Raw genomic sequence first — 224,320 nt, forward strand, 5'->3', positions numbered from 1 at the left:
TCCCGTAATATAGTGAGAATCAAAAGTAGTCTATAAATGTTAATGGAATTAACGCTTTGTTTGAAAACATAATTCCCAGCCCCTCTCCTGCTTTGTGACCAATGAGCTGACAGCACACTTATGACAATTCGAGTATGACAATTCAGATTATCTCATTGGTCGAGGAAAGGTCGCTTACAGAGAAAATACCGGAAGACAACAGATGACCACAACAACAAGCATGGCCAACAGGGAAACAAACGCCGACACTGCGGTGCAAGTCTCGGATGACAGTACACCTAAAGCTGGGCAAACACTGTGCGATTTTCAAACTGCACGATTGACTCGCAGGGGTTAGAAGTTGGTAGGTCACGATGCAGGTCTCACACTATACCGCCCGATGCTCTGATGCGACCTGAGAGCTCACACTGTGCCTCCATAAAATGAAGGTTTATAACAGACAATCTGTCGCTCGCTCCCTCTCTCTTTCACTCACACAGACACACCACCACCATCAACTTTGCTAAATTGCTAATGAAAAACACTGATCAGGCAGCTGTGATTAAGCAGCAGTGTAAATCCAACTGTTTTCACGGTTGTTGTGGTCGTGATAATTTTGTGATGCCACATCGAAAAGGCTCGGATGAGCTTTCTAAAGTTCTACAAGTTGTGCCTCCATGGCTTGTGTCCAGATCACACGCTGCACAGCTGTGCTGCTCCGTCTTTTTCACCGACGTTTACGTGTTTGCGCGTGCGCAGTGTGAGCGGCTGCGGTGACACCCTCACGAGCGATTGATGATCGGGAGCTGGTCGTGAGGTGTTAATCGCTTCTCGTTACCCCACGTATACTACACGACGCACGATGAAGGCCAAAATCGGTCTGATCACCAAATCCGTCGCACGACTCAGAAATCGTCTCAAAATGGGCCAAAAATCGCACAGTGTGAGCCCAGCATTAGAGCAGCAATGTTTGTTCGCTCAGAGAAAGAAAAATAGGCTGCAAAAGCACAGGGAGGAATGGGAAAAGGAAAACACCTGGCTGGAAAAAGTTAATATGGGCATGTGCAGTGAATATCAGCGCTATGTGGCCAGAAGTGTGATAATATAACTTATTTTGTGTAATAAACATCTGTAAGGATAGATGATTACAACAAATAGATGACTAATACATAAAAGTAATACATAGATGAATAATGATGATGAGTTAAGGTGCGTAATCATGGGAACAAGCGGGTTTACAAACAGGAGCAGCTGATTAGCATTAGAAAAGCTGAAATAATACCTCAACTGAAGCCAATTGTACTAAATGCACTATATGTGCACTGTTACAAGAATATTTTTCTTTCTATTGTTTTCTATTAATTTATATAATTTTAAGTTAAGCAGGACAGAGTTCTTTTAAAGAAAGATTTACTTATATTCTCAAAAGTTAAGCATGACAGGCTTCTGTTTAAGAAGGAGACCTGCTTTACTGTGTTAATGTTGTCATTTTGAGCTAAAAATAAATGGCTAAATGATCATTTGTTTCACATGTGTTCATATCACAAAGAATATGCATCTGCTTAAATCAACTTCAAGTCAAATGGTTAAAAAAATAATTTCACACACAAAAAAAGAGCTACCACACTGGGAAGCATAGCTGGACTGGCCAGCGGCCCACCGGGCATTTGCCCGGTGGGCCGCTGGCGATTTTTTGTTTTTATGGGCCGATGGATTTTTTTTTTTTTTTTTTTTTTTTTTTTTTTTAGGAAGGGTATATATAATGAAAGGTGTTGGATTGGCCAATTGGTCATGATCGACTCTGGGCTGGACCAATTACAGCCGAGGAGGCTGGATGCACCCTCCCCCTTGTTTAGCAATCACGTGATTTTCGCGCATTGCATGCCGGGAACTCGTGGCAAAACAATCCAAGTACCGCATCAAATGCAAACATTTGCAGCACCGCAAAACGTTCATTCTCCGGTTCCAATACCTTCTTTTTTTTCTTTGCCGCACAAAAAAGGAATGTACAAAACAAAAGGAGAACAATGCCGGTCCGTACAAAGACAGACTCGACGAAAAGACAAAGAAAAGATACGAGGAAAAAATCAAAGGAGTGAAAGAGTGGACAAAAGACGTCAGCGTGCTGCCCAACTTTCACCACGCTCAGATTTATAATTATACGCTTCTTGGAGTGAGTGCATACACTCATGAAGTTTAGTAACTTCAGGTCACTGCAACAAGCCCAGGTACAGTTTACCGACGGACAGGACCTTGAAACGCACCGTGTAGAACGAAAGACTATTGTACATATCATAAGTTTACCAGTCTCACAAATCGTCTTCATAAATACACATTCATTAACAGTTTATTAATAGGACCTTTGAGCTCAACGGTAATTAATTAGTAGTGGAAATAATTTCTGGTAGTGTAACAGTGTTTATGTGGTATTATTCCACTTGCCACAAATATCAGTGTAATGGGGAAACAGCGCCCCCCCTCTCGGTGTGGCTGGCTGCAGTAATCGCTGCCAGTCTGCCGTAGCCATACGAGAGGTGAGTTGTATTGTTCCGCACACAATATAGCTAAGTAGTACAGACACATAAAACATGTTTGATTAGCTGACGAGCACCGAGTGTAATAAGTGCTTAGTGGACACATGTCCAACACCAGTTTTATGTACTTTTCATTTGTTTATTAATGTGTGAAACTGCATGCTAAAGCGGAATGCTAATGAGATGTTCTGCCGTAGTGTGCTGTGCGGAGTGGTGTGTGGCGAGCCTATGCACTGATAATACACCGTTGTTTCCATTCAGGAAATAAAGTGGCAACGATCGATCAGAGACTCCTTGTCTTTTTAAAAACACTACACAACGCAGAGTCGAGGAGTCTGGGCCGAACTGTTGCAGCGGGATGAAGCAGAAACCGGTTACAGTAGCATTACAGAAATGTAGCAGTGACAATAATATTGTATGTTGTAATCGCAATGGACAATTAGTGATACAAAACAACTGTTTTATCTTGTGAATAAAAGTATATGGTTTTGTCAGTGTACCATGGTTATAACAGAAGCGAAACGCAATATTGTGTCAGGACAATTCACTATTTATGCACAATAAACAAAGGAGCATAGCGCGACAATTTCTGTTCAGTGCCAGACTTGCTTGTAACCTATATCACCAATTATGTTAAGAAAAATGACGCATTAACTACTACAAAACTCTGACCTTTGTGGGAATGCTTGGAGCAGACTAACATGTGAGCTGGAGTGTTCTGAGATGTTATATTTGGTATATCCAGACCATCCGTCGGCTCTTACTTCGGAAACATGGCTTAAAAATTTTCACTTCAACGACGTAATCCGATAAAAAAAAAAACGATCTCTTTACCCATCGGCTTCCCGTGGCTGTCATGCGACCGGCTATTGCAGTTAATAATACAACAGCTTCTTGCCATTTTTTGGGTTTCTTTTTATCGCTGTGTAACTGAGTTCAATTGAAAGCCTGCGTGCGCTAGTACCTCTTGCCACAAGTTCCCAGAATCCTTTGCGGTTTTATCCCTGAATGACGTCACATTTCAATCTTTATCCTGGTGGGCCGGTCTCTAGTCAAAATGCCCGGGCCGATTTTTTGTCCCAGTCCAGCCTTGCTGGGAAGGGTGAAGACAACTGGGTTGCCCGGCCCTGGCCACGAGGTGTCCCTTATTTATTTTTCAGGGAGTTGGCAACCCTAGTCAGCAGCTAGCCTGCAGTCCAGAGTTTAAAAAACAAAAAACTGACGCCAAAGGTGAAGCTCACAAATGAATGTTTCTTGTTGTTGTTTTTAAACACTCCTTGGTATAATGAGGCATATCTGCAACTCCAAAGCGTATTATCTTCTTTTAATCTTTAACCATTGGAGAGCGCTAAGCTAGCCATTTGTACCTTAAGCTAGGCTAATTGTTACAGACTTTAGCTCAATGGTTATGTGTCATGGAGATGCAAGATGAGGGTCCTGAGATGATCAGAGGTTTTACAGTTCATGAAATGTTGCACACTTAATTTATTTTTTTATTTTCTAAGACCAGTGGTCTCAAACTCCAGTCCTCGAGGGCCGGTGTCCTGAAACTTTTCCTTGTGTGCCTGTTGCAACACACCTGAATACAATTAGGTCATTCACAAGACTATGAAACTGCATGCTGAGGTGCCATTTCAGCCATTTGATTCATGTTACAGCAGCTCATGAGTGAATGAACATGGTGCAAAAAATGTACTTTTAGAAGTACTTTTTTTCAAAACCCTTATTTAAATTTACTTGAGTTAGGGGCTGCCACCTCAGCATGCAGTCAAGTTCTAGAGTCTTACTAATGACCTACTGATTTTACTCAGGTGTGTTGGAACAGGGACAAATAGAAGCTCAAGGACTGGAGTTTGAGACCCCATTTTGGACCATTACCATTTAGAGAGGAATCCTCTAACAGCGTCCTGAAATTTTACAGCAAAATCTGTCAGGGAAAAAGATTTCCCTTGCAATATATATATATATATATATATTTTTTCCATCAGATTCAATTGGTGATTCTGTTTGTTTATATCCTGGTCACCACAGAAATTAGTGAGTTTAGATACAGCTTTAAAGTAAATCCCCAGCTACGTGCCCAGAGGTGTTTTAAAAATGGATGCCAAGCTGTAAAACCTGCTTCTTTGTCTGAACCATGCATTGATTATGACATGTGCCAAAAATGTATCTTTGATCAAGTGAGCAAGTTCAGTCTACGAAACATTTTAGTTTGAATATTTTAATCAGCTTTTCTGGCTCAACTTCAATGCAGGATGAGGCAGTAGACCAGTGGTTCCTCAAACTGGAAGACATAGGATTATTGCTGGTGGGGTGTAGATAACCAGGGGGAAATATACAGATTGAAAATAAACTGAATAAATAATTTTTGTAGGGCAAATAACTTATTTGCTCTGAAACTCTTGGCTTTTGAACAGAGTCATTATAGTTCTGTTTTCTACTTATTTTGTTTGGAGTTTTCTTTTTTCCTGGTTTAGTTTGAACTTTCAGTGTTATGAGCTATAAGGAGGGTATTTCTCAAATCTAGTAAAATCAGCACCATTTCACAACATAAGGATTTTCTCCAGCTACTCCAGTTTCCTTCCACAGTCTAAAGCCATGCTTGTTAGCTTATTTGACCTTAGGTGTGAATAGTCATCTGTGTTAGCTATGCAATAGACTGGCGACCTGCCCTCAGCGTACCCTTTCCTCCGATGACAAGCTCCGGAGTAAGTTTAATAAAAAGGTGATGTACGAAGGTCATACTCAATGAGTCATACTATTCAGTGAGCCCTTGTGTGCTATGAGTGGGAGCACAGTCATCCTGGAAGAGACCATCAGGACAGAAATGTTTCATCATAAGGTAAAAATGATGACTCGGTAGTGATTGACATTGACATTTCCATCTCAGGGGACAAGATGATCCAAACTATGACAGCAAAATTTCCCACACAGAACCACTGGATCCCTTCACCGTAGCAGGAAAGGCTCCAGGTTAATCAGCCAAAAAGCTTTGCATTTAATCCCATGGCAAGAAGAACAACAGACGCATTTCATAAAAGATCCAACTCTCAAACTAGAGACACCTTTTCAAGTAAAAGATCCAGGCCTTGATTTAACAATATATAATTTATTTACAACAATTTTCGGATTGAATTACTATACATACCTTTCTGAAATGTCATAGATAGATATATATATATACATAAGGCCAAGTAAATACTTGAAAGCACTTAGAAACGAATTTCCAAAATTCTACCCACAAATCCATATCATTGTCCAAAAAAGTACAGAAAATTTCCCTTAGCAGAAGTTTTTCCATCGCCACAAAAGTTTCGACAACAATTTACATTAACGATAGGGAACACAAAAAAAGGTTAAAAACAAAGGAACATAAAGGAGGATTATACAATTGCATAAGCGCTGTGGCATGTAATAAATACAGCATTTTTGACTTGCAGAAAGGCAAGGAACATTGAATCAAGGAACTAAAGAGAAAAAAACATTCACAAGTACAGAAGGCTATTGTTCTTACTTCAAAAAGAAAACAGTTTAGTAAGAGTGACGGGGAGGTATGCACACACCCAATCTCTCTCACACACACACTCAAATACATCCTTGACACTGAATAGTAATGAGTGACACAAAAAGTACAGTGCTGAGATGTTACATTTCTCCCCATAACACAGGGGTGAACTGACAGTATAAACCCTTGAACAAAGCTTGTATGTTACTGACACATACTTACACAGAATTATCAGGCCTGGGTTTTCTCTCAAACTGTATTCATCGCACACACACGCACACACACTGAGTCATAGCAGAATTGTTAGATTTGTCGGATGAGCTAGATGTGAAGATAAGATGCTCAACATCCTGGCGGCTGGTGAATTACATTACTGAAATGTGCTTAGGCAACATATCCAAGACGATGACGGAGGGGGATGAAGAAACACACACATGCGCTCTGACTGTACAGCTGCCGTGGCTCATCTAAACGTGCCTAACCGACGCTCTCACTCTCCAATTAGCCACGGAGCCCGCGCGGTGACTCATTAAGCACAAGTGACAGTTTCCACCTTGGATTTTTAAATGCTTAGTTACAGAAATCATCAGGTGCGCAGAGTTAAGGACGAACAAAACGTCGACAGAAAGCTTTCCTGTGAAACAGTCTCGAAACCCTTAACACTGCAAATAGTCTGCTAGATCGCCAAACAACAGTATATAGGCAAACACGTCACGGTTTTAGACTTGACAAATGCTGCGCCAGTTAAGTGTCTTTTTTGGCTTCATATTAAAATATAATTTACATTTGTTTACAAAGTGATAAGGTGACACAGAGTACTGCGTAAACAAACTGCATTGAGATGCCTTAAAATGAGGGGAAAAGGAAAGACAATGAAAGAGACAACTACTCTAGAAAACAGTGGATTCGTGGACACAGCGTGAGGATGCGGTGGCCCTCGAAATGATATTCAGAAAACTTTGGTTAACAATTCTGCTGATATACAGTATGCAAAGTGACAGCACACGGCTGGTATAGAAAAGTATTTACAAATTATGCACGGCGATCTGATTCAACGTGAAAAGATTTTGAGTTTCTGATCATTTTCACGGCATCTTTATATAAACTGGTAACGGGACTCTGAGGGGAGATGTGGTTTAACGAGATGGGTTAAACGAGCAAGGCGATGGGCGACGGTATAAAAAGAAAGTCAAACTTTCTGCCTGCTACAAGGAAACTAATGTACATTCCAAAAAATCTGACAATCATTTCATCTTAAAGGTTAAAAACCATTCGAGCCCGCAGGATTGGGCCGTCCTCGCTGTTTGAATGAAAAGGGGCGGGGTTTTCATTATAGCTTTGAACAGACAACTTCACATGCAACCCTGAGGCAGACATAGAGAGAACCTATGGCTAGTTTGGGACTGCTCACACCTCACCGAAGGAAAATTGCTAAACGAGAAATTTTTGTGTTTGTTTGACAGATTCGTTACGAGAAAAAGAAAAATACTGTTAGTGAAATACGACAGAATGCAAATGCGCCGCTGCAGTTTATGGATTTTTGCATGAATCTATTGGATAATTGTTGCTGTCTGGATACAGATAGCCAAAAAAAAATTCCTTTCAAAGCATCTATTTGTGAGCAGAGGGGGTGACATTATGAAAAAGCTGCTCTTTATTTTATCTGAGAGATGGGCTTCTCTCTGATGTGGAAATACTGTTTGCCACACAGCAAATGCAGAATTCCCACCAACATTGCTTTATGAATAATACAAACAAAGCGGCACAATTACCCTTTCAACATGAGTAATCTTGTGATGATTTTGAAGAACTTGTTGTCAGATTTTTCTGAGGGAAAGTGCTCTACATAATTCATATGGAATAATAACCCTTCGGGCCATGTTTTTAGACTACAAAAATCAATGTAATCAAGAGGAAAATGTCATTTTAGAAATGAGCTTTGACGACATTCAGCGTTTGCACACGTGCAGTCGGCGTGCCTCTCGGCCCTATGGCCTCTTCATTAAGCTGTGGAATTTAAAACAGAGAAACGCCACGATGAACGATTGGGGTAATATAAAATGTGGAAACCTTATGGATCAAAATCAGAAGGCTTTAAATAGAAATTTCCTTTAAAATATGACTTTAAGTCAAGATATTAATCACTTCAAAAAAAAAAAAAAGGGATCCAGAGAACTCAAACCTCACATATTAAAAGGAGGAAAAGCTCCAAAGCGTCTCACTGGATCAAGATGTTAGATTCACAATAGTGATACCGGCTGGACTACAACACACACAAACGCACACACAAACTACATGAGATGGGTTTTTGGGGGGCTCAGACACACAATCTGTTTTTAAACCAGCAAGTCCAGAATCTGCTACAAGCCGTCTGTGTGTTAAACAGATTATGTGACTCACACACGCACACAGTCTCACTAGGTTGCTTTAAAATAAAATAAAAAAGGTAAAGAAAAAAAAAAAAGTGGGCTAATCTTCTGAGTTGATGTCATGTGACGAACCTGCCAATTGCATATGTTGCTGGTTCTCTTTAACCTGAAATGACCTGCACCCTTTTTTGCCACCTTCCTTTTAACTGACTGTTTAAAAACACACGGTTTTTGAATCCAAGTTCAAAAATTAACGACTGAATTTGCAATATTGGCCATTACTAATAGCGTTACATTTGCATATTGCTCCTTGTTAAGCCGTACGCGGCCTGTTTAGAAGAGTTAATTTGATGTTACCTTTGCAGCAGAACTAGGGTATGGACTAATTTAACTTGGGTCTTTGATGGGAAATAAAAGGTACTTTCTCTACTGAGTCTGTGAATACGTTTTCCCCAAACACACACACACCCAAACTCTACCCCCTTGTTCCTCATTTGGTCTGTCATTTAAAGATTTTTACTGTGTTTCATGGGAAATAGGGACTCAATCCTACATAAACACTTTCTTATCTTCTAAAGTGAAGAAAAGGAATGCTGGGACAGCTCTGTTCTTCGATTCCCGCTGCAGTTATTGTTTTTTTATGTGTGTAAGAATGCGTATTAGTGTATCACGTTGTGTACTTTTCCTCGGCACCAGTCTGTCCCTCTTTTCTAGGTTAGCACTCGCCATCGGAGACCAGGAATATCATGGCTTCCTGTTTGCCGATGTCGGCCATGACCGTGGCCAGCTGGTTGATGTTGCCGCTGTGGAAATGTTGCGCCTCCCATAGGTCCAGGATCACAGAGGTTGGGCTTGCTTTGGATGCAAAGAAACTCATGTGTCTGCGGGGTGAGAGAGAGCAGAGAACACAGAAAATTAATTAAATCAAGCAACGCGCACACATCAGAAAGCAGAGCCTCTCATTTTCTCTCCACCTAAAGAGTGTCAGGAAAACCTTTCACCGGGTATTTTATTGTGCTGCCTCTTCTTCTAACTCTGTCAATGTCAGGTTTTATTGTGGGTTATATTGCTACATCCTGATATCTAGTGTCGGCGCACTAAGTAAAAAAATGATAAAAGCTACAAGAACACAGTCGGAGCTCTCGAAACTGCCGTTACGTACAGACTCTCTAACAATTCTCATTTGAAGCTTAACTCCACAACCCTCATTCCCTCTTTATTTGATGTTGAAATTGGCCCCAAAATCCCATATAGTAAATCCTATATAGACTTTCACAGTTAAGTCGGAAGTGACCTTTTCTATTTTGGGAGCAGAACCTTTACGATCAAACCCAATCAATGACAACAAAGCAGTGGCCCGAGTCAGCTGGATATTTGATGTTGAGTGGGACCTTATCCCCGCGGTAGCCGAAGATGCTTGTTTGATTAAATGGCATTTCTCTGTTTTTCCAAATGTCCGGGGCTTTAACTCTTATGTAGAACCCACATGACATTAAAAAGGAGAACGATGTAAAGCACAAAGAATCACCGTGCCGTGTGGGTGTTTCGGTGAGGGGGGAAAGGGGAGACAGGAAAATGCCACCGAGCCTTTTTCACCTTGAGAAAGGTCAGACGGAGTCAGACTTCCTCGTGTGTTTCTGTTTGTCTGGTGAAGCATTATGTGGAGGTTATAAACACGTGAGTGCAGCGGTAGGACACAAGCACCGGGAACACATCGTCACCGTGCTATTTTAAGTCAATTGGATTTTATAGAACGTGAACGGCTCTGGCTCTGCATCAGGACAACGCAACAAAGAGGAGCGTTGGTCAAAAAAAAAAAATCTTTTGGGAATGAACCTCTGTGTCATTATTAAAGTTTAAAAAAAAGAAACAAATGTGTCAACCCTGCTTATTCACCTCGCCGCGTGAAACAAGAGCTTATCTTGTATGGCTCAGACGCAGCCGCTCGTACCGTCCTGGGAAAGAAAGATCAAATAAAAGGTTCTTGGCATTTTAAGTTTTATTGATTGGTCCCGTTCCGCTCGGTCTGAACACTTTACACGCGCAGAAACAAACACAGAAATGCAGCATGACAGAATGCCAAGGAGCTGCAGCCTTTTGAGGAAAACACGTTGTTAAGGACAGATCAAACAACGGAGCAGTTGTTCCTTCCTGAGGTCTAAATGAGAATTGATTATGTTGAGCAAAACATTGCTAATTAAACCTGTAGTGCATCAATTCAATTTGTGATTAATTGGGGTAAATAAAAGTTGATTGGACAAATTAAGTGTACCTATTTGATTTCATTACCAGGTAGAAATTAAATTGGAGGATAAGTGATCAATGCCCGACTACGCTCTTGTTACAGGTGCTTTGGTGATAGAGTACAGTAGCTGTGAGAACGAAGTGGTCGGCACAGATCCAAACCTATTCCAACTTTATCCCCCCCCCTCCCCTCCCTGCCGCTGATGGGCAGCTAGCTCGCTGCATTTCCAATTACAGCTGTTAAGCAGAATGTAGCAGGTAGAAGTTTAGCTGCAGACTTTAAGCTTCTTACCTGTTTCTGAGGGAGAAATGAAGAAGGGGGTCATGTTTTCTTGCAGAAATGATAGCTGTATCCATCAAGTCCGCATTAATCCTATAATACTAGCTGTGTCAAAAGAGGATTAGCTTGCTAAAGCATTACTCTGTTTACCTGAACTTTAGGAAAAACACTCCGCTGAGGTGAATCACTCCACACCGATTGTGCTTGACTACTGAAATTTCACTGTTTTTCTGCCAACATCTGTATTAGTACACCTCTTTACTATCATTATTTTGAGTGAGCTGTATTCACATATTGTGCATAACTCTGCTGTGAAACCTCACTTCCAAGAGGTTTGGATAAATAAGGCTCATCAGAATTTCTTCAGAGCTTTCAAAGCTAAGCCGCCGGCTCCGACATGCCTTGACAACGATCAGATCAGCAATCAGATAAGGCGTTATTGTAAAGCTGATCTTTACCTCTCGAGTTTAAGTCTTTGTGCTAGCATTCTCCAGTCGGCTCCGTTGGGACAGGGGGCGTCCAGGCTGCTGCAGATCTTCTGCCTGATGAGGTACGGGATCTGAAAGGCGCTGGGTCCCGCCAGAGCTGTGGCGTTACTGTCCATTAACAGAAACTCAGAGTCCAACGCTCGAGTGTCCTGGAAAGGGGGGACAAAAAGCCACACAGGTTTTCTGAGCTCAGCAGAAAAATCATCTCCTTTACAAATACCCAAAATGATAAATAGTAGCTGCAGCATAATCAACCGCAGCTTTTAAGTGAGCAGAACGAACGTTACCTTGGCAATGTTAAAGTCCAGGCTAAAGCTCTGTCCCTCCCCCTCCACCTGCCACACACACAGCTGGCAGGTGAGCTCGCAGGTGCTGAGGCTGAGCCGCTCCAGAGTGAACGTGCAGTGCAGGTACCGCTGGGAACCGTTCCAGATGTGGTAGAACGGGATCTCCTGCAGTAGAAGAAGAAGGAAAAAAAGAAGCACATGCAGCAGCACAGTCAGAACTGCATGTCTGAAACGCGCCACAACACGACCGCCTGCCTAGAATACACTGAGATTATCATTAATTACACTGACATAAGCTGTCATCATTATGGCTAAGTATATCTGAGGCAGCGGAATGACAACGTTCAATTAAGTTAAAGGGAATAAATGCGCTGTTACTGACAAATAGAATCTTTAATAGGAGTTAAGAGCTGCCAGCCCGACTCTGCTGATAACAGAAGAAATCAAACTTTGGATTTTAATAGATTACACGCGCAATCTGTCACGCTGGCAATGGAAGCATTTTTTTTTTTCCTTTTCATCTATTTTCATTAACTTGCTTTAGCTTTGTACTAACTTTCAGGCAGATATATAAATGGTGGCGTTAGTGTAAATGCTGAAATATCACACCGCTACTTTAAAGCTAAAGCACATCACGCGGCGAATGCATAAGCATACTCAATAGCTGCTGTATCGGCTTCAGCTTCTGTCTAGCAAACGGATACCAGGGAGTCTTTGGGAGAATGCATTTGAGGCTGCAATTTCTACCCCCTCTCTCGTCTGCTGCATATTCATGACTTGTTTGCATAACCCAGGAGAAGCACTGTTGTAACGCTGGAGAAAGAGGGGGGGGAAAAAGTGCACACTAACTCCTCGCTTTACCAGAGTTCAACGGCTACCAGGGTTCTCAGTCGAAAAGAAGTGTGGCCTGCAGCACATCCTACTAACCAAATGGGGGCACTGTTACCCAGGCAGACTGGCAACAGAGCAGCCGAGTGAAACACACAGAAGTCTTCATGGGCCCCAGGGAGACTAAAGGCCTTTTTGACTGCACTGCTGAGAGGGGAATAACACTTCCAAATGAACAGGCACAGTCCAGAGGAATAAGCCTCTGTTCTGGGTGCATTGTTGCCGCCTTGCTTGCTTGGCACAGTCTGCATGCTCTCATTGGGGACCCGGTACTCAATGCTCACATAGTTACAGCCAGAACATTTTCTAGTCCTGGAACATCCCTTGTGTGTGCATACGTCGGGCTGCAGTGTAACTGGCCACGCGCAGGTGCGGGGAGTGCAGTAAGGTGGAGCCGATCCAAAATTCAGGTTGCAAAGTTCGAGATATTTACATACTGCTCTATATTTCATACGAGCCCCCTTTGAGAGAGCGACAGCTAGTATAATCAATCAGCTTGCAGCCCTGAGTTAGTGCACGCAATTCAGCTCCTCTATGCACATGTATACACTATGTGCACACTCGCGGTCTAGGCACAGGGGTGCACACACCCCCCCCAAAAAAAAAAAAGTAAAAAGGTTCCCTCTACTCTGACAAATGACTAAGTTCCAAAGTGTGCCAAGAACAGAAAAGGTTATTGGACAGCAGAGTCCTGCAGTAACAGACTTAGAAACACTCCTTTGTGTGAATCTTTAAAGTGATCAACTGAAGCCAAACCAAAACATGCTTAATTAACAAGTCTGGCCCAACTCTAATGAAAAACAACTTTCCAGAGACATTAGGAGACCACGAAGCCTCATTAACAATAAAAAAAGTTTCTCCCAAATAGCTTCTGAATAGTCAGTAACTTTTTAACTTTTGTTAACATGCGTTCAATTCATTTTTTACTTTTCTGGATGGCTAATTTAAACTAACAAACGGCATTGATTTTAAATTGAGCTCATAAACAAACACATTTGACGGCCTTATTACTGCCGGTAAACAAATTTAACAGATTCGGCCAGGCACTTGTATTAAATCTCCTTACTCCCGCACTGATCCAGAGCGACTCCCTGCCCCTGCAGCCCCTCAAGGGCAGCCCAACGCACCTGGTAGCCGGCTAGCAGCTTGCTCCTCCAGTGCGCCTGGGGCATGTCATGGATGGACAGGCGCAGGTTGTGGTAACTGTCTTTGAAAAGCAGGACGTGAGGCTCGTCAATCAGCCGACCCCCGAGCTGCCGCTCCATCTGCATCACCTCCTGATCAAAGAGAAAGAGGCGAGAAAAGGTGTCAGGGCTCGGGGATGAGAGGGGGAGGTACATTTACCAACACACTCGCAGAGGTAAGTGAAAACGTGTAAAAACAATCCATAACTGTTTGCTGTTTACACTTTGTCTGGTGCATCACTCACGCACACAAAACGGTACCGCTTTGGAATAAAAATGTATCAGCGCACACACACACACACACACACGGGTGCACGTCCAAAGAAATACACAAAGACATGGTGGAGACACTGAATAGATTTAACTCAAACAGAGAGATACACACAAAGGCCTGTTTGCGCGCACACACACACACACACACAGCATGAGCATGAGGCAGGGGTACAGTACATCTGAGGAAAAGAAGATAGTGTCTCTGCGTGCGGCCACAAAGGACTGGACCGACTCGTCTCCACGGTGCTTTAATGTCATCGCAAGGTTGATCCTCTGCCTCGGTTTGTATATGCCAGTGTTTTCTGCATCTGCATTAGCATGCAGGAACTGCAGCCATTCCCAGCCTACTGGCTACCTGGGCTGTGATGAAGTAAGTGAACGAGCCATTAGTCAACTGCTCATTGTTCTCGCATGGCGAATCTCCTTAATTTCATTTTTGTTTTTGTGCCAGTAGAGATTTGTAAATGCATGCTTAATATTTTAATCTCTGTGGGACTTGCTCAGTGGACCATTTGTTGCCATCCAAATGACCATCTGGAATGGGATGATAATATCCGGCACATTTGCCTCTGATTTATCAATTCGCTTTGAGCTGGATGCTTTGTGCTGAACATGTCCTCAGAAATCCAGCGCTTTGGTTGCCATTCACATGTGCTGCCTCATACTCCAATCACAGGAGCATACTACAACAGAGAAAACAGGCCTCTGAAATTAGTGGTGTGAATAGACCTCCAAAATAAGACATGTTCTTTTAATCTGTCTGAGGAGGGGAAACAAGATGGCAGCAGAAGGAAAACAGTCAGCCCGGGCGCTCCTCGGAGTCGTACCTCAAAGACAACAGCTCCGAGAGGGCGAAGTGCGTATAGATGGCTGCCATATGTTGAACGCTGCATGCCAGCATGGTTGCCCATGGTATGAGTTCAGCAAAGACATCCAATTAAGGTGGAGAATGGTGGTAATTTCTATCTGCACAACACTGATTCAATTTTCTGCCCTCTTTCCCAGGAACAGGCTAGACTGATTCCAATTATAATGGAAAGAAAGCTGTTAATTATCCATTTGGAATCTCTACCTGCGTTATTTCATGTGCGCTCCCCTTTGACGAATGAGCAATTTTTGGTTCAGGCCGACAATTGAATTTCACTGTTTGTTCGCCGCATTGTTAATTTGCATGTTTGCTTTGTGCTTATCTTCTTGTTAACATGATTATTATGCCCCTTGTGATTATCTAGATTGATTCCCGAATTTGCATCGGTTTACCTTTTTTTTTATTTTAAACCATAAAAAAAAAAAAAAAATCTAAAATGATCTGAATGTATGCATCTAGCTGGAATATACTCCTCCATGCTCTGCCAGACAAGAGTCTTGTGATGTTACCCAGTCCACTTACTCAGAGAGGGAAGGTCAGACAATGGCGCTGAATCAAAGCGTCGAGGTCTAATGAGTTAATAACAGAGGGCAGCGCGTTCTCCACAGAAAAGCCCTCTGCTATTATGTCTCTTACAGATACAAAAGCCACATTATGTGGGCTTCCAGAGAGGTTCATTTAAACAGTTCTTAAGCACAATTATTTGTTGGGCGGCGATTAGCATTGCAAATTGGGTGTTGGACTTTGATCAGGTTTTGACCTATAGAACAGATCTATAGCCCCGCTAGCAGCAGAACGAGTGCAGAATGCCAATTATCCTATTATCAAATGTGGCGACTAGAATGAATACTAACTCGAGCCGCCTAGCAGCACGTCAGGTTCAAGGCCGGCACACTTGATTACAATCAAAACAGGGTCTGGGACATGATTCTCTTGCTACCTGACAGGGACACTGAGGGGGGGGGGGTTGAACAACACGGGATGATGCATTTGCTCCTTTAAAGTGTGCTCATGTCCTCGCTTTCAAAATGACACCGTCTCGCCCGCATGTTGTTTGTGTGCGTCCGAGTGGCTGTGACTGTGTGTGTTGCAGAGTGGCTTTTTTCTGCAGGATTTCAGCATATGTTCTGGACTGAGAGAATAATGGCCCTCTTTACGCCCCATTATCCTGTTAACAAATGACAGTGTGAGCGAGCTAATAGATGAGAAGCTAAATTTGACCGTATTATTTACTCTTTCTGGGAGGAAAACAATGCAAGGTTTGGAATTAGTTTATCAAATCACATATTAATCATGATTGCACCAGCTCAGTTTTGTTTCCCCCAATTCAGGGGAATATAATAAGAGCTGTTTTCTCCTAAGGCGCCCTGAACCTGTACAGCTATGGGAACATTAAGATGCATGAGATGGGCAAGAAGTTCAAGTACCGCAGGAGAAAAACCCCTTTTGTTCTGACGGAATTCGAGATAGCCTGGGGTGTGTGTGAAGACTGTGAATTTAGAGTCAGGCAAAGCCAAGACCACCCCCTGACATTCAATGAGGCTGGCTAAAGAGAGTGAGATAGAGCAGGGAGGAGTGAAAAGAGCAGGAACAGGAGAGGAGAGAGACAGAGGCAGCTTAACATTTGTGTCTCCAGGTCACTAGAGTGGCCAGCTTTAGCAAGAGAGATAACAGGATTACTGCAATCATGGCCACAGTTTTCTATGACTTCAACCCCCTTTATACGCTCACTCATGTCCCCCCACCCCACTCTCCACCCATCCCTTCGGCATGGACCAGAGCTGGGACTGTAATGGACTGGGGGCCGGGCTCCACCAGGAAACAAGAGACACTCATACAGCTAATCTCTCCGGGCTGGTGATGACAGAAAGAGGTTAGTGGCTGCACCGAACGCTCTCCTGCGACAGAAAAGAACAGCCAGCCTTGGATGCCGGGTGGAAACACAAACGAAACAAATCAAAGTATTAGCAGAGGCGTATATATTAAGAACCGGACTGGCACGAAGCTGCAGACTTTCCCCTCACAGCAAGGCCAAGCTGCTTCTTGTGGCCTTGTGTTGTGCCGGCTTTGTGTGTAGCAAACTGATTAACACAACCAGCTCTAATGGAGATTATGAGTAGCCTTTGATCAGTTAATTAGTCAAGCTACATGTCATCCGAAACATGGAGCTATACATGCACACGGGCGGTAAGATCCTCATAAACTCGTCCTCAGCCCCTCACTCTCGGCGACACGGTGTCATCGTGTTTAAAAATGTGCATTCATAGTGAATATCCATTTTCAGAGCTGCTCTTCTCAGGCAAATGCATTTGTTTATAGAGAGTAGCCTGGCTATGTGGGCTCCATAAATCTGTGTATTTGTCAGCAGGATGTGACAGGCTTTTCCTCTCTGACTGAGAGTCTATCGGTCTGAGCTCCAGTGGCCGTGCCCGCTACAGTCAACTCTGATTAATAACTACAAATAGAAGGGACTTGTCTGCTCAGTTATAAATGGGGACTGTGTTTGCAAGGGAAAAGATGCGCATTCTGCTTAATAAATCACAGAGCAGGACGGGAGAAAAAAAAGCACACAGGAACACAGAAATATAATATGGAAACAATTTCTCAGCTGGGCTCAGTGATAAAGCTGACTGTCTTGTTTAACTTAATGCCAGCAATTACTGGGCTATGCTCTTCTGTTTTTCTTCTAGAATTTGTTGCCAGTAACTTTTGTAATGGAGGGATCAGAAAAAAAAAACAGTTTGTATTTCACTCCGTACATGCTGCTTTTCTCTTCTCTGTTACAGAAAAGCTAAAAAGTTTCCGCTCAAACATGGCTCGCTGCTCAGCAGCTAGCAAGGAAACGTCATAGTGGGAGCACATAAACAGTTTATGAGCCCTTTTTAACGCAAATAAGAATCATTGCTCGAGGTCAAACACTGTACAAAAAGAATCCAGGGGCCACTATTTAACCAGCAAGACATCAATTAAACACCCATTTAAATCCTGGAACATACATTTCTACAACAGGGAGACAGAGAAGCTAAATGTATTGGACTCGTAAGGTGTTACTGATGAGGGAGTAAATCTGCAGTTGGAAATAAAACACCAGGAGTACAAAGAGAGTTCACTTTTACCTCAGCATCTAAAAACCACATAAAGGTACAACAATGATTAATTAGACAAACACCTGTATACACGTGACACACAAGATAAGCCACCCCTTGTATCTTGGCAACCGTGCCCTTTTATTGCCAGGCAGCCATTCCTTTTGGCACCAGTTTTAATGGCTGCTACATCTAAGCAAATTTATCCGAGTCAAAAAGTATTTATGATGCTTTGTTTTTTAAGATGATCTTTTATGTTGGTGATCTGTCAACTATTTACTTCAATTATATTTGCACGGTGCCAACAACAGTTGCCTCAAGGCACTTTATATTGTAAGGTTAAGAGAAAACCCCAATAGTCAGATGACCCCCTTTGAGCAAGCACTTGGTGAAAGTGGGAAGTAAAAACTCCCTTTTAACAGGAATAAACCTCCAGCAGAACCAGGCTCATGGAAGGGGAAGTCATCTTCTGTAAACAGTTAGGGGTGACACGCTGTGGACGAGAGCCAGAGATTAATAATTACTAATGATTAAAGTGGTGTATAAACACAGAGTGTGAAAAGAGATAAGAGAAGAAGAGATGCTTAGTGCATCATGTGAATTGCCTAGCAGCATAGGCCTATTATAACAGGCAATTACTACAAAACAATGCAAACTGTTAAGCTCAATATCAGTCTGAATTGATAGCGGTTATGGGAAAAAGTAAGCATCATGCCAGGAGTTAAACTGAGCCAGCCAAGTTACCCTACCATAAGATACTGAAGTTATTTTAAATCTCTTCACTCCATCTTGTATTTCAGTGCAATATTACACAACGTGTTTAGTTTATCACAAATTTATTTTAGCTACTAAGTATTTTTAATAGGGAAAGTGTACAAGTACACCAAAATCATCTCTGATGAGAACCTTGCACTAGATTATAATCATATACACTGCCCTGCTCGAAGAAACAAGTCCCACTAATATTTCCCTGGATCATGTTTAGACTTGATGAGTTATTTACAACATTTATTTCTGTCTAGAGATGCATTACTCTTGTGCCAAGATCTTGTATTAATGCTGCGAGAGTCAGACTGTTGCGTAAAGTCTTCTCTAGCCCACGCCAAAGATTCTCAATGGGGTTAAGGTCTGGACTCTGTGGTGGCCAATCCATGTGTGAAAATGATGTCTCATGCTCCCTGAACAGCCCTCTCAAGATTTCTGTCCGATAAATCCTGTCACTGTCATCTTGCTAAACCTTGAGTGCAATGGAAGGCTGTTGCCTATTTGCTTAAATCCAGGTGGTGACCTTTTTTGTGTAGATATAGGGTAGGTCCCAGTTTTTCATGTGGAAGATGGTCAGTTTAACCGCAGGTGGCATACTCGCTCTACTTTTAAGATTAGGCTTAAATTAAAACTTTCCTATTTGATAAAGCATACAGTTAGGGCAGTATCAAGTGGCCATGAATCCTCCATTACTTACCCTGTAGTAGGTCTAGGTTTATTGCAGAGGGAAGAGATTTTCTTCTTCATTTACATTTTTCATTCTATGCATAGATACACCACTTTGCATTTAATCATTGGTTATTGTTAATCAACTAATAAGCAGTCTCACAGTCAGTCCCACCCCATCTTATCACATCACGGGATTTCAGAAACTAATGGGTGATTATCAAGGCACCTGGGTCCATTTTTTATACTGTCTATTGGCATGCTAACATACACAACCTAAGCAGCATGTTGTCGGCAGGACTGTCCCAATTAACAGCTGCTCCAGCCTTTGTGGTCTTTGAAGGAATTGGGACACACGTATACTTATCGCTTGTTAGCAATGTTAGCTAAAACCCGATAAGCATGTCAGTGGGAGCATATAAAGAGCTCTTTCAAAAGTCGAACACAGAACAAAATTGTACTATTTCTGCTACAACAATAATTAAACAAGAAACCTTTACTATATGCTCTATGAGCCTGCGTTTCACAATGTTTCACCATTAGCATGCTAACAACGGTCACTGGCAATGCTAATGCTATCACTTGCTAATTAGTATTAAAATCAAAGCCACTGAGAATATTAAGTTTAAATTATTGGACAAATTATTTGAATTGTGACAACATTACGGTGCTATCGTACAATCTACCTGAGCATCATGCCTAGCTGTATAAAATGTCATTTAAATCTGTCAAGTAGTCAGAGTGAATTGAAATGGTGGCTCAATCTGACAAGTACTGCCAAAGCAAGCAAATGAATCCAATCCAGATATTTATTAGAAACACTACTGCATCAGTATTTATTATGGTTTCTTTTACAATGTACTGGTTAATACGGGGAAAAAAAAAATCTGTGCTTCAACCTCAGTAAAAAAAAAAAAAAAAATCTGACAGGGAGTGGGTGGTTTGTAAATCATTTTTTAAATGTTTTTTTTAACTGTACAAAAAAACACTGGCCTCACAAACACAGACATGTGGGTGTAAAGGAAGCACATTTACTTATCAATAAACACAGATTTTTCATTAATGTTCCGCTATTCAAATTTGGATTATGCTCAGTAGAAAAACATACAGACTTTCAAAAGCTGTCAGATTGTGAAGAATATCACAGCTAAACATATATATATATAGAAAAGCAGCTGCACCATATTCCAGTCCTGGAAGACACCCTTACAGTTAATTAGATAAAGGTGTTAGGTGTATCTCTCCTCCGAGTTGGGGGCTTGCTTCGCTGCAGTTGTGGAATGGCAGAACCTCAGTGATGCTCTCCCACAGGTTTAGCTGGAACAAGCGAGCGCACAGCGAGGGCGCTACCAAACGCTGATTATGTCGCCTCTGCTGCTGTGCCAGCCTTGGCTGGGCCGATCAAGAGTGGGACACACATTAAATATTAACTTAATTGGTCCCAGCAGAGCCGTGCTAACATACGGCAAGCATCAGACGAAAATGTCACTGTTTCCCCAGAGCCCCCGCACACTTAGGATCAAAGACAATAACATTGGTTCTAATCTGCTGTAATTGGGAGATAAGAGATTCAATGGTACAGCATGCATAAGTGTAGCTGAATGCATTTGTGTTTGTGCGTGTGCGTGTCTGTCATTCTCCCTGATGGAGGCTTGTCAGCTCAGAGTGACAGCCAGCAATGGGACTAGTCAGAAAAGCTCAGCATCCCTTCTGGTTTCTACACTTTCCTCTCGCCACTGAACATCCATTTTATCTCTCGTCATTGAGCAGCCTGTTTAATGCATGGAAAGTTAACATCTGCGGTGGATTAGCAGGTTGCAAGTGTGGTCATAAAAGTCACATGTGCTGAAGGTGTACAGTACATACACTCTTCACTGCACCACCTCCCGCTGGTCCACCACTCTCATGCACTACAATTAACTCTAATGGTAGCCATAGTGAAAGTCTAATCATAAATGGTGCATTTTAAAGATAGTGATTAGTGATTAGTCTGAACCTCTCCAGGGAAGTTTAATCTCCACTCAAAGTAGTTAATGTACTTGCTAAATGAACTGCTCCCTCCATAATAGCACCAAGAGCAGTGTGGAGTCGAGATTACTAAGCAGCGTGGGCAACGTTCTAAATCACTCACTAAAAACTACAAAACCCTGGAGACGCCGTGGCTTACCACAGCACCAGGTTGTGTGAGAGACGGGGAGCTAATGCACTCAAGGGCGTCGAGGGAGCTGCAGAGTATGGCAGCACAAGTGCTGGAGTCAACAAGCTCAGATGTCCTTTTCTTGGCTAAGAGAGCCGGAGAATAGCAGAACAAGAGCTAGCCAGAGGGAGAGGGAGAGAGAGAGAGAGAGTTTTTGTGCACCAGCAGCCTTCCTGCATCCAACGCAGACACACAAGGTCATTTCAACAGTCGCACACTACTGGGTCATCGGATGAGCTGAATAAAGAGAGCACGCTACTGTTAGAGCTACTCTAATGTCAAGTAAACATATGGGCTGAAATGCATCTGAGGAAAAACACTCTTTAGCTCCCGTGTCACAGTCTTTTATACACAGTTCATGAGATTTTTCGCCAGGACTTTTCCTGAGTGTGCCGGCTATCATGTGATAGCAGCAGGGGCAAAACTGAAGCACAAACGGATAGACGTAAGGCATGAGAGTCTGTACACAGTTTCCATCTCATCTTCAACTCCCTGACTGTGAGAGCGCTAATTTCAGTGCAAGCTCCCATTGACTTTCGTTTGCCGATGTCCCGCAGACGTCCGTAGATTGCGCTTGTGGAGGGGAGGTTAGCCATTAAAGCCAGCGAAAGTGGACTCTAGCGGGAAGTGGCACTTGTGGCTGTGGGTGGTGTCAGAAGAAGATGAAGAGCTCAGAGGGAGGGGGGGGAAAAAAAGAGGTGTGGAGAGAAAGAGCAAGAGAGAGAAAAGAGCGAGCGCACAGGGGTTGCTGGGAAAAGATTGGGACAGGCTCTCCTTTTAATTTACTAATTAACCATGCAAATGAAATCTTAACAGGCTACTCAGAGGCAGTCCTCAGGGGAGGGAGGAAGGCATTAGTGCTTGATTATACTCTGTCCATGTGGAGGGGGGGAAAAAAGCGAAGTTGAAATATGCTGTTGAACAAAGTGATGGGAAACTTCTCGGCCTGTGGCAGCCAAGCAGAACCACAGCTTGGCTGAAGGGAGTGAGATGTCTCCGTTGACATGGATGGAAAAAGAAAAGAAAAAAAAACAAAACAAGAACAACAACCCAAAACACATACAATATATATTATGTGTTTAAGCTGGATGTGTGGATTGTTTCAACTGACTTAGGGTCAGTGTGTGTGTGTGGTGGCGGGGGGGGCAACCATCATCTGAACAAATGGCACAATCCCGAACTGTACATGGTGTAATCAGGCCTGCGATATCATTCAATTTATCATGGCTGTGCCTACCTCCTACACGTCTGTGCCAGTTTCTGCTAACCTTTCAATGTGACAGACGAAGCTGTTAGACATAATAGTCCACCTATCGCTCAGCTGATTCGAAACCGGCCAATCTCAGGCCTCACAAACTGCCCGTCACACACAATAACAGGCAGCGCCACAATTTTCACAAGTTTACCTTGAAGACGTCCTGCGTGTCGTCCATGCAGTATACCCTGATGTTGTATTCCAGCGTGGAGCAGTAAGCGTCCGAGAAGAGCACCAACCTCAGGCGCTTGGCGGCGCCCATGTGCAGGGACTCGCCCACCAGGGCGAATGTACCCAGCTGCTCCGAGAAGAGCCGGCACGTCTCGGCCTCGAGCTGGCAGTAATAAGGGTCTGACACCAGCTCCTCTCCCATCAACAGGACGTCCTGGAAGAGGCAGGGGTGGGGGAGGAAGAAAAAACAAAGTGTGGATAGAAGGTCAGGCACCCAATTTATGTAGGAGGCAAGGGCGATGTGTTTGCCTGGATATCTGGTGTGTATGTGTGTTTGCAAAAGGCTTTTAGGAAAGCAGACTGGCGCAGTAGAAGGGCATCAAACTCTATTGTTCGTGCTGTGTGACAGAGTAACATCAAAGGTAAAAGGTCTTTAGGTAATGTTTAGATCAGGGGGAAAAAGGTCTTCTTTGATCTCGCTTCAGATTCCTTTTTCGCCGCACTACGACTTACTACATCCTGACATAAAGACACACACCTCCTCATACAAAGACATACATCCTATAGAACACCATCAGTTTCCTTAATAATGCATGAACGAGGTATTCAGTTAACATGAAAGGAGACTCGAACAGATTCCTGGCAAGAACAGACGCTTCTGCAGAAAGGAAAGACTGGAGGTGCACTGAATATTGGATTATCGGGATTGCTGGAATCTCCTACAACGATTGTTTCAGATTTGTTAAGAAAGGTGAAAACAACTTGCCAATTTATCTGCAAAACAACAGTCTTGCCTGATGGTGAAAAGTGCTGAAAAACACTAACAGGCAGTACAAGAATTAATTGGTGCTTTAATTTGCCACGGAGAACAAAAAAAATGACAGGTTTAAAACAAAAACAGAAAAAAAACCCCTCAGAAACAACACCTTGCATTTTTCATCGTCGTTACAGAGCTGAAATCCTGCATCGCAAATCCATCCTTAACAAGGATGAGGTACCTATGAAAATATCCCATTCCATCACAGTACGGGATATTTTTCATGAGATAATTCCACTGCTCTCTGAGATAATTTGATGGAGACAAATTGGACCCAAGGTGACAACATTTTCTCTAAAATCCCTTCATGCCAGTTGACTGACTCTACCCATTAGCCAATCAAGCTGAAGAGAGCATTCTGCCTGCCAAATGCCCAGCGAGCCCCTGTAGGATCGATTCAACCAGACACCATCTACATCAATAGAATTAGTATTGACACAATTCATTTGCTATGCAACCACAATGGAGTCTCACTTTTTCATCATCTTAATATTTCTACAGAGTGGAACAGAGACCGAGGTGGCTCAATTACGCCACTAAGCGCTCGCTCTACGAGAAATTCATTCCTCTTTCTCCCTCTGCAAGCCTGTTATCCATTTTCACTCTCTCGCCTTGCGTCGTCCTCGCCTGCATGGCGTTCCTCTAGATCTGCATTACCTGCCTGTCTACTTTTCCTCTCTCTCTCGATCTTATTTCTTTTCCCCCCCTTCCACTTTCCGTCACACTCCGCAGTTATTTCCACCCTCTCGCCTTCTATTCTCTTGTCCACCTGGCACTTTTATCCCCTTTGGTGTCCACGCAAGCCAGGCCGCTGGGCTATATTTGGTCCGGCCGATGATTAAAAGGGCTGGTCTAACCTCTGCCCCAGACAGGCCAATCCATCCCACAGACACCCCACCGCTGCCACACGGGGGGGGGGGGAGGGAGGCTGAATAATTTATGCACAATATCGGACATGAAAGAAGACCTAGTAACACTCTGAAGCCCACCAGCACCCTTTCCAATCTCTCTGGATTGTCGAGATGGTTACACTACCTCAAACTGTGCTTGTTTGTGTGCGTGTACCTGTGTGTGTGTGTGTGTGTGTAGGCAGGTTCTTCCCAACTGCATCCTATTGGAGTCTGGCACTTCTGGTTACTTTCAAATTTCATGGATAGAAAAATGGGGAGGGAACTCTGTAATTGGAAGCCGCGGTCAGAAATGGTCAAGGAGCACTCAGAGGAGTACTTTGAGGATCAGTAATTTGCTTAGAGAATGTCTGTTTTGAGAAACATGTTGCTTAGCAACTCATCAGCTAGAGAGCCAGCGCTTCCAGGCTTTTGTTCAAGCCCCGATGAGAAAACACCTGATGGTCAATAATTTAAACCTGATGGAGTAGATGAGTGCCGGGTCAGAACTATCTCCGCTATATACCACTGAGTGCCTTTCAAGTCACTGCTGAGCAAGTTTGTACTTTGTTGGGGAGAAAAGCTCTGAATAAGTTTAGAAGACTTTACAAATTCACTGGATGGCAACTTTGTCTTTCTCCAAAGGATTTGTGCTGGAATGATAGTGCCGTCTTACCTCCCAAGCGCCCTCATAATTCTGCTTCTTAAGGCGCACGGCCCAGTTATCCAGGCATGCATCAAAGCAGTGGTCCATGCTGAGGATAACTGGCCGGCTCAGGACCACCCCCGGAGGGCCACAACTCACAATGGGGCTGAGAAGGGTCTGGCAGCCAGCCACGGGTAACCTACACCGGGGAGAGGAGCAAGAGAGAGCGATGGATGCTTTTCCTCATTGAGATATAAGTGAGAATTTATCGGTCTATTGTAAGCAGGATATGATACTGTCACCTCTGCAAATTATCTAGCAGCTGTAACAGAGAATCATAAAAGCCTGCTGGACTCGCTGACTTGTCGCACCAAGCTGTGATGACTGAGTAATAACATGACACTACCGCGGCATGCTGCAGTGGCTGTGCCACGAGAGACTGAAGTGCAGCAAGCCAGATAAACAGTGTTTTCCCAAGCAATTCATTTAACTTAAATAGTGCACATCCCGGTAAAAGGCTACGTTATTTATTTACATCCTTTCTCCACAGTACTGGCACAGACTGCTAAGCCGTTCCTAATGGAACAGTAGAGCATCAAAACAAACAGCCTAGTGGCAGGGAAGACTGCCAGTTAGACAGCGTTAAAGAGACCCACCTTAAATCTTCCTTCCTCTGAACAGTGAGATAAATCTCATAGATCTTTCCTCTGGGGATGGCCTCGGGAGGAATGAGCAGACTGATTCCTAATGCAAATAACAACAAAGGGAGAGAAGAGAAGAGGGGGGTGAGCAGGAGGGAGGGAGGGGGACAGGCTCATTTGTTCAGAGTGAACAACGCTTTTGTCATCCCACAAAGGAAGCCAGCCTACTCGACAAAACTGTAAGGCTGCAAAAACAAAAAACAAATCTATTCTGAAGGTCAGAGGCAGCCTCCTTCAGGTACAGTAGATGCAAATCTCTGCACCGGCAGCCGAGGCGGCACACGTCCCCACGGTCAACAATTAGCTGAGACAAAAGCGCACGCTGCATCGCAGTTTAAATGTCCTCCGTCTGCCACCAAGTAGATAATTGAGACCATGGAACAGACTACTCCAGGAAAATTGCACTTCCCCAGGAGAGTGTAGGAATGCACACTGGAGAATAGGCAGAGCTATTGAAATAGCTTGAGTGTTGTGGCATTTGAGCTGTGTTTCCGGTGCCAAAATCATCCACTTAGAATCCCATTTTAAATGTTGTACAAATAGAGACTATGTGACACAATCTCAACAGTCTCTGCATGGTAAAACTGGGCCTCTATTCACCATAAAACATCTGTTTGAATAAGGCGAAGGTGCCTAAATGCTCACAGCCTTGTCTGAATCTATAAATCATGTCTTCCATGTGCCCACTCTGAAACTGTGCTAAATGACAGTATATCTGCTTTGAGTTGAAGCATAAAAGTGGTGAGATTTTTTCCCCCCCCCCTCTGTGTCCCACTGAGAAGATGGGTGCCAATGCGTGGTATAGTCAACATCGCTTTGAGTTAATCCATGCATAAAACATCTTCAAGAGAGTGGAAGAGAGGCACAGAGAGAGAGAGAGTGGTGGCAAGGAAACAGGAAGGAAAAAAAGGCCCCTTTCTTCCACAAGACGTACCAGCATCGGCTAATCTGGACAGCTTACAATGAGCCAAATGAAAACACTGTCTTCCAGTATAATTATATAAGCTCTAATCGGCTAATGTGAAGAGGGGAAGCAAAATAGGGACTTAATGATGACGCGGTGGACTTTTTATATCTTTTATAAGGCTGATCTTTGCCGTCTTTTTCCCCCTTCTGTCTGTTCTCTTAGCATAAAACTGACACTTGTGGACATTGGCTACAACCCCCAACCAGCTCTGTCATTAGCCAAGGAAATAATTGGAATAATTTGTTATAGATTTTATTCCACATCTCTTTCGGGGCACGGCGTCTTCGGCACACACTCATTATATCTCATCTTGTCACTGCACTGAATGTTCTTTTTAGTTATTCATGCATTGCTGTGTAGATGTGGCTTGTTGACAAATATAAGCAGAATCGCTGTTTTTTTTGTGTGATTTAATGTTGGATTAGTGACTTTTTCGGTGTCCCGTCTTATTTCCCTCATAACTGATGGAAACTAATTTGTATCCCATACAGAAATACAGCCTGTGCACTTCATGGCTGTCCTGGCATGAACCTATTAGGAAACATGAGTTTTAAGGCTGAATAGTCTGCAGTGGGTTTCAACAAGACAGTAATGTTTATGGGACTGAGCCGTTATTGTTCAATTCTCCTTGCAAATGTCCAGTCACAGACACTAAAGCAGGTGTAATAAAACATATAAAGCCAACTCGCTCCCGCAGCATTTCCAAACACAGAGCAGATGTTAAATTGTTTAGATCATGTTTCTTTGTGAGCTTAAAGTATAGCTGTAAACAGAGGAACATCCTACAGAGGATTAAAGATGCCATTGCATGACACAAACTTACAATACAGGGCCCGAATAAAACAACTGTTTTTACAGTCCAAAGTTGTTGTTTTTTTATTCCACTTTTATGAATCACGTTTATAAGTTTGGGAGCAGTAAAGTGGAAATTGCTTTCAAGTTTGAGGTTTCACTTCTTATTACGAAGAAGCCAAGAGCTGTAAACAGAGAAACATACGGAGTGGTGGGTTAGCTGTTCTCTGTGCAGTGTTTGTGACTGTCATTCTGCATCAGCCGCTATATGGACCTCCAGGGCAAAATCAACTTCTCGAGACTGACAGATAGTCTGCTGCACCTTATGTCTGCAGCACAGTTGCCTGTTGTCACAAAGAGCTAACAAAGAAATAATGTATGGAGTGCTATTAGTTCAGCCAGCAACTGCATCTTTGGTAATAAATAATAATAGACGATAGCGTGAGCCTTCATCCATCCAAATGATGTTACCAAAGAGACGTAATAACACAGACTATAGAGAGGCAGCAACCACATCACAACGGGTTTCTGATCAGACCTTCTGATCATTTCCAACACCTGACATTTGATTTTAGGATAAATTCAAAACGTTAATTACTGTTTAAACTGAGCTATTGAAAAATAATAGTAGGTTTGTGAAGGTCCCGTCTCCCGTCATCCCCAACTGGTCACAGCAGATGGCTGCCATTATCTGAGCCTTCTTCTGTTGGACATTTCTTCCTGTTAAAAGGAAATCTTTCCTTCCCACTGTTGCTAAGTGCTTGCTCATAGGGTGATATTTTAATACTGGTGTTTTCTCTGTATTACTGTAGTGTCGTCACCTTACAGTATAAATTGCCTTGAGATGACTGCTGTTGTGACTTGGTGCTATATAAATAACACTGAACTGAGGTGAAGATCAATTTCTAGAGCAACCTTTAAATAAAATGCAAGCTGCATGTCTGTAGAACTTGCAGCTTGCATGCATTTTAAATTCTTCAATGTTACTTTTTGCACTCACTTTTTTTTTCTTGTCATAACTTTCATTTATTTTGATGTAATTCCCCATTTTTTTTTGCACTTTTACACTTAAGGAATAAGAAAGTATCAAAGTTCTCAGGGTCCACCATTTGTGTCCTTTTAGCTCCTATTTTAGCCAAGTTCTCACAAGCACATAAGGGGAACCTTTGAGTGACTCAAATGTACATTTATTGGTCTATGCCTTGTATGCCCCTCATGTGGTGAGTGGCACAGCAATTTGGAAATGTATACATAATATTTATATATCTATATATATATAGATATATAAATAAACCAGCATAGAAATTATAGTAGAACTTTGATGTTAGCTTTAAAAATGATAGAAACAGGGAAATTGGTCCAGGCTTTAAGCCTTTATATGCAGCAGAGGAAATATAATGGAATTTTGACTCAGCAAAGCAAAATATAAAAAAATCTTCCCTAGCATTTCCTCTCAGCTACCTAGGGCATCCAAACAAACAGTGCAGCAATGTAGAGAGAAAATGCAGAGAGGCTGGAATAGGATTACAAGAAAGCAAAAGGCCACAACAACCAAAGCGGATCCAAATAGGCCTATTTCACAGCAGCTTTTTTCCATAAAATGTTGGCGAAACACACATGCTAATGCCATTAACAGAGGTTCTGTTTTATTCAGGCACAAAGCCTTTATTAATGTGATTAGTAACACCTGTGTTTCCCTGCCATTTTATGTCAAATTGGCTGCAGTGTGGCTATGGTTTACTGAAAACCATTAGCCACAGGCCTGCACGCGCTGGTAATGTGGGCACGAAGGATTTGTTAGTCAGGATAATACATCATGTTCGGTGGTTGGAAAGCAAACAGAAAAAGATCCCCTGAGGGTACGAGGTTCTCAGGGGGACCACCCTAGTTAGCAGCAGAGCCTCAGGTGGGTAGAAAACTGTTTGGTAACCCCACACTACTTGCCCCGGGTAGTAAATACTTCCTCCTGATGTTAACCTTATTATTTCTTCTGAAAACACACATTAAGGCCCAGTAATGTACTGCACTGGTGTTATTTGGTCTCAGAAAAGGGAGCATTATGATGCAATATGACATCAACCAAAGCCTCCAATAAATAGCCAATAAATATGACTTTCTGTTTACAACAATAACAGACATGTAGCAACAGTGAGCTTTTTGTTTACAGGTGATTACAATATGTGAACAAAAGCTTAAGTGGAAGTTTTTTTTGTTTTTGTTTTCTAAGCCAAAACAATTGATCTGAACAGTGTGAGAGTTGGAATGAAACCTAAATAGACCTTAATGAAGAACCTACCTGTGTTGGGGATAGTCAGCCTGCCGCCTAGGAAGTTGAAGGTCCCATAGGAGGTGTTGGCCACATCGCGGGGCAGCGTTTTAAAGTAGCTCTGGGTGGAGAGCCTGCTTACAAACTCGGCAGCAGCGTCAGAGTTGAGCTTGCCGTTGTGCAAGGTGTGTGAGCCGTTGGGAAGCGGGTCCAGCAGAGGCCCGTTGGTCATCGAAAACTTCCCGGTGGCATCGTGGCGAGAGCGCAGGGTGCCTTGATAACTGGTGGTGGTGGTGGTTAGATCAGGCTGGATGGTGAGTAAATGGGAGTTCTCTGTTTAGATGATAAAAAAAAAAAAAAGCAAAAACAGCAAAAGACAAAAGCAAACGTGTGAATCTCAAAGAGTGGTGGGAGGAAGGCTGGGGAGGGGAGGGGAGGGAAGGGGTCCCTACATCACAGAGACAGACCTCGCACTCTCTAAAGCTGTTGCGAGCTGCACAGAAAACCGAAACAAACACAGAAAAGAAGACACATGGCGCAGAAAACAAGAGCACTCGCACGCGCGCGCACACTCTCGACAATACACAAACACAAATTCCAGTCAAAGCCAGTCAATTCCCATCTTCTCTCTCTCTCCATTTCTCTATCACTGTCTGTCTCTTTAGCAACCACACAATCAATTCCAAACAGAACTCAGATGCAGCTTAGCATCCAGAATATATAAAGGCTTTTTTCCCCCCTCTCACACTGAATCACAGACACAGCAACCCAGTCCCCCATCTCCATCCAACTCAGACAGTTGTATTTCTATTACTCGCTGTTAAACCTCTGAGGCTCCACACAGGCAGTAAACAGAGTGGGTACATTTCCTGACAATAAGGTGCTGGCGAAACATAATGTGTCAGGCAGGCAAATAAACAGCTCGTGCACCACACACACGCAACATAATAAATCTCGCTTAGACCACAATCCACTGAAAACAAATTCGCGCCACCTCCACAACCACAAACAAACAGCACCGGTGGTACATGTAGATGAGTGCGGCACAGTCACTGTGGCGAAGACGGACAGACGAAAGCGGAACAAAGAACAGTGTCCTACTGCTGTGGGGGGGAGGCCTGCGTGACCGCGGCGCCCACACACCTGGCTTGCTGGGCTTGATGCCCATGGGCTGGAAGCCAGTGGTGAGGATGGAGGAGTCGGCCACGTCGGCATCCAGGCCTTCCTTCTTGCGCCTGTAGACCAGGACGACCACAATAAGCAGCAGGGTCAGACACAGGGCCACGGCCACCATGCCCACGTAGAGCGCCACATCCTCAGCTCCGCTCACGGCTGCAAAGGGGAGGACAAAAAGAGGAAAGAAAGAAGAGGAGGAAAAATTACTAATCAAGACTGGAGGATGCCCTCTGGTGTTCAGTGTTAATGTCATTTTGAGCTGCTGCAACATGTTCTGTGCAAAGGTCTCACTCGAGGACCTGTTTAATGGCATGAAGCATTCCTTCGCTGCCACCTAATGTTGCTTGACGCCTTCATAAAAAGTTAAGGGAGCCAACATTATCAAATACTGCAGGCCAGAATTTCTAAAACTCTGAGGTCTCGATGTCAAGCTGTGGGGAAAAAAAGCTAAACAGGAAAAAGCAGTTTCTGAAGTAGATTTTCACCGTTTCACTGTCACATTTTTTCATTTCTGCACCGGATAAATATATCTTAGGCCAGCATGTTCTTTTACCTCTCTTTCTCTAAGCACACAACACCCCAAGAGAAACAGAGAGGGGAAAAAATGAAGCATTTGCTTATGAAATTCTAACTCCTTGTATTGACTGCCTGTCTCACAAATGCACAGGAGTGTCTTTCTCCCAAAAGTACAGTATGAAGCTGACAGCCAAGCTGAGACAAACATCAATGTGTCTGCTTGTTTCTGTCTATGCACTTGTGTGTGTGTGTGTGTGTGTGTTTGTGTGCAAGTATGTGTTTTGCAGCAGAATGGGATTTGCCACGGCTGTCTCCCGGGGCTGGGGGAATTTGGTGGTGGAGGTGGAGGATGCTCCTGGAGCCTTTGTGGAGGGCCATTGTGCTGGTGAGCCACGGGGGCGTAGCGCTGTCAACTGAACACAGTCAAGGAGGGGACGCGCTGAACAGCGCAGCTTTGAGGGATGGAGAACAACAGCAAAGGTTAAAGCACTGCAGGCTGGCATGTGGTGAGTTGACAACAAAAGGAGGAGAACAGGAGCAGGGAGCGCGAGGGGAGCAAGTGTACAAGAAAGACAACGCAGAATTAAAGAAGACTAAAGCGAAGACAGCGTGTGCCTGCGACTGACAGCATGTGGGATTTGCATTTCAGCAATGAGCAGCAGTAACACGTCCAAAAGGTTTGTGTCAAAATCAACCTGATTACCATTAGGTTTGTCATCTTTTGATAAATATCTCCAGGCTGTCACCACTGTGTAATCCTACTGCATGACAGGAGCCGCGCTCAACCTCAGAAACGCAGATTTGACAAGTTTTAATTGGTGTTTGTAAATCTGTGACACGAGAACGCCACAATTGAATTAGCGGAGCGCTAAAAGTTGACGAGAGAGAGAAAGGGAGAAAAAAATAAGCTCCCTTTCTGTCTGCAGCTCTCATTTCTATTCATCTCTTTACATCAATTTGTCCTTGCCTCTCCTTTTGCCTTGAAAAATCCATCTTTGGACAAAGCTGCCTGACATACCCAAGTGTTTAAGAGAAATGCCGGAATCTATTTCATGGGTGATTATCTCAGTACAATCTGATACTTTAAGTAGCGGATTATATGCAGCCAACCTCTATGGCAGCTCTTCGTAATGCCAGAGATCTCTTGACATGTAATCGATCGCGAATGACTGGCTGAAGATAAACACGAGACTGTGTGTTTTGTTCGTGATGCTACGTAGCACACCTGCACATAACACACTTAAAGCATGAGGACTCTTATCTGATGCATTCAACCTTCCTCCACCTCTCCTCTTGTCCATTTACCTGCCTTTGCCTCGCTCTCCTTAGAGAAGCACCGAGGTGCTTAACTGCAAGAAGCCTGGCTAAACTTTCCCTCCCTTTCACAATGAGCTCCAAAAAAAGAAAAAAGAAAGAAAGAACAAAAGGATGAGAGAGACTCTGGCTGAACTTCTCATTAGAGTTCCCAAATCCAATTGTCTTGGCGAGCCAAAGGCCAGATGATGCCGTGATATTTGAACTTCTTGTGCTGCAGTCCGCTGGGAGATGTGTAGTTTGACTAAAGACAAAGCAACACCCGTCAGTGAGGAGACGAGCCAGCTGGTTTCCGCTGATTGGATAAACATAGCCTTAGATTGGCCGGTTGCTGTTTACTTGCTAAGGGCACACCAAAGACAACTGGCTAACCTCAGATGCAAAGATCCAGTATCTCGACTCTTCCCTTTTCCCAGCATCCTCGCGCCCAGACAATAAAGCCAGCCAGTCAATCAAACAGCTCTTCCTTCTTTCCTTTCTCTCTATTCTGGCTGTAATCTCTGGTGGCTTATCAGAGCATCGCTGAGTGAAGTTTTATCTGACCCGCCAGGTGTCCTAGCGAAACGATCCCGATGCTCACAACAACCCTGACCAACAACTGCTCTCAGCTCCTCCTGGCCCCACTCATTGATTTTCATGATGCCAGCCAATAATTGAAAGGACATCCATCACAGTTTAATTGACATAGCTAATCAGGTTTTATAATTGGATGGGCTTTACTTTAGTCCCTCTCTCACACTCTCTCTTTCCAATCGCACTCCACACCAATTTACCTCTCTTCCTCTCCGCCATCAGTCATTCCATCTTTCATTTCCACTTGCCTTAATTGCTGGCAAAAACTTTTGATTCTCTTTGTGTGTGACCTCTCGTCATGAGTGACACCCGCCTGAGGATAATCTGTGGATGAGATGAGCTTTTTTCAGAGTTGACCTCAGGCCAATCTCTCTTTGCGCCCGTCTCCACGAGCTTTCGCTTCAGCTCCTCAGACTCGCTCCGGGGCTGGCTGGTAGGGGATCAGTTTCTGACTCGAGATGGGCCGGTATAATTCATCTCCTCTAAGGCGGTGTATCTGGCTCCTGTTGAAGTTTGGACTCTGGCTGTATTGACAGTCAGCACAATGACCGCACCTGATAGTCCTCCACTCTCTCTGCCTGCTTTTTTCCCCCCCTCTCTCCTGCATTGATAAATAAGAGTTTTGGAGCCTCCTGCGCCTCTTTCCCGGGCATTTATCAGGACACCTGAGAATATATTTCATCCCATGGCCAATCCTAGTCACTCGCCCGAAGATGAATAACACAGGAGTTCTTAAGGTCAGGGAAATATGGCTACTAAAACTCTCAACGCGAACGTGACTATTACTATCTCCACAATACAGTCGTCCCATCCCTCAGCAGGCTCTGGTGAAATATGGCCCAAAATAAATGTCCGGCTATTTTTCACAAAGCACCGTGACCCTGCTCTGACAAACAGAGCGGTGACGGAAAATCTCAGCCTCCGCGCCGCCAAATTAGCTCTGAAATAAAAAAAAATAAATGCAAAAAAACCCAAAAAAACAAGAACAGGCTGAAGATAAATTAACAGTTTGATGTGTTTTGCTCAATAATTTGTGACACATCCCAAAATGGGATGCTGCTGCAAATTAAGTTCATTACCTTCATTACACACATTAAGCCGAATAATTGTTTTTATGTTGTCCTAATTCCCTGCGCCTGAGAAAACGAGCACCATTATTTTCCCTCCACTATCCTTTCTCTGCCCTCTAACACCTGTCTCCCATTTTGGTTCTGCCATGCTGCCCGCATATTTATTATTCCCCCTGCGTAGATTTTGCATAGAGTATATGTTTGGGCTTCACTTGTTTGCTTTATGAAAATGATCCTTCCTGGGTCAGATTGCTTTTCCAGCTTTGTGTTGCACATTTATTCTCATGTACATCTAAAAACAATAACCTCATCGAACGCGTTTCATTTCTAGCTTAATGAGGGAGATTAGACGTGTCTGTGAGGTCCTCAGACGCAGAGTGACTGTGGTTCACTGTGCAGTTGTTGTGTTAGATTGCGCTGGGAGAGCAGGGTGCCTTTTGTTTCAAGGAGGGGGAGTTTTCCATCTCAGCTAATAGCCTGCAGACATGGTTGAAGTATGGGAGTTGCTGACAAGCCAAAACCATCTTGCTATTTTGCTTATTATAATACTTCACACAGCAATTGTCTATGGAAACACATCTGCTGGGAACAGATTGGGACAGGCATTCTTCAGAGGCCGGCGCTCCGCTCTGCTCTGTCAGTGTAAATACTGAGTGACTCTGTGTGTGCGTTTGCTCGACTGTGTGTGTGTGTGTGTGTGAAGAACAATGACTGGCATCTTTGTGTATATATATCTTGCTTCTCTTGGGAGGAGCTGCTGACCTTTGATGATGGGCTGACTGAACTCCCTGGTTCACTGCACCAGCCAAACCCGGCTATCGGTGGACACTCGCACATACGTGCACTTGCTTGCGTTGCACTAACACATGCAGCACACAATGCAGGATTCGCATGCAATTCCAAACAATCCTCGCCAGCCAAGCATCGGTCTATTTGATCACATCAATCACAGCAAAATACATAATTCAGTTTATTAATTCAGTGGCCCATGTCAACTGAATCCCCATTAAAACTCAGAGTTTACCATGCAGATCAGCCAGAGAGCACACTATTTATAACATTTTCTCTATGAGACGCCACCCAGAGACTCATTGTGGGCAACATGCAGTATCTTTCTGTCTTTGATATCTGTAGGAAGTGACAGAGCTCTCCCTTCATGTCCATCTGTTCTGCAGAGGACCCCGTGGTGTCACTTTTCCACTCAGCTGCCGTCTCCGGCCATATGAGCCTTGCCCTTTCTCATCCTGACAGTATGCACATGCCCTATTAATGACACGCAGGGGAGTGGCACCACAGTATAATCTGGCTTGAATTAAACAGAAAAGTGCACATGCATTTCCCTACGCTTTAATATACGCACAATATGAGATTAATCACAATTTTAAATGCACCAGTGTAATTGATAGGTTGTGTTGTAATCAGAGGAGAGATGCTTTTATTCCTGGTTTTATTAACAGGTCATAGAGCAACACGGCACCAATATGCAAGGTAGGAAAGAAGGTACATTACCCAATGATAATTAGAAATGATCATCTGAAAAGGTCACACAGGTGGGGATGAGCCAGCAGTGGGCTGCAGATTAATCTTTTGTCTGTACGAGTGTTTAATGAGATGGACACCTTTCCTTCACGAACTCTTTGTAAGATGAACTCAACATCTATGACAAAAAGGAGGCTTCAAGCGTTTGATCGGATAAAAGGAAGAGGGTGAGGAAGAGGATCCTTTTTTTCCCCCAAAATGGAAAATGTTTTTTAAAAAATCAAGTAAAAAGCCTTTCCCTCCTATTCCCTTCTAGCATTTACTTGAGGGGCTAATTGATGCTAATGTTGTACACCTGTTCTCTTTGTATTGTTTGTGATCTACTTGTTATAGCTGATGAGGTTGTGAGACTGAATCCTGTTTAATATTTACCTTTGAATAAATTTTTCCACTTCAGCCTTGAGTGGCATGCTTCTTTTTTTTAAATTAACAGTGTATAATCTAGCAAAAGCTCTCAGATGCTGTTTTGAGTGCATTTATTGGTTTTTAAAATGTTCATTTGCCACTCATCAGCTCAGTTTTAATACACAAATACATAACAAAACAACCATCTACTGATCCTTGTGCCAGAAACTGGCTAAAAAAAAACATATCTAAAGTAGATGTTTTGTATTGTTTCACTGAGTTGAAGAGTGAGAGTTATCTTGTGGTGCGTGGGTGGTGGTGCACTCACTCTGTGGACACTGCTCGCTGGTACAGTTGAGAGACTGGAGATCAAGCCCCTGGCAGTCTTTGCCCCCTGTGCCAGGTGAGGGCTGGGTGCACTCTCTGCTCCTCCACATCGAACAGTCTGCGCCACATGCTGACCACTTGCTCCACTCGCTCCAGCCTCCGTCCACTAGAAAAAAACAATATAAAAAAATAAAAATAACAGTGGTGAAACACATGCACAGCAGCTAAAACTCAAACGAATTCTCTTCAAACAATTTATTTCAACAATAAACCGGGCCATAACTCCCCTTTTTTCAGCAACAACATGAACTGGTAGAAACGGTGGCGCCAAACTATCTGTGTATTTGCGTGCGAGACGAGAACAAGTGGTTCAACACTCTGTTGCCATCCTGTGTAAATCTAAAATGGAAACCTGGTAATGAAAACCTTTTAAAGACATGCAAATCCACTTGCACACACTCAAATCCAGCAGCTGCACAGAGAAACCAAAGCGTGTAGAGCTGCTGAGGAGAGCCATATTGTCTCTATTCTGTTTTCTTTGTTTATTTTCAGCATGGAAATCAGATGCAACTAAGTTTAACCCCACTGGTGCAAGTGCGGCCTGGTAAACCAAGCTGCCAACAAACCAAAGGGAAAAAAGTAACCTCTGAGCAAGCGGTCCATACATACACAAGAATATAAGTTTCAGATTTCTCATACACCCAGCACAACATAATATAACATTTGAGAGAAGGAACCATCTCACCCTTGTTTGATTTCTTTGTCAAGATGCTAATATAGCGCCTGCGGTGTTGCCTGAAGTGCATCCGAATGCATGACAAAATACATGTGGTATTACTCTGAAAAGAAGAGAAAGTACATTACACCTGCAGCCTGACCATAACTTCAAACAGCCCACAATGAGCACAATGGAAATGGGCCCGTAATAGTTCGGAGCACGCTTGGCTGTAAGAAATATCAGCAGCTTTACCACATACAGAGAGGAAGGCCATTTTGCAAAGGTGGGGGTAATTTGGCATTGCGACTGGTGCGGGTGGTGGCCGGGAGTAATATTGAGAGTGACACAGCGCCAGGTCTGGGGAAGGTTACTATAGGGCTAATGGGAAAAAGAGCAATAATGAGCTCTCATGGGGGAAAAAAAGGAAAAAAAACACCACTGTCTCACTCTTTCTCTCTCTCCCAAATGTAAGGGTGAAGGGGACCAGACGAGAATTACCTGAACACACACACACGCAGTAAATGCACACCTCTATGACAGCAGCAACCCTTCCCCTGGCTGACCTAAGGGCAAGGAAACCTTAGTGCTCATTAATCCTAGCAATAAAGAGTGCAGGGGGCATGACCTGCAGAAAGCAGCTCTGACCCACTGCAGGTCATGAAGCTTTGGTTAATAAAACATAAGTGAGATGTTACTGAGGGCGAGGGTACCTGTTACTGCATAACTGTATCAACTAATGATTTTATTTGCTTCGCAAGCAAATCCCCAATTGGAGAAATGAGATAGAAAAACACCGCGAGCGCACAGGGTGAATTAAACCCTGCTCCCACACAAGTCTATGTGTCGGTCCGAGTGCGTGTCCGGAAATGACAACCACAGAATGAGAGACTATTTTTGTGCAAGAGCATATGTGTGTGGTAGGATGCTGACACAGCTTGGGTCCTTTTTTTTTTTTGCATTCAGATCCATTTGGCAGAGAGCGCAGAACCAATCAGATAATTGTCCTTGTTTGGCATTGAGTGGACCCATCCGTGGGCCAGTGGGCTGATTATCCAGGCTGGGAATGAGAATGATTGAATAGCGAATTACATCCTAATGAATATATTATGTCGCCCCTCAGTTTATCCACACCACGGTGAAATAAAGGGATGAGATCAACATCTGCCCTGATGAGGTGATGAAATTCTACTTCTCTTATCCCCACCACAGAAGCAAGACTAATCGCCATGCAAATGACATTTTCAAACAAGAGGATTGGCGTGGCAACAAAGTGAGAATGTGGATGAGACAGAAGCACTGCGGCCCAAGGCTAAGGCAAATCAAAGAAAAATGAAGATGCATAAACAGTCCTTGATGGCCTGGCTCTGAACGCCGACTCTGCGCACGGTTTTCTCCTAGAACAATGCAACGAGAAACAACAACAAAGTCAAGATTTAACGCTAAAATTAGAGCCACACCTCATACTTCGTTTCTTCTCAGAATCCACATAAGAAAATGGTTCTCCACAGAGACAGTTTTCCTTATCAAATCCCCAGAAAGAGATTGTTAGCACTCCTGCAAAAGGCACCGCAGCCGATTTTCAATCATCTGGCACCGCAGGTTTCAGGTCAGCCAGGTCGCCGAGGAGGGACAGTAATACAATAACCCAGTGGCAAGCGCCCGTTTGGACATGTTGCCAAGGGGAGAAGCAAAAGGAATCTAACCATTTTTTAAAGGTCAGTGGGAGGGCCTGTTTAAAGCGTCGCTGTTCAAAAATGACAATCGCCGCTGATGGACACAGTCCGAGATCATCAAGCACCCACGGTTTCTGTGTCCTTGAGGGAACCCGAGGAGGTAGACAACTATCACCGAGACCAGCAGGCCTCTGCTTCCACTGTCCTGTCAACACACATGTGTGTAAGCACCACTAATCCCAGTGCTCACAAGCTGCTGGTGGCGGGGGGGGGACAAAAAAACAACCACAAAACAGCCACGGATGGCTTTGATAGCTCAGCCACAGAAGTGGGTGACGCAACAGAGATTAATCGCCCGCCAGGAGGCCCGTATTTCTGATAAACGTAATAAAAATGAAATCTTAACATTAGATGTTTCTTGCTTGCTTATTTAGGAGTAGTGTGCAATCAATAACTGAGAAAAGCAACATTTACCCCCGATTTTGACGAAACCACCAAAAACTGACGACAAAGCGACAGAGTGAGATATGAAGAGGGTGCGCCAAAGAACACAAAGAAACCAAATGGCACCAAGTGATTAAAAAATGATGCAAGGCTGTCACCAGATGGCCACCATCTTTTCACACTGAAATAATGTGTTTTTCTGCAACATTTATTTTCCGTTGCCTTTATTTATTCCGCGGATAAAATATGGAGTTGCCTCAACAATCAATGATAAAACACGAAGAAAAACACGACTGTTTACTCCCAGAGTAGAATTAGACTTTTGCCTGCAGTGCAGACAGCAGACATACGGGCGCTAACTCGGATGTCTACGACGCGTACGTGCACGGAAATGCGCACGGATACGCCAGCCCTCCGAGTCTGTTTATTTTCCATCTCGCTCAATTCTCACGACTCCTGTGGCAAGCCTGAGGGATCTGTGCTATATTTAAATAATTCACAGGAGTTCGAAATCTCTTCAGGTTGTTTGGTGTTCAAACGCAAATCAAGCAACAGTTTAGTTCATTCGTGCGTGGTGGGCGTCACTGAATCGCTTCCAAAACCGGGGACTTAACTATTTGCTGTTGGCTCAGGTTTAATGTTTGTCTTTGCTGGAAATGTTGGCGTGATCTGACATTTTGCCATGACTATTGGCTCTGACCACAAGTCAGCGCAGGGCAGTCGATGAGAGGGAGACGGATGGACTGCAGAATTATGTGGGATACTTCTGCAGGGATATGCTGGGACGGAGACAAAAGAAATGAAGGAGGCAGCGAGAGGAAAGCGAAATGGAGATAAGCCTTTGCATAGCTTGGCTACTCGCTGTCTCAAGTGTTGATATGCTCTGCTCTGAGCCTCAGGCTTCAGCCTCAGCCGCCTCCTCCTCCACAGCCCCCTGTGTCTCTCTCAGCATGGAGCCCATCTGATCTGCCACACAGGCCTCCGCCAACTCTCATTAAACACTTTGGAGACTTAGACAAAAATACAGATGAGCCTCTCGAGCTTCACACTTTCCTGACGAGAGGTGGGAGCTCGGATACAAGAGTCATTGTGAACAGATACGTGGAGGGTTTTATTACTGAAGAGGCCGTCTGTGTCGGTCCGCGGAGGTCGATATAATCCATGGGTGAAATATGCCTCAGCAACTATACTCTGAAGGAGTCGTGCTACTTTTTGAATGTGGAACAATACATGGCCATCAGCATTTTACCAATAAATACATAAAGGCTCGGATGGAGGATGCAGAGACAAATTAAAGCCTTCGCATGCCGTCGGTTCCAAATTAAAACTGATTTGTTTCCAGCCAATATTCATGCGGCTCTTATCCCTAAAGGACGAGTTAAGCAAATTTAAGAAGCCATCTCTGCACTTCATAATAGGCTTTCACAGTATAAGCACCTAAAAACTCAATATATTTTTTCTATAAACCATTTCAAAGACCTAATGCTGAGAGCTAAATGTACTAGAGAGAACTAATGATGAAAAAAAACTTTGTCTAGATAATTAATGAACTCTTGAAACAAGACCAGCATTAAATCATGAAATTTTTAAGTCATAGCTCAAAAACAAAGCCGGTGTAGTAAATAAAGTTGCCTTTTAAGGCCGACTTTAAAAAAAAAATCCCACTACTTCTGACTCCAAATGTCAGCTACGTCTAAATAAGTAACATCATGTCTATCTGCAGTGTCACAGCTTCCCATGTAATTCATTTTTCTCAAGTTGCCTTCTCCTAAAACGGACTGAGCTATAAGCACGGGGATGAATAAAGTTCTCATCCGGTAACAAGTGATGCATCTGCCAGGCTGCTCTGTCCTGTCGCCCCTTCCTGAGGCAGGTGTGTTAATCATGCTCTTTATTAATTAAAGAGAGGTAGACACACAAACGCGTACAGGAGCTGTCTGTCGGTTCACCTTCGACTAACTTCAAAGGCACGTCTGTGAGTACACAAAAGTGGCGGTGCCACTTGTGATGGGAAACAACAGCTCATCATTCCCCAAGCTTTGCTACGGTGGACTTCTTGGCCTTGAGTGGGGGGAGAGAGTGAAGGGGGAACCCCTCTCCCCAGCAGACAGCTGGGGGCTTCACTGATGTTCCCCACAGCAGACAGGTAACGAGTGACAAAAGGGGGCAGAGACGAGCATCTGTTGCCAAACAACAGGGCTGATAGGGGTGCGAGCGGGGTCGCGGTGCTCGGATGTCTCCCATCAAAAGGAGAAAAAATTGAGTTCTTTCTCCCTCAAAATCTCTATAAACTGTCTTCACAGAGTACAATGTAATTTTTGTCACAGCACTCCCAATAGTTGAAATGAAACACTTTCTCTTTGTGGAACAAGAGGAAGATGGAGGGAGGGAGGAAGGGGGTGGGTGGGTTGGCCTAACAATAGCCGCTTGGACTGACATTAATTTCTTTAAGCTCATGAAGGTCAGTATCCCGCTTTGCTGTAGAGGAATGTCAAGCATCCCTGGGCACCTCTCTAATTCAATTACTGGTTGCTCCAACTCCAGTAATTCCAAATCCACCCAGGTCCTCACTCTGACTATGAATCCCTGCTTCCCTTTTGTCTTCCTCCCGCCGTATTCAGGCAGGCCATGTTACTTACAGTCGTGCTTGACATCTAGTGATGTCTTTACATGCTAGATGTGTAAGACAACACCCTGATTCACTGAGGAAGATAACCTCTGTTTTAGACAGGGAAAAGCTGCCAGTGCCAGGGGTGTTGTATTTCCCTCCCTGCTATTTACTGCGCGTGGGAGATTTCTCCTGTGGTCAGCATGGCTGCTGTGCCCCAGCTATACGTCTGCACACTGATCTGTTGGCAGACAAACAGCCAGCTCCTGCGCACACAGTCAGGCTTTCTCTACTTCTTTTTCAGCTTTCCCCGTTCTCTCTCTCTCTCACTCCGGGCTTTGTTCTTGCTTTCCTTACACTGTATCTGATTCCACCTGTCTCTATCCCTGCCTACACCTTACACCTCGTTTTTTTTTTTTTTTTCTCCCAAGCTTGCTCTCTCCCTCGCTATCTCTCCCTTTGTCAGGGGCCTAATGTGGGACTGCAAATGAAGCAGCTTGACTTCCATCTCAGGCTACCAGGGATCAATATGTGTTGCTCACTATCAGGCAGGACACTCTCTACCTCTCCGATGCTCTCACGAGGGAGGATGGCCAAGCAAATGAAACGCCCTCAACTCCTCGCACGCAAACATCGCACAAAGGGCGACATAATTCAGCTTTTTAGTGTCCGTATTTACTACATAATTTGAGCAGCAAACAATAGTGACAAAATAACGTGGCTGTAACCGTGTCTCCTTAAGCAGACGGGTCTCTGAAAGAAAAGCGGTGTCTGCATACAGTGCAAAAGATAAAGAGGTATGTGAACAAAGTGCGATAATAATAAATCACTTTTAGCATGAAGCCTTACTGTGCAGACTAATAGGCTCTGACGTTGCGGTGTAAGCGGTCTAACTGCAGGAAGCAATAAAGCCTGACATCTAAGAAAAAAAAATACACTGTGTTGGTACAAAAAAGCAGCCAAAATAAAGATGAAGTGATGACTTCTAGATGCAAAAAAATGCAAAAAGGAAGCCACAGGAAGCCAAGCGCCACAGGACAAACAGGGTTGCCTGGGAGTTACCTGGACAGGTGGCCACACAGGCACTTTTCTGGACGTTCTGCCCCTCACAGGATGTGCCTCCATTCAGTGGCGTGGGGTTGGTGCAGCTCCGACTCCTCTTCTGCCAGCCACGCCCACACACGGCACTGCAGGACGACCAGGTGGTCCACGTGGACCAGCCACCGTTGACTGTCAGACCAGTGCCAAGGGAGGAGGGGGGGATATGGAGGGGTGAGGTAAAGGGGGAGGAAGGTTGTGAGGGAGGGAGGGTTGGATGAATGAAGGGACAGAGCAGCCAGGATTACCCGACATGCACTAAGGAAAAATAGGCGCGCTGCACTAGAATAATCAAGACTGCTGTTACGCTCTTTGCAAGGTGAACAAACAGAAGCGCGAGAGCAAAAGGGTCGCTGGAGCTACACGAACTGCAGTGGAAACAAAATGGCTTCAACAGGGAGCAGAAAAATCGGACGGCGCTTTCCCGGTTTCCCCTCTGAGGAAGGCTGCGAAATAACTCGTGGGCACGTTACATATCAGAATCTCCCCTCTGAATTTCACAGAGATAATACGAGGATATAATAACATAATTGTAAAGCCATTCAATTTAAAACCACACTGTCACAGTCATTCATGCGTAAAAGCAACAAAACCATCAACAACGTCTCCTCCTGGGAACAGCCAACACACTGCTGAGATATAAATGCATCACGGTTGTTCCACATATTCGGACTGCGTCCTTCACACGTTCGCCGCTGATTTCACACCACAACATATCATTCAACGAAATCAAGTAGGCTTATCTTTGAATTGGAGAGACCACCGCTGTATAATTCATTCCTCTTTAATTTTTTTTAAGATGAGAAACTCAAAAAACTCTGAATTTCTGTTATTATCGCCACTTGTCAGAGCAAACTTTAACCATCCATTGCAACTTAATTGGTACTATGTCTCTCAATCATGCCAGGCGATTACATCAAATCATCCTGTATCTACCGTGTTTCCTCAGACATTCCTGATTTATTGACTTGAACAGCACTGTCGTTCTCTCTCTGTACATACTCCCTTCCTAATTTCCCCCTAACACTCCCCTCTGTGGCTGAGTCGTGGCTGAATCATTTCCTTGCCCTCTCTTTGCGATTGATTGCCCACCACAGCGAGGTAAATTGCCAGGCAACTCGGCCCCTGATTACCTCTTAGAACAGAGTGCAGTCACACCAGCCAGGCCTCGTTAAAATGCATCTCTGGCCCCCTGTTGAACCCCCTTTGAAAAGTAGCAGTTATTATGACTTGCTACATATAGCTAGATTAACTAGCACAGTAGACTGTGGTACCTTCAGCTAACTGATTTTTTTTCTCTTGAACTCAGAGCAACGCAAGTGAAAAGCAGCAAGAGTTTCTTTTGTTTGGTTGAGGTTTTTTGTTTAGCTAAAAACCCTCTCTCATCCTAAACCAGTGCTGCGACAGTAATAAACGTCATCAAGCAAACAGTGTGATGGAAACAAATAAAATTGCACATGCAAGCAACTCAGCAATTTGTTCCCAACTTTCTGGGTCTTTGCGTGGAAATCATTGTTTGACAACACAAGAAAGGCAAAAAAAAAAAAAAAGAGTGCGTATGGTCATGCCTTCACAGTTAATTCAGCCCTAGATTGCTTCTTTACATCTTTTAACAACAAGCTAATCAATTAGGAATAATTGTGCTTCTTTAGTTTTATGCTGGAGGCTTAGAGGAATGTATGATAATGTGTTCTGACTGCATGCTCCAAATTAACACATTTTTTGTGTGAAAATGCACGACTCAATTTGCAGCTGCATTTAAAGCCGTAACGCTCGGACCCCCTTTGGGTTTGTTGAATTACAAAAAAGAAGAGAGAATTAACCTAATAAAACGAAAGCTTTTTGACAAAGATCTGAAACACACTTGGCTCACTTACTGTTTATTATGCTTTTATTGTTAAATATTGATTTGATGATTATGTTCATTAACTAAAATCATGCAAACACTTTTTCTCTCACTCGAATTCATCTAAATTGGTGCACAAAGACTCTAAAACCACATTCAGGTCATGTTTTCTTAATGGGATTTCATCCTAAAAGCCAAAATTCAATGAGGATTTATACAGACGGGCATCTTCCACATATTTTTAAAAGTCCTCATAGTTTTCTTTTGAGACAAATGTTATTTTTCCACCATACAGCAAGTTTACATTATACAACTATTCATCTTAACATAATTTCATGATAAGACATAAAGTCATATGAAAAGATACAGATTCAAAGGACTCCATGAATTCCTGTGAAAAACTAAGTACACCCAATGATTCAGTCACTGAAACACCTTTAGCAGCAGTAACTTTACATAATTGTTTTCTGTACGACTTCATCAGTCTCGCCTACATGTTATAGACTTGCAGCTCTCCTCTGGATCATTGTCCCGTGCCATGATCTAATTCAGGCCAAGCTTTAGCTGTCAGACAGATGGCTTGTATGTATTATTTTGGTATACAGAGAAGTTCCTGCTTGCCTCAATGACTGCACGGGTTTCAGGTCCTGTGGCTGTAAAGCAAGTGCAAAACATTACCCCTCCACCACCGTGCTCAACAGCTAGTAGGAGGTATTTGTGCTGATAACCTGTGTTTGCTTTTCACTATATGTGGTGTTGTGCATTATGACCAAACATCATTGATCTAAAGAACATTGTTGCAGAGGTCTTGTGGTTTGGTCGTGCTGCCATACTCTTTTTCACTTTTATGAGCCTTTTTTCCCCAGTCTTTCTTTAATTATACTGACTGCAGAATCTGATATGTAGCTCTTGAATTTAAAAAAAAAAGAAGAAGTTTTTCTCTCTTCTCATTACACAATCTGACCTTGGGCTGAATTTATTGGGACGTCCACTCCCAGGAAGACTCTGTGTTAACACACCTGCATGTTCCAGACCAGCAAACTGTCAGAGGTTCTGCTTTTATTGAGGCGCTCACACTTGCTGATGGTCCTTTAATTAAGTGCATTTGATTAGCAGCACCTGGCTGCTAATTACCCTATAACAGCATTAAGGGTGTACTTAGTTTTTCCACAGGACTGAATAGAGTCCTCATTTTGCATTATTATGAGTCAGTGGATTATGTTTAGCGATCACTATTGCCATCCTCGTCTATCCTTCACTACTTAATTTACGAGTATTTATCTATTTACCGCCTTTTATTTTTGATATTGCTTTATTTGAACTGCAACAGCACCATCATGGAGCTGTTACCATGTTTGGCACATTTCATTTTTTGGTTGAATGGTCAAACAGCAAATTCAAAGGCTTTAAAAACCCCACCGTACATCCCAAGTTGCCCATTCTGTGGAATTTATTTGTAAACCTAATCTATATAACTTCCTATTACAATATTACACAGGTATCAAAAAACAAGAACGATTTAAATATAGAAAATGAACAGGTAGTGCCTCTTATTTGTGGCATGCACTGTGTTTTCTGAGCTGATGTGTCAGATAATAAACAAGAACTGCTGCTCTGCCCCTACAGTGCATCGCAGTATCATCTTTCTCTGGCAGCCTTAACTAAAAAACAAAAAAAAAAAAAAAAAAAAAACACACCCTGTGTCAGGCATTGTGTCACATTATCCATTCATTATTCTCAATGTTGTTTTCATCAATCGTTCCCTCGTGATTTCCATCTTCTGTTCGCGTGGAGCTGAGAATTACGCCAGGCTGTAATGTATTTAAAACTTTTGTAGTGCCAGTAGCCGTGGAACCCTCTGTGATAGTAAATATGCTGTTTCTCTGCATTTTAATAAAGGCCAGTCTGCTTATCAAGCCAAGTCATTATTTACAGTTTGCTGTTAATTCAATTTCCCTTCTCATACTGGATCCACTACAGAGGAGGAGGAAGATGGCAGCCTCGACATCAGAGACTGCCAGCTTTGGCAGAATGGCTGCCAGTAACATTTTAAGTTGTGGTAATTAATGTGCAGATACACCACTCTCTCTTTATGTAGTGATTTATGAAAGTGTAATTCTTGCGCTGCTGAAAAACAGAGCTGATGTATGCAATTTGTCACCATATGTCAAATATGTGAAACACAGTGTAATAATAAAAAACTACACTGTAAACTCTGAATGTAACAGTATGAAGAGCTGACGGGAGACTTGCGCCCACACATCTTCCGTGCAGCAGCATGCAAAGGTTAATGTGGAAATGTGGGGCAAGGGAAGCGGCGTGCAAGCTTAAAAGGATTCATCCGAGCAGTTTTCTGCGTTTGTATATTTGGAAGCTCAATCGAGCCCGGACCCCGGCACTAGTCTCTGTGCACAGTTTTGACATCTGCTGAAAGAAGTCGTCACCTACCATAGACAAGGATCGCGGCAGAGGTGCTTTTGCGGCGAGCGACGATGTTTTTGGCCACGCACGTGTAGTTGCCGGTGTCGGCCAGCCGGGCTTTTTTGATGACGAGATTATGGTCGGGCGTGATGACAAAATTGGGGTCACTCGCTGGGTCGATCACATCCTCGTTTCTCTGCCACTCCACCTGAAAACAGATTTCAGCGGTCAAAATCCACTGCAACTCGACAGACAGCAGCTCGCCACCACCCCATACAGCTCTACAGTGGCCAGACATGATGTGGATGAGAGACTTCTACGTCGACGGGTGTATGTGTGTAGGGGGGAAGCAGCGAGGTACTTCTTTTCTGATGCAATCACACAGACAAAAGATGACCAGACGCGGCCTGGTGTAGTACTGAGATACAATTTATTTAACGCCCTGCTGATTTGAATATTTATTCGCTTCTTGTGGGGGAAGATTGCAGCTTTTATTTTGTAGCTGCTGGACGTCTCTGTAGCTGTCCGCGAACACGACTGATCGTGCTTTGTGTAAGTTTCCGGGCCCTCTTGCAAGAAGCCAAAACTGATGTTATTTCTTTTTTGGTGTTCTCTCAGATTGGCTTGCTTGTTTTCTTGCTCTCACTTGACCTTGTTCTGTCTCGAGAGGAGCAACAGTGCGGCAGCATTGTTGTTGGTATTACTGCCAGTTGTGATACCGCATATAATTGGGCCTACTTCCTCTGGTGCACCATCCCCGCTTTCCCCCCGTCGTGACTTCTACTCTGATGTTCTTTTCTGCTGAACTGCGGCTGGCACCTTCCTTCCTATTTCTCTGCAAACTGTCCCTACGCTGTCGATCTGCGATTGGCTAGTCTGCGGTTTCTGGTCTCTGGGCTGTCTGAGCGGCTGGCCTGAGCTCCTCTTGTGCTGTTATTAGAGCAGTTAGTGCCTATCTGGGACCGGGAGGATGCAGCGAATGAGGTGAAACAGCTGGCCCCGGTCTGGTCCTCTAAACACACGCACGGCACGGTGAAACAGAGAGAGAGAGAGCGAGTGTGACTTGAGCAGAACAAGAGATACAGTGCATGGAGAGGCGGGAGAGATACACCGAATGAGATAAGGAAAGAGTGAGGCAAATAGATCCATTAATTATGCATAGGCCTTTAGAGATGCCAAATGGGGAGTGAAGCCTCCAAGCCAATGCTGAGTGATGTGACGAGACGACGTGATATACAGCTTCCCAGAGATGTAAGAGAGATAATAAATCAATAAGGGCAAATAATTAGAGGTGTAATTTATCCGAACAGGGTTGTCTGTTCCCCTGGTGGAATGGAGGGATATGCCAGGGAGCTGATCTTGAGCTACTCTGCGGTCTTTGTCCCCTCGGTGAGGAAAGGGTAAATGGATGGCAGATTCGGGCCTATAAATATCTCCCCTATCCGTGTCTCACCTCGGCTTGTGGCACTCCCTCGGGGGGATGGCAGCGCAGCAACACCTCCTGGTCCAATGCCACCTCTTTACCCTGCGGCTCCTCCTCAAAGTTCTTTCTCAGGTCTTACAAGAAAGAAAAGAAGAAAAAAAAAAGTAGAGAAACAACCAATTAGGATGTGAAAGCTTGCAAAGGTTTGAAAGAAACACTTCTCTCTGCAAATAACTTGGCCTGGTGATGTGTCTAAATTTGCAGCTCTTGAAATGTCCGTCAGTGGCCTCGCCGAGCATGTTGCACTCTAGTTGGCCCCTAAGCCACACTGGGATCGGTGGCACCAACCATGTTGCTTATTACAAGCTGCCTGGCTGGTTCAGAGATGCTTGTCTGCTGCCAGAGGGGCCCGGCATCAAGCAAAAGCAATTGCATTACCCCTCACTCCCACCCACTCTCCTCTCCCCGGCATCCGCCAGCCTCCAGCTTCCATCTGTATGACGGCTTGGAGCAGCCACACGAAAACAAAGCCCTGAGGCGCCTGGACAAGAGCTCCTGCAAGCCTGGCTGACTGCATGGGGCTTCACATTACGTCTCATTGAATACTTACTGTTGCACAAAGTCCTAGTATATATTTGTCTGTAAGCCCCAGCTGTGAATTACACAGGTAAAAACTGGGAACAGTCATTTCTTGCAGGGGAAATAAATGTAGATCCATTTGTATCAGATGAGCCAGACAGGCCGCCGATAGCTGGCGGGACTGGCACAAATTTGATGTGCTCACCCCGGGTTTCAACTCGGAGCGAAGCAATGTGTTATTGTGTTGTAAGAGGCTGAGGGTGCAGCTGTGAGAATTCCTTTAAACAGATGTTGAGCCTGTCCCGACCAATCACACTGAGAGAAAACATTAAGAGAGGCAGGGAGAAACTGACGACATTCGATTTAATTAAAGCTGATAAATTTGGACTGGAGGAGACTTGAGATGTAACAGTGTTGGAAGGCTCGAACCTACGCGAGCGAACAGGCGCGTGCGTGGGAACCTCGCCGATGCGATCGCCTGGTTATGCATCGTTATTCAAGCATGTGCGTGTCCTTATCTTACATCTAACTGACTTTGCTGAGCTCTCACACACGGATGGATAATGAATGTGTGTTTTCAAAACGTCTGGTGGTTTGGAGACGGTGCCGTGTTTGGCTCTGTCTGGAATAATACATATTTATGTGGGAATTAATAGGCGGAATGTTTTAAAATACTCAAATGTAAAATGGCTTCTTCTAATAAAGCTTCTGAGGCTGCGGCGAGGGATGTGTCTGCGTTCCCCAGACAGATTTATGATTGCTGCACAGCAATAAATTTCAAATCTGTTTTTATTTCAGTTACTTTCATAGGGATCATTTCTGATATACTGTATCCAGCAGAAAATATGCTCATGAATACTCAAATTTAGAGCTTCACCCTTTTCTTTTTTAAGACCTTCCTCGAGCAGATACATTATTCTTGGGTTCTTCCTGTCGGGGTTGGATGTTTTCTTCTCACAAGTATCATCACAGGAAGATGATTTAACTAAATTGTAATCACAGTAGTGCACTGTGGTGCAACAGATCATAATGTTCTCTGGGCTAATTGTTAAATGAAAGTTAGTCTCCCCCTCCCAACCACCCGAGGTGAAAACACAATATTCTCTTATTACATGCCGACATGCAATACACAAGCACCTTGTTAGGCAGCAGGCTTTGGATTTGTAATGATGCAGTGCTCATTTGACAGTGCACTCACAAGCAATCCTGATGTATGCTTTCTGGCTCTTCTGGGTTCCGGTGGTGCTCCAGGCGACACACTGACACCAGTACTCATCAAGTCCGAAGATCTTCTCCACCTGCTGCCTGGTTATTTCGATTGTCACCTGCATGACTGGCAGCGCTGGAGAGCAAAAACCCAGAAGAGTCAAAATGTTAGACACAAGACAAGCCCGGCTTTGACAGCAGCAACGAGCTAAGAGGCCAGAAATACTTCTCAAAGGAAAAAATAAAAAAAGAACAAAAACAGAAACAAATGAGCTGAACTGATACCTTAAGTGCATTTTGTACCTTGAACTAAACCAGCAAAGTAAAAAAAGGAGAGGAAGAATAAACAAGCAGAGAACTATAATCATACATAAACAGAGTGCTTGTTAAATGAGAAGAGAGCCTCACAGCTATCCTTGGTGTAATTTGGAGGGCATGAATACAGCAACAGTTAGGAAGGAACAAGGAAGTGCTAAACAAGCACTCGACAAACAAAAATGCTCAACATAATCCACGTCTCTATTATTAAATCCAGGAGGAGGGACGAGTTCAGCATTTCCCCACAACCGTGTTGATATAAGTGACGCCGCTGGAACACGGGGCAAAAGTGGCTTTATTGCTTTTCTAGAGGAATGTAAACAGAAGCCTTCTTTAAACAAAGAAAAATTGGGACAAAATCCAACCCGCTAAACCGTCCAAACAACACAGCGTTGTTAGAGTCGTATCTTTTCTTTTTTCTTATATTTGAGAAGCAATCTTTCATTTCATTTTCTTTTGACCTTCTACTTGGGACTTGTAATCCATGGGTAATTCTTATATATTGAGCTGCGACCTTGATCCCTACCATGTGCCTTACTTTGTCTTCGCCCTGATAAAGAGACTGCCGTGTTTTCCTTGAGCTTCCAGCTTTCTCCCTCCCACCCCATCTTATCTGTTCTCTTTGTTGTCTTTTGGAGAGAGGCGTTCATACGAACACATTTTAGAGTTGCAGAGGACACATCCTGGAGACTAACAGGAGCCGCATACAAAGTGCACTATATTCAGATTTCAATGGAAAGCCACTTTCTAACTTCCATTCACACAAAAGCACTCTGACATACTCTTGATTTGACGGTGACAATCATTTCCAGCTCCAGACTGAACCTGACTGAAGTGAGGCGTGCTCCATTACGCCATCACGACTTCACAGCAAAGAGTATCCGAGCAAACCAGCAAAGCATAAATTTGGGATTTTTTTTTGCTAAATAATTTGAGGCGTACTGCACATGACTGCACGAGCCCAGGCTGGCCCAATGATGACACGAGCTGTCGGCGAGAGGAGGAGGACGGGCTCCACCGCCGGAGGCCACACAGAGTGATAAGTAGCTGTGAGGGTCACTGGCAGACCGCCATGTATTAGTGTCTAAATGCGGCGGATTTTTTGCTATATGTGATCACAGTAAATGTGAGTCCATGTGCAGTGAATCCAGCCCCGAAGCACCACTCCGAGCATCAACAACACCTCGTGCTGTGTGCAACATTTCACCAACATGCTCGCTCGCAGTTAATTTAAAAAGTAGAGAAAGTGATCCTCTTATGTTTACTCTGCCTTTTTACAAAGCCTGCCAGAGACTGTCAAAAAAAGTTAGACTCAATTCCAACACGAGACTGGATTGAGAAATCCTCGTTTATTCTTTCTCGTTGTCTTTCTGAAGGTCCACTACCTCTATTAAGCATGTGTGTTTGTTCTCCGTGTGTGCAGCAAGAGTGTTCGGCGCAGGCTGAGAGAGCACCTAAAAGCTAAAGAAATGGCTAAAGTAACAAAATGGGCACTGCAGAGCATGAACAAATGGAGCATAAGAAACCTTCCTTCCTTCTGCAAATAAGCGGCATGGGGAAATTTGGCTTTTCCTCTTAAACACGTACACGTGTACGCAACAGCAGTAGCTTTAACTTTACATACATCACTTAAGGATTACGCTTATTTCAGCAGCTACATCTTATAGATTCCAAAGAAAAAAAAAATTAAGCACAGTACTAAATGAAATGTCAAACTCAGGAGAGCAGCGCTTCTTATTGGATGTATATTTACTTTTGCAGTAATGTGCAAATTCTATCTTGTATGCCAGAAAGCGCTTTGAGAGGGAGAAGTTGCACATTTTATTTTTGCTGGTGTACACAGCAAGTGTGTACTTGTTCTTTTGTGCATGTAAGTAATAAAATCTATGAAACGCACATTATATATGGGTGAGTACCTGCTGCAGAGCAAAAACTGGGGAAAAAAAAATTAATGTAAAGCATGCACTAAAACCTGAACATTAAACGAACGTTTATTTTGAGGAATCTGTACAGAAACATCTGATCGTCCTGACTTACATTGAGCTCACAGCAAGCAGTTTATGCGCGCAAGCTAGAAAAATATATTTAAATACATGAATTTGAAATTTGGTATAAAGTGATATTCAGTGCTCGGTATGGCTCAAATTACAGTAGCAATTCGTTTGATTAATGCAAACCTTCCTCCTTCTTTGAGCTAGGGGGTGAAAGGAATAAAGATCAGTATGGAGATGCAAAGCATGAACAATAGCAACCTGAGGTGAGAAATCCTAAGAAGAGCAATTTGAAGCTCTGCTTGCCAGGGTAATTGCATTCTGTTTCCTTATCTTTTCCTGTCTCCATAATTACCTGCTTTCTGTGTCTGACACCTTCCAGTAACACTGCTGTGAGTCACTCTGTCCAATTTCACTCCAATTAATAAGTAGGACAAAATAATCTCATCACTTTGAGGACAAAACGCGTCTGTAATTTTACAGCAGTTTATAACGATCGGACAGGCTGCTATTTACTGTTGTTTTCCCCAAAGTCTGCTCCATCAACACAGCTATGAGTAAAACAAAACTTTATGAAAATGACTCAGAGACGACTGACGGAGAAACCACATTATTGATTCCTAGAAAGCTGTCCTTCTGAAAGTGGAGCACCGCCACATTTATGACTCAATTATATTAATATTGATTTATAATAGTATGCTCGCCGCCTTCAAGGTGTTAGGAACGGAAAAGAGGAAATTTACACTTCCTTGCCTGAAAGTGTGCACTTAACATTCCTGTTAAATGATAATTAAAACATGGCACGATTCCTGCAGCCTTTGGTTTGATCTGCAGCCCATTTTCTAAATGAGCTCACATCCCAAACCTCAGTGAAATAAGTGAGAAAATTTTAAAGGGTGATTATGTGATTGACACAGTGTGAATCCAGTGCTGGATCCTTTCTACATTTTTGTAGAGCAGTGGGATAACTTACTAGGCCACATTTGAATACAATTTCTGGAAAGTACACTTCACTATTGTAACACTGCATGGGAATAAATTGGACTGGGAAAAACAGAAAAATAAAACATGAACACAAATGCCACCAGCAGTGGAGTCCTCTCCTGTGGTAATTAATATCACTTTTCACACCAACTACCCGCCTGACAAGCTTTAAAGCTGCAGAAACAAAGAAAAAGCATATGCACTCACTGGGCACATCATTAGGTGTACCTGTTCAAATACTTGTTATCAGCCAATCACATGGCAGCAACTCATTGCATTTAGGAATCTACTGGGATTTTCCCTGCAAAGATTTACAGAAATGATATCTTATTGGTCGGAGGAGAACGGCCACACAAGGTTATAAGAAGCTAACAGTAACTAAGACAACCACTTGTTACAACCAAAACATGCAGAAGAGCATATGAATCCACACCATGTTGAACCTTGAAGCAGATGGGCTACAGCAGCTGAAGACCACACTGGGGTCCACTCCTGTTAGCTAAGAACAGGAAACAGAGTCTGTAGTTCACACAGGGTCACCAAAATTGGAAAAGCATTGTGTGATCCGATGAGTTGGCAGGGACAGAATTTCTCATAACATCAATACACGGATCCATCCTGCCTTGTATCGAGTTTCAGGTTTGCACTTGTGGAGTAATTGTTCTGGGGACCATTTCTTGGCACACTTTGGGCCCCTTAGCGCCAACTGAGCATTGTTTAAACACCGCAGCCTACCAGAGTACTGTTGCTGATCATGTCCGTGCCTTTATGACCACAGTGTACACATTTTTTGATGACTGCTTCCAGCAGGGTAACGCACAAAGCTGTCACAATGCTCAAATCATCTCAAACTGGTTTCTTGAACATGACAATGAGATCACTGTACTGCAACGGCCTCCACACCTCCATGTCAATAGAGCACCTTTGGGAGATTCACAGCTGACAAATCCAGCATCTTGGTGAATCTATGCCACGAAGAATTAAGGCAGTGCTAAAGGCAAAAGGGGGTCCGACCCAGTAGTAGAAAGGTGCACTAACATATACAGGGTGTATCGTCATAAAGACTCATCCGACTTCAACGTGCTTTATTTCCATGGATGTTCACTAGTAACGATCGAAACACATACTGTCAGAAAGGGGGGATTCGTGAGTTCCACGTGGTTGCCAGTAGGTAGCTTAACAACAGCAGTGACTCCAGACATGCTTGCAAAGTATGGGACGAGTTTGACTATCGTATGGACAGATTTATCTATATCTCTATCGATTGATCAATAGATATAAAAAAGAAGTACAGATAGCTCTTCATCTTAAACTTTTGGCTTCATATAAAATTTGAATTCTGCTAATCTTCTGCTTGATGCATTCACAAATCGTTTCACTACTTGTACTACTTTAAACGGCTCACAAGATATTCTCTGCATGATGAGCTGCATTTTTTTAAGGCGTGCAAATGGAGCCTGGTCTACCAGAAGTCTAGCTTGTTCTTAGAAAGCCTAAATAACAATATCCTTCTTGGAATTTTGTCAAGTGATCCTGAAAACAGACTGACTTGTGCCACCTGAATAAATTCTAAAGTTAATTTTAGCAAACTTGAATTATTAAACACTAAACCGACCCAATCAGAGCATCTTTGATAGCAAAGTGTTGTTCCTTGGTAATTATTTAAATTCAAATTTAAACACATAACAACTGTAAAATAATCATTTGTACATTTGTAGATTTACCTGAAATACATGCAGGGAAGAGTACTGTGCCCTTTTTAGCAGAGTCGCACACACAGGGTGCTTACAAACTCAATTTAAAATAATTTAATAGGGCAATGTAATGCTGCCAGTGAGGCAAAACCCAGAGGGGGAAAAAGTCAGCAAATCATACTGCTGCTGCTGCTTCTGAGCTGTTGAAGGTGCACAGTATTAACTCAAGCCTCAAACAGACAGTTAGCGGTGTTTGAAGAGATTTTAGTGCCCAAATCAAACTTAAACATAAAAATATGAGGAGACAAATTGGATTTTGAAAATTATCCAATTTCCCAAAGAAAATTGCATCCTTATTTCCCCGTGATTTCGTTTACCTGAACACAAACAATTATGGTAATCAACAATTTTTGTGTAAAGCAGAGAGTGGGAGAGAGAGAGAGGATGCTTTTATCCAAAAAGAAGGATTGGGAAAAGTATCAAGGCCACGGGCTCGGAGACAAATAAAGCAAACAAAAACCCCCAACCCCAAACAAAAAACACACATGGCTCTGCCTTGAGAAGGCCTGAGTTTAAAAAAAAAATGAAATGGAAGAAATAAAAAAGACCGAAGCAAATGCAGAGTGGTTCAGTTCATGAATAAACTGACCTTACTATTGTATGATGGAGTCTTCAGGCAACAGAGTACAATACAAGCTATTACTAGATCCACTGGCACACACACACAGACACGCACACAGGCCACATCCAGAATTACTGTATTGTGTTTTTATTTTAATCTGCAACGAAGACAAGATTATTTACACATGCACTCCATTCAAATGTGCAAGGAGTGTAACGATGAACAAAAGGGACGGGGTCACACTGTGAGAGCACAGACATCTTTCTCTGCGTGTGTGTGTAGATAGGATGAATCTCCCCCTGAGCCAACAGGGGCTCAACACACACAGGGTAAACATCATTGGACTCAATCCCGGGTGAGTCGATATTGGGCTTGTCTGAGTGCAGGACTTTATTTTTCTCTCCCTCACTCTTGTTTTCGCAGTCTCTGACCTCAATTCCATAGGGGTCATTTGCTTATCAAAGGCAAGGACTGGAACTTGCAGGTCCTGAGTGGGCGCTCATTGTGACCAAGGAAATTCAATTAGGCAGCATCCCTACAGTGTGTGTGGGTGGGATTCATCAGTGGATATAGGAGGATTAGGGTTGGGTGACTCTACATCAGGGGAATGCACCATTTCAAGGGAGAGAGTTCACAATGGTTGATGGGAGGCACCACAGATGAACGCTTTTAAGAATGCACTGTCTGCACATCCCGGCAACCGGTCAAAGCCATACTCTAAGGGTTTTATTTCCTCCTGTGGTTCTTCTTTGTACCAAATGGCATCAGTGTCATCAACGGCACCACAAGTGTCCAAAGCTTCCTTTTACGAAACCAACAATGTGCTCTTCCGCCGGCCAATTTACCTCTCCTACATGAAAGAAGTCCAGACATCAAGCTAGGCTGGCAAAAAAAGACAACTTTGGAGCTCACTAAACAGCCTGTCAAAATCAATCCAAAAGCACAGTCACCTACCAACCTATACAGTATTTACAGCTGCAACCCCATGTCACTGAACCAAGGGCACAACTGCCTTATCCAGTCTTCAAACTTCCATTATCATGTAAAGCAGCCCAGTGATGAGTGGGCCACGTTAGGTGACGACGAGAGCTTAAAATGGCAGGTGGCGCCATAAGCGTGCCTCTCCTGACAAGGATAACGTGGCCTTCCGAATAAAGCATGATTCTATTAAAGAGCAGGACAGACGGGAACAGCTGGGGGAGGGGATAAGGAAGCGGGGAGCTTGGTTCACAAGGAATACACTAGGACCTTCCATTCAGGGATGTTGGTGAGGTTGCGACTCAAGTCAGTGGGACAGTGTTCTGGGTCAAGGCTCTGCCTCCGGTTATGACCAGCTTTTCAAGAGCTTCTTTTGATTGAGCTGTCCATTTTTCACAATGAATGCATGCTGCAAGGCCTCTGCTGATGCTCTGAATGTCGTTACAGATTATTCATGGCTGACAAACAGGCAAGCAGGTAGTGCTCCAATCAATCCGGCCAGGTTGAGTCCAATGCCACTCCAAGGAGACTCAGGTGGAAATCTGACAGCAGAGGGGGAAGAGTACAGGACGCAGGATGAAAGACAGATAATATAATACAAATAATAATAATTGTTATCTGAAGGTTACCTTCATTTATGAAGATAATATTTCCGGATAATTAGTTTAATGATTTTGCAAATCCACGGTTCAAGTCATAACATTTTTTTTTAAATTTTTTTGTTAAAAAAACAAAAGAGAAAAAAAAAGATTTTAGCAAATGATTGGATTACGAAGAAAATAACCTCCATTACTTTGATGTAATTCCAGGTTACTCTTTATCTGAAGGACCTTTAAACACGATGGCTTTCATCAGACTGAAAAGCTTTAACCAAGGATTAACCACAGCTTCACATGGTTAATTAGCAAAGGCAACATGAGTGTATGGCTAATTAGTTACAAAGAAATTTCATATATTTCACAACCTTCATTTACTAAAAGTGTTTTAATAGAGAACAGACTGACGTTTGGTTAAACTGTGAATTTCTCAGTTGTTCTCCTGACTGAAGTTTGGTAGGGTGACCATATTTTGATTTCCAAAAAAAGAGGACACTTGGCCCAGTCATGAAGAACTTTAATAATACTGTTTGCTTAAAGAAATTTTTAACATATTAAACGATGCCTTCTCTGTGCGGTTAACGAATGGTGAAATAAAAAAAAATGTCATATAGGCTTTTACAAGTCAACAAGTGCAAAATAAGGCCTCATCTGTATAAGAAAAATTACCAGTACCGGGACGGTACGAGGGAAATTTCTTTTGCAGTCCGTCTGAAAGGCTGCACTTGCGCTTTGGCATCTTTTAAACCAGCGGTCCCCAACCTTTTTTGTGCCACGGACCTGTTTATGCCCGACAATATTTTCATGGACAGGCCTTTAAGGTGTCGCGGATAAATACAACAAAATAAAACTAGTACCGGTACCGAAAAAAAGCAAATTTATTCATAACACACGTGAAAAGACCCAGGAAAACCGAGTAAACGATAAGAACGATAACAAAATAACGCTGAAAACCGATAAAAACCCTGAAAACTATACATTTCACACCTGAGCCTCAACTCTCGCAGCCCGGTACCAAACGACTCACGGACCGGTACACTGAAAAAAGTGATATTGTCTCCTTTTAAATATAGCATATTATATTTTGGTATATCTTTTCAATTCAAATGAGTAATTCCTGTCTACATATATAATTCGAGTAACTCCAGAATACATTCCCTGCGTTTTAATCCAATTAATTTTAGTTAATTAAATGTAGCTCAAAATGCTTAAGTATGTTTTTCATAGCCTCCTGCTGGGCCATTTTGCGCATGCGTTAGGACAGGCCACCATTTTGCGCGCGGACTGAAGAAGCGGACTCTTTGTGTGCTGCAAGCGGGCTCAAGTTAATCGCACAACTTCATATAAAGGTGGTCTAGCTTCGGTAAGTAAACCTTTTACGGTCGTTTTTGTTTTATTTTTTTACCTCAGTCAAAGCATGTTGACTCTTTAAGACGTGTGCACATGGAGAAAGAAGTCTAAGTAGTTGTACACCTCTGAACTTTGTCATGAATTTGACTTAAGCTAGCTATGTGCTCTATTAGCTACTGCTCTATTAAAAGAGTAATTGTATTGATGCGTTAAAATGTCATATGTTTTTAGCTTAGTTCTTGTGGCACACTTTGTACTAACAAATTATGGAACGAGGCAATTTCTCTGTAGTTAGCTGTAAAGTTCACTGTACAGTCGCCTGCAGTTTTAAGTGGAGAAATCGTCCCTCCCGCCACAACATTGGCATTAAGGAATAGTCGGGCGGGGGAGGGGGCTTCTGAACGCACCTGCACAGTCAGGGGTGCAGTAGGAAATAAGTAGGATTGGCGTTGCACAACGTCTTTTGTGCAGAAAAAAATAATGGTTGTAAACTGTGGAGGAGAATAACTCAGTGGTTGCCAAAAATGTGAGATCAAAAGGCACTGAGAGTGATGTTTGTCAGAACTGAAATTAACTCAGAAAAGAAGTTGCTTCACTTGATAGAGCTGTTGAGTGCAAGACCTGTCAGCGGTCTGGTTTAGCATTTGAAGCCTCGCTACGTGCTTCCAAACCGCTGCATTTAATCTCAGAGAAAACTAACACAGAGAAGTAAAGCAAGTGTGTAAGTTCATCTCTTTATGTTTGCATAGTATTTTCATGTTGAACTTAACAACCGATGTATGGAGCCACAGCTGGACTGGCTGTCGGAGTTTTGTATTGAGGGGGAAAGGAAGCGATTTGTTTTATACTTCAGCTAGAATGAAAAAAGACACAAAGCTGGAGTTATTCGGTGTCTTCATGCTGAACAGCTAAAACTTCTTCCCTCATTCTCCCCCCTCCCTCTCCTGTTGCTACTTCAATCATGAAACTGATCGATTATCAGCTGATCGGCTTTTCTGTAGCTAGTCTCTCTCATTTGTTAGTCACCCAGTTTGCACTAGAAAGAGGAAAACGGCAGATAAACAACAGCAGCACGTTTAAGCTTGATAAGCTGTTGCTAGAATTTTTTTAATATTACTTCTAGTATCAGCTGATGTTTGCTGGAGCCACAGCCGTAATAGCTGCTGGTCATGATAGTTTGGATATGTGGTGAGAAGGAAACATGAAGGTGAAACCAGGAGAAGTTTTTACTGAATCATTAGAGCTGAACAGGTAATGAAGAAACAGGTTTACATTTTAGGTCACATGAATGAGTTGAAGGGAAGTTATGAACTGTTTCTGAGAGACAAATAACTCCAGGATCCTTTTTTAGGTAGCTGACAGCTGGTAACTGTGCAGGGGCGGATCTAGCAAAGTTTTGCCAGGGGCCAGGTTGGGCATTAACAGGGAAAGGGGGGCACAAAGACATAATTTTCTTTCTTATTCTCATTTAAAATGTCTAGCTTTTAATAAATAATAATTCTAAATCTTACTACCAAAGTGGTGATCTGGTTAAATGTATAGAGATCCATTATTGTATGTAGTAAATATTAAGTCTAATATATGCCCTAGTAATAGTAGTACATATAGCACTTTTTCCTTTGGGAAGGTACGCTGTCTGCGCTGTCTGCAACTGTATTGAAGAAAAATGTTGAATCTAATTATTATAGAAAAATCATTGATTTCTGTGCATTAAAGTAGATTACGTCAATTAAGCATTATCAGGCGAAGGGTGCGGGGTGGTTTCCTAATATTTTTGCTGGGAGTTGGCAGTCCTATTAGTTAGTTTAATATTTCTATGTACTGTTTAGAATACCTGAATAAGGAGGATGGTGTAAGTTTTTTAGGTTGATCAGTATTGCTGAAGTATAAAATATTTTGGGTGCAGTGTATTTTTTGCATACAGGTATAACAGAATAGCTTTAATGTTTTGTTTTTAAAACTGAGTATGAACTTATACAAAATGCAGCAAAATATTTATAAAAACAGTTTTATTTATTATAAAATACACTATATCGGATTCATATCGGCATCGGCAGATAATCAAATTTATGATATCGGTATCGGACATAAAAAAGTGGTATCGTGCCATCTGTAGTTTGCACAGAGGCACAAGTAAGATTTGTTTTGTTACAAGGGAGTATCATGAAGTAATGCACTAATGGCTTGGAAACGGTAATTGTTTGTCTTTCTAAAGTTTTTTTATTTTTTTATTTGTCTTCCTTTTCTGGCAGATTTTCTTCCCCTTATGTGTTACTGTTTATTCAAGAAGATGGTGTTATTTTGGTAAGTACATGCAAATTCCTTACATATTTATCACAACAGTATTTGTCACAGTATTGCAGGGACAAGTTTATCTATCTCATCTTAAGGGTTCTTGTGATTATTAATATTGATATTAATTAATATCAATTAATATATATGATTAAATTTCTTTTATCCAGGACAAAAGAAAAAAAAAACTTGCGAAAGTGAAATGAAAAACAGGAATTTAGTTCTTGTGAGTTAAGAGGATGCAGAGCATAGGGTTAGATGGAGGTGGATCATTCACTGTGGTGATCCCTGAAGGAAACAGCCAAGAGAAAAAGGATCAGATTGCAAAAAAAAAAAGTGGTTTGTTTGCATACATGAGTCTTTACGGTACCCACAGGACTCCTGAAGTATAAGTACTCTGAAGTTTGCAGAGCAATTTCAGAGATGCTTGGGGCTTACATGGCAAGCATGTTTTTAGTTGCACATCTAAATTTTCTCTGCTCTCTGTTGCTGATGGCAGAGTTCTGCCCCGCTGACCTCACAGGTGAGACACTCCCACCAGTGGACAAAGAGCACAGGAAAATGTGTTGCCAACCACCTGAAACAGACAAATATCTGCTTTTTAAAACCCTTTAAACCCGTTAAATGGACTGATGCCATTCATTTCTTCTTTGATTAACAGTAGTAACATCCTTCATGCACTGTATACTAACCCATATGATAATCATGCTTTATGAAGTGATGGCAATTGCATTGTAGCATTTAATGAAGAAATAACATCAAGAGAATGCTGTTATGTAAATTACCAATGACTGGTGCTCTTGTGAATAGGAGTGAAACTCTTGTACAACCATCATTTGTTCTGTGTTATGTTTCGATTGAACATTTTAACTTTCAATAATGAATGTTTCACGTGTGGTACATTTGAGTAGCTTGAAGAGCAACTTTGTAATTATTCAGTTATAGCTGCTGCCCTGCGTATAATCAGTGTTAACTCAACTGGATAAAAAAAAAAAAAAAAAACATTCATGATTACCACACTGCAGCACACTGGTAACACTTTAAAGACTATTAATTGTTTTGAAGCGAGTATGTTAGGTCAGAAAATATGTAAAACATTCAGAATCTTCAAGGAAGGACTAGAATGGAAAGACAGTGGTCAATAAGCAGTAAGGAAAACACAAGTTTAATTTTAAGTCTAATTACCTTATTAAAATGCAATTTCTAAATATGGATCGCAGAACAGCAAGTCTGAAACTGGTTAGTTTGTGGATGCATCAGTTTCTAATTGTGATACATTATACTGCTGGTAGTGTTTTATTCTTTTATGTAAGGAGTTTTTTTTTTTCTTTTTTAGAGGAAGAGAAACATTGGTTAACATTTCTCTTGTCTGTTGTTTCTGTTTTGTTTGAATACAGCTTTTTAAAGCTACTAGTTCATAGGCAAAAGTTTTGTAATTTGTATTATACAAATTGCAGCAATTTCCCTTAGAGATGTGGATTCTTATTCTGTTTGCAACAAATTTTGCATTAATAAATGATGTGAAAGAATGTTGTAGTTTTCATTATTGACGTTTTTAAAAACTACAAATCAGGGTAAGCAATATTTTTTAAGTAAACTTAACTTAATTGAAATAGAGAGAAATTAACAATTTGATTGATTTGAATATAAGTTTGGGACATAAGTGTAAAGGAAACAAATTATTCTGGTACATTTAACACGACCTTAGTTGGACTTACTAATAATATTTGACTAAGACGTATCCACAACAGTTAAGTTAAAGTAGCTTAAAAATATATGTTGGTTTTACTCGCTTAAATTAAATTCAGTGTACTTAAAAAATATTTCTGGATTCAAACAAATTTATTTCGTGCAACCACTTGTCATAAAAAAATTGAGTAAATTGAACAAAACATTTTTTTCAGTGTACCGGTCCGAGGCCCGGGGGTTGGGGACCGCTGTTTTAAACATCATCAGGTGCGCTGCATCTAGGGTTGCCAACTCCCTGAAAAATAAATAAGGGACACCTCGTGGCCAGGGCCGGGCAACCCAGTTGTCTTCACCCTTCCCAGTGTGGTAGCTCTTTTTTTTGTGTGTGAAATTATTTTTTAACCATTTGACTTGAATTTGATTTAAGCAGATGCATATTCTTTGTGATATGACCATATGGGAAACAAATGATCATTTAGCCATTTATTTTTAGCTCAAAATAACATTAACACAGTAAAACAGGTCTCTTTCTTAAACAGAAGCCTGTCATGCTTAACTTTTGAGAATACAAGTAAATCTTTCTTTAAAATAACTCTGTCCTGCTTAACTTAAAATTATATAAATTAATAGAAAACAATAGAACAAAATCATTCTTGTAACTGTGCACATATAGTGCATTTAGTACAATTGGCTTCAGTTGAGGTATTATTTCAGCTTTTCTAATGCTAATCAGCTGCTCCTGTTTGTAAACCCGCTTGTTCCCATGAGCTTAACTCATCATCATTATTCATCTATGTATTACTTTTATGTATTAGTCATCTATTTGTTGTAATCATCTATCCTTGCAGTTGTTTATTACACAAAATAAATTATATTATCACACTTCTGGCCACATAGCGCTGATATTCACTGCACATGCCGATATTAACCTTAACCAGAGGGTTTAAAAAAAACAAACCAGTGTTTACATACCATATCTGCTTCTGCCGTGGCCTGGTGGACAAGAAATTGGTTAAGGGTTTCCCGACCTTTCACGCCCCTCATGTTCTTCATGTGCCCACCATTAGAAGCATGCCTATGGAAAAAGTGCGCCGACACACAGTGCAGTGCGCTTTATAGATGTTATCGTGCACTTTTCCAGCCAGGTGTTTTCCTTTTCCCATTCCTCCCTGTACTTTTGCAGCCTTTTTTTCTTTCTCTGAGCGAACAAACATTGCTGCTCTAATTCTGGGCTCACACTGTGCGATTTTTGGCCCATTTTGAGCCGATTTTTGAGTCATGCGACCGATTTGGTGATCGGCCCAATTTTGGCCTTCATCGTGCATTGTGTAGTATACGTGGGGTAACGAGAAGCGATTAACACCTCGAGCAGCTCCCGATCATCAATCGCTGGTGAGGGTGTCACCGCAGCTGCTCACACTGCTCACGCGCAAACACGTAAACGTCGGTGAAAAAGACGGTGCAGCACAGCAGTGCAGCGTGTGATCTGGACACAAGCGATGGAGGCACAACTTGTAGAACTTTGGAAAGCTCATCCGAGCCTTTTCGATGTGGCATCACAAAATTATCACGACCACAACAACCGTGAAAATAGTTGGATTTACATCGCTGCTCAATCACAGCTGCCTGATCAATGTTTTTCATTAGCAGTTTAGCAAAGTTGATGGTGGTGTGTGTGTGTGTGTGTGTGTGTGTGTGTGTGTGTGTGTGTGTGTGTGTGTGTGAGTGAGTGAAAGACAGAGAGAGCGAGCGACAGAATTTCTGTTATAACCTTCATTTTATGGAGGCACAGTGTGAGCACTCAGGTCGCATCAGAGCATCGGGCCGTATAGTGTGAGACCCTGCATCGTGACCTACAAACTTCTAACCCCTGTGAGTCGATCGTGCAGTTTGAAAATCGCACAGTGTATGTCCAGCTTTAGGTGTACTGTCGTCCGAGACTTGCACCGCAATGTCTGCGTTTGTTTCCCTGTTGGCCATGCTTCTTGTTGTGGTCATCTGTTGTCTTCCGGTATTTTCTCTGTAAGCGACCTTTCCTCGACCAATGCGGTAATCTGAATTGTCATACTCGAATTGTCATAAGTGTGCTGTCAGCTCATTGGTCACAAAGCAGGAGAGGGGCTGGGAATTATGTTTTCCAACAAAGCGTTAATTCCATTAAAAGTTATAGACTACTTTTGATTATCACTGTATTACGGGACAAAGTGCGTCCCTTATTAGCTCAACCCTAGCTGCATCCCATCTGTGAGGCAGAGCCACAGTCACATGCCGCAGGGGGATGACATCACACATACGGGTGCTCTTGGCCTCTGTAGGCCCATAGAAAAACCCGCACATTTTAATCAATCTCCAAAATCCCCCCGGACAGAACGTGAAAAGTAGGCATGTCCGGGGAAAAGAGGACAGTTGGTCACCCTAAAGTTTGGTCTGTTTACAGCAGCATCCTGCCATGTGATTACATTTGTCCCTAACCATCAGAAACCCTCACATTAACTTTTATCGAGTGGGAAAAAAGTTAGCGTTCATCCTCCAGCTTCACTGTGCTAATGTGTTTTTAATATGCTAACCATAGCTGTGTAGCTAGCCACCACGTCGTAGCACATCATTATATACCAGCTAGCCCAACTTCAGTAACCCTACAAACATCACTGCTGTTTAGTTTTTTTGTCCTCATTTATGTTGAAAGTGTTAGCAGAGCTGTACATTTTATTTTTTTCAGTCAGAACATGGTATATTATGTTTGGGTGGAAACTAGCGAGCTAACTTCCTGCTAACTTCTAACTCAGTTGAATTATATAAATTCTGTTTTTGAGGATGCCTGGATGTTAAACTTAATTGTTACACCTGGTGGAGCAGCCACACTGACCATTTTATTAAAGATCAAAGAATTTAGACAGTTTGTAACTCTCAGTGATGCCGCAGTGTTCGTTCGACGTTGGGACCTGAAGCATAGCTTGGACCCGGAAACGGCTAATGATGTCAGACTTAAAGACTGGATAGCATGCACAAAAATAATAAGTGGAATGCAGCCATTCTTAATATACATGCTTTCTTTACTTATGTAGAGAGCTTAAGGGATGCCCGTCCCCCATTAAATTGAGGGACCATAATCATGTTGGAGTGGCCCGTTTATTACTGCTGTCTGCATAACATTTAAAGAATCATAAACTTCAACTAAACATGCTAAAAAAAATAATAGAAAAAAGTGTTTACAAATATAACACAATTTTTCATGAAATGAATATCTGCAATTTCCTCCATCTCATTTTTCCCTTTTCAGACGATCCAATCAAACCTTTCAATAAAATGAAAACAGAATTAAATTCCCTTTCCACACAGTGATATTGACTTCAATCTTTAAATATAGTAGATAGACAAGAAAACAGTGTGATAATGGATTATTTCTTCAAGTTGCCATGTTCCCTCTTTTACCCCCATGTGCAGAGAGGGAGGCAGGCACTGCTCCCTTTACAGAAATCAAAAACAGACTGAGTTTAAGTCATTAAATATGTGAAAGTAACTGTGCTTTGTAATGTGTTTTACAGCATCACGGACCGCAAGCTCTAACTTGTGACTGATGCATTGAATGACAGCCAGGTTATGGCTGATCTTTTCACACAGAGCGTGGCTGCTTCTCTCCATCAGCCCGTGACAGCAGCTGTGCCATCCTCTGCAAAGCCAACAACCCTGTCCATAACATTTGTTCACAGAATTGTGCATAGCAACACTTTTTAACTGTACGATGTCACAGACAGCAGCTCCAGTGCATAACTGCAGTTCATCAAGTTAAAATAAGAAGCTTCAGATCTCACCTTTGTGGGTAATTCTGATCTTGGTGATAAGGCTTTGATTATCACTTTTAAATGAATCCTTTTAATTTCTATTTTATTTAGTTAGTGGTAGTTTTCACGTTGAAACAGTTGCTTGGTTGCATGATGGAAAGTTGGATTGGCATGCAATCTATGCAGTGTCATCAACTGTCATGGGATCGGGAGTGCTGAAAGTGAAAGTTAATTTCTGATATTACTGTCGTTTGTTTTGTACATTGAGTCAAGGGGCATTGGAACAGTCCATCCACAAGGGGCATAGAAATAATTTAGCAGAGGAGGGTATAGAGGGGGAAATCATCGCACCCCGATTGAGCTACACCATTACAATTTGCCAAATCCCCTCAGTGTCCCATCACGTTTCCACTAGTAATGTAATAAAAGCTCAACAGCAGTAGCCTAACAGCAGGTCAGGTCCCTTACTATGACACCAGACTGCAGTTATTAGTATTGTGTATTCTGTCTGGTTACAAAACTATTACACCACTTAAGATAATTCTTCCTCATGTGTCCTTTTCCATTGTTAACTTGCAATCAAACACAATAAAAATGATTACTTGGAATGCTAAGGCGAGACGGCTTAATTAGATTCAAACCAATTACTTTTTAAACAAAATTTCACATTTAAAAAAAAATAATCCAAAAAAGATCTGCAGAGCAGGCCACAGCACAATGGGAAGAAGATGACATTTTTGAGTGAAAATGATTTGAGCTCACCAGTAATGAATAATCATGTACACACTCTGTATTCCCCAGGAGAGCGAGATCTTCACAATGCAAGAAAAAACCTCCAAAAAATCCCAACGTCCACCGCCATATTCGTCAGTGACACAACACTACGCTAAGTGCACACACATTCTCACAAGAATGCAGAGTGCAGAATAAATGACGCTCAAGTTGTTTTTAGTTGCACAGGTGTTCACGGGTTTAGAACGTGATAATGATTTACAAAAACTTCAGAATAGCTCTTCTCTGCACCCGAGCAAAGACATCAAAAACCAGACATTAAAATCGAGTTTCCATTAATGTATTTCACATTTTTATCTGGTTGCTAGCTACTGTACAAAAGCCAGAACTGATTACATCAAATGGACATTAATTCAAAGCAATGGATTTTCCTATTTACACTGTCCCTCCATAATTAGTTTGCCTAACCTTTCTTAATCGTGTACACACACACTGCACAGAGGCAGTGCCGTGATTTACCACCGTGCCCTTACCAAAGTGCCCTTTTTGTAATTACTCTCCATCCAATATCCTAACCCCGATGATTGGCAAGAGCAAAATGTTCCTGATGCCACAGTCTTCTGGCTGGGAGTGACTGGGACCTGCTCCTTTATCTCCCACATACACCTTGTCCTACTGCGAATGAGAACACGTCGGAGGTGAAGGCCCTGAGCACTTTGCTTCTGCTTCCATTACATTTTGCAGAGTGGGAGGATCTGATAGAAGCTTACCCACATGAAAGCCGTGATAATTTGCTCGGGCTAACATGTTTCTCTCTCCCCCTTGTCTGACATGGCCTTGGGCGCTGAAGTAAATAAGGAAAGCTGCTTCAGGTAAAGCCAGCCTAGCTCCCATCTGGTTGCTGAGTGCTCTGCGCCATACAAATTACATTAAGACTTCCTCCTCCCTCCTGACGATCTTTTGGTCCCTCTCGGGCCTTTGGCCAGCAGTGTTGTTTCAGTTAGAAGGCAGGAGTTTTTGGTAATCCAATGAAGGTGTGTAGGCGAATGTAAATACTGAGCACAACATCCAGCGTTCAGTAAACAGCCTGGGGAAAAGCAGAGGCTAAAAGTCTTTCTACCTAATTCCATTTCTTTCTACATTTTATTTTTCCTTGAAAGAACTACCAAGATTATAATTTGTATTAATATCAACTTATAGCTTTTGCAGATGATGACTCAGAATGTAGCTTCATTAAACATAAATATTATTTACAGTTCTATAAAAACTGCAAATGAAAATCTCTATGTGGAAGTCACATTTTACTGACACTCATGATCATCAGAAACAGACACAAAGTTACACACACAGTTTTTCTATAATTACTAGAGACAAAGATAACAGTCAGTCGTGTCTTTCACAGTTTCCTGTTTGTGAGCAAAACTCTTGTGGGAGTCCAAAAGTTTTAGAACACAAAGGGGAGAGCTGTCTGTATAAAAAGCTTATACACACACACTCACCAACCACAGGAAGTACACCTTCCTAGTACTGGGTTGGACCCATTTTTGCCTTCAGTGCTGCTGTAAGTCTTCACGGCATTGAACAAGGTGCTGGAAATGTTCCTCAGAGATTTTGGTCAATATTGACATGACAGCATCGCACAGCTGCTGCAGATTTATTGATTTAACATCCATGATGTGACTCTACTGTTCCACCACATCCCAAAGGTACTCTATTGGATTAAGATCTGGTGACTGTCAAGGCCATTTGAGCACAATGAACTCATTGTTTTGTTCAAAACCAGTTTGAGACTATTTGAGCTTTGTGACATGATGTGCTTTCCAGCTGGTAGCATTTATCAGAAATCAGTACTCACCAGGTCAGGCAACTTTTTCCAATTTTCCAATCTGTTTTCTAATTTTGATGAGCCTGTACAAATTGTAGCTTCAGTTTCCTGTTCTTAGCTTACAGGTGTGAGGCCTGATGTGGTCTTCTGCAGCTGTAGCCCATCTGCTTCAAGGTTTGAAGTGTTGTGTGCTCTTTTGCATCAGTTTCCATCAAATGCCTGATTGCTTTCAATCAGCTTGAAGCATTCATCCCTGCTCAATGGATATTTCGTCTTTTTTTAAGCCCTAGAGATGGTTTTGTAGCTCAACAGCCATTCTATATAGCGTTCCTTCCTTATTCTGATCGGTTTGCCCATGTCTACATTCCTAAATGCATGGATGTAATGGATGGATTTGCATTCTCAGGCAAAAAAGACAAATTCAGGACTGAGAAATCTGACAGGAATTATAGGAAAAACTCCTAATAACAACAGTTGCAATTCCACTTAAAATTCACATTATATACTACAGATGTGGCATCAGACATTTAAACAGAACCATATTATTAATTTACACATGACGGTTTCTCTTTATCTTTGTGCCAGTAATGGAGCCAAAAGCTGAATAATGACAGTTTTGGTGACATTAAAAAAAGGCTGTCAGGCAGGAAAATTCTCTGGTGAATACCAAGTAATTTATTCAGTAATTAAAAGTGGTTAATTATTTGGAAAAAAGAAGGGAAAACAGCACTGAATGTGCAACATAATCCTTTAGAAACTGTAAATATCTTAGCAATGACATTTGATTAAAATCACAAACTCAATTCTGGTCCTGGCCAAATGTTCACATATGGCAATCAGCTAAGTTGAGACAAAAGCCAGAGTGCACTGTGCTCTTAAGAAATGATACATTAACCATTTATTATTATATCACATCTGGCATGAAATCCAGGAGTGAAGCACTGGGGAAAACACTGGAGAGTGAGTGTCAACATTGTGCCATGTTGGATATACATAACTGTCACAGAATCAATTTTGCCTCAAGACGTATGGTACAAATAATAGCCTCAACTCTTACTAACCTTTCTCCGTGTTACAAGAGCACCAGAGAACAGCAGCTGAAATAGGATGTGTGAGGGAGCCTCACAGCAATGAAAACAACAGGGGGTAAGGGTTCACCTTCTCTCAAGAGGAATGGGGAAGGAACTGAGAATGCAGAAAACAAAAGTCCACCAAAGGCCTTCTTCTTACGGTTCCTTCAGGGGTCTTCACAGCGGATCACCTGCCTCGATCTCAGTCACACCAACTCTCTGCATATCGTCCACTATATCCACGAATCCATGAGTTCTGGATTGGGGTCTTCAGTAGTCATAAAATATAATACAAAAAAATAAGAACAATCATATGCATCAAGATATACATCAGTCAATAGGGTTACAAAGATGGGCCGTGTGACTTCAGGACAATTCTTGTCTCAGGTTGGAGGCAAATAGAGACAAAGAGACCAAAGGTGTAACCAGGGACTGGTACAGAGTAGGGCTGCCACAAACGATTATTTTGATAGTCGACTAGTCACCGATTATTTTTGCGATTAGTTGACTAATCAGATCATGCATCCATCTGCTCTTATATGACTATCATTAGCTTACAGCTTTAAGTGTTTAAGATATGTGCTAACTAAAAATAAAGACAAGATGACAGTTTATTAAATTTTAATGAAATTTGCAGATTGTTTCGGTGAAGTTTAATAAACTCCTTGCTATCTAAAATATAACGGGACACCGGAGTATATTCTCGAGCATCTCAGGCTTCTGATAATCAGTTGTCTGCTTGACGTTTATTTAGCTGTGTAAAAACTTTAATTTCAGCCAAACAGATTTATTCAGGAACAAATAAAATACTAAAAAAAGGCCAAACAATAAAATTTTTAAAGTTATCTAAGTGACTCATATATCATGTTTAACCTGAGTAGCGAAAGACAGCGGTGGGTTTGAAAACGATTTGCTGGGAGTCCGGTGCTCTCACGGGCTCTAGTGAGCCTTGCCCTCAGCTAGCTATCGAGCTAGTGGGTAACAGACGCCTCCGAAAACGTCGGAGCGCTTTTGTGGTGTCTTGATAAACTGAGCAGATATTTGAGGTTTACACAGCTACATTCTCGCCTGAAAATATGTTAAACGTTTATTTTGTGACCCAGAAAGAATAATAAGAGTAATATTAAAACTAACTAGCTGCCGCCATTGTTGGAAACTGAGCTGAGCTACTTCTTCTTTGCGGTTTAACGGCAGCTGGCATCCTTGTACATGCAGTGCTGCCATCTTCTGTTTCAGTCCGTTATTACACTCTTAAATTGTACTGCTTATTCCTGCGTCTTTTGGGATCTTACAAAGCTTCAAACGACGCGTCGACTATTAAATCAGTCGTCGACAATTTTGATAGTTGACGTAATCGTGACTAGTCGACTAATCGTGGCAGCCCTAGTACAGAGCTGTACAGACCTAAATACCAACCCTTCTGCTGCATTACAGCGTGTCCACCACCAGAAGCAGACTTCCACTGGTCTGCTCCACACCTAACCTATTTGAAATTTTATTTATTTAGGTTTTATGCACTTTTAAGAGTTCTTGGTGTTTTGCCCTTTTTTGTGGGGAAAAATGGGGAGGTGGTAAAAAAAAGTCTGAGCATATATTTCCTGTCGTGAGAGAAATGGAAGCTCCGACTTAAACCTGGAAACTGTTCACAGCCTCAGTGTGTAATCTGTTTAAATCCCCTCCAACTACCACAGCGGTCACATGATGCTGAACTTACAAGGCTCTCATTCCAACACGAAGCGCGTTGTTGAGTCCACAATCAAGTATAATACGACGCATGAGGGGATGAAGCGCTGCAGACCGAGCACGGACTGAGCCTTTAAATATTGATTTCTTTGTTCGAAACCAACTGCTTTAATTATTAATGCTGCGGATGCAAGAAAGAGAATTGTGGACTTTATAAATAACCTGACGCTGAAAAAGAAAAAAAAAAACTGGGGTGAAAACACAGAGTGGACCTCCTGAGCCTTGTTTAATACCAGAGGTAGCAGATGTTATGAAGGTGGTGTTGGGATAATATGCAGACATGAAGCACAGATGCACAAAACAACCGAAGCAAACCAAATGTTAAGGAGGAAGTGATGGGTCGTCTTGCAAGACATTTTTTTCCTCCTCCCAATTTATGAACAAATAATTTAAATAATTCTCTAAATAATAAAGTAATTGGCTTTTGACTGCTCTTTAAATACACGTGGCTCCGAAATCTCTCGAAAGACGCAGGAAGAGAAAAACCATCTTCAGAAGAAAAAACGCTAAAACAACACAAATGAATTATTCATTTGAATCACATAAAATCCTCAAGATTGCTTCCTGATGGCTCCCAGACTGGGACGTCTGCTCCTGTTGTTGTCAGCATGCCTCATTGAACACCTGCTTCAATGCAAAGGTTTCCTCAGGTTCCTCAGACGCTCTTTTTCAGCATTCCCCTTTTTGTCCCGTGTCGTGTGGTCAGCACGCTGACCGCAAACACAGAGTCTAGAAGTGTTACACGTGGGCAGGAAAACGCTGACTGCAGACTCCAGTTTTTATTTCCCGAAACGCGAGGGAGAAAACGTTTGCCTGCTTGTTTTTCACTCTGTCACCCACCCGACCCAAAGTCCAACAGCCTCTATAAAAAGTACACAGGCGATGCACTGTAAGTTTACTTAATGCTTTAGAGTAAATAAATTCTTAAAGCACAATACACACTAGACAGATTTAGATGTCTTTGCTTGTAAAAGCACCATCCCACCTCCATTGAAATACCTATTTGTGACACTTTCTTTCTCCTCTCCCACTCATATTTTACGCAGCACTTCATGACAAAATTGAAGCTATTCTTCTTCCCCTCGCTGCACAAAACAGTCCTTTCACTACGGCACCACTATCCCATACCCAGGACACCCCGCAGCTTTTAGTTTAAAAAGGAGAAAAGCTGCGACTTGATGTTTGTTTGAGGACTGTGTAAAATACCTATAGTGAAAGTCTCCTCGGGGCCAAGCACACAAAGCATTAGCTTCCCAGCCACCGAGTTTCTCTGCCTATCAAAAATCTCTGAGGACTATTTAGCTGTCAAGCTCCCTCACTACACCTGCAGCTCCACTATTTTTAAATGAATCTGAGCAAAGCAGATGTTGATTGACACTGCAAACTCCCACTCTGTCTCCTTCTGTCAGCATAACACTAGCTCTTTTCCTTTTCCAAAGGATGCAGAGGTAAGTTGAGAGATAAAATTACATTACAGTAGCAAAAATAAATATATAAATGCGAAGCTTTACTGCCGAACACCAAACCACCGGGTCACGGATGGAGTTTACCAGCTCCTCTCTGTCCAGTTCTGAGGTACATTATGGAATCTAAGCACATTTGCAACTTTGGCCTCTATTTGCTTGGCACAAGGGAAGTGCGAGTGGTCTGGGTAATGCATGTGCTGCAGCATACAAAGCACATTTTATCCAGATGTCTTGGTTAGGGCAGGGAAAGCTCAGAAGTAGTTAAGAAGGATCCAAGCCAATATTTCCATTTACCTCTCAGAACCTAGCTGCTTTCCACAAAGGTACTGAGAGCCTTTGAAAATGTATTTTAAATGCCTTTTCTTAAGCATTCAGAAAACTAAAATACTTAACACACACACACACCCAGACCAAGAGAAAATATCCAGCAGTGCATTTCCATTTCAAAATGAGGAACTGGCCACAACAAGAGATTTCTCTTTTAAAAATAACAAAAAAAACAAAACAAAAACTCCACGCACAAATGCGAGCTTGAAGGACTGTATTGATAACATGTCTATCTTTACCAGACGGCATAAATAAATAACTTTAACGGCTCTAAAAAGAACGAAGCACTAAGACTGCTGAATGCATTCCAACTTCCACCAAGGGCACAGCTTTTGTGAGACTGACAAATGCAAAATTACTTTAGAGAAAGCATGGCGCTGAGCTGACGTGGGATATGTTTTGGTGGGAGGACAAAGGCTGTGCGTGTGGGAGATTGGAACAGTGGTGTTGTTGTTTGACAAATGGTAATTATCTTTTTTTTCCCCACTTTTGTTCCACTAATTGCAGTTAATTTTGAAATTTATTATTCCTACATGTCAAGACCAACTTCAAAAGAAACAGACCCAACCAAATTTGAAACTTAAGAACCCCCCTCCACCCCCAACTACTACTTACACAAAGTTGGAGAGTGCGGCCCCTGTATGATTTTATTGGTAGGATCAATCAGCACAGCTGGCTGGTTTTTAATTCAGCCTGCCACACTTTACTCCGACTGCTGCAAACACACTTGCAGTTGTCTCAAGGCCAGACAAACACAGGCTTCAATTAAATCCACTTTGACTCCCCTCTCACTCTGTGCTGTGTTGCTGTGCTTTGAGAAAGGTCTGCTTCCCTGCACATAAACACGTCCGCGCTTGCACTCGCTCAGGCTGACCTGTCTGAGAAGTCTAATAGAACACACTGGCAGATGTGTCACGGGAACAATTCACCTTGCCATCTGTTTTTCAGTGCTTCATTGCCAAATCCTTTCCCCTCCGTCCTGCAATCAAGGGCAGGATGAAATACAAGTCCCATTATGGGGAAGCAGCTAATAATGCATTATCAATTAGTCCCTTTGGCTACTGATCGATGCTTAGCAGGTGGTACAAGGCCATTTTGTTCATTTAGGACTATATTGTCCTCTTCCCCACTGATTCTCTTATTTCCTTCTGTTCATTAGATCCTGGCTCGCGGACCAATCGGGCTTTGCTTAAACTGCAACAGGATTGTTCTTCGATATTCTGCTAAAGATCACGTTTAATCACTTTTGTGTGGCCCCAGCACCACTGGGACACCTCTGTCCTGATTTCACTCGAATTTTGACAACGCTGAAATGACAGCCTGCTCGTTACCGCTTTCAAATAAATGCCATTTGTGTAAAAGGAGCTTGTCTCCTCTAAGGCATCCGTGATGTTGACCTATACAGATGTGAGAGAATAAAGAAAAGAAAATGTGTATTACACAGACATGGAGAGTGGGGGAGAGTGGGTGGGAGCTGGTGTTAGGGAGGCGATTGGCTGCTTTAATACCACAGATAAGTATTCAGGTATTAAAATAAAGGTTACAGATCATTTAGGCTTAGCCTAGCTTATCTCCCCCTCAGATCAGAAATTAAATATGTCATCACATCACAATCCAATGGAGTGAGTCAAAAAAAACCAAACAAACCCCCCCCCAACATATTTTATACAAATGAATCCTCTCAGGTTTGCAGACATCAGGGCTAGCCCTGTATTGTCATAACATTATTAGTTATTTTCCAAAACTGGTAGATGGCTTTAAAAGATTTACTGACTACGTCATACGCGGTAGACTTCAAAGGATTGACAGAGGACAAGAGCGGATGCTGATAAACCCTCTTAGGGATGGGCTATAGTCCCTTTCTAAAGGCCTTTTAAATGATTTGCGGTGTTATAAAAAGAGAATATTAGTTTATTAATATCATGCGTATGACTCAACGATAAACTATTTCAAAAGGTACAAAGAAAGTGTTTGCTATTTTCTCCATCATGTTCTCTTTTCATTTTCAGGAGCCTTGTTGACATCCGGTTCAATCAACAAAGAAAATATAATCTCCCATCTTTATAAGGCGGTTGCAGAGGTTTATTGAAATAGGAATGTGAAATGCATGTATTTTCCACCTGAGAGGGTCCGCTGCTGGGTGACAACGCGGAGCGTGGATCAAAATCGTTTCCATCAATGCTGGCAGATGAAATGCAAACACAATCAAATCAGCCTGGCCCCATACAACAAGCCTCCGCTCAAATGCCAATCTCCCTTCTCCTCATCATGCATCTGATGAGAAATCATAGAGTGGGAGAATCTACTAATCTATGCAAACACACTGTCAGCATTGATTTGTTCAGAGGGGATATGTCTTTATTAGGACTTGCCAGACGTCTCCTCTCGCCGACCTGGGAAAGACACAGAGCTGTCCGAGGCTTCGGAAGCAGCCACATCCATAACAATTGAGATAAGTTACTGAGGACAGGTAATGAGAACCCATAGACTTGAGGACGGATCGATACTGGACACTGAAACCAAGAGAGGAAGGACAAATTGTGACATCTCTTCTCTTTTCCATGTTCAAAGGAGTTTCTGAAAGCAGCTCCGTGTACACGTGTGTGTTATGAAACACAAAGGTGCGTGAGGAAGTCTAACTGTAACTAAACAGCACAGCGTCGGGCCGAGCGCTCCTTTTGTCTTTCCTGCTCTGAATCAGATTCAATAAGCAGACCAGTCTGATGAGGGCAGAGGTCACATCTCCCGTAGACAGTTATCCACATGTCATGTTTTCTACAGCCCGAGCCTGGATACTGAGCGGTCTGACTGAAACATGCCGGCACGTCAGACCTGGGTCAGTTATTAATTTAAACCCTTCCAGTTGCTTTGACGTTTGTCTGAGCGCTGGGACCGACCATGTTTGGAGTTTGCTGAATATTACCTCTGCTGCGCTGGGTCAGACCAGCTCGTGTCAGAAACAGCCACGTATCCCGTATTCCTTCTGCTGCTCCGTTCGGCTGCGTGAAGGTGAAGGATTCATCGATCACTTCTTGGGCTCGCTTTGATCAGTTTTGTTTTCCCATTTGATATTCTTTAGGAACAACAGCATGACCAAAAGCGATTAGGACTGAGGGAATCCCTTGATGTTCACTCCGCGGTAATCACAGCAGACAACGGCAGGTTGCTTCAATGCTTTGAGTGCCTCGGTGAACAGACATGCTCAGAACAAGCAGTCTGCTTCAACTTAACTTATGTCACACAACCTGGTGCTCACTGTTTTGCCCGTATTCCACAAACGCAGGTCTGTAGTACTAGGATAGGTCTGCGGTATCAATATATGACATAATCTAGTGATACCTTACAATGACATCAAGCGATGACAGTAAATCACAACTTGTTGTAGTCCAATATAGGTATAAAAAATAAAAAAAAGGTTGAGTCAAATTTACATGCTAGTGCACAGAATGTAATCATGTTGCTCCGTCCTGCTTGGCAAATAAGAATTGCTCTCCAGTTTAATAGATTTAGAGCTGTAACGCAAATTGTTTTTGGTGCAATCCAACCTTATCTTTTCTTTCTGCACGCGGCTCCACGTGCCTCAAACCTCCCACAGTTGCTCAAACTTTGGAAAATGTTATCTCTCTCTCCCAGTCTCTGCACGTTCAAATCGCGGCTGCAGAAAGCAGGCACCGTCTCTTCTAGCTTTTAATTTAATGTGCTAGTTTAAAATGCTCAGTTGCTATTGAGAAGATATTGTTTCAGATTTGACTTATTTGTATGGACTTAATGACACCATATAACAAACACTATTATTGCCTATCAACGTGTTATTACTCTATTATTAGTTATATATATAGTCAATTATTCAAGTCTGCATGTCTTAGCCAGAGCATGCTGCAAAAAGGTTTCAGTAGGGCTCTGAGTGAAACTCCAATAATAAGTAAGGTTAAGTTTTAACTCTAATTTCACCCTGATAAGTTTCACTGCAGATTAAAACATTTTCCAAAATACTCAAACGGGCTCAGAAACATCTGGGGGTGGGGGGTGGAGGTGTTTTTCTTGGTTAATGAATAATAAATTTTTCACACTTTTGCTGACAAACAGCTTAATTATTACCTTTCATTTATTTTTGTACCAATATCACTGGTGGTGGTTTTTCAGGCAGGCAAGTGCTGGAGATTAACGAAAGGTTCTTCAGTGAAAGAAAAAAGGCAGGAAAAAGCCGGCAAAGCCAAAGTAGGAAAAATAATTACCAAATGGAGAATCAAAGGTGTGGAGGAAAATGTGGAGGGAAGGCTCAGAGATGGATGTGCGGTAATAATGAAGCACAGGTAAACTAGAGGGGACAATAAAGCAGCAAGAAATGCAGTAATCCTTCAAAATATAACAGGAAGAGTTGCTGACCACACAAACTCACACCGACACATATGTTTTTTCTCCGCTGATGTGAGAGAATGACATCTTTAACAACTGACATCAGCGGACGATCTCCTCACTCTTATTTTCAGCCGCTTGAGCATCTGTTCCCTTTATGACCAGAATCTCCAGCAGGTAAAGAACTGCTTCACATAAACTACTCAGATCTCACCGAGCCTGCACAGCACAGCAACCAGCTTCTACCAGCTGCAGTCCAAGAGGACTCGCAGGAGAGGCAGCTGATTAAAATGTTCAATTACAGCTCATGATATAAAATGATATGAAATGTTTGCAGAGGAGACCCTTAGAAGCCTGCATGCTTTTTGAGCGTGTACACAGGTGCACACGTGTGCAACCAGGACACAACACTGATGCTAACAAAATAAATACATCAAAGAGTCCAAATCGGTGGTCAACACTGTGCATGCTGTCAAAGTATACAAGGGAGGCACGAAAACATGAGAAAAGAATGGAGAAAAATCGACGGACAGTGCAGACCACGACAGCGGGCCTGCTGCTTCTTTCACAATCAAAACTTCAAACTGCATGTGTGCCTCATTGTTGAACAGCCACTTATCCATCAAAGACTGGAAGAAAAATCCCGTCTGAATAGAGGACAATAAGCAATAAATCTGCACAACATCTCCGACAGTGACTCTTGATTTTGATGTGTTTGTGTGCAATTTCTATTAATTTATTGTTGCAATTAAGAGCATCCTTTTCATTTGCATAAGAAAAGAAAGGAGGACCCTTGACAAGAATGCTAATCAGCTTAAACCGAGGCTGATAACTCAGGAGCTTTCTGACAGCTTTTGGCTGATCATGTGACCATTTACATCTCTGGCCTTCTTAATAGCAAAAGCACTGGGTGCAAAACACGGGCAGGAGAAACTGCAATCACGCAGAAAAATGTTCAAAATTTCTCTAGTAGAAATGTGTTATTTTGACAAGGTGATTTTTCCCACTGCTCCACCAGGTATAAATTGTCAATCAATTTTTTTCAAGTTCGATACAAGTCCAAACTCCTCATTCCTCCCACCTTAAGGCAGGATGTTGATATCGGGCAGCTTCTGGTGTGACAGAAGTCCTGGTTGCTTGGCAACAGGTAGGAGTTTAGAGTCCGGTGTGAGTGTGACATCCAGGGTAAGAACAACCTGACAAGCCTGTGCTACATACACACACACACACACACACACACACACATGCACGCACGCTTTACCACTGTTTGATGTGTGCACCTTACACATTTCTTGCAAGAAGTGGGATTAGACGGAGCCATCAGTAAACTCCTCGGGGCAGTGCTGACATTAAACAGCACAAGTGTTTGAGAGATCGATGCAGGTACCTTGGAGCAGCCTTACCTCTGGACAACCACGCGTCCTTCATAACTGCACAGCTCCACATATGAAACATCCCTCATCAAAGGCAGCGGGACTGCAGACTGATATTCGGAGCTGCAAGGAAGCCTTGGAACTTCACAGGGTTTCTAAAGACCGAGACCCTCGCTTGCTGCGGGGGGTCTGTGGCACCCAGCACGACGGATTTGTTTCATAGACAAATAAATGCCAACTATAACGGCTCATAACGACATGGCAAATGGTCCATCATCATTAAACGTTGGCAGAGCAACATCGCATTAGTAATGTTGTTCCCCATAAAGTCAGCAGTTTATGGGGCACGTCATGTTCTTTTTAGCTATTGACAAAACTATTCATATCCCACAGATCGAAGTTAAGGAGCAGCCTCCACAACGTCACCCGGTGCTCGCTGCATATCAGCGACTGTACATCATCCAGTCAGCGTGTCTATTTAAATAAACAGGTCACTCTCAACTTAAGATGCACTGTTCAAAACGGATCTGAGATCAAGTGTGTTTTTCTAGCTCTTATAAAAGTGGACCGGGGGGGGGGAGAACAGCCATTATAAATTGGAAGGGAGAAACAGGAGCAAATATTGTGTAAAAACAGTGATAACACATTTTCTGACAACCCATCCAGCCAGACACTGAGTTAAAATAAGCTAAAGAGATATCACTATCAGACGTCTGAGAGGGCTGGCAGGCGGGGGTTTCAGACGGTCTGAAATGCAGTGTGGACAGACCATAAATTAAACAGAGAAACCCAAGGTTATACAGGTAACCAGGAACATTGCTTACATGAATACTTATTTTGACTATGTTGTTTAAAGACGCTGGCCCAGTGGCTTTACAAAAGGTTAAATTAACTGATGATTTGTAATTGGCCGATTGTCTGAGCGCATAGGGCTGTTTGTCCAGCTGGGCTCAACTCCAGCCCCACGCCAACCTCACTCGAAAAGCATTTAGTGGGGTGGACGGATGAATGGAAGGATAGCGACAAAAGACGTGATAACCAGAGAGTGTAACACTTGTGTTAACGGCTTGAACAAGCCAGAATTTCAAAGTGATCAAAAGCTAGAGGCCACTTTAAAAGTTTCTAGAGCGCTCGTGTTAATTTCAATTTCAGTCGCAATTTTCGTGTAATTATTCTAATTAATTATCTCTTCTTCTGCCAGCTGCACTGCTGCCACACTTTTCCGTTTTCTACTTTCTTTTGTCACGAGCACGTGTGCCGGTAAGGAGCTGCAAAGAAACCAGTGCACACGTGAGAGAAATCTGCAGCCAGGTTTCTCTGATATTTTGATTTTCAATAATAATGTTTTTAAAAGGAGATTATTGGACAGTTATTGGCTGCGACATTATGAAGTTTGTTTACAGAATAGCAGTAAAACCGCTGCACGTCACGGCTTGCTAAGTGTTTGCATTCACCCGTGGCTAGTAGATGTTGACCATTTATTTGACAAACCAAAAAAAGCACTTCCATTCGTATCACTCCGATTAACAACTGTACCAAACTGTGAGAGCAGAGCTGTTAACACAAGAAGGGAAATCAAATTTTATCACTGTTGACTCGCTGAGAATTTCTTCCTAATGATGCAAATCACACAAGCGCTCCCTTGTGTGCTCATGTTTTCCCCCTCCCATTTTCAGCAAAGAACTACAATCAACTTTTCATACTTTTTGTTTTGTTGCCATTATTTAAAGACCCTGATGCCAAAAAGAAAAAAACAGAAGAAGCCAAAACAGCCCGCCATCCACAGACGGCGTGTGAGTGACAGCGAGGTTGTGAGACACGACAGGAAGAGCTATAAACAAGCTGTGTACCTGGGAGAATTTGAAGTTTAAAATCACCAAACATTTCTCAAAGATGCTCATTAGAAAACAAAAACAGGAGATTTGTTTTATTAAGAAAAAAAGAAAAGAGCAGAACGGGAAGGGACAAGCCTGCACGTACACCAATCAAAGCCTCGTTGTGGGAAAATTTTGGAGACTAGATCAGACGTCCTCACCTACCGAAGTTTCAGGCTGAATTGATATCTAGACAGTTAAAGTTAGATGAGCATGCCTTTTTTTGTGCCTACATTTGCCGAGGTGCTGAATGTTAATTCCGAACCCTGTAGCCCAGATGGATAAAATGTTAAAACTGTGAGCTCTTCATCTTAAAACAAAGCGGCAGTGTTTGCATATGAATTAATATATTTCTGATTAAATTTCTCTTCAGAGTTTCCTGAATTCCCTTTGTGTCTGTGTGAGGAAGCCGACTGATGTGCCTATCTTTTCACGCATCTCTCAGTTGTTGCACTTCATCCGCTTTTCAAACATGGCTTTGCTATGTACAGCCAGCCACAAGTGCATGTGTGCACGTGTACCCCCGAAAAACCTGTCACGGCCACGTTTCTCATTCCCAATCAGTTGTCAGGCTGTAAATGAGTGGTTTGAATTTTGCAGATCGCTGCTGAATCACACCACATCAGTGTCATACATGTTTATGACACTGATGGTGGAGGCGGGGGACTGCAGCACAACGGAGAGAAAAACAAACAGGTCTCCAAGGTGATCGAGAAGATTTCTGAGACTGAAACCAATGTGCTTATTATGAGACTGGCAGGCTAAATAGGCTGGAGGATGAGCCAAGAGCCCGATGGAGCACAGTAATCACTGGCAAATTGCAAATCCAGGTTTCAGCACACAAACACTTTACATAATGATTCTATGAAGTTGCACATGTCATACATCTGTAGCAGACAAAATGCAAAAAAAAGAAAAAAAAAGAAAAGAAAACTGGCTCATATCTGGGTTGAAACACTGCACAGAAGGAGTCCAAATAGAGGCATAATTCAGTGAAAATTGGTTATCTATGTGGTTCACAGATTTTGCGTCTGGTGTACCTGTTGCTGGGTCAACAGTCCGTTCAATCAAGTGGTCATCTTGGTGAACCCACTCGCCGTTGCACTTGAAGTAGATCTGCGTGGCCGGGGTGGAGCGGCAGGTCAGAGTCACCGGCTTGTTCTTTACGATGTACTCGTCCTCCGGCTCTACCAGGAAGTGAGGTAACAGGTCCGAGAAGGCGGCGGGAAGCGTCGCCGTGGCAGCGTGCTCAGAACCTTGGAGGATAAAGAGGAGGAGGAAAAAGATATTCAGAGAGATGTCAAATAAAAGTGAAAAAGAAAAGCTTTCTAAGTATTTCAAGTTGTCATGAAAGCAGGAGCTGAACCTTGTCGTACTTCGTTGTTGTGACTGCTTGACTGGTGAGCGAAAACGCAAGAAAATATCTAATGCAGGGATTGGGAGTCCTTGGTGAATTTGAGTTCATACATATGCACACGAGCAAGGCAGAAGAAGACAGAGAGAGACAGATGGACAAAGAGCAAAAAAAAGTGAGACGGAGCTGCGTGGAGCAGAGTTGGCAGTGATGGAGATCAGCCTCGCGTACTCTTGGCTGGGTCGCTGGGATAGCAAAGTCCATGTCTTTACTCCAGCTCTTAATCACAGCCCTTTAACATCACCACTGATGGACCAGCAGCCATAAATCCCCATCTCAACGACTAGGCCACTTCACACTGTGTTATATGGTTCTTCATCCGGGACTCTAACTCTACCCACATTAAACACGACAGGGCCCGAGGCAGGGAAGGTTGATGACTGATAGCTAAACAGCCTGTTAACTTAAAATCACTTCCTATATCCAGTAGATGTCTTTTTATTCCTTTAAAATCTCACATGACATATAAATGACATGTAAAGGAAGGAGGCGGGAGGGGGAGAGAAACACCTTGGAGATAGGGAGCTGTCCTTGCTCGGATGATGCCACAATTTACGGCAGACTTCTCGCTGAAAAATGTGCTATCCAAATGCTGAGTGACACAAAAGAGCCTGCAGCACACACATCCTTCCTCCATGAACACACTTTCTCGCTCTCTCTAAACATATTAGCCTTGCGCGAGAGATAGCGAGAGGACACAGAACGGAGTAGAAAGAGGGAAATAACCTCTTTACATCACCGACACTCAAGGGAGACCGGTAAATCCCAAAATAAAACCCCTCTAAAAGGAGTGCGATATTAATTTACTGCCCTGAATCCAATATGGCTGACAAACCAGGAATTAACAACCTTCTCCATCACTCCCCGTGCGGAGGGAGAGGACGGCAGTCCACATCTCACACAATGAAAACGCCAGCACTCGTGCTGACCTCTCTCCCCCCCCCCCACTCCTGTCGTCCTCCCTCGTCCGGCCTTTGTTCATCCTTACAGCTTGCCGATGCCTGGGTCAGGGATAATATTACATTGCATCATAAATACCAATCTTCAGATGAAGACATTATCTGTCAGTTCCTCCCCCACTACACATTATATTATTGTCTCTCTTTCTTCTCCCTTTCTTTCCCTTGTACCCCTGTGTGCTGAGTTGCTAATTTATCAGGATGAGATACAGTGAGGCGCAGCGCTGCTGCTGTCACTGAACCCCATTAATGTTGCGTGTACATGTTTAACTCTTAATGAAAACTAAATGTTCTGTGTCCAATGAACGACATACATCACTTGCTGACACGTTGCCATTTTCCCCGTTTTCCTCATTTTCCGAACACATTTTCCTATTGCATGCATTTGCAGAGGAAAAAAAAAAAAGACAGCTTTCTATTCGAGCGCCTGACATTACTGACTGCGCATGCGAGTGTATGTTTAGGCCACAGTTCATCTTGGATGGAGAATATAATTGCTTTAAAGGAGAGCCAAAAACTTTGCTAATAAACAGCATGGGCCCGGCAGGTCAGGCTGTTTGAAAATGTGTTGTTCCTAATGATGGCCAGTTCTTCAAGTGGGCCTGATTCCAGCTTTGTGACTACAGCCATTAGCCGGTTGGGCTGACCCCCCTGTACTCCCTGCAGACTGAGGACGACAGCTCACTAAAACAGTAGGCGAGACTCACCTCGCACCTGCCAGGTTAATCATCTCATAGAGGACAGATGATGTTGAAACAGAGTGAAACCCAAGCCACCCGAGAAGGCTGACAAGTTGTGAAATGACTCGACGAACTACCGATGTTAACTCGCCACCGACTTCCCATTTGCAAGGGGTCACATTCAGAGCGAACTCTCAACTTTTGATGATGTTGCCAATTTGTGTTTTTGAGTGTGTCACAAGGGGTGCAAGGGAGGGCGGTTAGCCTTCCGTTTTAGTGCATGTGCTTTAGGTTAATGAGGTTAAACACGTAATTTCTTTTGAGAAGCAAATTGTCATTTTACGGAAGAGAATTCAAGTCACGCACCGCTTTATGTCAAACCCATAATGGAGGGCTGATGCGTACTAAATTGGCTTAGATTATTGTCACGACACAACATACTTCAAAGTCAACGTGCACACGCGCTTGCTCGCTCGCACACATAGGGAGTATCAGCCACTTAACTGACTTCTTGCGGGTCAGTGCACAAATCAAGACGTACAGCCCTGCATTATATTCCGCTGAGTGTGATTGGCTCGGGCCGCTGTTAATTGTGAAATGCATCCGAGCCCATTGCCAGATTATTCTGTACGCGCGCAAACAACAAACAGCGGACGCTAAACGTCTCCCTTGTTGATCATACAGCCATGACACTGTTTTAATTGCTACAATATGGTGAATGAGTTCCTGGGGCCAGGCCACTGTTTGGACTCCTGCAGATTTTCCTGTAAAGAAACCGGGATTCTTTCTTCTTCTTCTTTTTTAAAATTCTTGTCGTTTTTTTAAAAGAAACACGCCAAGTTTTGCCCTGATATTTGTCTGCAGCTGCTTTTCTCTTGAGAGACAATTCAGAACACACAACCTCAAATGCACACACACAACAACAAGGGTGCACCAGCTGTCAGTGTGCTGAGCCATGATGTCCAGGGCAGATTTCTTGCTTCACACAGACCCCATGACTCATCTGTCCTGCTGACCACATCAACTCCCAAGTCAGGGGCTGATAAGATGATAAAGTTGTTATGATGCCGTCAGAAAAAAACACTTATAATATATAAATGTTAAAATCTAAAAAATGAAATGATAATAACAACAATTATATTCCTGTAACGACTGCAACTATATATGCTTGTTTTATATTATCACACAGGATTAGATTTTGCAGCTTTGATGGTAACACAAGACCGTTACAATCTTCAATACTTCGTAATGATTTCTACTCTAGTGTCATTTACTTTGCAGGAGCAGGCTTCTTTTCCCCCTCGTATACACAGAAAGCTCACGTCTCTTTTCTAAACAAAATCCAACATACTGTAGATGTGCTCCGCTTTTTAAATTTTGCTTCCATCTACATGAAAAGCAGAAAGCGACACAGTACGGCGATGTCAGCCGGCGAAAAAAACAAAACAAAACAAAACAAAAAAAGGGAAAAGAAAAACGTAGCTGGAGAGGAAATAACCCTCTTTTGTGTTTCTCCCTCACAGCACCAACACATCATATGCCCTTTGGAGCCAATTACATTTTTTTTCTCCCAACATCATGTCCCTGAAGTAAAGCATCATTGAGCAATCACTGGGCATAATTTACATCAGTGTGATAAACAGCAGCTATAACAAGTGTTTTATGACACCATCAGTGCCTTACGATGTCCTCTGAAATTAATTCAATTAAAATTACAATCCATAATATTATGCAATTTCTTGTTTGGCTATTAACAGCAAAGCTAAGATCAAATGTGTCTCGACCGCTTTGTTGGTTGATGTTTTCCGTCCGAGTGCCTGGGTTTGTATGAGTGGGTTTCCGGACTCTCTTAAACAAGTGAGTGTCTTTATTCAGTGATCGCTCTAAACGTAACGTATGTACATAATGGTTCTGGGAAGAGAAGCGCTGATCAGGTCGAGTTAGAAATGCTATCTATATGCCCGTGACGGCATTTACATCGAGAGTGAAAAATGCAGGAAAACAAAGGGATGAGTGCGGTGATAGGGGGGTGGAGGAAAAAAAAAAGCTTCCTCCACCATCATATATAATCTGCTGCACGGCTGACTGATGTATGTTTGTCCCCAGATGAGAAATATTTACTTCAGAGTACATTTTTCAATGAGACAAACACGCTTCAACAAGCACTCGAACCACAAACACAGGCACATTTGGTATCAGGAGCATGCGTGCTCCCCGTATACTGTACACTTACATGCCATCCTGGAGCCGAGACACATATATGAACGCCCAAAAAGTGCATGTATGCAAAAAAAAAAAAAAAAAAAAAAAAAAAAGACCACAACAATGCAAAAGAGCAGACGAAAACAAAAAAAGCTGCTCACAAACAGCTTTGTCTTTCAATCAATGAGAGGTGCAGAATTATGCATGCAAAAAAACAGAAATGCTAAAAAGCAAAATCACACTATGCAATATCCCTGGTCATTAAGGTCGGTCTGCAAAACAATCAATTACTGTCAGCAGATATCCACCAGTATAGAAACTGCTTTCATGCATTAAATAAACATGTACTAGCACCGGCACCTACTGCAACCCAAACTTGCATCAGCATCAGATATAAGAGGATGCAGATGCTTTAAAACTATATTAATAAATAAGAGTATGAAGGACAGAAGGAGAATATGAGCCTCGAGGAGGATGAATATGTAAATTGTCCTCACGCATGCCACGTATGACGTTATTACAACCCCCCACCCTTAATTGAATACAAAATTGGATGCTAAGCATATAGCGGTGATGCGGGCCCTTGCACATGTGCTTGCATATATTCATCCTAGATACTAATAACGTGCTGCCCACAGTGCTCCCGAAGAGGACATTTCCATAATAGATGCGCTTCTGAAGCTTCAATCTCATCGTCAACTTTGAGAAGTGCCTTCAAAAGCCGGAGACATAAATCATCATTACTCAAAAAACAGGCGTCTCTTTGTTTATGTGATTAAATGCTTTTGCTTGTTTTGTCATTAAACAGTTTGTCAGTAGAAGGAAAGGGAGGAGGAAGAAAAAACAAGTGTGGAGCTGTTGTGTAAATATAGTGCACAACAACACCATTAATGAGCCTTACACCTTTGAACAGGAGCCTACACATTTACTTATTCCGCTTTGTTGATTCCTATTTATCAATTTTCCTTGTCATTGTTCCTTGAAGTAACACCTCGGCGGGGGTTGTGGTGGTGGCGGCGATGGTGGCGGTGGATCTAGGCAGGGAAGCAACTCTGTGCCGTCTAGCACCGACACCCCGCGTCAGCCCCCCACCTCCCCTCGCTTCAGCTCACCTTTCAAGGCGACGCAGTCATGAAAGGCGCATTTGCCTCGAAACCTATGAGACCATTTTAAGTTTTCTGTCAGGCTAAAAGAGCTGACATTTTGAGAGCGCAGCGTAAGTGAGAGCACGCTGGAAGTTGAGCGACTTGATGCGAGGATTTCTTGTCCTTGCAAATGTGCAGTTTGTGCAAAAGGTGTGTGAATAAATGGCTGAAAGTGATGCTTAAAAAGGAGCAGCACAGCTGGGAGCTGGAAATCTGTGCGCAGAGAGAGTTTGGGATTTTAAACAGGCCCGTGGTGATTCCGAAATCACATTCTTATTGTCGCAAGTGCCGTTGGCGGAGCGGACTGAGGGTCTCCAAATTAGACGAAAACATGCATATTCATTGCTCGAGTGCCACAGCTGATGCTTTGTGGCCATTCATTTCCAGATGTTTCTGCACACAATGCAAACAGTCTTTGGGCTGAATCGGCCTCTCACACAGTCACTTCTTATATCAGTGGTTTCATTGCTGGCTGTAACTTCCCAGTAAGATTATTTAGCGACTGCACTTACTTGGGTGTGCTACTCATGTGTGTATGCGATCCTCTTTGATTACAAATTCGAGTACACAGGAAATTAAGCACGAGAGCACTTGGCCATTTTGTAGGAAAATGAGTAAATAAATAAACTTCTGATCATTACCTTATATTAAGGCCTTTGTTTTTACTAAAAAATATGTAATTCAAAAGCAGAGCATTGCAAATATCAAGTTGCCTCATTACTGTGAGTAGAAATGTGCTCGTCTTGGAGCATTTATGTCGAAAAATTACTTGAGCTCCCACGAAACAGCATAAAAGGCAGGGGGAAAAAAAATCATAATTCAGAAGCATCTAACTGCTTTTCAGTGTTTGGAGTAAAAAGGTCACTTCAACCAAGCAAAACATACAACTGAGAAAACAATGAAAGGCCAAAGATCAAGTACTTTAAAAAGAAAATGAAAAGAAACTACTGAATATTTTTGGAAAATTCAAAAACTAAAAAGCTGAGTGAGGAAAAACGGTTTTTATTGCTCTCCTGTAAAAGTCTTCACAAACACGAGACACGCTTGACAGATTTGGCTCATTTTAGAGGAACATCCAAAACGCCTTGCTGTAGCAAGACTCGCAATGTAAAATGCCTCCCGATTCTTCAAAGCTTCACCTGTTTGGCACTTCGGTGCATGATGTTTCTCAAAAGAGCCACGGAGATTTAAACACATTTGACTTAATAACTGCACACAATCCTCAAAGGAAGTAAAGACATCCACCGCTGGCAGGAGGAGCAGAGCCAGTCGCAGTCTTTGCCATGCGAGGCACGCACTCGCTTGCGGATTTGTCGTCCCCTTGCGCTTAGCCGGAAACGAGGTTATCCAGAAGCAAGTTGATTATAGGACTCGGAGCAGGCATTGGGAGAAACGGAAACGCAGACGGAGAAGTAAAGGAGGCCTTAAATCTTTGAAATGGAAGTTAGGAAATAACGAGAGGGAGGAGGAAGAAAAAGACAAAAGACAATTTAGATTACCAAATTAATCCTTTAATTACCAGGTATGCCTACAGCTAAAATGGTTTCACACACTGAATTTTACAAGGGCAGAACAATCAGGAAAGTGAGCCAGAGTGCCATAATTATCCCAAACTATAAACTTAAGAATAAAAAAATAAATACAGAATGGCGACATCGACTACTGGAGGACAAAACTAAATAAAGTGTATTAGCACCCAGCTTCAAACCCTGCTGAGTTGATGGAACATAATTCTTCCATCGGCATTCAGTCTCATTATAGCATTAATTCATGATCCTTTTGTGCTGATCAGAATAGAAATGTTTCATGAAAAGATACGAGCAATATTCTATTGCTCTAACCTATCCTTCTAAGGTAACAAGACCCCCTAAAAATAGTAGAAAAATGCTCCCCTCACTTTAACAGTCAAAAGTTTTTGTTTGTTTATTAGTGATTTATACATACGCTTGGCTAGGATGCTGGAAAAATGGCACTAACTGCTATAATGTCATATGTTTCAATGCTCATACTGCAAATGCCTTTTTACAACTAGATGGAAATGTGCTCTCTTTCCGCTGCCCTTGCACCAGTCCTCACAGAAAACACACAGAAAAATCACTTTAGTGTCTGTCCAAAAAAACATGTTGGCAACGCAACAAACCAAACACAGAGCGTACACTTGCTGATGTCTGCAGAAGCTCCTTAAAGTTTTTCCAAGGGCTTTTTGACACAAACTATATTAAACGCACCCTTGTGACACTTACCAACCACCTTAACCCGCCTATTCATTTCTCTTCCTCCTCCTCATCTCATCATTTACCACCTTCCCAGTAAAGATCCTGTTAGAAACAAATAGAGGGTGACTTCTATCTAATTACCGTGACGGAGCTCGGAGGCTCCTCGGCATTAGACAGAAAATTAGAACACAACACGAAGATATGATCAATAACGAGGCTAAGACAAACCATCACCTGTTCAACTTTAATAACCTTAACACAATGGCAGAGCCAGCTTTCCAATTTGCCATGCCACCAGCACTTGTAGAGGTGACACACTATGCTACTGGATCTGCTAATGACTCACCATTAGGGTGGAGGAAGCACATGCTCAGTGTTTAGACTGTATTTTTGGCAGTACGGGACAGGGTATGCATGTGCACACAGTAGAGGAGTACCCAGACTTTCTTAAACTAAACATTAAAGAAAGAATTCTAAAATAAATACCTGATTGCACATTTTGATCTGCTCTGCATCCTTGGTGAGTTCAGCATAACGAGTAGGGACACATGAAACCGCAATGTTATATACAAATCTCTGTAAAAAGCAGTTGTAGGATGTAGTCAAAGACAGGGTAGCAGGAGTCACTGAGACTGCAGGACAGACAGCTGAGTGACATCAAGGACAACAGTGACTTGGTGAGTATGCCACTACAAATGGGGAGTTTATCTCCCGGATCCAGTCTAGCCAGCAAGAAAGCATTGAATCACAGTTAACACTGTTCACATATGGCAGCGGTTCTCAAACTGTGGCAGCAGGTGATGTGTGGATCTCTAGGGGAAAGTGCCTGCAGTGAAACTAAGTTGAAAGAGTTGGCTGATGGTGTGTAGTAGAAATTCAACTTTCATTTTTAATTAGTAATGAGTGATAAAAAATGTGAGGAAATGGTCATAAAGAGAAAAAGCTTAAGAATCAGAGACATGAGAATGAATGACCTGGCCTAAAGTGAAGATCTAAAGTAGGTGATCAGCAGTGTGGAGCTGATATTGGTCTCAAGTCATACCATTGGCCTGATTCTTTCTTTGCATGCACAAATGGCTAACAGGAATTCAAAGGAACAATATACTTAAATAATAAAAAATGTTTCCATAGTGTAGCGGTTTACACATTTACCTAACAAGTGAAAGATTCAGTTTTGTCCTGGGAAGAGATGAATCCCTTTGGGTTTGCGTTAGGAAAGGCAATAGTGCAGAAAGATCAGCCAAATCAAACAGGCTACGCTGTTTGATTCGCTGTGGCCGCTGTGGCGACCCCTTGTGAACAAGAATAATCCCAAGTGCCGATGGCCAGAGGACTGCTGGTCTTGCAGTGTCTTCTGAACACCATTATATCTGAACAAATTTTCATGGTAGTCTGTCCAATAATTGTTATGAGATTTCATTTTGCACCAAAGTGGCGGACAGACAGCAACTGCTGTCCTTTTTAGCCATGCCTCCAGCGTGGCTGTTCACCCCCGATCCCTCACTTGAAGAGCCAATAAACACAGATACATGAGGAAAGTCAAAGAGGAACATCAAATGCCAACTCCCAGCTTCTATAATCCATGACTATGACGAGATTAACGAATGTTCTAACGGCAAGAAATGCAGACATGCGGCAGAGGCACCGTCAAAAAAAACCCCAAACACATTTACCACAATGTCACATGTTCACAAGCAGCAGAGACTCAAATCCAGAGGATCTGGACCTGAAAGAGAAATATAACTGGGAATTATGTAGAGAAGTGTGAACCTGTATAGAAATGAAAGGCAGAGCTGGTTATCTGATATGACTTTCTCCCCCAAAGCAAACCAAAGCGCATCTGAACTGTACGCGTGTTTAGGGTATCAGTCGAAGGCAGCGGCGGCGTGCAGAGTGGGGAAACTCATTTCAGCCTGAACAGCTTTCTGATTATTCTCTAAGTTTTTTTCCCTCCTTCCTCTCCGGCAGGTCCTTCCAGTCCCCCTGGCATGACAACCAAAAGCAAAGACACACTGGCGGCTGTGACTTAGCAATGCATGAATACAAATCTGTTTTGGAAGAAGTACCGCTTTCATTACTCAGAACACACCGTCTATTCCATTTCAGGTTAATCTACCTAAGAAAAAAAATTTGAGTTTTCTTAGCCAATTTGAGGAAGTTATATTACAAATGAAGTGCTAACAATAGTGAACAAAATGAATCCCCGAGTGTGTGACAGCAGCCACATGTAAGAAAAGACAAAAGACAGATAATGTTCAGTCAAAATCCCAGCGAGTGTAGCTGGCTCGACAGCTCAGCTTCCTCACTTAAATGAATATTCTCCTCTTTGAGGCTGACTCATCTTATTTGGCCTTTAACCGTGCATTGGTAATCACTCATGTAATTTGTACATGACTCCCTACCTAGTCATGTACATTAGGAGTGACGGCAATAGTGCCCTAAGAACATGCAGTACGACCCTGTACACTTAGAGGTGACTAATAACAATAATGACGTAGGCTGATGCGCAGTCACCGAAACATTTGCCATCAGTGAGGTGAAAGTAAAAGAAACTGCAAATGGAGGAAATTTAAAAAACGAAAAAAAGAAAAAGAAATCTGATGACCAGCTGCTCAACAACACATTCAAATGAAATCACTGCTTCCTAAAAATGGAGTTTCTACTTGTTTTTCCTCCCAGACAGTCTAATTTGTTTTGCTTTAACAGCATTGAAACTCAAATAAAAGGAGCTAAAAGATGGTAACGCACTTGAGCACAGTGCTTGTTCTGCCTTAACCCTGCAGATCGGATGTGATGTTGTGGGCTTTAAGCTACTTCAGGCTCTGACTGGTGATGCCTACACAATGCAATTTAAACACAAAACTCCCACCTTTGTCTGGAGAAAAATAAAGGTGTGATTTCACCTTATGAAAATTGCTTTAACGATACAAAATGTCAGTAGGTTTGTAATGTTTCATTTGCCTAAACACACGACATTAGACATTATACTGCTCAAAAAAATAAAATAAAGGAAGGCTTTATCAGCACATCAGATCTCAATGGGATATCTACACTGATAAGGACTGGGTAATCTGTTAAGAATGAAAGAGTGCCACATCGTTTGATGGAAATAAAAAGGATCAACCTACAGAGAGCTGAATTCACAGACACCATGTAAATCAAAGTGAAAAACTGATGCGTCAGGCAGGCCTACTTTGATTAAATTTCAGTGCCACAGCTCAAAATGGTCCTCAGCAGTTTGTGTGGCATGTCTGACAATACTAGGGCGTACTCCTAATGAGACGACGGATGGTGTCCAGGGAGATCTCCTGGAGGACGATCAGTTCCTTCATCTCCCAGAACTGTTTGCATTTTTTTTAGTGCAGGCATTGTCCCACACCCAGAGAAACCCAGAACCCATGCTGGTGCATTGGGTCCTGGTACCTAATTGCAGCCAGGGTGCCGTTGTCTAGCCTGTAGAGGTATGTGCATCCCTTTGTAGATATGCCTCCACAAACCATCACTGTCCCACCACCAAATGGTCATGTTGAACAATGCTACAGGGATACCATTCCCCACGGCTTATGTAGACCCTTTTTGTCACATGTGTTCCGGGTGAATCTGCTCTCACCCGTGAAAATTGTAGGGCACCAGTGCTGAACCTGCCAATTCTGGTATTCGATGGCATATGCTAATTGGGCTCCACGGGCTGAGAAGTGAGCACAGTGCCCACTAGAGGATGTCAGACCCCCAGGGCACCCTCATGAAGTTTGTTTCTGATTGTATACTCAGAGACATTCACACCAGCAGCCTCCTGGAGGTCACTTTGTAGGGCTCTGGTGGTGCTTAGTCCTGCTGATGGGTTAAAGACCTGTTTAGCTCTCCTAGAGTAACTGACTCTGTCCTAGAATGTCCTCCATGCTCTTGAGACTGTGCTGGAAGACACAGCAAAACCTTCTAGCAATGGCACATATTAATACACCAACCTGGAGGGGTTGGACTACCTATGTAACCTTTGTAGCACACATACATTTTGGGTGTTGTCTCATTCTTAATGTCATTAACAACAAAGGATTTGAAACTGATTATCAACTCTAATTTCCCTCGGGATGAATAAAGTATTCTGATTCTGATTCTGAACTCTCCCAGCTACCTAACTGACCACAGCAATATCCAAGAAGTTTATTAACCTGATGCTATACTCTATTCAATTTTGTCCCTTTCATTTTTTTGAACAATCTGTACAAAAACAAGCAATAGAAAAGGACAAGAAGCAGAATAATCTTATAAACTATGTGTACTGGTGGATTTAGCTAATTTTATTGAAATAACATTGTCTGGGACTTCATTATATTCCAGACTAATACACATTTGTTGGTACCCAAATCACTTTGGGACAGACTTTTTTGGACAACAATAGAGCTCCACAGGGGAGGAACAAGAATGTCAAGTTCTGGATCAAATAACATGTGACCTTAACAACAACCAAAGCAGTATTGGATTAAAGTACACCAAGTTCTTTTCCTTATCCGCCAGGACAAGACACACTGGGCCTTGTGCCTGAGCCAGATAAGCAGCACACAGGGCACTTCCTCCTGGGCTGTTACAGCAACTGATGATCTTCTGACAGATGATGTGATGAGGTGGGACAGTGCCGCTACGCTGCTAATAATACCTCACTGCAAATAAGGGCTGAAGACATGCACCATCTGATAACAAGGAAGCAGCTCTCAATGTGCAAAAGGTGCCTGGAATTTTTAGCATTTCCTTTTTTTTCTCCCCCCTTTTTTTTCGTCTCTGCAATCTTCCCTCAAGTTATCAGCGCAATTATTATTTAAATTAATTTAAAAAAGAGAGCAGCGGGTTGAATCAACACGATGGTGTAGAATTTCTACATGTTTACCTTCGGAGACCTTGTTTAAAACGCAATTATTCAGTTCTGTAGTAAACTCGAATTGCACTTGAAAAATTTATCATGCTGAACTTGTGCAGTGGCTGTTTTCCAGCACTCTGAAATTGAAAATCATTTACTGTGTGGTATGCTAAAAATGGCAAGATGTAATAACATTTCCAAAGTTAATCTACAAATAAACAAACTACAAATACACCGAGGTATAGCAGGTGACAATGGCATCCAGAATTAAAGCGTGCCTTCTGTTTACATTCAACAAAGCCTAAACACTCAGACGAAAAAGCTTAGTGGTGCTATTGTACTAAGTCACTTGCAGGGGCTACAGCAAACGTATCTGAATTTATAGGTGGACCCCCTTCCTCCAACCAGATTTACAACAGGACACAACATAGAAACTCACTGAGATCCTCCGATTGAGAAGTGTGGCTTTCAATCTGTCACCTGTGCATTGTGAATACAAAAGGGGCCTATAAGTAAATACTTTGTTATTGCAGTATACAGGTTCTGCAAAGCAGCCCTCTCTCCAACAATGCCAACAATATATTTTCTGGGTTTTTCTTCCTCTCTGCCTTTTCAAATCCACGAGGAGTCTTGATGGCCACACTCTACTACACAGAGACACAAATTGCTTCCACATCCTACCCAGTAATGTACATGAACAATAGCAAAGCATTAGGTGGCTAGCAATAAATATCTGAAAAGAGGCACTTTGCTCCAGGAAAATATACCAATAGAATTCCAGGTTTGGGGGTAGTGCAGTAATCTTATCGGGACTGTCGACCAATGTGCAGAAAACTGTGAATGAACAGTGCAAAGTGCTTTAACGGCAAGAAAGATCATTATCTAAATTAATAAGAACACTTTTTATAAATTGAGTCAGCACGTCACCTTGTTCCTTCTTGAAAGCAGTATAGAAAGGAGAGTCGTTGTGACTAACTGCAATTAGGGCTTTTCTTGTTTGACTGTAAAACTAGCAGGAAAATGGAAGTCTCAAACTATAGGCTCACTTTGAGAGCATTTGAATGTCATTTGGATAATGGAGTGGTATTCAAGGGTTTTTTTTGAGGGGGGGGGGGGAGCTGCTTTGAAATGCAAGGCAGACGAAGACCCCGAGAGGCACCATCAACACGATTTGGTTTTAATGACAATTCAAAATTTGAAAAAAGGGGAAATGTTCTCTGTTCTAAATTTAGCATGACAGAGCTGATTTCACTTTCAGATGATCTTTGGCTAAATAATGAGCCACTTCGTTGTGCAGAGCTGGACGTGCTTTGGCTTCAAGGTATAATGTGAACCTGCTGCTGCCAGTCCTTTTTAGATGAGCAGGTGGGGGAAAAAAAATACAGGTGCTCCAACAAGCTTCAAATCACACATTACATTTTTAAACACACCACTCCAGCTAATACTTGTTCTAATTGTATCCAATTAATGTTGACATTTTACATGATCTGTCATCAGGTTTCCAGTCAAATTTATATTTTTTTCTTTTCCTTTCGCCTTTATCCAGTTAATGAAAAATAGATACTATATGGCTGTTGCAGCTAACAGACAGGAAGTAAGGGGAAACTAACAATCTAGCTATTGAGGTTTGTTGGAAATGATACAGCCACTCCCCAGCCGGTTGGCAGTGGTTCTTGAGGTGAAATTGGTTGCAAAGAAAACAAAAATTTCTTCTTGTGATTGCTCTGGTTGCCGGTACTTTTTCATGCTCGTCTGCAAATACTTGCTAACCAGTAGCACTAGCAAGATTATTGACCTCTTTTCTAGTCTGGGCTTTGCTTCTTCTTCTTCTTCTTTTCTTTTTTTTTTTTTTAAATGTCTGCAAGACTTGGGGAAACCATTGCTTAGGGGTAATTTTGATTCCTATCTTTCATTTGATACAAAGGTGTCTACTGTCTTGCAGTCCTGTTTCATTTAGCTTAGACAAACAGCAAAAATTTGTCCATTACTGTCACAGTTCGATTTCGAAAAGGTCATCCATGCTCTCATTTTTATCCAGACTTGATTACTGTAATGCACTTTACTTAGGCATCAGCTGTGATAACACACACAGACTGCAATTAATTAAAAATCCTGCAGCCATGCTTTTAACAGGCCTTCACTGGCTACCTGTTAGCTTTGAATTGATTTTAAGATTTTATCGCTGGGGTTTAAGCCCTACACAGTCTGGCCCCTGCCCACATCTGTGAGATGCTGACTCCATATGAGCTCGGCCACTGCCTGAGAGCTCTTAGCATGCCCTTGTTAGTGGTTCCAAAGGCTCGTTTAGTCGCTAAATGCGGTCAAACCTTTGCTGTCTGGGCGCTGCAACCTTGTAATTCCTTGCCTGATTTGGATACAGAAGTTAATGGTTACAGAATTGCAGGAAAATTCTGTATCCTCCTTTAAATCTCTTCCTAAAACATATTAACATCAACATTTACTACTATTACATTACTACTATTTAGAGCTTTCTATAACTTCTAATGCTTTTAATGTCCTCAGTTTCCAGTTTGCATTGTACTTTTCACTGTTTCACTACAGTAGCTGGATGGTGTTCATATGCTAGTGACCAATCACAAGATGGTTTTTGCCAACCAGAAGGGGTGTACACATTTGTCTCCCATGAGTGGCGGTTGCCAGATGATTGCTGACTGGTCTCTTGGCCTGTGTGACTCGGGTCTTATTCACTTGCTCTCACATTGTCACGTTGATTGTCCAAAAAGATGGACAAATTAAAGTCATGTGGACAGCAGTCACATGTCTGCAAAACACTGATACAAAGTAACAACACATGTGACTTGGGTCAACTTAAAAAAGAAAAAGAAAAAAAAAAAAGATTCATGCATTTTTTTCTCCACCTTTTCTGTTCTTAGTTGAAGCTATTACTATCCCATTTGGGAATTTGGTTTGAACTTTGCAACATGGCAAATCAGACATATCAAACAACAGAGAGAATAAATTCAAGCACAAATCAATAGCAAGTGTAGGGAATAGATAAATGCTATTGCAAAAGAAAGAAATAAAATTGCAGAAACCACTGAAACAACCAGAGGCTGTACCTTAGGGCTGCTAAACTAAAGAGAAGGAAAATTAATTGACACCAGGTGGATGAAGGGATTTTGCTATGCACACTAAAGAAATGTTTAAATGCATTTTCCTAGGGTGAGGGAAGGTCTGCATTAAAACTAGGCCAAAACAGGAATAAAGAGTACAGACAGATACACCAGGAACTGTGTAGCGTTATGAGTATTATAAGTACAACTTATGAATCAGTAGCTTGTAGAACCAGATTTAGCAGCAACAATCTGAGACAGTTGTTTTCTCCATGACTTTATCTGTGTCTCAAATTAGATGTTGTGGAGGCCCACTCTTCTTTACAATGTTGCTTCGAGTTCACTGAGGTTTGCAGGCATTTGTTTATGCAAAACTTGTTATGCAACACCTCGATTCTTTTCTTATTCAGTCATTCTGTTGTATATGTGTTGCTTGGGAACATCGTTCTTTTTCATGACCCAATTTCAGCCAAGCTTTAGCTGTCGGGCAGATGGCCTTACATTTGACTCTGGGGGGGCGACCGTGGCTCAGGAGGTTGGGAAGCGCATCTGTAACCGGAAGGTCGCCAGTTCGATCCCCGGGTTCTCTGTCCTGGTCGTTGTGTCCTTGGGCAAGACACTTTACCCTCCCGCCTACTGGTGTTGGCCAGAGGGGCCGATGGCGCGATATGTCCAGATTTGGTGCTTTGGATTTGGTGTCCTCTGTCCAAAAGACAATATTCCATCATTGTGGCATGTTAAAATGCAGCATTTCCCCTGGCACCCCTTCCAAACAGACCATAAACTTTTAGTTTATTTATAATCGTATTGATGAACTTTAACATTTAACATACTGAGCCACAAGGTTTCATTTTTTTGAGCATTGTATAGTCTGACCTTGGGATGAATTTGTTGGGACGTCCACTCCCTTGACTGGCATTTTGTTAACATACGCTTGAATGCTCCAGGCCTATAAACTGCCAAATCTTCTGCTTTTATAGAGGTGCTCAAACTTGCGATGATCAGCTGATGATCAAGAGCATTTGGTTAGCAGCAATGGCTGCTACTTACGCTTAATTCCTATGTAAGCAGTAAGGGTGTATTTATATTTATTCTACTCCACCCCACCCCAATACACACAGAGATACACATTTTTCTGTTAAATATAACAGGCTGTATTGTTATTTAACTACTTTTCCTGCTGAGTGCCATATTATGTTTTTATATCCTCCTTTTTGAAACCTAAGAATTGAAAGAATGTACTCTTTTTCACATGTCTGTATAGTCTATAGTCTGCATCAGACCAGGCTTTGAATAATTTTTTACATATAAAGCGTACTAATGTCATTAAGACATATTTCTGCCAACACTAGTGTTTGATATAAAAAGAACGAGGTGTGGGAAACAACAAAGTGCAAAATAAAGACATTTCAACTTGAATTACGCTTCACAGACACCACTGTCATGTTATTTTCACAGTTTCTAAGATCCCCTGAACAAATGATTGTGGTTAAGCATCTCATCAGATAAAAGCCGATTGTATGCGGACTCAGATTTAGTAAGAGGGCCTTTTTTTTTTCTCCCACCAAATTTTATGATGAAACCTTAAATTACTACGGTATTACTGTGGCAATGCATCGCCACTCAAGTTCTGTAATTAAATCTACATTTGTAATAAATGTACTGGTTATTATCTTGTCTGCTCTGCATTAATTTAGCTTCCAGGCTAAAATGGCAATGATGTTAGATCTATTGCACCAGTAAAACAGTGCAAATGGTGCAAAAAATACAGAGACCATTATTGCTGTGTTATCATTACAACTGTATTAGTGGTATAAGATATTAGTGACCCATAGCTGAAAAAAAATAAGCCCCTCAGAGGATCTAATGATCACTTTGAAGTCACTTTCATAAAATTCCAAATGATTTCATTTCACCTTCCAATTATCAATTTATCATCGTTTTCCCATTAGAGTGACTAGGACCTGTAATCTGTTGTCATTTGTTCTGTATTATGTTCAATATTACAGAGCTTTAAAAAGATGCACAACACAAAGCTCACTACTTTATTTCATTTTAATCAAATCATAGCCTGTCTCCACATGCAATAATATACAGGGTACACAGGGAAGGTGATGCATAAAACTTGCACTAGAACACATTTCAACAATGAAGCTGTTATTCTACAGTTTACCTACTGTGATCTAAAAACTAACATTCATTATTGGTGCATGGAGTATATGCTTTCACGGGCAAACAACTGATGTGTGCTAAGAACACGCTAAGGTATCAATTCATCCATTTCTTGGTTTTGACCATGTATCACTGCCAAACCTGGGATCTGTCAAGCAGTGATAGAGGATGCGCATGTTTGATCATGCTCACTGTCAGTCATCATTGTTACTGTATCAGTCTCAATTATACACACACACACACACACACACACACACACACACACACACACACACACACACACTTTACAAAATGATTTCCTTCCTAAGCACTAAGAAGTGGCGGTAACTGATTAATCATGTACAGGGAGACGCGGTTTAATCACCCCAACTTAAATGTGTGACAAGAAGTTCACTTTGTCTTGTGGAGCAGCTTTAAATAACTAGTAGGGCAGAGAGAGATCAAATTCACCCGATACAGGTGACACCAGGTGTTTTTTATTTCAACACATATAAGAAAAAGTTGGAAAACTTGCAGGATTTGGAAACTTTGCACAGGGTCATGCAAAAACACGATCTGTCAAAAGGTCAGACAAGGGGTGTGCTTGGTCTAAAACTTTTGGTTGCAGAGCTCCAGCTGGCTAAACAGGCTTGGCTAGACATCGAGCAGCACAATGAAAAGTTTCTGAAAACAATTCTTCTGTCAACAAAAGAAACTACACCGAGCTGATCTACCGGCTGATGATGTTTGATTAGAGGTTGGCAATGAAACAAACGGTGTATGTCTAGTCGTACTCAGGATGCCCTAATCTTTCTATCTGGTTGGTTATGTTGGACAAGCTTAAGTAACCAGACACCTTTCATCTACGTCCTGTTAGATGAAATGACATGCATGTCTCTCTCAAGAGAGGGTGGCTGATAGTCAGCTCCTCTGATGTTCTGCCTTGGCTTGTCTGCAGCACAGCTCATATATGCCAAGGTCCACCTCACGGGGATAAAGATAACCTGCCATGTGTGATTTTTTTTTTGACATTTGCATGTTTTTTTAATTATTAATCTCTTTCCATTTTGATAAACAAGATGTGCAGTTTAATGAACATAGAGGCATGACAACCAAAACAAAACAGGAGTGTGGATAACACTGTATATTACATATCTGTAATAAAACACGGCATTTTATACAATAAGGACAATTATGTCTTAAGTGTATAAACTGTCTAGTTACATGTTAGTTCTGAATGTGTTGCACACTTGTTAATAGTGGCAAAAAATTCAAAAGCACTTACCACAAACTATATTTACATCTTATCATAACGATCGTAGCATAATTATGCATTTGTTATATAACTCCTCCTAATCAGTCTGGATTAGATTTACTATAAAATTCCAACCAGGATTATCAACATCTTTATAGCATTTGGGAATTATTTTAATAACACTTAAATTATTACAAATTATATACATTATGTGTCATATTATATAATAAACAGTGACATTATGCGCATGTTGTTTGTTTGCTTCACTAAACAAATTTTAGTGCAGCGACATTTTGGGGTCACTGGAATATGTCGTCATATCTCAAAATATGTGTTCAACAGTGAAGCTTGTGTTTGTAATAGATTACTTTGACTTTTACAATGAATATTTAGCTTGCAAAGAGAAAGAAGAAGAAATGTATGAATTAATAATTTGTTCAGTGTTTATGAACAGCTATTTCTGACTTTATATATAAATAAAATGAAGACAAAAAGAATTATACGATAAATTAATACAAATGTGTTATGTGTGTTCTAATACATGAGCAGCGCAGAAGCACTGCAGACCTGCTTAGTTTAGTTTAAAGAAGTGATCATTCTTTACCCCTCCTAGCCTATGTTTAAGAGACAATGCATGCAGGCGCATTACAATCTTTACAGTATAACCCTGTTAGAAGCTAAAGATTGAAATCATTTATGTTAAAATAAACCCCCCTGCAATGTAATGCAGATGAGATTCTCTGTGTCTTGGTACACACACACACACACACACACACACACACACACACACACACACACACACCAATCAAAGTCCAAACATAACATGACTGAATAACCACAACAGCACAAATAAGTCATTATTTCAACATGCACATCAGCAGTCCTGTGAGTCTTTGCTCTTCCATAGCTGGAGAAATCACCGCCTTGGATTCTGCACTATTTTAAACAGTTTTATTTTATTTATTTTTAAATGTCGGCTGCGCTAAATGAGGTAATGGGACTTAATGCAAAGTGATATGGCTCTAATGAGTTACACGGACAGACTCGGGCAATAGAGCCCGTCTATCAAATCTGAATAAGAAACAATACAGCATTATATTGCAAGACTGCACAACAGCTTGGTGTTAACATTCGCAGCTCAAAGGCATTAACATTACAGTATCAAAATGTTTAAGTCTGTCAGTATTAATTCGGCTACAATTACAAAGGGCTGAATTAGCATGCTATTTTTTTGTGCAAAGAAAATAAAAGGCAACATAGAACAAAACAGTTAATGAGCAAAGCAGTGCAGATCAACTATCCATCTCATGCCATGACTGATCAACAATGTCAAATACAGTGACCACCCGCAGTGATTTGAGGAAAGTGCTGCTAGTCGAGGATATAAATGTCTGGCATTGTGTAAAAAAATGATATTTTGCTCTCCCTTTTTGAAGAATCAGAGTTCTGATGTCCAGTGGCAACCCAACAAGCCATCCCCCTCCCTCCACCTAAATGACCCCCATACCTCTGCAGTGGAAAGACAGATTGCCTATTTTCCTATCGCCCGTGCTGGGGCCAGGCCCGTGGCACCTGCTAGACGAGCACAGTTTAGTGCTCTTGCTGTCACCTAACGTATGGGTCTATTGATGTGCTCTGACTGGGCCGGGCTGATGCTACCCAACACGCATTAGAGCCAGCTGTTGTGCCTCATCTGTCTCTGTGTGTGCTCTGATAGCCACAAAAAGACAGTAAACACAGGCTGCTCGAAACATAACGCTTCAACTACCTTCACCCTGCGTCCTGCTGCTCACAACACCATCATCTCCCCGGCCCCTCGCTAAATGAGTGGAGAGTTGTCGGGTCTTAACTAAGTCCAAGAATGTGTCTGATGGGGGGGGGGGGGGGGGGGGGGGGAGTTGATTCGCTGCAAGTATGGTAATTGAAGTCTTGATTACACCCGTCTGAGAAGCTAATTCTAGGATTTAGGTTTCAGCGAGACTTAATAGAACGGTTCGTGCAATTGCAGTCCAAAGAGTTAACAATGCAGCCTGAACATTACAAATTGCACACTGCTTTATTTGACACTGATGATTAAGGTTAAAGAATTCAATGATGATTACAGTAAGTGGTTGAAAACAAACAAAGGACCCTGATAAATACATGTGCACACCAATCCAGACTCATCAAGTAATCAGCTAAAAAAAGAAAAACAAAACAAAAAGATGAAGAAGAAAATCACACACATTTGCCATTAACCAAATATGATCTACCAGATACAACAATATCAGAGGCATGGGGAGACTCTACCTACCCTGTTGAGAAAGATGAGGGAGACGCCCTTTTCAAAGTTTGAGCCCATGAACCCCTGAAAGGTCTGTTCATGCCCCTGCCGGCATGAATAATCACCCCCAGCTTCCCTGTAATGTGCTGCGGATGATATATTGGGCCACATTTATTACTGCTCCGCTTCCACCTGGCTAGGAGCAGCAAGTCCTCCATTAATATAAAAAAGAAAAAAACCCAAGCCTGCAACAAGATTTCTTCACAGCGTATGACTACAGGCTCAGAACCAGTGTTAAGGTTGTGTGACCTTATTGGTAAAAATTAGAGTTATGGAGTCATTTTGCCTATAACAAAGTATGATATAGAGTTCCCCGTTTCTTATAGTCAGTGTCTTTAATAGTTCAGGACCACAAGCGTTTTTAATCCTTGTCCGCAGTCACATGTCTTTGCAAGTCATAGTGTAAGATTTACGTCATCTCGGCAGTGAGAGAAAGCAGCAGTCCAGTCAAGTCACATCACACGCGAGACATGTTGGTAACGACTGAAGATGAGTTGTGCGGGATAACGCATTCTCATTTGAATAGTAATACAGGATTAAAAGTGCAAGCACTTTGCGGTGGTTTTAGAGGATTAAAACAGTACTACATGGCAACCCTGAGCCGTAAATGAAGAGAACAAATCATCCCTTAAGAAAAACATGTTGGAACATATGTTTCTCCCAAATCTGGGTCCTAGTCACATTGTTTCATAACAAAAGTGATTTAAGAAGCATATTTAAAACTATGTTAGGTCATAGAGTGCTCAGTTAGGAGAAAAGAAATGATAATGAGCAGATTAATATTAGCACAACCGCAATCTGAGGTCTGGCCAGCACACGTGTGGCAGTATGTGTCAATAATGACTTTTATTATTTGAGTGAACTTATGAGATCTAATCAAAACTAGAACAATTGGTGCAAAATAATGTGATTACCTTTCTACTGGCATGAATAATTTACAAAAATGGTGCGCCGTAATAGAAAACCATTCTGGGATTGCTGGCAGATTTACAGCAGCTTTAACACAGCCCACCTTCTCCTACAGTCTCCTTTCTGTCTTCCTCTGACGCTATAAGCTGCAAGTATTCCAAAATGCAGGCCTGCACTTGTTAAAGGTCAACATTGTTAAGTGTCTGTATGTACGCGAGGATAGCCTTTAGTATTGCGCTACGCTACCGCAATGCTTGCAGCCCGACACTAACCACGAACCAAAATGTTGCAGACACAAATGGACCTTCAGAGGCAGTGAGCAAACGTGCGTACACGTCTGGCGTTTGCACATCTGTGCACATGCAGCATGTGTCTAAGAGTGCACGTGTGCTGTGAGGTCGCTACATGCAGCAATTTAAAGCCATCTTCTGGAGAGAAATTACATATTTGTCCAATTTATTAGAGACTGTTCTGTTCTATTGTGAAAGGCAGGAGAATTCGCATGCCTCTTGATTGAAATCATTGCCACTGGGAGAACCTAGCCAACACCCTCAGAGGAGCTGCTATTCTGAAAGTGAGTGAATCATTGATTTTCAGCAGGAAATCATCAAGGCGAATCTATGGTAAATGAGAGAGTTGAGATGGCAAACAGTCCAGTTCAGCAGGATATTCAGTTATCACTGTATTCTGTCATAGACAGGCCACGGTGTCCGGTTATTGTCAGGGTCGTATTTAAGTGAAGACTAGTCGCTCACAGACGGTGTTTTTTTCCTGCACTTTGGGGAAGTGCAAATGGAAAACACCCTCCAGTGAGAGGGGGGCATGTGCGAGTTTGAAAGAAAATGTAATCTTCCTAAAAATAAAAAACCAGACAAGAAAGCAATAACACCCTGAACCAACACTGAAATCCTATTGTGGTTTCTACGCCAAAGGCCTGCTCTATGAAAATGAGGCGCTTTGATGTTTGATTAAAAAAAAATATCCTCCTTCTTTGAATCCCTCTAAGATTTGTTTGCAAATTAATAATGCTTGATTTAGAAGATTTAATAACAAGGGCTAACAGCTCAAAGCCAGTTCACAAAAAACACTGCAATTTTTTTTTTTAACACCCCAACAGATTTGACATCTTCATTGTGAAATAATCACATATTTTTTTAAAGCATTATCCACACTTCAACAAATACAATGACAGTCCATCCGCTGGAGTCTGGCCAAGTGAAAACATATACGTAAAGTCTTTTTTTTTTTTTTTGCCAAATAGCAGAAAGGAAAAAAAGTGTCAGCACCTCCAATTAATCAAAACACTTCTTTGTCACTTGTCAAATTATAAACGTCAGCACACCAAAAACACATTAAGCAGCGACGGAAGCAGCAGATTTAACAGTAAGGAGTGTGGCTGTGGTACTGCTGACGGAGAGATTAACGTTATGGCTGAAGGACACCATTGTTGTGAGTCTACAGGTCCTTTTATAAAAATTTGTTCAAGGCTAAGAAAAAAAAAAAATCCAAGATGACAAGAGGTGTTAGCGTAACTTTGGGAGGGTCAAGATCTCTGTCAAAATAAATAAATAAATCTGGGTAAATTCCCAGATGATTAAACATGCAACAATTTTGCTGGTAATAACTGAAATGACTGAAAATTAACAGCCTATTTATGCAAGATAATTCATAATTTTATTGGGCCGTTATATTGGCTGGGTCTGATTATTGGGGGGTCATAACCCCCCTAACCCCCCTTGGAAATTACGCCCCTGGTTAACCTACTTTCTTTGCTATGACTTCCAGCCTATTTTCAACTGCCTACTGCAGGTAAAGTGTTTATGTAAAGCATGTGAGTAAGTAAATAGTGACTTAGAGCTACATAAAGAGCAATGTCGTCCAGCCTTTGAGCGTATTTGAATTCATCTATTTTTTTGAATAAACTGAATCTGAATAAACTCAGTTCAAGCTGTGCTGGTAAAAAGTCTGCAGACGTAACTAATGGCTGAAATTTATAAATGCAATATTTGGACAGCCTGTGCATTGCAGTCTGCCGTAAATCTTCAAACAGAAACTAGTCTGATGAATTATGACTCATCTTAAACATTCATCTCGTTGGGTCACCCTTAACATTTTGAAATTATACAACTGATTGACTCGACCGGCCCAAGGCTACTGTGGACCTGTGCCAGAACCTGACAGGATAAGGCAGAGAAAACATTACCTCAAATTTCTAAATGCAGGGAGTACATCAGTGAAGAAGGCAATCTTTGTCTTCAAGTACATTTTTCCGGCAGGACGTGGAACCGGATGCTGCGTTGCACTGTGGTTGATCCCATGCTCTGTGAGAACAATAAAAAAGCTGGCACCGTGTTTCGAGGTGTTAGGGGAGCTGTGTGTACCACATCTGAGTGCACGTGACTGAATCTCCTGAGCAGCTTAAGTGAAAGTGATAAGCAGTAGAAACGGGGTTCTGCTTCTCACAGGCAGCTTGCAGTGATCGCTGGGAATTCATTGCTCTTTCTAGCCATCAAGCAGGAAGGAGGAGGAGGAAAGTGTATTTAAAGGATTTTCACAATCCTTAATGCCATTTATTACATCTCACCAGCTGCAGCACAAGAATGGCTGCATGTAATTGCGTCCACAGATCTTTTGGCTTGAAGACAACCAATCGAGATGGATCCCTTTGCCATTGCTGCAACTGACCATGAGTGAATCCTGGCGACTTAGGGACGGGACATTATTTAACATGGACAGAGAGTGACGTTAAGGAGCATTAGGTTCCGGGATTGTTAAAGCGCTTGTCACACTCCGAAGACATCCATCTGCACGACGCAGGCTTCAATCAATAGATAAGTAATCGGCTGCAATGAGAGGCAGCACGTGGTATTACTCACCGACTCTGTCCTGAAACAGCCTCACCGCACAGCAAGCAGAGTGGCACAGAGCACGCAGCTCCATCATGAGGGAACTTATCTTTCAGCTGAGCACGTTGGTATCGACAGGCCAGAACGGAGAGCACCTTTGTATTGGTACAATCAGTCAAAAGGGGGCTGTGCTTTCATGTTACAATCTCTCCCTGCTTACAAAAAAAAAAAGTCAATTGGATTAAACAAAACGGGAAACAACTCTCCTTCGCTATACCTCATGATCACCACTCCTGTGATATAATCTATGATGTGTGCGTCATTAAAACACTTAACGGTTTTGCAAAAGGAAAAGAAAAAAAAGGAGGGAAAACAAGTGACCACAGCAATAATGGAGCAGCCCAACTGTGGAGCTGTTCCAGTGCAATATCTGACATTGCAGCCATTGCATTTAATTTGCTATAAGAAGCAGTGAATTGTTGCACATGAAATAATGGGATCGCGAATGATGTAGGGGGCGAGAGGGGGGGGGCAGAAAAGCACATTTACGGGAGTGTGCCGGGGAAAAACACAACCACGGCAGCCGCAAAGTTTGTGGAAAATTACTCCAAATATTGGTCAGTGTTTTGAGCATGATTGACATTTCCTTCAATACATCAGCTCCTAGCTCCACTTTCTCATCAAGCGGAACATTTATAGACACGTTCAACTAAGAGTTATGAGATGATTCTTGTAGGGAAGCTAAAAGTAGGACAAAAGTAATTCCTTTCCTCTTTTGGGTAACCTATAAAAAAGGTAATTATGTGAGTATGTGATGAAATTCTAATTTAACTGCACCTACTTTATAATTGTACTTCACAACCACCAATACTCCAGTCTCATATATAGTAGAATCCATTTTGAGGTTTGTGGTTTAGCTACATTGTAAGTGCGCACTATACACTGATCAATGTGGGAATGCGTCTTTGCTCAAATTCATCTAAAATGTGCACTCTTAAATTTTTGCAGTATTTTAATCAACCTTAAAGTGTTTGAACAGTAATATATAAGAGGATTAACAACTGCAAAGCAGTAACTCGAGATTCTTAGGCAACACCAAGAGTACTAAAGCAAAAATACATCTCATTTCGATTGAGAAAACAGTTGATACACCCACAAGTGCCTAATGTAGGAGGCAGTGGCGCCTTAAGGGTTTTCAGCTTCCTGTGTAGCTTCAACCAAAGAAAAAGCCGAATCTTACTGAGAGAAAAATGGTCTCATCTATATGAAAAGGGAAAGAAAAAACACTGACATGAATTTAACAATCAAAACAGGGATATCAAGAGTCTCAAAGGGGAAGGCAAAGGTTGTCTAATGTGCTTCACTGCATAAGAATGGATTGAGCCTTCACATGTTCTGCATACTAACGTCTTCCCCGTAGACGTGATTACTGGAGGCTACGATGGTCATACCTTCTGTCTGCAGCATTAAGAAAATAACAGTTTTAACACCTGCTGGTGATTGTTTATGGAACACATTTCTAAACCTAACAAAATAGCTTAATTATCCTGAAATGTGAAAGATGAACCCTTAAAACAATGCATTAACATAAGCCATGCCATAAATTAGTACCAATGATGTTGGTGGAAATCGCCTGCTGTGATATTTCTGAGCAGACATGGACAGCGACACAGCTGGGAGCTGCACACCAATTTATTTATTTTTTTAAACAACAAATACATGCACAAGATTTTCTCAAAGAAAATGGAATATTTAATTATTCATATGGATTTTCAAACCCCATGTAAAAACTCCCTCGCTGATACATGCCGAGTTTGTGTGCAACAAGTACAGTGGAAAAGTGGAATCTGTACTTTTATAGATACCCTTCAGGATTTTGGCACTTAAAATCGAACAAATGCACAACAACAAAAAGAGGCTCATGCTACTAAGAAAAATCATTTATAATGGAACAATATTAGTGATGCACCAGTTGCACTGTCCTTGTCTGAATACAATTTACAATTTTTTAAAATGCATATTTCATAACCACACATAGTTTTTGCAACTTTTCTCTAATAGAATCTTGATTATATACTTAATAATCAATGCATGTTTACATTTTATCCTAATCTGCAGCAGGTTAGACATCACTCATGCACGCTTTGTGAATATGTCTCAGGCAGTGACCCCCTGGTAACCACCGAGTACATGCAAGTGGTTGTTGAAGGTCATCAATTATATAATGTTGTAAGACAGAAGCCCCCAACCTTTTTTGCATCACGTACCGGTTTATGACCAACAATATTTTCACGGACTGTCCTTTAAGGTGTTGCAGATAAATACAATAAAATAAAACCAGCACCAGTACCCAAAAAAAGATCTATTCATAACACATGGGAAAAGACCCAGGGAAACCTAGTTAACGATAAAAACAAAGACATAATGCTAAAAACCAACAAAAACCCTGAAAACCATGAATTTCACAACAGAGCCTCAACTCTCGCGGCCCGGTACCAAACGACTCACGGACCCGTGGCCCAGAGGTTGGAGACAGGTGTTATAAGACATATTAAGACATAGACATATAAGGTGCTTCTCTGAAAACCTGCTTGTAGTTGCTTTTAGTTGGCATGAAAGACACCTAATTGTCTGCTCATACTTCCCATCTACTGGAAATGCAGCATGTTCACCTTCAAAGTAAAAGTTGTCCCGTTTGAAGACAAGTTGCCATCCTCCATGCAAACTACAGGAGACCACAGCAATATGCTAATAACATGGAGTTTTTGGAGTACGTGGATGGTACTCCAATCCTTAGCAAACCCCTCAAGCTTACCCACACCAATCTCTAAATAAAGTGATCCACGTTGCTGGACAGATTGTGTTTTTAACAAAAAGTACAACTGAAAACTTCCACACACTGAAAGAGACTAACTTGAGAACTAATAGCTGAGCGCCAAATGACATTACTGTGAAAATGAGGAAATGCCAGATTAGTAAACGGGCAGAGCACTGGCTTCTGCGTTAGCATTATCAGGAAGCTAGAGACAATTACAGCCCATTACACATTACACTGATTCATGGAAGAAATATCATTTTGCAAATCAATATGTAGTGAGTCAAATGATTTATGTGTTACTTTACACGGCATATGGCAACCAAGCAAAGAAGGTTGCAGAGTTGTTGCAGTTGGGATGACGTGTAGCCTAATATCCAGCTCTTATATTGGTGAGGAGGTGGATATTAGGCTACAATGGACCATTATAGACTGACATATTCAAGACTGAGCGGCCACTCACTGGTTACATTCGATTAGCTGAAACCGAGTCGATTCTGGTCACTGATCAATACGTTTGTGAGATAAAATCGATTTAGCTGATTATGGTCAAAAGTCATTTTTATTAAATCACACAAAACACATTTGAAGTGACCTTTTCAAGCACACAGAACTTAATCTCTCTCTGTTAAGATATAAAAAAAACAGTCTCATTGATTAGCTCTCTTAATAGAACAACAATTTGCTACATTTGATAAAGACGTGGTATTCTTGTGTTGACAGATTTTTGATTTTTAGGCCGTCCTGCTCTAAATATCACCCTCGTACAATAGAGTAGGATAAAGGTAATTCTCTGGATAAGCACATTCAATAAATGCTAGGAGCACTTCTCCAGGGATTCAAAAAGCTATTCAAAAGCCCTATTGTTGCTTGTCCAGTGGTACGCATCCTCTAATGGAAGAGCCGCACTTATACTCGGGACACTGTGAAAAGGAATTACGATGTGCTAATGTGAGGTTATGTTTAATACAAGGAAGAAGCTTCAAGGCCTTAAACCAGTCGACTTCTCTCGAGAGCCCTCCAACCACCCTCCCCGTGTCCTATACTCCGTTTAACTGTCCTACCTTAGCTCGTCTTTCCATATGTTGCAGAGATTTGATTACTTGCCATTTTCCAGCTCATTAATGAAGACTTATGCTGCATTTGTAATGAATGTGTCCTAGCTGAAACATGATCAAGTTTCTGGGCTCACTGAGTGCTTTTCAGATGATTGCTTTCACCTCTGCGGTTGGTTTCATTGGTGGTGCAGGAAGAGGCCAATCCAGAAGCCACTGTAAATGGAGAACAAAGAGGGAATTCTAGCACAGGAACCTAATTATAAACTGATTTTTTGGAAGTGCATACGCTGAGCATGTGCTGGAGATGGTTAAAATAAAAAAAATATTAGGGTTAAAATATGCTATTTTGAAATTTCATATTTAAAATGCTTAACATGTCACGCGTCATCATAAACAAGGCATTAGCAAAAGCCTGAAAGGTTTCACTATACTGACTTTTATACTGTGCGTTTAATAAAGTGTTACATATAATTTCTCTCCCTTGAAAGCTACCGTGTGTCAAAACTCCACATAATAAACAACCAGGCCCTTGTAAAATGGGTCCTGATTCTTTATTAGGCTGCAACAAGGGACCTAAACAGCAGAAAAGCCAAACATTCAGCAGTGCCTTTCAAACAAAATCTAGCTGTATTCAGACTCTGCAGATGTGACTGCTGATGCACATAAGCTGTATTCACAAGAGGCAGGATATCAATGCTGCCATCCATTTGCATCCATACTCTCAGTGCCCATCATTCTCAGTTTATTGTCACCAGCGTGTACACTAATTACAGCCTGTGACTTGTGACTCTGTCTTTTTTTGAGAAGGGTTTTTTTTTTCTGTGTGAGCTTGTTTTTTAAAATATTGTATTATATACTTGCTTTTATGCTAAATGCACACTTTTGTTAGATGAAAGGACTGAATGAAGGTAGTAAATTTATTAGACCACCTGTCATTAAAACAGGAACACACACATTAGAAATCGGTCAAAAAACCTGTTTTAAAAAAAGTTATATTGTCAGTTATTAGGAAAATAAACTAAATTTGTGTTTTTATATCCAAATTTGAGGCGGCACACTGGACTTCTTTGAGAAGCCAGAAAATAGTCAAGCATAACTATCAACCAGTAGGATCATTTTTTCTGTGCAGGAAAGCAGAACGGACTAATCTGGCATCTTAATAAAACAACAACAACATGCTTTGCTATTTTTATCTTCCTTATTTTTGAAAATTCGTGGATATTAATGATCTAATCTTTATTTTATAAATGCCTTGTAATTTTTTTTTGGTTATTTTCTGAAATTCTAGCATCATAAGAACCCTACCAGTTCATTATTTCGACTACTAGCATATACCAGCTAAGAAATATTAGTACAGATTACACTTCCTGGCAGCATATTAAACTGTAAAATAAGTCAAGTCAAGTCAACTTTATTTGTCAATTCTGCCACATGTACAGGACATACAGAGAATAGAAATTTCGTTACTCTCAAACCCTAGTGATTAAAAAATGCAAATAAAATAATTAAAAAGTAAAAATTTAAATAAATACAATACAATTTTACGTATAACAAAAAAAAAAGCTATGCAATATACAACTCCAGCTGCAACAGACTTGCATAAATCCTTATGCATAAATATTTATCATTCACTAATATAATGTTCCAAACCTGACCTTTCTGCATGAGGATGTTTTTACTTGTGTTATTTAAGTACGACTCGATGCTACTTTACTAAAGATACTGATTGCATTACTTTTAATTTTTCCACATTTCTTTTTTAACTTAACCTTGGATGGATACAAATACTTATTCCACTACAGTTCTAGACAAAAACACAGAGAAAGAACACTTTTAGTTTAGGAAGGGTTCTCTTTATATTTAAACAAAAATAATTTTTCCAGAGAAATAAATTAATACATCCCATCTTCCGATAGCTCCAGTTCCAAATAAGACATCACAATCATTTAATACCACCAACGAGAAGCATTAATATAGTATGTAATGATTATCTGACAGCCCTCTCCTGGTCTACTCCAGAACCGCTCATTTGCAACTTTAATTCCGCAAATGGACTCCAAAGCTGTGTTTACAAGGAGCGAGACAGTCTTAGCTGTGACAGCTCAAAAGCAGTTCCCTAGTAATAAAGACTAATGCTGCATAATCAAGTCACATGTACACTAATGTCTACTTGAGAGCTGTTTAGATGTCCAAGTTGGTGCAAAGTTGTATTAAAAATGTATCTTATGTGGTTTATTTCCTTCTTGCCTATATATACACTGTGTTTGTAATTTAGATGGAAGCGCAGTAGCTCTCACTTGGAATGGCTCTCGTGGCTGCTAATGATAATAAGCTGTAATAAGAAATGGGTCAAGAACTGACAATGGGGAGTTGATTGCACGTGTTATTTCAATGCCATAACATAATAAAACACCCAGTTAGTACTTGCACTTCCTTTTCCACTCAAAAAGAGAGACAGAGACACGCACACACACACAGTTATATGCACACATCGTTCCCTATAAGAGTTCTCTGCTTGTGCCAGACATTTATTCTTAAGCTTTTGAGAAAAGTGGTCAAAAGAAGAATTGCTCAGTGAACATCACTGTAAGAAAATACATCAAATGTGTCTGTGGCAGGAGCCAAAATAATACAAGGCTGGTCTGCTATGACTGTCACGTACGGCACCCCTGTTTTCTCACTGCTAAAAGCCCACTGAGGGTGGAGTCGAGTCAGTATGGAGAATAGTATCTTATGTGAATGTGTGTGTGTGTGTGTGTGTGCGTGCACATGTGTGTCGGTGGGTTGGGTGGTGATGCCAGAGTGAAGCATTGGAGAGGTGTTGGCATCCCACGCTGAAAAAAGTGAGGAAATTTGCAGAGCGGAGAGAATTAGTGACTCCCGCTGGGCCAAAAAACGATGGGTGCAGAGAAAAAGGGGAGGGGAGGACAACGCTCCGTGATGGTGTACAAAATGACCTCTGAGAGGAAGGGAGCGAACGACAGGGGCGGCAGAGAATGGGTGTGTGTGTGTGTGGGGGGGGGTCCTCAGGGAGAAGCACAGGGAGGGATCCAAAGCCAGGTCACCTTCTCCAGAGAGAGCAGCTGTGAAAACTCTGCCCCTGGGAGGAGGGTCACAGTCGAAAGCTCTGTATCTTACACACCAAAGCTCAGATTCTCCCTCTCTGCCTTCACCCTGCACAGGTCTGCAATAACAAAGCCAATTAAGAAGCCCAGGAGAGAAGCTAGCACCGTCTCACAGTCGCCTCTCGCTGACTTGGCAACCAGAATTATGGCTCAAGAGAGTACCTTTCAACATCAAATATAGAGAATATCAGCAATTACCATTCAATACCTCCGTTCTCCACTTCCATTTCTCCAACTCATGAGGTGACTCATAAAGCCACTTAAAATTTCTCCCAGATGCATGCTAACTGAGAACACGGGGAAAAAAGAAAAAAAGGTATGCAACAGCATAACGCCTCACGTTTTGAGTTAAAATGTCGCTAATCTCAGCGGAGTGCTTTATTTTGCAATGATTGGGCCACTGCCAGGGTGATCTTATTTACTCTCCGTGGCATTTTAGGTGGCATTCGTTTCATCTGGATGTCATACTGCATGACATTAATTCAGATTTGGCTGCGAGAATCAATATCGCAGTATTGTTCTGGGAGACATCAAGAGAACAGACAAGTTGAACTCTGTTACACAACCTTCATTATCCAGCAGCACAAAGAATAAAAAGAAAAAAAATGTTACAATTTTCTTCAGATCTGCACAGATGAGGCTGCCACATGTGTGTGATGTACTGTGAAGAATGTTTTGCAGTTTGTTAACTGAACAGCTATTGTCATACGGTGGTTTGGGCCACAATTTCGGTTATCATTCCTCGCTATATTCTCTCTGTTCCAGGTGCTGCTCTCCGATTGTCTGTCTGTATGGTAGCAGACGCGTATAAGAAAAGTGATTGTAAACAGTAGATGCACTCCTAGATCCTTTTCATGGGTGGCCAAGCTTTAGCAATGTGCTCCTCTGTAACTGTCATCTTGTAGATTTGAAATCCCTCCCCGATCGATTGTACTAAAAGCTTTAATCTGATTGTTAAAAGAGCTGATTTGACAAAGCTGTTATCAAACTGATTTAAGTACCAATCAATACTGCATTATGTGTGGGTGTTTTTCCCCCTCTTTCAGGGTTTGGACAACTTTTCCAAGGACAGGTTCAGGAATGTCTGTCATGTCCAAAACGCATCCACAAAAACACAAAGACTCACACCCCTTCGCAGGGGTTCACATCGGGCTTGCCGAGATAAAGTAAAAAACAAATAATGCACAACTGCTGGAGTGTGGAAATGAAAAAAAAATCATGTCATTCCTTTGTTGATGTTTTAACATTAACTGGGGTGTCTATTGAAATAGGTTCCAAACTCATGTGTGATTGTATTATTCAGGGTGGTGTAATGATCCATGGAGAGTTGTGTAGTTCTCCTGAAAGGAACATTTCTCAGCGAGAAAAGGAACGCACACAGACAGCAACATCAACCTCCTTTTCCTCTTCCATCTTTTCATGTCTTTCAGTATTCATTCCACACACGTATTCAACATTAGAGGGCAAATAAATTGATTGCCAGCAGCTGAAGACACTTATCTCCCAGCGAGTCAGCTTTGCGCTAGAGACCCCAATACCAAAACCGGGAAGCACTTCATTACGTTGATGCTTAACAGTAAGAAAAAAAAGACCAAACACTGGAACAACACCAGCAAACTGCGGTTACAAACACAGCAAACGCAGTGAGACCGAAACGGAGTAAGACGGAGTGGGACACAATGATCAAGACCTCCGGGCTAAACAGTGTTCATTAGTGACAGCAATGCAGAATGAATGGAGCTGCTTACGTATTCTGTAAGCATCCTGGTAAAAGCGAGCAGGCAGGAACAGGGCTAGCCTTAGCCTCATGCTTGCCTGGGTAGTGATGGCCAATTAAGCTCCTCTCTGATGAGCCATACAGAGGCCCAGCAAGCAATTAGAGAACCAGGAGTTTCTGCTCATTATTGCTGCAGACTATCGGGCATTGTCCTGTGTAACACACATCTTAAGCAATGATATTGCAGAGTTGCTTATTAGATTTTGGTTTATATAATTCAGTTTGAATTAAAGAGAAACTCTCCTGCAACTGCTGCTTTCACGCCCGAAGAGGTAACCTCTGCATGCGCACGCCAGAGCTGTTTGCAGATAGAAAGCCTCTTTGATTTGACATTCAGGACTGTCTTTTTATATGTGATTTGTCAATATGATGTTGATACCCAATGAAGGAGACGACAGAAACCAATGCATCACAAGCGATATTGTCTCATGACTGACAGCTCATGGCCTTAAGTATTGATTTAGTTCACAGATTCGGATGCAAAGCTGGTGTAGGCTGGGGAGGGCCGAGCGGGCTGTGTGCGCAAATTCAGCTCTAATGCAGTCATGAAGTCAAGAGAAAGACTGTTATATTAATGTAAAGCTAAGCAAGTCTGATAATGGGACTGTACAATATGGCCAGTGAAATGGAAAACAGTGCTATAAGTATAAAGAAAAACAGCTCCATTTATCATCATTAAAGAACTCGATAGAAAATTTAAACATTAAAATGTATATTCCTTATCTAAAAACTTAACACATCTACTGCTGATTGTTGTTTACAGATAGGAATTCTGTTGTGGCTTCTTTAAAACTAATGGGGAAAAACCTTGTCTAAGTGAAGATTTAATATGGTTAGATAGGAGACGACTTTTATACCAGATGGCACTTGGGCAGAAATAACTGTATGCTAAGAAGCTGAAGTACAAATAAATATGATTCATTTTTAAGTGCTCTGTGTTTATACAGTACTTTAAGGGTATTATAATTGTTTGCTTTTCATGGGGCCAGGGGCATAGATGGAATAAATGAGAGCCAAAGGTACACTAAATAATAGTAGTGTGCAGGGGAAATACAGAAGCACAGCTAACACAGGCCTACTAATGTTCCACTGCTGAAAGGCTTCTGATTCGGCTGAAGCCCTTGTGTGGTACAGCGCCCGTTCTCAAAACCGGGGGGAGTCCATCAACAAATTTCCCACGTGTGGGACTAATAAAGGTTATCTTATCTTATCTTATCTTAAGTCAGTTTGGAGACATTGTGATTTTTCCATTTTCATCGCAGCTGAATCAGCCAAGGTTTCGGTGGCACCGAGTTCTAACCATATGGCTTCGGCCACAAGAATAACAGCGAGGGATCGGCTCCAAAGACTTACACTGTGATGGAGATCAATGACAAGCATTTATCACCTGAGGAAGGGCACGGCGTGGGTGTGTTCGTGATCTTTATGGACACCGGTTTATGACTGAGTGAAGTACAGAGGGAATAGGTCGGAAAAAAATAGAATAATCACAGATCCATGCAGTGGTAAGCTCAGATAAAAACATTGTGAAGCTGCTGGTTTGAATGTGCAAACCCACTTCGATTGGACCGCAGGGAGTAATATGTACACAGAAGCCATATGTGCGAAGAGGAATGTGGCTCTTTCCCTAAGAAATGAAAACTTGCCCCTGGAGGACTATTCACCGATGGCCCAACCTGTGGCAGGTAGCACATGCGAGATCTTGCCAGCGCACGCACATCCGCACATTCAAAGAAAGAAACAGCTCACGTTTACAAGCATCACCATATAGCTTTTAAGACTAATTATACACAACACTATCACAAGCTCTGCTTCTCTTTCTGGGTTTCAAAGCATATTCAGGTCTGTCGGCTCTCAAAAAAAATATCATCATGCCAGAAACGAGCAAGTTGTAAATTTTCCATCACTGCTGTACACAGACGGGTTGGGTTAAACAACCTGGAACATGAAATCCTCAAATATATCAAATCATAATAGCTTTAAATCAGTCAAAGACAATCCAGCTACAATACCTGGCTTCTGTACAGCTCATTTAAAGTTGAGCAGTAGCAAAATTGACATCGAAGTAAGATTATGGATTACCAGATGGTCAGGATTTTTCAGTTTTTACAAGCCAAAAGTGACATTTACAAAAAAAAAAAAAAAAAAAAAAACCCAAACAAAAAACACGCAGCATCAAAAATGCGTTGAAAGTGAATGATAATCACATTGATAAAAGACAACAGCGCAAATACATTTCCATGCTTTAGATACCCATGCTTTTTCTGTGGCACAATGAATAAACTGCCAATTACACAGTACGTTTTCACTGGACCTCATTATCTTTCTGAGTCTTTAGAACGCATTTTACATAGACTACTACACACATGCAATTAAGCTTGCTAAAATTAGCCCCATGAATGGATGCTGAGCATGTGATGAGAGCGGGACAGTGAGCAAGTGAAAAAAATGGGAGAGATGGAGAGTGCGAGAGAAACAAAAATATACAACAAAAACCTTTGTGACAGACTGTAATAATTAAAATCAGTTGATTCGAGATGTAGGCTTTGAAGTTAGAAGCCTGAGGATGAGTCTAAATACCTTCAAAGGACGGGCGTGCATATTCTGCGGGGTGCTATCGCAGCCTCAATCGGCCCTGCAAGTTTTGATGGTTATTGAATGACATGACTGAATGGCAGCTAGGCGTCCAGGGGAGCTGGAGCCGAGTGCAGTGGAGAACATATGGACATTAGCATAGGCAGTCGGCAGCCTGCTGTCTCACAGACTGCGCCACTGGGACTGGCCTACCTGATGCTCTGCCCGGTTCTGGTTGGACAACAAGCCCAGTGTGCTGGCGTGTTTCCAGCTTTGACAGGACAGCTAAGAAGCTGGATGCTGGCCAAGGTCATTTGTGGAAACTTCAGTTAACTGACATCATAATGAGGGACAAAACACTTAACTAAAATAAAAGAAATGGCCTAAAAAGGAGCAACATTAAATTTTCAACATTATCACTGCCATTAAGACTGAAAAGCAGCAACATGTTTTTGCTTTTATTGCTCCCCATGTTCGCAAATGAGTCATGGTTTAAGGTGTCAAGGAGCTGGAAGGCATCATTTTATACTAGCACACCTGAGACAGACAGGATACTAATTTGTGCCACTGCAAGGTAATAATGCGGGGAAGCAGCACATATGACTGTGTGTCATTTTTAATAACACAAATAATTCATTAACAAAAACATACAGTCGAGCTGAATGGATAGCAGACCAGCCCAGGTCAACTTTTCCCTCCTAAGGACGACATCTAACGACCTCCCCTGTACCTTTAATGACGAGTTTTGACCCATATCAATTAAAGATTTGGTTTGATGACCGTAAAAATAGTTTTTTTGCGTTTTCTCAGGGTAGCTACATAGGCAGAGACGACCCTCACCAACTTCTGATCAACACCCAGTTATACTCCTAGTCGGCCTTCAAGGGGTAAAGACTTAAAGGACTAAGTATAAAACCCTGGCAGTGCTTTCTGGAGGTCTCTTCACTCAGATTCTAAGCCTTGAAATATATTTCCCCATGTAAGGTCTGGGAAACAGTCAATCAAATCTCCAATTATTAATCCATTATAAATGGCAGCATTGGAAAGTCTTCACTAAGGAAGTATTAAAAACATGATCTTTGAATGAGATTTCATTTAAATCCTTTAGGAAGAGATGTCATCTGGCTCCTGTCTGCAACTAGTGCCGACTATTTATAGATTATCCACATAACAGAACTCGAGGAATGACTGTGTGATTGTGTGTGTACTGAAATCTGCTCAAGCTGTTCTTTGGTTTCAATTTGTGTAAACTGTCGGCAACTCAGACAGACAGAAAATTAGATTTAAACCAAGCTTAAAATGGATATATTTATAGAATGAGCATATCAAACAGTTTTTTCATTTGTGAAAAGAAAATCCTCTAAAGAAAAAAAAAAATGGCTAGCTGATTAATTTGCTGCAATCAAAATCAACTGACAGCGATCTGAATATACCTTTATAGTTATAGTACATGGGCATGTCAATCATTGCTTCTGCACACTTAACGACTATTTTAACACAACCTTGACTTACTTTCTTAGGACTCCTATGAAAAACCAAGTGCACCTAGGATTCTGGAGCTTTTAGAATAACCTTTAGCAGCAATAACTTGAAATAACTGTCTTCTGCATGACTGTCTGTTGTATTGTTGTTGAGGACGTTTGGCTTCTTTGCAATGTTGCGTTGAGTTCGACAGGCAGCCACAGCATTTCAATCAGGTTGAGGTCTGGACTTTGACTGGGCCATTGCAACACCTTCACTCTTTCCTTTTTCAGACATTCTGTTGTAGATTTGCTGCTGTGCTGGGGATCATCGTTCTGTTGCATGACCCAATTACAGTCAAGCTTTAGCTGTCACACAGATGGCCTCAACATTTGACTCTTGTATGCGGAGGAGTTCATGCTTGGCTCAATGACTGAAAGGTGCCTAGATCCTGTGGCTACAAAAACAAGGCCAAATCATCAGCCCGCCACCATCAACTGGTTTCAGGTGTTTGTGCTGATATGCCACGTTTGGTTTTTGCCAGGCTTCATGCTGTGCATTATGACCAGACATCTCCATTTAGATCTCATCTGACCAAAGGACATTGTTCAAGAAGTCTTGTGGTTTTGTTCAGATGCAACTAAACCACATTATCACATTCTTTTTAGAGAGAATATGCCATCCTTTCCAAACAAGCCATATTTCTTCAGTTTTCTTCTTATTGTACTGTAATCAACTTTAACATTTAACATGCAGCAATCTAGCTCTTGGGTTTTTTGCTGTTTCTCCGAGCATTGCACGATGTAACCATTTGAATTTGCCAAGATGTCCACTCCTGCGAAGCTTATGGCATCAATCACACTTAAACGCTCCAGACCAGCAACTGCCAAAACATCTGCTTTTAGAGAACTGCTCACATATGCTGATGATCAATGAAGTGCATCTGATTAGCAGCACCTGCCTGCTAATCATCCACCTTAATCCCCAAGTAAGCAGTAAGAGTTTACTTTGTTTTTCACGTGACTGCATACAAGCATGAGAACTCTTTTTTCCACATACCTGTACATTAAGAACCACACAATGTATACAAAGTAGCACAGCATTAATATTTATACATTAAATAATAAATGCAGTGTGTGACTGTAAGTTTAATGTTCACAGTCAAACATACAGTACTGTGCAAAGGTTTTAGGCAGTAAATATAAATATAAATGTTTATTTAACACTTCTACTTTTGAAAGCATTCTTTGGTTACAGCATTTTTTTCTCGTCTGCCTAAAACTTTTGCACAGTACTGTACACGTTTAAGCGTATTTATTAATTGGGTAAAGAAATTCAAGTAATGACAGTGTTAAACTCAATATTATGCAGACAACATAAGCATCTAAGGATTGAAAGCATTGTTACTAATAGCGACTGAAAGCACTGTGGTTTGCAGTGGAGTGCATAAAAAGGAAAAAAAATATCAGGTTGCTGGATAACAATGCCTCTCCATCACTTCATTGTTGCCAAGATTTATTCAGAACTAAAGATCTCCCATATAGTGAATCATCCACTTCGAGAAACAGGACAACTCGTGTCAGTATGGTTGTAGAGATGCATAACAACTCTGGCATTCTTCTGACAGAAATGCCACTACGAAACTGTGTGCCGCCTACGTCTTAGGAATGCAGAGTTCTTGTCTGGAATGTAATATTTATCTTGTAAATGTCTTGCAGGCTCAGCTTTCGCCTCTTACACCGCTTGGTATGTGTGCTTTGGTATGCTGCTAAGAAGTCCATCCATTCTACAAAAACACCACCTTAAATTTAGACATTTCAGAGAAGACATTTGAACATGAGAGATACATTCTGTCTTGAACTCTCTTCAATTTTGTGCTATCAGCATTGCAGGATAAACAGATACAACCCTCGGGTATTGAAGTGGGCAGAAATATTCAGTAGCACATTAGGGATGAAGTTGCCAAAGGCCTCCTAGGGGGTGGTGTGCCTGATCCGCATCACACTAGCTTACTGCACCTCTGGATCAGTTGCAGTCTCTCTACCACAGAAAGGATTATTACATTTCACTTGAAAAAAAAAACAAAAACAATAACTGTAAGAAACCAGAGTTTGGAGGAGGATGTGGGACACTAAAGTGAGAAAGTATTTTTTTCTCCCTTCTCCACCAGCTCATAAGAGTTAAATGAGCCCGACTATGATCTCACCTCCCTTTATTATCCCCATATCAAATGCTTGATTCAGTTGATTGCTCCCATCCCTCCATCACTGAGGTTTCATCTGATGTGCACCTGTGCTTAGCCACCATGTGAAAGACATGACTATATGTGGTCCTCACGCTGTGCTGCCATCATATTTACATTCCATTAGACAATTTCAGAAAATCCCAATTCCTTGTATATGGAAACAAAATATGGTCATAGTACTGCAGCAAGCTAACACATCTGAATGTGTAGAACAGTGTAATTTCCCTTGCATGACATGACACATCCTGCCTTGTGACTACTATACAAATAGTCATTGCAGTGTCGATGCTCAAATTATATACTTACCAGCCACTTCACTAGGTATACCTATCAACTTCTCATTAATGCAAATATCTAATCAGCCAATAACATGGCAGCAACTCATCAAATATATTTAGGCACCCTGATAAAGTTCAAATATAGGATCAGAATGGGGAAGACCGATGATTAAGTGACTCTGATGTGGTGTGATGACCTAATGTGATATTCTTGCATGATAGGTTTACAGAGAATGGTCTGGAAAAGGGAAAATGTCCAATGAGGAGCAGTTCTCTTGGAAAAATACCCAGTTGGTATCAGAGACAATGGCCAGACTGCTTTAAGCTGATACAATGCAACAGTATTTGAAAATAGCCACTTGTTACAGCCAAGGTATGCAGAAGAGCATCTCTAAACATTCAGGACATATGAAGTTTGAAGCAGATGGACTACAGCAGTTGAAGCTCAGAAAACTAAAGCTACACTGCACATGAGCTCCCAAAGAGACAAATGCTGCCTGGTCTGAGAAGTCTCGATTTCTACTGCAACACGTGGACGGTAGATTCAGAACTTGGCATGAACATCATGAAACAACCCATGCAAATACGACCAAAACCCAAATGTCATCTCCCCTGGTCAAAACAGGCTGTGGAATGATGGCAAAATATGAACAGTAGACAGATCGATGCTGATATAGTTTGCATATGAAGTAGAGGTCAGGTTACACCATCTCTTAAAAAGCAAATATAAAGAAAGAAACAAATCAGATTACTGCCAAGAAAGAATTAAATGCATTTACATTTTTCCACACACTCGAGTCTTACGGTCATTACCTCCTTGCATATAATCATCATCATAGGCTCTGATGGAATGCTGCATGCCCACTGTTAAGACAGTTAGCTTAGTATGACAGGTAGAGGATTTAAATTTAAAGTAAGGGGTTGCGGGTTTGAGTCCCCCTCGAGGTGACTTTTTAGTCTTCTCATTCTATCAAACTTTTTAAATTTTGTTTACTTAATTTTAATCTAATAGATATGAAGTAGAAAATTTTGGACATGAACTCTCTAAAAAGAACAAAACAATGGCGTGTAGGTGGCTTTGAAAGCATAACTCCAACTTTCATTTTGGAACCATTTTTCAACTAGATGTGTTGATGACACCAACAGTGATGGTTACACAATATTGAAATATTTGCTGGGATAGCTCTATCCTGTCTTTTATTAATAGTTCAGGCTGCTGGTGGTGTAAGGGTGTGGGGGATATTTTCTTGGTACAATTTTGACTCCTTTGTAAGAATCTGAGTGTCACTTAAACCTGTGTATTGTTCCTGACTACCATGAACCCATGGTATCCGTTTCCAACAGGATAACGCACCATGTCACGAAGCTCACATCATCTCAAACTGGTTTCTTGAACATGAAAATGAGTTCACTGTACTCCAGTGGCTTCCACAGTCACCAAGATCTCAATCCAATAGAGCACCTTTGGGATCTGAAATATTCACATCATGAATGTGCAGCTGACAAATCTGCAGCAACTCTGTAATGCTGGCAGAATCTCTGAGGATTGTTTCCAGCACTTGTTGGATCTATGCCACGAAGAATTAAAGCAGTTTTGAAGGAAGAATCTGGTCCAAAGCAGCAACAGTAAGGTGTAACTAATGAAGTGTCCAGTGAGTGTATATCATACATCCCTGAGGTGAATAAAACCCAATTTTCTAATTCACTGTATCTGTTAGTGCACCAAGTGAATGTTTTGAGCTTAGTGTGAATCCCAAAACCAAATTTTCATAACAGTGTAGAGTAAATGATGGCAAAGGTAGCTACATTACTGTTACTGGATCTAACATCAAATGCTGCCATATATCAAATATCTGCACTGACTTGGCAAATGGGATGATATTGGATTATGACAGCTCTCTTCAATCTAAAGGCTTCCAGTAGCTTGTTCATCTAACCCAATTACTGTTATTTCAAAAAGGACTTAAATCCAATTCCTGTTCTCATTTCTTTGAGCAAAAAAAAAAAAAAAAGAAAGAAAAATCAATGTAATTGTTAATTTTTGCAATACTGTATTAACTTAAGTGAGAAACCCTTGCAGGCATCTAACCACAACTAGATTAACTTATTATTCAAGCAGAAAACATACTTTTCATCTCCAGATGGAAAACCTTGGGGTTGTTAACCCATCTTACAGTGAGAAGTAATAACATCCTCAGAGAGAACTTATTTTTTATTCCATAAGGTAAAGTTTTGTTACAGCCGCAGACTCTCAGGATTGCCCCCTGGCAACATGACTGGATAGCAAAACAACATTTCCGAATGAAATATTCAAATTTTAAATCAATCTTATCTCGATTGGCTGTTCAGCATGACGTGTTAAATGAGGGACATGAGTATTTGTATTTTTAGGTTTAAGCTGTAGCTGTCAACTTGGAGTTTGTACATACACTTGAGTTATGTCAACTCTTACCACACACACACACACACTTGTCTCTGTGCATAAGTCTTCTTTATGCACTCATACATTGAAAAATGATTTGTCCAAATCTTTTCCCAGCTGTTCCATGAATTGCCATGTACTTCTTTTTGGATCCACTTGTTTAGTTGTATACTTTTTACACACTGAACTATTTGAATTCATTTGATCAAAGTGTTTTAACACATTCGCACGTGTGAATCCATTCACGCCAAATGTTTTCTCACATTCCCATGTGGTGATACACAGCTACAGCTCTTATGACCCTTTTTTGTTACCGTATCTTAGGCGCCCATTCACCCTGGGCAAAGCTCTGCTAAAACCATCTGCAGGGGACATATTGAGGAAAAGTAGACGTGATGACTAAAACGAATGTGTTCTTGGTCAGAGATTCTTGCACCACCCCTGACTTAATATTATGTGATGCATTTATTTTTACCCTTCTCCTCCATTGCGGATCAATGTCTTTAATCTCCCCGTGACAGAACTTGTAGGATATTTCATGTGGGAGGAACCAGATCATAAATAGAATCTCAAAAGTTTACTTATTTGAAGCTGACCTCAGTATGAGAAGCATTTTGTTGATCCCAAACGCTACATTTTATAGGGAGACAATACAGAGCTCAAACAGGTTGATGTTTATATCTGGAGACGTGAATCATAAAAATGTTATGACACAGAATGTCTCCCAGATTATGCAAGATCATCTGAGACCAAATTTGACAAGACAATTTTCCCCATTTTGGAGGTTAAACGGCACCAGTCACCTAAACCAACAACAATGCAGACTACAATTCACAGACACCACATATCCAACTGATTTCCTAAGATAACGCAGTGGAAACAAAGCATTTCATTAGGCGACTTTACAGTGGAATTAAATTAACACCGTGCTGTATTTTTTCAAACAAGAGCACCACAGATGTAATGCTCCTTAAATAAACTCTTATCACCAATACTTAACCACGCAGTGCAGTTAATGTATGATAATGTGATGTAAATGTTAATGTCAAAGTAATGAACACCTTGTTGAAGAACAGTATAATTCACTGGAGGTACAGAGTGACAAAATCATCTGAAAGCATATTTAACCAGACACAGTTTCCTCTCCAAACCCTCAAGAAACAGGTGTAGAACATGCAGGGTCATAACTGGAACAGTCTGGATTCTGCCTGCTGCAAGTGTTGTTTCCTTCCCCGTTTTCTGCATTCTAGTGGATTGAACAGATGGTTATTTTGCGGGCCGACAATGGTTTTGTCTGTTCTGACTGCTCTTCCATGAAATTTGCAGAAAAAGTCAAGTTTTTACCCCCCACTCACTTCAACCTCCAGAAAAAGGAAAAATCCTTTTTTCCCCCCGCCTTTCTTTAATAACACAGAAAGGTCCCTATTTCCTTTTTTCCTTCCCACTCCAGACAAAATCTAGATATTCTCATGCACTATTTGATAAGAGATCTGAAAGGCTGGTGGTAGGCAACTAAGTTAACCTTTTGAAGCACTGCGCTTTCTCTTTTTAACAGCCTCCAAAGTGAAGCCAGGATGGCACAAATGCACCTGCTGGCTTTGAAGGAGTTTCAATTTAGCTATATCATCAGCGTCAGTATGATATAAGGATATCATCAGTCTTTCGTTCATTGGGGTCTCTCAGTAAGTAGACCAGGACAGCTTGGACATCTGTGGAGTCTGTGGGATCGATCACGGCGGCAACATTCCTGACAGCAATCAGTTAACTTGAGTGAAATTAGTGGGATCTGTGGATTCGCTCCTAGAGGCAGAATTCATTTGCATAACTGTGTTAAGGTGCTTCATTTCCACCAGCTGGACAAAACAGGAAGCACCTTTATCTTTAATCAATTAGGCGATTACTGAATGATAACATCCTCTGAGGCTGTCCATATTTACTGACATTTCTCCATCAGCTCAATTAACGAGCAGCAGATTAGTTCATTAATATGCAGGAATAATTAATATAATAAAATAATACGATGAGGTCATGGCTACTGTGTATTTGCACTTTTTTTTAATGTCTTTGTGTCCGGCACGTGTGTACGCTGTGTCAACAATAGTCTTGAATACAAATGCTAGCTGTTATCAGGAGTTGTAAATCCTGGAATAAATTCTACAAACAGGGCAATATGACTTCCAGAGGCAGCATCCCTCAGGCACAAGTGCAGCTAAGAGGAGATTATGATGCATGGCATTTACCCGAAGGGCCGGAACATAAGATATATTGGAGCAATTTTGATTTATGTTGTTTTCTTTTGCATGGTTGACCTATGTGCGTTAGGAGAAATTAGGAAGCCATTCCTCAGTGCAGAAGTTGGACTCGTGCTTGGTTGTTTGTTGAGTCTTTACATCTCTAACAGATGTAAATTAATCATGGTGGCATTTCTCTCGATGCTGAGGATGAATAGCGACAGCACGCAGAAGAGGCGGAACATTGGAAAGTTTGTGATCAAATAACAGCTTTTTGGGGGATTTTTGCTTAAGCTCTTGACATGCATCTCCCTCAACTCTGATGCGACTGCCTTCATTAAGAGGTTAATTAAAAGACTTGGCTTTCTTCTAAAGCAATTAACTTTACTTCTGTTTTATGCCATTTGCTTTCTCCAGCCGACTGAGTGCAATTTGTCTAATTAAAAAAAAAAAAGGGGAAAAAAACATAATACAAGCTGGCTACATTATGGGACGGTGGTAGCAATACGTGCATATTTATAAGCGTAAATAAAAGTAAACACATGAAAAGTTAAGCAGCTCCTCAGCCAGTTCAGGCGGGAAAGCCTTTGAACCATTACACTGAATACTGCTCAGCTGCTAATGCTAGTCCAGAAATACCAGCTCGAACAGCTCAGAGCAACCCCGCCGAGGGTCCCGAACTCTTGTTTGTCTCTGCGGGAAAGAAGCTCTACAGTGCACAAGACCTGGGTAAACGCTTGTGTGCAGAGGCCGATACAGGTCATGTACATAACTGCGAAAAGATCGCTGATTTACGAGGCTGAATTTAGCATCCAGTGAGTGCAACTGCATGCAGGAGCCATTTTGGGCTCTAGAAATGTTGAACTACTGTCATCAAAGTGAAAAGAATGATTTCTAAATACACTACATATTACAATGACCTCAAAGATGGCATGCGGAAATGCAGCGCTGTAACGAAAATTATCACAACTGCATCTCTGCTCCCTACTTTCAAGATCATGCAGAGGAGATGGCTCTCTGTAGAGACGTATAGATACATTTGAGGTATATGCAGCGCCATTTCAATAATGCGACTGCCACATTCTGTGGAGACTCGTGCTTCACCGATGATGTATGTTGCTGATCATCTCTGGTTGTGACTGAACAAACAGCAACATTTAATCAGTTTAAAGCTCTGTACGACTACGGCGGTGGAATTTTTGGACCATGAAGCGTTGATCTCCCTTATCATCTAGCGTCGTGCTCTGCAGGTGACAGGACATTTTGTGCATATAGACAAGAATTTAGACACCATTTATTTTTTAATGTTCAAAATTTCCGTTTTAAAAATGTGGCTATGCGAGCTTTTAAAGAAAGAAAATGTAACACCATTTGTGTGATTATTTCAATTAGGGTAGCAGGAAGAGGAGAGAGCCCTGCCTAAGACTGACTGAAATATGCTGCTCATCCATTCACTAAGCTAATGAATCACAGTAAGATAAATGGCAGTTGGCTAACCTGTAAAATGGTCCTTTCTTTTAACAGGCAAATAGCCTCATATTGTACTCGGGGAAAATAGCTCGATTTATTTCCACCTTCATGTGAATGCAAATGAGGTGCAATCAATACGTCCAAAGTCTGACATGTCATTAATAATAAGTGGCCTAAGGAAAAAAAAAAAAAAATACACCAACATTAATATAATGCCCGCAATTACAAAGGACATAAATGAACAAATCCCCATGAGATGAAGACAGTTGTAATTAGATAATAAGCAGCTACAGTAAAAAATTTAACACTGCTAGTTAGAAATGTTAGAAAAGGTGTCAAACAAAATGATATCACAATGGCCCGTGCAATTAATTGCTATTCCATTACCAACATCTACACAATACAAGTAATATGAATGACTACAATGAATGAAGTCGCACAGATCACTTTCCCCGCTTGCGTAGCCACTTGGTCGCCAGGAAAAAGGATTTTGCGATTGTGTACTTCAATACAGAGTATGCAAAAATAAATAAATAAATAAATAAATAAATAGAGAGGACAACCACAAAAACAAAAAACAAATAAAACGACCCAACTGCTTTGAAACGGCAACAGACGCGGAGACGGACGCAATCAAATTGTAGTTAAACAGCAGGACTGAGTGAATGGGAGATTCAAGGTAGCTGCAGAAAAAGGGAGAAGTGAGAGATTTATGCTAAACGTGTGCTGACTGACAAAGCAACATCTTCTCAAGGCTCTGCAGGAGATCGGCCTAAATCCTTCTCATAAATTTTATATTAATGCCAGAGGTAACCAAGGTTGTTTTTCCCAGTATTTCTCCAGGTCCATTAAACACATCTAATATATTTCAGCATTCTCCAATTTCCGCATCTAAGTAGCTAAGCTGAATGGCAAAACTTGTACATAAGAGAATATTTATTCCTTGCAGAGTCTGATGAGACTTCTGTGGCTGTGCTTCGCTGCTAAGGTTGACTGGTTTAAAGATGGAAAAAAGAAAAAAAGCTAACAGACTCACCTTCCTCTGCACCTGTAGGTACTGTAACCTTGCCATTTCAGGAGATAATAAGACAAGCCATCTAAGTGGGGAAGATTGGGGAAGGGGCGGGGAAGCAGAGGGGTGGGGGAGACAATCATTCTCAGATCTCGCTTACCGCTTCTGTTGTAGTTTATTCCTCGGGAATGAGAATTCGACTTGATAACAAATCACAAAACCTTTTATTCCCGGAAAATATGAGAGCTGTCTATCATCAGCTCTGCTGTGAGTAAGAGAAAAAGGTGCAATTTGTTAACTTCTGAGAAGCCGTCAGCAGCAGGTAATGCCAAGTTTCTCCTTTCACACCTTCCTTGGCTGGCCTATTTTAAGGAATGGAGAGCTTTCCCCTCCTAATTCCCAGTACAACAAATCCCAAAGCAACAGACTGCAGTCACTGCCATTAAATACAGTGGCTACCATGGAAACTACCCTGAACTTCAGAATTCATATACCACATAACTAGATGATAGTAAAAAGGACTAAGGTAGTCTATATTCCTGTAACTAATTAACATAATGTGCCACATGAATAATAGTCCTACATACGAGGAGTGAGTTCTCCCTCCCTTAGCGAACAGATATAGTGTGTTCCACTGTTGTTCGCTGACAAACTATATTAGCAGATCACTTAGTCACTGTACGTGCTTGAGATGCATTCGAACGCTGTGCTTTAAACAAAGAGGCACCCGAGCGCGAGACGGTGAACAGTAGTAACTTTGAGCAAAGTGCAAAATGGATTTCGACATCCGGCGCTCTTCTCAGTCAAAATGGTGGCTTACTCTTTTACATCGGGAAAGGAAGAAAACATGTCTCCCAGCTAGACAGGAGCAACAGCGGTGGTTTGATCTCTGCTTGAGCTCCACTTTTCAATTGCTAGTCACAAAGATGTAAGAGCATATGTCTGGCATTTAACAGCCATGGAAGATGCTGGGAAAGGGAGACAGTGACTTTATTCTGGGAAAAAAAAAAAAGGAAAAGAAAAACAAAACAAAAAAAACCAGCATCTCACTTGTCAAAAAAAACACTGATAGACAAAACATTGGAACACACACTCAGACAATTAAAAAAAAAAGCTCTGGAGACGGCGGACTGATTGTTTATCTGCATCGCGGCATAGAGAATTGAAATCCACAGCCACAGATAAGACATCAGTCTTCCTCAGTGGGCTGCGTAAATAAATCTGATTATGGGCAGAATCATTTCCCCTTTAGAATTGTTTTATCTGCTCATTCCATGCCTCAGCACCAGATAGCTCACAAAGTGCTTGGCACAAGGTGACGGTTTGCCTTGTGCTTGTTTCACATCAGGCCTGTTGCCTGCGGAACGATGCCATATCCGACTCAAACTTCAAATTATCTGTAAAAGAAACACATGTCTACTCATCTTGCATTACCACCATATCATATAATTGTTGGAAATGGGGATAATTGGGGCTGGCTAATTAAAGGCTGAAATCCAGAGCTGAATCTAACACAGTTATCTTCATTATGGGTCCATCCTTAAAAAACACGACTGTTTTTATTATTACATTGTTTGAAATGCTAATAAATTATAAAAAAAAAAATACTGGGAACCAGTAGTACAGAATTGTATTTTCTTATCCTCAATTTCAAGTATTTGATCAACATTTCAGCTTTTAGTGGGAAAACTGTTTTTCTGTACTTTCCTGGCTCTCTGGCATCGTAGTAAACAAATTTGCCTAACACGCAAAAGATCTCTGGGTTGAGACTGGGAGGATGCATAAAAACCCAGCCGCAGGAGATGACAAGCTAATGTGCTCTTACCAAGCCCGGCTAAATGGGATGGTTGCATCAGGAAGGGCATCTGGTGTAAAATCTGTGCCAAATCAAGCATGTGGATCCATCCAGTGTGGTGACTCCTTGGAAAATAAGAGAGCAGCTAAAAGTAAGCCCCACAGACACTTCACTTGGCTGCGCAGGTATATTAAAACACCCAACCAAGTGTGTCTGGTGACTCATTTTTCCATATGACTACAGGAGCACTATCAGCTTTTGATGTATTAATGAATAACCCACTTGCTCTCATTTTGAAAAGTTCAGTCATTTCTAACCCGCCGACCGTAGCACTTTACATCTCGTGTTACATGCCGGGCCGCTGTTGTGGCATTTCTTGATTATCATTCAGCTGCTTCTCCAGTCAGGCCAGGCAGACTCCAAGTCCACCGTCTTGGACTCCAGCTGGTAACGGCAATCCTTCTGCTCTGGAGATAACGCTGACCAAGAATGCAGCAAGAGAACGGCTTCATGCGACACTACGCGGAGCTAACAGAGGCTGGAGTGAAAAGTAAGGACTACCATCTGCTGTCCAAGGCCATGGACTTGTTGTCCATCTGTGAGATGATGTGCTCACTGAAGAGGCAGCTGATTTATACTCTGCTACTTCTTCCAAAGTACTCATCTTTAAAAAATATTTACATTTTAAACCCTTTAAAAAGGTATTCAGTCTGTGTGCCCTGCCTTTACCGGACAATTTAGCACTTTAAAATGTTTAAGTACACAACATTTGTTAATTTTTTCTCCAGTACTTGGCAAAATCAATTTTAGGCTTTACAGTCTGGAAAAGGAGATTTGTTTGTGATGGAAGGAGCAGAACTTCTGTATGTACTCGTGCAATTACAGCTCTAATAATAAAGCAGATTAACACTTTTAATCTAAAGCAAATCCATGAAAAACCTGATAATGGGGCGTCTATGTCTAGAATAGCTGTGAAACTTCACATTTCTCAAACAACGATATGTACTGCAAGTCATTCCTGCTTAGAATCATCTTGTAATTTCAGCACACTTAAAGCCTCTGAATATTTGATGCAGTCAAGAAAGACTTTTTTTTTTTTTAACAGATGTGGATAAATGAGATAATGTAATACTGGAGTCTGCTAAGCTGTCTGCACAAATCCGAGTGTTCGTTTTAACTGTTTGTAATGTGTTAGAATCCTTTTAAGCCAAAACTGATTTGCAGGAGTTTCTCTGTTAGATCTGATAAAGCATTAAAGGCAGTCAGACTGAGGGGTCAGTTCTCTTGGGTGACCTAAATGAGCATTGACAACCACTAAAACGCATTTGGGCAAATCAGACAACCAAGCAGCTGAGCACATCTACATTGGTCGAGCCTGGTGACAAAGCATTCCCTTAAAACACACCAGATAAAAGACTAATTTGGTCCAATTTTGCTGGAGGGACGCTTATCTCGGGATTCAAATAAGGTCAAAAGAGAAAACAGTCAGAGTCTGTGATAAGATCGTGGTGGAAAAGCAAAAGAAACCCTGTAACCCCTGTGAAAATGAGTTATGCTCTGGATCCTTGTAGATGTTGTTCTGCCTCTTATTGCCATTTACCTCCAGTGAGGGCAACATGAGTCACCACAATGAAGGTAAATAAATAACTGATGAGCGCAATAAAAAGGAAATGCAGAAGTTGGGCTTATCGGAACAAAACAACGGCTAAAATTTCTACAACAGAACGACCGCGATAAGAAAACTGGACCTCAGAGGAAATAATAAACATGAATCATAAATCATCCCAGATTAAATGTTAGCATACTGTACTTTAGTGTAATCTTTTCCACAGCAGGCACTTGTTGTTTTCGAAATTTATCAGGAACATTGTGAGTGTGTGTTTGGAGTGGAAGGGAGAGGGAGATGTTTTTTTGTTTTTTTAAAAAGCACCTTTGGTTACATTTCCAGCACAACATGAGGCTATTGTTAAGAAACCAAAACGAAAAAAAAAAAAAGACTTTTAAAAGTTTAGAATTCAAACTATTTGATAAATGATGTCAAGAAAAGGACAAAAACTGCAAAAGCGTGTAAACTAAACGACTCAGATCTTATAGAAGTTGGGTTCATGTCCTGGCAGCAATGAGCCGCGGCAGAGAAAATGCACAACGAGACAGTAATGAAAAAAAGCGTGCTTCCATCAGCTTACTGCTTCACCTGTCTTTGGATGAAGAAAGAAAGATTGCCGCAACAGAACTGTCTATCACTTATGAACTGCAACCCATCAGAGCAGAATTTCTCTCAGAAGACAAAAAGTAGATCACAACACTTTGTCAGCACAGTCCTACGCTTTTCTGATCAATCACCAAAAAGCTGTTTGATTTAGTGACACGGGAAGACGCGAGGTAAAAGAGGTAACCGACAAATCCTTTTTGGAACTTTAACATTAATAACCACTTTTGTTAATTGTAGTTTAAGGGTTCAAAGTATTGCTGCAAACGTGATTTTGGCTCTAACTATTTGAATCGCTCTCTCTTCTGGTCCTTCTAAAGCACTTTTGAGTCTTTTTAAAAATACTTTTTCCCGTAATCAAGCAGCCTTAAACCATGATGTCAGTTAAAGTACCATGATTACCTCCGCCAAGGAGGTCATGTTTTTGGTAGCATTTGACTGCATGCCAACCAGTCTGTAAACACGATAGCTCGTGTTAACTCATTCACTGCCAGCCATTGGCAGTGAATGAGTTAAACCCATTGACTCATTCACTGCAATTGACGGCTATAGACGTCAATGGCAGTGAATGAGTTAATAATCCATTCGAATCTAGTTTACATCCACTAAGGTCTTCAAGGTCAACTTAAAGATGTATTGGTTGAAAATAAAGATTAAAAATATGTCACATCTGACCTCTAATTCAAGGTCAATGGATCAATCTGAAGGTCAAATTGACAATAATACTATAAATAAGTATTTAAAACTAGGTTTCTTACAACCATTGTTCCTATGACAACATATAGACATATATGGAATGATATACCGTGAGGGCATTCCTGTCTTCCTTCTCTCACCCCAACCGGTTGCAGCAGATGGCCCCGCCCCTCCCTGAGCCTGGTTCTGCTGGAGGTTTCTTCCTGTTAAAAGGGAGTTTTTCCTTCCCACTGTCGCCAAGGTGCTTGCTCATAGGGGGTCATATGATTGTTGGGTTTTTTTCTCTGTATGTATTATTGTAGGGTCTACCTTACACTATAAAGCACCTTGAGGCGACTGTTGTTGTGATTTGGTGCTATATACACCTTTGATCACAAACCATTTTCACTTGATATTTATTATTAAACATTTAAACAAATTTACTGAACAATGTCACGAATGCTATGTGTACTATATCCACAAATAAAAAAATAATGTCATGTATATATTACAATGAGTTATTATGGGGGGTACATCCTATTCTAGGAGCTTGTAAGCTTATATATTTAACACAATTATTCATTTACATTACAAACATGCTTTGTTAGATTTTAACATGTCTCTTTTAGGGGGTTTTGTTATGAAATATAATTTAAATGAATAAATAGAAAGGGGGAAAAAAAAGAAAAAAAAAAAAAAGACCTGGACCTGATGGCGACGAGGTTTTCAGAGTGGGAGTTATGTCTAGACTCCTGGGTGTTTTTAACAACCCAGAAACTTTTTAACTTCTTTTCGGTCAGGCTTGTTGACAAAAGACTCCTTTCCATCACCTTGACTAAATCTGAGCTACATGATGAGTGAGACTGGGCTTTGAGGTAGAGGAGATAAAGGAAAAGGGCACGCTTGATTTATAACACAAAACAAATCAAGAGCCTCACAGTAAAAACAAATGCCAAAAGGACTCATTTTATTCCCATCATCAGGTTTTCATAATCACTAAAAGCCAAAATTGTAATTGTAATTAAAATCCGATTTATCGCTCATCCCTAATAGAGATGCAGAAGATCACAGTGGGGATAGTTGCTGGGAAAAACTCATCTATATTCAAGGATGTCTCCCTATTTGGCAGTTCTTACAGATAATCACACTTGGCTGTGGTTGTTGTTGCTACCTCAGTTAAACCCTGGTGTGCTCAGACATATTTCCAGGCAGGAGGAAGATGGTGATGGGTAAAAACTGAAATCCAAGGATTCAAAAGTCTCAGAAAGTCCTTGTATTTGATGTTGCAAATGCGTCACTTGATGCCTCCAACCCCCAACCCCACCCCACCCCATCTTCCTTGTACAAGAATATAGCAGCAATAAACATTTTTACCCAAAAGATCTGCTTACTTTTACTTTATCTGCAATCACGTTCTGTTAAAAGTTATGTTAATTGACACCATGATTACGATAAACAACTAGACATTTGCTCAACTAGTTGACTAGATGATTACATCTTGCTGCGCTTCCTAGTAGGCATTAGAAAAACACTGGTAGGTTAATTTCATTTTTCATAAACTTTTTTACTTCTGAATCGTTTTCCTTTGATGTAATAAATTCGTCACCAGTAACATCACGAGTAGAAAGAAAAAAGTGCTTGTTCAGTGATTACATTTATATATTTTATTTATTTTTTGCTGTAGGAAACTGATTGCAAGTTATTGCCCAGAGGTTGAGTACGCAACACCCACAAACTCAACCACATTCGATCACAAGGCAACTGCTCAGGTTGCCTGGAGATGGAATGCAATCACTCTCCGTTTGGCAAAGGTTTAAAAACTGCTGTCTAATTTATAAACGCAGACAGATTGCCAACACATTGCAATCAATCGGACTCAGTCTGCACCAATCAGCGCCATAAAAGAAAGGCTGCTGAGTGTCTGTGCCATTTTGCAGCTAAACTGCAGTCCTGAAGCGACATCGTCACTATGACCTATGAGGACATGCCTGGATGCTGCATTTAAGTAGTTAATATGAATTTCTGCGTATGTAGACTACAACAGATTTGTGATTCTCATTGATTTATTACAGTTAATGGCTACATGTCACAAACCGATTGCACGTAATCGCCAACTCACCCCCATTCAGTTGCAAATGGAAAGCAGACTGACTCCATGTTTTTGCCGTTTTCATCTGTCGTGATGGCACCAAAGTCGTTTTGATGATGGTGACCAACCGCCAGTTGCCGCAGACCTGTTCCCTGTCTTCAAAGCAACCATTTCAAAGGCTATGAGATTGCAAGCTCATTGCACATGATTGCACCGCTGTCCCCAACGACTGTTTTCCCCTAGTGTGACTGTAGCTCAAAACGACTAAGTGCACGTTGATCGTTGTGTGGTCTAGATGAAGATGAGAGGGTTCAAAACTTGATTTGAGGAATCAGTGAGGAGAATAAAAATTTAGGTTTCATCACAAACCCCCCCTCCACACTTCCCACTTCCTCTGTACTTTGACAAATTGTTCACTGGAAGGTGTGTCTTTAAAACATCACAATTGTTTTAGTTAGCAAGACGGCCAACTGAATGATTCAATAATTTTGTCCTTAAATTGCTGGACAACAAAGTGTCATGAATGCATTTTCAATCCATCATGTCAGCCAACTGTTTCCTTTAAAAATACAACCTAATTAGCCCACTTCAGTTTTTATGTGAACGAGTCAGAAAAGTACAGTTTGGGAACTTGATCGTTAATCACTGGTTAGATAAACACATACAGCTGCAGAAAGAAAAATTACAATTAAACCCTAAACACAAGTATTGCGCAGATGCACAGCAGAAAAGAACAGGAGGAGTAAATACCAACTCTAAGCTCGACAATTTCTCACAGCTGCTGCTTACTACCACTGACAGCAACGCAGCCAGAGTGGTGGTCCGTAAACTGAGATGTGAGAGTGAGTGCAATTTCCCATTCTTCTGAGGCGCGCACACGTAAACACGAGCCAAACGCTGAGCGATATATTAGCCTGCCACAACACACATAGTAAATGATGATAATGCAAATGACTATATGCGAGGAGTGTGAACCGGTTGCACCTGTAAGGTCTGTGGTCATTTGTTATGTGATTGCCAGGGGCATAATGAGCAATAGGCACCCTGTGAGAGTAAGCTCAATTTGCTTTGCCCTTTGTGTTGCGTTATCTGGTCGACCTGTCACTGTTGTATCACAGGGACGTTTACTGGATTTAGAGATCGGGCCGTCGCGGTTTAAACCCACACCTTGTGCTGTCACGGATGCTGATCAGCATTACACATGTGTAAATTACCACAGTGTACTCTCCGGTGTCTCATTTGAACACACGTGTGCTGTCAGTGCACATGCTAATGTTGCTTTCACACTGAATCTGGGTTGGTGGGCATGTCACCCTAGTATTCAAACAAACAGCGATTACGACATGGCCAAAAAATACGTGGGCTTCAAATACAGACAAATAACAAAAAACCCTGCTGAACGAACTATTCAAAACCGTGCTGCTTGCACTCATGTTTTGGAACACGGCTGCAGACATTTCCTCACATTCATCCACAAGAGCATTAGGATCTGTGTCCACAGAGTGCCCTTTTCTTCTTTTTGCTGGCAGAGCCTATTTTCTATACAAATCCTATAAAATTTAGCGTTGACAGCACTCAGAGCTCCGTGCAACTGTTTTTTTTCTTCCCCCCTCATTCCGCTGCACTCACAGTGCTTTGAGTTGAAAATAGTTAAACTGCTTGTCAATGTCAGTCCTTTCTAACAGACCAGTGAAAGTCAAGAAGGGGCAGGATTTGCAGTACAAACACTGTCAGCGATGGCAGAGGTGAAACTAATCCAGGCTGTCACAGAAAACTCAGTTATTTACAATCTTGTATTAAATACTTTTTTTTCTCCAAACTTAGCAACAGCAAATTCTTGAGAGAAGCGCCTGGAAAATGAGGTCACAGGCACTTCCACTCATCGAACCTGGAAAATCATTTCCTTTCATGGGCCATATTTTATGCATGGAGGCTGTATCATGTTGTAGCAAAGTTTAAGGCATAGTAGTGTCCAAAGCTGCCTTTTACATTTAGGAGATCAGACTTGACAAACTAAGGGGTTAGAAGAGCATAAATGAGATAAAAGCAAGAAAAATACACTACACCAAAATAAACGTATGCTTACACAATGTGACGCTTTACTTTGACTCTGATTTCTCTTCCTCTGGCCAAAATACAGACAGAGACAGAAAGTCCAATAACAATATGAATGTATTATATGTATATACACCGAATATGAATACTGCTATTCCCAGGAGACCCAACTTGATTCCTTGCTGGACTGTGCTCATGTATTTTTCAGGGCTGCAGGTAAGCTGCTTAACTCCACCTCTCAGAATGGGACGAGTGGGGGATAATTCAATAAAGTGCAGCTCTCAGAAAGATCACGCCTTCTGGTCTTTCCCCTTTTGCAAACCCACGACACCGCCTGAAATCTACAATGACAAAACAGACAGCTGTTAACCGGGGACGTGGCATTGAGGAGAATCAGGTCCCAGCGCACACACTCTCATCCTGGTGCTTTCGCATCATCACAGTGACAGTGCTTGCGAGCCGAGGACTGAAAGCGAGGAGGGGGGGGGGGGGGGGAGGAGTGCCTCAAACGTTAATGTTTCATTCATCAGACCTCCACACCCTGCCTCGGCTGCAGTATGAAAACATAACTGTAATGAAAATTCTATTGATCGGAGTCGCTTCCTTTTAGACAAATTGCACTGTTTTCTCAGCCTTTCAGTGTTTGGAAGGCAAATGTAAAGAGCAAAGATGAAAGCCCTCCAGACATCATAGTCAATGCTCCATCATGACAGGCGGACCCCTGTCTCAACTTAAGCTAAAACCCTTCTGCAAAGCAGAAAACACATTTTTTCTAAGACATTTACCAACACTGATCAAAAGCTCCTGAATTGCTGTATTTTCTGACATGTCTGGATGCTAAGGTTTCTAATTTTACCACATAATCAATTTAATACACAAAGACATTACAGTAAATTTCCCGGCCTCGTAATGCCACCATTTAATTAAAAGGGGAATTCTAGTTATGTCAGATATTTTGGCAGCTGTGCATTTGCTGCAAAGCTGTGACGATGTAGACTGTTCAAGCTAACAGCCAATGCCACCCAGAATTAGGAGACCTTCACTTCCACCTCCCCCAAATACACCTAGATAATTCTGGAGGCAGGGCAGGCTTTGTGGTTTGAGTGAGATCATCCCAAGCTTTGATTTACCACCGCCCCTGCAGAAACGTCCTTGATCAGGCTGCAGCTACAGGGGAGCTGCTCCTGGCTGCCCCTGTGTGCTCACCCCCTTTGCTGCAATGCAAACATGCACGTCTCAGAGGGAAAAAGCAAAAAAGGAGAAAAAGAGCTCATTTCAAAGCCATGGTGCTCGTGTTAGTGCGCTGGTTAGTTAGCCTCCCTGTGTCTAGTCTCAGAGGCTTCCAAAGCATCAAGATGGAAATTTATTTATTTATTTATTTTTTAGAGATTTCTGACTTCATCACCCCTGCCAGCCGTCATTAGGGAATGAAAAGACAAAGAAAACTATTTTTGAAATACTGTACGTGGTCTCAGAGGAGGCGCTTGCAAGCTAGCATGCATGAGGAAACAAGACAGACAGAGTGTGGATAACCATCTTACCCATGTGAAGTCCTCCTGCATTTCTAAATTAAAGATAGGGAGATAGTGTTGCTGTAATCTCAGTTTGGGATCTCCGTTCTCTGGTGAAGCAAATGGACTTAAAGGAAATAGATCAAGCCAGCATCTCTGGGGTCAAGGGTTTATTTAATGAAGTCATATCAGCGATGCCTACACCTTCCTGTTATCTTCAGCTGACATTCATAACAATGGGGCAGTTGTGAAGTTCAAGTAAATAACCACCGTATTGTTACAGAAGTCAGTTCAGTTTTTTCCTTTCCCCAAAACGATAAAGATCAATGATGTAGATTATAGGAACATTATCATCTTGAAATAAAATCGAATGTGTGTCAGAATTTTCAAGCATCGTTTCCTATTGTTTCTATAAACAGTCAGAGCCATGCTTTTAAACAGAGCCTCTTAAATCTCAATTCTCACATCGAGGAAATTATTACACTTTAACTGAGGATCGGTTGCTATTAAAAAACCCACAAACTATGCCAACTGGGGTGAAACTTTAAACTCAGAAACCTCAATTTCTACCGCTGTGCCACCAACTGTTCATGGTGAATAACAAAATGTGTGGGTGGGGACTGTGCGAACAGTTCTGTTTCTATAAACATATCATGAACATGACTTTCAACAGATTTACAACTGGATTGTTTTTAGTATTTTAGGAGGCATTTGAATCTTTATGAAAAGCCAGATTGAGGGAGAGCCACGAAAGAGCAAATCCAGTGAAGACATGTGCTAAAAATAATAAAAACTTATAGTAACACACACTATTTTGCATCTGTGTGTCATAGAAAAGCATACACTGCAGATTCTCCAGTGTGTTTGCATCTCTCTCTATGGCTGTGGGTAAGTGGGGCATTCACGGTAACTAGGAGCAATAGAGCCATCAGTAAAAATTAAAGAATAAGCCCTAATTTGAGGATAAACTGACACAGGAGCTTTGACAGCAATAACCCGACATGCAGGGGAATTAACCAGGGTATTACTGCTAAACCTGTGGGACTTTGCAGCTTTTGCAGGGGAAACTTAGACATAAAGACCAGTACATGCTGTGACCTTCCCTTTAGGGGGAAAAAAAAGAGGCCGAATCTTGAAGCTGGAAATATCCAAAGTGCTTTTTTTTTGGATGCAATATCATTAAACTCTATCAGAACAATTAGTAGCTCCAGCCCCGGAAAGAGAACTAGCAAATATCTTGACATTTATGTGTGTGTGAGTGTGTGTTTGTGTGTTGCGAGGGGGGTGGGCTTGCATTTCCAGGCTCATGTTTTGACTCCAAGTGTCATGGAGACAGAGATTTACTGTGACAACGCTGATGCCAAGTGTTGTACTCCTGCAATGCTTTGCAGAAACATGGCACATATAGCATTCTGACTTTGCACACAATATTCCCCGGGACTTGAATTAAAAATGCGGGGGGAAAAAATAACCTTGGTGCTCCAAATAAGAGACGAAATGAGGAAAAGATATTTTTTTCCAAAAAAAGGGGAGCTAAAACCAGAGAACACATTATGTTTCATGAGTCAGCCTCGGACAAAAACGGTGACACGGGCAATAAAAGGATGAGTTTAAGAATATCCTGGAGAGACTGACGGCTAAAACAGTACATTAACGTCAGTCGCTTTCTCTTGTTAGTTTGGGGCTACGTGTGATTTTAAACTATTATGAATTCTGGCCTTGTTATTCAATCCAACTAAGTTCAGCTATTAAAGGGAGCGCAAAGATAAGGAACGGCATGTTTAGATTTAGTTTAAGGATTTGTGATTCCCAACTACAGCGGCACTATTTGGACTATCATCACTATCAAAAGTGTTTCGAAAAACACGCCATTTACTTTGCCTCCTAGTGACTCTTTTACGCCAACCAAACTTTTATAAGGATCACATCATTGCACTCCTGCTGTTTGCCTCATATTTTACTGTTGGCAGCAGTACAAAAAAATATGCCATTTTAGATTGATTACTGGAAGGATAATGCAAATTTGCATATAATAAAAATTAATTCAGAAGCAAGCCATTACCAGGAAAAATATTCAGCTCCGTCAATTGAATTTATCTATTTCCGTAGCCACAGGAAAATTACAAATTATTCTTCATAACATTTCATTTTGTTGTTATTCTGCATTTGGTTATGTTTTGTTAACACCCTCACCTTTTGAATTTAACTTCATGAATAAAACATCACAGAAAAAAGGGGGAAGCGTAACACTAACATTTGATTACTCCCGTATCATTACTTAATTTTAGCAGTTTCCGAGGCCTAACATGCTTTAAAAAACTACAGTTGCATGTATGTGAATGCATCTGTGTGTTGATCGAACACCTTAGTGAGAATAAATGTTATTGCTCTGCTATTCATTCACCACTTTTGTCCCCCTGCTATTGTTAAAGGACTGGACAGCTTAGCTTCAAGCACATCACCCCATAATTGTTCCTCGGTTCATATCTGTCATGACACTTCTATAGGTCTGCAGCCACTGTCACAAACCACAGCCCGCAGCCCCTAATGGGGTCGCTCCATTCTCCCCCCCTCCCGCCTCTGTATCTCATACAACCAGCCTTTGTTCCTCATAGCACCGTAGCACAATCTGGAGATGCCATTAGTGGGGAGGAAGACAGTGATGTTTAGTGACAGCCAACGACTCCTCTGGTCAAGAAAAGCGCCCTGGAGTCATCAGAGTGTCATACACACCCATCCACTCTGACTGAACCCAGCCTCGGTTCCTCAGAGTTCACCTTTGTTCTCGCTATCTGGAAAGCAGAAAGCTAATTGCGTGACAGGGGTCGGGGTGGGCATCGCCCACGACAGCCTGAATTGTGCCACCGTGTAACACTGCCAGCTCTTCTTGTCAAACACATTGTAGAGGAATCAGGAAAAAATTAAATAAAAAAAATTTAAGCGAGAGGGGGAGGCACTCATTTTGCTGCAAGTGGCAGTTTTTGTCTTTATGTGCTGTTCATGACTATTGTCATCACATTTAGGGCTGAGCTCAAAAAAACATGCAGAAATTGTGCAAGCGGCTGGGTAAGATGATAAGAGAAGCTACATGGCCTGTTTGGAGCTGATAGCTCAGACTCAGCATAAATCAAACACCTTCTGGCGATTCAAATAATTTGTACAGTATGCATCATATGTTTGAGGGCTGAGGTGGGGTGGGGGGATTGAAGTATTCAGAGTAAGAAAGTATCATGCCTCAGTGCCCCAAAATGAAATGCTGCAGACTTGTCAAATTACATCTTCCAAGCGAAATGCTTAGGCTGTGATTTGCCAGCATTACTGCACTTTACACAATGCAACTTTTACACTGGAAATTAAGCACGTCTGCAGAGTCCACACATTTATCCCACTACTTTCATCACAAATGTAGCAATAGGCTTCACTCACGTCACTTATCTGCGGAATGACTGAAGTGTTGTTTGACCCCTCTGTGGTTACTTTACTTCGCCAAAGCAAACAGTAGTCAGCTTGCGGTTAATTTGTGGATACTATCATGTGGAGACAAATGCACAAACCACTCTATAGGCAGTTAATGGGTTTACTTGGCTGCTTCATACTTGTGGGACTCGAGGCCCTACTGTTTGCTTTAGGCGCTGGCAATTTCCAACAGGCTGTGGAGGCGCTCTGCATCAATGCTGGCTTAACACAAAATGGCAGCCTGTTACAGAGCATGGGCACAGATAATGCTTTAGTTTATGTTTGAGGGAGGAGGGAAAAAAAGTTGACCCATGAATCTTTACCAAACTGTGCTACTTAGCTCAGTGCTGGGAATGTGTTTGACTCATATTTGAAGTCTGATCTGCAGTTTTATATAGATAAAGCTGACACAGAAGAAGACAAAAATTGTATTTCCTAATGATCCTGTCAGCTTCTCAGGATCCTGTAATGAGTGAGAAGACTAAGCTATGCCGCTGATTAATAAAATGAAATCTGAAAGGTAAGAAAAGCTCGATAAAGAGGCAAAGCTGAAGGCTGCTGAGGCAAGAGAAAAGAGTCTTTGTAAGATCTTAGAAATGTTATCCAAGTACGGAGGTCCTTTTTTTAAACACGGGACTGGTTTGTTTCACAATTTCATCTTGATCCTTTGAACACGAGTGGGACAAATCCGTTCTTACAAATGTGCACGGGGAGGACTTCAAGACTTCCGTAGCAGAGTGCACAAAGATAAAAGACTTTTTTTTTTCTTGAGCATAGGGCTGGGCGATATGACCCAAAATTCATATCTCGATATTTTTTAGCTGGCTGGCGATATAAGATATATATCTCGATATATTTTTTTAAAGCCATAAAGTAAGAACAAGAAGAGAGTTCTTAGTCAAAGCTGTGTCCCAGATGTCACACAGGCACTTTTATTAACATAGAGCAGATGTACATAAAATTTACTCAAAAATAAATTATGAGCATTTATTAAATAATAATGCTCCATAAATAAAAGAAAACAATGTTGTTTTTGTGCATAACAAAAAGCTCACAATTGTGCAGTCAAAATGTAAACTAAAAGACGCTGAGCACAATAACAAAGACAGATTTCACAGCTGCTCTGTTCCCAACTTGTACTGCGTGACTGACAGCCTGGAGTTTGAAATCCGCTTCGCAACCACGTCTCTTAACAGGTGCCATTTATGGTCCTTATACACAGTAGGGTAATATTACGTTGAAGCACAGTACGTATCACTCCGCGAGGCTCAGCCGTAATCCTCCGACAATCCATCAAGCGGTGCAGCTCCGTAGCTTACCAAAGTCGTACTAAAACATTTTTGACAGATTGCTGAGCGCCATGTTCCGCATAAAATCGGTTCGCGGCCATCAAGCACAACCAGAATTCATACATTAGGCGCACTGTCAACTTTTGAGAAAATGAAAGGATTTTAGTCCGTGCAGCACCTCTGGGCTGCATGGCGTTAGCGTGGTTAGCTCGTTAGCGTGGTTAGCTAGCTAACACATTGACGCCGTCCAGCCCCACGCACGGGGCGATGCGCAGTAACTCGTTAACGGAGATTTGCCGTGTCCATCTTGTCGCTTCCTGCAGGTGAAGCGATGGGGGAGGAGGGGGAGTTGTGTTCAGTGAAGGAGAGGCGAGGCCGAGTAACGTTGCGTAGAGACGGAAGTGGACGAAAGAGAGGCAAACTTGCGGCTCCACAAGTATAATTATAACGTAACATAGACTATATCGATATAAAGAATATTGTCAGATCTTATATCTCGTATAAAAATATATCGATATTTTTTAAAAACTCGATATATCGCCCAGCTCTACTTGAGCAGCAAATGATCTTCTTAAAATGATTACTCTGCTCTTCTGTGTAAAAGCTTGGGATTTCACAGTAACAATTCTGCAGGAAAATAACTGAAAAATATGTATCTAAGGGGAAAAAGTTTAACAATGACACTTTCAGCAGCAATCTGACTCAGCCAGAAAAGTTAGAGGAAATATCAACACAAAGTCACACCGAGTCCGAGGCCAAAAAAAAAGTAAAATTAAGGCAAACTGCATTTGGCTTTTTGACAATTTAGCCTGAAACCAATCTGTCTGAGTTATCAGTAAAAAATAAATAAATTAAATAATTAATTTTAAATTGTATTGACGACAGTTCTGCCACACATTACAGGGATGATTCAAAATGAGGTCTAAAGTCTCCAGGATCTTTTTTCTTTAATAACAAGCATGACGTGATGACACATTGCACCTGCTCGCTGTTTTGCTGTGCATGTAGAGAGTGAAAAAAAATTTAAAAAGATATATCCGCTCAACGAAGGCTTATAAATAACAGGTTAGAGGAAAACCTTTTTCTGCTGACTTCCCTCCCCTTGATATCTTTCTCCTAACATTGCAATCTATTCATTTCCTCCTGCTTGTCTTATAAGACAGTAATGGTGATACAGAAGTGTAATAAGACCTTTAGAAAAATACTTCCCAGTGTCCGGAGACCCCTAAACCCTCCAGAGGGAGACCATTCATGGAGGATTATTGGGCCTTTATTAAGTTGTCATATCAGGTAAGGATTAAGCGGACCTGGTCCTGAACCACTCCCCTTGCAGTGCCAGACCACATTGACTCAGTGGAGCCCCCTGGTGCCACAAGACCCCTGTACGAAAAGACTGAGGGAGTTCATCTAAAGGTCCCGTTGGAAGCTCTGAAACCAAAAGGAATCCATGAAGACTGCAGCTCTCAATCTGGAAGGTTTATAACTACAACACTGGGAATTTTTTGAAGTCTAAGAAATTGTCCGTGAAATTCTGTGAAACACTTCAGTACAGATGAAGGACTTCTGTGTTACTCACTTATTGTGGCTTTTAACAATACAGAGTAGGGCCGGTGTTTTCTTGCTGACACAAAGGAAGACTTTTGAAATTGAAACTCTGAAATTCAACCTCCAAACTGTCTGTGAGTCATAAAACGTCCTTACTCTAGATGTTTAAATGAAAATTTTCTTGTGTACAATGCAGACACATGGTTATTCCTGACAAGATCGGGAGCCTGGAGTTCATAGATTTCACTCCATGTTGGCACAATCAAAATAGCTACAGGAAACAGATCATAACTCAGCATTATATTACTTCACTTATGATTATTTTTACATTTCACAGACATTTTTATTCACAAAACTGTACAGCAGGTCTGCAAAATAAAATGAACTTTAAGGGATATTTAAAATACATCCTCCATCAATTAAAATGCAAAGCAGAAGCAAATCAAGTGCTCCACAATCAGTGCCTGACCACATGCCTACATCTGCCAGTCACAGCTGTTCCCTGCACTATGCTGCTTGAAATTTCCTGGACTAGTCTAGACAAGTAACACTAAGTTAAAAGACAACAAAAATCAAATGTCTGACACAAGCAGGAGGTGAAAAGCTTGTCCCTTGAAGCAGATCAGCATCCGCTGTTTGGAAAGACTTTGGAATTAGCAGAAGGGATGTTAATCAAGAATAAAATGATATGCAAAGAGCTGTAGAGTTGTGTCTGCACCACAAAGCAACACAACTAAGTTATTAAACCCTCCACAAACTGCAGTATGATGAATGCATGAGGCCACAAAACACACAAAAACAATGTAAATCCATCCAGCGTCAATTCAGACATCCATAAAAGCATGTCACCGTATCCACCTGAAATCAGTCCACTACTCCCAGTGAGTAATAAATGTTTCAGGAAAATGGTCAACGTGCAGGACAAAAGCTTTGTTATCCCCTCATGCTGTTATTTTTTCGAAAGTGGCAATATCAGTGCTGTATGCAAAACGCTGTAGGGGACATGTAGAGGGACCTCACAGCTGTCAAGCACGCCGTTTTATTCATATCCATCGTGCAGGTGAAATGAATGAAGGACTTTCTATTATTTGTCTGCAAAGATTAATTTCTAAAGACTGATTAACAGAAATGTAACAACTTAAAAGAAAAATGTAGCACCTTGTTGATTTCTTTGTGTTTATCTTTTTAAGAGACACACCAAATTCATTATTAATTATAATTATTTAATTGTTATTAATTTTAGGTGAACTGGAAGGACCTATTTTGCGCACAGATGTGAAAGCAGTGTTCTGTTAATGCGACAGAGCAAAAAACACATTTTCTGTCACTTAAATCAATAAATAATTCAAAAAGTAATTGTAACCTCAATATCTAGGTAATGCCATTAACCCTGTCAAGGCAGGCGTTGCAGATTTGTAACAAGTAAAAGCTAACAACCTGATTACCCCACATACATATTTTATGAGGTTTTTTTTTTTACTAAGAAGTACAACTGCAGGTATTCTTTTGTGCATTAGCAACAAAAACTTAATTTGAGCCTGAGAGGTTAAGTTAGCCTCTAGTAACGCTGAAGAACCTTGGATTCTTTGACCAGGATGTGTCCTTCAATATGCATCATAAACAAATATGTAGGACTGCTTTCTTGGATTTGCACAATATCTCTAAAAATAGAAATATCACGTCTCAGAGTGATGCTGAAAAACTTGTTCATGCATTTTGTACTTCTAACCTGAACTACTGTAATTCATTATTATGAGGTCATTCTAAAATCTCCCTGAAAAACCTTCAGTTTATCCAGAATGCTGCAGTGAGAGTACTGACAGGGACAGGAAAGAGAGAGTATATTTGTCCCACATTAGCTTCTCTTTATTGCCTCCAAAATCAAATGTAAAATTCGTCTCTTCTTCAGTATTCTTCAATAATTAATTTATATCCCCCTTCTTATTTTAAAGACCTCAAAGTACCATATCATCTTTGCTCTTGGACTGCAGGCTTATTTGAGATTCCTAGAGTGTTTAAAAGTCTTCAGCTTTTGGGCTCCTCTGGAGGTTTCTTCCTGTTAAAAGGGAGTTTTTCCTTCCTGCTGTTGCCAAGTGCTTGTTCATAGGGCATAGGGTCTTATTATTGGGGTTTTCTCTGTATTATTGTAGGATCTTTATCTTATAATAAAATGTGCCTTGAGGTGGCTGCTGGTGTGATATGGTGCTATGTAAATAAAACTGAGTTGAGTATTAATGAAAATAATTCTTATTGTAATTGTGGGCGTAATCGTGCAGCCCTACTACATGGCACTTTAAATACATATAAGACATTTGGCAACATTTTGTGACCAATTCCTGTGTGTTTACATGCCTGAGCAAGCCAGAAAAAGGTGGAGATTTAGGCTTTTAAAACCAGCTGCACAAGCCCCTTCTCAAAATCACTGTGCTTCAGAACTGTTATGTTCCCAACTGACTTGTCATCTCCAATTAGATTGTCAAATCTTGGATAACTACGATGAATAAGACTCTAAAGTGTCTTCTGCTTATGAGTGATGAGATGTTCTGAATTAGGAGGGAAAATTTGCTACTGTGGCACATAAATAAAGGCTGGATGAAGTCATTAGAGAAGCTGTTAACAACATCGTACAAGCCGAGCTTGATCAGAGGCCAGCATACATTCAATCAACCCATAAAATTGGACACCAACTCACATTCATTAAATGACAGCCCCATACAACAAATAACTTTGCATATCCTTGTTTATTGGTCACCAGATGTCTTCCTGCCTCAACTCCATGTAGGCAAATTAATTAAATGAGCAAACTGAACCGAGCTTTGTTGTTTTGACTAAATGTGTTGAACAGTGCCAGCAGTGCCCAAAAGAAGCAACGGCAAAATTACAATCAATAATCTGTAAAAGCACTTTCAAGTCCATAAAAAGCATACTAGAAAATACACATTATTCAGTGTCCAATTAAGCTAAAGTAGCATCTGTTAGGCTGGAGTGGAGGCTGTATGGTGAGATCATGCTGTCTTTGACAAAGGAGGCTGGAGAACCCAATTTCAATAAATCCGCCCACATGAAAATGTAATGCTTATGTCAGCATATACAGTAGTTCCCAAACTTACAGCAACAGTTGGACTTAACTGGCAACCTGTGAGCCAAACAAAGGTACATAAACCTACTGAACAAAAGCTTCTATCACCACATATTGAATCTGTATGGCAACATTTACAGCCTTACGTTTTGAAACTCCTTCCACTGCAGAAGACGGCCCCATTAAAATAGGCAAGGATTACAATCCCCAGCCAAACAAAGACAAACTAAACAATACCCGTTTAGTTTATTGCACTTTTACAACTTCTCTCAAACATCCTACTGATTCCTCTATTAGTAACATAATGAGCCCTCAATAGGTGTGCCACTGAAATGTGTTTGGGGAGGGGTGAGGTGAGGTGCAAAGACAGCTTTGGGTGGGAGCAAAGAATGATAATGGATGGGAGATAGGTGTGAGTGAATAGCCCTGAGCTGTTTTTCTTTTAGTTGCCTGTCTAATTGAAAGAGCATGTGCTTCACATTGTGTTTGTGATCGTTCGATTTGTGTCCATTCTTTTACCAGCATCCACATATTGAGCTATTTTCAGTGTTTTGTTTTTCCCCAGAAAATGTTATATTGCTACATGGGCAACATCATATATTTGCAGGTAGCCACTGGGAATCTGGGCATACCAGTAATTCTCAGAGCAGTGTTTAATTTCGAGACCTTTTTCTTTTTTTTAATTTAGCACTTGTTTCCTTAGGCTTGATCAAACATTTACCAGTGTCAGTTTTTAAAATGGATTGTAGTTAGATGTTCGTTCCAAGAGATATTGGATCTAATTGCCTGCCAACTTGTAGCTGAGAAAATCCAATACGGGCACGTAATGATAAAGTAAATAGTGCTTACAGTAGCCCAATAATTGAGCAAATGTAGCCAACCAAACGCCATAAGGAGACGAGAACTTCACATGATTACAAGGGTTTGTACCGTGTAAGCTTTTAATATAAAAAGCTGCTTTACACGGGACTCCACTGAACAGAAAAACCATTGACTGATCATCCATTAATCTCTTATTTTAATGGCACCAGTAGGTGATGACCACAGAGTGCTCCAATTCATTACAAGATACTTAATTGATGAAGTGACCCAATATTCTTAAAATATAATTTTTTCTCTAAAGTTCTCAGTCCGACATGTTTTACCATAACACCATGCAGCACTGCATCAATGTCAGGCCTACCCTAAATGATTACTTTACATTATAAGAGCCTACTTGACTAACACTACTAAACCTTCAGCATCCACTCTGCCTGACACACAAGACTGGAAAGCAGTAGGCAATTAACAACAATGCCGGAGGAGAGCTGCTCTGTATTCAGTTTTTGAAATTCAAGTGTCAGTGACAAGAAACTCCAGGTGTGGAAAAAAACAACAAAAAACAAAAACCACACTTTGATTCGACGTGAATGCCTTGTCAGCGGACATTTTAATCCACAGAAGCCGTAATCAAGTGCAATACGTGCCGTAAAAAGGAAGGATCTAGCCTCAATGGAAGCTGTGTTGTTATGATTAATTCTATTGGAGTGAGGAGTTGAATGTGTTTTCCGTGAGCCTAGCGTTCCTGATGGCCTTGCCAAGAAAATCTGCTGCTTAGCTTTAAGCTTTGAATCTGTAATGTTCAGACCTCATTTCACATCGGGAAATGGTTTGTTTGGAAAAAAGAAAAAGAAAAAAATAGGGGGACCTACATAGATCAGAGAGGTTGTTCGCTCGCTGCTACGCTTTTAGGGTGGATAATAAATGGTTCATGTTTTGTGGGGCTCAACTTGCAAAGAGTAACATCAGAATGATTTTTCAGGTACAAGTGTAAGGGGGAAGGCAACAAAAATGAGGGGATCTGACTTTATCCTTGTGTTTGTTTCTTTACGTTTCTATAAGCAATGTAAGAACCCCCAGAAAATGACACAAGTGACATTTGTAATGTCATATCAATGCTGAATTATTAACAAGTTTACTGCTAAGTCCAGTAAAGCGTAACCTTACTACACAACATGCTGTCTGGGCCTGAATGTGTGCCCAAAGTCAGCGCACTGTTGACTCAGTTGAATTGCTTGCCTGAGGCATTGGTGCCTGGACACATACATATAATTAGGAAAGGTCACTGTGCCTCCTGTCTTGTCAACAAAATCACTTCAAGATGACAAATTCTGGCTCAGGCTGAGCCAGACCTCCCTCAGATACCCTTGTCAATCAAGCGCCAGCAGGGCTGTCTGGGTAGCCTTAGGTGATTTCTAATTATGTCTTTTACATGCCATGCTAAATAGGGGAAAGCATAACAATGAGCCATACATTTGGCTGTAGGTGTGAAGTGAGCTTAAAGTGTTATCTTGTATAATTAAGAGGAAGCTGCTGAAAATTCACAAATAGCAATGGAACAGACACGAAAAAATATATACATAATTTCCTGTGGAATTTAAAATCTTATAATTTATTTGTTTTTTTTCAATAATAATTTAAGTGAAAATGGCAGCTTTTAACACAAGACATTAAAGAGCAAATGTAGCATATGTGAAACTTCAGACGCCATAATAAGCCAGAGCTTATTAAAATAAATATCAGAAAGATTTTTGGCTGCCTTACATGCACATACGGTAGTGTTTTTTTAATCTCTCCTGTTCAGGCTTGGGGACTGTGAGAACTATTCCAAAAGCTTCAGTTTGGGTTTGTTTTTTTTTTAAATATAGTTTATGGTGAATTTTAAAAACGGCTTTTAAGTTATTTCCTCTTATAGAAGCCAGCCTAGTTTTAGTTTCTGCTTCTTGACTATAGAAGTTTCTCGCATCTTGGGATCTCACTACATCCAATTCTCGTGATACCCTTTTGATACCAAAATTCTGAAAACAATAAAAGTATTATAGTTTATCCTTACATACTGAAGAATCCCCACAAGCACAGCAAATGAAATATGGCAACTGGTGCTTACCTCCATGATAACTCCGCCCCAACTCATTGATAAGGTAGTAAGGGTTGGGTATTGAAGCAGTTTGCAGTTATCACGACTTGGCGAGTGACCAAGGGGTGACGACTAATTTTACAAAACACAATATGTAAAAAAATACTATCAAACTTTGCAGAACAAGGAAGGAAATGCTTCTAATTTAGCAAAGCACCTAAAAGAGTGGCATTGAGATCTGTTTGAAGAATTCAAGTTTAGTAAGTTTCAGTTTAACACGCAAAACATCAAATTATTGACCTTGTCTAACATTAATACACATTACCATTTTTTAAGACATAGCTACACTTTACAATAGCGGGATTTACATAAATGTTTAAGCTAACGTACTGTAGCTAACTTTATGCTAAGTAATAACGTTAGCATAAGATTAGCAGGCTACTCGGCAACAACCGTAACATTTCACCCCGTTTCCTGCCAATATAATGTTAACATTTTAAATAAACAGTCTGCTTTACTTTTTGATAAAGTAGTTTATGCTTAAATATATCAGTATTTAGTTTTGGTAACAAATTGAGTATTGAGAATTGGGTAAGTCAACTACATTGTACATGCAGAATATTCTGATGTTTAGTTGAATACATTCTTCCCTCCATGCAGTATCTGACAGCCACACAACACAAACGCAGAAAATGTACATTTCTGTCGTTAATGTTGTTCTCATCAATTACTGCTCCTTTGTTCTTCAAACGTACCTTTGGTAACTGTGGCCAAAGATCTCCATTTCAACTCCATCTGTTCGCAGAACATGTTTCTAAAACAACGCTGGCTCTTCCATATGTTACTTTGTATACTTAACATTCTGCCTTTAGTCATAAGGTTGTAAGTATGCTTTTCCATAGGAGCCTTTTCTGCTTGTGCTAGACTGCCTTTCAGCAAAAAAAAAAAAAAAAAAAAAAAAAAAAAAGAACAGCCCTATTGGCATTTGTGCAAGCAGTTACATTTTTTAAAAATGTGGCCTCTAGCAGCAATGTGAATAAATGTATAGGAATTCCTCACCGTGATTACATAGAAAATTGAGCTATTTAATATGTGAAAACATTTTTTAAAAGACAGAAAAAAAAGGAGCCATTTTAACCCCAAACAGATATTTTTTCTGGGCCCTAACAAGGCACCTTGGAAATGCAAACAATGTCATTACTCAGATTAAACAGTGCAGCTTAATTTATACTAGTGCTGAAATGAACTTGCTTATGCTGAGATTTCTGTTCTTTTTAGCAGAGAATAGTGTTAAGTTTTAGCTACAAATAAAGGCCACCATTACTACACTCCTGTGGCAATGAATTAATCACTTCAAGATAATGTTCATGTTCAGAGCTGATATTCAAATCTTAATTACAGCTGTGTTCTAGTTGCTGTCTAGTGTAAAGAGCAATGGGGCATGGGGAACATGCCAAAACGTGGACCTTTGCCTTCTGACAATACAACATCTTCAAGTTCTCCTAACTAAGAAAAAAAACAAAAAAAAACCCAAAAACAAACCACAAAACTCAGCTTTTCATAATCTTTTGAGTAAATTCATTTTTAAACCAACTAAACAAAAAGTAAAATTGGTACATTTTAATTGAACTTAAGAAGAAATGTTCCTTTGGAAAGCAAGTAGTAAATTAACTACTTAAATTCTTTTTTTTAATAATGCAACTGCACAAGGCACAAACACTCTTTAACATTATTTCAGTAACACATGGGTCGTGTCAGATTGTATGAAAAACTGACAAATATTATAATATGGTTGGAGGCCTTTCCTGCAAAGGTTCAGTTTTACTTGAAAGTTTTTTTTAATAGATGCTGTTTTTGGACCAAATAACACTCCCCCCCCTCTAAACCTTTAGTAGCTTTTAGATGCACAGCATTTGCTTGGAGGAACCTGTCATTGCTCAATGTTACCATCAGCTATTATTTCTAATGAGTCCTACTGAGTCAATTAAAGCCTTTAAGACTTAAAAAGCTTAATGACATTCTGTGACTTCACAGGTACAAGGCTACCCAAACCCAATTATTTTTTTTTTTAGTTCATTAAATAAAAACAGCAGCATTTGAAGAAGTGCAAAGTGCTAATTTTTTATTACACTGTTGCAGCACAGATTTCCTTTAGTTCCGTTCAAAACAAACCAAAAAACCCAACAACAAACACCGAAACATGTAATTTCCCTGGGTTGCCACAAACGTGCATACGACTGTACCTGCCACACAGACAAGAGAATTTGAAAAAAATGAAACATTTACACAATAAATTTGATTAAATCTGGTCAAACCTTTTCAACGTGTGACCACGTCAAATGACCTTCACACTGCTTTAAGCTTCCTTTCCTACTGCAAGCTTTACACTCTTTCCATCCAGTCAACTGTGTGATGAAGTGGAAGTGGCTTTCACATCGCTCCCTGGTGGCCTTAGTAAGAAACTATTAATCTACAGCTCTCCATATTGCATTCAGATCTGCTTTCCCCAGCCACCACCTGGCCTGAAGTAAAGGCCAAGAGAGGACCCAGAGGACTGGACAGGCTCTTATTATGAGCTGCACCAAGACACCTCTGGGTTTCTACGCACTTCCTCTGACAGTGACTGATGGCCAATTAACCATTTGGAGAAGAGTATTGATTACCCGGAGAACAGGAAAGACCTGAAAACGTCTCCTAACACACTGCTATTCTCACTGTGCAGTGTTAGCAACCAGACAGTACATCATGTATAGTAAAAACAAATACAGGAAAGCCTTATCACACAAGATTGCATCTCAAGGCCAATCCCCAAAGAGAGTGTTTTCAGATGGGTTTTTCCCATGTATCACTCACACCCGCCCACACAGACTCCGAGACGTCATGTTGGTACCCCTACATTTATTTTCCCGCTAATAGTAATGAAGTGTATTCTCCACAGACAGCTGTTTAAAAATCACACAAATCTGTTGTTGTTCTCCGATTATTAATGGTATCCGTGATGATCAAGCCTCCTAGTGTTACTATAAATACATAAAAACTATTTGATTTCCTCACGCTGAGGCTACATGAAAACCATTTTTCTGAATTTTACTATTACTGTAAATTCCTGCTGTAAATCAGCCCGGCGAAGATTGTCCAACAGCTCTGCTCAGAGCTCCTCTGTGCTACTGACTGGGACACAGCTGCCTCTGACGATGCCTAAACGGGGGTCAGTCAAATCAGTGTGGATAGAAGAGCCTCAGTGGTACTCATGTTCTACTCACATTTAATTTTTCTTACTGCAGATTTGCAGTAAGGGTGCACAGCTCTGGATGGCCCCATCTGTAGTCTGGTTAAATAAAAGTCACCAAAGTCATGGTCAAGAAACTGGAGAATGCAACTACAGAATACACTGGCAGCACTAAAAATGTCGTACTGTGAATAATTTCTGGGATATAAATATTCACGGGTCTTCACATTTATTTTTTTTTTATTTTTTATAAACAGCAAGAGAACAGATCAGCATCAAAGGTTAAAGCTCTGTGTTACATCTCCTTCCCCCTCATGATGCAGGAAGTGAGAGACAAAAGTTCCAGGGAAAATAACATTTGATTAGAACGTCCAGGGAAAGACCCGGGATTCAACTTAACAGCCTCTTAACCTTTTCCACCAGCACAGCACCAGCTGCACTCCTTTCCTCATTTCCACCGACCTCAGAGGCGGTGCTCAAACGTTGACACTGGCAAAACACCACAAAACTGATGGGTGCAAACTTAGAATCTGATGTTAAAGGATATGGGAGTGGTAACCACAGGAAATTAACTGATGACTGGCAGATGTAGCCCACAGATTTCGACCACCGTGATTTTCTTCCCACAGAAATTACCACAAATTCTTCTAGCAATAAAACATAACAAGGGGTTATCAAATCTGCCAAAACGTTGGCTGGTTCTTAATAAAGAGGCAATTTCTGCCCCCATAGACTGCTGTTACAGGACAATTAGCAGGAGAAACAACAGTAGAAACTGAGCGCACTCTACAAACTGCTGATACAGTACACTGTCAGATGCTGTGACCTTCTGTGAATTATTGTCCAGGTTTCCATTGAGGACACAGGGTAATCTCATCCCACATCAGGGGTGAAAGGTCAGTTTTATGCTACCTAGATAGAAAACCACAGATACTAACTATGGCGTGCTAAATTTCAAGGAGGGAAAAAGCCCAACTTCAACCCCTAAGTGCTCTCACATACACCTGAATCATAGAAATGGGGTAATTGAAACAAAAGGGCAGAGTTTGACAGAGATGTAGTGCCTTCACTGGGCCTCTGCACAGACTGCAGAAAATAAACCCAAACTCCTCCCCCTCTGTCAGGTTCATCCTCCATGTGTCCTTCCTTTACTCCTCAAGATAGCCATTTGCAAATGATAAGTGTAGGGACACAGCCTGTTGAAAGATAAGGCGCTTGGGAATTTGTCACCAAATGGAGCGTGCTCCTCCGCTGTTCAAAGCTGACCCTTGTTGACGTGCACTGTTTACCTTTTATTCATTCATTCTGAACTATTATCTCAGCCTTCATTAATCACGGTAACTCAAACTGAGAAAATGACTTTTGCGAGACTTGGACAGGAAAGGGATTAACTCATTTCATCCGTTTCTGCCGTGCAAACAAATGATTAAAAGTGAATAATAATGCAATACATTTGATCCGCTCGTTCTCGGAAACAAGCAATCCAGTTTGCTCCGTCATTTTGATATCATCCAATTCAAATTTTGCGAGCTAAATTCATCGCACGCATGTGTACTCCTCAAGAGAGAATTCGTTTTAATTCCTTACCGTTCCCTTGGTGTAATTGCCTCCTCGCTTGATATGCTCTGCATCTGTACATCATGCTAATTTACCGTGTATCAGCAGTTGAGAAAATAATTTTAAACAAAAATTTCCCTCCCACCACTGTTCAAGTCTCCCCCCCTTTGTCTGTGTCATTTGTATTCATCTCCCACGACTGCAGGGAACGAAAACTCTTTCTGGTTGTAAATTATCGCTTCCCCGTAAAAGACCATATCCCTGCAAATACATGGCGATCATTTGCCATGCATTAGCTACGGGACAAAAACGAAGTGGTTTTAAATTCCTCTGACCAGAAGGCAATTTCCCCCAATAAATTATGTTAATTTCTGCTTTCGCTCTCCTTATCGCATTCTTTAGTGAGTCAATGAGGAGAGACAAAACTGGCTGTGAGAAAGACAACTCTGGGATGATTCACATTAGAATGATGAGAGACATCTGGCAAGAGAATCCCTTACAATACTGTACTAAGAAACGGGGACTCACAAATTGCTGTATTATGCAACAGACTTGTGGTTGTTGTCGTTTAATGGCCATCCCCTTGCATCAGCACAAGGTTTACACCCCGTGGAAATTGCTCTGAGGTGACTGTTCGCACAACTAGGAAGGTGCTTGATACCAAATCCCATGCTCCCTCGCTGAACCAGACAACTATCGCTTGGCAACGTTCTCACTGGGCAGATGAAAAACAAACAAATAATTCTGATTCTTGCTGCATGCAGGAACTAACAGGACATTAATAACAGGCAACAGACCAAAGTTTGAATACAGGGTAAAACACAGAAGGAACAGGAATTGGACTAATCTGCAGGCATCAACCTTACACACACACACACACACACACACACACACACACACACACACACACACACACACACACGCAAATCCTTGTGGAAACACCCTCCCACATACACAAAAACAACACACATGCACCTTGCATACTGAAAACATCAAGTGCTGTGCACACACACGCACACACATACACACACACACACACAAACTGGCAAATCAAAACGGTTCTTTGTTCCTGAGGCTGAAAGCGTACCTACCCCCTCTGTCCGGCCCGTCAGATCACTCACAACACAGTGAAAGGGAAAGTGCTCAGCTAGCTCAAACTTAGATTGACAGGCCTACCTTTATTACTGAGTGAGTTATGTTTCCCTGCAAAAAAGACAAGCCGGCTTTGATACTGACGAATGCCTAGTCAGCTCTTTGCCTCGCTACAGAGGACAGCTCGACTGAACTCGGCCGAGTCTGTCCCAGTCCTGATGTCGAAAGAATTGGCTTCCAAATTACCTTCCGATTCATTTCTGGATCTCACTTTAGCCTTAAAAAAAAAAAGGAAAAAAAAAAGTGGCCACTAAGCTGTGATAGGTGCCTGGAGGGCTGCCTGTACTGACCTGATGTAGTGACAAGACTGAAACATGGAGAGGAGCGGTCTGGAAGGAAATGTGATATAAAAGAAAGACAGAAGAACGGGGAAGTGAGAAGAAATTTCACAATTAACCCCACATCCATCTCCCTCTATACATAATATATTCTCTTCAGGGGTCATGAGAAAGCTGTGAGCCTTATCCAGAAAGCAGTGAGTGACAGGCAGGGAAACACCCTGGTTAGAGCTCCAGTCCATCACCGAGCGAACAAAGAAACTGCAAACACCTTTGGGAATTCAGAGTCTTGAAAATCGACCTACAACCGCCGGTCTTTGGATTGTGGGAGGAAACCAGGGCACGCACAGGAAACCAAATGAACACGGCAGGAACACGTAACCTCCACACCAAAACAGTTTACTGCAAGGCAATGGCGCTAAGCCGCTGAACCACCACGCCACCCATATAGAACCCAGGAACCCCATCAAAACACATCACTTCCAACATGAATCACAAACTGACTTGTAAATGCCAGCACACTGCTACTTACTTAGCTTGATATATGGAGGTCCCTCGAGCATGACTGTTTATTTAATCCTAATATATTCATAATTATACCCTAATTAATGCAAGGGAGGAAAAAAAAAGCCCGCTGAATTCATCATCTCGGTGTCCTGAAGCACAAGACACAAATACAGCAACTTTAACATGTTTTGCCTTCCGTCCAAAGCAAGGTTAACAGTTTGGATACGAGCGCGAGGCAAATGGTGTGCGGAAACTCTTGGGTTTTGGATACTCACCAGCAGCTTCCAGCTGTGTGGCACAGTCAGGGTGATATTTAGCATCAGAGGGAATGTTTAAATAAAGTGCTTTAAACAGTCCAAGTGCTGAACTGTGAAATAATGCGTTATGAGCAACAGTGAAATTGACTGCATTGGCTGAATAACTAATGTGGACGTTAGATGGCTGGTTTGATTGTGCACCATGGTGAATATTAGGGGTCAGTGAACAGCACTCGGTTGAGTTGGATTTGTCCAAAACTGAAAGAGGCATTTGGTTGTGATCATGAGAACATTTTTCCTTTAAAAAAAAAAATCAATATTAAAAGAGTAAGAGTATCTTATAGCTCATTTTTCGAAAAAGGATTTTGCTGCTGTGAGAAACTTCCATCCTCGGTGCTTTAGTCCACCTATCTTGTTGATGATTGTTTAGTGCATTTGCATGCAATCGGGGAACGTCTGGCCAAGCTACACCATAAAATCTAACTCATCAGTGCGAGTAGGTCGTCTACCAACTCAGTAAAGCTGTCAGCATACTGCAAATGCAGCAGGAATGACTCCTGGCCGGAGAGAAACGTGGAGTTGAACGATGCTGTCTGCAGCCAGCCGGAGAGGCTGTGACTACACTACGGTGTCCTCCACACACACACACACAGAGCTCGGAGATTTAATAAGACAATCACGAGGGTGGCGTTACTGAAGGTTGTTTATGTGGCAGGAGGAAAGGAGCGCGACGTTACTGGGCACGAGCTTTTATTGTCCGCGGGCCCCGTGTCTGCCCCAATCATCTTTTTTATTATAGTTCTGATTTCCCCCTCTCTCGGGCAGGTGTAAGCCCCAAGTTACACGACAGCAGGAATAAAAACGCGTGCCATAAACTTCTCGTTGCTGCTTCGAATTTTAAAAAGAAGAAGAATTTGTCTGTAAGTTTTAACCTTGGTAGTCACGTCTGAACCCCCCCCCGTAACCTTGAAGGTGTAGGCTAATTGACGAGTGCTGGTGCTAGCAAATTAGGGAATAATAACGACCGCCAACAACGTGCGCACCGGAATTTCGACAAAAACACCAGCAAACAACTTGACACGTGCAAGCCTTCTAGGTTTTCCCAACACACAAACTGTTTACCAGTAAAATAAATCAAATAAAATACAAATAATAAAAAGCCGAAACAGTTTAATTGCAGCCCAACTCACCACCAGTGCAGGTGAAGCCAGAGAGGACGAGCCAGAGCGCAAGGAGCGTGGCGCTGAGCCTACAGCGGACAAAGGGGCCCAGAAGTAAGGGCATCTTCGTGGGGTTTTTTTTTTTCTATCACCTAAGTTTTACAAAAAGGCAGAGACGAAACACGGGCACACTGGGCTTTTTAAAGGTCCGGAGAGTGTCCTCTGTAGCACTTCACGCCTGTTCTGTTTTTTCCCCTCACGCCCAAGTCCTTTCCTCAGCACATATCCTCCTGCCGTAGCGTGGCCATCAGTATCCCGGTCGTGCGTCTTCGTTGCTCAGAACAACGCATCACAGGTGTGGTAAATAAACTGCTGCCTCGCTCTCGCCTCCGCGGGTCTTACTGTAGTCTACTGTATTTCTCCAAAAGCAGCTATCCGTTCACAACTCTCCCTCCGTCTCGGAGCCGAGGAGGGTGTTTCTTTGCTTTCTTTCTTCTCACTTTGCTGCCTTCGCGCGAAAGAATACCTTCTCCAAATGCGAAAAGGGAGAGAACTGGCATCGGAGAAAGAACATCTGCTTGCACAGCAATGCTGAAGTGCTTAGAGTCAGGGGAAGGTATAAGCTGCGATGGACGGAGGCGCAAAACCAGGAACGGATTTTGCCTGCACGCTGGGATCGGAGCGCCCTGAGCGCGCCCTACTGCTTTCTCTTAGACAAACAATACATATCTTATAATACGCAAAACTAACCACGCGCTGGGAAAATGCGCATAAAAATGGAAATGATTTCATTCACATCCACGCAATTTGTTTTTTTTTTTCTTCTTTTTTTTCACATCTTCTGCCTTACATGAAAATGATGGATATGACATTCAGCTATGCAGGATAGGAATCACATGAGTGCTTTGCATACAGATTCACACAAATCACATCTGCATGTCGTTGAGGTTCAGTTACATATGCCTCTGGATTGTCCGTGTGCGTCTGCGTGTGCATCAGTGATGGACAAACATGGGCGAAGAAGCACGAGGATTAGCACTCCCGTGAGAGCGTACACCTGTCAGCAAACTCACACCAGGATGTGACTTATGTTCCAGATAGCTTTTCCTCATTTTCTGGGGGTGTCAGTGGAGTGATTATCAGACTCTTCAGCCGTGCCTTTTACAACGCTGCCAAAAATCGACAGCAGATTATTAATACACTTCAGAAGGGGAGGGGGTGGTGATGGAAGTGGTGGTGGGGATCGTATCTTTGTTTATCCATTTCTCCACTCCCACATACTAGTCAGCAGAATGATAAGTGAAAGCACAGGACTTGGACCACTGTCTTACCAGCTAATTATGGGGCTCATGCAGATGGATGATTTCTTAGATAGCTCAGCTATTATGCAAACTCATTAAGACCTTCTCTCTATCCAGCATCTCTCGCTAAAGGTCAGAGTCACAGTCGGAATGGCAGAACAAAGCACAGACACATGCACGCACATGCTGAAATAAAGAAAGGCCCTATGGTTCACTATCCACTGCTGACAGGCAGCGTGAATGTGGCGGGCCAGGGAAGGCAGATGTACAGCAGCTGAATGGAAGGGGAATGACTCAGCTTTGGTCACTTGTGAGGTTGTTCGTAATGAACTTTCTCATTCTGCTAATCTGCTCTGAGTCCTATCAGACGCTGCAAGCTGGAGACTGCCTCTTCCAGTCACTGTATATAAATGCACAGTCGGTCATATTATTTTCTTAAAAAGAAGCAGGGCTTGCTACATGTGCTTAAACGAATTATTAGTGTGTTTTCTTGCCGTGGTGAGCAGCTTGCCGAGTCAAGGCAGGTCATAACCTCTTCCACAGTCTTCTGGATCCAGCGTCTCTCTCTTTTGCTCCCTCGATCAGACTACAATGAGCAATCACAGCTCTTTGGAGAGTTGACACATTCAGTTGTTCATCGATCTGTGGTGTTGTAATTAATTTTCTCTCCACCACTGGCTTGACTTAGAATATCCCCAGACTCGATGCAGCTTGTTCTCCTGCAGTCAATTGCAAAACCAAGACGGAGCCATCGTTTCTTTTGTATCACCTCGACTGCTTCAGAGCAGCTAGCTTTTGATGGCTTGATAAGAAATAAGGAAACTTGGGCGTGACGTGCTGCTGTTTACAGATTAATAAACTGTTGGGCATCCTTCCCTAAAATTGCACAATTACACTCCCCAGGATATGCACCCTATTAAGACGGAATCACCAAGTCAATAAATATTGATCCGAAGAAGGTGTCCAGTGTGAAATTAATATTATTTATTGTTTGCAAACAACGCAGGAAGTCCCGGGAGGAGGATGCAACGCAGGACCCAGTCTCCCTTTCAGCACCGACTTGTGGAGAGTGAGGGAGGGTGTATCAGCTTCCATCATGACCACAGCTTCACAGCCTGTTGTTTTGTTTATATCAAATTAAACTGCAATGCTACTCTAGAGAGATATAATTGACCACAGTCTCAGATTAAATGACTGTAAAGATCTTAATAAGCCATCAGTGGATTGCATATTACATTGCAAACCACTTATAAGGATGCAGTCCAATGAGAATTAAACTGGGGTTCATATTTGCATGCCACAGCACTTTAACCATTCATTACCATGCAAAAATGACTGTATGGTGATCAATAGTGTATCACTTTAATTAAATATTATTGATATGGGGTTAGGGAAATTAATTTGGAGCCAAATAAGACCTAGTAGTGTCGGAACAACATGTAAGGCCTTCACATCATAACATCTCGAGTGTTTTTCTTTCTTCTTTTTTAAAATATTCACTATAATAAATAAATGACCAACTCCCCCGACCTTAATGAAATCACAGTGAATGCGGCTATACTTAGGGTTCACATTAAAGACGTTAAAGCGCAGGTTATCTACGAGTTCTCTAAAAGCCATCATCGCCGCTGCATTAGAAACACGACTCCTTATTACTGTATCTACTGCAGCTCTCAATACACTAGTAAAAATGTTATGATCTGGATATGCTAGGCATAGCTGTGACTTTGTTTAATTAAATTATTTCACACAAGTGGAGATAAAATAGCCTCCGTGTGATCTCACCACATCTTGTGCAGTTGAGTGAGGAGCAAAACCAAATGAGAGCGAGAAATGGGGAGTTTAAAAAACAGAAGGGAAGAAAGTGAAGTGAAGGGAGAGCGGTGTGGGGGTGGGATGAAGGAGCCCACTGAAGGTCTCTCATTTCAGCAGCACAGACTGCTGATGAAGCTGAACTTCCAATATCCCACCACTTCAGCTCTGATGATTTCTCAATTTTACAGATATGGCCCAAGAATATGATTTGATGAAAATGTAAAATGGGATAACCACCAAATCATATGAAATGGGCCACATTTTATTCCATGACTATAAATCAAATGCAGACACTCCAAAAATTAAAGTTGATTTTGTGTTTTTGATTCAAAGTACACCTCTCCCGACTCGGAGGAATCGAGATATGTGCCTCAAATTAAGATTATCTGTCATGGAGATTCCCCGCACACTTTGTAAGTGGAAGGACTCGATTGTTAAGAGAAAGCCCGGCAATTTTGACCGTAGAGTTGTTCCAAAAGAGAATTTATTCATTGAATGTGTTTCCATCCCAAATAGATTCTGCCTAATCTAAAACAGTGCATGAGCGTTTGGAAATATATGATGATTTCATTTTCTTTCAGTCTCAGGGTCATAAATAAATTTGCATTCTGTCAGCAAAATGGGCTAACTGACTTGTAATTCATCAAACCCACTGCTCAGAGCTTAAACAGTTCAACACATGGTAACCTATTTTTGTGGGTTTCTTTTTTTCGCAGAGTTGCCTCGCAGCTGTGTGCTCTCGTAGGTGAAAAAGAGGGAAAAAAGGCACACTTACATTTTAAAAACCTCATGCAAAATAAAATAAAGAAGAGAAATTAACACCGACAGTGACACACTTCAGGGGGCAGACTTTCATTCTGAAAGATGCATCTGTATAAGGAGCTGATTGCAAATGTTAACAAAGCCTACGGTATCTAATCACGTCCGAATGAACGCGATTTGCCCAACAACGCCCAAAAACAGGATGTGCGTTCATTCTTTCCACTTAAAATAGTTTATACCAATACAAAATTCTTTACGCTTGACAAAGTATGAGATTACAGCTTTACTGGAACGACTTCAGCAGACAATGGGTGACAGTAAAAAGTGTCAGACAGAACGTTTTTTCCCACAAGTTTTTTTTTCCACCCATCTACATTTCATTATTCTCAAAAAAGCAAAGGAAAAAAAAAAGATTTCCTGAAGTGTGCTTCCTGGACCGACACTCTTGTTGTCACAATGTCTAAGCGTGCATGGGAGAGGAGACTTTGAATGATGTTGAATGTTTTATGACTCCCTGCTTTTGTGTCAGTCCTTTGGAAAGCTGCTCTGAGACTCTGATAGGAGAACCTTGCCTAACACAGCTGAGTGTGACAGCGTAATGTGGGAATAACACACAGACCAGCCACACTTCCTTTCAATGTGACTGGTCTCAAGACTAAGAAAATGTAACCTGAAAACATATTAGGGTAAAAAATTGTGGATCTAATTTAATTATTATTTTTTTGTTAGTGTAAATTTCAAAGAGTGGTGCTGTTAATAGTAACGGTAACCGTGGCAGCAAGTACAAAAAACATTGACAATCTCATTTTAATAATACTGCTGTTTTAGAAGCTGTATTATTAAAAGCAAATGTACAATTCACTCCACAGCAAGCACTCACCGGACACTTTGTTAGGCACACCTTGCAGTTGTTAGGTTGGCATCCGTTTTGCCTTCAGAGCTGCCTTAATTATTTGTGACACAGATTCAACTCAGAGATTTTGATCCATATTGACATGATGGCATCACACAGTTATTGCATATTTTCCATGATGTTATCTTCCATTCTACAACATCCAAAAGGTGAGATCTGCAGACTGTAGAGGCTATTTCAGTACAGCTAACTCTAACTAACCCTCATGTTCAAGAAGCCAATTTGAGATGATTTTGTGACATGCTGGGAGCAACCTTCAGAAGATGGGTGCAGTGTGGTCTTAAAATGATGGACGAGGTCAGAAATAATATTCAGGTGGGTTGAGGTGTTTAATTAATGCTCAGATGGCTCTAAGGGGCCAAGAAAATATCTCCCACACCATTACACCACCACAAGCTGCCTGAACTGCTGAGACAAGATAGGATGGGTCACTGTTTTCACGTTATTCATTTTCCCATTATTCTAATGTGTGATTTGGTGAGCCCACGTCAATGAGCATGATAAGAACGGCAACCGGTGTGGTCTTCTGCTGCTGTAGCCTAGCTGCTTCAAGGTTTCACTTGTGCATTCAGAGATGCTCATCTGCATACCTTGGTTATAGCGAGTGGTTATTTGAGTTTCCTATTAGCTCAACGCTGATATGTAATCATTCTCCTCTGACCTCTGGCGTCAACAAAGCATTTTTGCCTAGAGAACTGCTGCTCAGTGGATACTATTCTCTGTAAACTCTGGAGATGGATGTGCAGGAAAATCCCAGTAGATCAAAATGCACAACCCAGCAAGTCTTTCTTTCCCAGTCTGATGCTTGGTTTGAACTTCAGCAGTGGACATCATTAACAGTTACTGTCTGTTATTGTGCAGAGTCTCACCAATCATTTGGTAAATGAAAGATCAGAAATAGCAAATAAATAAATAACCATTGTGATTTCCAGACACAGAAATGTACATCTCCAAATATTGAATTCTGAGAAACAGAAGCAACAGCTTGAAAGGTTCAATCAGAGGACAACAGAGTTAATCAGCTTGCAGTGGAAGTTAAATATTTCTTTTGTCCACGTCTTTTACTGCTATCTTTCAAAGATCACGGTTTTACATAAATCGCTAAAAAGCACATAACCAGCTGCAGCTTTAAAGCACGGATGCGATATAAAAATATATCAACACTATCAGAAGCCTTTTACTTTTACATCTGAAACTTGAATTGCTTTCTCAGGGTGTTACAGTTATAAAATAATTTTCAGTGAACCACTTAATTAACATGTAAGATTAGAGCTGGGCGATAGAACGATAACGATATGTATCGCGATATAACTTTTACTCGATAGAGAAATTAAGCTATCGCGATAGACCTCGCCGCTCTTGTCCTCTTAAAAAAAAAAAAAAGGTCAGCCAATCCAAATTAAGCAGCGCAGAGCCGAACCAATCACAGCCGCAGCGTCACGTCGCGTGACTTGTTACGTACAGCACAAGTGCCAAGCCGCACGTGTGTTTGTTTGGGAAACAGCCAGCGGGTAATGGAGCCAGCGCGTAATGGAGGAAATGAGTGTGCCGACTAGAAAAATCAACCGAGCGTGACCGAAGAGAAAACAGATGATGGTTCCAATGCCGGAGAGATTGTCGAACGGAAGAGCCAAAGAAGTTCCGTAGTGTGAAGGTATTTCGGCTATTTCAAGTCTGACAAAAACAGAGTAGGGTGCACTGTAAATGTGCCGAAAGCAAGTCTGGAAATACAATAAACTGGTGCATGCGTCACACTGTGCGCCACGTTATTGTTTCGGTGAAATGAATTTCTACAATACTGTTACTGTTAATTCTACTCTCTGCAGTGTTTAAATGCTTACATATACACACAGTTACTGTCCCTCCACACATACGACTCTGTTCTGCTTCTATGCCCCAGCTTTGTTTACTTTTTCCCACCGAGGCTTCTAGACTTCTGATTGGCCAACATTTCTGCACGGTTAGGAATCTAGCGCCACCTGCTGCTTTGGCATGTTCATAGCAGCGTTTTCCTTCATTTCTGCCTTTATGTGTGGACGGGATTATTTTTTAAAACGAAAACGGAAAATCTCCGTTTTCAAAAATACCCGTGTACGTGTGGACGTAGCCTCAGTCTCTGACTGGAAGCGCTAATTCGTCATTCGGCTTTTGTCAGACTAAAGTAACTGTTAAAACTGTTTGAAAACTGTTTCTTTTCCAAATATTTATTTATAAGTGACTTATGTATGTATGTATGTATATATATGTATATATTGTACTATTCTTAGTTAGCGTATTGTCTGTCTTGTCTTAATGTTGGTTTAAAATGGAGCACTGTAACAAAAAATAATTTCCCCCAGGGATCAATAAAGTATTCTGATTCTGATTCTGATTCTGAAAAGCTAAGCTATACAACAAGGAGAGATTGAGAATTTCCTTTTAGTTCTCAGTTTATTTGATATTGACAAAGGTTAGTCAGTTTTGTCTGTTCTTCTGTAAAACAAACTAAGATTTATTTTTAGAATTAATATTTTGTTTCTAAGTGGAATTGACAATTTAGTCTGTTTCGTTTGTTCTATTTTGAAACTTAAACGCTTTAGCGGCTGCCTTTTGTGTAGTTTGCAATATTTGCCTTTATTTATCTGAAAAAGTCTCATGTTCCTTAAGTACATCTACCCTGTTGAACTTATTATGGGAAATAAATATTTAAATAAAAACAAGCTGCTGATTATTTCACATTTTACTTGTGAGCAACGGCACATTTAAATCTTACAAATATAGTTATTTGGCTTATATCGTGATAGATATCGTTATCGCCTGAAATGAAAAAAACATATCGTGATATGAAAAAATCTCATATCGCCCAGCTCTATGTAAGATATATACACACACATCTGCTGTCATTAGTACATGTTCAACCTTCCCAAAAATATCCAGTGAGGATATCTTTTGTTCAAGATCTGATGATCCCACTCGTGCAAATAACACTTAAAAAGATGCAAAGACATGTGCAAGCTTATGTAAAACATCCAGTTTCAAATTAAAGAGCAATGATCTACAGTGGCTCAGTCTAATAATTTTACTCTGGTAAAAGTCATATAGCAAGAATAATTGAGACATGCATTTGTCAAATCACAACTCAATACTCTCTTTGACATTTGACATGCAAATAGATACAGTTACTGGGTTAATGGAATGGATGGATCTCTCTCTGTCACACAACCCAGTCGGCTCAATGACATTTTAATTAGCTAATATCTTTTGAACGTGCAGGTATAAGCGGGCTCTCGGTTAGATTTATGCAGCAATTAGAGTATATTCCAGCACATAGGCATTTCTTGGAAACCTTGTTCAACATTCCCGAGATCACCTTAATGTGATCCATTTCTGCCTCCGACTGCATTCATCTGAAGGGAGTTAGAAAATAAACAGGAGCCAGTGGACGACGCCTGTATACGTTTAAATCTTTATTTTGCCTCTCAGCGTCTGTTTGTGAGATGTCCGATCTATTTGTCTGAACACATTCTTGGAGAGATGTCAGAACGCTATTGACAGAGACCAATCGGGAGGCGAGCGCACATATTGTTCACTCCTTACACATCCTGCTCATTCAATTCTGGGAAATTGCTCTGCCTCAAAAAAGGCTGTCATTATTTTGTCACTCAGCATCCCAGGTGACATTTACAGCAAATAACCTCACTGGGTGAAGGAAACGCCACTGAGAAAATATGAAGTCATGTTTCCAGCTTGAAAACAAAGTGATTGTGCGTCAAGTACTAACAATATTGACCCTGGTAGGATAAATGTAGGATAATAGATACACTTAAATGGAAATTGAAAAAGCCACTGCAATATCATAAACTTCACTTAGGTTGACAAAATCATTCGGACTATACTTAAATTTTGACTGAGATGTTTTAAACTTTATAAAAGTGTTATATTTCTTTAAGTCAGCTTGACTAAAAATTAAAATCATTTTTTTAAAATTTTTTATTTTATTTTTATTTTTATTTTTTACACAATCGTCCCCATTTCCAAAGCTTTGCTCTGGCGTTTAATTAAACAGGATGTTTTGGTATGTTCCCAACACCATGTGATTATTTGAGTCCTGTGTGGCTTGTGTTAATGGAGCTATTAACTATGTATGGATGATGGGTTTCATAAAACAGCCACAGATACTTTTTTGAGTGCTGCGCTCATGCGTCCTGTACTGTACCTGCCAGAATGACAGATGGCTGTATTACTGATGAAGCCAATTCAAAAATGCAGCTTTCAATTTGATACAGGGCAGCGGTGAAGGCAAGCAGAGAGCCCACCTGATGTTTTCTTATGCTGTGCGCACACGCACACATATACACATACAGAGACATGTACATGATCACAGATTCCTAGATAGTTTGGCCTTTTAAGGCACTTTTTTCTGCTTGTAAATGCACTGAACAAAAATTCAGTTATTTTTAAATTAAGGAATTTTAATTTTTTAATCACACGATTAATTTTCAATGTCCTTAATCTTTTGAAAAAAAAAAAATGTCAGGAAAAACTATAATTTTTCCGTTGTTTGATTCACAGTATATCCAAGAACTCAATCATCATCAGTACAAACCACAACTTGCACAGATCACATAGATTCAAAAGTTTAAAAATGCCTCACATCCACTTAATATTGACATTGGCAAATGTCTAACTGAGATAATGGGTTTCCCACAGCTACTATAAACTGAATACAGCACTCACAACTCTTAAAATGCATATATTATCGTGGAATATTAATGGAAATTGAAAACACTGACCCTGGCTGAAGAGCTTAAATCACATGACCCAGGTGGACAGGCATCAGTATTACAGGCCTTATTCATTAAAGGAAACACTTAAGTCTCCTCTTGGGGCGAGTCTCTTCAAGTGTTAAAACCCGCGAGTCCTGTGCATGTCACTGTAATAGATGGCAGCTCAGCAGTTAAGCCTTTTCCAATAGCAGGAGTTAGATAATGGACAACATTATTGCTCTTTTACATGCCTGCTTAGACAGGAAGAGTGGTTTAAATAACACTTTAAATTTCTATTGTACTGATATACAGAAAGAGGTGTCATTTATTTTATATAATTCTAATTTATGAAAAAAATTAATATAGTTTAGAACTATTAAGCCAAAACAAGAGGATAAAGTTTTGGAAATCAATGAAAGAATGCGTTAAAAGCAAACATTCACTGCATTACTTTAGTATACATTTGACAGTAGAGTTTCAGAGTAAATATGGTACAAACAAGACAATAAATTCATCTCTTCATCACAACGCCATAACACACTGACAATGAAATGTAAACAAACCACACAGGTTTTGTAAAGCTGTGCCGAAAGGTTGTCTTAGAAGAGCTGGACCTTCCAGCAATCATGGAAAATAAGGCAGTAAAAATAGTTCAAAGAGCCATAACAGCGGTTCTCTGAAAATCCCTTTCATCATTTATCTGCTGAACCTCTCTATCAGCAGAAAGTGCTTTGCTGGTACTGTACCATCATCACAAACAGAGACAGATTTCGCTTTAAAAAAAAAAAGAGACGAAAAAATAGAAAAAAAATCATATGCCTTTGTCAGTGGGGTTACATGCTCGATAGTCAGGAACGGTAACGACAATTCGGCAACGCTCACCACTGACAGATGTTGATTAATTGCTGTCATGGTAACAATAGCATGTGAGCAGCTTTGCTCTGTGCCTTTAGCATTTTATGTTGTCAACACCTGAAGCAGTGGATTAGTAAAAGCCTAAAGTGTAGGCTGTCTGAGCGTGCCTGTGTGACATATCGTTAAATGTCTGCCAGCTCCTGAGCTTGTGGGGTATCATCTGCAGCTCACAAACAGGTTTGAAATTGATAAATGATGCAGCTTGAAAGGACTTGTTTAGAGTTCAGTCAGACAAGCTGTCCCAAATAGATTCAGAAGATCACATGTCAGCAGGATACAGAGATATTCTTACTGGACCAAGGTTGTGTGTGTCAGAGAAACTGTATCCAGCTTCCTGATGGAGTTCATTTTTCTCCCTCATGCCTCGGCTCTATACCCCTTTATAGGATGGAGAATTTATGAGCATGGATGAGACACCGGGACAAAAGTTACAGTGGTATTTTATATTACATGCGAGCCAGTGCAGGTTAGAAAACGACTTACTCTTCGTACCTATTTTTGTGCGTATTTTGCGTTAATAGCAAAGAAATGAAGCCAGCTAATTAACGATCCCATTAAATTCAAAATATTGTGTAGACCATCCTTTCAAGTGCGCCATGCCTTTATACCCGTGTCAGTGTCTTTGTCAGTGCTCACGTCCCCCTCCAGAAGAGTGAAAAGAAGGCTGCTTGTGTACTGCGACACTAGGTTTTATAGCCACAGCTCTTTAAGACCCCAAGAGTTTAGGTATAAAAGTAAGAAAAAAGAATAACACTCAGTCTGCGGCACGTTTAAAACTGTTTTCCGAGGGAGGAATAATAGAGCCTGCTGCTGTTGGTAACTGTATGAAGTTTCAGTGATTGAATAGACTGATGGGAATGAATCTTAATAAGAAATGAAAGAAACAAACACAAATTGAGCTCTCATATATTCTAGTGAGTCTAATTAGTATCCTGTTATAGACAGGTGTTTGTGGGCCCCTTTGGCAACTTACAGTTAGCACGTAAACTGTGCCTGTGCTCACTGCGATGATTTTGTTTCTGACAGCAGGCTTTGTCTTGTTCCAGTTTTTCCATAAAAAAGGGCTTTTTCTCTTATTTGGTTTGAGATTTGTATGGACAGCGTAGATTGTATGCATGCTGTCAGTGGAGTGGTTACATGTATCACATTACAATACTGGGCTCTCATGCGCTCCCAGCGCTGTGGATTTTTTCATGCCTTCTGTGACTTTTTCACTTCCCTGACCCGCTGGAACTACACCCTCGCTATGATCCAGGACCTTGTGATTTACAAATTAAACACTGGGTTAGAATATGAATAATAGGAATAAGAAAACAGATGAAAAGTTGCTGCTGTGCGCAGCACCATGGAGACACGGCGAAAACGAGGCTAGAGGAACATTGTTTATTCATATGAGTGAATGCTACACTTTATTACGGATTTTAACATAATGAAAAATAGAAATGTATGAAAAGTGATGATAAATAAGGATTTTTAGAGTCATGTTTTCAAAGCAGCTCTCCATGTAGAAACGCTTAATCTCATGCATCCAAAATAACTATGACAGAAATTAATCAAAAGTCTAAAAACACAGATTTGTTAAATATTTCTTTAGGCTAAAATTTTGTTGGAACATGTATATAGACGATTATATCAGTTATGTTACCTGTTTTTTCAGTGTAATATGCATCATACAAACTATACCGATGAGCTAACGTTGCAAATGTAGTATGAATCTACAGCTCATTAGCTCTTGCACACCAAAGGGTTACACTGCCTATACTGGAAGCCCAGAGAGATCATCGCTTGGCACAGGGATAATCCAGAGTACCATACAAATAAACCCAGCATGTGACACACCGAGGCAGGAATATAATTTACATATAGATACCCAATTGGCAAAAACGTTTTTATTATATTAATATAATACCAGCTAATGCTGCTATGAGCGTTTTTAGATCAATCAAATACATTTCCAGTTCCATTTAATTGTATTCTTTTTATCCATCAATGAGAATAATTAATTCTTAATGAATAATTGAGTCTCATTTGGCTTCGAATCTCCCTGTCTGGCTCTTTAAAAATGTATATTTTCATATTATATATGTATATGTATACATTTGTAATTGTTTTGGTGATACTAATATGTCATCATGGCTGGACATAAAGTGAGCTATATCCATCTTGTTCCATCTAGAAATGCAAATCTAGAGTATTTTAGCAGGATAAATGTAGTTCTGTTTCCATATTCACAGTTGTTAATGTGACTTACAGATTATGCAGTAAAGAATCAAACTACTTGAGCTACAACTTAGCTTTTTAGTGCTAAATGGAAGGGATGACGTACTGCAGTGTTTTAATCGGTTCCAGTGTTCACTTTGCCATTGCAATAGGGTAACCAAACCTGAATTTGATTAGAAGAAGAGATCAAATAGAAAGAAAATGTAGATTTTGTGATAATAAACAAAGTAAAATAGATTTTCAGCATCAGTGCATTTTACCCCGAAACAGTAAAATAAGAAATAAAGGTCTAATTCATCCTATTAATGTTGACTGTGAGCAAAGCACCTGAGACCTGGGGCAGTAAAAGGATCTAAATCAAAGGAGTCTACAGTCACAGACAGTTTTCAGTCTATTAAAGCCAATATACGCCACTTAGCGTCTAAGTTACAGCCCATCTGTGCGGTATTCCTGTTGCCTGCATTAACTTTGGATCTCATAAATCACAGTTCAGAGTTTAATGCAACTGACAAACTTTAGAGCTGATTCTGTCTTTATTGTGCAGGCTACACATCACTGATTTACTGGAGTGATTCTGAGTCACGCATGTCTGAAGATGTCCCGCATTAATGTCAACACATTTTCATTGTGTCATCCTTTTATATTAATGTGTAGTTATGGTGTCACAAATATAAAATGAGTGGATGCTTGTGCTAGTCGGAGTGGTATGTTGCAAATACCGTAGCGAGGATTTTTTTCAGAGAGAAAGCGAATTATCGCATACTTTAAGTTTGTTAGTCAGGCTGTAAGGATTGAGTTGTTTTAACACTTGAAGACGTTCGAGACACCCAGGCTTAGGGCTACATAGTCTGAAAACATGAAATTTTAATATATGTGCTTAAATGTGTAAAAGTCAGTGGCCACTGGCAGTAAATCATCTGTGTGGTATAAAAGAGTTAGTGTCATTTAAAAGGCTGTGACCTGTCCTGTGTGAGGAGGAGCGCTGCAGTGATTGTACTTTTTCAGATTTTTATGGGGAAATGTGTTTTGGAGAAAAAAGACATCATTCTTTCTCGAGTGGTTAATGTCTGTCAATCAAAAACTAAAATATGCAGAGCACTGAGCTGCACAACATGAACTATATTCGTTTTTGAATTGCCTGTGGATTAGTGACATATACTGTGCAGTCAGTGCTAGCTATGATATAGAGTAAGGCATAATTAAAACTTTATGGAGGAAACCAGTAAGACTGAATTCAAATTAGAAGCCAAATAACAGTAATTATCTTTGCAGCACTAAATCAGACTTTCTAATTAAACCCTTATTTTAACACGGGTAAATAACATTACACTTTTAAATGTTAAACTCTCAGTAAACCCAACAATGTAGAGGTAGTATCATTCATATTCGCTCGTATTCAGATTCCTGTTGTTAGCCACTGGAAAGTCATCCATAGTGGTCATTTTGTTTAAGAGAGTGCAAGTGTACGGCTTGAGCAACAGAGCTGCTGCAGATTAGATTTTCTTCTATATTAACCAGCCACGTTGACGGATTGAACAGCGAAGAAAGGGCAGCAGCTTGAGTGTGAGGTGGGTGGCTGTAAACTTTTAATGTGTCCAGTGTTATAATCGTTCCTGTTATGCGTCTTAAATCTGAAACACTGAATGGAGATGTTGGAGTGTCAGACAAGGCGAAATGACAGGAGTATCCTTGTGGGTGAGCTGATTACATATTGAGTCTGAAGTGTCATGACAAGTGAGTGACGTGCTGCACACACAGCAGGATAGTTTTGGAAACAACATCAACAATGCATGTGTGGCGGCAGCGACGACACAGTGAGCCCTCGGTGTCTGACACTTCATTTTATATCCCAGGTTACACTATCTGGAGTTAATGACGCAGTACATAAAAGTGTGTGTGTGTGTGTGTGTGTGTGTGTTTATTATACAATGCAGTACAAACAATTGCTCTTCACATTAACCAAGAGCATGAAATTATAGTTTCGAAAAATTTAAGTTTGGAATATGGCAATATTATAAGATTAAGGGCTTTGGACAGCATCATCTATTATCCAGAGAGTGAGAGAGAGTTAAGTGAACAGAAAAAAAATAAGTGCTGTTTCAAGCCTGTCTGAGCCAAGCCCAAATTAACCACTAACAGTTTGACCTACTTCATACCCAGAGGGACCGATTTTTCTTTATTTATTTTTTTTTCATATTTGCTGATGAGGCCAAAGAAGAAAGTTGCATTAAGTGCAGGGGGAAAAAAGCCAGCCTTTGAAAAACAAATAGGGAAAAAAATGAATAAAAAGAGCTGGGAACAAGATGCTTGGCAAATATAGATAGAAGAAAATGTTAAATGGCCTTCTGACCTTTTACTTAATTCTCTTTAACTGATTGGCCAGCATCTTCCAATATGAGTGATTAACTGATCCGAAATACAAACTAGCTTCCAAAAAAAGTTGGGACACCCTGTAAAATGCAACAAGAAAAGCAGATTCAATTGCAAAGAGTTTAGGGATAGATGGAAAAAGTGAGAAGTTGTGTAATTACAAAAAAAAAGAAGAACAAAACAAAAAACCATCCCCCTAAAAAAAAGTAAAAAAAAGTGATGGAACATCTGAGAACTAATGAAGTTAATTTCCAACACGTTAGTAACACAATTAGGTTTAAAAAGAACAATTAGGCCCTTTATGATGACATACAGTCAGGCAGTTAAAATTCAGAATAAGAAGCCAGTAAGGCTGCACCACTGCAGTGTTCTTAACAAATTAACCATATTAAGTTTTGATAATTTCATTACATTTGCTAATCTAAAATTATTATGCGTACATAATCAGGCTCCCCAGGTGCTCACTGACCTCGTGGTTCTTCTTAAAGCTATGGGTTTAGTGCCGCAGGGAGGATCTATTGGAAAATGCAAGGTACTGTTATGGAAATTCTCATTTCTCTTCAGGGTATCAACATGTGGAATTCTCCACCTACAGAACTCAAACTGGACCCTGATAGGACCATTTTTACGTTAAACTGAAGCGGTTTTTAAAGTGCAATCAATCGTGTAATCAATCAGAGATGAATAATCTGCTGCCTCTTGTTTTATATTTGTTTATTTTATCAAATTATACTGCAGTCTGTGCTTTCCAATTTGCGTATAGATTGTGCATGTGATTGATTTTTCCCCGTTTGTGTTTTTAAAACCTCAGCTAGGGATGGGCACTGCAAGCTAGCTTCAGCTAAAAATGCTGCAGTGTGGGCAGCATGGTGGTGTGATGGTTAGCACTGTCGCCTCGCAGCAAGAAATTTGAATCCACCGGCTGGCCGGAGAATTCCTGTGTGGAGTTTGCATGTTCTCCGCATGCCTGCGTAGGTGTTTTCTCCAGGCACTCTGGCTTCCTCCCACGTTCCAAAGATGTGTATGTTGGGTTAATTGGTGATTCTACATGAGTCCAAATTGGAAGGTGTGAATGTGAGAGTGGATCTGTCTCCATAAGTTAGCTGGGACAGACTCCAGCCCTACTGTGAAAAAAAACATATATAAAATAAACAGTAAAAAAGAGAAGTGTGTGTTAAGAAAAACATTGCTCAATATAAAACTGCAAAAAAGTTGGATTTTGTTATCTACATTTCATAATATCATTAAAAGATGTAGTGACCAAGAGTTCAGAGCTATACTGAATGGCCTTAAACTTGAGTCCTCAAACAACAGTCATTCAAAAACAGATTCAAGAACACTTGAACACACGCACAAAGCCCACTTCCAGTATAGACAGCTTTTTGGCTACACCCATAAATAAAATCAAAAATAAAATGCAAAATAATAAAAATAAAAAATAAAAAATGGTAAAGTAGAAAACTGTCCTGAGGACAGAGCAATCAATCTGAAATTCTCATGGAAAACACTGATAAATCTTTTATAAAGAATAGAAGCTGTTTTATTACAATTTAATGGCCTGCATCAATGTTGCCATGAAGGTTGGTTAGTGTAGTATGGCATAGGTAACATCTGTGAAGGCACTGTTAATGCTGAGTAATATATACAGGTTTTCCAGCAACGTATACAACAACTTTTTCCAGCACAGGCTTTTTAAAATTTAAGCAAGACAATGCAAACTACATTCTGCATATATTCCAACAGCATTGCTCTGGAGCAAAAGACTCCACATGACAACTAGCCTGCCTGCAGTCCAGCCCTGTCACCTTCTGACCACATGGCAACCTAAGAAACAAAAACACATGAGAGGAGGCCCTGAAAATCCTGAAATTCTAAACCAAGCAAACATCTCCTGGACCGCCTCTCCTCAGCTTCCAGGCACTTACAGACTTGCTAAAAGAAGCAGTCGTGCAAGATGATGCAGATGTCCCAGCTTTTTTAATGAAAGGGGTAACAGGCATTAAAAATAATTCTCGGTCTCAACATGTGACGCCTTGTCTTTCTCAATTCAGTAAGATTTGCACATCGCTGCATTATCATTCCACTTTGGTTTGAGGTTATAATGGATCAGCTGTGGTACAGTATAGTGAATTATGTAGAAGGATTGGTCTTGGCATTCATAATGCTTATAGTAGACACTGAGAGATGAGTCACTGCAAACATTACCTGAAATAAAAAGACCTGAAACAAACTTTGTCAGTTAGCCTCTGTGAGGATAATCTATTTTTCATGGCACGACAGTCAACGGGGATTTAATTTTTATTACTGCTAGGCATCCAATTTTAGTGTCAGATCTATGAAAAACTAATATAAACACAAATGTGCACACATACCCCAGAAAGTAAACAGTGTTTAGGAAAAACAAACACCATCGCGAGCCCTGAGAGGAAATTGAGGCTCAGTACTAAATTGTTGGATGTGGCGGTGCTTTCCCTAACGGCAGCCCAATCTGCTGGAACCTATCCCTATGGAGGATTTCTTATGAGCCATGTGAGCACACACACACTATTACTGGATGTGTATTCATCAGAGCATGGTGCCATTAGGACAAACTCAGGTTAGCTTTTTTTCATGCCATCTGGAAAGGCAGGCATCCATCAGCTGGTTGTTATGCTCATCTCACTGAAAGTTCCCGGCGGTAAACCACTTTTTGGAATTCAACGCAACGTCTCGCGATGACGGATTTGTTTTACGTATCACCAGAGTGGAAACTTTACAATAAATAACATCATAATGCCCGGATGTCAAACCTGATGACAGAGCTGGTCAGATGCTTGATCCTTTCAGCTTATTGTGTGATATTTCACAAGAAAAACTAATTTTCCCCTTCGGGACGTGAGCTGTGACATCCTGCATTATCCCCCCCTTAAACCAGCTAGGAATAGCAAAGCTGCACAGTGTGCATAATAGGATAGTTCCGTTTTAGCATCTGTCATACATCACGCAGCAGCTTAATTTAAACATTACTTGACTGAGCGATAGAGTTTGAGTGTGACTGATAGCCTGTGTCACCTAACTAAGGTTTGCAACTGCTCAGAGCTCCAGTTCACTGAAAGACACCCGAGATTTACATGCATGTTCATCATAAACAACTACAGCTCATTTAGCTTTGCTGATGTGTAGGATGCAAATAGTGGCACATCTGCAGACCTCTTCTGATGAAGGCAAGCCAGAGACGTGTCCATCTTAATGTGGTTTGCAACATAAGATTAACATCTCTCGTTTTAATTTTGACATTTTACAGCCATTAAAAAAATGACTCATGTGAGGACTTCAGCAAACTGTGAGCAATAATCATTCGTGAATCAGCATTTGCTGCTACGATTTGAGGTTATACTAAATGTTGTCGAAAAATTGCTTTTGTTAAACACGCCCCAGGCTGCTTTACTTCTACCATTTCTCACCTAGAATGACGTCTTTGAACAAAAACAGTGGACAACAGTCGGTGAGTTACTAGATTACAAAGTGGTTACTGAAAAGCACCGCCTCGGTATCCAAGCACGACACGGGAGAACATCTCCAATGACACTGTGCAGCCACAGTTTTGGATTTTCATGGTTATTAAATAACGTGGCAATAAATCTGACTCCAACCTGTTAATTATGGCACAAATTAGATAAAGTGCAGGCAATTTCAGAGATTTGCTGAATTACCTGCGGGTAAGTGCACATTTTGTGTTCTAGAACATTCTGATTGCATCTTTTTATATTCCAAACACACCTGGTAGCAAGCAAAAAGAAGCAAAAACATCCCCCTGAATAAAATAAAATAAAATAAAATAAAATAGAACTCAGTGTTAATTTTGAAATCCTTAGAGCCATAGAGAGAGATCATAGATCGATATGTCCATCAGCCAACTTTCTTTACTTTGACTAAATCTTCTCTTAATTAGTTTGCAAATAAATTCAAATTGCTGTGTTTTTATTGAAGTCACAGCAAGCAACTAAAAATAAGAGTTCATGTCCCTGTGTAAACAGAACAAATTAAAAGAACATAATGAGTTCTTTCTTTGGAATAAAAAAAGTTCTAACTAGAAAAGAAAAAGATTATAATGTGATATACAATAAAAGCATTTATGACATGTTTACTTCATTTCATAAGATTAGTTCTTTTATTAACCTTGTGGAGCTGCTTACAGTTTGTGATAAAGAATTGAGCTTAGTGTGTATTAAACAGTGTTTATATTAAATTTATGGGGGTGAGGGTGGCGGTCTTATTGGGACACTCGCTGAAACTGAGCAATCATTACTTCCTCCTGTGTTTTTCCTGCTGTGACAAGTCAAAATAGATGCATTGAAAAATGTCCATTGATTAGCAGTACATGATGATGAATTAAGATATTTTCCATGGATCTTTCCTCTTTCCAATTCATATTGTTTTGGGGTTTTTTCTTTATTTGCAGAACTACATTTTGGTGATCAATCTCAGGAAGCCACTTTATTAGCTACACCTTTCTAGTACCGAGCTGGACCCAGAACAGCTCAGCACTTTGCAAAATGCTATATTGACATGACAGCATCACACAGTTGCAGATTTGTGGGCTGCACATCTGACAGCTGCACATGTGAATCTCCTGTTTCACTGCATCCAAAAGGACCTTGAAATCTTACGTGAACTCATTGTCGCGTTCATGAAACTAGTTTGAGGTAATAAACGATGCTCTGTTGGTACTAAGGGGCTCAAAGTTTGCTAAGAAAATATCTCTTACATTGTTACACCTTGAACAGTAAACCACTGACACGAGGCAGGATGCATCAGCTAAATCTGACTCTAAGGTCCAAATGTTGCACCAAGACCAAGATCCGTTCAGGCAACATTATTCCAGTCTTCTTTTGTCTAATTTTGGTGAGCTCGTGTGAATTTTGGTCACATTTACCTGTTCTTAGCTGACAGCAGTGGAATCCAGTGTGGTCTTAAGCTGCTGTAGCCCATCAGCTTCAAGGCTTCACATGTATTACATTAAGAGATTGCCTACTTCATACCTTGGTTGTAACAAGTAGCAATCAGAGTTACTGTTATCTTCCTATTAACTCCTCGAGTCATTCTCCTCTGATCTGTACTGAGTTGCATTTGAATTAAACAAGTGTACCTAATAAAGTGGCCACATGTCTTAGCCTAATCTCTGACACTGTACTAGCTGTTCTAGCCTCAACTCTTGGTTAATACTTGAAAATCGCAGGACTCTGAAAGCAGGCGGCTTGTTCCGACATATTTATTTGGACAACAAATATTCATCCAAGCCCTTCATTTTGAGGATTCATACATAACTGTGCTTCAATAAGCCCGAGCAAAGATATGATCCTCGGAAACTCAGTAATAACAGGTCTCTCATCCATTTCTGGTTCATAGAAATTCATATCTTTTCCATGGTCTGTCAAACATTAAGTGTAAATTCCGACTGCAGATTTCTGACTGTCGAATGTTTCTACTTTTATAATACACCGCAGCTGCACTACAAATATAATAAAGTGCACGGCCAATTTTCATTTCCAGTCCATCCCTGATGTCATCTGTCTCATCTATTCCGGTCGTTGTTATGCTTGGCTTTCCCCCTTCCCTTCTCTTTTGAAGCACTGAAATTGAATTGGGCTCAATGTGTCATAATTGCCAAACTGCTGAGCTTTACATACCTCCAGTTTAGTGGCAGACGTACTGTCCAATACACATGTAAAGGAGCCAGCACACACAACAGCAGAACACAAACTGAAAACTGCAAATGTATCCTCTCAAGTCGATTACTCCATAGCAACACTCTAAAAATGTTTTGACGCTTTTTATTGTGTTTCTTTGGGTTATAGCTATAAATACATTTAAAATCAGCCGTAAACAAAAATCAGCCATAAAGTAACTGAAGCAGCTTATCGTACAGCCTATTTACATTTTTAATCTCCTTTCATCAGGGGATTCCCTCTTACTCATGCTGACACACATAGCAAAAATAGCAGCATTAAAATCATGTAGGAAATAAATAATCTGTCAGAAAGCCAAATTCACACAGTCCTCAGGCAAAATAACTAATAAGGAGATGGCATAGGAAAATTGCATGCATTGTTTATGCTTTTTCTTTTTTTGCACCCAGAGACATTTTTATCACAACAAATGAAAACATATACGAACATAAACAGCTGCTGAAATTTTACAGGGAAGCTGGCGTGTATATGTGCTTGTTATCGTGACATGACAGATTTGAACTTGGCTGTCATTTCAAAAAAATCAAGCATATATAAGCAAAAAGTATTACTGAAGTAACTGTCAAGCAGATTTTAAAGTAAAACACAGAGGCTGGAGATGTGTCAGTGATGCCTAACACTGGCTAAGAGATCCAGATGTGTGAGAATTCAAGGGCTAGAGCATACAGCATGCGATCCATCAGCTTACTGGGACGTGGTTAAGACATTTTTCACACCAAGTTATATTGCTGTACACAAACTCATGGGATTTTGTTGTTAATCTGACTTCAATGTGTGTGTTGCAGCAGTTTGGAGCTTCTGGTTTTTATTGGTGGGTCTGGTCATTTCTGGATGAGTTTAGCAGCACAGCTAAGAAAACTCTCTGTAATGCATCTTATACTAATCAGGTCTGCTCTGCTTCATATTTTCACTGAATGAGAATAAAGTCAAGTGACTTTGCCAACAAACAAGATGAATTTTTGGCTCTGTTGGTTTTGTTACGAGTTATATAAAGGGTTGACCCACAAACTTGACCCAATGTGAAAAGCAAGTAATGATTCTGGCTTGATTTAATGTTATTGTGTTGTTTAAGTATCATCGTTACACAAGCGCCACGCTCAGATTCAGATTAAGTACCTGCAGTAAATGGGTCCTTGTTGGCTTGCCTTGTGACTGGGAGTCACTGGAAGTGCAGCAGAACACTGCAAAGCACATCAATGTATCTAAGAACACAGTTTAATATCTCTACACTCTAATTGGAATTTATGGCACACTTACAAAATGTAAAATTTTAAACATTTGGAAACACAGCCTACTCCCTCTACACACATATGTGATCACTGCAGATCATATATAGGTCTGTGTATGTTAGAGACAAGGAAAATACTTAGTGTAGCTCAGTCTATATCAAATTTGAAGGTCATTTAGCAAGGGCCAGTCCCTTTTTATATCATTTACAAAGAGGCGATCCTAAAATTTAATTGAAGGACATAATGGGAAATAGCAGTGTAGAAGGTGCTACAGCTCCCCCTGGTGAATCACAAAGGACCTGCATATCCGTCAACTGAAAAATTAATAATTAAAAACAACTTTTAAATTTTATCAGTTTCTTTTCAAATTATATACATTTTAAAAAATCATAAATAGTTGATTTCATAGTTGTTTAGGTTCAGTCTATTTAAAGCAAATTAAATAAGTACATAAATGTAGCTTAAGTGAAGCTAATGTGGAAGTACCTTACTTGCATTCTTTTTAGTGGCCACCAGGGGGTAAGATGTGTGGTTGCAAAAATCTTTGGTCCAATCCGGTTGTTCAGTCTGACGTCACTAGCCGTGTCTGGACCTAAACTCCGCTGCAGGTCCATATATCAAACGATCACTATGGCATTACTGAGAGTTGAAAAACTGTCTAAAGTCTTTCATCTTTAATAAAATGATCAGCGTTCTGCTCTACCAGGTGTAACAATTGAGTTTAACATCCAGGCATCCATGAAAACGGAACTTATGACATTTAACGGAGTTAGAAGTTAGCAGGGAGTTAGCTCGCTAGCTTATATCTAAATACAATATAGCATGTCCTGACTGCGGGGTTTTGGAAACAAATTAAAACGTACAGCTTTCTTATCACTTCCAACATAAATGAAGACAGAAAACTAAACAGCAGTGACGTTTGTAGGGTAACTGAAGTTTGGCTAGCTGGTATATAATGATGTGCTACGTGACCGCTAGCGACACAGCTATGTTAGCATAATATAAACAAGCTAACTTTTTTTCCACTCGATAAAAGTTAACGTGAGTGTTTTCGGTGGTCAGGAACAAATGTAATCGCATGGCAGGATGCTGTAAAAGGACCAAACTTCAGCCAGGAGAACAACTGAGATAATCCATCCACAATACGAGGTTAGTCATTCATATACTGCTGCATGGGCTGGGCTGTAGTTACATCCTTAAAAACTGAGCTTAAATAAATGATTAGCGGTAATAAAAGCCGAGGGAGGTCAACAGTGATCACTGACTGTTTTAGGAGCTTTTTGAGATAAATTAGAAGAAAATACAAAACATTAAACATGTTAACAACAGCGCTGCCCAGGTTGCCTAGCAACCATGATACTATCAGCTAGAAATGTTTCATACAGCATTGTGTGACAGAAAGGAAGGAAAAAATCTTTTGTTCATTTGTTTGTTTGTTTCTACATAGGAAATAGGTCAGCTATTGAGCGGCGTATATTTTAAAGTAAAGGCTTTAAGTTAGTACAAACGTCACTAATGTCACATAACTTTGCCAACATGTGGGCAACAGTAATGTTTTAATGTTCTTCCTTATTAAACATTTGCACATAAATAAGTGACATAATATTCAGTACTTAAAGTTTACTCTTCGGGCGCCCCTCATCCGCCGTTTTTTTTTTCGGCAAAATTATCCACACCCACCGCCGCGCTATGCATTCTGGGATATGTTGGGCCACGAAGTCTACACCGCCACATCCTTAAAATTCAGGGAAATGAAGGACGCATTTGAGGGCCGCATTTCGAGCAGCCTTTGAATTGGGACAGCCTTCGTCGCATCGCTGTGACGTAATCGGCCTTAAAATGCGGCCTTTCAGGCTGCAGACCCTGAATTGGGATACAGCCTGTGTGTGATGTGTGAGGTACCAAAATAACACCTATATGAGACACATGTTTAGCTTCTAATGTAGAGATTCTGCAACTGGCTTTGGGCTGTGCAGGGCTCTCTGCCTTCTGGAAGATGATTGAATAAAGAATTATAAACGTTTTGACCACTCCTGAGTCGAGTTTTCTCTGTTCTATCATGGGGATAAAAGAACTGGATTTAATACAGGAAGGAGAATTATTCAAGGTATGCTTAGCGGATAACAACTTGTAATTGGCAAATTGTCAGCCAAGGAGTGCCAGGCCTCATGGTCAGATCTTCCCCTCAATCATTACAATCATTACAACTTGCAAAACAGATGATCGCCAGTGTTAATTTTGCTCACCAACAATTTTCAACACTGACCTTTTTGTTTTTGATGAAAATAAGACCATAACAAAATTAAAAGTAATGCACAATAAGAAAAACTATGATGAGATAAACTGGTGAACAGGTAAAAAAAATGAGAGATGAGATCCAAGAAGAACTAATTAATATGTGTAGAAAGGTGATGATGTAATGTAATGTAATGTGTAATATACAGTATGAAATTCTAACTCTAATATGGAGATTATTACTATTATTATTGGAAAAAACAAATATAAATAACAATTTATCATGTACTACTAGAGATATCTTAGTCTGGGACAATGTGACAGAACAACCAATGAGGAAAGCCAACAATATCATGTGAAGATGCTAATATGGCAAAAGTTCTTCCCTGATTAAAAACACAAGAATACACACATATCCAAACCAAAAAAAAAAAATGAAAAAAAAGAGGCACCGAACTTTTATTGCACCATGAAATCTGCAACATTTAGAGAGCAATAAGACAGTAAAGACACAATAAAGAAGCCATAGAATGAATGCGAATTATACCATGATGAAACTACATACACTGTATATATAAGCACTTCTAATTTGTCTGACTTCCAAAAACAGGTGTGCTCAAAATGTTTGAGTTTTCACTGTGTAATAAATAGACTATGTTGAGTCTGTTCTTTTCACTGTGCTCTGATAAAATAAAGTAGATCTGCAGTTTTTGAGTGAAGAGAAAAAAAGAAAGAAAAAGCAAACAATGATCACTGCAACAGCATCTCTGTCAAAGCTTTCAGATATTTTTTAAGTTGACGAGATGGCTAAACATGGTTATTAGACCCATGCTGAGAGTGAGGATTTAAGCGCTTGGGAGCCCAGAGCAACCAACACACATGAATTCATGTACTCTGGATGTGGTATTATTCCTTTGCCTCTTTGCAGCCAGCCACCTGTTCCTTTGTTTACTTGCCAAACTCTTCATACATTGAAAAATCTTTGGAGACAAGAGGGCTTGTATTACACCAGACATGATACTCTAGCTGGTGCCTGATGAAAATCAATCCGCAGCCAGAATATTGCACCAAAGAGTCGAGGAAAGCAAACAAATACTAATTTCCATAATTAATCAAGTGCACATAAAAATTGCTTCACTTTTTTTCCATGTAGACAAAGATAAGCTAGTGGTTGTTGCAGAATTTCAACTCTGGCTTGTACAACAACAACAACGACTGTTATTGTGGTTTAATGAAATTGAGTGTTTATCTTCTTCTAGACTATATTTACATTCATTTATTATAAATGTTTAGTTGGAATTCTAATTAATTGTTATTAGTGTAGTTTTTATAGATTACGCTCCTTTCGGTTCTCGTCAGGATTGTTCTGTTGTATTTGGTTTCATTTCAAACTTGTCACAGTTATTACTCCCTCATCATCTCTTTTTCCTGGCGTTTCATTCAGTTTTCACCTGTCGTGCCCGTGTGGCTTTTGGCACTGAATAGTTGGACTGTAATTTTCTGCCAGGCATGCATCAACACATCTCCATCTTTAGCTTTCCAACAATTGAGTCTCATGAATGGTGTGCTGGAGAGTACCTCGCAAGAAAACAGCAGCAACACAAGCAGGAGAAGGCCCAAATCTTGTCAGCTTTGAGTGGGTCTTCCTGTTTTTCTTTAGCCTGCTTGGCTCAAACATCATAAAAGCATTCAGCTTTTAGAGGAATACAACTGTATAACATGTCAACAGACTAGACTAGACTCTAGTTGTCTTGACATTGCTTCCTTTTATATGATCTTGACCGTGCAGAACAGCAAGAAAAGGTATTGCAGTACAATAACAAGTGAGCCAACACAAATAAAAACAATGATTCATCTGAAAGTAGGGAAAAAATATGGAACTCAGATGGCTAAAGTGCAGGAGAAACATCAAACTCAAGGCAAGTCAAACTGGTAGGACTGGACATGGGCAGGACTTGGACAAGGGTAGGAGACAAACAACCAGTCTATATAAGAATCAGTCCATTTACCATTTTATCATTTACCCCTCTGGTGGCTGAATGTGTAGAGAAAGTGAAAATCCTTCATGACTCATGCCGCAGTTAAAGGGAAGAGGAGACCCTTCAGAGGTTGTCAGGACAATGTTGACACAGTGCACTGAAATCAGTGCACCATACTGTAAGACCAACCTGAGCACAGCCTGGAATTTCTTCAAGAAAGTGCATGACTCAGGGTGCCATACAAGGATGCTTGTGTGGGGCACTGAGTCACTGATACTATACTAGGAATTATACAGCTCAGTGTGGCTGTGGAAAGCAACACAAGACGCCAGCTTCAAGGTCATTGCACAAGTCACCGTCAAATGTAGCATTTACCAAGGTGTTTTATGTAGGCTTGACTCCCTCAGCTAACTTATTACAAAGAACAGATACAGATAGAACTAGTGCAGCCTGAAACTCTATGAGCAATGAAAAGAGGGAGGTCACCAGTTTGAGTGTCAAAGCCATGATTCAAGATGAAATTGTGACAATCTATGAATTTACCAGCAACATGCAACCTCACAGGGTGAACTGCTTTAAGTGTACTTCAGATAGGTGAATACAGATGATCAGGAAGAAGAGGAAATATCATACAAGACCAAGTCCAAAATGGTAAGCTACTTCCAATAATGGAAGTAGGTGGCATGAAGTTCCAGTACCAGGGGTGTAATTTCCAGGGGGGTTAGGGGGGTTATGACCCCCCCAAATAATCAGGCCCAACCAATATAAACCCATCGATATAAAATTATGAATTATCTTGCATAAATAGGCTGTTGATTTTATTTACTCATTTTAGGTATTACCAGCGAAAGTTGCATGTTTAATCATCTGGGAATTCACCCAGATTTATTTATTTTTTAGACAGAGATCTTGACCCCACGAATGTTCAGCACAAAGTTACGCCGATGGGCAGTACAGCACATGTAGCATGTTGCAAGATGCAATTTCTGACAGCATAAACTTAGAGAAACAGCCGAGCAGTTGGGATAGTCTACAGCAGGGGTGGGCAACCCTGGGCACGCGTGCGAAGGGTTAAGTGTTAGCACGACCATAGCTGAGAGGGGACGCAGTTTGTCCCGGACTTCAGCTAGAATGGAAAAAGACACAAAGGTGGAGTTATTCTGTTACACTGCACAGCTGCCTCTTCTCTCATTCTCTCCCCTCTCTCTCCTGTTGCTATTTCAATCATGAAACTGATCAATCATAAGCTGATCGGCTTTTCTCTCTTGTTTGTTTATCGCCCACTTTGCGCCAGAAAGAGGAAACCGCCGGATGTCGCTGTCAACAACAGCAGCACGTTTAACGTTGATCAGCTGTTGTTAGAATTTATTTAATATTTCTTTCTAGTAGCTGATGTTTGCTGGAGCCACAGCTGTAAAACCTTCTGGTCATGATATCAGTTTGTATATCTGGTGAGAGGGAAACATGCAGATGAAACCAGGAGATGTTCTTACTGAATCATCAGAGCTGAACAGGTGATGGAGAAACAGGTTTACCTTTTAGGTGACATGAATGAGTTGAAGGGTTGGGTTGAATATTAACAAACATGCCATATTGGCCCAGTTTATTTCTCTTATCATTGTTGTGAGGAGACCATAAATAGCATTTGTATTTTCTGTTGTACAGTTCATTTGCTGTTGTGGAGTTCTTGTTATGGATAAAAAGTGTCTTTTTTGTTTAATAACAGCTGATAACTATTCACTGATAGCTGCCAACATCTGCGAACAAATATAATTCTATAAAGTGGTTCTATATATTGTGTAACTGTTCATATAGAGTGTTATTAAATTTATTGCTAATGCAATCATATGGCACACTGACTTCTGAGGAAATCTTAAATGGCACTCGTAATCAGAAAGGTTGCTGACCCCTGGTCTACAGGTCTATCTGTGCCACCAAATTCCAGTCGGAGAAACCTTAGAAAGCTGTTGCAAACACCAGGGTTAAGATCCTGTGGGACTTCAAGTTCCAGACAGACAAGCAGCAGCTTATACCAGCCAACCAGAAAGTGCTTACATTAGTCTCTTCTATATATTGAAGACTTTGTTGAAGACTGTGTTAGTACTGATGTCACTGTGCGGCGATGTTATCATCTTGTACAGAATTTCCTGCCTGATATGATTGTTTTCAAGAAGAAAAGCAGCAACAGTCTATGTGAGGAGAAAACGTGCCATAGAAAAACCAGTATGTAACATTACTAAAATAAGCCCTATATGCCCATTTATGGTGGATTTAATTAGTGTAAGATCTGTGGCACCTTGGATTTTTTTTAATGTTCTTGACACACAGGGCTCTTTTACAGCCCTGTGGGAAAAGACCTACACTTTTTCTTTAGGCAACAGCAGTTTGATCTTCTCCTGAGTGTCACTAACATATCACAATAGCCTCGCACAATCCCTAACTTCAAAAATTCAAGTCTTTCGCGCTGTCTAATTTGATCATTAGGGATTATTCATGTTTGTAGTCAGGTTTGCTTGAATTCTCTTTAAACTGTGGCGTAGGTGTACGGATGTGACTCTTGAGTAATAGGGGTGTAGAACAAGTTTAAATCATGAACATAAACAAACTAAAAGCAGTGCTGAGTTGCAAAAGCCTGACAAATGCTCACTGTGGATGGCACCATTTGCATGAATTCAGTGCAGAGAAGACGTGCTGATAGAATTTCAGAAAGTCCCGGGAAAATTGTTCTGTACATCCTTGACTTATATTTGGACCCAGGCAATCAATAGGAACAGAATTATGAGGCACTGAAGCGAGTGATTTTAATCTGGGACTAAATATCCAGTAGTGGATTAGTTTCAGACAATTTCATACCTCCAGAGCTCTTCATGAAATATGGATAAGGCAGAAGAGAGAGAGGGGGGATTATGAAAAATAAAGGCATTTTCCCAAACCTCCTCCTTCGATGGAAGCCAGATGAAAAGTTTTGCAGATGGGCAGCTGGAGGATTCAAGCCACTTTGCATAGCAGATGCCAAAACTCCCACAGCCTTGGTCTGGGCACCAGTTTAATTAGAAAGACCCCCTAGTAAGATACCTTTCAGCACTGACAGCGGTGTTCCTAAACATGCCCACATTTTTTCTCACAGTGAGAAGTCGTATGGTCAATATTACTGATGAGCATGGGTTGCACACACAAAGAAAAAGATTGATGCAAAAATGGGTCATTTACATAGATTGTTGTAGGCAAGTTTGATCCCTTTACATATTCTAATTATTCCTGTGCATACTATGCGACTATACATTCTGCAAGTCAAGTGAAGTTTGTCCTCCAAAGGTAATTTTAACTAGAATGCAAATGTAAATCCATCTTTATATTGGACTATAATCCAGTGTAAGTACTGAGTGTCTATGGGTCACAGCCTCAAATGGAGAGGAGATGGCTAGTTTCATAACGACAGCTGAACTGAGGGTCTTCATTAAGGCCCAGTATAAGGTAAATAAACTAGTCTGTTAGAATTAAACAGACCATGCAAAAACTAAACCAGCTGGCAAAAGTACAGACATTCTGCACTTAAGCAGAAGTACAAACACTACTGTTAAAACATACTCCAGTAAAGTTGAAGCACTGATTCAACTTATTTACTCATGTAAAAGTAAAAAAGTACAGACTCTGAAATCTACTCAAGTAAGAAAGTGAAAAGTAGCTCTTTGGAGGAGGTTTCTATTTTTGTGCAACACTAACTGACCTTTGTTCTATATTAAGATAATGATTAAATAATATCAGTAGATGGGAATACAAACTTTAGTCTAACTTTTTAAAATTCTAATTGTGTTCAGCTTGAATCTGAAGAAAAAGGAAAATCAAACTGGGTTAAAGTGGGATTCAGAAGGTGGGGGAACCCTAAAATTGGTTGTAATGGCTCGGTGCGGGGAAAAGAATCATAACTCAGTTCAATAATTTCTATCGAGAGCTCCAGTAGATTTTCTTAGTGTACAGGCTGTGATCAGCTGCCCTGCTGCATTTTGTGGATGCACACAACTGAATTCAACCAGATGTCAGCAGTTGTTTCATGAGTCCCCTGGCTGATTTCCATCCTCTACACTGACAGTGCACTGTTTATGCTGTCTGTTTTCTAGATGGTATAAAGTTGGTATGAAGGTGGAATTCAGTCAATGGATCTAAGCATCATCAGCTAAACGTGATATAACCTAACTGTGGCCATGAAACCGTGGCCATGAAAGCACAGCCACTGTGCACCAATCACACACACTGTTCTTTACTTTAAATTCATCACAGCACAGCAAACTAACCTGTTTCATTCAAATTTTAAATAACACCATTAGCCCTCCTCAGTTTACAGCATGTTTTACAAAATTAAAAAAAATATGTGTCAAGAACCGAAGTTCAACACACAAGCTGGACCCAGGAGCAGAACACACACACAGCGGTACGAGAGAAAAAATAAACTTTATTATAACTGAGAGTGTCCCGGGAGAGTAGAAGGGAGAAAACGCACGGAACCAGAGAAACCGAGGGACCGGGAGAAGAATCGCGCAGGAAACGCCGAGACCGGGACCGTGGGAGGCTGAAACAGAAAAAGAAAAAAGGATTATTGGGGTGCGGGTAAACCGGCAGCATACGAGGGGAGGTAGTGTACGCGTCTTACGATGATAGCGGGGCCAAGGGAACCGGAGGGAGGGGTGAGGGTCCGTGGGGAGAAGCTCCAGAAAGGGCGAGGCGGCTGGGGTTGATCGTGATCCAAATTCTGGACAGGCAGGTGGACAGGCTGGTGACTCAAAACACGCCGAGCAGTGATCTGGGTATACAAGGCAGAGTTAGTACTAGTTCACACGGATAGGATTGCCTAAGGACTTTCCCGTAGGTGTGCGTTACCGCTGAAGGACGATTACGGAGCAGCAGGCTGGGCAGGATTAAATGGTCCACCTGGTGATCGCCTGGGATGGGATGCAGGTGTGGAGTCAGCGGCCACGCCCACGGGAGTGGGCATCCCATCAGCACCTCAGACGCTGGGCCGCGGACCATGACAATATGTGTACAGATTGAATATCTGATTTAAAAACAACTTACATGTAAGCTTTAAATCTGCACTCTACTAAATCCTACTGAGAAGTCCTTACCTTTCAATCTAACCCAGGGGTATCAAACTCCAGTCCTCCAGGGTCGGTGACCTGAAACTTTTCCTTGTGTCCCTGTTGCAACACACCTGAATACAATTAGTAGGTCATTAGCAAGAGTATAGAACTTGACTGCAGTGGTGGCAGCTCCTAACCCTACTCAAGTAAATTAAAGTAAATGATTGGGAAAATGTACTTCTAAAAGTACTTTTACTTCACCATGTTAATTCACTCATGAGCTGCTATAACATGAATCAAATGGCTGAAATGCCACCTCAGCATGCAGTCAAGTTCTATACTCTTGCTAATGACCTACTAATTGTATTCAGGTGTGTTGCAACAGGGACACATGAAAAAGTTTTAGGTAACCGTCCCTCGAGGACTGGAGTTTGAGACCCCTGATCTATACCCTCTTCCTCTCCTGTCCTGTCTTTCTTATCTTTCTCCATCTGTGGGTGAAGCTAGCTCTCTTTCATTTTCTCCCTGTGAAATTCAGCAGCTGGACCTTTTTCTAGCAAGACACTGTAAGACAAACTGCACATAAACAGTTTGTGTGTTTGCTGATGTTTGTCGAGCTCAATGAAATGCTGCATTTGAAATTACCAGACACTTAAAAAAAAGTCACTTTCTTTATGCTCACTCCTAAAGTAACTTATGGACACTGGTGTTGTGGCAAAAAACCACCATCCCACTTTTAACCCCTGACTTCGGCACAAATCATCTCTTTTTATGTGACATCCTCTGGTGATTAATAAGGGGAACAGCCCTCCTTTGTGTGTTTAGGCTCAAATAGGTTTGATGTGGCTTGCAGTGACGAAATAATAATTCAAATATGTTAAAGCAAGTGTAACAAGTCTGTTTTGAAAATGTAAGAAGTAGAAAGTACAGATATGTATTTAAAAATGCAGGGAGTAAAGGTACAAAGTAGTCAGGAAAAATATTTTTTTCTTTTTTACATCGTTATCATATGTTAAGCTTTTGTAGTCACAATACCACAAACCATCTTTGTCATTTTGGATGCGTGACAATCACGGTGACAGTGTAGAATCAACAGAATAGGCTCTAGTCACAAAAGCCTTGAGACTGGTGTGCAATCATCTGGCAACCACTGGTCGTAAGGGGATAAATGCATATCCCCGACAGCTGTGAATGGCTCCTGGAGATTTATGACAGGTGGTATGAAGACTATTGTTAAAGTTCCAGTCAAAGAGGCAGTGATTCCCAGGCAAGCACCTGTTGTTAAAGAAAAACATGTATGCCACAACTTTGGCTGCAAGCATATTGCTGCAGTTTCTCCTTCAGCTTCTCGCTGAGCTGCAGGGAAATGATAAAAAGTCTGACACAAACCAGATGTGGAGAAGGTTTGCCTTCAAAGTAAAAGACATACCTTTTGAAGCATGTAGGCTGCAGTGCTGAGGCGCAACTTTTACTTTGAAGTTGAACTCTCTCCATTTTTTAATTTTAAACTTTAGTTGGAACTTTGTATTATTGGGTTTCACATTATTTTCTATAAGCAACATGGGCATTAAAAGACAAACATATGCAACGTGAAGCAAAGGAATATGTAGTGTTTTGTACGAAAGTAAATACATAAATGTATGAAAACCACACACATGAACAAACATTGTATTTTTTTCCACAAATCAAGAGTGTTGAAAATTCAGTTCATGAGATCTGTTTGTTTAATGCTGAATAAGAAGGTAATGCTTTTATATGTGTAACCTTTGACATATTGTTCATTACTGGAGTAACTGAGATCGTCTTTATTTCTGACTTGGGTTGCACTTTTTCAAGATTTACAACAGCTGGGCTAGTAGTTAGCGAGTATTTGCAAGCAAACATGAAAAACTACAGTCAACTGTGACAAGAAACCAAAGCAATCACAAGGAGGTTTTGATGCTGCGCCTTCTTTGCAACTGATTTCACCCAGTGACTGCCAGCAACTGCCACTATTAAATTATCAGTGTACAAACGTGGACATTGAAGCACTATATGCATGTAAAATAAATATATCTTTGTGTTTCATGCTAAATTTTGTTTATCAAATGGGCCACATCGTCTATTTGCCAGATCATTTATTAGCAAAATGTAATTTGAAAAAGTGGCATCATTACAGCGCACACAGTGCAGTGTTACTGCACCTCTGCTTGTGTTATTTTTTTCTTCTTCTTTTGGTTGGCAATAATAGATTGTACTGGCTCTGAGCAGTTCCTGAAAAAACTTGCAAACCACCAGACTTGCAACAAAATCAAGAGTTTACATTGTATTTGTCAAATTAACATGCATTAAAGTATGCTATCGGAATTTCGTGTTCTAAATGAAGAGATTTAGGGACCTGATAGGAGGTTGGGCAAGAATACTAATAGAATAACATTACGGAATAATAATATTTACGAGGAAAAGTATTGGTAGCATCCCCTCTTTGGGTCTAGACAGTGCCAGTATGCTTCTGCAGAGTGAGCTGAGTTTACTTCCATACAGAAAACACATTTTTATGTTCACACGTGGCTGTTTAGTGGTGCAGTGTACATTTATATTACACATGTAAAACTCAACCTAAAGACCTTGGAGAACTTTATACAACTTTTTATCATAAAAATTACTAATGACACTTCACATACTTCATTAAATTCCAGCACCACAAGGTGTTGACATGCACAACCAAGCAGCGATCTACAGCACTGAAAATTGCAACCAGCACAAAGGTGCCAAAAGTGGTCACTTGAGACTGGCTCCAAAAGCAAGTCAGTTCCTTGAAACTTCCTTTTTAAAATGCCCCAAATTACACCATTATAACACATTTTTACAGCCTGGTACAAAAATACTGATTTGGCCTCTGTGGATAATTTCCCCCCTCATGACAACTCTACATGGGGTGATTTAAAGGAAAATAAAAAATAAAAAACGTATTCATTTGTACACAGGTGTCCCAACAGGAAACTAGAGCCTATCAGCTAGGCTTCACCTCCACTAATTGGAGTCACTGAACTGGATCTTTCCCCCACGTTTGTGCTGTCGGAGCCTTTTGGAGAATTTTTAATGCAACGATCTGACAAAATATTATAGCTTACTGCTTGGTACAGCAAAAAGTCCAAGAAGTTTGTGTCCAACTTTTGTTGAGGGACATTCTAGTGTTTCCTTACTTATCCGTTCTTTGTGTCTGTATGTTGAAACCCCACAGCTGTGGGCCAACCTGCTACTGTTACTTTAACATCTTGTCTTATGGTAATTTCTGCCTCTATAACGGCTAACAAAACCCTGATGTTGAGGCATAAAAATGTGCAGGAAATGTAAGAATTTAACTGTTTGGGCTCCATTAAAATAATAATGTAAGCAGGCTACTTTGCTATGTGCATTGTTGTTGGAAGATTGCAACTTAAGTTACAGAGTTTCAAATGAACTTTGAAAGTTTTCTCCAGAAGTTAAAATGCCAGTGTGCTCTTACTCCAGCCGTCTCGTTAGCTGTAACCTTGGAGCCGTGATGAGGGGGAGGACTAGAAGGAGGCTGTCATAACACTGCATGAACTGGGCCTTTATTTCCTTTTTTATATGGCAGCGAACACTATGCACAACAACTTCTGTTACACTGAAACTTATCCATATCTAGACATTATATGATTTATTACAATAGCTTAATCACCACTGGCCTTATGCACTCCACAGTGGCTGCAGCTGCTTCTCACACCCTCTCACTTGTGGTGTGCCATTTTTTTTCGACTAGATGTACTTAAATTGATGCACACGTACAGAGAAACACACATACATATTACAAATTACTGTATTTACTAAAGGTTTTGTTCATTCCATATCTTTTCTCACTCTCTCAGCTGCCTCCTCTTTTCTATTTTTGCTGAACTGTTAGGAGAAAGTTTATTTTTGCAGAGTCTGTCGGCATCCCTTCATCTATTTAATCTAAACTGCTGGGTACCACTGCATTATATTACACACTGATTACACCCTGTCTGTTCATCTTTTTATTGTCGCAGAGGCTTCAAAGCACAGTGTGTTCTTTTAGAGCCCAAGTCACAAACCTATTAAAAATCCTATTATATCATTTCATATTACGAACACGAACAACTGTGTGACAAAGCTGAACTCCACGTGATCGTCAAACCCTGGAATTGATTCACAATAAGTTAATCTTAACCACATGTTTTCCCTGAATTATTGATTATTTGTCCTCGTGTTGTCATCTATTTGCGTTAGAATAATTTATGAAATTACACTGGGAAAACAATGTGACAACGTGTTATTATCTAACTCTTCAGCTCTCTTCCTGGCTCAGGACTGTATGGTAAGATTCCGATTGCAGCTTTCCTGATATGGATGCATTCAGTGCTTTCATAGTAATTTTGAATTATCGACTTAATCCTAATAAACAGACTATTTTCTTCATAATTGTTTCAGATAGTTCAAAAGAACGTGCTTTTGCAAAGATGTTTGAAACAAGGTTGTGCAATATCTCCTTAACGATTCTTTTGAGCTAAAGAAAAAATTTGAGATCAAACGGTGGAAAACAACAGTCACATAAAAGCACTTTTAATGAGTATTGTATGAGTATTATATATACATAGCTCACAGTTTCATAACTGTGCAGTACTGTGCAGAAGTCTTGAGACATTCATTTCTTAAAGTTTAAATGGGTGCAATGATTTATTGAAAAGTGCAGACCTAAATTAAAATGCGGTGTATAAGGCAAAAAGTTTGTGCATTTCTAATGAAATTTGTATTTGTACAGTATTTGTTGTGGCCATCTTTACAGTTCAGCACAACCTGTGCCATAGTCCTGGCAGGCTTGCTTTTATTCAACTGTCCTTCCTGTTCTCTTTCTCTTTCCCTCTCCCATCTTGGCTTTTGTCTTGTTCTCCCAGGTGGAGCGCTGGGCTGGCTTTTGCTCATCATCCTGCCTGCGGGCGGAGCCCTTCTGGGTTCTCGGGCTTCAGCCGTCACACCTGTTTTCCATCTGCTCATTCTCTTGCAGTATTTAAAGACCCGCTTGAGCCTCAATTCTTTGCCAGATTGTTGTTGCCACCCCCGTGGTGTGAAATGCCCTGTTCGAAAGGCGGCTGGGGCTTATTCTCTGGAACCTTCAAGCCCGCCAAAATAAATGCCAGCAATCACTCGACTGAACCCTGAAGCCGATCATCTCCTGCAAGAAAACGTTAACATTACTTGCCTCTTGCTTAAGTGCTTGCCCACTTTTCACTGCTCATCTTCTCGAGTTCTCTAAACTTTCTCTGCCTGCCTGCTCACTCCCCTCATTGCTGGGTAAAGAGATAAACAGGCAACCACTTGCTAACTTTTACCTGTTATTAAACTCAAACTCTGAATTTTCTAGTTTCTGTAATAAAACTAGTTTCAGGGTCATGTGCCATGTTAAGTTATGGCATTACGGCAGTCTGAACTTCTTATATTTCATGGAGGTCCATTGTGCGTTTTTTTTTTTTCATCATTGCAGGCTTTTACTGCACTGGCAGTGCCTTTGGAATCATTGTCACTATGAAAAATTAAGTTATTGTCAATCATAGACTTTCCAGATGGTGTTATATGGTGAATCAAACCATTTTGTGTCTATAGTTCTACCAATTTCTGACAAGCTCCCCAGCAACACTGGCTGAAATTCCTGCTTTTTTCCTGCTTTTTAATAATTCAGTGAAAAGATGTAATTACTGGTGTCCTTGTCGGTTTGGACATTCCAGCGATAGTGATAGTAGCAGTAAGGAAAAGATGCATCAACATCTTTCAAGGTTTATGGCAATAGTTAAAGGAGCTACTATTTGCTTTTTGTGTTGCATGCATTAAGAGGACAGCAACCAAAATTATTTTTAAATCACAGTCTTAATATCACTGGGTGCCCGATTCCGTCAGACACAATCTGACGGAATCGGGCAAAAAGTGTCATGTGAGTTTCTGCACAACTGCTACCACACTGCCAGGATGATAATGTATTTTCCACATTACAACTTCTCTAAGAACTACACAAAGAACTGCACTGCTTTTCCTGCCTCTGTCCCTCTGCGCACAGCCTAGCATTAAAATCAGAAGTGAATGACATTCAAAGGATTACCAAACACAGAGATCTTAATGGTTGATTCAAAAACAGGCTGGGAGTGAAAATCTCCCAGATCTTCATCTAGCTTTGCTCCTTAGAGCGTGAGATTAGACAGTAATGCGATCCTTGAATGTGAACATGAAAATAAGTCACTCTGATGCTTATCACCTAGAGACTGAAAATTTAAAAAAATAACACAAATATATATTTATTTACTAAAATACAAATCTGTGGCGTGCTAAACTATTGTATGAGCTATTGTTTCATATCTGCCTTTAATGTTTGTGTCTGAATGTAACAAGTCAATGGGCTTAACTGTTTGATGAAACAAAGGGTTTATCCTGCTCAGCAGCTGCCCTGCAGAAGTCTGTTTACTGCTGTCATTCAAAGTAATTAGCTTCATTTAACTAGAAATATATAATGAGTGATTATGAATAATGTGATCACAAGATGATCTAAAATAAAAGCTACCTTTGTGGAAAAGTTCAGAATCCAAATTCACCTTAAAATATCGATTAAAACAGATAATAATGCCTTGTATTAAAATAAAGGTTAATTCCGCAGATGAGAGGATTTGTGACTGGAGCCAAAACATTTAGTCTAAGCAACCTGCAGCCAAGTACTTGGAAATTTCTGTGTTGGCTTGACTATGCAATTACTATGGTTTATGTACAAATTATGCACAGGTGATTTACTTACTGCATACCTTTTATATGGAGACAACACCACCATTAATGGCAAATTTTAAGAGGCGCAGTTTATGTTTCTTTATTGTGTTGTCACAATTATTTATTTACATCAGCCATTTTCAGTTATTAAAGGCAAGTAAAAGAAATAAATCTCAGAATCGGCTTTAACGTTAGCCTCTCATTTCCCCTGCAAACTAATATTTATTTAAGGATGGCAATGTTGTGATGAGTCCAAATTTTTAATCGCCTCTGCAGCAATCTCCCAGGTCTTATGGTCTCATCTATCTGTCATGGCAAGCAGTGATACACGTGATAGATGTGTGACCTAATGCTTGTTAGTGTGCATGATCACCTGGACTATTATGCATTTTATAGGAGCTTTTACCTAAATGACCAGTGGGCTGTTTGTTGAACTAATTGATACAGCATCATTACACATGTTACAGATAAGCACACGAGGTTAACCGGGGACAATAGAATCGAAATAGCCTTGTCCAGATGTTTGTTCTCTTACTTTTTACACTATATTTGGCAATGAAGTGATTTCATCATGTATCATTAACTTTTAGCCAGCCCAGGAAAGCCAAAACAACATTTTGAGAAGTTTGGTAATAGTGTGAGAGTGATAATAATTATTCTTCCTTGCTTCACTCTGGTGAAGCAAGACAGCCCAGCCCTTGATAAAAACATACACAACGGTAGGACTGCTTGTGATGAGAACTCCCCTGACCTTAATTAGCTGCGTTCACGGCATTGCATGAACCCATTACCGAGACTTTAAAGCATATCCATTTCATTTCTCACCATTTGTCTACACCTCTGGTCTGGCTAATGAGAGCCAGAAAGGACTGGAGGGAGGCTGTTTGGGTGTTGGAAGACTGTCGCCAACCACAGAGATTTATAAAAAAAAAAAAAAAAGGAAAAAAAGTAGAATAAACTGGGGTTGCTTGCTGGCTTTATAGCCTAGGGGCACTTCAACTGAGTCTGAAAATTTAAAAACTGTCTCATTTCTTCAGAATTTTACTTCCCCTGCAAATTTTACTGCTTTAATTATGTGAATTAAACAGCACGACGCCCAAATATTTCTTGAACATCGCTGTTTGTTTTCGTGTGCACTAATGTTACAACTTCAATATGTCCAAGACAGACACATGTGTTATAATCATTTCATTTGTCCTTTTCTTCCCCATCTATCTTTGCAGACAGTTGTCTGTGTTGGTGAAAAAAAAAAAAAGCACAACCTCTACAACCATCCCAATATCAAAGCAGGTGATACTTCAGCTGGAGATTTCTCCCCTAGCGCAGAGTGAGCAGAGTTGACCCTAGAGTGGCCATCCATTGCATTCCTTTGAGTACACTCCAGCCATAATAACACTTCACCACCTCTTTCATCTATCAGCACCAAGCTGCGAGGCAGCTAACTTTGTTTCCTGGCGAACACTTTTGCCGGTGACAGTAATATTCACAAATAATTTGCAATTCAAATGCTTGTCTGTCGAAAAAGGAAAAAGCTGGACCTGCAATGTGATTGAACACAAAATCCTATTAATCATATTTTTTTCCTTCCTTGTCATCGCCATAGGACTGCAACACCAGTCCTGGAGGTCTGGAAGCTGTTCAGTCTGTTCACACAGGGAAACCAACATCAAACATTCAAAAAGCCACGTCTTGGTTAAAACTGAGCTGACTGTAATGGAATATGACTGACAGCAGATGATTTTCTGATTATATGCCTGACAGCTTGAACTTATTGAAAATGATGAGGACAGCTGTTTGCTCTGACTCACATGCAATTAGGTTTTGACTTCATCAAAACCAGAAATTAATTAATAGTGAAATAAGGAAAGAAGATTGTTTTCTTTTTATAAGGAGTGTGCGTATATGTGTTCATAACGTGAGGCAGGCACGGCTGACTCTTTTACACTCGTTCACATGGGTACATTTTGCTTAAAAAGTTTCCTTTTTATATGATGGTGCTTGCTTTGAGTGCACCAAGATGCACAATCTATAATTACTGCAAACAGATCCGTTTGCATATTGAACCTGCGATTCATGCTCCTAGAATGAGCAAATTTTATGTTTGGTTTATTAAGACATTGAAATGCCTACGTCCCAAAGAAAAAGTCTCTGTTTAACTTAACTGGATCTGCAAAGTCCCACCTGCAAAACACTTAACAATGTTCAAGGATCTCCTCCTAGCGAGATGACAAAGGGTTTTTAGTTTTTATTTGATTTCAAACAGAGCTTTTTGAAAAGCAGATACATTTGAAAACAACGTATTTTGGTGATATGATGCAGTCATGTGACCAGTTAAACTAACTGCTATACAGCAGTTGTTTTGTTTGCTTTCAATTTTGACAGCCCTATTAAAGATTAATATCAGTTTGTACATGCTCCTGATAGCTTTTCTTTAATTCTCACTCGCTTTTGCAACTTTGTACTTTTGTGTTACTCGCAGCAACAACTCCACCTCATTGTCAGTCCATTTAAAAAACTCCTTTTCTTGACATTTTGCCGCGGTGTTTCAAAGAGCCGGGAAGTAAATAAACGGCAGACCGAAATGATGCAGGTCGAATCGGCTTACATTTCACGCATGTGCAATAAGCGTACGTAAGCGTTTTCAGTCGTTTCAGTGTGGATGAACAACTGTTCGGAAACGATTGAAAACAATAGCGTGGACAAGAAATCGCAGTTTTCAAATGTATCCGGATTAGTGTAGACGTAGTCACAACGGTTTTGGCTTTGGCTGATTGTGACCCACATCTGTTTTCACACCTTGGCTCGTGTGATTAGGTAGAGGATCAATAGGTGGTCCATGACCCTATTGGGGACACTTTCATAGCGCTTAAAATTTGGGACTCTACACCAGTTCCTCTTAGAATTGAAGAAGCTTCTCAGATGAGAGGTGAAACGTCTTCAAGGAAACTTGAAGAAGTCCAGATGCTTTTCTTTCCAACCTCCTTCGACTCCTTGTGTAAAAGGCTGAATGAGGCATATTGTTTAAAGTGCTTTCAGTGCTCAAATATAGAGTAGCAAAGAGCTATACAAGAACCAGTCCATTTGCCATATTTTTAGTAAGTTACAAGTAACCAAACCAAAATGTTTAGCAACCTGAGATAAATTCAGGTTAGGTATCTCTAACGCCGGCTGATGTTGCTTGATAAGCTTGAGAGTTTATGTGCTTCAATACTATGCTGTAACTTCATTAAATAAAACATTCCCAAACCACTAAGACTATATATAAAATCCTATAACTGTAAGATCATTAATGCTGTGACAAGACGTAAACACAATAACAGTAAAAAAAGAAAGAAAAAAAGGTTTTAATAACAAATAAAAGTAAACATTACCCGGGATTCATTTGAAGCTGCGCACCATTAAAACAAATGGCGGATATAATTGGCCTCCCTTATTTTTAAATGTCTGTAATAAATGGCAATTTGTGTCACTTGTTTTGACATCTAATACTGCCTTTAGACAGGAGCTATATTTATCTAACGTCTCTCTGACTTGGAAAAACAACTTCTTTTTTTTTTCCAAATTAAAGCAGATTTTCATTATGCTTACTGAAATTGCCTCTGAAACTTTTGTCATTAACTCTACTCTTAGTCTGATGGCACCTCTCAAGACACACATAAGCAAGCAGAGGAGTACCTGAGGGGTGCTGACGGCTAAAGGGCTTTGGAGATAAAACAGCTGCAAAACATGCAACACCTTCAGCACGGCAACTTTTGGGAGCCTTCGCGTCACGAAAGGCTCACAGGCCCAGAGCAGTGAAAAGCTCAGACAATCAACGAGGATGGGGAAATAAGGTGGTTGGTGTCAGCTGGGTAATTTTGTTTACCTAAGAACTTTGCGAGTGTGAAGTGCTGCTGTGATTATTATGGCGGTTATGATTGCTGTTATCCACAGAGTCATTGTGCTCAACCCGCTGTCATCTTCAATTACCGCCGTCTGGTGGGGCCCCCCCACCCCTCCAATCCTCGCGCAGCCTGTACAGCTCCACCGTCGACACCCTTACGACTGTTAAAAAGAAAATCCATACACATCAGGTTATCTTTGTGTCTCCGCTTTCTAAACAGACCATGACAGCGAGGGGGAGGGCGAATTCGTGTTATGCCTCGCAGGTCATCAAGGAGCCCATGTGTGGATTGACTCGCTTCCCTTCGGGTTTTGAAAGACACAAATGTCTCTCGGGGTTGAGGATGGGCAATTCAAGTTTTCAAGTTCAAGTAGTGTACCTTTTGATGTGCAGCTTCGGCTCTGGCGAGGTAGCGTGGGCCTGGAGTGGCAGGTGTGTAGGTGAGCTTACTGACCTCTCAACAAACACAAGATCTGCCAGCTGTAATTGGTCTCTGTTCCATCTGCTTTCTTATCTAGTTTTCTGACAGTCTCTTGACAGCAAAAGACAAATTATTGATCTGTGCTTTAAGGATATAAAGGACATGTAATTTAGCCACAGAAATTCAGCACACACAGTACGAGCACGATACACAGGATACACTCTAAGAAGTACAGTTGACTCTTGTTAAGCACCTCAGTCGGGTTATTCCTCAGAGGAAATCGAAGGACGGCCTGCATGCTAATACTGTCTTAAAATGAAATGAGAATCAAGGTGGCCAAACGTCTCCATATGCTGCTGACGAGCATTTGACGTACAACAATTCTCAGCTGTCATATAAGCCCTTCAGGACACTAGAAGGTATAAAACAAGTTCCTCCTAATTAGTAAAACAAACTGTTTTTCTGCTCATTATTTGTTATAAAACGAACCCCACTTCCTATCCCCTTTTTCTTTGTTTGTTCTTTCTCCCAAAAACTATGAGAAAAAGGGTGAATTTTTTTCTCTTGTTTTTTTTCCTCCACTGAAATTAATTTAATTGCATTTGTATATTTTGCCCCCAGGCAAGGTTCGCCCACAACGGTTTAATCTTCACACAGAGTGGAATGAAACATACATATATAATGCATGCGCTTCACATTGCACTTCATGTGAATGGTAATTAAAAAGAAATCATTTTAATTCGGTGCGCTTATCACAGGGGATGATGGAAGGGGAAGGTGTGTGGAAAAAGGGGGAGTGTGTGTGTGTGTGTGTGTGTGTGTGTGTGTGTGTGTGTGTGTGTGGAGATGAAGGGGGTGGGGTGGGGGGGCAAAGAGGACAGATAAGGTGGGGATGGCGCTGTCAGAGTGTCACGTAGAAGGCAGGTTGAAATTCCCCTCCTTCAAAACCGAGACAGCCCCGCATCCCTCATCCCGAGGCTGTGGACAGTTTGATCATGACACAGAGAAGGCATCAAACCCGCCTTGTTTCCCTCACTGTCTTTAACCCTCTCAAAGAGATGATTCTCTATTTATAAACACAATAAATATTCCTTGCTTCACCTTGGCACCGGAATTTCAAATAGAGACACACATATGAAAGGTCCCCGACTCATTTGTGGCTTTCTGAACGTGGCACTTTGCACAAATAAATGTGTTTAGTTCCCCCAAGCATCTCTTAACCACGCCATTATTTCTTCATCCATTCACAGATGGCTGCCCTTAGCTTCCCTGAGAGGATTGCAATTATCAAGAGGTGTTTGGCTTTATATTCACATGCTTTAGAAGAATTAACACCGAGGCAATAACTCCAACATGTGTAAGATAAGCACCGACAATATGCCTGCTCCCCAGCACACACCTAAGAAAAGGGTTTAACACTGGATCGAGTAGCTTCAGCGGAGCACTTTTGAAACACATCAGGAAGTGAAAACTATAAATATATTGCCCAGTGCATGACTTACCAGTAAATAGCCTCAAGCTGCAACACACAAGTGATACTAAGTGGATCTGACATTATTTCAGTCCAATTTCACTAGTTCTTGGTAATATCACTGGCCCTGCCTGCAAGAGCTCAAGTACTTTTTACATTCACATCTCAATACGGTGATACAGTAGCCTTTCTAATCCTGTTAATGGCTATCTTTAGCAGAGCCGTGGTGTTTTCTGGCAAAAAAGAAGCCAGTATGCCTGACGATGAGTCAAGTAGCGGACAGGGATTACAAGTCCAGATCTCCTGGCAGTGCACCTTGGCCCTGTTAGGAGAGAACATGCTCCACTCTGCTGCCCATTTACTCCACAGATATGGGCTGCTCAGCTTTTACTGAATGTTTACTCCTCAGGGAATTGGCTCCATCCTGTTAAAGTTCAGGTCACTTCCCACCCCAAACCCCCACCCGCACCCTCCTCGGCTGCTGCTCCCCTGCTCTTCCACCACTTTAGTCACCTTCCTTTTCCACACAGTGCATTTCAAACCTGGATAGCATCAGCAATATCCCTCAGGTTTGGTTCAGAAGTGGGGCAAACGATCAAAGCCCCCCCTCCCCGAACACTCCTCCAATTCGATTTAAAGTGTCTTTGTGAGCTGGTTTTGTATGTCAGGGGTGTGTTTACGATAAAAAAAGGGTACAAAAAGCCACTTGCAGTCTTCACTGTAACTTTATCCTCAGTGGTTTTTGCACCCCCGTTTTTCCCTTCAGAATCCAGGTTGCAATGCTTTCTCTCTTCACAACAACTTGATGCTTTATTTGACACTGATGAAGCTGTAAAATCCTCACAAAATCGTTGTGCAGTTTATCTAATTACAATGGTTTATCTATTCCTCCGTTACAGCAGGTGCACAGAGCCGAGTGAACGCTGAAAAAACGTTTTCCAGAGTGGCAACTCAGAGTGCCACTTCTACTGGGTCTCGAAGTCCCAATTTTTATCCCTCGCTCTTGTCTTTAAACAGTATCCTCTTGTCCAGCTGCCATAATCCATCTAAAAATTATGGTTAGGTTGTTTTCAGATAATTTAATTTAGAGATAATTAGACCCCGAGTTCAGCATCTCAGGCTGTACTGTTTAGACCCCACCTTGGTGTTTTGATACCGCTTGCTTGCCAAAGACAACCCAAGGAAGACATTACTCATTACTTGTGATATCCTGTACATAATCCTTAAGAGCTGTCTGCCATATTGGATTGGCTGTGATGGCGAGTTGTCTTTAAACAGTCAGCTACAACTAGCTGAGGGGAAGTAAAACTTGAAAAAGTGCCATGCAAAGCAGAGAGGGAGAATGTTTGCTTTCAAAGTAAAAGTCGTGCCTCAGAAGTGCAGCTGTTTCAAACACTTTGAGACTAAATTGTGAAACAAGTCCATTAACTCTGTTTTCAAATACAATTTCAATGTATTTTTGCATTGCTTGGTCATTTTTAACCTACAAACCTCCACTGCATTTCAGCAAACAAGCTTTAATCGTAGAGTCAAAGAGAGTTCATAAAAAAACTGCATCTTTTTTAGTGACATTCCACTTAGTAGACATCTTCCACTGATGGGAAGCTCCACCCTTGGAAAAGAATGGAATATCCCATCAGTCAAACTCCACCAATGTCAGAAATTTTAAAAATCTGGACAGGTTTTGATCAACCTTATTTCCTTTTGGAGATGACTTCATGATGTGGTTGTTGCTGTTGTACGTTACTTTTTTGATTGTTATTTGAATTTGGCGACAACTGTGGGCTTTGTGTCGAAATGCGCTGGGCTCCTGCATCTGTCCAGGTTAGGAAGATTCCTCCTACTGGTGGAGCTTCACTGGTTTGTGTGCCAAAAACATACTGGAGTTTTCCACCTTAAACATGACAATGCCACGAGAATAAAGGCTTTTGATTTGAACAGAGAGTGCCTTGGAGTGCATGTGCATACAGTACCTTCTGAAGAGTACTTGAAGGAGAAATAGTCTGAATTCAGGAAGCACTCCTTCTCAAAAACTATATATACCTTTGGAACCAAACAAACTATGAGCAATTGCAGTAATATGTTGGTGATCAAACTAACTGCAAGGAGGTTTTTGTTAACCAGTTCGAGAATGCATAGTTTTCCTTGTGAGACCACATGATAGCAGACCAGTCTCTAGGCTTGTGTAGGGATGGGTACCGGTATCCGGTGCCATTTTGACATAAACGGTATAACCAGACCGAAAAGCAGCACACATTTCGATGCTTTATTTCGGTGCTTTTTTTTTCCTGAGCTGTGATACACTTTGGATTCTAGCCAATCATTTTACCTTTCCAAGCGTAGTAGGCGGGCCCAGGTACGTACGTTCTTTTAGAGCAGAGCTACAGATTAAAAATGCCCAAGGCAAAGCGGTCAAAAGTTTGTCTGTACTTCACAGCAAAAGATGCAAACTCAGCAGCCTGCAACAAGTGCTTTAACCCTCTTGAGGCAGGCTTTGCCGATTTGCAACAGTTAAAAACTAACAACCTGATTACCCCACATACATATTTTATGAGTTTTTTTTACTCAGAAGTACCACTGCAGGACTGCAGGAAAAAGTTTAATTTGAGCCTGAGAGGGTTAAGGCGATAATGTGCAAAGGAGGTAACACCTCCAATCTGATGAAACACCTGGCGACGCATAGCGTTTTTTTTTTTTTTTTTTAAAAGCCTAGAAATGCACCGTATTTGATAGCTTGCTGCGAGAGCTCACACCGAGCACATCTACTGCGGGTGTGGTGCCTGTTATCGGACCCGGAGTTAGCAACATACCCCAAGAACAAGAGGAGAGGAGAGTCCTGGCCCCTAGTGTAGCAGAAATGATGACGGTTGATGATGGCAGCAGCCGCCGTTCTTCTCTGTGTCAGCAGCTTAATATTGTTCATGTGTAATTTATGTTGAGTAGGCTAACCACGTTATTAAATGAATGCACGTAAGGTGAACTAGCAAACACCGTTGTAGTTACTGTACATGCGGCTGTCTTCTTGTTTGATAGAGTGATACCATATATGCCCTATAGCTACAGAAAAGGCTAACATTGTTATCTTTTTAGAAAAAAACAGCTAAACATGAGAGGTTTTTGGACAAAGTTTGTGTTTTCCCTTGTTTAAGCACCGGTTCCAACCAAAGGAGGTATGTTGTATCTACAGAAAAGGCTAAATTGGTTATCATTTTGCAGAAAAAAAGAGACTGCTAAAAATAAAAACATGAGAGGTTTTTGGACAAAGTTTGTGTTCTCCTTTCTTTAAGCACCGGTTCACGCACCGTTTAAGCACCGGCACTGTTTCAAAAGTACCGGTTTGGCACCGGTATCGGATAAAACCTAAACGATACCCATCCCTAGGCTTGTGTGACTCAACTTTATTCACTTGACCTTACATTGTCACCTTGATTGCCACTTGCCCCAAACAAGAATAGAATAGAACAATCCTTTAATTGTCCCACAAGGGGAAGTGCGTGTCACGTAGTTAACAGTCACATGTCTCATTTAGATTTCTCAGGAATTTGAATGTGTTCATTTTTCATTTTCTCTTTTAATTTTTTTGTTTAAACGTCTACAAACACACAGCTTTGAGAGCTACCACAATTTTAATTGGTGTTATGTGAAATAGTGAGAGTAGGCAAAAGGGATTAGCTATACATAGAGCAGGGGTGTCAAACATAAGACCTAGGGACCAAAATTGGCCCAGCAAAGACCCCAATCTGGCCTGCTGGACAGCTTTGGGCAGGCCTAAATGTTGTACTTCTAGCAGTAGTTTTATAAATTTTAAAGTTTTATCTTTACTGATGGAGATTCTCTACATGGTCATTCATGCTGTGCTAAAGTAATAGAGGTTTTTTTTAATTGTTATGGATACAAAGGCTATACTCTGTATCCCTAACACACTATCCATTATACACTTGGATACTTTTTTTCCCTGTAATTTTACATGTTAAACGTTCTTATCATTTAAACCTTACAGATTATTTGTATGAGCCATGCTGACAGATTTCATTCACTTCTTTTTCACGTAGAAAAAATTGACACACACTGTTGAAATTTGACTTCTTTTCCTGATATTCAGCTATTGCAGGGATTAAATGCATAGATAAATTCCTTTACACTGACATAAAGGGGACTTTCACTGGTCTTTGTTTTGATTAAGGTCAAAGCAGACTGTGTGTGACCCACCAAGTAAAATGAGTTTGACATCCCTGCATTAGAAAAAGAAACCACAAAACCAAAAAATCTTTGTGTCATAAGCTTATTTTTTTCTTAACTTTGATTTTGAAGTGTTGTATTAATAGAAAGACTCTAGTCATCGCTCCAGCTGATGATTGAGAAAACCATGATGAGATTCAAGAATTTCACACCACTCTGGCATTACAGATTTCACAGGTTCAGTCAGTCTGCAGGTTCAGGGTGAGGTGTGATGTTGGCCTGCTTGCGACCACATGTACTTTAACAGCCCCAGCCCTTAAAGAATTCATGATTAACAGTATCAAACGAAACAGAGAGGAACAGCAACAAACAATCAGCTGCTTTCCGACAGCAAAACTAGCAGCGGTGGTGACGAGCGGCGGCGGCAGCAACAGTAGCAATAGGATCCCGGCTTTGTTCCTGACACTGAGCATGTGTGTGAACATAAATTCATGGTGAATTCAAAGCCTTCCCTCTTGCCCCCATCAGGGAGCACATGCCACATACAGGCTTTTCACACAGTCTGCCGGACAGGACAGTCAGGCACACAGCAATTCTGCTTAGTTATTTTATCATGAAGCGTTACTCGTGGGACAGCAACACTTGTCAAAGTGAATATTGTAAAGAAACTCAGCCCCGCAAGGCCATGCTCCTATGATTTTGTGACCTTTGTAGAATGTGCCTCATTTAAGTCAAGGGATCTCTTTAAAGTGACTGCAAAGCTCCTTCTTACATGAACAGAAGACCAGCCAGAAGATATTGCCATCCCTGCCCTGCAATACTATTCCTATTTAGTTGCAGCTGTACAGCTGGACATCTTAATTTGTTTAGAGAGTGTTTCTGTGTGTGTTTGTGACATGAGTTCTTGAGGGGGTTCTAAATCCAAAATCCTTTATTCTCACACTTTAAAGAGAATAAACAGACACACAGGCCCCCAAGTACATTTGGATGGCTACATTAAAGGCCAGTGTTAGCTGACATTTTACTATGCCTACACTTTTCCCTGCCTCCCACGAGCTATGAATCAATTAGCCAGTGTGGTTAGATCACATGATCAGTCCCAGAGGGAGCACTCTGAAGTCATCAGAGTTATGAATATCTCCGAAGGCAAGACAGTGTGAAGGTGGTGGGTCAAAAGTGTAAAACATGACGTAAGTATCATTTACGTAGCACACGGGTCAATTTTTCTGGTCAGGGGCCAGAGACCTGTGAAGCCAACATTCACCTAATTAATGATAATCATATAAAAGCAGTTGTTTCTGAGGCCCAACAAGTGCCAGTTTGGTACCTATAATCAAATGTGGGCTGTAGCAAATGCTAAAATCCATTTCTAGTGGAGGTGAAATGACCTCTCAAGGACACAAAGACTCCCTGTTAATGGCACTCTGATGTTATAACAGTGGCTGCACACAATGAAAACATGGTGAGGGCTGTGCAGCTGCAATCAAGACTTGAAAGGTAGCCTATTCTGCTGTCCACCTAGCCATTTATAGGTGATACAGTCAAAAAGCCTTGTCTCTTTCACTGAATGAGCCCATTCAGGGCTACCATTACAAATGTTCTATAGGAGAGATCTATAGGGTAGGAGAGACAACAAATAGAAACTGCAAGGGTAAAAAGTTGAGAGAAATATTGGGATAATTTAATATGAGGTCACAGTGAATGTTCATGTCAAAAACAAATATCTGGTTGCAAAACTTTTCTTTTTTTTTCTCCACCAAACAAAAATATCACATGTCCAGAAAGTTTTGCAAGAATGTACAGAAGTTACTTAGTGGAAGTGAGATTTAAAATTATTTTGAATAAAGATCGGCTTCTCCTTTACCCAAATTTCGAAGAAAAAAAAGTCTTCATGGATGTCTTTATCCATACCTTTTCTATTTGCAGGTAAATTGTGCAGCTTCTGTCGCCAGCTTTATCTGAATGCCTGCAGGTTTCCTGAATTTAAATTTGCTGTTTGTATCTCTCTGTTGTGTTGGTCTATGTCAGGGTTATGTTAATTGACTTTCAGCAGGTGGTTTTGTGCCACTTTCAGATGGGGAAAAACAGACTTTCAGCTTTCTGTTGCTCTTGCTCTTTTTTTTTCATTTCACGTTTCTCAGGTTTTTCTTACACCTCTGAAGTAAATCTGCTTGGAGATAACTTCCAACTTGAAGGCACGAGGCATCATTAAAGTGAAAGGCTTTGCAATTTCATTTTAAATTTCTGTGCAGTTCTGCAGACTAATCATCAAACAAAACCATGTCAAGCATAATTATAGTATGTAAAACACGGGTTAAACTGATCTTAACCTTGCCAATGAGTATGGTTATTTTAGGTCATTCAATTAAACAGAGGGGCTTTTTGGACAGAGTGAGCCAGAGGAATGGAATAATTAATTCGAGGGCAAATAACATGTGAATGTGGCTCATGAGGAATGCTTGAAACCAATTACCGTTTGGAGACTCATGCAAATAAAACAACACGAGAGGTAACCCAATGCGGCGTGATTCAGATGAGTCTTGAAACGTGCGTCCTTTGCACTGTGACACAGCTGCCCGTGATCATAAGCCCGGTGAATACTGAGAGCACAAAGCTGTCCTTCTCTATTCTGCCACAACAGCACATACAGTAAAATCTACAGTATTCATGAAAGGAAGTGTCCACTGCTCGGTTGCTCTGCCACATCCAATGCATTATCTCAGCGCAGAGATGAAAAGGCAGGGGCATGGGGTTAGGAATATTATAGAGACAGATTGGGCACCGAGATCATCTGGACTGGATGCGGGACTTGGCCTGTACACAGCTGTGAAACTGATCAGTGATACTGACAGAGGAGAGAGGGGCACGAAAGCAAGCTGCGAAAGGTCAGGAAATAAAGTAGCTCTCACTCTTATTGTACCACCAATCAGCTTAGCTCAGCTGCCCTTTCCCACCTGTCAGCCATGGATCCGGGCTTGTTTTGATACTACACCCTTTAATGTCATCAATTTACATGAACACCTCTAGTAACGGTGGATGCAGAAGCAATTAGCATCAAATTACAATCGCTGTTTGAGTTAATGGAGCTCAACAAAATTTGGAATTACCTGTGATTAAATACCATCCTGCCTCTGATTCGCCATACGGCAGAGCATAAAGATAAAGGTGGTATTTGTGATATCAAATGCCCAGTATGATGGATTAAATCCAGTAAAATGACAATTACAGAGCACCAGTGACATTTGGTGGGGTTGTTGGGAACCATTCCTCCAGAGGTATTATCTTGAATTGAATTTACATGCAGGGTTTCCAGTAATTACCTCCTGAACGGGAAAGAGAGAGAGAAAGAGAGAGAGAGGGGAGTGATAGACTGTTTTAATTGGATATTTGGCCCCTCTGGATGTGGACTGAACCATGGAGCAGCATCATTATAATCTCTCATCAGGTTCTAATTTGAACCCTGAATGCCCACTCCCCACTGTGCTCCACACACTTGAAAGTGCAGGCAGTCTGCTTAAATCTTTCTTTATTTTTTTAGAGATAATAATAAAACCGATATTTGAGCATACTTCATATTCAAATGATAAAACCCATCCTATTCAATCCTAATCCAGTTTGCATGCATTCCTCCTCACACCATGATCCTGCTCGGTGTCCTGTTTCTGCCATAATTCTGCTTCCTGAATTCGATCATTTTGTCACATTAAGCTTCACTGCAGACAGAATGAGCAGATTTGTGATCTGATGCACACGCTGAACTTTGTCAGTGGCAAACCTCGCATCGGCACCGCACCGACACCCTTTGTCCCGGTGTGCATAAAGAATTGCAGAATTCGCCCAGCAGTCATCCTGCTTATCACCGAACCACCGAGCTGTGAGGTTGTTTTTGGTTGCTGATTGCAGACAATGTGGACTCACTCAGGGCCCTTCAGGCTGTAAGAACACCGCGCTCAGATGAACCCTGTCAACTCCATTACCTGCTGATGTGAAACGACCTAATGACCTTTGAATGAGCAGATGGGTATAAATCCAGCATTTCACTGTAAACCCTGTCAAGAATGGCAATGGAGGGTGGGAGGAGGGGGGGTGGAGAAACGGCAGGAGTGATCCCATACTGAAAATAACAGATGAGAATCTAATAAGAGTCTGAACATTCTGGACGTGTCCTGGGTTTAATGTTTCCACTGATTGTTTTCTGTATGCATCTCTAAATTTCAGATTTATTTTACAAGCTTATTGAAAGATCAGTTTTATCAAGTTAGAGACGAGGCAGAATGCAGACAGCCTTCTGGAATCAATATGCTATAGGTCAGGTGAGAGCCTTGTATCTTTAAAATCGATACTTGCACATCAAAGGAGTATGCCATTGTACTCACTTAACTCCAAAAAGGCTGAACCCTGAAGGATCAACCCAATAAGTAGGTCAAAAACAGACCAATTGTGTTAACTGATAATGTGCCTCTGGATGAGATTTCTCCAAGAAATCCAATACTTTTTGTGTGAATTTGTGGTCGTGCATGTATTCATTTATATTTCACAATGTGCTTGTTTTGATCAATGGTTGTATGCGCTTTTAGCATTACTATTGATTGAAACCAAGTTGGAACCGCACCTCTTCTTGGCGTACAAAAGCCCCTTTACTTTTTACCGTTCAGCATTTCTTTACAGGAATCTACATGTAAATTAATCTGCACAGCTGAGTAAGTGCCATATTAGAAACCTGCAAGTGTCTTTGCTAGCAAAGCAAGTTAACATAACTGATGCAAGAGCAGTCATTTCATTGCCTATAAAGAAGCAAGTTGGTTTGCTAAATGTGAGAGGCTGTGATGGAGCCAGCAGCTCGAGAAGCCATTATGTGCGATTTGTCTGCTTGGACAGCCCAAACAGCTGATCATCAGTGACTGATAGGAGGCAATCGCACCGCAATCTTATCAGCGCGCCGCGGATTGAAGCCTGCTTGGTTATCTGGACATTGTATAAGGAAAGCAGTGCGTTTGTTCCCCTGCATGCTCCCCCCCTCTCTCGCTCTCTCTCTGCACCCTGGGCACTGAGATAATTTTGCTTCCTTTTCAGGAATTGTAAGCATCCAAGTTTTAGACCTGTGTAGGTGTATATGTTAACATGTGAACATAGATTGTGAGTGAGGGTCTTCATGCCTGAGAGGCAGAGTGAGATAAGGATGCTCTTGTTTCTCAATGAGGGCAGCTACATCGATCTGTTCATATCAAACACCAAATAAGATTAATAAGATTAAACAAGCTCTGTGGGCTGGGGCTTCAAAGCGTGGTGTGAAGTTGTAATGGTGAACTGTGTAAAAACATAGGGCCTAGCTGCCAGAAATTATTTATCAGGGGCAGAAAATAAACTACATGATTAATTAACTACATCTTCTATAATAGGCAACACAAGAAAGGGATTTTTTCTAAAGCAATATATTGTTTGAGTATTTTTCAGGTCTTTATCACATGCAGACTTTCTCCTGCTATTACAAAGGTTAATTACATTTAGGTTAAAAAAAAGTTAGTAAGTACCTTGAGATTTAGAGAAAGCCACATTACACAGTGCTGTTGACCAGAGACTGTGCTGGAAAAGCACAATGCACAGAAAATAAATATATAACTGTAAAATATTTTATAAGAATACTGTGAGAGTGGACTAAGAGACGTTATTCACAGCAATTTGACCACTTTTGCCTGTATGAGCATGTCTGTGTTCCAGTTGCTTATCTAATCTTGCCTTCACTTTCTTATTTTTTCCTGCTGTATGACTTTGACAGCAGGCGCCTTCACTATGGAATTTCTCACCCACAAAGTCTTTACATTGACTTTACATTAAAGTAGCAACCTTTGAGGTTAAAAATAAAGTCAATGACAAAGTGCCAAAAACTGCAGTTCTTATCATGACCGCTTAAGACTGGCTTAAAATTAGGGGCGGGTCTGCTATATGTATATATATAGGGCTTCGGAACGTGACGTCGAGGGAGGGGGCGTGGCTAGGATTTTTGGTTGAGGCGCCATTTGTGTAGGCCCAAACAAAGCGCTAACAATTGAGAGAAGCGAAAGCTCACAAATAACATCAGCTATGGTTCCTACTTGCTAGGTGTTCAATTGTAATGTTAGATTGCACGACCAGCAAGGGAATGAGCTTGAAAATGGGCTATCTTTTTATTTTTATTTTTCTACTGTTTCTACTCCACTGCTGTATTTCATACGGGTCCACATTTCCAATGCACCCTATTTTTTGCAAGTACCGTCTCTTTGCATCCGGACGCAATCTGTCTCTATACCGTCCTTTTTCTTTTGATCTGCTTTTAAGCATGGTTCGTAGCAATATTCCTTCCAACACACAGTTTGTTTTGATTCTTGGACTTCCAAAGTCCTATAGCCATTAATTGTCTGCTAAGCTTTACCTCTGCTAAGCACCTGGACTCACTGACCTGTACCTCTGTCCTGTATTTACACTGTTAGTGTCTCTGGAAGCATTTTCAACCGAATAATATGTCAAATAATATGGCCCGCTATGAAGTACAGACCATCCAAGAAGTTTGTCCTCCAAAATTGGTGAGTGAAATGAAATCATTTTTCTTAGTCTGTTATTTAGCACATAAAAGAGGTCTGTGTCTTTTATTGTACTCACAGTTTTGAGTTTTTTGATACAACTTGCTAAACTAGCTCGCAAGCATTTGCTTATAACTCCGCACCAGAGATGGGCAGTAATGCGTTACAAGTAACACTTTACTGTAATCCGATTACTTTTTTCAAGTAACGAGTAATGTAAGGGATTACTATTGCAAAAAAGGTAATTAGATTACTGTTACTTTCCCGTAAGCACGCTGCGTTACTTTGCTACTAAACCGTTGTGATTTTGTTTGTGAGAGTGTCTCATGACAATGACGTAAGAGCGTGCAGCAACAGATGTGTGTATATCAACAATGGATAATATGGAGTGCGGGAGCGAGTACGGCCATGCAGCATTTGAAGTGTGGAAGTACTTACATGACTTTAAGTTTTAGTCTGTAAAGAGTGACAAAAACATTAGCGTCTGCTGTACACTCTGCGTGGGAAGAAAACGTCTTTCTACAGTGAAAAATTAAACTTCAAATCTGAGCAAGCACCTAGCAGGCTGCCTGGTAGGAATGTGAAATTCACAGAAAAAGCCTTGGATCCTCCCACTGACATGACCGCTGCAGCACCAGGCAAACCTCCATCGCTCCTGATAAACAGGTGAAAATAGATTTAAGAGCGACAGGACTTAGTGCCACTGATGATGATTGATTTTATTTATTTTCTGTTGTATTTTACTTGCATCTATTTGAAAGAGTGAGTGTAAATAGAAAAAATGATTTTATTTTATATGGTGGAATATGCAGAAAATAGTTTTAAATGTTAAAGAATAGTCAAGTCAAGTCAAAGAATGTTGCATACAATTTAATTTTTGCTTAAATCAATGTGCATTAAAACAATTTTTTAAAAGAGGCTTTCCATTTGATTCAATTTTATATGATGGATTATGCATAAAAACTAGAATTGGGCAGAAAGGTCGATTGCTTTATCACGTATTCCGGTTGTGTATCATGTTTTGAAAAAGAAACTAAGTAACTAATTACTTTTGAAATTCAGTAATCAGTTACTTTTCAAGTAACTTGACCAACACATCTCAGCATACCACATTCTCTCATCTATTGAACAAAGCAATGTGGCAGCTTCCTAAATGCTGAATGGGTTATACCACAGTAGCTATCTTCTATGCAATGCATCTAATCTAATTTAATCTAATCTAGTTTAATCTGTTCTAAATTTTCAGTGTTTGTATTTCTTCTCATGTAGCATTCCACTGATGACAGTTGTGCTTAAAAGGGTTTTACATTTTACTCAGTGCAGTGCAAACCTACATGTAAATTCATAATAATTCATAAATGTGAATGCACACTTTGCAAAAAATGCCTGAAAATTCAGGTTATTAATCACAGTTACAAACTTTTTATTTTTACAGTCTCCAAAATGAGAGTTTAGTTCATTTCTTTCTTTCTTTTTAAAAAATAACTACTGCAACTTAATTCTTTTCCGTAGGAAAGGTAGAAACTCCCCACCTATTGAATATCAATGCAGCCCACAGCCATTGCCACATCTAAATAGATTACTGTACTACAACAGAATTAAAGAGTACACAGAAACAAAAACCAACACGAACAAAGCAGGCATTTGTTCTAACACCTAATGTGTTAAAAGAAACTGAAAACTGATTGGTTTGAAATATAATTAAGCTCTTCAAGACTTACGCACCTGTTGGTTCATGGTCTTACAAATTGGTGATGATTGCTTGTTATCATCTATCACTCTCATCTGCCAGAACCGGCTGGATGCTTCCGTTCAATGTGATGTTTCAAATTTGCTGCAGATGTTGCTGATGTTCGGACTTGTCCTTTCAGACCTTTTGCACAATTTGCATAAAAGCAGCAGAGTCTATACTACTCAGTCATTAAACTCCTTCAGATGTCCATATGGAGTGTATTCAGCAGTACCGGTAGTAGCTGCTTTGTCTGTTCTAATCATGCTGACAAGCTGTATTGCTGTGCATCACTTGCAGTGCACCCACTTCATGGAGCTCATTCATGAGAGTGAGAATGAGCGATGCAAACCGTATGTGTTCGATTGGCCATTCATAATCAGCTTCGAACAAAATACTGATGGCAGTTAAGCAAACCTATCAAGTTAATACTTACAAGGAACAACAAAAGCCAACTGGAATGTTATTATTTGTATTTGAAGTATGTTATTATTATAAAAAGTCAGAGGGATAAAAGCAACATTATTACTTCTAAATTCTGATGAGGAAATTAAGGATTAAAGCTATTATAGAAAAATTAAGGTGTAAAATGGCCTGGCCTGCATTTGTACAGCGCTTTTCTAGTCCCTAAGGACCCCAAAGCGCTTCACACTACATTCAGTCATTCACACACTGGCGATAGCAAGCTACATTGTAGCCACAGCTGCCGTGGGGCGCACTGACAGAAGCCAGGCTGCCAGACACTGGCGCCACCGGGCCCTCTGACCACCACCAGTAGGCAAATATCCTTGCCCAAGGATATTTGGCATGCAGCCAGGAGGTAGCCTGGGATTGAACCACCGACCTTCTGATTAGTGGCTGACCTGCTCTGCCACCTGAGCTACAGCCACCCACTAGTATTGTTACATTACAATACTAGTGGTTAAATTTTTCAGATTTGCATTTCTAAGAGATGAAAGTTTGGAAGTTTTCACTGAGTTCAACTTCCATTTCTTTGCTAATATTCTTTTTAAAATCAGGGTTAGGCTTTGGTTTCTGAGCCAATTAACAGCTCTTTTTCAGAGATATGTGTAATATAATATAGTAAAAAGAACTATGTATTTTCTAGAATATAATACTAGAGATTAAACAATGTCAAGTATGTAAAGTATTTAAAAATGAGCTCAAGCTTAATCCACTCATGGGGAACATTCTTCTTTATCTTTAAAACTTTGTGTACAACTTGCTAATAATAGTATAATGTCCAATGAGTTGTTTTCAAAGTGATTTGTTGCCTGTTTTGCTTGTCTTTGTCCAATAAAAATTTGGTAATATACTAAATATTTATTTAACTAAAATATATATTGAACTAGCAACAGTATTCTATAGTTCTTCAGCCAGGAATAAGAGCAGAAGGTCAAGACATCCAGGAAGAGTGCAACAAGCTGCAGGAGGCTGTCAGCATAAAACAGTAAAGGACATGCACCACAAAAGGTTATGTTTTAATCTGGCCGAGTTTGTTAAACAGTGAAGGAAGTGTGGCGTCATCACCTCTGTTTGCCTTTCAGTAAAAGTCACAGCACACTACTGCTGTACATATGGAAATATATAAGCAAGCTGATGGTGCTAAATGAAAAGCGAGATGATGACTCGTCACTCAGGTTCATCCTCTGTGGATCAGATATGTTTATACCAAATTTTGACCCAACACCCCACACCACTGGTCACCTAAATCCCTAAGATTCATCTTCAACCATGAAGATCTGTATCTGATTTCACAGCAATCCATCTTGGTGGACAGAAAAAAAGTAATTCAGCAAACATCTTGGTAAAAATGAATTACAGCGGAAAAGAAAAAACATGCACTGCATGATAAAAGACCAGCATATTGTTTATACGTCTTGTCTTGCTTTCATCTGTGATTGTGAAGTTAACCGTCCTCGGATCTCTTTGCTTAAAGGATCCAAGTGGTTATGCAGGGCTGCTTTTAGCACACACTCCATCAAGTACGATCAATCACGGTGCTCAAACATTCTGAGCAGGCAGGAAGGATGGAGTTTCAAAATGATAGGGTTGCGCCTGATCCACAGCAGATGACAAAATCCAATAAATTGGGCTTAAATCCAGCAGCTCTGTGTGCAGGCCTATATTATATCTACTTTATTAGGCTTCTGGCTATTGTAACTATATGACTTTTTTTGTATCAAGCTGAAATGTCAATCATTCAATGCACCTCCTGGACTTGAGCTTTGTAAGCCTCTATGGCAACTAAGCATACAGTTGCCATGGTGTTGCATCTATAGCCATGGCAATGGCATGTGGCCCTTATGCCAGAAGAAATTTTATAATTAGGGTATCCAGACAAAAATGTGGATTCAGTAGCACCTGACATATGGCTGGCAGTGTTACCTGTTAGAGCTCTGCAGAGGCTCTATAATGGACTCCCATCGCTCCTGAAGCTGCCCTGCAGCCTGTCTCCTTTCTTTATGGTCTCTCTCCCTGCTAGTTTCACACATGTTAAACCTCATAAAAAACACACACATCATTAGATAAAGTGCATGTTGGACACACTGTTACAGCTTCGTAGTAATCAAAGCTAGAACATCCTTTGTGTTAATATGTATATTTACTTTTGCAGTTTCATTCATTTAAAACCGCTAAATTGGAAAAATAAGGTCCTTGAGTGAATATACAGTGTAAGAAGAGATGTCCTGACAGCCAGAGATGATCATTATCCTGCATTGTTTGATTGGCCCCTTAAAATGTTATGTGAAAGGAAAAAAAAATATTGGTATGGCAGTTTTAGAAGCACCTTAATAATCTGGTGTATGAGGCCCCAAGGATAACCCTTCTTCCTTAATGGTGTTGTTAGCAGTCTGTTGAAATCCTCGGCCAATACTCAAGGTTGCAAAGGCTAAGGAATGTGTAATTTAATAGAGTATATTTCTATTCTAATGCCGTGCAGCTCCTTTGGTTACACAACACTTTTATACTACACTAGCACTGCAACAAGACTCTGGGGAATCACTGGTTCCTAAACCAACACAAAGATAACTGAAAATTAACATATGTAGCTAATTACCTTAATCAGTGAGCACTCATTTATCATCCTAATGTCTAAATTACTTTTTGTCAAGGTAAATTAATTTGAATTGCACTTTGACCTTTCATGTCTGCACTTTTTTCAGGACTTCATGGCTTCATATGAATAAAGCTGTTGGAACTTTTCAGAATAAAATCATTTAGCCCATGCTTCACTGTATTAAACTTCTCCTTCTTTTTGGGTTCTTCTCATACTTTCCTACTTTGGGTTTTATATATGAGAAGATAATTACTTTTTAACACACTGTGCTTTCAGTGTGTTCCTACCCACATGCCCAGCAGCAGTCTTGCCCGGCTGTTTCTGGATGCTTCTCCTCTGAGCCCTCACGTGCCAAAGCATGAAGAAGGTCCGGAAGAAGACTAATTAGCCGATGAGTGGCACTGCAGGCCCAAGAGAATTTTAGTGTATGGAAGAAATGTTTTTTCTCGTTTTTAGATAAAATAAAGATTTTAGCCTTTCATTTACTGTTAAACGTACGACAGAATAAAATAAGATTATTGTGTTCTCTCGTCCCTGGTTGTCAGATGAATTGATTCCATCAGTCTTTTGAATTTTCAGAGAAAATGGGTGAAGATCAATGTAACTTAAAACACTTGGAGATGACAGTTAAGAAGCAGATGGGCTTTTTTTTTTAAATGAACAGATATGTGTCAGTTACTCAGCCATGATGTTCACAGCTATGAAATGCATATTTTGTGACCCACAGTACATCACATCACATTTAAAAAGAGAGTCGTTCCAGACCAGGCATGAAATGAAGCTGCTATCTGACATTCACATGACACTGTATCGCTTTTAGATTTAAGGAGCATTAATGGAGATACGCAATGTGGAGCCATTTTGTTCTAAATGAAATACATGTAAAATAGGATCATCTGATGAATATATATATATTTTGCTGATTTAACGTTTAATATCAATCTCACACTCTGGATAAACTAAAGATAGACTGAAACCGACTTTTCCATAAGAACAAACCTCCAAGATAATCCAACACTTATCTGTATCTGTATTTGTTATTGTCAGAAAATCTTAATTGGCTGTGTGCAGGGTTATCACCAAAGCCCTATAGAACTCAAAAACTAAAAGATTCTTGTCAAAAAGGGAGGAAATCATGAATTCTTTTCTTCCTTCCTTTGCTGTTTTCATGTGAAAGTATGCGCTGTAATTAACAGAGCTTTGTTTGACATAAAGGCTAAATGCATCGCGTTGTCATTACAGCTATTACCGCTACTGCAATCGAAGTGGAATGTTGTGGACACCAAAGCCTTTCGAGAAAAATCATCATGACCTCATACACTCCAGCAGCAGTTTGTTTGTGTGTTGGAGTAGATGTGCACGAGCCAAACTGTCACTACTCGGTGCAGATTGGGGAGATGTTTGAGTGCAGCACAGTCATGTTGGCAAAAAGAGGGCAGCATCTTTCCTATTGAGAAGGATTATTTCTGTCAAGTGCAGCACTCATGGGCCTATCTAAAAGCCATGCTAATAAATGTCCATCACTGTGGCTATCCATCACCACTACCCAGAAACAAAGTGCTCACCGCACCATTGTTGAATTAAAGCAAACAAGCTCATCTGCTGGGGAGATGCATGTGAATGAACTGCAGTCGACTGTGTGTGTGTGTGTGCACGGAAAGGCATTTAATGAAAAGAGGAAGGGAGAAGAACCCAAAATGCCCCCCACCCCACCCCACGCCCCGCCACCTAACACACATACACGCACTGGCATAAAAAATGCACACAGTTTAATAGCTGTGCCTGCTCGCATGTGCGCAATCATAGACTTCCATGTAAATTTGCTGAACTTGCGCGTCATTACAGCTATTTTTCCGCGAGTACTTTGATTGCGTTAATTATAGTTAATTGGCTGCCTCGCTCAGTTGATCCATCATTACCGGTTATTTGTTTGTAACCAGATTCAAAGTTCTCTCTGAAGTTAGTGTGGGTTGCCGGAGTTTGTGCTCTCTCAGCAGGTTATCTGAAAAGGCTTTCGAAAGTTTCAGCATTGTTCCAGCAGCAGCAGAGTGGCTCCATGTAATCACAAATGGCTGGGTTATTGTTTTACTGACAGAAACGCTCAGATTTCGAGAATTGTGCATTAAACATGCAGCCTAATAAAATATTAAGGTGCAGTGCAGATGGCATTGCGAACCTAAAAAAATAGATGATTTGTTTTTTCTTTCTCTCCTTGCTGTGTAACACTAGCATAAGCTATAAAGGCATCTTTGTGTTTGTTTTTCTGGTAGAGAAAGTTTACAGTGAGCTAAAGCTGGTAATATTTGCGCTTAAGTGGCCAGAGTCATCTGTGGAAACTCACGGATGATAAGAAGTGCAATTCATTTAACCGAGCACCATTCTTCCTCTGCGATATGTTAAAAGATAGCGGGATACATTAGCAGAATGTACCCCCAAGTGACATCCGAGATAGAGCACCTTGCCCTATTTCACTCAATCAGTCCGCTAACACATCCCAGTAGCAGATCAGAGAGCCTAACTCTTGAAGCCTAAATCTAAGCTAGCTCATGGATTTGCAAGCTAACAGCAAAATCAACAGCTTTTCCTGCACCGAGGAGGTGTGACAGCTGCCTACTCTACACTGAAACTGACAGTGAAACACAAAACCAGCCCACTGAGAGCCTTTTGTTTCGAATTGCAGATTTCACTGGAAAGAATCACAGTTATTGTTTTCCACAGTGAAGTCCAGCATGACTGCTCTGTCTCACAGTCCAACCAAATAAACGTCAGCGGGCACGTTCCACGTCTGAGTAGTCTTCAGGGCAGGTTAGCAGGAGCAGCTCATCTGTTGGCAAAGGAGCAGATCTCTACCAAGTCCAGCCCCATTCTGGATGAATGATCTGCGCTCCCAACTGCCTGGCTCCCTCCATCAAACCTGGCCAACACTCATAATAAATGATAGTGTGGGACAATGCCCTATTTTCACCGCAGAGTCATCTGTCATGCCGGGCCAGACAAAGCCCCCAGAGTTTCATCATTTTCAACCATTGCTCACACCGAAGTTATAGAAAAGAAACCTTTATCTGTTCTGTAATGGTGGTGCAATGCCTCCAAAACACACTCAGACGTGTTTACGGAACCCAAACACGTTTTCTCTTTTGGGGTCTACCAGGAGCTTGATATATGATCTCACGCAACCGTCTGTGTTTTTTATTTATGAGCAAATGTGTCTCGGTTCCTGGTCAACACTTTATTACATGGTTGTTCCATTCAATTTTATGTGTTAAGTGCTTAATTAACCCCCGAATTATATTGGGTGGCATGGAAATGCAGAGAGTTAATGGGTAATGTCAATTTGCAGGTTAATCAGGTCACCTTCTATCGTGTGCAAAGCAGCAGAGGCCCTGTGGTCTTGTAGTAATTGTACACCCGAGACTGCTTTGACATTCATTCTGAAATCCATCTCATCTCTGGTCATACTGTGAAAGCTGTGCTAGAGTTCCATGTCAGTGTACGGGAAGTTAACATGAACGTACCAGTTCCTGAATCTTTTCTTCCTTCTCCATCAAACAGCACAGCAGTCTAAGAATTAATTTCAGATTCAGAAGCAAATCCGTCACCTTTCTGGCAATAATGATTTATCATCTATTACAATTTAATGATAACGTTTATCTTAATAATTCTCTTCAGGATCACAGGATTGT

The 224,320-nt window shown here is 41.0% G+C and overlaps 1 protein-coding gene and 1 long non-coding RNA gene across 5 annotated transcripts; both read right to left on the reverse strand.

Moving 5' to 3' along the window:
* Positions 1-5,606: 5,606 nt before the first annotated feature.
* On the reverse strand, positions 5,607-161,944 carry unc5a (unc-5 netrin receptor A). 4 transcript variants are annotated; one of them, XM_004541033.3, is made up of 16 exons: positions 161,317-161,944; positions 83,094-83,309; positions 50,984-51,127; positions 49,237-49,340; positions 47,811-47,991; positions 43,481-43,648; positions 36,977-37,141; positions 31,259-31,447; positions 30,146-30,448; positions 26,046-26,133; positions 25,420-25,588; positions 23,020-23,253; positions 13,702-13,851; positions 11,687-11,851; positions 11,370-11,548; positions 5,607-9,268 (listed from the first exon to the last, which is right to left on the reverse strand). In XM_004541033.3, the coding sequence occupies exons 1-16, from the start codon at positions 161,408-161,410 to the stop codon at positions 9,103-9,105; spliced, it is 2,715 nt and encodes a 904-aa protein (XP_004541090.1). In that variant the 5' UTR covers positions 161,411-161,944; the 3' UTR covers positions 5,607-9,102. The 4 variants fall into 4 exon arrangements, with proteins under 4 accessions (XP_004541090.1, XP_004541089.1, XP_004541092.1 ...); XM_004541032.3 differs by having other exon boundaries at positions 31,217-31,447; XM_004541035.3 differs by lacking the exon at positions 43,481-43,648.
* Positions 161,945-191,878: 29,934 nt separating this feature from the next.
* On the reverse strand, positions 191,879-192,501 carry LOC143413925 (uncharacterized). The gene is made up of 3 exons (XR_013094487.1): positions 192,375-192,501; positions 192,148-192,297; positions 191,879-192,066 (listed from the first exon to the last, which is right to left on the reverse strand). It is a non-coding gene; the product is annotated as an uncharacterized LOC143413925 (long non-coding RNA).
* Between the last annotated feature and the right edge of the window lie 31,819 nt (positions 192,502-224,320).

This window comes from Maylandia zebra, linkage group LG2, assembly GCF_041146795.1.
Source record: "Maylandia zebra isolate NMK-2024a linkage group LG2, Mzebra_GT3a, whole genome shotgun sequence".
Classification (NCBI taxonomy): domain Eukaryota; kingdom Metazoa; phylum Chordata; class Actinopteri; order Cichliformes; family Cichlidae; genus Maylandia; species Maylandia zebra.

Excerpts from the sequence above, each read along its gene's own strand:
- unc5a (XM_004541032.3), bottom strand. The coding sequence starts at position 161,410 with ATGCCCTTACTTCTGGGCCCCTTTGTCCGCTGTAGGCTCAGCGCCACG. Across the intron at positions 43,649-47,810 it reads TGCCGCGATCCTTGTCTATG|TCAACGGTGGCTGGTCCACG; the intron begins GTAGGTGACGAC and ends CTGGTCTGACAG. Across the intron at positions 37,142-43,480 it reads CTGTGTGGCCACCTGTCCAG|TGGACGGAGGCTGGAGCGAG; the intron begins GTAACTCCCAGG and ends GTTTTTTTCTAG.